This window comes from Taudactylus pleione, unplaced genomic scaffold (genome assembly GCF_031769625.1).
Source record: "Taudactylus pleione unplaced genomic scaffold, aTauple2 ptg000400l, whole genome shotgun sequence".
NCBI classification, from domain to species: domain Eukaryota; kingdom Metazoa; phylum Chordata; class Amphibia; order Anura; family Myobatrachidae; genus Taudactylus; species Taudactylus pleione.
Window position 1 is genome coordinate 6,292,554 of NW_028284802.1, and position 249,284 is coordinate 6,541,837.

At 45.7% G+C, this 249,284-nt stretch overlaps 4 protein-coding genes and 1 pseudogene across 15 annotated transcripts; 2 read left to right on the top strand and 3 right to left on the bottom strand.

The window, feature by feature from the left end:
- Positions 1–20,631: 20,631 nt before the first annotated feature.
- Positions 20,632–40,915, top strand: LOC148506610 (uncharacterized). Of its 4 annotated transcripts, none has more exons than XM_088446694.1 (11): positions 20,632–20,654; positions 21,882–23,038; positions 27,072–27,179; positions 28,598–28,672; positions 28,752–28,856; positions 29,352–29,489; positions 29,913–30,092; positions 30,203–30,415; positions 32,478–32,669; positions 36,067–36,148; positions 37,700–40,915. In XM_088446694.1, the coding sequence occupies exons 2-10, from the start codon at positions 21,884–21,886 to the stop codon at positions 36,145–36,147; spliced, it is 2,247 nt and encodes a 748-aa protein (XP_088302820.1). In that variant the 5' UTR covers positions 20,632–20,654; positions 21,882–21,883; the 3' UTR covers position 36,148; positions 37,700–40,915. The 4 variants fall into 4 exon arrangements, with proteins under 4 accessions (XP_088302820.1, XP_088302819.1, XP_088302818.1 ...); XM_088446693.1 differs by lacking the exon at positions 20,632–20,654 and adding an exon at positions 20,888–20,944; XM_088446692.1 differs by lacking the exon at positions 20,632–20,654 and adding an exon at positions 20,988–21,026.
- A 732-nt stretch (positions 40,916–41,647) lies between these two features.
- SLC44A4 (solute carrier family 44 member 4) lies at positions 41,648–161,021 on the bottom strand. Its single transcript, XM_088446695.1, has 22 exons — positions 160,914–161,021; positions 118,995–119,043; positions 116,678–116,751; positions 97,167–97,245; positions 94,399–94,495; positions 91,693–91,812; positions 78,232–78,292; positions 67,011–67,119; positions 64,614–64,697; positions 63,480–63,592; positions 62,473–62,595; positions 54,159–54,258; positions 53,984–54,076; positions 52,974–53,076; positions 51,531–51,787; positions 50,271–50,365; positions 49,097–49,200; positions 47,827–47,900; positions 47,467–47,537; positions 46,697–46,791; positions 44,839–44,923; positions 41,648–43,447 (listed from the first exon to the last, which is right to left on the bottom strand). Exons 1-22 carry the CDS (start codon positions 160,927–160,929, stop codon positions 43,314–43,316), a joined length of 2,136 nt encoding a protein of 711 aa, XP_088302821.1. The 5' UTR covers positions 160,930–161,021; the 3' UTR covers positions 41,648–43,313.
- Positions 161,022–197,091: 36,070 nt separating this feature from the next.
- Positions 197,092–216,587, bottom strand: EHMT2 (euchromatic histone lysine methyltransferase 2). 3 transcript variants are annotated; one of them, XM_088446696.1, is made up of 28 exons: positions 216,413–216,587; positions 214,727–214,805; positions 213,040–213,156; positions 212,440–212,636; positions 212,258–212,336; positions 212,092–212,162; positions 211,844–211,993; positions 211,687–211,761; positions 211,482–211,590; positions 211,229–211,327; positions 210,843–210,988; positions 209,244–209,387; positions 208,823–209,043; positions 208,546–208,728; positions 208,276–208,403; positions 206,269–206,375; positions 206,062–206,184; positions 204,961–205,062; positions 204,771–204,875; positions 204,502–204,656; positions 202,473–202,640; positions 201,103–201,247; positions 200,942–201,019; positions 200,743–200,858; positions 199,340–199,426; positions 198,849–198,927; positions 198,229–198,404; positions 197,092–197,679 (listed from the first exon to the last, which is right to left on the bottom strand). In XM_088446696.1, the coding sequence occupies exons 1-28, from the start codon at positions 216,431–216,433 to the stop codon at positions 197,505–197,507; spliced, it is 3,435 nt and encodes a 1,144-aa protein (XP_088302822.1). In that variant the 5' UTR covers positions 216,434–216,587; the 3' UTR covers positions 197,092–197,504. The 3 variants fall into 3 exon arrangements, with proteins under 3 accessions (XP_088302822.1, XP_088302824.1, XP_088302823.1); XM_088446697.1 differs by having other exon boundaries at positions 197,094–197,679; positions 208,276–208,382; positions 216,413–216,586; XM_088446698.1 differs by lacking the exon at positions 211,229–211,327.
- A 6,298-nt stretch (positions 216,588–222,885) lies between these two features.
- Positions 222,886–227,450, bottom strand: ZBTB12 (zinc finger and BTB domain containing 12). 7 transcript variants are annotated; one of them, XM_088446576.1, is made up of 3 exons: positions 227,266–227,450; positions 226,230–226,311; positions 222,886–225,020 (listed from the first exon to the last, which is right to left on the bottom strand). In XM_088446576.1, exon 3 carries the CDS (start codon positions 224,755–224,757, stop codon positions 223,348–223,350), a length of 1,410 nt encoding a protein of 469 aa, XP_088302702.1. In that variant the 5' UTR covers positions 224,758–225,020; positions 226,230–226,311; positions 227,266–227,450; the 3' UTR covers positions 222,886–223,347. The 7 variants fall into 7 exon arrangements, with proteins under 7 accessions (XP_088302702.1, XP_088302701.1, XP_088302703.1 ...); XM_088446575.1 differs by lacking the exon at positions 227,266–227,450 and adding an exon at positions 227,035–227,180; XM_088446577.1 differs by lacking the exon at positions 227,266–227,450 and adding an exon at positions 226,696–227,004.
- A 5,939-nt stretch (positions 227,451–233,389) lies between these two features.
- On the top strand, positions 233,390–233,508 carry LOC148506614 (5S ribosomal RNA; annotated as a pseudogene).
- Positions 233,509–249,284: the final 15,776 nt, after the last annotated feature.

Sequence of the window (249,284 nt, forward strand, 5' to 3'; positions counted from 1 at the left end):
AACATATTGCAGATCTCCCTGCTATTGTGAGGCCTGTGACTCTTTTCGCCCCAGCCATATAGTTTCTCCTCCCTGCTGCAAAATATCTCCCATTGTTAAATTTCACATGCCACTAATTTTATCCCCTAGCAGCCTCTTGGTGAGAGACAGAGGGCGTGGATGCATCAAGCATCACATTTTAGATGCAATACATCCCACCGCTGAACGCATGCATAGCGGCGCTTAGTAACGCAATATGCATGTACAATTGTGATTATAATCGCAAAGGACAGCTCGTCTGATAAGAACTGTATTTAAGGTGTCCGTACTTCCTTCTGCGTCATCGGCCTTCGTAGGACATTGGGAGGGATCCTGTTAGATTCTTCTCTGGGAAATCTACAGTATGAAGCCCATGGCATAGGCATCTATTAGGTAATGCTATCTGTAGATCTCCTTGCAAGCTTGGATAAGTTTTGCTTTCTGGAGCTTGGTACATATGGGTTATGTGGTAAAACGTCCAGGAAATTCATTTCAAGTGCAAATTATTTAAAAAATATAGCTAATAGGTGACATATATAAAATATATATTTTCAACTTAATTCATTGAACAAGGTTTTTTCGTGTCTTTTGATGTTTGTTCATTATACTGATACTGCGTCGCTATTTTCACGTGAGCCACTGTGTTTTAAAACCTCGCACTTCCGCGCTGCTGACTTCATCATTTATTCCCAGCGGAGGATTTTTAAAAGAAAAATGCGGCACGTATGCCATGGTGTGCACTGCCTGCAAAATGGGTTTTTAGGGTAAGAGAATGGCAATTGGGGCTATTCACTAGTCACACCCCACGCCATGGATAAATGTTGGGAGGTATGTTCTATTATCCTCATAGAAAAAAGAACAAATGTGTTATAAAACAGGAAGGACCAAGGCTTGGACCCCGTGATACCGTCTGTGGCATTTGTGTTCCTGTATGTAACTAATCGCAGAACTTGTACAGGTTGAGTCTCCCATATCCAAATATTCCGAAACATGGAATTTTTTTTAGCATAACTGAGATAGTGAAACTTTTGTTTTTGATGGTTCAATGTACGCAAACTTTGTTTAAAGCACAACATTTTTTAAAATATAGTATAAAATTACCTTCAGGCTCTGTGTAGAAGGTGTATATGAAACATAAATGAATTTCATGTATGTACACAAACTTTGTTTGAGCCACAAAATTATTGAAAATATTATATAAAATTGCCTGCAAGCTGTTTGTTTATAGTGTATATAAAACATAAATGCATTCTGTGTTTAGATTTGGATCCCATTCCCAAGATATCTCATTATGGTATGCAAATATTCCAAAATACAGAATATGCCAATATCCAAAATGCCCCTGGTCCCAAGCATTTTGGATATGGGAGACTCATCCTGTATTGCAAAAGGTTCATTGTAAGTAGTACAAGGGTTGTGTTAGGTCTCCTGCCAGCACATATAAGGCTTCTGATGTCTCCATCTAGTGGGGTATAATGAGTAATACAACTTATTTGTGCTGCATATTATGGAACAAATGTAGCAATACTGTAAGCTGGCTGTGAGTACAGTAGAGCCACAACAATCGTGATCTAAAAATGTACAGATGTAAACGTGCAGGTCCTGTGCGAATCGGCTGAATTTTTGTTGCTCAAATCATTCATCCAACTTGCAGCGACAGAACTGCATTGCTGGCATACACAGACTACTGGGCTGTGATAAATATGTACATCTGTGTCTGAATCGGTGTAAAAAGAAAATAAGACGTTTTCTGCACTGTGCACACTGGGAATATTAGTACAATTTGTTTAATATTTAACTTTTATTGATGTCATAAATAAAATATATCCCTAATTTAACAGATATACTGTATACAAAGCAAAATATGAAAATTAAGTAAAGAGTTTGGAAAAAAGATTAAGAAAATCTGTGTTCATATAGGAAAATCTATGCTGTTGTAATGTTGTCTTATGATATATTAAAGATTATGATGAGACTCGATGTCCTGGCTGTTCTTATTATTATATTGAATTGGTTCTTCAGCTGTTCTCCTGAATGTATGTATTTATCACAGAAATTGCAACAACCCCAAAACAAATTAGATATACCAAGAGATACAGTGTATCTTGTTGTGATTGTATCTATTTCTCACACTAGTTACAGCAAGATCTAAACAAATTAGATATAGTTTAGATTATTATTTCATTTCATGAGTTGACGTTATCTCAGAATAAATCAATGAATACCAGGTTTTCTCGGAGATTCGTGTTGATTGTTAGGGAATACCTGCAGGCTGTCACTCACAATCTTCAAACACACTCGCTCATTATTTAATAGATATAGATATTTATGAAATAATGTTCTAATTTTTGAATCAAGTAGCTTAAATATAATTTATCATGAGAGTAGTATTGTTACAGCCTTTGGTTCGGAGTGGTATCACTCATAGCCTAGCACTAACTCCCGAATAATATATTCAGTAAAAATTGCTTTGATGCAGCATTATATTTAAATGTCTTTATACAATAGTGCTTGCATTGAGGACTTTTTACAAATTGCTGCTTATTCTACTAAATTATCATTCAGCAAGAAGATCCAGCTCTGTCCCTGCTGCCTTGTGCTGGTTCTTAAATTACAGTGGATACCTATACATTTTTTCCCCTGTAATGTTAAGAACCAGGACAGGCTGGCAAGCCCAGGGATGGTTAGTGTTTAGGCGGGGGACCTCACGTCATTTTTAAAAAAAAAATATTTATCTATTTTTTACATGTTTTAACACACAAGCAGCAAGCACATATCTCACTGATATGTGCTGGCTGATAGCTCGGGAGAGATTTGCAGAAAGAAAACACTGCAATCTCGGGTGAGTAATCTCCTGCAAAATAAGTTACTCGGGAGAGATATCTTTTTCTGCTACACCATCGGCCAACTCGTTTAGCCTCAAATCGCCTGTTGGTAAATTTGGTAAAATAAAAGGGATTAAATCACCTCAATTTTGGCGAGTTCCAGCGAGATAAATCACTTTGAAAATCGGGACCATCTCGAATCTTAGTAAATTTACCTCCTAGAATGGCACCCTGCAGCCAGAATCTATGCAGCAGTGCCGCCTGGAACGTCCTTAGGGTGCTTCAGATGGTCACATCGCTGCCTTTACAGCTCCCCTGAGCATCCTCAGGATGCTCCGGGCATTGCAGTAATCAACGGCAATTGTGGCCCCGCCCCCATGTGATGTCACACGGAGGGAGCATGGCCTAAACCAGGCCCGCGAATACTGTTATATATATATATCAAAATGGCCCTCGGCAGAAAAAAGGTTCCCCACCCCTGGTTTAGATCAATAGATAATATATAGTCCAAGCAAGGTAATAGTATCCAATAATAGCAAGACTGTTTCACCATATGATATTATTAAAAAGTACCACACTGTAGCTATTAGACAGTCAGAATGTATCTAGCCAGTCCGCAGAGTAGATGTAAACAGATATATATTATACTGGTGAAACAGTGTAGCTCTGGGCAATGATGCCTTTAGCGGCTTCATAGAAACAGCTTCATATCTCTTCTCATCAGTACAAATCACAGGAAACAATGCAGCCGTTAGCAGAAAATGTTATAATATGTACAGGATAAATGAATAAGTGACAGAATAATAATAATACTAACCCCTTCATGTTTGCTACTCTAACTTATTGGTCAACCCAATGAGTAAATTTCAACTACACTCTGGGCCAGATTCAGAGCCGGACGCTCTGACCAGAGCGCTCGTTCTGAATCAGGGCCCTCCTACCTAAACTTGGAGCGGCCTCTTGGACTCTCGCATAGCTGTAGGTTACCACCCACAGCTTATGCGAGCGTCCATGATGATGGTCATGATGGTCAAGACCATCGCGACCATCGGGCTTGCGACAAGACCCTGCGGTAGGGTCTCGGTTACTGCAAGCCCTGGAATGATTTTGGCTCTATAAGAGCCAAAATCACTCCCACTGACATCACTAGTGATGTCAGTGGGGCCGGACCCAGACAGTAGGCGTTCCCATGGGAACGCCTCCGTCTGGCAGCCACGCCCCCGCCACGCCCACCAAAGGAGGCGTGCTGTCACTCATCATCGACAGCACGCCCCCTTTGGTGCGAGACCCCGAGCGACGGCTTCCTCGTCGCTCACCGGGTCTTGCGCATGCGCACGACGGAGCTCCCTCCGTCGTTTGCATGCGCATTTGGGTACCATCGACCCACTTGCGAGCGTCCTGCGCTCGCGAGCGGGTCTGAATGAGACCCTCTGACAGATGAACAGTGTAATATCTGCTAGGGGTTATGTCAAACAAGAATCCAATGATATAATAAGAATATAATAATCTCTCCCTAAGATTCCGCAAGTGCTACTTATGAAAATGAGTGAGCAGACATAGGGCCATAGCTGCAACTTTTTGTGGAGTTGCAGCGGCGATATTAAGCAAATGCTACTTTTAGCCTTCACCTTGCGCACAGGGGCGCCCGAGAGGTGAGGGGGAGCGGGTATAGATTACCCTGGCGCGGGCTTCCTGAGGCGCCCCCTTCCCGAAAAAAAACAAAAAAACTTTGCAGCACCGCAAAGCGGTACTGCGTGCTGGGGAGGGAGGTGCTCTGAGCCCCCTCAGGCCTGCTCAAAGCCAGGGGGGGGTGCGATCAGTGTGATCGTTCCCCCCCACAGGCATAGGAGACTGCTCAGCAGCCACGAGCAGTCTACCACTGCAGCTCAACACACGCTGTGTGCTGGGCTGCTGTGAGGGAGGGGGGAGGCGGTGCCAGACCCGGGCCCCCGCCTCATTACTATACACAGTTATCTCCTACATACAACATACATTACTAAACACAGCTGTCTCCTACGTACTACATACATTACTATACACAGTTATATCCTACATACTACATACATTACTATACACAGCTGTCTCCTACGTACTACATACATTACTATACACAGCTATATCCTACATACATTACTATACACAGCTGTCTCCTACGTACTACATACATTACTATACACAGTTATATCCTACATACATTACTATACACAGCTATATCCTATATACTACATACATTACTATACACAGCTGTCTCCTACATACAACATACATTACTATAGACAGCTATCTCCTACATACTACATACATTACTATGCACAGCTATATCCTACATACTACATACATTACTATACACAGTTATCTCCTACATACTACATACATTACTATACACAGTTATCTCCTACATACTACATACATTACTATACACAGCTATATCCTACATACTACATACATTACTATACACAGCTATCTCCTACATACTACATACATTACTATACACAGTTATCTCTTACATACTACATACATTACTATACACAGTTATCTCCTACATACTACATACATTACTATACACAGCTATATCCTACATACTACATACATTACTATAGACAGCTATCTCCTACATACTACATACATTACTATGCACAGCTATATCCTACATACTACATACATTACTATACACAGTTATCTCCTACATACTACATACATTACTATACACAGCTGTCTCCTACATACTACATACATTACTATACACAGCTGTCTCCTACATACTACATACATTACTATAGACAGCTATCTCCTACATACTACATACATTACTATGCACAGCTATATCCTACATACTACATACATTACTATACACAGTTATCTCCTACATACTACATACATTACTATACACAGTTATCTCTTACATACTACATACATTACTATACACAGTTATCTCCTACATACTACATACATTACTATACACAGTTATCTCCTACATACTACATACATTACTATACACAGCTGTCTCCTACAAACTACATACATTACTATAGACAGCTATCTCCTACATACTACATACATTACTATGCACAGCTATATCCTACATACTACATACATTACTATACACAGTTATCTCCTACATACTACATACATTACTATACACAGTTATCTCCTACATACTACATACATTACTATACACAGCTATATCCTACATATTACATACATTACTATACACAGCTATCTCCTACATACTACATACATTACTATACACAGCTATCTCCTACATACATTACTATACACAGTTATCTCCTACATACATTACTATAGACAGTTATCTCCTACATACTACATACATTACTATACACAGTTATCTCCTACATACTACATACATTACTATACACAGTTATCTCCTACATACTACATACATTACTATACACAGCTATATCCTACATACATTACTATACACAGCTATCTCCTACATACTACATACATTACTATACACAGCTATATCCTACATACATTACTATACACAGCTATCTCCTACATACTACATACATTACTATACACAGCTATCTCCTACATACATTACTATACACAGCTATCTCCTACATACATTACTATACACAGTTATCTCCTACATACATTACTATAGACAGTTATATCCTACATACAATATACATTACTATACACAGCTATCTCCTACATACTACATACATTACTATACACAGCTATCTCCTACATACATTACTATACACAGTTATCTCCTACATACATTACTATAAACAGTTATCTCCTACATACTACATTCATTACTATACACAGTTATCTCTTACATACTACATACATTACTATACACAGTTATCTCCTACATACTACATACATTACTATACACAGTTATCTCCTACATGCTACATACATTACTATACACAGCTATCTCCTACATACTACATACATTACTATACACAGCTATATCCTACATACATTACTATACACAGCTATCTCCTACATACTACATACATTACTATACACAGCTATCTCCTACATACATTACTATACACAGCTATCTCCTACATACATTACTATACACAGTTATCTCCTACATACATTACTATAGACAGTTATATCCTACATACAATATACATTACTATACACAGCTATCTCCTACATACTACATACATTACTATACACAGCTATCTCCTACATACATTACTATACACAGTTATCTCCTACATACATTACTATAGACAGTTATCTCCTACATACTACATTCATTACTATACACAGTTATCTCTTACATACTACATACATTACTATACACAGTTATCTCCTACATACTACATACATTACTATACACAGTTATCTCCTACATGCTACATACATTACTATACACAGCTATATCCTACATACTACATTCATTACTATACACAGTTATCTCCTACATGCTACATACATTACTATACACAGTTATCTCCTACATGCTACATACATTACTATACACAGCTATCTCATAGTTGCCTACCTTTTCATTGTTGCAAATCCAAGTACCTGTGTAAAACATCGCAGCATCTGCGTACAAAGACGCAGCATTGGTCGATGATCATCCGATTGCTGCAGCCCTGCTGAGTGAGTCTATTTTCCTGCAAAATGGTGACGCCGGTGCCATATTCCTTACATACGGAATCGCAGTCGCAGGGTGTGACATGCTGCAGAACAGGCCGTGACACATTTTAGTTCTTTGCCATCACTCCCCGTTACCTCCCGCAAACGCTCCCTGACTGCCAATCACACTGTGAATAGATAGTTGCTCTGAGCGGCTAGGGTAATGTACTTTGATGCATGCACATTGTAACTTAGATGCAGACGCGGGTTACTGATAATCGCTCAACTCCATAAACATCAGAGAGACAAGTAGCAGATGAGCAGATTATTTCTAGGAGTTACAAAATGATGCAGTTTTAAAAAAAATCATTTTTGCATCAACTTGGAACAAACAGACAGACACAAGGTTCTTATTATATTAGAAACCACCGCAAATATACATATACCAGAGATTAGTGAGGGAACAAAGACATCAGCTCTTCTAATACACTGTGTAAAATGAATGAGAATAAGCCAGACATTCAGGGCCTAACTCAGAGGTGGGTGCAGAGCGCTCACAGCTGCACCGAATCCCCCCCACCCTGACCATGTGCCAAAAACAGGGATTGATCACATGGAGATAGCTATGTTTGGTGCACCGAGTTCATGGCATTATGACCCTTATGTAGGCTGGAGGACTATGGAAATGGCATAGATACAGTACAAGGTGGACCCTCACTGAGAGCCCACAAAGTCCTGCCACTGCTATAGAGGAGCCTGATGGTGAACTGAGGAACGGAGAACAGAGCATCCTGGCTGCAGAGGATAAAGAACAGCAAAAGGACATTATACCAGCTGTCCCCAATGATGATGATAATTTATGACAAACGCATTAAAACAGCATAAACAAGAAGTAAAAGATGAAATATAAAAAAGCTGAATTATGAGATCTCCAACAGGGGAAGAGGAGAATAAATGAGAGACTCCAAGGAAAGACTCCACCTTCTGCTGGTGAGACCTCATAAGCAGGATGAGAACATCGATGCACAATGTATTTCTAAGGCACATCAGGCTCACGCCTATTACATGAGCTGCCGGCTGAGCCAGACGTTTATCCCTGGAGCTCCTGCTTACCAAGCTATTACACCTGCTTTTGGGGCCTCCCCTACACTCTGCCCTGCTCCATCTCTGGTTTCCTATTCACTCCTGGAGTGCAATATTGCCAACATCTAGTGTGCCTCTCGGCCTACCAAGTGTTCACCTGCCAGGCCTACTTCTCACTGCAGATTTGCCTCCAAACACTGCCAGCACCGCTTCCACTCCAGGTCTGAGACCCCTCTTCTTATATTTTGTAGAATAAAATTTTTGTGTAATATTAATAAATATGTATGTGATTTCACATTATATATGTACAGTATACATCTCATCCATGTTTATTCCCTTAGTAAAGCAGTATTTTCTAGTAGAATTGTTCTCAATCTTCTTCAGTATCAGGATATTGCTGGATTTCAGCTTGCTGTGGATAATGCTATAATATTAGGGTGATCTAACATGCAATACACTATGGCATCCTGCCTGACATTTGCTTTCATTGTTTGATATATTCATTTGGACCATGCCATTTTGCCTTCACTACCACCTCTTTATCTCTGCATTGTTCCTTGTGGGCCCTCCTAATACCACACTCTCCCCCCAACCAATGATTTCCTCCAAATCTAGCACCTTAAACTTGATCTGCAATGAATCTGTTATTCCCAAAGGCGGACTTGTAAATTGTTCTTTGTCAACCCGATGAATCATATGAGGCTGAAGAACCAAAGGTAGCATCAGGCTGAAGAGACAGAGGGAAATAGTATGAGGCTGGAGAGACACAGGTAACATGAGGCTGGAGATACGGATGTATGAGGCTGGAGAGACACAGGTAACATGAGGCTGGAGATACGGATGTATGAGGCTGGAGAGACAGAGGGAAATGGTATGTGGATGGAGAGACATAGGTAGTATTAGGCTGGAGAAAAAGGATGTTTGAGGTTGGAGAGGGGATGGTATGAGGCTGGAGAAACGCAGTTAGCATGAGTCTGGAGCGACATAGGGGATGGCATGAGGTTGGAGAGACACAGGTAGCATGAAGCTGGAGAGACAGCATGGTAGAGGGGGGGCTTAAGGTTATATAGAACATTAAGGGATCAGGGAATGGTATGAGACTGTAGAGACACAGGTAGAAGGAGGCTGTAGAGACAGAAGGGATGGTGTGAAGCTAGAGAGACACAGGTAGCATGAGGCTAGAGAGACGGGCTGGATATGATATCCCGGCTGTTGGGATGCCGCTGTTCAGAATACCGACAGCGGCATCCTGACAGCCAGAATACCGACACCCATAGGAACTGCTGGTAAGTGTTTTCCCTACCTCTACCCTAACCCCTACCCTAACCCTCCCTCCCCAGTGCCTAAACCTAACCCCCCCTTCCTAGTGCCTAAACCTAACCTCCCCCATCACGCACCATAAACCTAAGACCCCCTCCCAGGAGCCTAAACCTAAACTCCCCCTCCCCGCACCCTAATCCTAACCCTCCCTCCCGGTGCCTAACCCTAACCCTCCCCCTAATGCCTAAACTTAACCCTGTTACCTAATGCTACCTCGATACTTACCATTCAGGATGCCGACAGTCGGGATACTGGTGCTGGGATCTCGACCTGTCAGGATTTCGGCGCCGGTAATTAGACCATTGGCATCCCACACACCGGGATGCCGACAACATCCCAGAGAGACACAAGTAGCATGAAGCTGGAGAGATGGGAAGGTATGAGGCTGTAGAGATACAGGTAGCAGTAGGCTGTAGAGACAGAGGGGATGGTATGAGGTTTGATAGACACAAGTAGCATGAAGCTGGAGAGATGGGATGGTTTGAGGCTGTAGAGATACAGGTAGCAGTAGGCTGTAGAGACAGAAGGGATGGTATGAGGTTTGATAGACACAAGTAGCATGAAGCTGGTGAGATGGGATGGTATGAGGCTGTAGAGATACAGAAGGTAGCAGTAGGCTGTAGAGACAGAAGGGATGGTATGAGGTTTGATAGACACAAGTAGCATGAAGCTGGAGAGATGGGATGGTATGAGGCTGTAGAGATACAGGTAGCAGGAGGCTGTAGAGACAGAGGGGATGGTATAAAGCTGGAGAGACACAGGTAGCATGAGGCTGGAGAGACAGAGGGGATGGTATGAGGTACGTGGGGACACGGTGGAGGGGGGCTTAAGGTTGTATAGAAGAACATCAAGGGATCAGGCTGGTAAGACACACAGAGGATGAGGCTATATGGCAGCCACAGCAGCTAGCTAACTAATGATGGGTCAAAAATATTAGTACTGTATATAACTTAAAGATAAAAAAAATTTGTGATTTTGATTTACTTATCATAGAGTGACTTGTGCACTATTCATTTATTAAAAAGATAAAATCTAACAGTGTCCTATGCCTTCTTCTTTACCGTTTAGAGAGTCTGGAAATTACAGCAGTTTGTACACTAATGACCTGATTCAGAGGTGCGCACAGTCAGCGGCTTATTGCGTTGCTGCGGTGGCAATTGCTACTTTATGCCTTCCCCTGGTGAACTAGCGTGCACCTGAATCTGCATGCACTGAAACGCCCACTTTCAGCATTGCTGCACGGTGTAACACCGCCAGTAATACAAAACAGTCCACCATCAACGCACCATCGCCACTTGCACCAGCTTATGGCAGGCGCCGTTTCTCTATCTGGACATGGCCTCTGTGGAAGCAGCGTTTGGGAATGCAGCCGCTTTCACGGAAACTCGTGTGACCTTCCTGCACGATGGATTTTTGCCATATACTTCAGGTGGATTGGGTATGGGATGCCGGCGTTCAGTATTCCGGCAGTCAAATTCTCAATGCCGGCAACCCAACCGGGTTAGGATATCGACACCAGTCGGTAGGTATCCGACATTGTTAATGATAACGATATGATCGATATCGTTGTTGTACAAATTGACCAGTAATATCTGACCGTGTGTATACACCAGAACTTTCCCTTCCACACCGCCCCAGGATGGCTAGATAAATATTTGAAACACAAGGGGGAATAATGGGGAAAGAGATACTACTGCTCCAGTTGCGATGATTTGTCTAATTCAATACCACTTATTGCGTAATGTTAAATTGTCAAAATATAATCCGGGGATGCTGCCGACGTACGTCTGTGTTTTTTTCACACTGATCACATATATATATTTACCTCTCCGGGAGAGGGCTGGAGAGTATTTCCAATTGGGCGGTGATGTGGCGGGGCCTGAATATTTGCCATTAGGCCCGTCCCTCATGAGAATATCCTGCAAATCATGCATATTTAAATAGGGGGTGGAGCCGAATTACCCTATTATCATAGAATTGCGTCATTAAGCCCCGCCCCCTACGTGTGGACCATGGATTGCAAGTAAAATTCTCCCGCATTCCTGCCTACTTCATTGGAAGTGGGCAGGATGCGGGAGAAGTGCCTACTCTTCCGGGGGTGCGGAGGGGGTTACTTTCGGGAGCCTCCCGAAGGTCCGGGAGAGTAGCCGAGTAAGGATCACGCAATGCTACGAATATGACTATGCGTTTAAACTAGGGGTGTGCACCGGCCACTTTTTGTGTTTTGGTTTTGGATCTGGATCTTTCTTCGTGTTTTGGATCTGGATTGGTTTTGCCAAAACCACCCTTCGGTGTTTTGGGTTCTGGGTTTTGTGTTTTGGATCTGTATTTTTTTTTTTTAAAAGCATAAAAACAGCTAAAATCACAGAATGTGTTGATTTTTCTGCTCCTATGCTATTATTAACCTCAAAAACCTTAATTTCCACTCATTTCCAGTCTATTCTGAACACCTCACACCTCACAATAGTGTTTTTATGTCCAAAAGGTTGCACCGAGGTAGCTGGATGACTATGCTAAGCGACACGAGTGGGCGGCACAAACACGTGGCCCATCTAGGAGTGACACTGCAGTGGCAGACAGGATGGCAGTTTGAAAAACTAGGCCCCAAACAGTACATAATTCAAAGAAAAAAAAGAGGTGCAAGATGGAATTGTCCTTGGGCCCTTCCACCCACCCTTATGTTGTATAAACAGGACATGCACACTCTAACAAACTAATCATTTCAGCGCCAGGGTCTGCCACACGACTGTGGCTGAAATGATTGGTTCGTTTGGGCCCCCACAAAACAAGCTGGCAATTAATCTGTCCCTGCACAAACAGGCTCTACGGAGGCAAGATGTCGTCCTCATCCTCATCCACCGATTCCTCACCCTCTTCAGTGTTGTGTACATCCTCATCCTCACAGAGTATTAACTCGTCCCCGCTGGAATCCACCACCACAGGTCCCTCTGTACGTTCTGGAGGCTGGTCTCCCTGGAAGAGTTGATAATTCATTTTTATGAACATCATCTTCTCCACATTTTGTGGAAGCAACCTCCTACGCCTTTCGCTGACAAGGTTCCCGGCTGCACTAAACACTTTTCCGAGTACACACTGGAGGGGGGGCAACTCAGGTAAAATAGAGCCAGTTTGTACAGGGGCCTCCAAATTGCCTCTTTTTCCTGCCAGTACAGGTACGGACTGTCTGACATGCCTACTTGGATGCTGTCACCGATGTAATCCTCCACCATTCTGTCAATGGTGACAGTATCATATGCAGTGACAGTAGACATGTCAAAAATTGTTGCCAGGTCCTTCAGTCCGGACCAGATGTCCAAACTTGGTCCTGCCTGCCCTGCATCACCGCCAGCGGGTTGCTTAGGATACCTAAGTTTTTTCCTGGCAGCCCCAGTTGCGGGAGAAAATGAAGAAGGAGCTGTTGACATTTCACGTTCCGCTTCAGCTGACAGTGTTTTCACCAGCAGGTCTTTGCACCTCTGCAGGCTTGTGTCGGCCGGAAAGAGAGACACCACATAGGCTTTAAACCTAGGATCGAGCACGGTGGCCAAAATGTAGTGGTCTGATTTCAACAGATTGACCACCCTGGAATCTTGGCAAAGCGAAAGAAGGGCTTCATCCACAAGTACCACATGCCGAGCGGAATCGCTCTGTCTTAGCTCCTCCTTCACTTTCTCCAGCTGCTTCTGCAAAAGCCTGATGAGGGGAATGACCTGACTCAAGCTGGCAGTGTCTGAACTGACTTCACGTGTGGCAAGTTCGAAGGGCTGGAGAACCTTGCACAATATGGAAATCATTCTCCACTGTGCTTGAGTCAGGTGCATACCCCCTCCTTTGCCTATGTCATAGGTGGATGTATAGGCTTGAATGGCCTTTTGCTGCTCCTCCATCCTCTGAAGCATATAGAGGGTTGAGTTCCACCGCGTCACAACCTCTTGCTTCAGGTGATGGCGGGGCAGGTTCAAGAGTGTTTGCTGGTGCTCCAGTCTTCGGCACGCAGTCGCTGAATGGCGAAAGTGGGCAGAAATTTTTCGGGGCACCCAAAGCGTCTCCTGCACGTCCCTGTCGCTTTTCAGAAAATTCTGCACCACCAAGTTTATTGTGTGAGTAAAACATGGGACGTGCTGGAATTTGCCCAGATGTAATGCCCGCACAATATTGGTGGCGTTGTCAGATATTACAAATCCCAAGGAGAGTCTAAGTGGGGTAAGCCACTGGGCAATGATTTCCCTCAGTTTCTCTAAGAGGTTGTCGGCGGTGTGCCTCTTACTGAAACCGGTGATACACAGCGTAGCCTGCCTTGGAACGAGCTGGCGTTTCTGAGATGCTGCTACTGGTGATGCTGCTGCTGTTGCTGCGTAAGGTGATTCATCTACCCAGTGGGCTGTCACAGTCATATAGTCCTTAGTCTGCCCTGTTCCACTTGTCCACATGTCCGTGGTTAAGTGGACATTGGGTACAACGGCATTTTTCAGGACACTGAGGACACTTTTTCTGACGTTGCTGTACAGCCTCGGTATCGCCTGCCTAGTGAAGTGGAATCTAGACGGGATTTGGAACCAGGGACACACTACCTCCATCAATTGTCTAAATCCCACTGCACTAATGGCGGATACCGGACGCACGTCTAACACCAACATAGCAGTCAAGGTCTCAGTTATACGTTTTGCTTCAGGATGACTGCTGTCGTACTTAAAGGACTGTTGGAGGGTCAATTGTTTAGTAAAAGTAGTGGTGTTCCTACTTCCTCTCTGGGATGATGAACGACTCCCAGCAGCAGCAACAGCAGCAGCAGCAGCGGCAGCAGGAGGCGTAGCAATGCAGGATCCTCCGGAGGAATCCCGGATAGGAGAGTCAGTCATGCCAGTGACATGGCCTGCAGGACTACTTCCGATCCTGACTAAGGAGGAAATTGACGAGGAGGGAGTTGACGGTGTGGTTTGTAGGCGCTTGGATACAACAGGACAACGGGATTTAGGTGTCCCTGGACTGCTTACGGTCTTAGCCAAAGTTTCTGAACTTGACAGTAACTTATTATGAACGCGCTGCAGGTGCCGTATAAGGGAGGTTGTTCCTAGGTGGTTAACGTCCCTACCCCTACTTATTCCACCTTTACATATGGTACATATGGCAAGACAGTTGTTGTCTGGATTTGGATAGAAATATTGCCAGACCAAAGAGGTGGAATGTTTGGTCTTCTGCCCAGGCATGACCGTGATGGGCTTTTTCATCCCATGAACAACAACTGTCTCCCCCGGAGCCTGATTTAAACAAACCACATCACCATCAGAATCCTCCTCGCCAACTTCCTCCTCAGCGCCAGCTACACCAGTATCCTCATCCTGTTGTACTTCAACAGTGACATCTTCAATTTGCATATCAGCAAGTGGACTGTGGGTGCTCCTTTCAGCACTTGCAGGGGGCGTGCAAATGGTGGAAAGAGCCACCTCTTCCCGTCCAGTGCTGGGAAGGTCAGGTATCGCAACCGCCACCACACTTGGACTCTCCTTGGGGATTTGTGATATCTTCTTAGAACGCACAGTTCTTCGCTGTGCTTTTGCCAGCTTAACTCGTTTGATTTTTTTAGTGGGAGGAGGGCTTCCATCGTCATGTGAAGCTGAACCACTAGTCATGAACATAGGGAAAGACCTTAGCCGTTCCTTGCCACTCCGTGTCATAAATGGCATATTGGCAAGTTTACGTTTCTCTTCAGATGATTTAAATGTTTTTTTTAAGGTAATTTTCCTGAACTTTGTCATTTGGGATTGTATGTGGCTTCTACTATGACATTGGGCATCGGCCTTGGCAGACGACGTTGATGGCATGTTATCGTCTATGTCATCACTAGTGGCTTCAGCACTAGGAGGAAGTGGTTCTTGATCTTTCTCTATTTTATTTTTATCGGAGAAAGTTTGGTCCTCCATTTATGTTATATCGATTTGATATATACGTGCGGCTAAGGCGCACACAAACACAGAAAATATTTTTTTATTTTTGCTGGAGAGTAGTGCACTTTGTGGGTTACACCACCCTTTAAGAAATGAGCCAGCCGGCTCTTTACTTACGGGACACAGGCGCACGCTTGGCGCTTCTCCTTTGTTGATGCACGTGCGGCTACTGCGCACACAATTCACAAACACAGAAAATATTTTTTTATTTGGTTTGGAGTGTACTTTGGGGGTTACAGCACCCTTTAACAGTCAAGCCAGCCGGCCCTTTACTTATGACACAGGCGCACGCTTGGCACTACTTTGTTGATGCACGTGCGGCTACTGCGCACACAATTCACAAACACAGAAAATATTTTTTTATTTGGTTTGGAGTGTACTTTGGGGGTTACAGCACCCTTTAACGGTCAAGACAGCTGGCCCTTTACTTAAGACACAGGCGCACGCTTGGCACTACTTTGTTGATGCACGTGCGGCTACTGCGCACACAATTCACAAACACAGAAAATATTTTTTTATTTGGTTTGGAGTGTACTTTGGGGGTTACAGCACCCTTTAACGGTCAAGCCAGCTGGCCCTTTACTTATGACACAGGCGCACGCTTGGCACTACTTTGTTGATGCACGTGCGGCTACTGCGCACACAATTCACAAACACAGACATTTTTTTTTTTTTAGCACTTGGGGGGAGCACCCCTGACGGACAGAGCACCCCCTGGACAACACTACAGCACCCCTTTAGGACTGGGACACTGCACAGGACTTTGGAGTGGACACAGCCCCTATGGACAACTGACTGCACAACACAGTCCAGCCAGCCCCTATGGACTTTGAAGTAGTGGACACAGCCCCTATGGACAACAGCAGCACAGCGCAGCACAACACTACTCTGCACTACACTACACTACACTACACAGCCCAGCCAGCCCTAACTCCCACCCTCCCTCTTCACTGTCCACAGCCGAGTGAGAAAATGGCGCCGACGCGGGTACCTTATATAGGATCCGAGACCCGGAAGGCGGGATGATGACGTTTTGCCTCGATGTCAGATCCGAGTCAGGCGGGAAAAGTCGAGCCTAACTCGGATCGGCCTCGGATCGGGGGGCTCGGGGGGGTTCGGATTTCAGAAATCCGAACCCGCTCACCCCTAGTTTAAAGTAATTAGTGATTTTAGGAGGAGGAAGTTTGACCTCATAGCAAGCGCTGGAAGACACGGGGTTAACAAATCCAGTTTACTCGGCTCTATTAGTGACTACAGGCGCTGCTAGCAGACTCAGCGCCTGATTTACAACGGAACGCAATTCTGCTTATACGCACGCAGCGCAGTTGCGAATATCAGCAGTGCTATTTAAATGTTTGCATCCACATTGCGAACGCAGCCTGACATAAGGACGCCCACTTCCCCTTACATCCATATACCAGGGGAACATAGCAAAACCATCGGTAACATCGGACCTATATGCACACTTGCACAAGCCCTGACCTTACTCAGAAATTGCTACCAGCCACGCTCGCTATCAGTGCTATCTGTGCTATCAGTGTGACCCCCCCCCTCACCACCCACAAACGGCACTGTCTGTCAATCACTCTGCTCTGGGACGGCGTAGCCTCTGCAATTCCGATTGCAATTGCTAGTTTGCGCACGCGCACTGCGATGCATACACATGCGCAGAACGCAACAATCGACCGATGCAACGGAGTTCCTTAGTGAATCAGGCCTTCAGCCAGAGTACACAGATATCAGATACAGCTGAGACAAGCAGCATGAGCACTCCCTCTATCAGTCAATAAAGTTGGACTAGATAATAGATGGAGAAAGGAGTGTAAGCTATATGTCAGCTGGCACTGGAGACGCTGTGGATATGAATAGACACTTAGGGGGAGGGGCCCTAGATTGCACACCCTAAGCACAATGTGAGGTGCTACTTGCTGAGACTTGTAGTGCTGCAAGCAAAAAAAAGGAGACAGATGCAAGTGCACACTCTAACTATACTGAACCTAATAATATAACTGCTAAATTGCATCCAAGAGGTTCTTAGCATAATGATGGCCATAATTATGGGCCTGCCCACCGCGTCCAGGTGACCTCTAGTTAGAGTGTGCACTTGCATCTGTCTCCTTTTTTTTGCTTGCATGAATAGACACTTAGCCGGTATACTTATAGACCCCAGGCGTGTGCTACAAAAGTACTGTTTTAATTTATGAGCGATATTTATGTGTTCTTTATTAAATCGATGCATGGTACTTGGCTGTAGTGTGTAATATATACATCTTTTGATTGTGGTCAACTGTATTAATACTTTATAAAAAAAAAAAAGGGAGATTATAGGTCTATTATTTTTCAAAAATCCCTGAATGAATTATCCTATGGAAGCAAATCTGTATGTTTGATCTAAATCCTCATCTTTATTATATTTAACACACAGAAATAAATATTAGAAATTAATCCGGAACCATACAAACAGCAAGTGATACATTTCAACTAACACTTTGGGCCAAATGTAATGGGGTGAGAGTTTTATGCGCGAGTCAAGCTTGCACATTTTTGCACATTTAGAATGGGCGAGGTTGTCCAGCAATTCGCAGATGCAGGAGGGAGCAAGTTTTAGGGTCCCATTTTAACTCGCAAGCTAAATTGTGGTTAGACTCGCACCTTGGAATGCGACTTTCATTACAAGGTGCGCGTTACACAGAGGCATGCACAGATCAGTGAGATCCGTACATGCGTCTGTTTTAAAAAAAAAAGCTGTGAAAGTGTTAAAATAAAATAAAAAAATAACATGAGCCCACCCTAAAAGCAGAACCAGCACCGGCCTTTTCTGAGCCAGTCCTGGTTTGAGAAAATACAGGGGACAAAAGCCATAGGTGTCCCCCGTATTTCCATCAACCAGCACCAGGCTCAGTGAGCCAGTCCTGGTTGTGGAAATTCAGGGGGCAAAATGAGCAGGGGTATTATCCACAACCAGCACAGGACTCTTTCTAGCGAGGGTCTATTGCCACAACTGTGAGACCCATTTCACAGGGTTCCCCGGCCAAAGCATTATCACCCCACACTAGTCAGCACAGGCTGGGGATCCCTGGGGAGGTGGGGCCCCCCAATAAAGTAGTTTGTCCTCTCCAGGGCATCTCAGGTCTGGGCTAATAGCCTGGAGCTATCCCCGACACCCCTGGGAGATGGGTGCCGAGTTGATTGTGTAAAAAATAGAATAAATAATATTGTCCTTTACAGTAGAACTAGAGGTCCCAGCAAGCCTCCTCCGCATGCTGGTACTTGGAGACAACAAGTACCAGCATACAGGACATTACGGGCCCGCTGGTACCTCTAGTTCATCAGCAAAATAAATATTAAAATAAACACAGGACACAGACACCATGAAAGTACAACTTTATTACACTCACTCACACTCACCTTGTCCCTAGTGTAGATCGTGTCCCCTTGTCCAGTAGAAACCATATCGTTACCTGTAAAATAAAAATCATACTCACCTACCCCTTGGTTCCAGTCCTCTTCGGTCTATGTAGGCATCCACCGTCTTCTGAAAAGAACAAACCGAAAATAACCGGACCCACGGACATAAGTACCATTCTCTAAGGACAGTACATTGCGAATGAGGGCTCAGTTGCGGTATTTCACAATGCATTGAGCGAGGCGAGCCTCCGTCTTGGAGAGAGATAACATTTTGAGATATAAAGTACCAACTAATCAGCTCCTGTCATTTTTCAAACACAGCCTGTAAAATGTAAGTTAGAAGTTGATTGGTTAGTGCTTTAACTCTCACAATTTTATCTCTATCCAAGGGTCGGATTCAATTAGCGTCAAAAAGTGCCGTTTGGAGAAAACTTTTCACCGATTTGCGCTTTTCGCCTGTTTTCTACTTTTCTCCGTATTCAATTCCAGGACGTTTTTGCCTACGAGAAAACTTTACATGGAAAACTAGGCAAAAAAGTTTCTCTACATTTAGGCAGGCGAATTGGAAGTGCAAAATCGCTATTTTTTGGGGTGCAAATGTGGGAATTGATCCAGAACCCTTTGGACACTCCCCCCCCCTTATGACTACTCATTCAAAAAACCTTCACAAAAAATTAAAACACCCCAAAAATGCCATGTCATTCAAATTTAAAAAGTGTTGGAAAATGGGTAAAAAGTGGGGGGCCTGGTATTTGGGGGGGCTATATGGTTGATACAGGTGTTTTTGAGAGTGCAGGAGGCTGCAGCAGGTGTATTTTTACGTCTTTTTAAATCTTCATTTTAGAGACATTAGAATATACTAGTAGCCATTTTCAGGTACCCCAAATGTAACTACGGTACTTATTTTTCTGGAAAAACATCATTGCTTTCTATCATTCTTACACCATGACGCAAATATGCATATAACTTCCCTTTGCCTCAAAATACGTTCACTAAATACTTTTATTAGGGCTACTGCTACTATTCTATATTGATTCTCAGGGTCACTAAACCTTTTTATGGGGTACAGACTGATTTCCCCCAAAAAAAGAGGTCCTTTTAGCTAGTTTCGCTCTGTAAAACATTCGCCTGTCCGCGTTTTCGCCGGTTTTACCACTGAACAGGGCGAAAAGCGGGGACGCGCATGGAAAAAACATTGCATCAAAACAAATTAATTCCGCTCTTCGCCAGGCGGCACTTTCCGCGGCTATTTGAGTTCGGCCCCAAGCTTTGATAAATACCCCCCTTAGATGCATTTAGGGCTTATCTCCCTTTAATAAATATACCCATAGCTGCCAGTAGACATTACTTTCATGACCCTGGAAATACTAAAAGTGTACTATCTCTTTAAAAGTAGGTGTTGCCTGTACACCTGGATGAGTAGGAGGGGCACACCCATTGTAAATACCTGTAAACAGGTTATACCAACAATTAAGAGGTGAGTGTAGCTCTAGACTGTACCAAGTCTGAAATTAATTAATATCTATCTGCTAGACTCAGATATTATACTGTGTTAACCCCTTCTAGGGAGTCCCTACAATTCCCTGCACTGCATTGCAGACCCTGTGGCACAATGCCATGAAGCTATAACACAGGCTGCAATATTATCTGACACTGCAGTGTATTCATGTCTCACTCTATGTTACTGCATCTGTGTGACATAAGAGTGATACACTGTAGCAGAGCAGTATGACTGCTGGCAGGGAAGGGGTTACACCTCAGTCTCAGGTATGAGTACAGTACACACCTCCGCCCCCACCTCTTGTACTCTTGTGGCCAGCCTGGGACTGGGAGGTTCCTGGAGAGTGAGGTGAGGTGGCAGGGGAGGGACATACCGTCTGGGACACTGCTGAGGACAGGGACCAGCCACTGGCCTGTAATGGGGGCACCCAGCTAGCACCGACAGTGACCCTGACCTGAATCTGCCTGTGGGGAAGGAAAGGAGCCTGTGAGTCAAAGGACAGGCTGACAGCGCAGGTGGGTGTAGACTGTAACAGGGGGGGGGGGAGTGAGTTGGAATGGGGGACAGGACAGAACAGGACAGCTGGAGAGTAATGACAGGGGGCTATATTTTACAGGGATTATTAGGAGAGGTGCATGAATGTACAGTGACAGTCTCATGGAGTCTCTGCACTATGATGTTATTACTGCTGCACACACAGGGGGAGGAGAGGGGGCAAAGTTTAGGGGAAGGTGTCAGTGGGATAAGTTGGTAATCCCAGGCTGGCCTCATGTGCTCATTCACTCCCTGCAATGTGTTGCTACAAATGGGTCTCTGTTATGTGCATCTGTACAGCCTGTTTCTCTAAGAATTATGGACAATTGAATTAAAATGCACCCCTGACGTGCCAGGCCTGACCTAGGTAATGGACAAGTATTCACAGTTATTTATATACCATATATCGCACACGTATTCCACAGCGCTTTACAGAGACTATTTACTCATTTCAGTCACTTTGCAGACTTAAAACATTGGCCTAAGTAATAAATATATTGAGGATTAATATCTGCAGAATGTAAAAGGTCCAGAATTATGTTCAAATTGTATTTTTAGCCGTCGTCCCATTGATATCGCCAGAAATGTTTGTTTGCTCTTTCCATGTTATTTTGTACTTTTGCGTTAGATTTTAATGCTCCTTCCCTCTCTCTCCCCCCGCTGCCCCAGCCATGTCTGATCTCTGCCGCCTGTGCTCCTGCCAACTTCGTGGCTCACGCCGAAAGTGGCTGTTCGGGGGCTCCGGATCGCTTCCCGCCGTCCTCTCTCACGTGCTGGGCACCAGTGTCACGCGCAGCCCATCTGCATCATCTGACCGGTCCTCCAGAGGGAAGGGGAGGCCAGAAGACGCGGAGTTTCTCTGCGGCAAATGCTGCCACACGCTCAACGTTTACCACCGCTATGACTTGGTGTTGACCCGCATGCGAGAGCTCTACGACCAACGTTCAACTCGCCTGCTTACGGAGCGGGAGAAGCTCTCGTTCACCCTACGTACCATCCATGCCAAGGCCTGGGGCCTTCCCCTACCCGAGTACCATGGTCATATCCCTGAACGCAATAATTTTGGCTATCGTGGTTCCTACAATGATCTCCGTTCTCCTGGCTACACCAAATCTAGAAGTGATTGCCTTTCCCCAGGATACCTGAGTTCAGGGACTAACTCGCCCTTTCCAGACCGCCCAGGCTCTTCCTGTGGTTCCCTGGGGTCGTTCTCCTCGGAGGCACCTTCGAAGTCCTACCAACAACTTCTTGACCAAGACCGCTCGCGGTGGGAGCATGAGACCTGGTGGGATGAACGGGCAAGCGGCTGTTCCCGTTGTGTCAAGGGGGAGAAGTGCCACTACTGCTCGTCCTGGAGGGTCTCAGACGCAAACTATGAGTCTGTGTGCACTGTGCCTCGGAGAAATACGCATAGCAGGGATAGACATGATAGCAACACCACCCTTCAGAGGAGCAAATCTCTGGGGAGCTTTGGTGGAGGCAGCAGTAAGGGGTCCCTGTCCTCTCTGTCTGCCACCTCTTTGGAGGCTCTGTCCTTCACAGGGGAAGAGGAAGCGGGAGTATTTTGGGAGCCCCCCTTATTATCGACATCCTCCCCATCCCCTTTGTTCACCAAACCTGTAGTGGGAGAAGTTTTGCAAAGCTTGAAAGAAATTAAATACAGCCCAGTTAAAACACCCGCTCGGAGCAGGATACCAGTCAGGGGCCAGCAGAGGGCAAGGGCAGAGATTGTGGACCACCAGATTGAAGAGTATAAGAGAACAGAGGAACCACTGGTTGCAGAAATGGGTGACACCTGGGACGCATACATGGTGATTGGATCTGAGGTATATGATAATGTAATTTCTGATTGTTCTGTGTCTGCTAACCATTCAAGTACTGCCATTGTCCGCTTATAGCCATCATTATCTCAGGATGGCGATCGCAGAGGACACTTACAGGAATGATGCTTTATTATTGCACTAAAGCACTTTTTATTATTATTATTATTTAATTTTTTGTTGTTGTTTTATTACTTTGCTTTCGTAGAAAGTGGAACTGTAAGCCCTAAGACCAAGCTTCCAGTCTGCTGTGCAATGTGTAAACCGGCAGATCCGCCCCAGGAAAAGTAAATAAGATTTTCTCCTGGGCAAGGATAGATGATCTTTGTTCTTGCTGACAGATCGTAAATATGCCCGTGTATAACATACATATGATATGATCAGATTGCATGCATAGTCATAACAATTACAAATGAGATTCCTTTATACAGTATTTTTTATTTTTTTTATTTTTGTCATATACAAAATAGCAATCCACAGATACTATTAAATATTAGCAATACACAATTACTATAGAAAATATCACACCGGGCATACATTGTCAGATAAAATTATTTTTTACATAAAATTAGGTAGAAACTGTAGTTTCTGCATAATTGAATGCATTGTAGCTATGTACTAATGGCACAATGCAGAAGATGTCACAGAAATCTCGGGCAGAGGGCACTCCAGATCGCAGTCCCCAGTATAATCAATGGGGATGATCTGACCCCTATGTACCAAACTCCAAAAAGCTAAGCTTTTCAGAGTTTAACCCCGGTAGTTACACCATCCTTCAGCTGGTGTGTCCTGCGTTAAGCCTATGGAGGCTTAGGAGCAGGATCTCTCGCAGCCTCCGGCCAGCTCCGGAAGTTGACGCTGTGAGCATGTGCAGTGTCCGCTTCCACAGGAGAAGTCTTTCACAAACGTTAAAGACGTCTACGTTTTGCCGGAGATCTAACTCGCTGGGACAGCTGTTACCGCAACCGCTGTCCCTGCGAGTTCCTCTTTATACATAGAGGGGATTTTTTCATTAAAAATGAAAATATCCCCTGCGATATGGATGCTTAATAATCGCGGCAGTACTGCGATTATTAGTTCATAGGCCCCTTTATCTGACAGCCCGAAACCAGCAGATATTGTAGCCATACACTCTGAGATATTTCAGTGTATGGCCCCAATATCTGGGTTCCTCCCCTGTGAAGGACAAGGGGAAATGTTGGTCGGTTGGCTGTGCCAACGGATACAGTGCCAGATGCAGCCGACCAATGATCGGATCAGTCGGGACATTTTTCATACCTGACTGTCTGACAATTGCTGATCAGTTGTAGCCATGCATACACTATGCAATTATTGGCCCCGATCATTCGCAATGCACAGAGGCCCTGATTCAGAGCCGGACACTCTGACAGAGCGCTCGCTCTGAATCAGGGCTGTCCTTCTTGATTTTTAGAGCGGGCCTCCTCGCCGCTCGTATAGCTGTGGGTGACCACCCACAACTATAGCGAGCGGCCGGGAAGATGGTCGCGATGGTCAAGAACATCGCGACCACCTGGCTTGCGACGAGACCCTTGTGGTAGGGTCTCGTTGCCGCAAGCCCTGGAGTGCTTTTGGCTCAAACAGAGCCGAAAGCATTCCCACTGACATCACTTGTGATGTCAGTGGGGCCGGCCCCAGGCGGTAGGCATTCCCATGGGAACGCCTCCGTCTGGGCAGGCACGCCCCCGGCACGCCCACCAAAGGGGGCGTGCTGTCACTCAACATCGACAGCACGCCCCCTTTGGTACGAGACCCGGAGCGACGGTTTGCCCGTCGCTATCCGGGTCTCGCGCATGCGCACGTTGGAGCCGGCTCTGTCGTGCGCATGCGCACTGGGCCACCATCAACCCGCTTGCGAGCGAGTCTGAATCAGGCTCAGAGAGCGAATAGAAGTAGTCTGTTGATTTACTGCAACTATTTTTTTTTTTTTTTAATCCGGTTTTGTGATCACACAAAGTTCTTGATGTGACGTGTGACTTAAATGAAATACATCTAAAAGATAATTAAGAAGAGTCCTTAGTGTTTTAAAGCTATCTAGTTTATTGAATGTGTCGCAGCAGAGATGGAGTTGAATGCAGGGTATTTTTGTATATCTATGTTTATGTTACACACTGAGTAATGTCACCTACACATGGGGAGTATATAAGCAATGTGAAATAGAGCGTTCAATGCAGTGTATTTAAGGTGAATATGCTGGGAGTGAGCTGGAAGCTTTTTGCACAAAGAAGATTATGACATGTCTTAAGCAACAATTTGGGGATTTGGATTACAGGCTACATTCCGACATGCTTGATGAATGTATCATATAACTGCATGTGTTTTATCACCCTTAGGGGCCCATTTATCAATGAGTTTTATCATACGCAATGAGTTTTAAAGCTGGTTGCGTATGACAAATGGTGCTCCAGCCACTCAGCTCCCAACTGTCATATTTCATACAGGAGTTGATTGGCTGGAGGACCATTAGCATACGCAACGAGTTTTAAAACTCATTGCGTATGATAAAACTCATTGATAAATAAGCCCCTTAGTTTGTCAGCAAATCTTTAGTTGCTTACTGTCTGCTGCCATATTTCTGAAAGTCTTTTTCAATTATCTATTTTTTTTTTTCCCCTCTCATTTTCATTATAACATTGCTGTAGATCCATCAGTATGGATGGCCACTCTAAAAATATTTGTTGCCACAAATTACATACTTGAGTCTCCAGCCTCCTGTTGTTCAAGGTCACAATTTTTAGGGGGTGGGGGGAGTTCAATGCCACAGTGATGCTATTCACTACAAATTGTGTAAACAAGCCTCCTAACTGGTCACTGATAGAATGAGCAGAATCCAGGAGGCTGGTTTATTCTGCCAGGAGAGCGCCCACAAATTTGGTGAATGGGAGACAATCTGGTGGAGCAGGTTAGTATGTTCCTGTGTAGCTTTTGCCATAAGCTCTGTGTCGTCATCCTGCTGGAGAATCTTCTCCCAAACCCTACATCTCTTGCAGACTACAGCAGGTTTTCCTCCCCAATTTTCTCTAGACCTTGCGCCATATTATTATGCTCCTGCCACCATGTTGCATAGTAGTGAGCATGGTCTTGGGATGAAAAGGACACACAGACAATCTGGCGCTGGATCAATGTACAGCTAAAATTATTAAGCAATTAAAAAATCTGACTGCTGCTCCAAAGTCAGGATAGGATACAAAGACAAAAAACAGATATTGAAGCGTTGTCTATGAAATATAATACAGATTTATTCACAGAAATAAGGACATAAACCAGACCTAATACACAATGTTAAGTAATTAAAAACAATTAAAAGGGACCCATTAGGACAATGATTTAGGAAGTCATTGGACACAATGTAAAAACCTATATAGGAAAACACAACTAGTTGGCAACACTGACTCTAAGGAAACGACATAATATCAGTCCTGCACAAGCAATTACTGCATTGATATAAAAAAGTAGCAATCCTTGAATTTATGACACAGTGCAGTAATTAGAAGAATTGTTCCAATATCTGTGTTCTTTGTTAGTTCTCAGAGATTAATTGGTGATGCATATTTGCAAATTAATAGTCCATTTTAATAAGATGGTAGCTGTGTTTTCCTATATAGGTTTTTACATTGTGTCCAATGACTTCCTAAATCATTGTCCCAATGGGTCCCTTTTAATTGTTTTTAATCTTAATTACTTAACATTGCGTATTAGGTCTGGTTTATGTCCTTATTTCTGTGAATAAATCTGTATTATATTTCATAGACAGCGCTTCAATATCTGTTTTTTTTGTCTTGGGATGAAGCTTGTTTTTTTTTTTTTATAGGCCAGAACTGGTTTTATAATGTTCTGCATGTTATAATTTTCTGCTACTGTTTTGCCCTCTAACATAACCTCGGCTACATGAATTCATCCAGCCCAGGTTATTGCCAATGGGAAAATATGTTGGGAAAACAGGAGCAGAACGTTATCACACTAATGTAACTGCCAATGTTTACAGTTCTATATCCTACTATCTCACCCATCTGTCTTTTAGGTCTGCAGCACTCAAGTCTCTCGTTCCCTTCATATCCGGGACACATTAAATTGGCTACAGACAGAGCTGGAAACAGTTCAGGGAGGGGGAAACTTGCCAGGGCAGCAGGTAATGAACAAATGTACTATCTAATATTATAATGAATCGATGATGCAATTGTTCAGCCATTTTCTGTGTAAGGTATTTTCATTTTAATCGGTCAAGTTCTTAGCAATAACTGCACTATATAAATATATAATTGTTACAAACCTCCACTTTGCTATGTCAGATTTACCGTGTACCCACGGTACAGATGATGTTCCGTGACCTCGAGTGGCAAAGTTTGTGCAAACATGCTAATTTATACATGGAACGCATAGATTAGTGCTTCAAGATGGCGGTTTCAGTGTGGTCAGGTTACATCTTTTGATTGAACGGGTAGAGATGTGACCGCGCATTTTAGTCCCCTGGGCAATAGAGAATACAGTTTATACCCCCGTTGCAATGGGGGCAATGGTATGGCTCACCAGAGGGAGTGTATCTGATCAACTGAGGCCCCATCCAGAGATTCAATCTGAGGGGATGTCAAAGCGGGATTAATTACTTAATTTTTTAAACTACTTTGATCATAATCTACATTACATTGATACGAATACTAATTGATCGCACAAGGATCAATAAGAAGCCACAACAGGTATAATTCACTGGTTCCAGGGAGGGCTATGGAGGGTGGTGTAGCGCTTATAAGGGCCTAACCATGCTCTCAGTGGGCTCGGTATATTCTGGTGGCACTTGTATTCCGCCCTCATGCAAAACCAAAGGAGTGTTGCTATAAACATTAACTAAATGAGCCTGATGGGGTAGGAGCATAATTACAGGGGTGCTCCGGGATGGGTGTAGTGTGGCACTGCGGAGACTTTTTCTTTCTGCCTACAAGACAACTTGATAATTTTCCAAAAGTTGTGAAGGGTTGGTATTCTGCCCATTATTCCAATTTACCTCCTTCCCCGTTCTGCTAATGTGACAATAGGGTCTATTTACTAAGCCTTGGATGGAGATAAAGTGTACAGAGATAAAGTACCAGCCAATCAGCTCCTAACTGTCATGTCACAGGCTGTGTTTGAAAAATGACAGGAGCTGATTGGTTTGTACTTTATCTGCGCTCACTTTATCTCCATCCAAGGCTTAGGAACTAGACCCCAACATCACTTAAATGTATATTTGTGCCACAAGAAATCAAGAACGTTCCGATGTCCCCTCTCTTTTTAGACCTAAATTCGGCTTGATAAAGCCTTATTTTAGGATAAATGTTCTGCACCTCTCTACACCATCACAATCCCGCAATAGGTAACACAGAAGCGGATTGGGGTGTACAATTTATGGGCAAGGCGCATGAATAGGCATTTTTTCCACCAATGAAAGGAGAATGTTGCTTGTTTTGAAAAGACCTCTAATGACTCCATATTGGATATTACATTTCGTGTATCAGATGGAACAGAGTTCCTAATGATGAAGACTAAAACGCCAGCTTATCCCGTCTCTCCTAGAACCTCTCCACAGAACAGCAGGAACTCATCCGGGAACTTATGCGAAGTCTCAAGTTTAAGGAAGAGGTCCTAGAGGTACGTGAAGGGGCAGCTTTCAGGAGCTGGACTGAGAATACGATGTTTCATTTTGGACTTTTTGTTTTCTAACCTTCAGGACTGTCTGACCTTACTGCTGACTCTGCCTGTGGCCTCCGACTCCTCAGGGGACCTCATCATGGACTTTGTTGAGAAGATAAGAGAGCGAGAAGAGCAGATGAAGGTGACACCACTGCTTGTTCTGGCCACCTTGCATTCATAGTTTGAGATCCATCATGGTCGATTGTCCTAGCCCATGTTCATGGGGAGATGTATCAAATTTTCTAAAGCGGACAAGTGAAGAAGTTGCCCATAGCAACCAATCAACCTCTAGTTTTCTAGTACATTCTGTAAAATGATAGGTAGGAGTTGCTATGAGTAACTTCTCCAATAGTCCTCTTTGGAAGGTTTGATACATCACACCCCCTTAGTGTATTATGCTTACAACAGATTGATGAAAAATAAGACACACTACATTTCAGAACCGTTCATGGGATAAAAAAATAATGTAGCGACTATAGAGAACTCAATCTCTTTAGTGGTCGATAGTGGTTTCGTTCAAGCTTCATTCATTCATGCATTACAAAGCACTGCCCCGGTCAATGTATGGGAAGATACCAAACTACTGGATAATGCCATAACTCTTCCCACATTGACCCTGTAACCTCTCTTTGAGCAGAGAGAAGGGGGCGAATTATCAGAGAGCAAGCGCCACAGGGATGCAGAGGTCAAAAGCCTACAGGAGACGTTGAAAGCGAGAGAGGAGGACATAGTACGACTGTCAAAGGTTCTGCGTGAGAATCAAGACACCATAACTGTGAGTGGGGTACTGGGCTTCTGTGAGAATAGCGGGGCATGTCCGTGGTAGAGCACTGGTTGTGTGTGTGGAGCCAGTAATGGGAGTAGTGGAGCCCACGTTGAATTTTGTTGTTATGGAAAATTCATTTTATATATTTTATGTAAGGTACCTAATCTATCTGTAGGATGTCTACAATATTATCATAGTTGCTTATTCTTATGCATAATATGCATTCTGGCTTACTTGTATACCAATTGGTTACTTGTGTACCATTTCTTTGTTCAGTTAGTACGAAATACACAAGATGAATAAATAGTTCTAACAATAAAGTGTCTTCCCTGATCCTAGAAGATCCTTACATATGCAGGGGCCTGGGACATGAATGGGGCGCATTTAAAGTATAGCAGAACCTATAGCATTGTTATCTACTCAACCATACAGGCTCTGCGTGACATTCTTGGGGAAAAGGATTTTACAATCCAGCACCTGGAGTTGTCGCTGGACTCTGCAGTGCGGTCCGCAGCCTCACAGGATGCTCTGCGCCTCTCTGCTCTGCGGGAGAAAGACTCCCTGGTTGCAGCATTGCAAGGGGCACTGAGCAGCAGTAACCAGGATGTGCAGGTAAGTGAGAGGCAGAACCCTGTATAACGCTGCACACTGCCGGAATCGTAGACCAAACTCTCTCTGTACCAAGACCTTTAGTCACAGCCTGGACTCTATCCCTATTGCAGGCCCTCGCAGACTCGCTCCTATCCGAGGGACTGGACAACCTCGGCGGCTCGTTTCCTGGTCTATCTGCCCCTAATCCTCTTCTAGCCCAGCTGGAAGAGAAGGGCCGACTCCTGTCCCAAGCCCATGCAGACTGTAAGCGGCAAAGCAATCAGCACAAGCGAGACATCCAGGATCTGCTGAATGTTCTTAATGAGAGCCAGACCCTCCTCCAGGTAAGAGCAATATAGGAAATCCATTCTGCCTTGTTCTGCACAAGAGAAAAGATGTAACAAGTGTTCATATGGCTATAAATATAAGTATTACAAAGGATAATGAAATAGGGAATTCATGATTACAGGTGTAATTTATTATAACACTACGTTCACGCCCACACGATTTATTTATTGTTCAGGTTGAAAACGACACTTAATTTGTAATCTGGGTCACATGCCTTGGTGGCCATATGGATGAGAAGTATTCCAGTATTCACATAACCTATTCCTAAAGCATCTACTGAGGATAATAGGACTATAATCTCTGACTTGGTGGGGAGATGTATCAAACTTTGGAGACAGCTACAGTGGAGAGAGATCAAGTACAAACCAATCAGCTTCTGTTATTGTTCAAATACAGCCTGCAAAATGGCAGGAGCTGATTGGTTGGTACTTGATCTCTCTACTTTATTTCTCTCCAAGCTTTGTCACCTCTCTCCCCAAGCGAGGACCTTTAGGGGCACATATATCCTTCTATATACAGGGTGACAGGTCATTACCAGGATAATGTGACGTACAGCAAGTACCTGTTTGGAGAGAGGCCACACATTTTGATACCGTTCCCTAATTGCCGCCTCTGTCTGTGACGCGGTGCCGGGGGCTGGCAGTGACGCTGATCAGCTGGGAATCTGGGAATGTGTTTCACAAGTGAATGATTTCATTAAGAGTTTGTGAGGGTTCAGTGACCCTATTGTTCATGCCCATTCATGCCCTTGGTGCTGGAATCTGTTAGAAAACAGGGGGGTCCGGTCCCTTCACTCTGCTGGGTTTTCAGTATAAAATAGGACCTGAGTAAAGATGTACATTTTCTTGTAGGTTATAAACTCCCCATCACCAGCCTGTCTTCCCACTCCCAGTGTAGTGCAAGACCAGTAACTATAACAATAATGAAATAACGACACTGAGACTTGCTTAAGGTGAAAGGAAGATCAGCTTTTATTTATTTTCCTAGTTAAACTATTACTAACTAATTAAAACAGCAGATTACTAAAATACTAAATAACTAAATTACTAAAATAATCTAAGAAGAAGGAAAAGACAGATAAAGAATGGTGGCACCGAAAAGAATGGCACAACAATGCAAGATCCACCAACTGCCGCTCCATACTCCACCCCTACCAAAATGGGAGGTGACCAACCAGCCCATTACCGTGCCCAAGGTATCCACCTCCCGCTCCAATGACTCAACATGAGCTGATGGTAGCGCTGACCCCAGTAGGGAAGAATCAGCCTTAGCCATGTATTGAGGGGGAGAGCACTCGAAGCTCCATAGACAGATGGCGACTGCCACCATTCTTTCCCACAAAACGCCAAAGCTGACATCAATAATAAACAAAAAACAGGGAGGGAGGGCGTGGAACAAACCGAAAAGAAGATATTCCTAAAATGGCTGCTACAGCAATCTCCCTGAAACCCCACCCCCTTGCATCCCTCCTATAGGCTGACCCCACTTACCCCATCCCATAATACTTATCTACAAATTTAAAACAGTAACCCTCCATAGCCCGTAGTCAGACATTAACTGGCTTGGGTGTTTAATGTAACTGCTTGCATATAAAATGCACTCTACCCTAATTCTTTTTAACCTACACCTGATACAGGGTCTCAGCTTGATACATTGAGAACAACAAGCCTGGCAATAATACAAGTATCAGAAGTTGGCAGGAGAGGAGTTCCCATAAGAAATAAGTTGCAGGAACAGTAATACAGTTATGGTGTATTTACTTTAGGCTGCACATATATTACAATAAGGGGTCTATTTACTAAGCAGTGTTCGGAGACAGAGTGAAAAGTGATAAGGTACCAGCTCCCAAATGTCATTTTGCAAACACAGCCTGTGACATTGCAGTTGGGAGCTGATTGACTGGCACCTTATCACTTTTCACTCCTCACTTTTCACTTCTCCTAACACAGTAAATAGACCCCTTAGTCTCATACAGGTTTAGCTTTGCTTTGCTAGTTCTTCTTTGAGAACTGTTGTTTATAAACAGCCTCACAATAGTGTTTATCCTGCTTGGTACAGGAACAGCTGCAGCATTGTAAGAAGCGCCTGCAGGACATGGCCCAGGAGCAGAAAGTGCTGCGAGAGGCTCTGCGGGCCAAGGAGACGGAGCTAAGGGAAGACAGGCGGCAGCATGACTGGGAGTTGCAGGAAGCCCGTGTGGAACTGGTGCAGCTACAAGACACTGCCACTGAGAGAAATCAGACTGCAAAGGTAATGTAATGGTCTTGTGAGGTATGTAGGGCAAATCCAAGCCTAGGATTTGCTAGGGAATAGGCCCTAACGTACACATTACTGTGCTTAAACCCTGCGTCCAATACCTTGTCATTCGTTTTCTATATTAAGATTTTATTTAGGATTTTTCTTAATTTGGACTCGCTACCCATCTGTGAATGGCAGAGAAATGAGGGTACAAATGGTCGTCTTGTGTATCTACGCTCAAAACATACAGTATACGCATAAAAAAGCGACAATTGACATGTCATATAGTAAAAACATGAACTAAATATAAAACAGTGGACCTGGAATGTCCTTTCGCGGACACAGTTAAGATCAATGGCGCATCCGCATTCAACGGTAGTCAAGTATGGAAAAAAATGTTCATTCAGATGTAAAACAGATAAAGAGGTTACCAACACCAGTAGAATCCCCAGCGATGAATGGAATAGCCTAGGCGAGTCTGGATGGAGATTTCCAAGATCTGTCTTAGCAAAGAGTCATTGCAATATAATGAGATTTCCACAGAATCCTTGTACTGTTTCAATCTGCAACATTTACAGTATGCTGGTCTCCAGGAAGAAAAAGTCAAAAGTCCACTAAAAAGGTCCACTGCTAAGTGCCCAGACACTGACGCGTTTCATCGCAGTAAGGTGGCAAACTCCTCAGAGGTCAGAAGTTTTATCAGGAATGGGCAACCTGACTCAAACCGAGTATCGCTCCATTTAATCTGTTCACTTAAAGTGCTTTGTCTTATGGAAGATGACTATACTTTGCTGCAAAATGCCCATCACATTTTCTATCCCTACAAGTCCGTAAGACAGTGATTTAAGTATATACATATGTAAGTATTTATGTATATACAGTGTATATTTAGTACCTGGAAGAACAATATAAATATACTAGTTAGCAGCCCGTCAAAATGACGAGATGTCGCGCCTGTGAAAAGTCCCGTTTAAGCACTCAAATGGGTCACTTTTCTGTCATTCCGAGTCAGCAGCTCGGGGGGCTGCAAGAAGAAATATCAGCGTCGGCGGCTGTGCGTGCCCGAACGGAGCAACAATGGCATTGCTCCATCGGGCACCATCTAGTGACTGCTGGCGCGCAGTGCACTTGAATTCCCCCCATAGAGGTGAGGAGCAGCACCGTTAGCCTTTATTTTATATAGATGTCGGTGATGTTATGGAAAGTGAAAAAAACTATCTGAAAGTATATTTAGTATATTTCTAGTCTGGTTTTCCATAAGCAATTAATGTAAAATAAAAAGCAGGAAAGATACAAAGGGAAGAGATTTATATACGCACACATCTATTTGTTATATAATTGGACTTCATATTTTATATCCATGTAATTATATTTGGATTGGGGGTGCTACCCACAGACAAAAGGTAATAATTACCTATGTTTACAAATATACAAAGAAGATTTTGCCTTAGATGCAGTGCACAATATTTGATTTTTATTTAAATAAAATTAAAATTCTTTATTTGGTATGCATTAAAAAAAAATGTCCCATAAGGGAACAGTGGGCCTGATTCAGAGCCGGACGCTCTTTCAGAGCGCTTGCTCTGAATCAGGGCCGTCCTTCTCCGCGCTCTGAGCGGGTCTGAATCAGGCCCAGTGTTCAGCGAAATAAGGTTTTTAAAATGACAGAAAAGTAATGTGTATAAACTAAAGTCAGAAATGTGTAAAAAAATCAAAAGTTGTCTTCGCTGTATGTCCTCATTCTTTATTCATATCTAATATTAGTGTTTTGAACTTGCGGGGTTATACACTACATAAGTAAAATTATGAGACAATTCAACTGGATCCGCTCAGTTGTATGTGGCATAGAATTGCCTAACCAATTGATATGGTGTCAGTAGGTATCAATTATTCCTGATTAACTGATATTCTAGAGATTAAAATAGATATATGTTGTTTTTTGAGATTAGTGTTACACTTTTAGATCACTCAATCAGACTACACATAATAGATATGCCATATTCCATGTGGCAATCCCCTTATGTATAATAATCTCTTATATTGGTATATGTGCATACATCATGTCTATATTGTGAGAGGGAATCATTCTGATCTCATGTTATCACGTTATACCTCAGTTCCAAACCTCACAGGAATTATGGTATAATTATCCTAATTGGATCACTTGTAATTAATGCACATTCAGACCAAAATCAGTGCTTGGAGTGAAACTGGCTTGATTGTTACTAAACGCTAATACACATTATAGTTATTAATCTCTATTTGTATTTCATTTGTCTCTCTCATTATTCACTTTGGACATCTCATCTCCCTTTGCTGCTATTAGGGACTTTTCATATCATATAGCCCTAATACATTCAGTAGTAGTGTTTACAGCAGGGATATGTTGGCAACAATGTTGCTATTTCCAATTGAGTGGTAACTTATGTAGCTATAATACTCCGGTCTAATTACACCTATTGTGTGGTGGCGGCTCACACTTTACCGCCCCGCTATTGCAGTATACAATACATATTAAGTACAATTTACAGCATCATAGTATTAAGAGGAGCACACAGAGGACCTCATTCAGAGCCGCTCACAAAAAGCGAGCTCTCGCTCTGAATGAGGGCGGCCGCTTTTTTTTTTTTTAAAGCCGGCCTCCTGGCCACTTGCTAAGCTGTGGGTGACCACCCACAGCTTTTGCTAGCGGCCCGGTGATGGTCGCGACCATCGGGCTTGCGACGAGACCCTTGTGGTAGGGTCTCGTCTGCCGCAAGCCTCAGTGAGCTTCCGGCTCTAATAGAGCCGGAAGCTCACTACTGACATCACTGTTGATGTCAGTAGGGCCGCCCACAAATGGCGGGCGCTCCATCAGGAACGCCTCCCTTTGTCCAGCTACCGCCCCACCCCGCCTACAAAACGGGGGGAGCTGTCGATCAACATCAACAGCCGCCCCGTTTGTAGCGAGCCCCAGAGCGAGTGAATTTCTCAGTCGCTCTAGAGCTCGCGCACACCGCACGTGCGCAATGCCCCACCATCGACCCGCTTGCGAGCGGGTCAGAATCAGACCCATAAATCATGCCGACACGTGTTTCGCTGTTATGTGCTTTGTCAAGGCAACCAAATAGAAAACATCCTATTTATGTTATAAAAAGAAACTACTGTACGCCCTGGAAAAATAAAATTTTATTTGATAAATTACAATTTTTTTTTTAAAGAACAATTCCTGCAATCCCGCAAAAATAGGACTGGTCATAGAGGTGGGAACTACTTCCCATATTCTAGGGGTTACAATTAATTGTATTTAATTAACTAATAAAACATATGTATAATTTATTCTACTGTAAACCACAGTATAATCACATGACTGACCAATGCCTATAGCTGTCCAGGTGTGTATATTCTTTAAGTCTCCTATGTCTTCTAGATGCTGCTGCAGGACGCTCAGAGCAGAGACCAGACTATTAGGAGGCTGATCCTGAGTGGGGGGATGAGTGACACGCTGTGAGGTGAGTGCACAATAGATTTGAGGGGAGACCTATCCAGCCTGGGAGAGAGATAAAATGGACAAAGATAAAAGTACCAACCAATCGTCTCCTAACCGTCACCTTTTCAAATACAGCCTGTAAAGTGACAGGAGCTGATTGGTTGGTACTTTATCTACGTCAACTTTCTTTCTCCAAGACTTAGTAAATAGACCCCATATAGAGCAAAAGTGAATAGGTGAAGTGCAAGATTGTGACACAATAAATGAAATGGAAACTGATATTCTGTTTAGAAGTTATTGATATAATGTAAAACATCAAAGATCTGATTGTAGTATTTAAACGAGTAGTAATGGAGACAACCATACAAGTATAGCCCATAAATACTGTAGAAACAAATAAGTGAGCAATGAAGGCATGCTAATCGTACGGAGGTTAACAATCTATCTACTTGTGGCTTAGAGAAGCGGAGCTTAGGTCCGAGTCGTTATATGATTATAAACCCAAATGAGCAGCATGTTGCTGGGTACTACAGGAAACATGCAGTCCCTACTCAGAATGGGTTTAGAAGGGGAGTAGAGTTCCAACCGACCAAGAAATGAATGCTTCTAAATTGCAGTCTGCTAGGTATCACTGACACATGGGTGATCGCAGCACGATAAATGTCAGACAGACTGGGAGTCACATCATGGGATGGAGTGCGGTATGTTGGTAGGCAGACCACGGAACACGGCTACACAGATTATCAGCTCGGTATGAATAGAATCTCAGTGATGGAAAGCAGTGGCTGGCATGGATAGGCCAGTCCTGATCAGCATGCAGACATTCTTTTATGCGTTTCTCCTCGGCTAGCGAGGTTTCATCAGAAGGAAAGAATGTTTTGATGTATTGTGTCACAATCTAACAATTCACCTATTGTTTTTAGCTCTAGATCTCTGCATGCGCGTAATTGTGAATAGCCCGCAATTCCGCCTACACCCCGTGGCAAACGTATCATGTGTGTGAATACCCAGTTGCCACCAGTGGAAATATGCAGGGCCATAACTAGGGTAGTGCGACCTGTGCCATGGCGCAGGGCAGGAGGCACTGTTTGGGCATCTCCTGGGTGCCCCTATCTCTTCCCTGGCCCTTCCCCATGAGGCCATGGCCCTTTTTCAGGTGCACTCTCTTATGTCCCTATTTAAAAAAATGAGTGGGGGGGTGCACCAATGCCCTCTCTGGCACAGGGCACCAAATAGTCTAGTTACGGCTCCGGAAATATTCTCCTTTGAATCACTTGAAATTGCTCCAAGTTGCATATGCTCCGAGCCTCTGAAACATGCTCAGTTTGCTTTAAACAAACAAACAAACAAAAAAAAGCAAGATATTTTCCCATTCGGACATTCACCACCGCATCAAGGCCATAGTCCATCATAGTGTGGTGAGAAGCTGGGATTCAAGTCATGGTGAGAGACTGGGATGGGGACACTTCATAAATGTGTGATGACTAGGAGGTCCTTGCATTGTGTAATAAGAGGCTGGTGCCTTCTCACATTTTTTTTTTCTGTTCTAACTGTTGTGTCCTTTCTCTTCCAGGTCTACCAATCCTCTAATCTTCTAATGGGAGCGGAGACTTCACTAATATTTTATTAATATATTATTTGTTTTCTAGCTGGGAATACAGTCCAGGGATCACTTGGTTTTGTGAGTGGGGTGCTGGGCCTGGAGTCACCTAGGTTACTGAGGGAGGTACTGGGCCTGGAGTCACCTGGGTTACTGAGGAAGGTTCTGGGCCTGGAGTCACCTGGGTTACTGAGGAAGGTTCTGGGCCTGGAGTTACCCAGGTTATGAGAGGGGTGTTGCCGGGCCTGGAGTCACACAGGTTATTGATGGTGAAGGTGTTGCCTGGCATGGGGTCCCCTGGGTTACTGAAAGTGTTGCTGAGCCTGGGGTCACCTAGGTTATGGAGAGGGTTGTTGGGCCTGTCGTTACCTGAGTTACTCAGGGAGGTTGCCATGCTACAGGTAACCCAGGTTACTGAAGGGGTGCGGGGCTTGGAGTCACCAGGGTTACCAAGGTGAAGCTGCCAGGCTTGGGGGTCATCTGAGTTACTGAGGTGGGGGGAGGGGGGCCAGGCCTAGGGTCATATGGAAGCTCACCAGCTACTACTGGTGTAAACTATCAAGATGTGAGGAGAATGTGAAATAAAATTAGGGGAATATAACACATATCATTAGACAAGATGACTGGAGAAGGATGGATGTAGTACGCTGCAAGGATTACTCAGGATTACAGTTTGTATATAAATTTGATCCTCATCTATGCAATCTTGGTTTCTATACCTCTGTATACATATAGGACTTTGTATTTTGGGATGTAATTGCTCTTTTCAAGGTCGGTAAACTTAATTATGTGGCAAATATGAAATGATCTCCTATGGTGGGGGTGTGTACTGATCCTGTGATGCTGCCATTTAGGAAAAATAGGCGTCCTCTATGCTGCGACTCGGCCCTCTATGATATGGAGTGGTAAGGGGGCACTCACTAGAGAAACATGTACTTTATTATGCTATGTATATGGGATAATGACCTACGTGCCGTAACTTCCACTTATCAGACGTCAGTGGACAAATCAAATTTTCCTTCACCAGATTATTATATAAGATGGTCAATAATGTAACATATTGTCAGAAACCCTCATGTGTCAATGATCTAAAGTTCCTGCCCTTCCTATAAATATTATTAGGATGGATAGGAATTTGGTGCTTCCATTACGACTCCTGTTTAAACCTACCAAGAACAAAAAGTAGAAAAAGCAGAGTTATTCTGTTTGGTGCACACAGGTCCTTAACTGAATAAAGATTTAATTTTTTTCATAATCATTTAAATCATAAATTCCCCATCCTACATTACAATCTTTGTAATAATAAATAATATAATTACAATTTATTAACTGTTTACATATACTGTAATTTAACAATTGCCTACAGTGGGAAACCTATGATATTGTTTAGTGGGAATCGGAATCCCGTAAGCCCAAAGGGAGTATATACTAACCCTCCCCTCTCCCCCCCCCCCCCCCCCCATAACCTTAAGTCCGCCTCAGGGGTCCCTAAACCTAACCGCCCCCTAAACCTAACCTTCCCCCCGGGGTGCCTAAATCTAACCCCCCCTTTCCCCTAGCATAACTATCCCCGGGGGGTTCCCAACCCTAAGTCCCCGGGGGTGATTAAACCTAACCCTCCTCCCCCACCACCCTGCGGCTACAAGCTAACTCGCTCCGTCTTACCTCGTCCGAAATGCCGGGGTGTCGGGATTTCAGCGTGGGGCTAAAGATAGGCGTTGGCATTTCGACGCCTATCTTTAGTCCCAGGTCGGCCTTCCGCTGTCGGTTTCCAACGGTGGTAATTTAACTGCAACCCGTTTAGTGAAATATAAAGCAACAAAGAAATAGTAATTGTAAGAAGAAAAAAAAAAAGTGGTTAAAATGACCAGATCTTCTTGTTCCTCATTTACCTTTCATTCGTATTATCAAGAGTGTGTAGGGAATTATTAAATCATGTATATAAACAATTAATAAAGATTATCCTATAATATGGGAACTATTTTTGATAAATTGAATAAAGCTGGAATTATTTTTAGATAAGTACATGAGTGCACCAAACAACATCATAACGTTTTCTACTTTTTGTTCATTATTATCAGATGTGAGAAGTTTTGTGCCCATGGGGCAAAATCTTCTTCTATACAGGTCACAGGAATCGGAGGTGACCTGTAATATCCACAGTGACCTACAGTAGGGATTGCAGTGTTCCTTGTAAACATGTGCCTCTTATTTATATCACTTGTGTATTCTATATATATCTGCCAGGTCACCATACTAAGTAATATGCTGCAGCAGGTGGAGGTAACGCTATGTTGTTATAAAGACTAGTAATTAAGCAATGACTTTGTATGGCAGCCAGTGACAGATAATTACCCATTGTATGCTGCAAGTAGCATGTTGTACATACTGTGTGCATGTGGTAATGCAGGGGGGGTACATTGTTCTATTGTATGTCCAGACCAGTCCGGATGACTGAATCAGGACTAGCACTATTACACTTTGTTGCCGGATGTAGCACTCGCCAAATACTAGACTCAGTACTATAGTATCTTTTCACTGCCATACACCGATAATCACTGCCATACACTGATTATCACTGCCATCACTGATTTAAATATAGGCCTTAATCCGCCAGGTGCATAGAGTATGTGTTGTGGATCCATTATAGAGCCTGAGCCATGTGCTGCAAGAGGATTCTGTAGTTCTACAGCGACAGGAGGACATACCTCTAGCTGAGGGCGTATGAATTACTATGCAATGAAATGCACCCACTATCGGTCTCTCAGATTTCTGCCATCAAAGGATTGTTAATAATCGCCTCCTTGGTTTCTATGGATCGGGGCTGGCATTGAGTGGAGACCGCAGCTTCCTCCAGTGCCGCAATCACCCGCACTTCATAAAGTTTAACGCTGAATAGCAGAAAGTCGCACAGATTTCTCCACCAGCTACAGTAGAGGACACTGGTATTGTCAACTCTCCTGGTGGTGGTCAGTACTGCCAGTTCCTACCTCCTGCATCCTGAGTAATCTGCAAATGGAAATATACCAGGGGATAATACTTTTCCACCCCTCTCTTGACTGCCATAGGGTGGGATACTGCTGAAGGGCCAAGTGCCCAAATCTGCTGAATTAATGGTTATTTATATTTATTCATGTTTTCGGGATGTAATCTGCTTCAACTTTATGAATAAAATGTCTTTTAATTGCATCTGACTGTTGTTAATTACACAAATCTACGTGGGCGCCTATACATGCATCCGCTTTTATGGGCGAGCGCATATTACATATAATACACTACACCAATCGTTGTTGTACTTGTACTCAATCTGCATCAGCTCCTTAATATTGATACTGGGATTCATCCATCCCTGTTATACTGAGTAATACCACTAGAGGGCTCTAGATGAAGAAGTGACAGTTGCAGAAGTTTTCCAAATTAATTTCTTATAAATGGATTTCTATACAGCACGTGAGTGTAGTGATGTCCAGATAATCAGCGTCTGCAATCCTTGTATATGTCTTATGCTCAAATGATTGCAGGGGGAATGCTGGGACTTATAGGTCCATAAGACTGGGAGAGACAGATTTCCTAAGGCTGCTGAAACTTTCTAAATGTACAGTAAATGGTAATAAAATGCGACATTTTATAAGGAATCATTTTATTAAACTCTTTGGAAAATAGTAATCTCAGCAGTATATCTATACACACAAATATACAGTTATGTACACATGTGAAGTCTCATTGAGTATACTGTAAAATTTAACATACTGTAACACATTAAAATCTATAATCTGTAGATAAAAAAATCAGTAATCTATATACATTGTATAACTATATTCACCATAAAGTGCTCTCCAAAGAAATCTATATCTCTAACCCCCCCCCCTTTGCTTAATTCCCAGATGTCTCTGTAGAACCCCCAAACACCCCTCCCCCCTCCTGACTCCTCCTCTCTGAGTTGAGTGCAGTAATGCAGAAAGCATCCAGTCAGGAGACTGGCGCATCATCTAGCAGAGGATAAGGGTTGTTGCTAGATCCAGTTTGAAGAAAAGACCGCTGACGTCACAACCATGTGACCGCTATGGCATGGCCAATCAGCTACCAGTGTCACTATCCACGTGGCCCCCGTTCTAAACCTTGCCCCTTCCCCTTTGGTTGCGGGTCATTTGGTTGTGACATCAGAGGTCCTGTAAAGTATTTCCTTCTAGACGTAACCGAGGATGGGGGGTGCGGTTGGTTTTATCTAGAATAAAAATAGGACGGGTATTGAAGCAGAACCAAAAATTCGATATTTAGGGAATCTTTGAAAATTTTTCTTTTTTTTTTTTTTAAACAAACAAACCCGGGATAATTTTCACTTTTGAGTTAACAGAACTAAATAAAATGGCTCATCAACGTAGAGGTCCAACAAATGTTAATTAGTACAAATTACCCCACGGATATATGGATAATAGAAAGATCATACCTCCGGCATTACATTTCTAATATAATAAAAATTCAACAGTTGTGAACTATTAATTTAACCCACTTTAAAAAAAAAAAAAAAAAGACAAATGCAAACGACACAGTGATTACATGTGGAAATGAATACGACTGATAAGAGAGGCATTAAAGAGCACCGCTCACCTTCACACATTTTGTTGGCTATATTCATGCCAATGCAACCTACTAATGTTCTAGGAACTGGCGCTCCTAATAGGCAACGTAAGACAGTCACCTAGAGCGTCACAATTTCCAAGGCCACCTAAATCATAAAGAGTGACATTTCGCTCATTTAGTGGTATTCTTTAAATTACTGACCTCAACGGCTGACAAAGTCAAGAGCACCCTGTGTGACCCCAGCCTTCTGTAGTGATGCTGCTCCTCTGTGATAGGCTGGGAGTGTGGTGCTAAGTTGGGAGGTCACTGATGGGACGGACATCACTACCTGCTGCCACCTCATCTGCTTTCTCCACACAAAGTAAGAAGCACTGTGTCGGGGGTTGTGTGAGGAAAAGGGGTGCCTAGTACCCCGTCATTGTTCCTGACGTCACAGATTGTTCTTATGATCATATTCAAGGGGCTTTGGTAGTGAGTGGACTAGCTGCATTCTCATGAATATTGGTTTGGTCTTCAAAATGGCTGCCTCCGCTGTATGAAAATGACAGGAACTATTTATAGTGGGGGTAGGTAGTGCAATGTATAATGGCTTGTACAACAGAAAGACAAAAGGAAGCTATGTCACAGTTGTGAGGTCATGGAAGGATTGGTCAAGCACCGTGCCAAATTCTTCTCACTCTCCTGCTGGCCACACATGCAGCGGATCTGTTTCGACAATGGCTGTGGATCTAGTCGGCCCATGGCCACTACTGAGCTTGCACAAGCGGTCAGCTGGTAACCACGTGGCACAACCTACTTGACCACAGGGTACCAATTGGAAAGAAAATCCAGCCACTGATCAGTCCATGCGTGGCTAACATCAAACCCTACTTCATCAAAGGAGTTTCAAATGAAATGTAAACTAAACGCTGGTCACTTTGGGACCTCTGGCTGGTAGCAGAAATTGATTGAGTTGCAAACAAAATTGAATAACGTTAAAAAAAGCCGTAAATCTCTTAAGTTCCAGTTATTTTTTCTTTTTCTTTTTCTCTTTCTCCTCAGCCTGAGGCGGCCGATTCTTCTTGTTTAGGATTTTCATAAGCGACTTGGGCATGTAGTATGGTTTTTCTGCAGACCCATCGTTCCGTTCTAAGTCTTCCACTAGGAGGAAAAAAAAAACATTTAAATAACAAACACTGATGTCATAGCTATCGGAAAATGTGTCAGTCTCTCATATGCTCCACATCAACTCCCAGAAATTGCTTTTTTCCTAAACCCAGGGAGAAGTTGTAGTCAGCCCAGTTAGTAGCTACACAGTTTGCTTGTCCTCAAACTCCAATATTAAGGCTAACTAAACTCCATGGATGCTTAATGTGAATGTGAGTTGGAGCAAGTAGGAGCCACAGCCCCTGGGTAAGCAAAAACAGTCTACTGGGGTTGTAGAGGTCACCAGAATGGGGATTTGCTTCCTACCAATCAGATGAGGCTCGTTTATTATGTTACATTGGCCAACAGATGGAAGGGGTGTGGTATGTTAGGTTGACATTTATCATGTCGACATGCATCAACTCGACATGATGTCAACATGGTTGAAACATTGACATGTCTAGCATGTCGACAGTAACCATATCGACAATTATCATGTCAACACGGATGACATGTTGACATGATAGGATGTCGACCTAACGTCCCTAGTGGCCCAGCGGTCACTTACTTGGCCCAGTGGCTCCAACATCATCTTCTGGATCCCAGTGACCATGTGACATGCAGTTCCAGTGCAGGCACCTGAGCGTTCCGTTGAGTTTTCTGTCCCTCTCCCTAAACCCTACACATCCCCCTAGTGCCTAACCTTCCCCCTTCCCCCCCTCGCAGCCTAACCCCAACCCTCCTGGCAGCACCTAAAAACTTAAATATTGGCATTCTGAGAATGTTGTCATTTCACATGGCGATATTTCAGATGTCGACATTTCGAGGATATCAACATGGTTCATATTTTGGTGTTGACCTTATATCGACACAATTACATTACATCACTTTGCATTTCACTAACTATCCAGCCCACATTTTTTAAACAATCTCTCCAATTTCAGTGCTCCAAGGTTGATATGTCTTAAGAACCTTTGAAGGCCAATACCTTCCATAATAACTATAAGGTAGCTATACATGCTGTGATCTAAGTGGTTTGAGACCCTACTGGCCCCGAAGCTCAGTATGTAGGACTTCAAAAAGAGCCGAGTCTCTAATTGGCATCTTCTCAGGAGTTGAAAAATGTAGTTTGGAACAGACGATACAGTAGATCTGGTTGGAACTTTGCTACATCTGACCATAGAGGCAAACACTGTGTGACTGATCTAATGGTGTTTCATCAAATCAGGCCATTTGGCTCCAGGCTCAACCTTTCACACTTGGCCACACGTATATATGTAGACAATCCAGCAATGAGCGATTCCTCAAGAGACTTCATGAATTTCTGTATAAATAACTTATGCCATGATTGCATTGCACATTGCTCCATGCACACCTTCCATTAAAACAAGGGCAATAATACTCACAGAAGCATAGGAATAGCGTGTCCACGCACATGTTGTACACACTAAAGAAGCCCTGAGCAATCAGGTACGATCCAACAACCACCGTCTGCAAGAAAGACAAACATCACAAAATGCCAGGACATGAACAATAACCTACTATGATATCACAGCAGCTCTGTTAACGGGTTCCAGCAGCTTTATGAAAAAATCAGTAGCTATCATGAGGACAGGTCTTGAGTTCTCTCTAAGGGACTGGTTCAGAGGAGCACGGGTTACAGATGTTTGAGGAGTTAAACAATTCTTTGCTACTGCGCAGTCTATGACACACTTACTGTGCATATGCGAACCACAGTTTGCGATGGCATACGTATTTGTGTACAACAGCGCAATGACTTAAGACGGAGTCTGTAATCCAAGGGAGTTTCAGGGAGGAGACAGGGATGTGACCTCAAGTGGAGAAGAGGAGGTGGAATCGGAGTCATGGGAGGTGTTTCGTTATGCAGTTGCGTTATCTTTTGCAGACACAGTTGCCATACTTTGAAAAAGTTTCAAGGGAAGCAGTGCGCCAGGCAGGGGCTGCTCGGGGAGTCCATCTTGTGAGAGGTGGTGTGTGGATGCTGGAGTGATCGGATCCACCAACCCAGTTGAGCATTGCTCAGATATGCAGAGTTGGTGACGCAGGGCTTGCTCAGTCCGTCGCACAGGAGTACACTGTGCTTAAGCGGACATTGTGCATCCGTGGGAAATCGCATCGTCACATGAACCGCGTGCATCTCTGAATCAGGCCCAAAACTTTCAGCTGTAGGTAATGTTTAATGTTGAAAGTTGTAAAATAATTTTTGTCCCATCCCACCCCCCCCTTCTTCCTCCTTTCTGCAAGACAGTCATTGGAGACAAAGTTCATAGTAAGATGTCTATGGACTAAGCCTTGTAGAGAGATAAAGTGCCAACCAATCAGCTCCTGTCACTTTACAGCCTGTGTTTGAAAAACAATAGTTAGGAGCTGATTGGTTGGAACTTTATCTCCGTCCACTTTCTCCAAGGCTTAGTACATAGGCCCCTATATATCCTTTGAGGGAAGGGTTAGTAGATGGAGATGACCATGGGGCACTAAGCAGAGAGTAGGCATCACCTGTAAGATAGTGGGGGGAGTGTGTTTGGCTCCCCCACTCTGCAGTAAAATGGATTATAGATGGCCTGTGGGATTGTTCCATTATCTCCCTATTCCCAGACACTTCCTTCTATTCTCATGTCTATGATTCGCTTTGTACTTTGAAAAACTGATAAAGCTCTAAAACCTTTATGCCTGTAGGTGTCAATTTAAAATATCTACTGTTAGACCTATAGGATCTGTTCAGATGTACCCTACCAAACACCTTTTCCAGGTGGTGTCCGTCCCTCGTTGTAGCAGTCAGGTGGCCATCTCTCCACTAAAAGCAACACACTCGCCTACCACAAATCTACCTAGGACCACGGACTCCAGTGACCGCCAGAGGGATTAAAGAAATTGCAAAATGCTAAAGTTACTTTTCTTTTTACCACTGTGTGTACAAGACGACCCTGCACAGCGGGTAGTCTCACCTGCGTATTTATCGCAGCTGCATATTGTTTGGCAACATAGTGAAAAAAGGCACGCGCCATGGAGGCTACGGAGGTAAAGCTACAAAGACACCAACTGCTCCACTGAGTAGGGAGTTATTCCAGCAATAATACAGTAGAGCAAAATGTTATTTACACAATACAGACAAAAATTGTAATCTTCTTAAGGACATATAGTCACACACGTAAAATTTACCCCTCGAAGTCATTATTTATGAAGGTTTGCTCTAGTTTCGAAATGACAACAGCGCTCTTGATAAACACGCTGTTTACTACTCACCAAAATGGGTATCCAGTAATAGTTCAAAGTCGGGGACTTGAAAGCATCATTTGGAATTGGCAGCCGACCAGAAAAGAAGAAGAACGCAAGGACTCCTGAGAAGGATGAGAGTGGGACACAGGATTGTGGTTGATACATGAAACTAGACATAAGTAGGACTAAAAGGAGTTGGAGGACTTGGAACCAGAGAGAAAAGGCGTTTAATTAAATTATAAGTAAAATCCATATAAGACTGGAGGTATAGATTTGGTGCTGCCCATTGTACAGGGTGATGAGAAGGGTGGCAATTGTCATAGGGATCCCAGCTCCAGAATCCTGGCCGCTGACATCCCGACGGTGAGTTTTAGGGTTAGGCACAGGCTGCGGGGGGAGTGGTTAGGCACAGGCTGCGGGGGGAGTGGTTAGGGTTAGGCTGCGTGAGGGGACGGCTAGAGTTAGGCTGTGTGGAGGGGAGGGTTAGGCTTAGGCTGAGGGGGGAGGGGTTAGGGTTAAGCTGTGGGAGGGGGAGAATTAGGCTGCAGGGGGAGGAGGTAGGAATAGGTTGTGGGAAAGGTGGGTTAGGGTGAGTGTAAATTCTGCCGGGATTCTGACTGCCGAGATCCCGTACCCAACCCCTGTCTTGCGGTGCCAGCTTTGGGCTTCGGAGAACATATTACTCACTGTACAATGTAATACGAAGGTTGATAGAAAAAAGAAAAATGAAATTAGAGAGTAAAGATGGAAGAAAGGTCACACAAGGTAATTTCCATCTGCTATTCCATTGTTCTCACCTACTCCACCAACTACAATCAGTTTCCCAAAGAATATAAGTAAGTCAGTGACTTTATCCAGGACAACCACCCTGCAGAGAGACCACACGTATTAGGATAAAAGTAACAGGTCTTACACATGAAAAGAGCACGGATCAGCAAAAGCTGGAAAAACATCTGAGGGAACAGTGACATGCTAAAAGCACACGTAGGTGACACGCTAAACACGCACTCAACACACCAAGACACACATACTCACGGGACATATTTGCCAGGGGCAGACAATGATAGGCAGGAACATATGACCCTGGGTAGCAAAGCAGGAAATACTTATATGGAGAAATGTGATAAGATGGGAAGCAATGGCCGTATGCCGGTCACCTCAGTATATTCCGCATCAGGAGCTTGAAGGCATTTTTAGCAGAAACACAGAAATTCTTTCCATACACTGCGATCTGTGCCAGGGATGGAAGAGAACACACATTAGTCGTATAAGGTGATATTGTCGCTGGTGACAGTCCGTGAAAAGATGTCAAAAGTGTTGATCAATTATGTAATTATTATAATTATCTGTGGGTGCGTTTCACACAGAGTTTTAGTCTTTTGGAACTTTGCATATTATATATATATATATATATACACACACGCGGGGGCTTATTCATTGTCACTAATGGGCCTGTTACACATGCAGAAACGCATGCCGCAATCCCTGTATGTATCTAACACAACAAGGGAGGTAAGGCGGAAAACAAAATGACCAGGAAGATATCCATAGAATGGCAGCTACAGCACCCTCTGAAATGGCCCTAAAACACCACCCCACTGCCTTACTCCTATAGGCTAACCAACCTCAGCCCATCCCATAACACCACCTCCTAGACCCCGGACTAGCTGAATGGATGCTAAGCGCATGTGCACGCGATCCATTCGTTGGCGAGAGAGGGCTGGTGGAAGCCCAGCTTGTGACGGAGTGCTGGGCTCGCTCCCAGTCTGACGTTACATGGGAGGCGTGCCATGCGGGCACTCCCCTAAATAACGTCATTTATGAGGCATGGCCTATGGTAATTAGGCCAAGCCCCCGAAGCAGTGCGTGACTGGGGGGTGATGAGTACTGATGCTGCACATGACGTGGCTACCCCTGGAGCCGGCTCTGCATTAACACTCTCTTGCCTGGAGTCAGGCACTCCTGGCTTGGGTGTTTAACTCACTCCTTTCATATGAAATGCACTCAGTTTTAATTCGCTGTCGGACTGTGTTACTGATTGTGGAGACAGCTGAACTGCTCCGGTAATTAAATATCCCCCGCCGGAACTTGCGCCAACTTGGGTACTTAATCATCCAACCCCCAATGATGAATAGGCCCCACAGTGAGCAATAGGAGGATGATACTGAATGTCGCTAACAGTACAAGTCTACATGTATCAGCCACCAATTGCTTTCAGTCAGAGGGTTTCTAATGTAAGTTTCAAGCTTCCCCAACATAAATTTCAATATCTGATGCACTTTCCTATTACAAGCTGAGGAGGCTGATGAAAGGGATGTCTGAGAGAGAACAGATATAAGCTACAAGTAGCGGTGGTCACATGAGAATATATATATATATATATATATATATATATATTTATATATATATTTATACAGGGGGTGTTACCATGATATATGCATTCCGATTCAAGAACTTGATGAACTTTTCCAGACACCAGAAGCAGCATTTGAGACAACAAAGGAGGAAGCGCGTGCATGGGTTGTGTGCCCCTAGTGGAGACAAATGTAATTACATAGATATGTGTAGAACACTTGAAGAGTATCATTTATTCGCTCTTGCTGCCTTCATGCAACTTTTACTAACATGCATCGCTTTTTCTTCCTAGCTCTCTTCTGTGCTTTTCATTGATATATTAAATATCATTAGTCAGAATTGTATATTTCGGGTTGCCAAGGGGAATGACAGAGCTTCAATGAACACTAAGGGCGGGATGTACTAAGCATCGCATTCGCAATGCATCACATCCCGCCTGTCTTCAGGTACATACCGCAGTTCATTACTGCGGTATGTACCTAGAATATCGCAAAGGACAGCTCTCCCTCCCAAGGGGGAGCATCCCGATAACAAGCCCGTAGGGTCCTACTGGGTAACGCCACATGAATATGGCGTTACCCATCAGGGTGAAGCACTGGAAAGTTTGTACATATGGGGAATGCGGTAAACTGCATTTACGTGGGTTTTAACGCATTTTCCCCTTTAGTACATCCTGCCCTAAGTCTACAAAGTATTGCTATTTTAAATTAAATTTACCGCCCCCCCACCCCCCCGCACCATATCCCAGAGCAACAAAAGCAAAACTAAGGTGTCGGAAACCTAGCAGTGCTCAGCATGCTGCTTATGTATTGAGTGGGAAAAGTAAAGCAGAGTAGCCTATGGGTGGGACCATTTAATCAGGTAGATCAATTGAATGGACCGCAGAAGTGGAGTATTTGGCTTTTTTTTTATTTCTCTTCTCAAACTCCATGCAAAATATATTTTTTTAGCTTAGAGTTTTCCTTTAAGGTTCTAATAAATGAGCAAATCCAGTAGCTCCACATGTGCTTCTCAGCTCCAGGCTGCCCTACAGGACCTCATTAGTGCGGATGGACAATTAACGCACACATAGTAAGACGTGGTAATTGTGTGACTACTGTGAGACCTGTGGCCAGTTGGCTCTAAAACAGCTGAATTGGTCTACAGAACCACATTTTGTAACAGTGCCTGAAACCATGGGACACTCAGGGGGGGGTTATGAGTACCTGGAACTTCCCTTAAATCTTACATGTAATTGGCATTTTACCTTTCAGCTTGTGGTCTAGATACTCCAGTAATATTCGGATCATCTGAACAATGGTGAGAATGAGGGCCCCAAAGGCGAGAGACCCTGTGTGATATCTTGGAGAGAGAAGCATCACTGATAAATACTTTATACAAAAATCTGGGTGTTTCTAGTGTTATTTATTCTGACATTATATTTTATTTATATTGTGCCAAATTATGCAGCACTGGACAGAAAATATGTCATGCATAACAGTCCATTGCCCATTGGAGCTTACTATACAGTCTAAATTTCCTAACATACAAGCACACATACAGGTGTATACACACACACGCACACTAGGATTAGTAATGTCAGAATGCAATGAATCTACTAGAATATTTTTGAAGGGTGGTAGGAAACTGGAGTGCCCAGAGAAAGCCCATGCAAATACAGCGAGAACTCCATATTGAGAGAGCCCAGGTCAGGTATTGAACGTTTGACCTCAGGACTGAGAGGCAGCAATGCTAACCACTACACCACTGTGTTGCCACTAATGTCCTAGCATTAGAAAAGCTGTTACAGCACTATGCACCAGCAGTATACACTCACTGACTGGTGACCCCGTTCCGATCAAGCTCCATTACCAGTGTACATGTAAAAGTGAGTACGGCTGTACCTACTATCTCTCAATAAACCAACACCACTAGTTAAGTAACTGGGCAGTTCATAGTTTGAGTCATCCGCTGGTGTGTGCCTACGAACTCTACAATATCAACACCAGCACACAGCCCATTTCCAACATGTTTCCACCAGGAGTACTTGTTTTGATGCCCACTAGCCATGGCAGGTAAGCATAGGTGTCTCATCATGCCTGACAGGCATCATTGGGACTGATTTCATTACCATGCATGCTGCTACCTGCTGCCGGTGACACCCGGGGGTGGGGCTGTGATATCAGGGTTGGATTAGGAGGGACAGGACGGTAAGTAGGAGACCAGGATGCACATGGATTCCCTGTCACTGGGCCTCAACAGTGTCACATACACTCATGTGTGCTGGTCGTGAGGGGGTGGTTCTGAGTGCATTATTGGCAGGGGGGCTAGGCTATAGCCCATTCAGCCTGCCCTTAAATCCAGCCCTCCTGAAATACGGCATTAAGATAATACATACATATCGATTGACAGTCAGTAAAAAATGACACTTGATTTGTGGCTTAGTGATCCGTGTAGTAGACATGATAATAGTCATTATGCAATGAGAATGTATATGTACGTTACATGTATGTCATACACTGCTCACCTCAGTGTTCTCATGAATGCAGAGGCCACAGGAAAGTATGGGATGTCTTTAGGTTTGTGGAAAGCCCAGTAATAGGAAGCAAAGGTCCCGGCTAAGACACACTGACCCAGGGCGATGACGAAGTTAATGCACCATAGGAAGCCGAAGACATTATATATCTGCAGGTTAAAGAGGTTTTGCTGGAAGAGCCCCTCACTGTTATACTTGTAGAAGATACAGCGAGACTCGCTGCAGCCTGTGCTGGAGGCATTAAATGTCTGGGGGAAGAAAAACATGTTAGACACTTTACACATTACTTCTGTCATAATAACACACACCCACTCCCAGGGGCTTAGTTACTAAACAGCGGCTTTCTAAAGCCATCGATTATCTACGTTATTAGCTGCAAAATTGAAAATTGCAAAACACGCCTGGTTAGTAAATAAACCCCTTAGACTACAAATCATTCCATAAAAAACACACTCTGGGTTATAATAGTAAAGGGTAGTATTAAAGAAAACAAAACTTGTTTTAGGTCTTCTTGCCAAGTATGACAAATATACATCGATTTAAGAGCTACTGCTTGGTGAAGATTAACAACTATTCCAATTAGTAGAACTGACGAAATCCAGGACACCCAAAATAAATGAGACAATCCCCAGCACCTGCTCAGTCAATTCCTCTGAGAGAAGTGAAAACTGGAATTGCTGACACCTCAGGGGTTTTCTTAGCTATGGGAGTGAAGTGAATGGCTCAGCAGCCGTCCAATCAGAGCTGTGGAGACATGAGGATGGCCTAACTCTTCCTGATTTTCCCCTGGAGGAAACCACCTAAGTACTTTACTCTACATGAAGACTACACTCTAACAGGCAGGCACAAGCAAGTAGCCATCTTACTGTAGCCCAGGCCTCCCTACAAGACAGAGTACTTCATACCCACTCACCCCACCTCCCAGCGCCCTTGCTTAGAACAGGAGTAAAAGGTGGTACGATGTACCCTGCGATGCGACTGACGACCCCAGGGCCGACATATCGGGCGGTCCATACACACGGAGCAATCCGATGCCCGACCGCCAAATATGCCGCCCCCCCCCCAGGCATAGACCCGCGTGGGATCACCCATCGATTCTCCTGATCACTTGTACATGCAGAAAGATCAGGAGAAGTGACGGACGACCCCACGGGAGTGCGCAATGCACGACATCGTGAATACACACGGAACGATACAGCTGCTATATCGTTCCAATCCATCGGATCGGCAGCTATATCGTTCCGTTTGTAAGGGCCTTAAGCCATATTCTCATGAATGCTGTACAGCCCACAAAATGGCTGCCTCCACCTTGAGCAAGAGACAGGTTCTTTAACTAAAAGTGGAAAGGGGGAAAACAGAACTGGATTTCTTGAGAACTCACATCATAAAAATGACACATTGCTAGCTAGTAACATATATACACGGTACACTTACCGCCGGATCACAAGAGGTATTGCCAGTTATATTTGAACACCCCGGAGCAGTGTTGTTCACAGTAGATATAACATATAATGGAGCACCTGAGGTCGCCAAATATCTTGGGAGGAAGTTAAGTGGCCTTCAGAGCATCTCGTTCAATTCCGCAATATAAGTGAAAAATGGTGATGTCACCAACACCCTTTCATAAACATACTCTACAGCAGTCCCATGCAAATGGGTAGGGTAGGGCTTGGAAGATGGGCCCACTATGTATTCTATTAAAGTTTGCATCTCATAATAAATTACGTTAATTACTGTACATTTGAACAAACCCTTCTCAATCGCTTGCCAGCTTCAAGTAACACAAAGAGTTCTCAGGGGCTTCCTCCACTTTGGAATACAGGGGAGGACGGGGTGTTTAAGAATCTGTGATAATAGTAAGTTGTCATAGTAAGCAATATGGCTGCGTAGACATACAGCCATTTTGGGTGTGGTATAAGAGATAGACAGTAATTAGATAGACAATTTCTAGGTAGGCACCAGATGTTAGACAGACAATAGGTCGACAGGGACAAAATGTCGACACACTAAAGGTTGACATGTAAGAATGTTGACAAGTACAAATGGTCGGCAGGATCAAAAGGTCGACACAAAAATGGTCAACACGTGATATTTTTTTGTTTGTTTTCTAGCCCTAATCTTCACCATAACCCTCCCCTTGGTGCCTAACCCTAACTCTCCCTCCTTTTGCCTAATCCTAACCGTCCCTTCTACCTTTTGTCCATGTCGACCTATTGGCTGTCTTACATCTGGTGTCTATCTAGACATTGTCTATCTAATTACTGTCTATCTACAGTCCGGAACCAAGCCATTTTGTGGTCTGATCCAGTCTATGAATCCACTAGTGATGAATGATGGACATCTATGAGGCGTGGTGCATTTTCATGAATATTGGTCCATTCCACCAAATGTCTGATTCCATGTTGTATTGGGAATGCCCTAGACTAATACTGACGGAAGGATACAGAGCTGTAATACCCCAGTACGCCACGCAGACGACCAGAAGGACAAACGTGACAAGAGGATAAAACAGGGAGGACATGATGTGGCCGATTGCCCTGTGAAGGGAAAAGATGACAGTCACTTTCCTGCGCTTTGCCATGAAAATGCGCACCGCCCGATACAGGTTCGCTCACTCACTTGCTGGCTTCTTTAATCAGCGCAATTGCGATGAGAATCCTCTTACGCAGGAACAGCAACAGCAACAAGAGAATAACTTCAACCACGATGAGTACTATAACTGTAAGCAAGAGGATAATTATGTCACAGGGGCAACTTAATTATAGAAATTATACACTAAGCAGAATAAGAGGAATGGCTTCTGTTAGTGTTGTACAGTAAATAAAGTAGTACAGTATGAGCAGTGTTTATCTACTATACATTGGATATTGCAAACAGTGTATACAGAAAATAGCAGAACATTAGTGAGAACAAAAGATTTGACAGCTGATTCTTGTACTGGTTAAACAAATCTGTTTAAATTTCTGGAATTTCTCGAATTTTAAAACCATTTAAATAAATAAAATAAAAAAAAACACTTTCAGAAAAGTTTATGCTTGATCACATTAAAGTCAACTTGATAGTGCTCAGGCCGGTTTGTACACGTTCAAGTTACATACAGTATCGAATAATTAGACATTTAAGAAAAAAAAAAATAGTTAAATACTTTTGTCATAAAATCAAAATATTATTTCAAACAGTAACATGAATTTTCATGGTAATGGCAACTGTGATACTTGCCTTGGATCCTTGTAGGGGGCCTACTGGCGGTTGTACCACCAATATATTTGGGGCCTTCAAACCAAATAAATGTGAAAATTTCAATCTAGTTCTAAATTCAATCAAACATCTTTAGTTAGGAGTATGGCACTCCTCCTAGTTAATAAAGAAATATCTGCTGTACAGAACTACAGCGGTTGTAATAACAATTGTGACCAACAGATGGTGCTGCGGGCAGGGGTGCTCAACATGCAGCCCTCCAGCTGTTGTGGAACCACATCCCAGCATGGCCTGTTGCACAGTTTTAGCATGTCCTAATAGCAAAACTGTGGTAGGGCATGCTAGGATGTGTAGTTCCACAACAGCTGGAGGGTCACATGTTGAACACGACTGCACCCACCAGAGATTACTAGACCCTTTAAAACTGTAAATTATTTCAGGGCAAGACTAATATAAACTGTGATTTAATTATGTGTATTTAGTACTTATGGGTTTGTTCCTACATGTATACATGTGCAAATGTATAGTCAGGGCTGGATTGAGAGGGGGGTGACAGGGGTGGGCGGTCGGCCTGGGGACCCCACACACAGTGGGGCCCCCACACAGGGTCGATATGAACCTGCCGAGAACAGGTGTCCCATGGCATCTGTTCCCGAATTGGGACTCGGCTACCGCGGCTCTGCGTTTTTCTGCATGCAGCAGCACAGTCAATGCTGCTGCATACAGAGCAGAGTGGCTCCCGAGTCCCCTCATCAGCTTCACGTGACACATGATATCCATGAGGCTGATGAGGGAATTCGGGACTCAGGAGCGGCTCTGCTGGAATCGGGAGGCGAGTATGTAGGCTCCGTGTGGCTTGGGGGAAGGGTGGGTAGGCTCTTTACGGCTTGGGAAGGGAGGGGGATACTCTGTGTGGCTTGGGGGGCAAAGGCTCAGTGTGGCTTGAAGGTGGCCACCACAACATAGTTGCCCTGGGGCAACTATAAACCTTAATCCGGCCTTGTGTACAGTATTGCAAAAAGGAGACTTATGTCTTACCTGTTAAGTCTCTTTCTTTGACTCCATAGGGTGCACAGGGATAACTCTGGGTATAGCCTTGAGACGAGAGACTGGGCACCAAATGGTTAATTAAATTTACCCACAAGCCCACTCTCCTCTACTCTATACCCCACCCCCAGCAACTGGGGCCTCAGTTTAGTTTGCAAGCCCATGCAGGAGCAAGGCAGAGGAGAAGTAGAAGGAAGGCCGGCATGCATACAGAACCCTACATATAATGGAAGTACAGCCGGACCGGTCACCAAGGAGAGCAATGTCTCGGAAGCTGTGGCTAGACACCTTCATGTTGACGTCTGGCAGGATCTACTGACAGACTAACAGCTGGAAAGCATCTGGATGTAGCATCCAGTCATCTGCATAGACATCCTGATGACTTAAGAAGTCCACTACCCAATGTTGAACGCCCGGGATGAAGACCACAGACAATGGTGGAAGTTAACGGTCTGCCCATCGAAGCAGTCTGTTGACTTCTTGCATGGCTTCATGACTGCAAGTGTCACCCTGGTGATTTATGTAGGCCACCACGATTGCGTTGTCAGAATGTATCTTCACTAGACGTCCCCGAAGGAGGAGCTGTGGCTGGCACAGATCCCTGTACACGGTACGAAGTTCCAGGTGTAGATGGAAACCTGGCTCTCCTGATGCTTCCAACAGTCCTGAAAAGTTAGCTGACAAGTTATTGCCCCCCCACCCCTGAAGGCTTGCATCTGTGGTGCGGAGGACCCAGTCTTGAATCCAAAAGGGGGCGTCCTTTGTCCAAAAGTGATCGCTGGAGCCACTAAATAGGGAGAGATGTACCTCAAGGGAAGAATTAGAGTCTGAGCCATGAGGTTCTGACGTGATTCGATCCAACGCTTCCGAATGGTCTACTGGAGGTTGGGGGTGAAACTAACCATACTCCACCATGTCGGATATTGAAACCAATGACTTAAGAAGCCAAAAAATTCTGCGCTGGAGAGTATACTTAACACATTATTTTATCAGTACAAACACATGCTAGCCTATACATATTTTAAAAAGAATACAACATAAAAATAGGAATGCAGTTGTATGAAAACAAATGGCTATTGCAAGTTGTCATATGGCAATTATAATCCAAACACTGCCTGTATAAATAGTCAGGCAGAATTGCATAGCAAGAAGCTACATAGATACAAATGTATCAAAAATTGCACAAAATAATTATCTGATTCAAAAGCTTGAAAAGTTCAAAGAAAGTTCAGACGGCCAGTGTATGTATATGTATGTGTATGTATGTATGTATGTATGTATGTATGTATGTATGTGGATTTTTTGATCTCACTCGTGATTTGTAATGTTTCTTGGGTGCACATATGATAAACACTGGTCAATTTAAAATCACCACAATATTACCTCCGGTATATGAGCTGATAAATGTAAGTCCCCAGATCACAGGAACCGAGAGTCCCGATACCGTTTTCAGGGTCTCAATCGGATTGAGGGGCGTCTCCCTCGTGGGTCACTCGTACCGGTCTCTGTGTCGGACTTGGTGAGGAGAAGTGCTGGACCTCTATTGATGGCAGTAGATCTTGTTCACAAGGCCGCTCCTGGGTTGCACTTCTCACTTTAGTCGGCGCAGCTTGCCGTCAGCTAAAGTCTTCAATTGGGAGGTAAGAAAATCGTGGTGTTTCGGAAGGTGACATCAGGAACAACAATGCATTTCGGTCACTCCTGTGACCTTTTTCAAGTTGAAACCAATGACCTCAGAATCTGCAAGCACGGGTGCAATGACACTCAACGCTGACTTATAAGGGTGCGAATTCTGGTTTATAATCCTCCAGAAGGAAGAGACTCCCTGAGCTCTGCAATCCAACAAGGCTCCCAGGTGGAACATGTCCTAATGGGGATAGCGTGGATATCTTCCAATAGATTATCCATACGTGTGACTGAAGAAGCTCAACCGTCAGATGGATGGGGATTCCCATTTTGACCTGATGCTGGTAGTGGTACTAGAGCTACAGAATCTAGGAACTGTAGGATACTGTTGTCATACCCTCAGCTGTCCGGCCTGGAAGGCCTGTGCTGAACCATACCCTTTGCTGGATAGCATCATCCACTCCAGCACTAAGAAAGTGATGGAGTGCTGCATTTACCTGGCCTACAGCAATGTGAACTTCCTGTAGGAAGGAGACCTGCGCAATGGACCGTCAGACCATAGAAGATTCTAATTAGGCCGGGTGCTGCAAGCTGGTTAGTTGAAATCCACCTTATCTGTAAGTGGAAGCCTCTGCTGTGTTCCTTGACTGGTAGCCATGGTTGAAGGAACTCCCATACAGCATAGCCTTAAAACACCGGGCACAGAGGTCTGTGATAGGGTGTCATCATGAGTCAGAACACAGTAGCCTGTGGTGAAAGTATATTAGTGCATAGAGGCCTCCTGAAAAAGGTTCAACCTGATTGATTCAGCCTTCTCTCCACTTAACTCAGGAGCACACACCTCTCCAGGAATTTTAACCTTGGAAGCCATGTAAAAGCAGTCCAAGTGTATTCCCTAAACAAAAGTTAAAAATAACAGTGATGTGTAGTCACGGGGCAGAGAAATAAGTGGGGCTATAGAGAGAATAACTCAGGTCATAGTGAAGTTAATTTGTGGCACTAGAGGGTATGCAATCGGGAAGCCGGCGGACGTAAGCCCGACAGCCGGCTTCCCGACTGCTTTATCCCGGCGAGGGTTAAATGACAGGCGTCTAATTCTAGACGCCTGTAATTTTACCGACGCCAGGAGACCAGTGCCCGGCATCCCGCTCAAAGTGATGCCGGGCACTGCTGCGGACAGCCGCGGGCTGGGTTAGGTTTAGGGCTCCCGGGGGGAACTTAGGGTTAGGCACCCCCCCGGGAGGTTAGGGTTAGGCCAGGGGGAGGGTTAGGGTTAGGCACCCCTGGGGGGACTTAGGGTTAGGCACCCCCCCGGGGGACTTAGGTTTAGGCGGCAGGGAAGGTGGGGTTAGGTTTAGGCACTTAAGAGGAGGGATTAGGGTTAGGCACTGGGGGGAAGGTTAGGCACCACTAAGGAGGGTTAGGGTTAGGGGGGTTAGGTTAGGTTAGTTGATGCTTACCTGGGGACGATCGGGATTTTCAGCCGTGTTGACCAGCCGCTGTCGGGATTTGAACCGCAGGACTTGTGTCCGGCGGTAATTTGTATGTATTCCCACTAGAGTGCTCACCTCCTTGCTAAATGCAATGTAGCTATATTCCACACACAAGGCTGAAGCAATGGTGTGTACCTTAGTTAAAATGCAAGTGGCAATGCACCTGAACACAATATATTTCAGCAATATAACAAGAGAGGACCACAAAGATCTGTGGGGTGTTCCCTATCAGAAAAACGGGCTAAAAAGTTCAACCACCCAGCCAGAGAGGGTTTTTTTAGTAGCTTTATTGCTGGGCATGTTGTAAACACAGGAAAAAAAACCACCATACGGCTAGTGAGGTGTAAACAAAATAAGGGTCTTTAGTAGTGCAGTATATAATTAGTGCAGACTGGAGCCTTGTGCTTCTTTCCCCCAATGCTGAGGCAATGAGCTAAAATGGCTGCCAAGCGTTCTGTGGGGGAGGAGAGGGAGAGAAGGGAGGTTGGAGCCTGGGGCTTACTGCCGCTGCGGGAGAGCACGCCTAAGGCTTGGGGGAAGGGCTAACAGGTAAGCGCCCACACGCCCGGCTGGTTTCAACCCCAGGGACATGCCATTGCTGCTATAAGCAGCCCCCCGTTACATAAAGTATCCCTGGTGGTCTAGTGTCTAAGCGCAGTCAGACTGGGTGCCTGCACTACCAGAAATAAATGTAAACGTAATTGTGAAATTAAATATTAAATAAAAATCGGAGGACCACCTAATTTAGCCCTACTAATAACCGGTATGCATCTCCTGCCGGCATCAAACTTAAACTGAGGCCCCAGTGGCTGGGGATGGGGTGGAGAGGAGAGGAGAGAGGAGAGAGGAGAGAGGAGAGGGGGCTTGTGGGTAAATTTCATTAACCGTTTGGTGCCCAGTTTCTCCTTTCCAGGCTATACCCAGAGTTGTCCCTGTGCCCACTAGTGGAGGAAAAAGAAATATGTTGGCACAATATGTATACTGTATATCAGTGGTTCTCAAACTCAGCCCTCAGGACCCCACAAAGGTCACGTTTTCAGGTCACCCAGCAGGAGCACAGGTGTATTCATTACTCACTGCAGGGCCGAAACTAGGATATCTGTCACCCGATGCAAGGCAGCAATTTTGCGCCCCCTCCCTTCCTGTACCTGAAGTTTGTCCTTGCTCCTGAGTGCACTACTCAGACATCCCTGGTATAGTGACTTACATTACTCCACACACCATAATGCCCGTTACACATTATGCCACACACTGTAATGCCTATTACCAAAGTGCCACTTACATATTTGCCCGACACCATTTTATACCCCACAGTAAGGCTTCTAATTACTTTAAAATTACCTGCTCGTTGTCAGGGGTTACATGCTCGTTGCCATGGGGTTACATGCTCGTTGCCAGGGGGTTTCATGCTTGTTGCCAGGGGGTTTCATGCTTGTTGCCAGGGGGTTTCATGCTTGTTGCCAGGGGGTTTATGCTTGTTGCTAGGGGTTACATGCTCGTTGCCAGGGGTTACATGCTCGTTGCCATGGGGTTTATGCTTCTTGCCATGAGGTTTCATGCTCGTTGCCAGGGGGATTTATGCTCGTTGCTAGGGGATTTCACGGGAGAAGATGCAGCTTTCAGCATCTTCTCCCGGCAGCGCCAGCGTTCCCGGTGCCGGGAACGCTGTGTGCATTGCGCTGGCCTAACAGACACTAGAGGTCCAGTAGGACCTCTAGCATCTGTCTCCTCCTAGGCGGCGGCCATTTTTGGATGGCCATTTTCAGCAGAGTCCATGCGGCATGGAATTTGCTGAAAACGGCCATCCAAAAATGGCCGCCGCCAAGGAGGAGACAGACACTAGAGGGCCAGTAAAGACCTCTAGCATTTGTCTCCTCTTTGGCGGCGGCCATTTTTGGATGGCTGTTTTCTGAGTCTGCAGCCCCCAAGCCACCTCCAGTCAGCTTTTTTCACCCCCTGCAATCTGGCACCCGGTGCACGTGCACCTCTAGCCCCCCTAGTTGCGGCCCTGCTCACTGACACATTTTAAAAGATCCACAGGTGGAGCTAATATCTCACTTGTGATTCTGTGAGGAGACCTGGAAAACATGCACGGTTTGGGTTCCTGAGGACTGAGTTTGAGAACCTGTTCTGTATATCATGTAATTATTTGTTCCCATTCAATAAACATTAAGGCAGAGAATAGTAATGGATAGTGAGAATTTCATTCACTATACATAATCAGAGTAACTGTTGTACTGTGTGATGGTTAATAATGACAATTTATTAGAATATTTTTTGTCAATCCCTGAGAACTGCATATGGGCCCTTTCCTCTCTTAAACCGCCCATGGTTCAATAAATATTAGGTTTTAAATTCAGCTGCATTGCACTGTCAGTCACAGATGTCTGCTACCATTAAGAGAAGCCTCCTATAGGTACAGTAAGGTATGTTCCATCATAATAATTAGACACAGACACATTCTCAGACAGGTGTATTCCTGGTGGGCACTGGGGATATGGTGCAAAGATACACAGTGATGATGACACCAACACTATCTGATTGGCTGTTTGCATATTGACCTCTCCAGCCAATTACAGGATGTACCTGATTACTTCCTTAGCATTGTGGTACAGGTTGAGTCTCCCATATCCAAAGCGCTTGGGACTGGAAGTGTTTTGGCTATCGGATTTTTCCGTATTTAGGAACGTGTGCATACCATAATGAGAATTCTAGGGGATGGGACCCAGGTCTAAACACAGAATGCTCTTATATTTTATATACACCCTATCCATATAGCCTGCACATAATTTTATACATTACTTTTAATAATTTTGTGCCTTAAACAAAGTTTGTGTACAAGAAACCATCAGAAAGCAAAGGTGTTACTATCTCAGTCGTGCTCAAAAAAACTCTGTATTTCTGAATATTTGTCTATGGCAGACTGAAACCTGTATATACTATATGTACTGGTAGCCATCTTACAGCACTACAGATGTGTCATTTCTGTTTGGACTACTGCAGGAATGACTATTGCCATTTCTATAGGGGATAATCATAAGATGTGGAGAGGTTTATATTTAATTACATTTTATATGGAAAATGTAACTTTTGCATTACTTAATAATACTATTTTCTCTTCTGTGATACTTTGCTACATTATTATATTGTGTGACATTACCTGAACACTGCTAACGGTGCAAGAGCCATGGCGCCCTGTGCTGATCCTATTCCCCGAACAGGTGATGTTGTAATGACATGCCGTGGGGGTGGGGTCACTGGCACCAGGAAGAACAGCGCTGCCTGGAGCTTACATAGGATGCTTCGGGCAGCGGTACAACACTACTGGCTGCTGGGTACCGTAACAGGCCCCCTGCAAGCCAAATGCAGGTGCTGTGGGGAAGAGACCGTGCTTCCCCCAAATATTGTTCGCACTGCCCTAGTTACGGCCATGACTGCCAAGCAACATCACTAGACTATTCCTAGGCTTACGTATACAGCGTCCAAGTGTTATGGGGCCTTCATTAAGCGGTAGGCAAGTAACGATATTGGAGTATTATGGATATAGAGCAGTGTAGAGTATAACTTACAGATTGCCAGCCAAGTCTCTTTGACATGGCCATAGACGCTGAGGTTGAACGTGAAGCCCACATCTTTAATGGTGGCTCCTGCCTTGTTCAGCTGGTCATACTCCATGTAGCAGTGATAGATGCCTGTGGGGGGGGTAAACAGGCTCAGGATAAGTGGCTCCCATAAGTAGACCGAACGGTGAAAGGAGAGACAGGTAAATAAAGAGACAGGCTGTGACAACGTTTGGAATGTAGATATTTGCAGAGAGAGAAAGAAAAGAGCGAGATTGTTAACGCTGATGCCTGGATCAGTACACGGTAATAAAGATAGAAAGGTATTCATTGTCCACGATTGTTAGTCAATGTATCCCCAGATAATAAAGAATGAGCAACGATTGAATTATCCATTGTGGATCCCAAGGGTTGCCGAGAGAATCCTCATGCTCTAGGGTGGCCTCTTCTTTTCCGGGATTTATTTATCTTACATGATAAAGAGAGTCTATTGTTGTCAAATAGTATTATGTAGCTTGGATGTGACCTACAGTGGCATTAATGGCAGATCACTTACTGTAGGGTGGGGCGGAGCGAGAGACTGGCCAGGACCCATAGCTATAGCCACATCAGAGCCAGCTTATAGCCAGAGCAACGTGACTGTGTGGGCAGCTGTTTACATTCATAGCATTGGCTCTTCCCAAAGCTGGGAGGCCCAAGGTTCCTCGCTGCTAAACTGTTACTCTACCAGGTTTTCTCCTGTTGTTTCTTGTTGTTTATTATTTGGGGCTGGAATTTGCCTGGAAATCACCAGTGGAGACCTGCACTGTGGACAACCCTTCTGTTTCTATCTACTGGTTACAAAGATTGGACCATGGGTGTCCTCATAGGTCTGCAGCAGAGTCCATTTACTGTATGTGTAGATAGATAGATAGATAGATAGATAGATAGATAGATAGATAGATAGATAGATAGATATAGATATAGATAGATACTTTATAGCAGGGTTCAGTCATAATTGTACTGCTGGTATTTACCGTATCCAATAACTCCAATAACGCCGATGATGAGTAACCACACCAGGATCCCGGCAGTAAATCGCAGTAAGATCAGGAAGAGGAGACTGACTATCATGGCAATAGCCAGAGCTCTGTAACAGAATGGGATAGAAGATCAGCTATAGAGAGTCAGCTCACCTGCTTAGATTATTCTCAGCATGTTAAAACTATTATTTTACAAGTTAAATCTGAGTAAGCAGGAACTAGGACTCTGCAACTTATACCCCAACAGTATGCAATATATCTTCTACATTAAAGAAAAATGCCATACACCGCCCTCCACATTGTCCACTGCCGCCATCACTCCCCGCACTGTCCACTGCCTCTATCCACCACTCCCCAAGCTATCCACTGCTTTCACCAGCACCCATACAGTGTCTGCTGCCTACATTACCCCTCACACTGCCTGCTGCCTCCATCACTCCCCGCACTGTCCACCTACCTCCATCACCCCTCATTCTGCCTGGCTGCCTCCATCACCCCTCATTCTGCCCAGCTACCACCATCACTCCCCATGCTGTCCGTTGCCTCCATCACCCCCCACCGTGTCAGCCTGCCTCCATCACCCTCCACACTGTCTGGCGGCCTCCATCACACCCCATGCTGTCTGGCTGCCTCCATCAACCGCCACCCTGCCGACTGCCACTGTCAGCCTGCCTCCATCAGCTTCCACACTGTCTGGCTGCCTCCATCACACCCCATGTTGTCCAGCTACCTCCATCACACCCCCCTGAACTCTCTGGCTGCTTCCATCACCCCCCACACTGTCTACCTGCATCACCCGCCACACGGTCCTTCTGGATCCATCACCCTCATGACGTTGGCTACCTCCATCACCTCCTTTATTGCTTTGTGTCTATATCACACTCGCAATAGCTGTTGCCTCAATTATGTGCCACTTCCTTGTAGCATCTCTGGTTAATACTTCTCTATTATGCCACGAGGTGTGCCCTGCCAACTTGGGCTTCCTTAATACACAATCTCTGACCACACTGGTATTTGTCTCCTATGCAGCAGCTTGGGCTGGTAGCAGTGATACTGTGGAAGTGGACTGTTAAACGGGTACTGCTGTATTTCGCCTACAGAACGCAATCTGCGGCTCCCATCACTCACATGAGGATCCAGGACCAGGACTTGGCAAAATCCTCAAAAACCTTCTTGCCCAGGTTCTGTAAGTTGAATGAATCTACAATATGACTAATAGAGAAAGAGGAAATGTTAGGCTAAAAACAAATGTATCACCCTCAGGAGATCTGAAGAAAAGGGGAGGGGGGATACACATGGGGAGTGATTAACAGAAATTAAGGGGTATATATAATTAAACCAGAATAGCTGCAAAAATAAAATTTGAAAGTGAGAGACCAAGTCAGGGCTCCGGTTGCAGTGCCCGTGTGTAGTCACGCACATGCAGATCCAGTAGTAAGACTGCTCTTACTGCCGCAGAGTCATTCTCAGTCAGTAAATCATTGGGGATAGGAGGTATTATATAGCTGTAATAAGCGGTGGTAAAACCAGCCCTATCGCCACTTTTTAGTAAATGTGTAAAAATGAAGAAATAGTGTAGAATTAAGGCAACAGGGTTGATGGTGAAAGGACAGTCGAGCATATGGAAAATAAATAACAGTAGAAGGTAGATATTAACTCAGTGGGTGTAGGAAGAAACATTTTAAAGACCGCAGAGAAAAAAAAAGTAACAAAATACCTAAATAATAATAATAATAATAGAAAAAAAAAAACATTGGCAGGTCCTAGGCTATGTATTGGTTTGGGGCCCTTCTTCCCCTCCTTTAGTAAAAAAAACACCACGTTAATTTAGGTAAGTGTAAGCTGGGCCCAAATTAAAGCAAAGTATTCATGTTAAAAAAACTAAATAAAATAAGATTAAAACAATACTAATGACTATAAATAGAACAGGGAGTGTTCTATGATTGGTATCATGACAGAGACTATGTATATCCTTTGACAACGTATAAGCAGCAAAGTGCAAGAGTCCTTACAGGAATAACAGACTATAAATCTTCATTTAAAGGTCAATTGGATGATAAAACAAGTGCAAGACTTTATTTACAGAGTATTGGATTACATATATTAATGCAGGACTTCAATTTAGTTAAGCATGTAATCAGGGTTGGCTTTAGGGGTCAGGGTGCCCCTAGGCAGAACAGTAATGCCTAAATTTGCCCATATTTGTATTTTTTTTTTTTTGGTTATAAGTCCTCATTTGCCGATTTGACGTTTAATATAATATAACATAATATTAAAACAAGTCATGAGCTATGACAATTCATTTTATTTGTAATTATGTAACCATATTTACTAAGTAGGACAGCTTACAGGGTCAGTCTGCGCCTGTCCTACCCTTCCACTGTCCCCTCTAGAAGGCATACAGTACAGTACAGTGAAAATATTTTGAAGTTGCTGGAAATCTTGGACTGAAAGTAATAACACAAGTATCCAGGTGCTGCCCCTAGCTAGTGGCGTTACTAGGCACCTGCCTTAACTAACTAATGGGAAATTCACCACTGAGGTTAATGGGCCTGGTTTAGAAATGCATGCCATGCCAATATTTACACAGATCAAGCAATTGTTTGCCATTATGCATGCGTGTAAGGCGCACGCGCAGCGATAGGTTTGCGACTACAGTCGCACAGAGTTTTCAATCACATATTGAGAAAAAGGTAGTCAACATTTTGGGGAGATAATGAAGGGACAGCTAGGCAAACGCAGGTGTGTCTGAACGTTAAAGCACAGTTCTCATCAATGTGCATAAATTATCGATTGCAATCTTCTTCGTAGCATGAGAGCTCTCTGCATGTCAGGAGAGCTGTAGTGTTTGAGGCTGGTCAGACTTTCTGCCAATCACTCTCACTCTCCACCCCCCCCACCACCCACATTTTCTCTCATCCACACCTCTCAATCTCCCTCTCTTATTGTCTCTTTCTACCACCCCTCCCTCACTTTTTCCTGTGCATCACAGACACTGGGGGAAGGGTCAGGGTTCATGTCATCAACTGTCATCACATTCCAACGTGATAACATCATTTTTAATCAGCAGTCGATTATAATCGATGAAATAAATTATATACAGAAATATGCTTATGCCCATAACAGTTTGACAAATAATATTATGATAATAAAATACAGATTCCCCCCAACTAACGTTTTCTCTCTACTCCTGTATCGCTGTAATGACTCTGGTGGCGGGATTGGGGGTACTGTATCTTATTCCCCAGTTAGCAGGGCAAAAATCAGAAGTTAATGAAGATCACACCCAAAGAAAAAAGTTACTCATTTCCTTCTATCTGAAACGGCTACGCATAACAACGCCATTTAAGGTTACAACTTATGGCTTGCCAACAAGCGAGTACAATAATAATAATAATGATAATAATAATAATATTATATGTGAGGAGTAGAGATTAGATAAACACCAGAAAGGAAGAAGAAGAAGTATGACTGGAGTAGACAGGAAGATAATATTGCACAGAACAGGCGGTGACAGAAACGTACCTGGTTGCATTCATAATCTCATCACGTGTTTGGTTTCCAGTCGAGGTGCTGCCGAAGGGAAAATCAGATGGAAAGATTCTACTAGTATTGATGAAACACCTGTTAAAGACTGAGAGGAGAAGGGTTTACTTTAGTAAGTGTTAATTTATTTTTCCTACTAAGGGGAGATGTAGACAAACCCTCTAAAGAGGACAGGTGGAGAAGTTGCCCATGGCAACCAATCAGCTTCTAACAATTATTTTACAGATTGTACTAAATAAATGATAGTTAGAAGGTGTGTGGTTGCTATGTGAAACTTCTCCAATTGAAGTTTGACACATCCCCTCACTAAATCTATCTCTGAGGCTGAGGGGAAATGCCAACAGTGGGTTGTGATTCACTTCTAGAAAGAAGGGTCCTGGAAAAAGAATTGACCACTCCTAAAAACCCCAATATCATGTCTACCCTCCTCAGCTTACAACAAACATAGCAAGAGGACCACAAAAGCAGCAGGGTAGGACCGAGATATGCCATCCTCGATATGGTGGTCTGTGTCGCCCTCAGTAGAAGCGGTGGACTACATGAGAATGAACAGCCTCCTGGAGCATCTTTCCATCAAAAGCGACCTCCACAGAGGGTCACTGTCCACAGTGCTCTGCCCACTACCGCTGGCAGCACTCATAAGGCAGTCGTACATCTTGTGAGAGTGGAGGTCAACTCTGGATATTTCTGATAGTATGGACTACCTTCCACACCAAAACTAAAAAGGGTCATCACACCTTGATATTAGGGATGTGCAGGCTTGGATTAGTTCGTATTTTCCCACCAAATTCAGATTTTTCCCGCCAAAAATCGGGTCTCAGAAAGAGGCAAAACGTCATCTTTCATGGACAAACATCATCTTTCATGGACTTTTTTTTTCCAGGAATGATAATGTTTGTCCATGAAAGATGACATTTTGAATCTTTCTGAGACCCGATTTTTGGCAGGAAAAATCCCAACATGGTCTGGAAAATCCGAACTAATCCGAGCCTGCACATCCCTACTTTGATATTGTGGTGGTCCAGCTAACACCAAAGGAGGTAATCAATGTGAGAAGACTACCTGTTCCATGAATGCAGAGATTCATTTAAATGAAGCACATGTGGAATACCGCATGTCAAGACCATAGTCCCAACAGCTTTCGAGCATTTATGGATTGTAGTGTGCAGGTTGGTCAGAAGAATCCAGTCGAGCAGTTCCATAAGCTGGATATTTTATAATTACATTTCCTGGATCAGGCCTTCACCCAGATAAGGTATGTAGAACTGCCACCATAGAAACAAAAGAGGTGAAATGCTGGTGGTATACCCATTTGGGAAATATCCTTGATATCCAGGAATGCTAAATACTTCTCCACCATAATAGCCTAAATCACTGATCAAAGTGACTCTAACCAGAATAATTGAGGGGCTTCAGACCCAGTACTATCCAAGTAGGGTAACAGGAAGAGATTGGAGTAAAGCCCTGAATGGCTTTGGTAATTCAAGACAGTAGACCACAACGTTCTGCAGGCCTTGACTGGTCAAATGTACAGTTGATTTATGGAAACCTGTTTGGAAAGAACTTTGAAAAGAATATCTTGTATCCCCATTGATGATGCAGAATATCCAAGGATATAACTGATATGGGCTCATCTTTGGGCTGGGTTGAACTGCTCTGCTGAATGTCTGATGCCCTGTTGTTTGCGTTAATGGACTAAGAAGCAAAAGGAACTCTTGCATTGGAAAATAACCTGATTAGTTTTATTCTAAAGCTGGGTACACACTAGAAGATATTTTGCATGATTTCGCAGATTCCTATGCATCGGAACGACAAATCGTGCAAATCATGCAGTGTCCATGAATGATAACGAAGTCGATGTGCGGTCCCGCGGGTCGTTTGTCGTATCCTCAGATCTTACCTACTTGCAGTAAGATCTGGCAATCTCGTTAACAAGATTAAGGTCATTGGTCAGATCGTTTGTCAGATTGAATGATATTTCATGTCCGCAAGTTCAGTGGAGTTCAAGGGAAATCGTTGACAACATTGCATCTTTTACGAGTCGTCTAGTGTGTACACACCTTAAGACAGTAAGGCAACTGAGAAGTCTTGGCCTTCCCAAAAAAAGGCAGCATAGTTTGGAACCATTTAAAAGTATTGTCATCTGAACAGAATTTGAGCCAAGGGGCTCAGTCAACCACCACTGCATTTGCAGTTAATCTGGCCACTAACATGTGAAGTTAAGGACAACACATCAAAGATATTACCAGCAAGCCACAGGAGCTGTATGGTTGATCGAAGCAACTGCAAAAGTTGGCTTAAGAGGTGGAAATAGAAGATGACTCTTGATATCATAATGTATTGTCACCACAACCAGAAGAAGCTCCAACAAAGCAATTAATCTGAAGGGTCCACAGCTGGATAGGATTTTCTGAACTCAAAATTTGCCTGTGAAAAAGATTTTAACAATACTATATGGCACTACAGTACCTTAAAGAACTGGTCTGGAAAAAAAACAAAACAAGTGGACCAAAACATTTTACAAAAAAGAAGCAAGGGGGATGATCTTAGGCTGGTTACACACTATACGATGTATCGTACTATTGGGGTTATTTATCAAAGCTCGGAGAGAGATAAAATTGTGAGAGATAAAGTGGAGGTTGCGGTCCTTGCCGGCGGGGGGGTGCTGTGGCGCGGTCTTTCCAGTGAGGGAGCTGGCATGTGTTCGGGGGTCTGCCAGCGTTGGGCCACCCTGGCAAAGGTAAGTCTAGCGCCGTCTCAGCATCACAGGTACATGGGAGTATGGGGATATGGAAATTAGGCTATTCATCAAATTCCGAAAATTATGTATTTTCGGAATTTGATGGTGTTACCATACACCACTGTGAGGTGGCATATAGTAGGTAACACTTACCTGCTTCCAGCTGTGCAGGTCCCCCGGCATCTTCCTGCGGCACTCTGGTCTCTCCTCTGGCTCCGTCTGCTATGCTGTCATGCAGAGCCGGATTTAGACCTCATGGGGCCCTAGGCAAGATACCGGTTTGGGGCCCCCTCCCTCAAACAATCCTGTGCATACATTACAGTAGGTGTCTCTGGACCCCACTTGGAATGTCACAGGCAAAAGCAGAGGAAAGAACAGAGGGAAATGGGAGGAGAGGGTGAAAAATAGGGTGAGACAGGAAGAACAAGTGATGAACAGAGGTAGACGGGAGGAAAGGGGACAGACGGAGACGGGAGGAAAAGGGGGGGAAACAGAGGGAGACGGGAGGAAAACACACACACATATATATATATATATATATATATATATATATATATATATAACTCAAGAGAGAAAACCTGCGCTGCACTTGGTAATAGGGTTCTTGTTTGTCAGCTGCTCACGACCTTGTAGGGTACCCCGTCCCTACTGTTTCGACTTAAATCTATAGAAGAGGTCAGCGCTAGTTGTGTAATGGATGGTGAGATGTAAATATGCAACACGTATACATAAATTCTATAAGGGTATAAGGATATAAATCTTATATATCAAAGCTGTTTATTATATTATAATCTCTGTTAAGGTTGGAGATACAGTGCTCAGGCTTTTATGAGATGATGGCAGAATTTAGTATATAGTATTATATTCCTTTTAAAATCTATATTTATGTAGTACTGTTAGCTAGCAAGCTTATTGTTCAATGTCCCGAAAGTGTCTACTTGTGTGAAGGTCCAGTGGGGCTGTCACCCAGGTGGGAATCGGTATTCAAAACCCGAGAGCAGAAGCCCAGCAAAGGTGAAGATCCCGACAGCTAAAGGTAAGTACTAACTAACCTATTTTTACCCCCTAACCCTCCCTTAGCGGTGCCCAACCCTAACCTCCCCCCCCAAGTGCCTAACCCTAACCCACCCCTCTAAGTGCCTAAACCTAAACTCCCCCTTCCCCGCAGCCTAACCCTAAATCTCCCGGGGGGTTCCTAATCCTAACCTCCCCCCGGGGGTGCCTAAACCTAACCCCCCTACCCCTAGCCTAACCCTCACATCCTGGGGGGGGAGCCTAACCCTAAGCCCCCCCGAGGGAGCCCCCTAACATTACCCTCCCCCCCACGCCCGGCTAACCTTCGATTGGTAAGCTGGATGTCGTGCTCCCGACGTAGGTCTAATGACAGGCACTGGGATTTTGACGCCTGTCATTAGACACTTGCTGGGATTAGACAGTTGGGAAGCCGACGTTTGGGATTTCCTCCGTCGGCTTCCCGACTGCTTCCCCCCAGGTGCACTGTTGTGCTCATCTTGATTCCCTGAAGAATGCCTGACGGACGATATGTGTTGGAAGCTACCACAGCATGAGACTATACGCACACTAACCACTGCCAAATACCACCCAACCACAATCCAGAAGTCTCCTCGAGTGTTTCGAGTTGAGCAACCGGCTTCGGAGCTGAGGCACGGGCAGTTGCGCAATCTCACGTGAGCATGGCACCCGGAAGCCTTGCGACGGACCTGTGAATATACTGCATCCCAGTCAGTGTGTGAAGCGCAACACTGGCACATAGAGGAGTAGAGGCCAGGACACAGAGGGCGCTGAAGACAGCCGGACCGTTCACCAGGAGGTGAGCGCAACAGATCATCTGGGTATATTGTGCACCTGGGGGACCCGGGATGCCGCTTCACCAGACACAGGCCCTGATTCAGAGCCGGACGCTCTGACAGAGCGCTCGTCTGAATCAGGGCCATCCTTCTTGCTTTTCAGAGCGGCCTCCTGGCTGCTCGCATAGCTGTGGGTGGCCACCCACAGCTATAGCGAGCAGCCAGGAAGATGGTCATGATGGTCAAGACCATCGCTACCATCGGTGGTAGGTGGTAGGGTCTCGTTGCCGCAAGCCCCAGAGTGCTTTCGGCTCAAACAGAGCTGAAAGCTCTCCCACTGACATCACTTGTGATGTCAGTCGGGCCGGCCCCAGACGGTAGGCATTCCCATGGGAACGCCTCCATCTGGGCAGCCATGCCCCCAGCCCGCCCACCAAAGGAGCATGCTGTCACTCAACATCGACAGCACGCCCCCTTTGGTACGAGACCCGGAGCGACGGTTTGCCCGTCTCTATCCGGGTCTGGCACATGCGCATGACGTGTCATACGCATGTGCACTGGGCCACCATCGACCCGCTTGCGAGCGCATAGCGCTCGCGAGCGGGTCTGAATCAGGCCCACAGCCCCACTGTACCTTCACATAAGTAGACACTTTCGGGACATAAGCTTGCTAGCTAACAGTACTAAATAGAATATAGATTTTAAAAAGACTATAATACTATATAGTAAATTCTGCCATCATCTCACAAGAGCCTGAGCACTGTGGCCCTGATTCAGAGCCAGACGCTCTGACAGAGCGCTCGGTCTGAATCAGGGCCGTCCCTCCTCTTTTTTGGAGCGGCCTCCTGGCCGCTCGTATAGCTGTGGGTGACCACCCACAGCTATAGCGAGCGGCTAAAATGATGGTCGCGATGGTCTTGACCATCGCGACCATCGGGCTTGCGACGAGACCCTTGTGGTAGGGTCTCGCTGCCACAAGCCCTGGAGTGCTTTTGGCTGTATCAGAGCCAAAAGCACTCCCACTGACATCACTAGTGATGTCAGTGGGGCCGGCCCAATACGGTAGGCGTTCCCATGGGAACGCCTCCGTCAGGGCAGCCACGCCCCCGTCACGCCCACCAAAGGGGGTGTGCTGTCAATCACCATCGACAGCACGCCCCCTTTGGTGCGAGACCCATAACGACGGCTTGGCCGTGTCCGTCGTGCGCATGCGCACTTGGGCAACATCGACCCGCTGTGGCAACATCGACAGCGCTCGCGAGCGGATCTGAATCAGGCCCAGTGTCTCCAACCTTAACAGAGAATATAATAAACAGCTTATATATATATATACAATTTATATCCTTATTCTCTTATATAATTCTTGTATACGTGGTGCATATTTACATCTCACCATCCATTACACAACTAGCGCGGACCTCTTTTATTGAGATATATATATTCCAACATCGAGCGGCACTCCAGGTAAACGAAAACAAATAGCCAGCTTTTCAAATCCAACGTTTTGGGTCTTTATTACCTGTTTTCAAGGATACACAACACTGTTGAAAAGCTGGCTATTTGATTTCTTTTACCTGGTGACAAGTCCATGAGGTGCTGTTCAATGTTGAAATATTGCATGCTGTTTGGTTCTGGCACCCTGGCAGTTTTCTTACAGAGGACTTAGGAGTGCCCGATCATTGGGAATATATATATATATATATATATATATATATATATATATATAAATTGTTCCCATTGAGATAAATACACATTTTCATATCATATACACTGTATGTATCTATGTATATATATATATATATATATATATATACATATATATATAGTGTGTGTATATGAGTGGCCTATTGACAACTACTGACTGCGTTGTAGTTGGTTCCTACCTGCCCGGCTGCTGCTTGATGCTGGTGGGCGGCGGGCCTGGAAGGCTGGCACTGGAAGAGTTGCTGCTGGGGTGGGCAGCGGCGGGGCTAGCCAGATCATGGATGATGGATCACCAGCAGGGAGGGACAGGGCGGTGGGCCGCGGACCCAGTGAGTCACTGTGTGCAGTGTCCACACACGCACACCGTTCCCTCATGCGCAGGCAGGTGGCCAAGTACATAGTCTCTCTCTCTCTCTTAGAGAGCACCGCGCAGACAGCCGTGCGGGACTCTCTGGGAGTAAAGGCGGGACCGCGTGACGATGCGCGCAGTGCTCCTCTGGGAGCAATGTGTTCGGGTGATATCTAAGGGCAAAGGGGCCCGTCCATGGGTCCCGCTGGGCCCTAGGCGAGCGCCTAGGATACCTGGCGGGAAATCCGGCCCTGCTGTCATGTGTTCTCCCCAACAGTACACAATAAAGTTTAGAAAAAAAAACATTGTTTTTTTTTTCTAAACTACTGAGTTCTGCTGGGGAGAACACATGACAGCATAGTAGACAGAGCCGGAGGCTGCTGCGCGAGGAGGTAAGTCGGGGATGGGGGGGGAGGTGAGCGGTGGGGGGAGGGGGGAAACACAAAAAATTAACGTAGCTGTAGGTAGTGCTGCGCATCGCTGGGTTAACGAATGTAACAGTGCATGCTCAGCACAGATTCCAGCTGCGGTAAGTTAGTGTAGATAGGGAAAAGTATCTATTTCCTGAAAAGCTGTCATCGCAAAAATGACACCTTTTCGAAATAGATAGTTATAGGGAGGAGGAATGATGAATTCCTGCGGTAATTAGGTAGAACTCCATGCGAGCTCCAAACCTAATTACCTCCAGAGAAACTTTAGGTATGATGAACAGGCACCTATGTATTCGAATATTTTACTCCAGTCCTATATATTATGTTATTGGTCCATCATGTATTTATGCAGTCAATAAAACAGTGGGCCTGATTCAGACCCGCTCGCAAGCGGGTCGATGGTGGCCCAGTGCGCACGAGCGGCGTGCGCGAGCCCCGAAGCGAGCGCAAAAAGCATTTGCGCCGGGACTCACTACAAAAGGGGCGGCTGTCGATGTTGATCGACAGCTCGCCCCGTTTTGTAGGCATGGCCGGGGGGTGGCTTCACAAATGGAGGTGTTCCCAAGCAAACGCCTGCCATTTGTGGGCGGCCCCACTGACATCACCAGTGATGTCAGTGGGAGAGCTTCCGGCTCTTTTAGAGCCAGAAACTCTCTGGGGCTTGCGGCCACAAGACCCTACCACAAGGGTCTCATCGCAATACCGATGGTCGCGATGGTCTTTACCATCGCGACCATCATCCTGGCCGCTCGCAATAGCTGTGGGTGGTCACCCACAGCTATGCGAGCGACCAGGAGGTCGCAACTAAAAAAAACAGCGCCCGCCCTGATTCAGAGTGAGAGCTTGCTTTTTGCGAGCACCTCTGAATCAGGCCCAGTGTGTGAACAATAGTATAATTATACATCAGTTATTCACATGATGGCCACATTATAATATTAAGTATCAGTACTCTGTTTCAATTGAAACTTACCATGCTGCAGGTTTGGGTCCAAATCCTGCAGTGTTATGTATTCAATTACACACAGACATGTTTCTTTTTTTATTGCTTCTCTCGTATATTAGGTAACTATCATATTATGTATTCACCGGGTTTAATCCCCACATGTAGTTACAGTGTCAACCTACATATAACTCAGAGGCATCTATTCATGTGTGTCCTTCACATATTCTGTAATACACTAATATGGGATCGGTATATATACAATAATCACATCTATAGCATTTTTATCTTGTTATGACTCGGATAATTTAAGAAACGCGGACGCGCGTTTCGCCAGTGGGCTGCTTTATCAAGGCTGCTTGTAAAATGTATGTTAGAAGTGGGTTGGTTAGTACCTTATCTCTTACAATTTTATCTCTCTCCAAGCTTTGATAAATACCTGTCTATATATCATTCCAACGTTCATCGGAATGATATATCATACACATCATAAGCGTGTAGGCACGATCTGTCATTCAGACGGTCGTTCCCCGTATCATCCCATCTCCTGTTCTGCACGGCAAATGGGACAATGCATTGAACGACACTGTGCAGTTACTTGCAACATGTAGCCATACATCGCGCCATCGTACACCGGATCGTGCAGTGTGTACAGCATGCGCAATGTATCATTAAATCGTATCATCTTGTAAATCTTCAAATGTTCATGAACAAAAAAGTATAGCCCTGATGAGATAGATAACTGAATCTGCAGCAGAGAAAAACGTATCACACTCTAGAACAGTGTTTCCCAACCTCGGTCCTCAAGGCACACTAACGGTCCTGGTTTTAGCTTGAGCACAGATGTTAAATCAAAATAAACTGAACTACTAATTAAGTCACCTGTGCTCAAGTTTGGCAATCCTTAAAACCTGGTCTGTTAGTGTGCCTTGAGGACTGTGGTTGGGAACCCCTGCTCTAGAATCTAGAAGGACTGTCAAATGGTCTTGGGTTACATTCCGATCGTCTTCCCTAAGTTTGCCTTCTTTATCCCTTAAGACATAAATCGGTCACCAACTCATCCAAAGCGTTCCCCATGCATATCCCTGTCAGTGAAAACAATTTGAAGCTCGAGTGTATGTAAATCAGTCCCTCCCCCTTAGCCAACAGGATAACTGGATGGGAAATGCTGTCCACTGACATGAGGGTTGAGGGACAGGACACAGTCAGGGCCATGCGTTGCCCTTTGATGGGTACAGACATATTAAGGGGATGACAAGATCAGAGAAACATGGGGTTATATAGAGAATGGGCAAGTTCTTTTTCCAGTGACCCATCTCCTACAGAGTAAACAGAATCCTTTGTCTGTCTCCCTACGGCAGACGGCAGACAGAGAAAACACATTTTCACGATATAATAATTAACAAATGATACTTATTCACTGGAAACAGATCTGAAAAGACATCTTACACTAGAGCAAAGAGTTAAAGTCTATCCATTGTCTGCAGACGTTATATTCAGAAGAATACAGTCTATCAATGCACTAGGAACTTTATGGCTCCATGATGACACCAAATCTTAGTGGACTAACAAACCGAATAAGCTGAATATAGGTTCAGCCAACATAATGTCTGCCTGCATCGTGTGCAGCCTACAGGTACTGTACAATTTAATACAATGTAATAGAAAAACACATTGAATAGAAAATATATAAATATATCCAGGAGCTTAGCCAGAATTTCATGAGCCCCATAGCAACATTTTGAAGGGACCCCCATCCTAATATTTCTAGCGAGATACCGCTCTCTGCATCAATTGTTCATTTTATGCCCCATCATGGTGCCAATAATTCATTTTATGAAACAGTAGTACCCTAGTTAATGTTCTCCCCATAGTACTTCCATAGTTCACAATATGACACATTGTAGTGCTGCTAGTACACATTATGTCACACAGTGCCCCCAATTCACATTATCTTATACAGTGTCCCCAGGATATATTATGCCACTGAAGTGCTCCAGTTCATAATATGCCACATTGGTGGCCCCAGTTCATATTATGTCACACTGTATAGCTCACAATTCATATAATATGCCACATTGCAGTGGCCCCAGTTCAATTTATGTCACATTGTAGTGCCCACAGTTCATATTATGCCACACTGTATAGCTCACAATTCATAATATGCCACATTGCAGTGCCTCCAGATCATATTATATAACACTAGAGACTCCAGTCAGATTATGCTATGACACATTACAGTGCCCCCTTTTATAACACTCAATAAAAAAGGAATGCCACCTCCTTCAGGCCAGGCAATTGGTTGGACGCAAATGCTTAGCAGGCACTTCCGGTCACTTGGCAGACAACTATATGACCTGGCTCCGGGGCCCCATAGCGAAAGCACCCCCTGTACCCACTACAGCTATGCCCATGAATACTTAGAAGACACGCTGCTATTTATTGTATTATATTCTGACAGTTAGCTGCTAGCAAGTCATTTTATTTTACAATGCATTCTAGTGGCTCAGCCAGCTAAATACCCTTTTGAGAGGTACTGACACCGCTCTCCAAATAGAATTTGTCACAAGTAAACAGAATGGGTATGAAGTCCCGGCTGCTGAATAGCCGCCGGTTCATATCCCGACACCGTCAGCCCGAAGGGAGTAGACCCGACAGGGCAGGTAAGTAGCCTATCCCTACCTCCCCCTCCCAACCCTAACCCTCCCTTAGTGGTGCCTAACCTCCCCCCTAGTGCCTAACCCTAACCCCCCCTTAATGCACCCTAAACCTAACTCTCCCAGGGAGGGTGCCTAACCATAACCTTCCCCCCGGGGGTGCCTAATCTTTGCCCTCCCCCCTAGGGGTGCCTAACGCTAACCTCCCCCCCAAAACCTAACCTTGCTATGGTCCCTAAACCTAACCCTCCCCCCTCGCGGCTAACGCTAAGGGCCCCCTGGACTTACCTTGTCCGGTCTGGTGTTCTTCGGCATTGTGGCGTTGGGATTAAGATAGGCATCGGTATTTTGAGGCCTATCTTAACTCCCCTGTTGGGATTCGGATGTCGGGATTGAGACCGGCGGCCGCACATAACTACATGTATTGTCTCTTAGGTTGTGCTGGGTACAGTATATGGTCCACGTGGATGGTAATCATACAAATCAATGAAGTCGGAACACGCGGCCCTGCACAGAGACCTTGCCTTGCCATAACTACTGGGACTACACAAAGACAGACACAGATACTCACTGGGAGAGGAGGGGACGAGGAACAAGGGACATAATTCCTTTTCGGCAATTTGCTTCACAGTCTGAGTAAAAGAAAAGAGGCAGAAAATAACAGTATTAGGGGTGGCTTAGCTGTGTAACGCATAATCATATACATGGGATGACTTGAACATTGGTAAAGGAAGAATTTCTATAACTATGGGAATAGTACCGAATGAAAAGGAAAATGTTTTAGAAGCGTTATTGCCTTTACTTCTCGCAAGAACCCAGGCCGTTGGTGTCTTGTCAGTACCAATTATATTATTTGTTAAATATAGCACCAATCCTGATGGCTCCTGCAATCTTCTTATTGTTCTCATTCGGTTGTTTCTGCCGAAATCTACCCTGTATTGTACCTGCGCTGTGACATTGAAATTAACAATGTAACATGTATGCAAGCAATGCTTAGTGCAGAGTTTCCCAAACTCCACCATTACAGTCCAGGTTTTAAAGGCAAACTTACATACTCTCTCGAAAAGTTGTGGGAGGCTCCAAAATTCCGGTGCCCCCCGCACCCCCGGAAGAGTATGTGGATCTCCCGCATCCCGCCCACTTCTTAGTGAAGTGGGCAGGATAAGGAGATAATTGCCGGGAATCGTGGCATAAATGCCATGAATCTCAGCTCCGTATGGAAGGAGTGGGGCAAAATTATGTGAAAATGCGCCATTTAGCCCACCCTCTCCTCACGTTCCCGTGATTCGCAGTAGTTTTCTGTGATGGGGCGGGGCCTAATGACATAGGGACCCGGTCGAGCACAAGCTCCAGAGCTTGAAACATATGGGGAATGCAGTCAAACCATATTTCTGTGTTAGTACATTCCACCTTATGGGTGGAAAGAAGAGACTTTTATGTAGTAAGTCCTACAAAAGTTCCCCTACACTTCAGTAATCTATGATCCTGCTTGTAGACATCTATTTCTACCTCTTCAGAAGAGTCCTTCATTCTTCTAAAACACTGATAGGGAAATGTAATAGCAGAGTCGGACTGGCCTACAGGTATACAGGGAAAATCCCCGGTAGGCCCTACCCCCTCCTCTAGAAGTCAGTTACTTGGCTTATGATTAAACGTGGATGTTTAATTTATCTCTAAGGAAACTATACCAAAACGATCCTGGTACCCATGTCTCCACCTTTATAGAGGGTTCCTGTTCTTTGCATGTTGTTTCTAATGGTTGGCCAACTCCAACTGTGGTAGTTGGCCACACCCCCTTATGCTCGGGCCCCTATCACTGCATGGTGGTAGGCCCATCATGTAATAGTCTGCAAGATGCAGGCAACTTGTAGGGGATCCCTACACATTTTGTCCCCCCATATTTTTTTATTAACTAGGACTGGCTCACAGAGCCCAGGGCTGGTTATGTTTTTGAGGGGGGACCCCAATGCCATTTTTTATTTTTTTTAACATTCAACCCTTTATTTCCTTGGTAACAGTCAAAAACATGCACAGACCACGCTGATCTGTGTATGTTTCTGCTAAACTAGCTGCTCAGGGGGTGGTCTATTAAAATCTTCTATTTTGGACCTAGTTTGCTTAATTTACACCCGTGATTACCAGGTTATATTCCCGTGTTGTATTCTTGTCTATGTAAAGTACCTGCAAGTTTGGCCGATGTACTAATTTCTATTTGTGATGTCACCTGTGTTTTGCGGAGAGGATCATAATTTCTCACCCGAGTTTGCCTTAGTAATTTGTGAGTTTAAAAAAAATGGACAAAGACAGCCGAGATTGCAATCTCAACCAAACTCGATTCGTAGTGAATGTACCCCTAAACGTGCCTACACACTTGGCGACATTTTACATGATTTGCCAGATTCCGATGCATCGTGACGACAAATCGTGTAAAATATGCCCAAATAGTGAGATGCCGATGCGCGTCCCCGCAGGTCGTACATCGCATCTTCAGATCTGCCATGTTGTAGGGCAGATTTGCCAATCAGGGACACGATGTGGTGCCGACTAAGCCAGCCCTAGCCAATTCAGTGCTCTAGGCAAAATTTTGGCTGATGCCCCCTAGCACGTATTATATATAAAATATAATATAATATAATAGAATTATTATATATATATATATATATATATATTATAGTCAAGATGTGTCCACGTTTTTATAATTAAAGATTGCTGGGGTGACTGCCCGAAAGAGACCTCCAGGTCCGGTATATAAACTTGAAAAAAGGGGGTGCACTCACCAGTCTTCTAAAAGTCCTTTATTCCAACAATAAAAAGTATAAACAGGATATATATATATAATATATATGACACGCACACAGTATAAAAGGCCGGCACCCCACCTTGCAGTTCCACCATGCCAAGGGGCCGCTAGATAAAACATCAATAACCTGCAAAAGCTAGTGGCAGTCGGTCTTGCAAAAAAATTTATTGCTCTGTGCAAACCACCAAGTTACAGGAACATATACTGTAGAATAGCCCAGCATTCACTGAATCACTGCTGGTAATGTGTTCGGGTCAGTGGCGTAACTAGGGTATTTGGAGCCCAAAGCAAATTTTAAAAGGGAGCCCTCCCCCCAACATCCCGATATGTGCGCGCGAGCCAAAAAAAAAATGGGCGTGGTCACTTAAAATGGGGCGTGTCAACATGACACACCCCTTTATTTTCACGCTGAACATTCCTATCCATATGCACCTTAGCCCCAGTAGTACCCCTTATACAGTACCCCAGTGTGCATTTGTGGTCTCTCTTATGCAGGCCCATAGTAGTGCCCCTTATACAGTATCCCCAGTAGTGGTCCCCCTTATACAGCGCCCAATTAGTTCCCCTTACTCAGTGCCCCCAGTAGTGGTCCCCCCAAATGCAGTGCCCTATGTAGTGTTCCCCCTTATGCAGTGCCCCCAGTAGCAGTCCACCCAGTACTGGTATCCCCTTATGCAGTGCCCTTTATATAGTGCCCCCAGTAGTAGTCCCCCCCCCTATGCAGTGCTCTTTATATAGTGCCCCCAGCAGTAGTCCCCCCCCATGCAGTTTTCCCAGTAGTGGTCCCCCTTTTGCAGGCACCCAGTAGTGATCCCCCCTATCTAGTGCCCCCTGTAGTGGTCCCCGCAGTGCCCCTAGCAGTAAGCCCCTTATATAGTGCCCCCAGCAGTAGCCCCCCCCTCCCATGCAGTGCCCCCAGTAGTGGTCCCCCTGATGCAAACCCCCAGTAGTGACCCCCCCTATCCAGTGGTCCCTGTAGTGGTCCTTCCTGTTATTGCCCCCAGTTGTGGTCCCCCCAGTGCAGTGCCCCTAGTAGTAGGCCCCTTTTATAATGCCCCCAGTAGTAGTCCCCCGCCCCAAGTAGTGGTCCCCCAGTTGAGGTTCCCCCTCCCGATTAAGTGCCCCCTGTAATAGCCCCCCCAGTAGAGGTCCTCCCAATAATGGTGCCCCCAGTAATAGCCCCCCCCAGGAGAGGTCCCACCAATAGTAGCCACCCCCCTCTCCCGTTGTGCCCCCAGTAGTGCTGACAGGTTTTTAAAAATATATATATATAAAAAATAAAACCATACTTACCTGAATCCACGCTGCTGCTCCGGACCGCGACACCTGTCCCGCCGCCGCAGCCCGCCAGTCCTCCCGGGCTGGCGCGCTCAGCATAATGGGAGAGACGTCATGATGTCATGACTTCTGTCCCATTACCCACTGCAGGAGCCGGACGGAAGTCCGGCTCTTGCAGTGGGTGCTGCAGCAGTCAATGAGAGTCTATCTGACTCTCATTGGCTGCTGTTTAACACACGCATCGCCGCCAGCGCTGGCGGTGATGCGTGTGTTATGCACAGCCTGAGCCCGCCTACTGGCGCTATTGGGCAATAGCTCAGGGGTAGGGAACAGGCTCAGCTGTGCAGCACAGGACCGGCGCTGGAAGCCTAGCGCCGGTCCTGTGTAAATGTGTAGCGCTGACCGCACTCACTGCGGTCGGCGCGACACTGGTGGCTAACTAGGGCGGGCCGGACCGTGGCCGGCGGCTCGCCGCTGGTCCCAAGGCGCCCAGGGCACGCACCCTGCTCGCCCTGCCCTAGTTACGCCACTGGCTCGGGTGCCTCCTAGTGAAATAGCTGAAATACTAAGAGCAATAAATAGCGGCACTCCGAGGCTTGAATGGCAATCAACAAAATGTATTTAAATCATATTACATAAACAGGCCGACGTTTCGGGGATGCTGCGCCCCTTTGTCAAGGTGAGTAACAAGAATAAAGTGTGTAAGCTTACCTTAAATAGGAAGAAGACACCCGCGAGTGTGGTTTATGTCGGCCTGTTTATGTAATCTGATTTAAATACATTTTGTTGATTGCCATTCAAGCCTCGGCGTGCCGCTATTTATAGCTCTTAGTATAATATATATATATATATATATATATATATATATATATATATAATTCTGCATAAGACCGGCACTCCAACAAATGTATAAAGGTACCTGGGTGCCCTCCCTGGGATAGCGGCAGCTTCCAAAGACAGCGACAACAGAACGGGCGGCATTCCTTGGCTTTTAACAGATCACCAGCACAAGTGGTATAACGATTCCAACGTTTCAATTGTTTTAATTACAATTTTCGATCCCTGACGAAAATTGTAATTAAAACAATTGAAACGTTGGAATCGTTATACCACTTGTGCTGGTGATCTGTTAAAAGCCGAGGAGTGCCGCCCGTTCTGTTGTTACATACATACATACATACATATATATATATATATATATATACACACACACAGTACATACATACATATATACACGGTGCATCCGGAAAGTATTCACAGCGCTTCACTTTTTCCACATTTTGTGGTTATGTTACAGCCTTATTCCAAAATGGAATAAATTCATTTTCGTCCTCAAAATTCTACACACAATACCCCATTATGACAGCGTGTAAAAAATTTTTTCGAGATTTTTGCAAATTTAAGAAAAACAAAAACACTAAGAAATCACATGTACATACGTATTCACGGCCTTTGCCATGAAGCTCAAAATTGAGCTCAGGAGCATCCTGTTTCCACTGATCATCCTTGAGATGTTCCTACAGAATTGGAGTCCACCTGTGGTAAATTCAGTTGATTGGACATGATTTTGAAAGGCATACACCTGTCTATATAAGGTCCCACACTTGACAGTGCATGTCAGAGCACAAACCAACCAAGGAATTGTCTGTAGACCTCCGAGACACGATTGTCTCGAGGCACACATCTGGGGAAGGGTACAGAAAAATACCTGCTGCTTTGAAAGTCCCAATGAGCACAGTGGCCTCCATCATCCGTAAATGGAAGAAGTTCGGAACCACCAGGACTCTTCCTAGAGTTGGCCAGCCGTCTAAACTGAGCGATCGGGGTAGAAGGGCCCTAGTCAGGGAGGTGACCAAGAACCCGATGGTCACTCTGTCAGAGCTACAGCATTCCTCTGTGGAGAGAGGAGGACCTTCCAGAAGGACAACCATCTCTGCAGCAATCCACCAATCAGGCCTGTATATTAGAGTGGCCATACGGAAGCCACTCCTTAGTAAAAAGTACATGGCGGCCCACCTGAAGTTTGCCAAAATGCACCTGAAGGACTCTCTGGTCTGATGAGACAAAGATTGAACTCTGTGGCATGAATGCCAGGCGTTATATTTGGAGCAAACCAGGCACCGCTCATCACCAGACCAATACCATCCCTACAGTGAAGCATGGTGGTGGCAGCATCATGCTGTGGGGATGTTATTCAGCGGCAGGAACTGGGAGACTAGTCAGGATAGAGGGAAAGATGAATGCAGCAATGTACAGAGACATCCTGGATGAAAACCTGCTCCAGAGCGCTCTTGACCTCAGACTGGGGTGATGGTTCATCTTTCAGCAGGACAACGACCCTAAGCACACAGCCAAGATATCAAAGGAGTGGCTTCAGGACAACTCTCTGAATGTTCTTGAGTGGCCCAGCCAGAGCCCAGACTTGAATCCAATTGAACATCTCTGGAGAGATCTGAAAATGGCTGTGCACCGACACTTCCCATCCAACCTGATGGAGCTTGAGAGGTGCTGCAAAGAGGTATGGGCGAAACTGCCCAAAGATAGGTGTGCCAAGCTTGTGGCATCATATTCAAAAAGACTTGAGGCTGTAATTGCTGCCAAAGGTGCATCAACAAAAGTACTGAGCAAAGGCTGTGAATACTTATGTACATGTGATTTCTTAGTTCTTTTTTTTTTTCCTTTTACGCCTAAATTGTGTATGTATCAATTGCGTGTAACTGACTGAACTTTTACCTGAATAATACTTGTGCTTTGGAACCACAGATTCCACTCCTGTCTTTATTTGCGGTCAGACTGCGTACGCAAATTGGCGTTATTCTTAGAGGTTTATAGGAAGGATTTTAGAAAGGTATAGGCAGGGATATATAGAGGTTCTGATCCAGTTTCGTTAGTTGGGGGCTTGTAGGTTTATCACGTTATCTGATACACGGTAACAAGCGGTCAGTTCTCTCTCAGCAAAAGGGTGGAGGCGCCTTTTGAGAGACGCATTAGTCTTTCATTACCACAGTGTTGCTGAGAGCATACTGCCGGTTATTGTGTAGAGGAAGCGCTGATCAGAATCCAGGGACAAGAGAGGAAAAAGTTTGTTTTCCTCTGTTGATAGAACCTTGCGTTTAGAGGGGTGCCGCAGTATTGCGTTCGCAGCCGAAACGCATTTTTGCGTACGCAGTTAAAAAGTCATTATACGGTTGTGTGGTAGTCGCATTATTGTGTATGCGACTGGTCGCACAACAGCGTATACGTACTTCCGGTTGTGCTGCCACATGTTTGAACAAAGCCATTGAGGTTTACATTTTTTTCTATTACCAATATCTGGGTAACGTGTATTTTTCTGCGCAGGAAAAAAAGTGTGTAACAGTGAATACTTGTTGAACAAAGTTAAGGGTATTGTATGATCCTTAAGGGCTAGGTGCAAGGGTTAGCCTAGCCGCTCGGTATGCAGCTTTACCGTTCTATACACAGTAGCAGGTGTACATGTTGTCTTTGTTGTATAGAGGTGCGTGAGAGTAGCCGACATATAAACTCTCATAGGTTTGGAAGTTACCTTACTAAATATTATCCGGGTGTGGAAGTTGCCTTTTTCAAATCTTATCCAGGTGTGGTAGTTGCCTTACTAAATCTTATCCAGGTGTGTGGGCGCCGCCGACTTAAATCGTCCACAGGTAAGTGAAAGTGTCTTGATTGTCTTTCACCGGCTTAAATCTTTATTGAAAAGCGTAGGAGTTGTCTCAGAATGGGAGCCACGCAAACAGTAGAGATGTTAGACAATGATGTGCTGCTAATGAAAGCTCCGATTGGATCGGCCCGTCGTATTATGCATACTAAGTATGGTACTTATGCAATAAGGTATTGTGATTTATGGTTTAATATGACGAGGAAGAGTGTTAGACCGTTTCCCAGAATTGGTAGTTTTGATAAAAATGTGTTAGACAATGTCCTGGATCACATCAGTATGGTGCGATCCCAAGAGAAAAAGATTAAATATTTTTAATGTTTAAAACTATGGCAGCATGAAGGGGATGCTTGGCTTAAAAATTTGCAAATGACGCAAACCAGCGTTGCGAGCGCATTGCCAGAAAATACATCCGCGACGCTGACTTGCAATACGGGCGAGCCGCAAATTGGCGCGCACGTGCGGCAAGGTAGCGTCATGGAGAGTATTGTCAGCAGTTCACGCTCACCTCCCCCACCTTATGTGGATGGAGGTGCAAGTAGAGTTACAAAAAAAAACCATAAACATGTAACAAGCAATTTGTACCCTCTCTTAAGCAACTATAAAGAAAATGTTTATGATGTAGAAGATGAGCCTATTGTAATGTCTTCCATTCCCCATGCTGTGCAAATGATAGATGCTGCATCACCACAATCACGGGTGGTGCCGCCATCTCCATCGGTAACAGCAAGGGAAGTGTTAACACACTCTGCACCCATAGAGGAAGCTGTTAATACCATACGTAGCAGCAGCAGATTAAACCCCCAGCCAGGTAACCAGGTCAGAGGTAGCAACGCTGCCGGTCTGCATCCCATTCGGACAATAACTTTTCCGAATGGAAATGCGGATGCAAACGGCATAGTGCCCACGAGGGAAGTAGTAATGCATTGTCCATGGACAAGAGCAGAACTAAATTCCATCATAAATGATTTCCCCAATCCCAAAAAGGAACTAGCCAAATGTCAAAGATTTTTGAGAAATTTGGGTAGTTCTCATGAGCCCACTAATAAAGATTGGCGTGTGGTGTTAAGGCCCTGCCTACCACGCAATACCGACGTGACAAAATTTATCACGGATTGTGTATTGGATTGTGACGTTCCCTTAACAGACCAAGTAAACCAAGGTAACATTTCCCGCATTGTGACTCAATTGGGTGTATATTTTCCAGTAGTAGTTAACTGGAACAAAATCTTCACAATCAAACAAAAGGAGAGTGAAACTGCAGAAGACTATTGCGACCGGGCTCTGCAGGCTATCACCCAGTACACTGGGATAGAAGATATTAAAGATAGCATTCACCACAGGGGAATGATAGTCACGATATTAATGGACGGTTTAAAAGAGAATTTAAAAACTCGGGTTCAGACCTCACAGCCTGGCTGGAGAGGACTTAAATAGATAACCTCATAGAGTCTGCCATAGAACATGATAAAAATATCACAAAAGAGAGAGACCCAGAGCGAAAAACTAATGGCTGTCAGTATCCAAGCTCTGGAAGGAATGACAATAACATCACAGCCAACCGACACACCTGCACCCACACACACACCTGCACCTGAACAATTACACGTCCTCACCAATCCCACACCACAGCAAACACATCCTTACCCCACATATCATACACAACCACAGGTCCCATACTCATATCCCCCACAATATCCTTACCCTCCCTATCCTTACCCATACCCACCACCTTTCCCTCTTGCTCAAATCCCACAACAATCTTTTCATCCACCCCGTTCAAAATTATGTTTTAACTGTCACCAAGTGGGACACGTAAGTAAGAACTGCAAAATGAAGAACACCACACAGGAACACGAGTTTCCCATGGGTTCATAGGTAACCCCAGTATCTTCTCCCAGGCCTTATATGACTGTTAATAATCTTTTCAACCTATCAATGGATCTGTTCTAATGTAAAATGTTGATGATTTATTGTTGTATTTTAGGTCATGTTTAAATGATATTAAACTGTTGTGCTTTATCTCCCACTCACAGGACACAAGGTTGCTAAGGATAAACGGCAGCCATGCCAGGCTGAGGTCGACTACTCGGAATACTATCCAAAACAGTGGCACAGGCATTATTTAGAACAGTAGCTATTAATAACAAGATTTAATTGCAGGAACCTGTATGCAGATACTATATCCCTAGAATTATTAAAAATGATAGGCAGACTTATTTTACAGGTGACGTTTCCAAGAACATGTGTAAGATGATGGGTAACAACACTGAGATTATCCCAGACTGTCTTTTCCTTTATTTGCCCCCCCTTTGAGATACTGTTCAAACAGACAGCCTCATGTGAAAATATGATAATGAGGTTACTGTGCAGGGTCTCACGAAGATGAATGAGAATAACCGAAATTGAAAGTGTTATTAACTGACATGTCTAATGCAAACTGTCATGATGTCAAATCTGGAAGAATTTGTTATGATCCAAATTTTTTTAGCTCAGGTCGTTTGACTGATCGGTGGAAAGGTCCGTATCTGACGATACAGCATCCTCAAGGAGTGGCCGGGGAAGATACGTGGGTCCATTCCACTCACTATAGGGAGGTTAACCAACCGGTGGAGATACAAGGCAGAGACAAGGCCGATAACGTGGACCTGTCGATTGCGAGCTTGTGCCGGAAGGATTAAAAAGGTGACGGTGAGATATCTGAGCTAAAGAAATGTGTAGATCAGTGCTTCCAGCAATGGAGTGGTCTGCTGTGGTCATCCTAGTTCTTTTTCTTTCCAGAGTTTTTGTCATGATGATCTGTTTGGGGATACTCAGTGTCTGTGATGGGGGACTGATAAAGGAGAAGTGAGCTGATGGCGGAGCTGATGGAGTGGAGTCAGGAGGAGTGCAATGCCAATCAGGGGAGTTTCTGACCAATTTTAGTATTGTAATTGTTATGTTATTTGGGAAAAATACTTCCAGAAGTTATGACCCTCACACATGTTGAAATGTTGGGAATACATAAAAACACACCGTCACCATATCTTCACACACAATATGAACACAGAGGCAAGAGAAATATGATACCTGGTGATATGCATAAAGCCGCTCAGTTAATCAGTGAGACAACTGGCTTCCAAGTTTTAGTCGCCCTGGATCCCACCAGGATTGCTAGGGGTACATTAAATTTTAGATATATCCAGGAACTTGCTAAATTAATAGATAATATCACCGAGATGTACGATGACACATTCAGGTACACAGGGAGAGAATTGCATGCGTACAAGAAAGAACTAGTGCAACACAGGCTAGTGTTGAATTATTTAACTGCTGTTACTGGAGGGTATTGCGTAACGTTAGCCACCCAATTTGGAGTAAAATGTTGCACTTATGTCACCAATGATACCAGCGACCCTAAGGAGGTGATAGACCAGAAGATGGATGAGATTCTGCAGATAAAGTGGGAATTTCGTAAGAACCATAACGCATCAGTGGCTGAAGCAGGGGAAAAGATAGAAGGATGGGTATCATGGCTGAACCCAGTGAAATGGTTCTCAGGTCTAGGAGAATGGGTCCAGGAAGTGATCGCCAGCATAGGCAAATTCTTGATCCTTATACTGATTGTCATCATAGTAATTGGCAAATGCGTCCGGTGTGTTCCTATTGTGTTGAAGTGTGGAAAATGTAAAAACAGAGTGAAACGAAAGAATGAAACTATGATGGTGGTCAGAAACGATAGTATGAATATCGAGGTAGACACAGAACTGCATTACAACCCTGAGCTAGGAAGTACCATCATTTAATGTATTCTATTTAGACATGCATAGAATGTATTATTGAAATGTTATTCATAGAACACCTCAGATAATGTAAAGTCTCAATTCCCCTTCAAGACTGCTGTTATAAGACTGGTGCATTCCCACACCTGTCACATGATCTCCCAAGATCTGCGGTGTGCGTATAATAGTAGTTTTATGTCCCCACTCAGAGACACATTATTGATGGAGTAAGAACCACCTTGTGCCATCCCAGAATAATACTAAATAATATGTAAATGTAAGCCTAAATTAAATTTTAATAGCAGAGTGTGATAGCATGTTCGCTATCAAAGGTGGACTGTCGAAGCTGGATTATTGGCTGAGACAAGATCAGTTTAAAATTGAATCACAGCGACACCATCTTGCGACTGGCCGCAAGACGCCATTTTGCGAAATGGCCGCCTAAGCGCCATTTTAGATAAACTCACATTTTAGTACATGTGGCGATAATACCATTAGCATCATGCGAATGCATCTGTGACCATCACCATATGTTACGGCGATTCACTAAAAGCCTATTTCATTACTTTACGTATTATAAAGGATATATTCCAGAAATGGCTTTACAGTATTGCATTAAGCAAGTGGCCAGGTGACAACTGGCTTGTGTAGATAAGCTTCCTGCATAGTGTTTGTTCACTACGGGTGGTCTGGCTAGAATAAATAAGCAAGCTTCCTGCAATGACATGATTTCAAGGGCTAGAGTGTCACCTTAGGTCTGTCTCTTGTAGTTGGGATATTTTGCATTTTCACACAAGAGACCGACAGAGGTATCTTTCCTTTGAACACAGGAAAGGTGGGGGGGCCTGCTGACAGGCCATGTAGAACTATCTAGCCCAGCATGTCACACTGCTAAAATGTTAGAGTCAAATGCACCCATCTTCATACACACATTAAATATGTCTTTATATCAAACCCTGAATACCCACACATTTCATATTCACACATAAGGTTCAATAAACATCAAAATGTATGATTTAAGTTGGTTAAGTTAGTTTAAATGCTGAGAAATAAAGGTATTTGATAACTAAGGTATTATACATGATAAGCAAGTTGTGTTTGGTTTTGTTCTGATGCGTACGCTTTTTACAGAATTCTGGTGTTATCGGTGGAGAGATCGCATCATTCAAACTCAAGTTATGGATCGCAGAACTTACAAGCAACAAAATGTTTAAATGTTACAGAGGGCGTTACTAGAAAGATTCCCCAGCTTTTAGAGGCAGGGAGAGGCTATTTGAACCAGCCTGTTAAATGTTCTGTAACATATGCTTCTCCTCTGGGAACCAATGACATCAGCAAGAAACTTCCACATTGTCCTGTTTTAGTCTGGGGGGGATAAATATGTGTGCCCGGATACTGTTTTTTTAGTCCATGCTGAATGTTGTATGAACTGAGGGTCTCTTACTGATGCCTATCTCCGTGTCCGGAGGCGCAGCGTATGTATACTGTACTTGGGTCTGTATTATTTCCTTTTACGCCTAAATTGTGTATGTATCAATTGCGTGTAACTGACTGAACTTTTACCTGAATAATACTTGTGCTTTGGAACCACAGATTCCACTCCTGTCTTTATTTGCGGTCAGACTGCGTACGCAAATTGGCGTTATTCTTAGAGGTTTATAGGAAGGATTTTAGAAAGGTATAGGCAGGGATATATAGAGGTTCTGATCCAGTTTCGTTATGAGCCACCCACTGTCCACCTATAAATGCATGACCCAGCCACCGCTAGTCTATATGAGGCGGGTGGTGGCAGGGTCATGCATTATAAACCCTGTTCACCAATGTGAGCCACCCAACTACCCACTGCTCACCAATGTCACCCACCCTCTGTCCCCCTAAAAGTATAAAGCATGACCCAGCCAGGGTCTACATTCAGAAAGACATTTAACCTATTTTTTTTTTTAAATACTATAGGCTTGTATTTCGTGTCAAGCCATCGAGGAGCATGTAAATTGAGGCAATACTCATAACTCAGTGTGTGGACGAGACATTAGGGAGCTATAAGAAAATACGGTAATCAACAGAACATTTATGTGCTGTATAAATATATAGAAAAGGCGGAATGTCATCGCAATACTGATCCATCAGGGACACACTGCGGATGGGAGTATAAGGGCGGGTATCCACTAGACGATATACTCTATGAGCGATATTGTCTAGTGTTTGAGATTATTAATGATATCGTTCAGTGCCGGCACCCTCCCTCATCGCCGTACTTGCAGAACCTGACGATAATGTCAGGTTGCCCTGCAAGGACGGGTGATGAAAGATATCGTCAACGACCAGCGGGAGCGTGCATCGCTGGCCATTGACTACATACCCAGTGGACGATGAACGCTAACAATATTGTTATTGTTCAAATCGTCCAATCAATCATCTAAAAGCTAACAGGTAAAAAAAAAAAAAAATTGGGGGGAAAGACTTTTCCAGTGGTAACAGTTCCATGAATATTTAGCAGATATTACTCCTTGGCATACTAACCAGGTCTGTAGTAGTCAGATTAATGCTCGGCTGACAGTACTCTTGTACATACATAGTACTCGGGGTGATGATAGCAGTAGGAGTAGGTTTGAACTCTGTAGGACAAGTACTAACACACACCTAGAATGCAGAAGAAATAAGAGTATATGAATAGACACAACAATTATTAACCATTTCATGGCTGGGTGGTTACCCCCTTACCCACCAGGACAATTTTCACATTTGGTAAAATGCCTATTTCACAATTAATAACCTTTTTTACTTCTTAAGCTGAGTACACACCATCCCATATATCGCCCCTACATGGATCGGAACAATATATTGTACGCATCGCATAGTGTGTGCGCCCGATCCGTCGTTCCCGGTCGCGGTTTACTGAATCATCCCATCTACTGTGCTGCACGTCCAATGGGACAATTTAATGAACAACGTTGTGTAGTTACATGCAGTGTGTGACGTTACATCGCACCGTCGTAATGGTGGATCTTGCAGTGTGTACCAAGCTTCACACCAGAATTTTAGGAGGGGGGGATTCTCTATTTTATAAAAAGGAAACAAACTAACTTATGTCATTGGCATTTATGGGCCTTAATCAGAATGAGACGCAAGAGTGCTTTTATGCACTGCGCTTGGGCATCGTTTCGCCTTCCAAATATTTTTTGTTTGTTTGTTCCCCAAGTGTGACTTGCGACTCTCTGCGACTAGGGGGCAGCACCCGGGGCTAGAATGGATGTGTAAGCGAGGGACATGGGCATGAATGAGACTGCAGTGGGCGTGCAGTCGAGACAAAAGGACAGTAAGGGCGTGTTATGGGCGAATTAAGACAAACATGGCCGCCGAAAAGTCTTAAATGCAGCCTCCTGCAGCTCTGACCAAGGTGTAAGTCCAAGTCTGCGAATGTGAAATACACCCCTTTATTTTAAATACATGAAAAGAGCAGGAGCAGTGCATCAAAAGTCACTTTACGCTGCACTCAACCCTCGTTTAGCACACATAAAGCATGATTCATGCACAATTGGCGAGTAGGAAGCCCGCACGTATATACTCAGAAGTGTTGGAATTTAAAAAATATTTTTAGAAAATATTTGTGTCTGTTTCGCAATTCAATGCAGATGCTCCAAGACACCTGGGTACTTATTAGCTGCACAGTCTGGTCATTACCTTCAATATAATTCCATTGTGCACTGTGATTCTTAGAGATTTCTGTACTATAAATGAAGCTGCGTCTCTGGTCTCACACAGCCACGTATGACAAGAGGAGGGAGCCGCAGCCAAAGGGGAGGGAGCCGCAGCCAAAGGGGAGAGAGCCGCAGCCAAAGGGGAGAGAGCCGCAGCCAAAGGGGAAAGAGAGCCGCAGCCAAAGGGGAAAGAGAGCCGCAGCCAAAGGGGAAAGAGAGCCGCAGCCAAAGGGTAAAGAGAGCCGCAGCCAAAGGGGAAAGAGAGCCGCAGCCAAAGGGGAGAGAGCCGCAGCCAAAGGGGAAAGAGAGCCGCAGCCAAAGGGGAAAGAGAGCCGCAGCCAAAGGGGAAAGAGAGCCGCAGCCAAAGGGGAAAGAGAGCCGCAGCCAAAGGGGAAAGAGAGCCGCAGCCAAAGGGGAGAGAGCCGCAGCCAAAGGGGAGAGAGCCACAACCAAAGGGGAAAGAGAGCCGCAGCCAAAGGGGAGAGAGCCGCAGAAAAAGGGGAGAGAGCCGCAGCCAAAGGGGACAGGGCTGCAGCTCAAGACTCGACTGACTTAGAATAGACGTGATGCAACTTTGCAAAAATCGTAAACTGTGATTAAGTTTCAGACTGACCCTGAATCAGGCCCTATGTAGGTAAAAACATTAAAATATAAGAGTTTGGAAAGCATGACTCCATCTGGAAAGGACGCTATCTAAAGGACTTATTTTCATCATTAAGTGTATTGCGGTGGTGCCGAGGTACTTTGCCCGGGACCTACACTGTTTGTGCACACGCCCACCGCAATCACTCCAAAAGGGTGAGAGACTTTGAAGTCCAAAAATTATCCACATGGATTATTTCTATGTGTCATTATTTTATGTGTAATATTGTATGTGCTATTCTTCATGTGCTTTATTTATATATTTTTTTTAGTAATGATTGGTTAATAAATATCTTTTATTCCCTACATCCTTAAGGGATTGTGGCGCCTTTGTCTGGGACGTATTTTCATATATTGAGATTAAAATATAAGAGGGCAGAACCCATTTCCATTATTAGTCCGCTAGTTAGTTTAGACAACTGGTGTAACCCAAAGATTTCTCACAAATTGTAATCAGCTAGGTCTCAAATACCGGGATACCAAATATGTGTGAGTTATACAGGTTTTACACGGTTAATGAGTCCAGGGACTAGATCTACAGTTTAGGGATATATAATAATGCTATGTTCTCATCACACACGGGTAAAATGCAGCCATGTAAAACAGGGTACAGCACAAAGGCCAAATGCGGATATAATTTGTCTATTTTGGGGGGGCCCTTCAGTCTTTGTAACATTTATGCATTTTTTACATGAAAAGTGAAACAATGACTAAGTAACTTGACCATTTTTTTAATTTTTATTAATTACTTCTATCATTGCTTTTTATAGTTAGCAAAAGTTTGGCTGGGCCTGCCCTTCTAATAATAATGATAGTGCTATATGGACCACACAGTTGTGTGCATGTACAACTGCTGTTAGATCACAAGAGGTTTGAGAGAATTTACCTGAGTAGTGGGACACTGGAATCCATTCAACGCAGTAGTTAAGGTGTTTGTTCCAAAACATTTTAATATATTATAGTACAGCACAAAGGGCTTATCCCTACAAGAGAAACACACATTAGAGAGGACTAGAGGTATCGAGAATAGATGTCATATAGGAAAGAGGAGTAGAGGTCATACAGGAAAGAGGAGTAGAGGGAATGACAGTTGAAGGCACACGAGAGAGGAGTTGAGGTCATACACGAGAGAGTAGCAGTGGGATAAAGAGTTGAGGTCATACATAAGAGAGGAGAAGAGGGATAAAGAGTTGAAGTCATACAGGAGAAAGGAGAAGAGGGATAAAAAGTTGATGTCATACAGAAGAGAGGAGCAGAAGGATATAGAGTTGAGATCATACAGGAGAGAGGAGCAGAGGGATAAAGAGTTTAGGTCATACAGGAGAGAGGAGCAGAGGGATAAAGAGTTTAGATCATACAGAAGAGAGGAGCAGAGGGATAAAGAGTTTAGGTCATACAAGAGAGAGGAGCAGAGGGATAAAGAGTTTAGGTCATACAGGAGAGAGGAGCAGAGGGATAAAGAGTTGGTCATACAGGAGAGAGGAACAAAGGGATAAAGATTTGAGGTCATACAGGAGAGAGGAGCAGAGGGATAAAGAGTTTAGAACATACAGGAGAGAGGAGCAGAGGGATAAAGAGTTTAGAACATACAGGAGAGAGGAGAAGAGGGATAAAGAGTCGAAGTCATGCAGGAGAAAGGAGCAGAGGGATAAAAAGTTGAGGTCATACAGCAGAGAGGAGCAGAGGGATGAGGAGTTGGTCATACAGGAGAGAGGAGCAGAGGGATAAAGAGTTTAGGTCAAACAGGAGAGAGGAGCCAAGGGATAAAGAGTTGAGGTCATACAGCTGAGAGGAGCCAAGGGATAAAGAGTTGGTCATACAGGAGAGAGGAGCAGAGGGATAGAGAGTTGGTCATACAGGAGAGAGGAGCAGAGGGATAGGGAGTTGGTCATACAGGAGAGAGGAGCAGAGGGATAGAGAGTTGGTCATACAGGAGAGAGGAGCAGAGGGATGAGGAGTTGGTCATACAGGAGAGAGGAGCAGAGGGATAAAGAGTTTAGGTCAAACAGGGGAGAGGAGCAGAGGGATAAAGAGTTGGTCATACAGGAGAGAGGAGCAGAGGGATAAAGAGTTTAGGTCAAACAGGAGAGAGGAGCAGAGGGATAAAGAGTTTAGGTCAAACAGGGGAGAGGAGCAGAGGGATAAAGAGTTTAGGTCATACAGCTGAGAGGAGCTGAGGGATAAAGAGTTGGTCATACAGGAGAGAGGAGCAGAGGGATAAAGAGTTTAGGTCAAACAGGAGAGAGGAGCAGAGGGATAAAGAGTTGAGGTCATACAGCTGAGAGGAGCCGAGGGATAAAGAGTTGGTCATACAGGAGAGAGGAGCAGAGGGATAGAGAGTAGGTCATACAGGAGAGAGGAGCAGAGGGATAGAGAGTTGGTCATACAGGAGAGAGGAGCAGAGGGATGAGGAGTTGGTCATACAGGAGAGAGGTTTAATGAGATACAGAAGAGATGACCAATAGACAGTTGATGTCATACACAAGGGAGTAACAAAAGGATAAAGAGTTAAAGTCATTTAGGTTAAAGGAGCAGAGGGATAAATAGTTGACGTCATACAGACGAAAAGAGCAGAGTGATAATGTGTTCACGACATACAGGAGAGAGGAGCAGAAGGATAACGAGTTGAAGTCAGACAAGTGGGAGGAGCAGTGTAATAAAGAGTTGAGGTCATATAGAAAAGAGCAGACGAGGGATTAAGAGTTGAGGTCATAGAGGAGCAGCAGGATAAAGAGTTGAGGTCATACAATAGAAAGGAGCATAGGGAAAGAAAGAGTAAGTTAAATAGGAGATAAGCAGTTGTGAGATTTGGGTCTTACACTGCTGACAACCTGGTACAAATTTACTAAAAATGCCATAAGAAAAACAGTCTAATTCAGACTGTATAAGATTTTATATCAGACATACCACTATTTCAGCCTAGGGATTTAGCCCTTAGCAGATGGATCATGAGTCATGGTAATGTAAGATAAAAGGGGAGCTGAGGTTGGACAGGAGGGGAATTATTCATAGGGGTCTCATGTAGGAAAGGAAAAGATTTAAAAGTGGTAGGTAAGTAGGGGAGGGATGAAGAGGTAAATAGACTATTTAAGGTAGGAGGGGTTGATAGTCAATACATTTTATCTTGAACCCCCATAGTGGAGTACAAGAGGGGTAAGGTTGGGTGAGATTAAGTGGGGGTTAAATTATTAATAGTTGGGAGTAATGGAAGTAGGGAGAGTTGTTTGGAAGGGCATAAGGAATGGTAGAAGAGAAATTGAGAGTTGGTGACATGTAGGTGGAGAGGGGTTGATAAGTGGAGGAATAGGGGTAATAGTTGGGGCTGTAGGTGGAAGACACGAGGGATAGAGAGTGGGCATTATGTGAGGAGTTTAGGAGTGAGTGAGAGTAAGTGGAGGTGGATGGGATGATAGTTGGGTATAATGTGTTGAGGTAGTTGAATTGCTTGGACTAGGGCTTCATTAATAGCAGAAGAGTTGGTGACATGAAGGTGGGGAGGGATTGATAAATGGGAGGAGGAGGAGAAGGAGGGGAAAGTGGACATGAAGGGAAAGCAGCAGAGTATATGGAGACAATGAGGAAATTAGAAGTTGTAGGTGTAAAGAAAGTAACTAGAGCTTTGAATATTAGTTAAAAGGCAGAAGGGAATCTTACTTGTTTGCTCCAATGCCACAGTACATTCCAGTGGAATTTCGAGGATAAATCACCTGCCGAGGATCTCCATACAGCCAGGCTGGAGAGTAGGAAAACAGAACAACATACAGTAAGGCTCATTTCATAAAGCCCAAAAGGGAAATGCAGACATATTGCACAGTAAGCTACATAGGCTGACTAATATCATTAGTACCTACTGTATGTCTGGTTTATTAAATGCTTTATCTCTATTTTTCACTATGAGGTTTCCCTGCCTCTTTTTGAATTGCCCTCAACATGAAGGACTTTTTAATTAGCAACTATTTAGCGACTTTTAGCATAAATATTCAACATTAGATTTGCAGAGTCTATGGTTAGCACCATAATATTACAAAGCTAGTCACAATTCAACAACACACACAAAATAAGTCAGAACTTGAAAGGGGCGACTACTTACCTGCACAGATTGCTTTTTACATCTTGAATTTGCACAAAATGATAATTGTCAATACTGAAATATCCAATTTGGGAACCGGGTGCTCAACTGATGGCCAATGTAATTGTGGGTGGGGACGTTGTGTTAGTTCACCTTCCAGTTAGAATATTTAACACCATACTCTCACCCACAATTTAATTGGCTATCAGGTGAGAGCCTGGTACGAAAATTAGAATGTTCCAGATCCAGGTGGTAGGTTACCAATATAATCAGGCGGCTCCTGTTACACCAGCAGGGCCCCAGAACTAGGTAATGCACCATCACACCTCATGCTTTGTTAATACTGCAATATTGTTTGGTGCTAGCACGACCTGCAGAAGAAACGGGGCAAACAAAATAGGCAACATGCTCAGAGCCAAGGCAACCGCTGAGTACATAGGGGGTGTCTTGCTGGTCATATCACAAGGCATGTTACTGGCAAGTTCCATCTTGTTGTGCATGTTACATGGCTCTGATAGAGCCAAAAGCACTCCTGGGCTTGCGGCAGCGAGACCCTACCGCAGGGTCTCCGTCGCAAGCCCGATGGTCGTGATGGCCTTGACCATCCCGACCATCATCATGGACGCTCGCATAAGCTGTGGGTGGTAACCCACAGCTATGCGAGTGTCCATAAGGCCTCTCCAAGTTGAGGTAGGAGGGCCCTGATTCAGAGCGAGCGCTCTGGTCAGAGCCTCCGGCTCTGAATCAGGCCCTCTGTTCGATTTTCCATTCAATTTTGGTTCGATTTTGATATAGGAGATTTACTAAAGCCCAAATCGATTGTCAAATAGAGCAGAAAACTGAATTTAATTTCAAATCGAATTTCTGTAAAACATCAATGTTTTGCCAAAGAATAATATAGGATTCCTTCATTTACTAACATTCGATTTGCAAATCGAATGTAAAACGAACTCAAAATCGAACTTGAAATCCCCAAATGAATAGAAGTGTTTCATGCTTTCAATTTGAACATGAGCAGCTCTAGTTTACACAGATGCATGCATACATCAGTAAGATGCATGCATGTATCTTAGTGTAAAAAGCTTGTTAAGTGTTGGTTAAAAATAAAAAACATTTATGTGGTGTCCCCCCCTAAAAGCACGACCAGCCTCGGACTTATCATAGCCAGCCCTGGTTGTGTAAATACAGGTGAAAAATTGCCTAGGGTTCCCCTGTAAAAGCGCAACCAGCACCAAGCTCTGAGCCGGTCCTGGTTCTGGAAATACATAGGAAAAAATGCGTAGGGTTCCCCTGTAATTTCCATAACCAGCACCTGGCTATTTCTAGCAGGGGAGTAATGCCTCAGCCATGGAAACCCTATCACTGGGTTCCCCGGCCACAGCATTACCCCTTACTGCTAGTCAGCCCAGGGTGGGGATCCCTGGGGAGTTGAGGACCCCTCAATAAAGGAGTCCCCCCCCTCCATGGCACCACAGGCCTGGGCTGATAGCCCAGGGCTATCCCTGGCACTGCCCCCTGGGCGGTGGGTGCCAGGTTGATTGTGTAAAATGTGTGTAAAAATAGAAGTGAAAACATTGTCTTTAACAGCAGAACTGCAGGTCCCAGCAAGCTTCCCTCGTATGCTTGTACTTGGAGAACCACAAGTACCAGCATGCGGGGCATTAAGGGCCTGCTAGTACCTCTAGTTAACCTGTAAAGAAATGTTAAAATAAAGACAAGACACACACACACCGTTACAGTATAAGTTTTATACACACATACTCACCTACAATACCTGTACCCATCCCCGCCGTCTACTGAAAGTAAAAAAACGAAAAGCCCAACCCACGAACTCAGTACTGTCCTCTAAGGACGGTACCTACTGAATGATGGCCTCAGCCGCGGCATTTACCTTAGAAGTACCGGGGCTGAGCGTTCAATGGCTGAGAGAGGTGAGCCTCCACCTCTCTCAGCCAAAGAAAGCCTCCCACCATTGACTTCAATGGTGAGAGCCTTTAGTAACCTTGCGGTTCTCACCATTGAAGAAAAACGGGACTTTTAGTTTTTTTATTTTGAGAAGACGTGGATGCCTACATGGTGAAGGGGACTGGTCCAGGTATTGTAGACGAGTATGTGTCAGTGTTGCTCTATTCCACACAGACTGTCTACCGGTGTTACACCTGTGATACCCCTGTATTTTATGTTACTTGCTCTTTTTTGCCAGATTACAACAAATCTAAGAACTGATTTAGCTGCACCACGTGTGGATTAACCGTCGCCAGCACCAACACCTGTGTCACACAAGCTATACCATCAGCATATTGGTCAATACATGTGTACCTGGGTTTAACTCCATATCTGGAGCATACTTGCCAACCTTTGTTGTTTCTTCCCCGGGAGATGCCCGAGGAGGAGAAGCAGGTGGGCTGCGACGGGGGCGGGGCCTGATGGGTCACGTCATTAAGCTTCGCCCATCACGATAAATTGCCGCAATTGGCGCTAATTTTAATTAGGGATGTGCGCCGGACCATTTTTGCCGGATTTGGATTTGGATTTGGTTCTAATTCGTCGTCCGGCTTTGGATTTGGATTTGGATTTGCCAAACTGCGGTGACTGGCTTTGGATTTGGATTTGGATTTTTTTACAAAAATTGACAAAAAAAGCTAAAATCACATAAATTGGTCTTTTTTTTCTTCCTAGAGTATTATTAACCTCAATAACATTAATTTCCAGTCAATTTAGACCATATCACAGCTTATAATATTGTTTTCAACATTATTGGCCAAAGGTTGCAGTGAGCTGACTGGTTACTAAGCGACAAAGCAGCGGCACAACGACACAGACACCACAGTATAAAGCACATCTATGACACATTGCCACACAGCAGTGGCAGAAATGAAAAGTAGTGCACCCACCCAGTGGGGTACGGCCAGCAGAGTCATAGTACTTGTTTACAAAGTGGGCTACGGCCCTAGGAGTCACAGTGCACAATCTTATTAGCATTACACCGCACATAGGGCCTGATTCACATTACACCATAAAGTAGTGTCTCTTATTTATGTTACGACACACAGTAGTGCCCCTTTTACACAATGCCCACAGTAGTGACCCTTTTACACAATGCCCACAGTAGCGGTGTCCCTTACACAATGTCCCCCAGCAGTGGTGCCCCCTATGCAGTCCCCTTAGTAGTAGGGTCCACTATGCAGTGCCCCCAGTAGAATGCCCCCCAGTAGTATGCCCCCCATTAGCAGGCCCCCCCAGTAGTATGCCCCCCATTAGCAGGCCCCCCCAGTAGTATGCCCCCCATTAGCATGCCACCCAGTAGTATGCCCCCCCAGTAGTATGGCTCCCCCAGTAGTAGGCTGCCCCAGTAGCAGGCCCCCCCAGTAGTAGGCTGCCCCAGTAGTAGCCCCCCCTGTAGTATGGGCCCCCCCTGTAGTAGGCTGCCCCAGTAGCAGCCCCCCCCAGTAGTAGTAAGCCCCCCCAGTAGTATGGCCCCCCCCAGTAGCAGGCCCCTCAGTAGTATGGCCCCCCCAGTAGCAGACCCCCCCCAGTAGTATAGCCCCCCCCAGTAGCAGGCCCCTCTGTAGTATGGCCCCCCCAGTAGTATAGCCCCGCCCAGTAGCAGACCCCCCCCCAGTAGTGCAGACCCCCCCAGTAGTATAGTCCCCCCCCAGTAGCAGGCCCCTCTGTAGTATGGCCCCCCAATAGTGCAGATCCCCCCAGTAGTATGGCCCCCCCAGTAGCAGACCCCCCCCCAGTAGTATAGCCCCCCCCAGTAGCAGGCCCCTCTGTAGTATGGCCCCCCCAGTAGTATTGCCCCCCCCAGTAGCAGACCCCCCCCCAGTAGTGCAGACCCCCCCCCAGTAGTATAGCCCCCCCCCAGTAGCAGGCCCCTCTGTAGTATGGCCCCCCAAGTAGTATAGCCCCCCCCCAGTAGCAGACCCCCCCCCAGTAGCGCCCCCGGACCTTTGACAAGTAAAAAAATAAAAAAAATAAAACTTACCTGATTCCCCGCTCCCGCGCCGTCCGCTCTGTCACACGCTGAGGAGGGAGCCGGAAGACGGAGCTCATGTGTGAGCTCCAGCAGGCTCCCTCCGTGCAGCAGCCAATGAGAGTCTGTGAGACTCTCATTGGCTGCTGTAACAAACACACAGCTGCCGCTGGCGGCTGTGTGTCTGTGTCTGTGTAGGGCAGAGCGCTATCACTGCGCTCTGCCCTACACGCGAGGAGACCTGATGTCGGATTCTCTAGTGAGAATCCGACATCAGGCGGCCGCCGTTCGGCCCCGAACGGGGATCCGAGTCAGGCGGTGAACACCCGAACAGGGTTCGGGTGGACTCGGATCCCCAATGTTCGGAGCGGTTCGGATTCCACAGAATCCGAACCGCTCATCTCTAATTTTAATAGGGGGCGTGGCTAAATGCCGCAATTCATGAAGAATCGAGTCATTAACCCCCCCCCCCCTTACTCAGGGACCCACGATCGCTGCAGAAATTTTCCACATTCTGCCCACTTCAATAGGTAACTGTGGTCAATTCTTATAACTATATATTATTATATATCAGCCTTCCATGCTGAGCCTGCATTGACTCTATTCTCATCCATGAGATCAGTTTCACTGGATCCCTCTTGTGGTGGAATTTTGGAAGATCTATCATAAATAGTTATTATTTATATCTTTCCTCAAGTATTACCCAGAGACTCTCACACTTCACAACACATATTCTTCTTATTCTTGTCTAAGTATAATGAAGCTCTGAGGTGTGCAGACAATCGCAAGACCAAATCCAGTTTTGTTCTCTGATATAATGTGACGATATTCCTAATGGCTGCCTAGGTCCATAGGAGGGACGGTACCTGGCGGTGACCCAAATTTTCTCCTAAGTTGGCACAATAAATGGGAATTCTCTAAGAATTGTTTTTCATGCTCCACACCTACTACACTTCTCAAACTCAGAATGGGGAAAGATAAGAAACAAAGGTCCAAGTCTGAAGTCGGTTGTAAAATAGACAGTGGATCCCATCAAGATTTGCGTCAGTTCCTGAAGCCCACTGGTACAAATACCATAGGCAAGACCTCCACACCAACCGCCCCTAATATCTCTTTTCCAGACAGAATGTCACCGGAAATTGCTCAGTCTTCCAGTCCTTCTGCTACTACCTTCCGAGACGAGATCAGTGAAATTCTTGCCCACGTTCGATCACTGCCTACGAAACAGGATTTTCAGTCCCTGGAGACCAGGCTTCAGTCTACTATTCACCAGGAAGTGGCTACCATTCAATCAGATATGGCCGAATTGGCAACTAGGATTGACAGTCTGGAAGATCAAACAGAGGTATCCGCTTATACTTTTCTCCAATTTACAGATATACTTTCTCACCAACAATCTGAGATACGCTCTCTCAAATCACGCATGGATGACTTAGATAATCGCAGCAGATGCAATAATATCAGAGTACGAGGCCTGCCTGAAGGTGTAACGCAATCTAATCTCACGGATGCACTTACGAAGATCTTTGGCGAGATTCTTGGCCTTGATCCTAACAGTGGAATCCTGTTTGATAGAGCACATCGTGCACTCCGTCCTAAAGGGATACCCACCGACAAACCCCGTGATGTCATCTGCCGCCTTCATTATCATACTCAAAAGGAAGCCATCTTGCAGGAGGTCCGTCAACTTGAAGAGGTTGACTTTAATGGTAATAAAGTTCAGCTGTTTCCCGATCTATCATGGTATACTTTGCAACAAAGGAAAGGAAAGCCTTGAGACCACTAACTGAACAACTCCGCAAGCATTCCCTGCGATATTGTTTTCCGTTCAACCTACAAAATTACTCACAATGGGAAAAATATCGTTCTCCATACTCCAGCAGATCTTCCTTCCTTCTTTACGGCTTTGGGTATAGATCCGGTGGCACTTCCTGATTGGGAGGCTTTACACAGCCCCTTGGGTGATTCCTTCTCTCCCTCCTGAAGGTGTACGCTGGCAACGAGTATCTAATTCAAAGAAGAAGACACAAAGTCTGTCTCTCCCAGTGTCCTCTGAAGAGACTTGAACATCTCATCTCATGTAGATATTGGTGAGATTGTTCTGGCTTTTCCTTGTCTAATAAGGACTTGGGTCCCAATCTTATAGTGAAATGCCTCTAAGCTAATTACGTATTTTGGTGATCTTCATGCATTCCTTAAAATCGTAATAGTTAATGATATGTCTTATCTTTACGTGCCTGTAAGTTTCAAATTATATATTATTTCTTTAATATTCCCGTAGTAGGAGTTAACTTTGGCCCTCATTCAGAGCCGTACGCTCTGAGCAGAGCGCACGCTCTGAATGAGGGCCGCCCTCCATAATTATGGAGCGTCCTCCTGGACGCTCGTATAGCTGTGGGTCACCACCCACAGCCTGTACGAGCGTGCAGTTTGATGGCCGTGATGGTCTTGACCATCGCGACCATCGCCACTGCGAGCCTGAGCCTGTGGTTGAGGTTTTCAACCGCAAGGCCCGGAGTGATTTTGGCTCTATCAGAGCCAAAATCACTCCCACTGACATCACTTGGGAATGCCCCCGTCAGGGAGGCACGCCCCCGGCACGCCCACCAAAGGGGGCGTGCTGTCGATCAACATCGACAGCACGCCCCCTTTGATCAGACACAACGAGCGAAGGAAAGTCCTTCGCTCGTCGCGTCTGGCGCATGCGCACGACGGAGCTCCCGCCGTCGTGCGCATGCGTAGTGCACAACATCGACCCACTTGCGAGCGGACAGCCGCTTGCGAGTGGGTCTGAATCAAGCCCTTTGTTTCATATTCATATGTATGAATAGGTTGTTGTTATTACCATCCCTCCGAACCTCTTAGTGCTGCATTCTACAATATCCTGGACATGGAGCAGATTTTCGTCTCCTGGTTGTCCAGATGCAGCAATTTGATGTCTCAATTTTTGTTTATATTTACGTGATTTCTTTTTTTTGTGATTATGTTTTCTTTTTTTTTCTCTTTTTTCCTTCCCTCTCCTTAAATTGGCCCCTTGACCCTCTCCGTGACACTTCCAATAAAGCATCAAATAGGCTGGGGAAGGAGTTCAGGCGAATGAGACGCACCCTTCATGACCATCAACTGGCTGACACCAGGTGGATCACCCATCCGGCTGATTCTGATTTCACCTTCTTCTCCCGCCCGCACCACTCTTATACAAGAATTGATTACCTTTTTTTAAGTCATCGACATTTACATCTTATGTCTGACACTTCAATAGGTCCAGTCACGTGGTCCGATCATGCCCCAAGTTTTCCTTACACTTTCTCTTCCTCAGCGCTAGCTTAACCCTTGGTCATGGCGTTTTAATGATCTTCTCCTGCAAGATGATTATTGTAAGTCCCAGATTGAGGCCTCATTAGTCTCTTATATTGAACAGAATGATCAGGATGATATCTCTAAGGTAACGGTCTGGGAGGCTCATAAATGCGTTTTGTGGGGCACATGTATACAGCTAGGTTCTTCTTTAAAAAAAACAGAAAACACAACAAAGAGAGGCCCTTCTCGCTGAGATCAAATCCCTAGAAACTTCTCATAAAGCCTCTTTGTCCCCACATTACTACACCAAGTTGGAGGAGGCTAGGTCTGCCCTCCATAAACTTTCTATGGATAGTATCAAGTTGTCCTACCGTAAATGCCGTAGCCGCTTCTACCAATGGGGTAATAAACCGGGAAAGATGTTGGCTAGGGCATTACGTGAGCAGTGTGCTATCACATTTATTCAAGCCATAAAAGACGAATTTGGTCAGACCCATAATGAAACCAAAGGTATTGCTGAGTCTTTTTGTTCATACTACACTAAACTTTACAACTTAAAGAACTCAGGACGTGACTCGGATATTTTTACTCATCGAGAGGCCACTTCGTCATACCTTCAATCGCTTGACTATCCTACACTGTCCCAAGATGAGATTGATACTCTCGATTTGCCTTTTCTTGTTGAGTAGGTAGATTGGGCGATCTCCTCTTCTCCAGCTGGTAAGAGCCCCGGCCCAGATGGTTTCTCTACGGCTTACTACAAGGCTTTTAAGGGTAGTTTGGCTCCCCTCCTGACTCGTGCCTACAGCTCGATCTCGGACAGGGCTCGTTTCTCCAAACAATCGCTGGAGGCACATATCACAGTCCTACCCAAGGAAGGTAAAGACCCCCACCTATTGCCCTAATTACAGGCCTATCTCACTCCTAAACATTGACTTAAAGATTTTTGCTAAACTCCTAGCTAACCGGCTGAGAATTCTTTTGCCCAACTTGATTCATGATGATCAGGTGGGCTTTGTCTTAGGCCATGAGGCAAGAGACAATACCACTAAAGTCATCAATTTAATACACCAGGCCCATCTCTCATCTTCTCAGTCTATCATCTTATCGACTGACGCAGAAAAGGCTTTCGACAGGGTTGACTGGGAGTTTATGTCAGGTCTTTTGCACCACTTGGGTTTAGGGCCTGCCTGCCTACAAAGAATTTTGGCTTTATATGATGCTCCCACAGCGAGAATCAGGGTAAATGGATCTCTGTTTGATTCATTTGCTATATCGAATTGCACGAGGCAGGGGTGTCCACTCTCCCCTTCTTTGTTCTTTGTATGGAAGCTCTAGCAAGGGCTATTCGACTTAATGTAAATATCTCCGGAATCCACATAGGGGGTCGGGAACATAAACAAGCCCTTTTCGCGGACGACCTCCTAGCATTAATTACTAATCCGACTATTTCTCTCCCGAACCTTATACTAGAATTCCAGAAATTTGGTATACTTTCAAATTTTAAAATTAATCACTCCAAATCAGTAGCTATGAGTTTGACTGCACCTCCTTCCTTGGTAAGCTCTTTGAAACAATCCTTCTCCTTTGTTTGGCACCCCACTAGACTTAAATATTTAGGAGTCTATTTGACTAAAGATCTATCCCAACTGTTCTCGAATAACTTCACTCCATTACTACAAGCTATTCGTAACAATTATACTAGATGGTGCACCAATCGTCTATCCTGGATCGGTAGGATTAACGTGGTGAAAAGGAATTCCCTGCCCAAAATTTTATACCTAATGCAAACCCTTCCAATTCATATTCCCCCTTCATGGTTTGCAGATATTGAGCGTCTTATACGTAGGTTTGTTTGGAACAATTCCACACCACGTTTTAAACATTCTATCTTATACCGTCGTAAACGCGATGGTGATTTGCAACTTCCCCACATCACTAGCTATTACCACGCTATCATGCTTAATCGTGTTCTGGAGTGGACTCGTGCGAAGGGTTTCAAACAGTGGATTATGTTGGAGGAAAGCAGTCTGGCTCAGGCTATAGAAATTGTCCCCTGGCTTCCCAGACTCCCAACTGTCAAACACCCCACTATAACACCCACATTACGTTGTTGGAAGAAACTACGACGTCTCACCCATATTTTGTCTATTGTTTCCCCTCTCACATCTTTTCTAGGCAACTCCGACTTCTCTCCGGGGCTCTCCATACTTTCATTTAACAACTGGATGATTAATGGCCACTTTAGATTGGGTCAGATGGTTTGTTCATCAGGGGTGCGTCCGTTTGCAGAGTTACAGGAAACATGGAATTTCCCTCCAAATACGACATTTCATTGCCTCTTCATGCAAGCTTACTGATCTTACTAGGTCCCTCACCTTGTTCGAATCCTTGTGCTCAGCCTCTCAAACTCCGTCTCACACTGTATCCACATTATATTCTATAATTATTGAAAATTTGTTTAAACTGTCCACTTTATTTACTAAAAGTATGGGAAAAAGAACTCCAGGATAAAGTCCAGGACATCGATTGGGAGTTGGTATTTGCATAGCTACTCTCGAAACTCTTTATAAAGTTATGTCCCGCTGGTATAGATATCCTGTACTTCTAAATAAAATGTTTCCACAAGTGACAAAGTTTTGCTGGAGATGTAATTCTGCTCCAGGTAGCCTTCTCCATATATGGTGGGATTGTCCTTCCTTAGCCCCATTTTGGATGAATGTGTTTGAATGCTGTAGATCAATTCTTGGGAGGGGAGATCCCTAGAGATCCTGTTTTCTGGCTTTTAAACATAACTTCATCTTCTACGGCCTCCTACAAGATTTCCTTACTAAGGCATTTAAACAATGCGGCTATAGCTGTCATCCCTGTTCTGTGGAAATCTACCTCCCCTCCATCCATAAAGGACTGGTTTAAGAGGATAGATTATTACATGGAAATGGAAGACATATCATTCTCTAAGGGTAGACCTACCGACTTTACTGCCACATGGCACCCTTGGCTGATGTTCAAAATGTCCACATTATTCAACAAGTTTAATGGTTTGCATACCACTTCCGTATCAGCTCCTTCTTGACTCAGATCTGTTTTATTGTGGGACCACTAACAAATGTGTAACTGAGCCCTTTTTGAAGCACTGACAAACTGTCCGCCTTGACTAATCTTTTTTTTTCCACTGATCATTCCCTTTTTCCCCTCTGACTGCCCTTCCTTTTTCTTGTCTTTTTTTTCTTGTCTGGTTTATTCTTTTATTCTTAGTATTTATTTTTCTTATTTCTGTTTATTGATTTATTGTAATTTTTTGTGTTAATTTACTATTGTACTATAAGTCTGTTTATGTTATTCAAAATGGAATAACTTATTGTTAGTATCTACATCCATTTAATTTTTTGTATTCCATTGAGATGTACCTTGTCTTCTTCAATAAAAATCAGTTTGCATAAAAAAATAAACATTTGTTAACATTATTTTTACCAAAATAAAGTGAAAAAAGGGTGTTTTAACACCCTTTTAACATTATTTTAGTTTCACATAAATTTACTAAAGGGCAATTGGAGTAGAATTCGTAAATTTCTGCTCCAAGCCCTAATTATCACATATTTTTAGTAAGCAGATCACATTTCCCATAATTGTAATGAGAAATGCGATCTGCCTGAGATTTACTAGAAATAAATTGTAAAAAAATACTGGGGGGGAAGCCCTGTGATAACAACGTCACCTGGAGATGGCGTTATCCAGGGTTTTCCCCCGTTCCCTGACTCCTATAGCAACTATATTGGGCATTAGATAGATTTAAATAATATTTATATATGTGAAACAAAGTATTATGATCAATACATGTTTGTTATAATAAAGAAAGTCTTTTTATTGTTATTCACATTTATTGATCATAATACTTTGTTTCACACATATAAATATTATTTAAATATATCTAATACCCAATATAGTTGCTATAGATACTTTGTATCTAAATAGTGTCTGACTATAGTATCGGAGAACTGTTTTAACTGTTGCGCACATAACAACTACTGAGCATATACTGCCAAACTCTATCTATACACAGGGTATTGGAGGATTGTTTTAAACTGAGATACATTGTGCTTAAAGTATCTATAGCAATTGGACTATATTGGGCATTAGATATATGTAAATTATATATATATGTGTGTGTGTGAAACAAAGTATTATGATCAATAATGTTTGTTATAATAAAGGAAGCCTTTTTATTGTTATTCAATCAATTGTACACCAATAAAGTTTCCACCTTAATGCAATCAAAAATATAGGAAAGTCTCTATTTGAATGTTCTTGCGTTGCTGGCCACTCTTGTACACACTTTCCGGTTCTTGTGTTGCTGACCACTCTTGTACACACTTTCCGGTTCTTACGTTGCTAACCACTCTTGTACACACCTTCCGGTTCCTACGTTGCTGATCACTCTTGTACACACCTTCCGGTTCTTACGTTGCTGACCACTCTTGTACACACCTTCCGGTTCTTACGTTGCTGACCACTCTTGTACACACCTTCCGGTTCTTACGTTGCTGACCACTCTTGTACACACCTTCCGGTTCTTACGTTGCTGACCACTCTTGTACACACCTTCCGGTTCTTACGTTGCTGATCACTCTTGTACACACCTTCCGGTTCTTACGTTGCTGATCACTCTTGTACACACCTTCCGGTTCTTACGTTGCTGACCACTCTTGTACACACCTTCCGGTTCTTACGTTGCTGATCACTCTTGTACACACCTTCCGGTTCTTACGTTGCTGACCACTCTTGTACACACCTTCCGGTTCTTGTGTTGCAAAGAGACACAAGATAGAGACATGCAGAGAGGAAGGAGAGTGGAAATAGAAATGAGAGGAGAGAGTGAGAAAGAAAAGAGAGGGAGAGAGTGAGAAAAGAGAGGGCATGAGACGAAAGAAGGGGGTGAGACGAAAGAAGGGGGTGAGACAAAAGAAGGGGGTGAGACAAAAGAAGGGGGTGAGACAAAAGAAGGGGGTGAGACAAAAGAAGGGGGTGAGACAAAAGAAGGGGGTGAGACAATAGAAAGAGGAGGATGAGAGGAGAGGGAGAGAGAGAGACAGAGAGGGGGTGAGACGAACGAGGGGGTGAGACGAACGAGGGGGTGAGACGAAAAGAAGGGGTCGTGAGACGAACGAGGGGACGAGACGAACGAGGGGACGAGACGAACGAGGGGACGAGACGAACGAGGGGACGAGACGAACGAGGGGACGAGACGAACGAGGGGACGAGACGAACGAGGGGACGAGACGAACGAGGGGACGAGACGAAAGGGGACGAGACGAAAGAGGGGACGAAACGAAAGAAGGGGCATGAGACAAAAGAAGGGGCATGAGACAAAAGAAGGGGCATGAGACAAAAGAAGGGGCATGAGACAAAAGAAGGGACATGAGACAAAAGAAGGGGCATGAGACAAAGTGAGACACACTGAGAAAGAAAGAGGAGACAGAGACACAGACAGAGAATAGGAGATAGACAGAGCAGAGAGACAGAGACATGCATAGAGGGAGGAGAGAGGAAATAGAAAGAGGAGGATGAACGGAGAGGGTGGAAGGAGAGTGGATGGAAAGAAAAAAGTGGAAGGGAGACACATATAGTGGAAGAGAGACAAGCACACAGAGAGACAGGGGGCCTAATGCAGAGTCGCACGCAAAGCGGCCACATCCGCGGATCGTCACACCGCACACGCTTACACGGCTGCCTGAGGCGCACATTCGCATCTCTGCAAACCTATGGGGCTATTCAGAGTTACACAGAAGTCAGACGAATCTCCACTTGTGGCTAAACGGGTGCAGCTGGGCGACGATTTAGCATACGTTTGCCATGGGTGTGTAGCAGAATTGTGGTCAACTCAAAGGTAAGCATACGGAAATATCTGGCTACTTCAGATACCCCTCTGGCACCCAGGAAAGGGCAGGTGCAGGTAATGATGGCGGTCGCTCTCACAGTGGATGTATAGGGGTTGTGTAGCCGCATAGATGAATTCTGAATATGGACAGAAATATGAAGCTATTTTCAAGCCTCCATTGTGTCCACTTTTTTATATGCGTCTCTGAACTAGGCGCAGAGTCTGTAACAAGTCGCCCACACTAAGTAGACCAGCCACCTACATTGAGATGAACCGATAATCAGCCGGTCACTTCCCTACAAACACAAGGCTATAGACGTCACCAGCTGCTGGCGTTATTCTACGTTCTCATGAATATATATTTACACCATTAGATCACTGTGTACAGTGTGTAGTGTAATGGATACGCTGGCACACTACTGTACCTACACAGAGATAATGCTAGGCTGTTGGAAGTTACCATTCAGCGCATGCAGATAAACTTATCTCTTGTGATAAGGGTAACAGGTCTGTGTCAGACATCTTTAGAATACGTGTGCAGAGTGCTGTGACTGCATAGCAATGCGTTAAGGCTGAACAGTAATTTCTGATTGTATTGCAGCACACACAGCATGAAGGAAAGCATGAAGGAATAGTCCTGGGCTTACAGCATACAGGGACAGCGGCAGATTTGTCCCAGTCTTTTACCCTTGTAAAGTGTTTGTAAATGAACAACACACATGGGTGTAACTACCATAAATGCAAGGAGTGCAGCTGCTTTGGGGCTCAGGGCATGATTCAGACATGGAAGCAACGCCGTAATCGCACGCAGACGAAAGGGACCAGATAAGCAAATCCCGCGATCACACGGCATGGCTTAAAGACGCCCTCTATGTCTTAGCTTGCGGCGTCTATGCGATCGCATGCTGGGCTAATGCCGCCCCTTTTCCCTTTGCAGCACACGTCATCTCCAGGATAAGACAATCGGTAACATCGAGAACCATCGGCTGTATACACAGTGCTTGAGGTAGACCCTATGCTACCTCAAGCACAGCAAATGCTTCAGTCAAAAAAAGAGCCAGGTGACGTGTACAATGACGCTCCACTTTAATTATGCACGCCCTTAAATTGGTGTAAAAACTCCCCACCACGCCGGCGATAGTGCAAGCACACCCAGCTTACATAGACCTGCCCCAGACACCACCCACTGACGCCCCATTCCGTCACTCAAACTAGCGCTCTGGAAGTATGCAAGAGAGCGATCGTTTCCCGAATGCAGTGACTTATACGCATGTGTAGTTTGCAACAATCGGCCGGCTGCGTGTGAGCGCGGCGTTGCGTCCGGGTCTGAATGGGGCCCTCAGAGGTGAGAGGGCCCATCTTCCTTGTCAAATTTACATGTGTTATATACATTTTCACCATTGGGTGGTAAATCGGGGCCCTTACAAGCTTTTGCTATGGGGCCTTCAAGTACCTAGTTACACCCCTAACAGCACAGCTTCTCTTGTTCTGGGATCAGGTCTCAGCAACGGTTCTATTACTTTATACTGTAGAAAGTAAAGGGACCCAGGTCACTTCAGTCTAGCCACTTGTCTCCCTAGTCCCGATCCTGTACTCTGTCCCACCCCACCCCTCTCTCAGGGCCTGATTCAGAGCCGCTCGTAAGCGGACGCTCGTTCGCTCCGAGCGATGTTCGCACATCTGCGCATGCGTATGGGTTGTAATGCGCATGCGCCAACCAGTCAGTGCGGTCGGAAATCGTGTGCTCGCAAAATAGCGAATGCCTGCTAATTTGAGTGACAGGATGAGGCGTTTGTGGGTGGTAACAGGGGAAGGTGCTTGAAAACGGGGAGTGGAGATCCCAACGCAGGCTTGCAAACGGGCAAAATGGGCGTTTTAAGGGTGTGCATGATTAACAAAGCAGTGTCATCGACCACGTCACTTGGTTGTCTTTTAGCTTGAACTGCTCGCATGATTGCGGTAGGAAAATGCTACCACAAGAATTGCGAGCAGTTCATACGCCGTTCGATGTACTCGATTAATGTAATAAATAGCGGAGATGACGTATGATGCGAGCGGCCTGGGGGCATCTTTACAAAATAGCGAGCGCATGTTTCGTTCTTTCGCTCAGACATAGAGGCGTCAACAGACTGCAAAGAGCGAGCGCTCAATTTAAATAGCCATCCCCTTTTTCTGAACGAGCGTCCGCAAATAGCGTCCGGCTCTGAATCAGGCCCTCAGTCCACTGGTCTGCCCCATCCCACCCCCGCTCTGTTCAGCCCCGCCCCACTCTCTGTCCCACCCTCCCCCCACTCTATTCTGCTCCATCCCGCCTCCACCCTCCTTTAAAAGAGCAGCCGCTGGAAGGGGGTGCGCCCCAGCTGCCACTGCACATGCATGTTGAAGACAGGACAGACTTGAGCAGATTATAAATATATTATATACAGTATATTATATAATTGTATATAAATCCAATGATGCGGCAATCCATTCATTTAAGTGATATCATTTATTGGCAAAACACCAAGCAACGTTTCAGTGCTTCACCGGCACTATGATCAGGCTAAAAGGCCGTGCCGGTGAAGCACTGAAACGTTGCTTGGTGTTTTGCCAATAAATGGTATCACTAAAATGAATGGAGTGCGGCATCATTGGATATGTATGTTCGTTTATCTATGCGAACTTCCGTTTGGAGTTTTGGACCGAGCTCCAGCAAATTTGGCATGGTGGTGTAGTTACCCCAGGATTAGATTTTTGCCTAGGTTTGAACCTCATCAGGGCCACACACTGTCACACAATCCCATAAAACCGTGACACTCTTAAATTACACAGGTTCTGGGGCTGAGGGGCTGGCTTCATACACACACTGCCACACTCTCATTTTTTTCAAAGTGCTGTGTTATATCACTTTTCCAATAGCCGCATACATAAAATATGGAGTTAGTCAGTTTCTATTATAAACTTTGACATTAAACAGTATGCATTATTATCATTTCACTCACTGTCTCATCTTACACAGCCGCCACGGGGGTGGCTCATGAGAAGCTCAGCACTCGATTCATTCAGACTATGGCAGACAGAATAATCAATCCACAATCTTTGATCCTAGCAATGCGTTTTATCCAAGTTGCAGACTTCTTCAAGAAGAAATCTGCAACTCAGATGAAAACGCGTCTGGTGCTCCACATTCTTGCCTTCATAGACTCATTTTATTCTGAACCAAATTTTTTGTTGCATGTCTAAATTTATGTAGATTGTAGTGCGATATTACCAACTGAATTCACATTGCGAATTCAGCCAATATCACAGGGATTTTCTAAAAATCCCTTGCAGTGACAGAGCTTGCGATAAAGCTCTGTCCCTGTGAATCCCCTCTGCATACCTATCATGGTATTGTCGCAAAAAATTACACTTACCTGTAGTGATCGGGCCATCGGTGATGTCCTCCGTGGCTCCGGTCAGCTGACATCCCATCCTGCACTGGGAACCTGTCAGGTGACGACCGGGCCCCAGTGCAGCATGGGAGACCAGCTGACCGGAGGGAAGACATCACCCGGAGTCCCGATCACCGGTCCCTGGACTCAGGTGAGTTTTTTTTACAGTGAATCAGCGTGTGCTCTGCCCGCAAGAGCGGAGCAGGAGTCCGGTAACCGGGGGATTCCCTGGATAACAGCGTTATTATTACAGGGCTTTCCCCGGTATTTTTTCACAATTTATTTTTAGCAACTTTTGCCAGATCACATTTCCAATTACAATTATGGGAAATGCGATCTGCTTACTAAAAATAAGTGATAATTAGGGCTTGGAGTAGAATTTTACGAATTCAACTCAAATTGCCCTTTAGTAACTTTAGGTGATACTAAAATAATGTGAAAAGGATGTGAAAACACAGTTTTTCACTTTATTTTAGTAAAAATAATGTTAATAAATAGTGCCCATAATGTATATAATCTTCATAAATAAAAATTGCCTATGTTTTTAGCTTTAATATTTTTAATGAAGTAAATAAATTATTGTGTAGATAACCAGTGGATTAGCGGCAGTTAAAACACTTTCTACATATAAAACTTAACACAGGCTACTTATCACTTTATGCACATGCATCACATTATTTGATAATATTGTATTACATTACAAGTCACGTTACACATGACGCGGGAGCTCTGTGTGACTCTGTAGCGCTGAGCGTATCTTCGTGCAACATTTTACCTTCAAAATGTGTCTTATCTGCATAGTGATGAAATTCGATAGCACAAGCAGCTTCTGCTGATTAAAATGACATGCAGCATGACTATGTTCTGTGTGCTACTGCGGGTGTATGTATCTGCGTGTGAGACGTTACACTGTAATGGAGTCCTTGCTAATAATAGCATGCAGAGCAGGAGTCTATGGAATGGCACATACAGAACTATGTGCAGTACGTGCGCTCATAGCCGACAGAGAACTGTACAGTGTGTATACGTTACACACATAACATACAGCATATCAGTATAATGGTGCGTACACACGGTATGACTTATGAGCGACTTGAATGATAACTATATCATTCATATCATTATCGTTCCCTCTTTAGCAGTCACCAACCTGACAACGACCAACGATGCGCGTTCCCGCATGAACGATAACGATATCTATGGTCGACAGTACATGCAGGCCAACTTGGACGATTTTCTCTAGATTGGCCTGTAAAAACATGGCTGCACTGAAATATCTATCATAGATAGATATCTATGATAGATATTGGGTGTACACACTGATCAATATCTATGATAGATATTGGGTGTACACCCAATATCTATCATAGATATCGATCAGTGTGTACACCCAATATCTATCATATCTATCAGTGTGTACACCCAATATCTATCATAGATATCGATCAGTGCGTACACCCAATATCTATCATATCTATCAGTGTGTACACCCAATATCTATCATAGATATCGATCAGTGTGTACACCCAATATCTATCAGTGTGTACACCCAATATCTATCATAGATATCTATCAGTGTGTACACCCAATATCTATCATATCTATCAGTGTGTACACCCAATATCTATCATAGATATCTATCAGTGTGTACACCCAATGTCTATCATAGATATCTATCAGTGTGTACACCCAATGTCTATCATAGATATCTATCAGTGTGTACACCCAATATCTATCATATCTATCAGTGTGTACACCCAATATCTATCATAGATATCGATCAGTGTGTACACCCAATATCTATCATATCTATCAGTGTGTACACCCAATATCTATAATAGATATCTATCAGTGTGTACACCCAATGTCTATCATAGATATCGATCAGTGTGTACACCCAATGTCTATCATAGATATCTATCAGTGTGTACACCCAATGTCTATCACAGATATCTATCAGTGTGTACAACCAATATCTGTCATAGATATCTATCCATGTGTACAACCAATATCTATCATAGATCTCTATCAGTGTGTACACCCAATATCGTTTGCCCTGCCCCACAGAAAGTTGGAGGGAAATCTATTGGTGCATACACATGGTCCAACTTAAAAGAACGATATAAACGATAACGATATCGTTATCGATTGATCATTTATATCGTTCTATTTTTCAACCCCTCTAACGACCAAACGATGGTCGATGCGTGGGCACAGATGGTCGATATCAATCTCGACCAACGCCCCGTGCACGCAGGCCAACATCGTTGATCGCTGGATCGTTAAGTCATTAAGGGGTTGGTGCATGTTGCTGGATGTTCGATATCGTACATCCCGCACATGAACTACGATCAGACAACGATATCTGATCGTTGTCTGATCGACCAGTGTGTACGGGCCATATCAGTGGTATCTTTGGTTGTGTAGGTTGTACCATGTGTATGCAGCGAAGAGTCTGTGTTTGGAAGCAGGAGAAGTGGTGGGGTGAGAACTACTTACTGTATATGGGGACAAGCTTAGTATTCTTACCTAAGATTCCAACCACCATATAGCCGAGGATGAACAGCATAAACAGGGCACAGCAGATTATGTCTGTGCAGCTCCTAGAGGGAGGAACAGAGGTGGACAATTAGCAATGACAGATAAGCAGAGACACACACAGGCCTGGATCTAATGAAATTACAAAGCTGCACAATTACAACCAAATCCTCCTATCAGACCTTTCATCCCAACTTGCTCCATTTGAAGTATAATGCCAATTGTGCCAAAAACGTCATTCGTTAATTCTCAAGTGTCTGTCCTGCTATTAGGGTGGCCGATCCAGGGCCGTTTTTTTATTCAGAATTGAAAAATGCATAAACCTGGGAATCCCTGGATTGTCTTGGTAGCAAAAAAAATATATACTGTATATCATTAATGTCTCCCGCCCAGCCCCCACTGTGACTCACCCTCCTTTCTGTTGTGGGATGAGCGGGCGAGCAGCGTGGCATACAGTGGGCTGGAGAAGGGTGGGTGGGCTTTGACCACTTAACTGACGATTGTTTTTTTCTAAAAACTGCTCCGAAATTTTTTTCTTTATGAGTGAATTAGGTGAGGAACATCTATTTTAACTTATCCAAAATGATTTCATACAAAAAAAAAGTTTTTTTTTTTTTTAATTAAGATTTTTTTTTAAAAAACCATCGTTTTCAAAAATCGGAACCACCATCGGAACATCAGAAACATCGTGACTTTCAACTTGAGACCGTTTTCAGGCACCAGGGTGAGGGAGGAGGTTAGCTTACTTTCCCCCAGCAGCTGCTAAATTCTGCAGGCGCTGGGTGTGGGGTTCTGCATACTGCTGATCAGCAGCACAGTAGACACAGGGGGAGAGGGTGCAGGCAAGCAGGGGGACCGGAAGGTCCCTCTGAGAGCAGCAGCTGTGAGAAAATGCTCTTCCTGCAGTCGCCCTCATGTTTATCTGACTGGTCGACATTTTGCGACCAGAGCAGATAAAGAACTGCCTGGTGCTGTCAGAAAATTGCGACCGTGACAGGCAAGAGGTTAACGGCGGGTGCAGGTGGTCCGGCTGGCAGCTTGACCTCTGACATCACGTCACGCTGTGTACAGCTGTCTGCTGAAGATGCTCATTGCTGCCCGCCATTAAAAAAAAAAAAGCAATGGATGGCTATTCCCGAAATCCCAAGATTGGGAGCCCCAATCCAGGGATTTAGGGCCTGATTCAGAGCCGGGCGCTCTGAACGAGCGCCCGCTCTGAATCAGGGCGTTTTTTTTTTTCTTTGTTGCAGCCTCTTGGCCGCTCGCATAGCTGTGGGTTACCACCCACAGCTTATGCGAACGGCCATGATGATGGTCGCGATGGTCTTGACCATCGGGCTTGCGACGAGACCCTTGCGGTAGGGTCTCGTTGCCGCAAGCCCCAGAGTGCTTTTGGCTCTAACAGAGCAGAAAGCACTCCCACTGACATCACTTGTTATGTCAGTGGGGCCGGCCCCAGACGGTAGGCATTCCCATTCACATCGACAGCACACCCCCTTTGGTACGAGACCCGGAGCGACGGCTTGCCCGTCGCTATCCGGGTCTCGCGCATGCGCACGACGGAGCCGGCTCCGTCGTGCGCATGCGCACTGGGCCACCATTGACCCGCTTGCGAGCGCATAGCGTTCGCGAGCGGGTCTGAATCAGGCCCTTTATCCCGGACAAATTTAGGCCAAAATCCCGGGATCCCGCCTATCCTGATCTTGGGATTAGCCACCCAACCTGCTATTAAATGTATAACACTGGAGGAATTATAAAGCTAAAAACCTTTGTAAAAAGAAACAAAAAAAAAAAAAGGTTATTAAATTCACAAATAGTTTTTAGATGGGATCTAAAATAAAGCTGGAAGGATGGGGGAAGTTTTTTTTCACTATTCCCACTGTAAATCAGAGCCTAAAATGGCTAGTTACAGAGAGTGAACAATTTCTACCAGATACATAGAAAGGGGCTTTCAGTCTACAGATCAAGTATGAGAACTTTTAACATGGCCGGCTCCTGACGTGTTCTGTCAGTGCGGCCGCACAGGGGCACCGGGGCCGGCAGAAGAAAATCCCCGCCCTCCACCCATCAGCTCCAAGTATTAAATATATTGTCAGGGGGAGGGCACAGGGAAAGCACGGGATGGAGCTTGGTGCAGAGATACCCAACGCCGGCCCTGACTTTTACATCATGTATTCTAACATTAATTCACCTGTTGATACAGTCTGTATTGGGTGTAAATTAGATTCATCATGATAGCCTATAAATTATACAGATGTGACAGGCATAAAATGGCTGATAAAGCAGATGGTGCAATCAGATTACTCACCGAGATTTGATGGGACCTTTGAATTTCGGGTCATATTTAGCTGGTTCACCTGTGGGTAAAAGACAGAAGCATTAGCAGACTAGACATTTATGAGTAGTATACAGGGTAAGAGGCAGGATACAGAGGCATAGATCATCATGGGATAACATCACTCCCAACCATCACGATTTCCATGGAACAGTTATGATTTAATGGGACTGTTCCACGATCAGGACATTGGTCCTTTTGCTGGGAGATATTCCTCCGCAATGTGCATTTATTTGGTAAAAATGCCAATTTGCGGGTATTGCCACACCCACTATGATGCAGGTTTTAAAAGTCGGCAACTATCGACATTATACAGCAACTGGCAAACAAAACGGCTGCACACAGTGCTTAATATGTAGATTAAAAAAAGTGCTAGAAGGACATTATTATTTACATTAATTTTTTTTTTTCATAAATGAGTCGCGTATATGGGAAAAGGCAGAAGTGAGGGGATAGAAAGAGATTGATAAATGAAATATGAAAATATATCAATCACAGTGCTCAGCCCACATGTCCCTTGCCTCTAGTTTCTATAAGAGTTTGACCAGATTCTAGGCAGAATAATTTGCCATCTGGGGGCGCTATTGCGCCCTTGCAGGGAATCTCCTCTTGCTGATAACTTGCTTGACTTCCAGTCTTGTACAAACAGTGATTTTGCAGCAAGTAGTAAGTCAAATATTGATCTGATTTATCCCAATTTGTTGGGTAAATAATATGTGATAAGTTTAAAATGGGTTCTGGGCTGGGGTCACTTGAAAGTCCCCCAGTATGGAGAATAAGTGGAGGGCAACTGACCACGAAATACTGTGGTGGGGCACAAGCATAAGACAGAGCAAGTTAACTCTTGCTGGACAACCTCTCGAGTACACAGTGGGAGAGTTCCGGGAATATTTTATTAAGTCATTCAGGGGCGATATATCTCATAGCCATGATCGGGGAAAGTAACACAGTAAGGGAAACGCAGTTAAGGTGCGTATACACTACACCATAAAAATGAGTGATTGAACGATTATGATATCGTAATCGTTCAAACGCTTATTATTCATTCATTTATCGTGCAGTAAAATGTTGAAAACGACCAGTGATGCGCGCTCCCGCTGGTCGTTTTCAGCATCTATCATCGCCTGAACATGCAGGCTAACCTGCCCAGATCGACAGATTGTGCATGTTCGGGATGAGGGAGGATGACTGCACTGAACAACATATCGTTCAGTGTGGGCACATTGCCCACTGCACAGGAAGATGAACGATTGTACGATTACAATGTTATAATCGTACAGTCGTTCCACTCTTGTGTAGTGGATACGCACCTTTAGACTACATATCCAGGCTGAAGTTACAATGCAGGTCTGGATCTCACTTTTGGGGTCTCTGAAAGCATGTGGGGTCAGCTAGCATTTCTATACCATGAATATACACGGACCCATTTAGGAGGTGTTGCCAATAAGTGTTGTATATAAAAAAGAAAGGGTCTTTTAGTGTAGCTCGGGCTCTCAATGTGGAATGTCTTGCCTATTAATCTCAATCAAATGACTTGCATAGGTCAGCAAAGGAAATGAGGAAATCTCGCTCAGTGTGCGCATTGGCGTTTCATAGTTTAACAGACAAGTATTAGGCACAAGCTGTTGGACAAGTATTAGGCACAAGGTGTTGGACAAGTATTAGGCACAAGGTGTTGGACAAGTATTAGGCACAAGGTGTTGGACAAGTATTAGGCACAAGGTGTTGGACAAGTATTAGGCACAAGGTGTTGGAGAGTCTTGACTGGAAGAGCTGGAAAGAATAAGACAACTTATTACTGGTTAAAGGCCCTCCAGACTCCCAGCTCGTATGATGTGCTAGGAAGGGAGAAAGGGAGGCAGGTAGGGGCCTTGGTGCCAAAAGAACAGTTTGCATAAAATTACCTTCAGCTTTCAAATACCCCTTTCACACCAAAATGCCGGGTCTGACTCAGGTTTTTGAACACGGTGCCAACCCGTGTCACAAGCAGGTCAGACCCCTTCACACTGCATCTTGGACCTGGGTTCTTCCTGGGTAGACCCCTTTCACACTGTACCCGTGTCAGGTCAGACTTGTGTGTGTCATTACAAATGAATGTTTTGTCAGGTCATAAAAAATGGGTGGTGACTGCTCCATAGCCGTCAATCCCCTCATTTCAGGCATCAAATGACTTGGGTCGCGTCTTCCAAACCAGGGCCGGCTTCTGGGATAGCCGCGTCCCTGTGCTGCCCGGGTAATGGTCGCCTTCTAGTCGCATGCGGACTGAAAATGGGGGCGTGGCCTAATTACCATAGGCCATGCCCCCTAAATGACGCTATTTGGGGTCGTGCCCGCATGGCACGCCTCCCGTGTAACATCAGGCTGGGGGCGAGCCCAGCACTTCGTCACTAGCTGGGCTTCCATTCAGCTACTCCGGGGTCCGGCACCGCCGCAAAGCTGCGACGGTGGGGGTACCCAACCTTCCGACCAAACCACCCGCGGGCCGCTTCGGCCCACAGGTGGAACAACGGGACAGTGCTGTCCCTCTGAAATTGGGATGTTTGGAGGGGTGCGCCCTCTATGGGGTGGCGCCCCTGTTTGACCGCACTGGTCGAACACCCCAAGAGCCGGCCCTGTTCTAAACCACACCGTTACCCAGGGCCGGATTCCTGGGTAACACAACTTGGGTTGACCCTTTCACACCAGACCTGGACCCGTGTTAAAAGTCTAATGTGATGGTCCCGGAGTCTGACCACTTCTGCATCCACCTAGTGCTTAACCTGTTGTAGTATATCTGCTTAAAGTTAATGCTCTATGCGGGACAGACACACCTGGGGATTCATTTCAGCATGTGCATAGGAAGGAAAATAAATTGGCCTGGATGTCACAGTAACTAGATTTAGGAATGGGAACCATGCAGAACAGGTACAGCATTTTTGGTAAATCCATTATTTAATGGTTGCCAATCTGCTCAGTGCAAAGACCTCTAAGCTCTTCCAATTTCATAACATGGCAGATAATAGGGAACAGATATTAACACCTAGGTAGTACTAAAGGGAAAAATCTAGCAAAGTCTATTTGTACTACTGCTTACCTGCTCTAAGGGTCTTTGGTGTAGTAGTAGTAATTTTCACTACATGGAGGAGGCCCCTTTGGAGAGCTTGGAAGGAAGTTTCAGGCTTAAGCCATAGCTATCCGGACAAGATCTTATAGTTATTACTAGGGCTCAAAGGCTACTACAAAGATAAGAGGCAACAAGGAGTGCCCCTGTCATGTTCTATTAGAGATCGGAACTCTTAAGGAAATAAAAACATAATTGAAAGCATTGACAGATGAAGTAGAGAGCCAGAATGGAGGAGAGCATGTGGTCATGGAATCTAAACTTGGAGGGTGGCTTTACTAAAGTTTTAGCATAACCTATGAAAGGCTTTCATATTAAGGGGTATCACACAAAAGTGGTAGAGGCTAGTGAAGATATAAGGTTTAGAATCCTCATATTATCGGCTACCTTGCGACAACTGATGAAGCCCACCCAATCATAATGGATCAGTTCCGGCAATTTGACAAAGATTTGAGATCTGTGTTGAGGAGGACGACCGACCAGGAGTTTTAGCCAATTTGGTCTTGTATCATTTCTGATGAGGAGTGAAATTTATTGGCAAATTATGTGCGAGAAGAACAAATGAAATACATCAGATTCAGGAAGATCTCCCAGTGGGGAGATTCTTAATAAGATGGTTGAAGGGCTTTGATTTGGGGAAGGTTTTATGGTACCAGAATGGCCTCTATCTGTTCTGGGGTGGGACGACCTGTGTGTTCCTCATTACTGAGGGTATAGTCTGCGTAAAAATCAGCAAAGATATATGTTATTGTAGTGGGGTTGGTTTCTTTGCTTCCTGCACTGACATAGGCCACAGAGACTTGTCTTCAATGTGTTTAGATCTGGTATCCAGCATATTCCCAGCTTTGTTACTTCTAGAGTATTTCTGCTTCATAGCAACAAAAGTTCTGTTTATGTGAAACATTAATGGGGAGTTTAGTTATTGCCTAACCTATAGAGGCTTTTGTGTTTGCTTCAGTTGGTAGATTGTTTCTTCTAAGTCTCCAGAGCCTGTATTTGGCATATTATCATATTGTCTTTCTCCCATCTGCTGGGAAGTGATTTGTGTGGCCTTATTGCTAAGGGCAGATTTAAATGCACAGCAACTAATTAAGGGGGGTAATCACTTGCTGTGTTGTCATGGATATAGTAGCAGAGCCGTAACTAGACTTTTTGGTGCCCTGTGCCAGGGAGAGTATTGGTGCCCCCCCCCCCAGTTTATAAATAGGGACATAAGATAGTGCACCTGAAAAAGGGCCATGGCCTCATGGGGAAGGGCCAGGGAAGAGATAGGGGAGGCCAGGAGATGCTGGGGATAAAAGAAGAGGCAGCTACAAGTGAGGATGATAATAAACAGGAAAATTGACAGGCCCAAACAGCGCCCCCTGCCCTACGGTGCCCTGTGCCATGGCACTGGTTGCACTACCCTAGTTACGGCCCTGTACAGTAGTGTAAAGCTTCTACCAGTTACAACATTGAACTGGGGTTTGGCAAAAGGAGATATAATTTGGGAGGGCGAGCTCAAAGGCTGAGGAGTGTAAGGTCTGTCCCTACAGTACTGTGGATCTTAGATTTGAATTTATCTATACAACAAACATTTATCGACCAAGAAAAATTGTGGTGCACACCGTTAATTATGAAGGTAATACTTGGCTGGTTACCTGGCTTTGGGCTTAGTATGTTGGGTTATGGAGATAAAGGGTTCCACAATAAGTAGATATGCCTGCTTGTGATTAAAAGTAGTGTTCACTCTAGCACCCTGCACCTGTTAAAAGCCGTGCAGTTCCTCTTTCCTGCCTGGGGTGTGGCTCTCTGCTCTGGTGCTTCTAGCACACTCTGGACTGTTTCTCAGCAGTTTGTTGCATCAACTGAGTGTGCTAGAAGCACCAGAGCAGAGAGCGACACCCCTTGCAGGATAGAGGAGCTGCACAAGTTGTGACAGGTGCAGGGTGTTGGAATGAAGACTATTAAAGTGATGGCATATTATTTGGAACTTCATTTGTCTGACTTTGGGTGTAAATACATTTATTTATTTATATGCTTTGATTCAGATTTGCTAAATTTATGGATCTTGCGAGGGTGCGTACTCCATCGTTCGGTCGCCCTCTTTACTCCACTTTTCAGACTTCCAACAGGGGAATGGGCATCAGGTGAGTGTTTCCACTTCTTCACCAACTGAAGTCCTTGGCCTGCCGAGTTGACTACGTGGAGATGGCCATTACTCTAAGGGGTATTCCCAATGGCAGGGTAACAATGGCTAATGGAGGTTATTTATCACAGTGCAAATCCCTGTCTGGAAGATATAGATGCACAGGAGGACATCCCTAAGTGCACTGAGAGAGGGAGAGATTTGGGTGTAGGTAGCCAGTGTGGCTAATTCAAATCGGAAATAGCTTCTGGAAAAGTATTTTTACATGGTCTTCAAGGTAAACTGAAAGATTAATTCAAGGAGACCTCTAATCCTACTACAGTTTCTGAAGTTCAGTCATCTTGTCATAAAAAGTAGATATGAGCCCCTCTTGAGATTTAATGGGAGGGAAGCAGCAAAGGGAGAAATGCGGTCAAACCCCGAAAATGCGTAATGAATGCCGGCATCTAGGCGAACAGTGGTGGGATTCATCACATCCCGAATGCAATGCATCATGCATCCCGCCCAATGAGAGAGCTGCCCTTAATTGGGGCTCGGATATCTGCAACAACATAATTTCTCAGGGAGGCCATAGACTGCATTATGGTAGTGTTAACTTGCAGGTCTGCTGGATGCTTTGGATCTGTTCCTACTGAGTCTGGTGTCTGCAGTAGTGTGTCCACCTTCTTGGCTCTTCTGCCAAGAGTGTGGATGCAACTGAAAGTATTGGATGAGAGGCTTTGTGGTCCTGCACCTCCACTGTGTCCAATCGACAGGTGCATCTTGCACTTGGATAGCCTAGTTGCCCAGTGGCTAGCATTGCTGTCTCACGGCTCTAGGGTCATGGGTTTAATTCCTGACCAATTCTGTGCATAGTTTGAATGTTCTTCGTGTGTTTGCATGGGTTTACACCAGGTATTCAGATTTCCTCCCACACTACAAAAACATACTGATAACTGGCTGTTGTTTACGGGGTGTGTCTACATGCAGGGGCCCCGTTAGGGGTGGGTGGGTGTAAACTGATTACCTGGGCTTGTTGGGGAGGTCTGACGAAGGCCTGCATCAGCTCATGAAGGGAACAAATGTCCTCCTTTGCAGTGCTGCTGACGGGGACAAATGTCACGCCTCCCAGAAATGGCCACGCCTCCCCAGTACACAGGCCCTGTACAGCTCTCGGCGGCCCTGTCTACATGCCTGTGTGTTAGGGAATTTAGACTATAAACTCCGATGGGGAGGGAAGGATGTGAATGACAAATATTCTCTTCACAGCGCTGCGTAATTAGTGACACTATGTAAATAAACAATCATTATTATCAGTAAATAGCTTTTATTGTGATAATCCCTCCCATGTACCACACTCTTAATATACAACATTTACCTTAATCTATCCTAATCTGTGACTTTATGCCACCATCACCCTTCTCAATCCTCTCCCTGATCTCAGAGCAGCGTTATCAGCAGAGTTATGTGATAATTGCAGGACATTTACAGCCGCTATCAGTTAATTACCAGGGAAATTATACACTTAACCTTGAATTCTGTTAACTAAACTGATTAGTCATGTCCAGGCCCCTGTGTTTTCACCACATGACGTGAAGGCGGCTGTATACCTTCCTGAAACTACACTGCTCTGGATGTCACACGTTTAAAAACGGATATATCCAATACCCTTGTTAAACAAAGATCTATGCACTTGCTGTAATCCACTGCTCTGTACATCCCTTATCACACTATTCTCATTCTCCTACCAGGGACGCCTCCCCCAGGCGAAAATATATTGAATGACAATTTTATAATAATGCAGTGACGGCTCCTGTTTAATAATGATACAATGCCGTAATCATGTCAGATAATTCTTAGCGACGCAGATAAGCAGCGGCATCTAAACACAATACACATTATCTAAGTGGATCTCAATTACTATTATCATCCTTTATTTATATGGCGCCACGAGGGTTCTGCAGCGCATTACAGTTGAGCAGAACAAGAGAACAGTGACTTACAGTACAGGACATTGCAGGACAAGGACGTGGTTTATGAACATTGCTGCAACAGCGGTCATGTCACTCATATAAGCAGCAGGGTGGCAGAAACCAAGAGTTAGGTGCTATTGTAGGGCATATGGAGTAGATGTTAGTATAAGTAAGGGAAGGAAAAGCACATGGGGAAGAGGACCCTGCTTGTGAGAGCTTACATTCTAAAGGGGATGGGGTGACACAATGGGGGTACACACTGTGAGGAAGGAGCATGGAGCAGTGGGTTAGGATGAGGAGCTGGAAGACTTTGATGAAGTGGTGGGTCTTGAGAGCCTGTTTGAAGTTTTGTAGAGGAGTCTGATCGGGAGAGGAAGAGAATTCCAGGAGTAGGGAGCAGCACAGGCAAATTCTTGGAGGCGTTCATGGGAGGAAGCAACCAGTTGGCAGGAGAGGCGGATGTCACTTGCAGAGTGAAGAGGACGTTCAAGAGTGTGAAGGGAGATAAGATCAGAGATGAAAATGGGAGAGGAATGGGTGAGGACTTTGTAAGATTGCGAGAAGCTTGAACTGGGTTCTGAAGGAGAAGAGGGGCCATTGTAGGGCTTGTAGGAGAGGGGAGGCAGATGTATTACATTTGGAGAAAAAGATGAGCCGAGCAGCAGCATTGAGGACAGACTGGAGTGTAGAGAGGTGGGAGCCAGGGAGGTCAGATAGGAGGAGGTTACAGTAGTCCAATCTGGAGATGACCAGTGAGTGGATGAGGGTATTCGTAGCATCCAGGGTGAGAAAGGGTCTGATCTAGGAAATATTTTTGAGATGGAAATGGCAGGACTGCAAAAGGTACTGAATGTGTGGTTTGAAGGAGAGGGAGGAATCCAAGCTAACTCCTACACAGCGCACTTTGGGGCTAGAGGAGATAGTTAAGCTGTCAATAGATAATTAAATTGTAGGACGGGAGGTTATGTGGGACGGTGGGAAGATGATCAGATCCGTCTTATACATAAGTATAAGAAAACACTGGGACATCCAGGAAAAGATAGTAGAGAGACAGTTGGAGATACGAGTGAGGAGAGAGGTCGGGGGAGGAAAGATCCGAGTATCATCAGCATAGAGATGATATAACAGGCCAAAAGAGCCAATGAGCTCACCTAAATAGGATATATAGAGGGAGATTAGGAAAGGCCAACAGAGCCATGGGGGACACATATTGTTAGTGGAAGTTGGGGGAAGTGGAGACATAAGAGTAGACAGAGAAGGATTGGTCAGAGAGAGAGAGTAGAATGAGCTCAGACTGTAATGGCCCTTGGACTTGGCAGCAAGGAGGTCACTGGTACCTTCATCAGGGCAGTTTCAGTGGAGTGGAGAGGACGAAGCCAGACTGAAATGGGTCAAACAGGGAGTGGGAGGAAATAAAGGTGGTAAGGTGGTTGTAAACAATACGCTCAAGGAGTTTGGAGGCAAAAGGGAGGAAAGAAATGAGCTGGGAGTTGGAGAGAGAAGTTTTTTTTTAAGAATGGGGGAGACAAGGGCATGCTTGAATGCAGAGGGGACAGTGCCTGATGAGAGGAGGTGGGCAAGATGGGAACAGGTAGAAGGAGAGAGGTAGCGGAGGATGCAGGAGGGGATATGGTCAAGGGAGGAGGACCGGATGAGGGCAATTACTTCATCTCCAAATTCCTTGAAAAAGAAGTCAGAGTTGATAAAATGAATGGGGAGGGGTAGGCTGGCAAAGAAGGGGACGGGCTGCTAAGGGTTTTGTGGGATATGATGTCTTGATGGATGGAGTCAATTTTAGAAATGAAGTAGGTAGTAAGGTCAGGGGCAGAGATTGAGGAGGGGAGGTGAGGAGGGGGTCAGGAGAGAAGGGAGTTGAAGATGGCGAAGAGAAGCCGGGGGTTTGTGAACTGGGAGGAGTTGAAGTTATTGAAATCTCCATTACAGTGTGCTAGAAGGTAACTTAAAAATGTAATTTGTTTTGCATTAAAAATATCCTTTAAATATTGACAAAGATTAGGGAACAACAATATAGCAGTAATATTGGTATGCAATACAGAGAGTCTTAGCTTAGACACACAGAGCTCATTGACCAGATCAATATTTTGTTATCACATTTCTGTTTAGTTTGTGAGCAATAAAAGATCAGCAACAACCTAGAACAATTACTAATATAGTTTATAACGTGGCTAGTACAGGCCTCCACATCTCTGGCTGGCGAAGTCTCTGAACAATGTAATTCTTCCAGAGACAATCCTGCAACCATTAATGTAGAGATAGAAAACAGCTGAAAATGTGTCTGTTACACGTAAATTTTGGGGGCTGAAGTGCTGGAAAACTGGTTTAGGACAGTGATCGGATTTATACCTGTGGCTACTTTTATCAAACTATCTAAGTAGGACAATTGGAGGCATTACCGATATCAACCAATCAGATTCCAGCTATCACTTATCTAGTACATTCCATAAAATTACAGGATTTGATTGGTTGGTATAGGCAACACGTACGCTTGCCCTGTTTAGGCGGTTTGATAAGTATCACCCTTAGGGGCATATTTATTACTTATCTGGTTCTAGACCCTATAATTGTGATTTCTTATTGCCGCAATAAGAAATGAAGTACAGCTGGGTATTAATAATCACACACATGGGGGCCCATCCCTGCGATGTGTTAGAAGTGATCACTTCACTTCTACTTCAGGACCCCAGCGTTGTTCTGTGTATGGCCGGTCTGCTGACCACCCATGTGTAAGCGGAGTGTGCCAGGGGCTCATCCCTCTCCCGGTAACCTCTGTGGAGAATAACCTATAGGCTACAATGGCTCCGAAGATGGTGTTAGTTACCAGGGCCAAGCACTGGAGTGCTTCCCATTGCGGAGTTTGGCAAATTCAGCAATTAGGCAACCCCAGAAAAAACCTATGGGGATGCTTTTGTGATCAAATATGGGGGACTGCAGCAGAAATCTTTGATATCTGCTGTGGTCCCCCCCTAAATACATCCAGTGGCGTCACAAGTGGGTTGCGGGCCGCATCCGGGTGTCACCTGCCAAGGGGTGACACCAAAAGTGCAGACACCCCTATAGTGACAGGAGGGAATGGGATTGAAATGCAGGTGGCTGTTTAGCCGCCGGTTCAAATCCCGACAGTATCTGCCTGACAGGATGAAAATCCCGACAGAGGCATGTAAGTATCCTGACCTCCCCTGTCCCCTCCCCTAACCCTGCCTTAGTGGTGCCTAACCCTAACTCCCCCCCCCCCCCAGTGCCTAACCCTAACCTCCTCCCAGGGATGCCTAACCCTAACCCAGTAGCGCACGCAGGGGGGGTTTCTGAGTACCCAGAAACCCCCCCTGACGGACCAAATTTTTTTTCAGAGACGGAGACAGCCTTGTCTCCATCTCTGCACCAGTTGCAGGCCACCCCCCACGATCGGAGCTGCCCGTACACTGCCTTACAGTCCTCCCAGAGGGAGCGTGGCAGAGGGAGAACGAGGATCACCCAGCAGTCCGGCACTTAGAAGGAGGTCCGCAGCAGAGCAGAGGCGGACACTCTGAGAACTGGGCCACCTCCGGGGATGCAGTGGAGTAAAGGGATGACAGCAGCTGTGCCAACAAAAGGTACAGGGGTGTTTTGGGGCTTGAGGGGGCACACTGGTATATTAATAGCCCTGGCAGCGCTCTTTATACTAAGTGTAATCAGGTCCATGTGCGGGGAAGCTAAACGCAGCAAATTCAACAGTGTAGTGTGTGTTCCTGTGACTGACTAACACAGGCAGCCTGCATTCCTCACCCCTACACTGCTCCAGGGTCCGGTTCAGCCCAGCAAGCTGACTCGTGATGATTAACTCCTTGGATGCAGGAAGTAAGTAATTTGTGCAGAGAGGTGTGTAACAGAGTGTGTGCTGTGTGTGGCAGGGTGTGTGCTGCTTGCTGTGTGTGTATGCTGCGTGCTGTGTGTGACAGGGTGTGTGCTGTGTGTGACAGGGTGCATACTGTGTGTGACAGGGTGTGCTGCGTGCTGTGTGCGTGCTGCTGATGTTTGTGACAGGGTCTGCTGTGTGTGACAGGGTGCATACTGTGTGTGTGTTCTGCTGCTATGTGTGACAGGGCGCGTGCTGTGTGTGACAGGGCGCGTGCTGTGTGTGACAGGGCGCGTGCTGTGTGTGACGGTGTGTGCTGCATGCTGTGTGTGACAGGGTGTATACTGTGTGTGACAGAGTGTGTGCTGCGTGCTGTGTGTGACAGGGTGTGTGCTGCGTGCTGTGTGTGACAGGGTGTGTGCTGCGTGCTGTGTGTGACAGGGTGTGTGCTGCGTGCTGTGTGTGACAGGGTGTGTGCTGCGTGCGTGCTGCGTGCTGTGTGTGACAGGGTGTGTGCTGCATGCTGTGTGTGATATACATACACACAAATATATATGTAGTTGTAGTTGCTTTTTTTTTTTTAATCAACCGTTTGGAAACCCCCTATAAAATACCGGCGTTTGCCCCTGTAACCTCCCCTTATCGCTCCCTAAACCTAACTCTCCAGATAGGGTGCCTAACACTAACCTCTCCCTCAGGGTGCCTAACCCTAACCTCTCCCCCCAAAACCTAACACTAACCCCGCTAAGTGTCCTAAATCTATGCCCGGCTAAAAGGACGGGCGCCCCGGATTTACCGCATTCGTACAGGCTTCGTCCTGGATTCCAGGAGTCAGGATTTTGATAGGCGACGCCTATCATGAATCCCTAGCAGGTGCTGCACTGTAGAATTATGTGTAGCAGTCGGCTCCTGACACAGTGAGAGAGCCGGCACTTTGAAACAGACTTGTCCCCTGGGACAAATAGTGAACAAAGGCCCTCATTCAGAGCCGTACGCTCTGAGCAGAGCGCACGCTCTGAATGAGGGCCGGGCTCCATTTTTCATTGGGGCGTCCTCCTGGACGCTCGTATAGCTGTGGGTCACCACCCACAGGCTATACGAGCGTGCATTTTGATGGCCGCGATGGTCGTGACCATCGCGACCATCGAAATTGCGAGCCGGAGCCTGCGGTTGAGGTTTTCAACCGCAAGCTCCGGAGTGATTTTGGCTCTATCAGAGCCAAAATCACTCCCACTGACATCACTAGTGATGTCAGTGGGCCGGCTTCTGACGGGAGGCGTTCCCGTGGGAACGCCCCCGTCAGGGAGGCACGCCCCCGGCACGCCCACCAAAGGGGGCGTGCTGTCAATCAACATTGACAGCACGCCCCCTTTGATCGGACACAACGAGCGAAGGAAAGTCCTTCGCTCGTCGTGTCTGGCACATGCGCACGACGGAGCTCCCTCCGTCGTGCGCATGCTCAGTGCAGACCATCGACCCACTTGCGAGCGGACAGCCGCTCGCGAGTGGGTCTGAATCAGGCCCAAAATTCTCTCAGCGCTGATTGAACACCCAAGCTAAAACGCCACACCTGCTACAGAAAAAAATGTAAAATAAAAAAAAAAAAAAGGAGGTGGTATTTCCCACCTCACAAAAACAGTAAAACAAATAAATGGCAATTCTGCGCTGGTGTATGTATAATTATTGAAGCATTTATTTAATTAGAAAAAAATCAAGTAAAAACCAACATGTATAAAAAATTGCTAATATAGCAATAGAGGATGACGTAAACACAATTATGCAAGAAATATACAAAGTACAACAATAAGAATGATAAAAAAAAAAGCCAATAAAAAAAGGATAAGGAGAAATTATTAGTATCCGTTGTCTGAAATCCACACTTGAAAATGTAGCAAACTTGGATGTAACCACTTTGGCAAGTTCTCTGTGCCAATTATGTGTCAAAAATTTAATGTAACTTGTGGATATATTGAAGTGTATTCGTTATACTGGTATGATGGCCATATTAAGAGCTATTTCATGATGTAAAGCAAATCGTTTGGCATATGTAATTACCTCCAGTAGGTTTGTTGATATTAGACCCGATGGTTTAGTGCTTACGGCACCTGCCTTGATATCTGGGACCTCCGTGAGCTGTGGATATCCTCACAAAGCGCACTTGTCCCTGGTGTGCACACATAGCCCCGGCTCCAGCTGGTATCTCTATGCTAGCCTGTCTGTAATGCGGAGAGGGCAGGTAACTGCAGACCCTCCAACATGACCCATTCCATTAAGGCCCCCATACATCAGAGATTGATTGCAGCAATCGTGCAATTTGCAATCGATTGTGTATAAAAATCTTTCCCTTTTTCAATCGATTGTGGCAATTCTACAATCTGCAATCGATTGAAAAAGGGAAAGATTTTTATACACAATCGATTGCAAATTGCACGATTGCTGCAATCAATCTCTGATGTATGGGGGCCTTAAGGTATAAAATGCTCTGCTCAGGGACTTCCCTCTTAATTTAAGATTACAGTCACCTGTGCTGAAACACCTGTCATCAATTAACTAGTTTAAACACAGGTGATTGCAATCATACATTAGGTGGGAAGTCCAGGAGCAGAGTGTTTTGTACCTAATGGAACAGGTCATGTTGGAGGGTAGGTAATTGACCTCCGTGATTTCCCGGTATAGCAGCCTACATGGTGTATACTGGCCTGCAAAGATCTGGTCAGCTGTGCCCAGGTGCGTCCCTCTGTAGTGTCCGGCTTTGATGTACAATTAAAGGATATGTTCAAGGAATCACTGTCGCTGGTATTAAGATATCAGGGTCCACGGATACCAGGGGAGTAACCAGGATTGTAAAGCAACTACGCATTTTGGTCACTCCTGTGACCCTTTTCCAAGTCCTTTTTGTCCCCGGGGGCAGCCCGCATCTCACAGACCCCTGAAGTGACTAAAACGGGGGTTCAGGCAGCATTACCACGCCCTTGTCCGCAAGGCGATGCTTCCTTTTTGCCAGCACATGGCTTCAGAGTGCGCACGTCACACCCCGCACCAGGTGTCACCTCAGTGAGGGACACCACTGGATACATCCAGGGGATACTAAATATATGAGGGTATCCCCCAAAAATGGGTGTTTTAGATATCCCACAAGTGTTACTCGATAAAAAAAGTCCTCTTAGAGAGGTTTCTCTGTGCAAATTCGGACAAATCTTTAAAACATGGTCTTGTCCCAGTAATTAGTACAGTATGCATTGTGAATGATCTCAAAATGTGTCCAGGGTAAATGTAAAACATTTACAACAAACAGGGGCTTTGGGACTGAAGTGTCACAAACTATGTCAGAGACCTCCGCTCCAGACCCCTGTACCTTACTGTGCGTCCGTGCCGTCGCGGCCTGCTGTGCCATCGGCGTGCTCCTACGGCGATTTCTGATGAGGGGCCTCCACTGGAGAATCGTCTGCAGCATCCCCGCTGTTGCCTGTGTCCCTCTGCCGCAGATCCATGCGCGTGGCGCACCAGCATTCAAGCTTCCCGGGACCTGGGCGCAGCCATCTTGGGCTAGGTCAGGTGATACTCGTGCATCCAGTGAGCAGCTGTCCCAAGTTGCCTCAGCCAATCCGTTTCAGCCTGGTGCTATAAAAGACCTCCATGTAATACATGCTGGTTGCCAGTACCACAATGTTCATTGCTGCAGCATGACCTATGTTCCTGAGCTCCCTGTGTGAAACCTAGGCTTCCCAGCACAACAAAGCAAATTCCAAGTTCTTTAGTTCAATCCACGATACTCCAGTCCGGAGTCAAATTCCAAGTTCTTCAGTTCAATGCATGATACTCCCGTCCAGAGTCAAATTCCAAATTCTTCAGTTCAATCCACGATACTCCAGCCCGGAGATCAAGTTCAAGTTCCAGTTCCAAGTCTACAGTCCCTTTTCCAAGTTCAACGACTATTTAGAGCAGTGATTCCAAACCTCGGTCCTCAAGGCACACTAACAGTCCTGGTTTTAGTGCTGTCCATGGTTGAGCACGGATGGTTAAATCAAAATAACTGAGGTTCTAATTAAGTCAGCTGTGCTCAAGTATGGTTATCCTTAAAACCTGGACTGTTAGTGTGCCTTGAGGACCGTGGTTGGGAACCTCTGATTTAGAGACTTTCTCGTACAGTCTTATACAGCATCTTCTAGTTACGTTATCTCTGCCCAGAGAACTCTAGTATTTCATCTTATACCACAGTCTTCTTTTATTTCACCTGTATGAGCAGAAATGATTTTAAGCCACCCAGTTTCAAACCACCTACTGATCCAGGTGTCTCTGTCCAACACCCCAGTTCGGGTACACAACTCAAAGTTCCTCATTCCGTGACATGAAGTGTACAATATTATACAATCTACGGGGTAGTAGGGGTCTGGTTGGCAGCAATAAAATGCATTGGGACCACCAATGTGGTTACATCATCCCCAGTTCAGGTGACTTCCTTATCTATTGCCCTCGGTTTTGTCATTATTCCACCCCACTATGCCCCCACAGGGGGTTATCTCCTAATCCACGCACACACTACCCCCACCCCGATCACTCTTTATTTCAGTCTTTGTAAATTACATAGAGGCTAAATATAAATATTTCCGTGTTTGTACAAACAGCTTTCTCTATCGGTGTGTGTAGTGTGGGTGTGGCAGAGAATGTTCTGCAATCAAGAACAAAGGCAGAGGGTTATATTACCAGTCATCAATGTGCTGTTCATAGCCCACAAAGACATTTACTAGCTCTTTATAAAGTAACTTAACTCTTTCCCCAGCCACACTCACCCATTCCCCAACCTTAGCCTAAACCTGCACTTCTCTCTTTACCCAGTGTCCAGGCTATTCCCCCCCCCCCTAATCTCTTTCCCTATCTCCCACACCTCTATCTTTCCTCTATGTCACCCTGAATCACCCTGTTACTTCTGCAGGACGCACAAGCCTATTTCCCTGGCACATGTATTTATGGAAATATTTCCTCATCAGACTAGGCCAGCAAGTAATGGGTTAATGCTGTTGAGTTACTGGTATGAGAATAGGCCTGTGCAGGATTTGTGACCGCGTGGGGTTAACAGAGCAATACACCTGCTGGTTTTATTAACAAATGACTCTACTACGAGAGCATGGCCTGTTTATAGTAAGACTCAGAGGTGGGGATCGAAGCAGAGGCCCCACTAAGATTCAGCAGTAGCCACTGCTGCCCTATCGTTACTCATTTAAAAAAAATCTGAAAAGATCTCAACCATTTCTACAGTAGCGATTATAAATAATATTATATCAGAGGATTCTAGCTTAAGGTCATTTATTGTGTACACTCTGGGGCCAATCATCTCTGCTTGCTTCTGCAGCCGAAATAATATTTTGTGGCAGGGGTCTATTTACCATGAACCTGCTGTAACAATCATTAGGTATAGGTGTAAATCGCAGTGAGACATCAGGCCGTAGGGCCTCTGATGATGAAGTATTGAACTCGCTGCGAGAAATACTTAAATATCCAACTCGCAGTGGGGGATAGATTACACCGGAGCAATTCATCATTGCTCCGGTGAGGGGACAACTGCCCCGAAAAGCAGCTGTCCCCTCGGTTAGTATCGCAGCTACAGATGTAGCTGTGTTAATTACCTATTCCCCTGCATCCCGGTTACGCAAGCACACAGCCACCGGGGAGGTAGTGAGAAGGCGGTGGAGGGATCTGCTCGAATCCCTCTTCACATCCCTGGAACTCCTTCCCTTAGGAAGGATCGGGGCTATGAGAGGAAGTGCTGTCTGAAGATGGCGCTTGTTCTCGTGAGCAAACTCGGACCCCCTGATGATGAATGGCCCAGTAACTAAAACATGTGGAAACTAGCGTTTCCGCATGATTACTGGGCCATTTATCGTTTGATGAATAGGCCACTACAGCTGCAATTTATTCTTCCTCCCACTAGCAGCCTAATGCTGCAGGCTACACACGTACATGGCTAAGGTCAACGCAGTTGCCAGGAGGAGATCCAGCAAAGCCGCACCAGCTTTGAAGGTCCCTCTTTGCCAGGTATAGCGAATGCCGCCCCAAGAGGTTGTTAGCTACAGGTGGAAAGCTTTGCATTGACAAAAGTCGCAGTCCCCATTAAGGTCCTTGGAGGTCGGCAAATAAAGCAAAATGTGTTAAGCTGCATACACACGTAAAGATTTTCTGTCCAACCATCCAACTAGTTGATTGGTTGGAATGAAAATCTGGTAATGTATGGGAGTAAATGATGATCAGCAATTTGCTCCTAAATGCCAGAAAACAGATGAAAATGGTCGGTCAGACAAGTTTGTTAAATGTTTGATCTAAACAATTTGTTCAAACAACAGTTTTTGTCCATTTCCCGGCGTTTGGGAGCAAATTGCTGATTGTCATTTGCTTTCATACCTTACCAGATTTTCATTCCAACCAATCAACTAGTTGGATGGTTGGACAGAAAATCTTTACGTGTGTATGCAGCTTGACTCTCTAATCTCTCCAGTGTTCACCTCTTGTTAAATTGAAAGAAGCTGTGACCACACCAGTGTGATGAGCAGATTCAGTATAAAATAATCCATTTATACCCCTTTCAGACATACGACCCGGGAAATTTCCTGCTCAGACTCGGGAATTTCTCCTGAGCAAATTCTCGGGTATTTGGTTGAGACCCCCCTTTCACACTACAGCGTCTACCCGGGAAATTCCCAGGTAGCACCATTCAGACATAAACCGGGTTTTTTAGTTTTTAATATTACCTGCCCTTCCTAGCCTATCCCCTCTCCGGCTGCCGCTGATGATGTCATCATCATGCAGCAGGTAGCCGACTAATCACAATGCAGCCATTATAAAAATAGTTAATTATTTATTTTATTACCTATCTGCCCTGGTGGACCAGCGGGAGTGCGGCAGAGACCCGCCGGTGGTCTCCAGTGCCGGCGGGTATCCCCGGCGTCCGGCTGGGGTTCTCTGTGCCTGAGGACCCGGCCATGGTCGCTGACTCCGTTGTCATCACCACAGCCACCAGCGCAGGGGGGTGGTGAGCAGCAGCGCTGAGCATCCTATAGAACGCTCTGCGCTGCCAACTCGATGTAATGAGCAGCAGCGCTGAGAGTCCTATAGGATGCTCTGCGTTGCCAATGTAAAAGCTGCTTGGTGCAGCCCGGGAGAGAAATTTCCAGGTAGCACCATTCAGACATAAGCAGGGTCATTTCCCAAGAATTAAGTCCTGGGAAATTCCCTGGTCGATTGAAGGGTCGGCTACCCGGGAACGTGTTCCCGGGTAGGTACCTTTCAGACCCAAATTCCCGGGATTCAGGCCAAATTCCCGGGATTCTCAGTATATCTGAAAGGGGTATAATTAGAGCATTAATTAATGTCACTCAGTAAATCTTTCATGTGCTTGTTCTGCAGTGACTAGTTGACGCAATGCACTGCAGAGTCCCAGGTAGGCAAAGAGTTCATTGAAGGCGTACTGGTGACAGTCGCCATGGCTGGAAAACAAGAGTATAATGCTGTGCAGGGTTTATGATTCATTGGAATATAAATTAGTTCTACAACAGAAAAGCTGTAATGTCTTCTACACTAGTAGTCTACACTAGTAGTCATGGAGAGATAGGACTGAGCACAGGAGCCTGCACTCTAAGGATACTGCAGGTGCATTAGGCTGCACTAATCTTGTAATTGTTGGATGAGGAATGCTCTGCGCGGCCTCATATCCATATAGCAGTAGAGTCGGTGGTCTCTGGGACCACCCGCAGCTCAGCAGGTAGCCTGCCCTCCAACATGCATTACTGTGCATGCGCTCCCCATTGGCGCATCTTTCCTCCTCAGCGTTCTAGGAAACTGGACGTGTCCTCTGAGACTCCCAGCCATGAGAGCCATGCAGAGCCCAACCGCAGACACCCAATACTACCACCGCTATTACTAAGGGGCATAGCGCCAATAACCTTTGGGGCGTAACCATCCTGCTGCCCAGTGCACTACATCACCCAGCAACACCCTTAGGCTCCAGACTGCACCAGCTTTATTTTTGTACCTGTTCATCCTGGTGTCTCTAGGCTGCCCTGTTGTCCTACCTGGTTAAATAAACCTAAGACATGGTTAAGCTGTACCACATGGGTGGACTAATCGCCACCAGAATCTCTGCTGCACAACTCCCTTAGCGGGCCAAATGTAATAGGGTAGGAGTTTAGAAAATGAGAGAGTTTAGCAGTAAGTCACACTATTACATTGTTCGAGTTGCATTATTAAAATGGGAAAACATCTGGATGAGAGATTAAAATCGTGAGAGTTTTTTGAGTCTGAAAAACACCTGAGTTTGCCTGTTCTCAGACTCTATTACATTGGCCGAGTTTAAAAAGTGTGAGAGCTTACTGCTAATCTCTCACATTGGCTATATCCTCACCCTATTACATGTGGCCCAACATCCTGTACACCCCGGGCCCAGTGTACCGTCTGTGGGTATATACATATATTTATTTACATCATACCGTCTATCAATTAAGGACCCCCCCAGTGTCCTTCCCTGTCACTGCCAATAGGTCACGTGCCAAGACGCACACTGCTACACTGTAATTACTGCAGAACAGGAACCATTGAGAACATGTCAACACAGTCATCCTTTCCCAGAAACTAACCAGTAATTAAGAACAACAAGCGACACCAAGGCAATATGATCCCCAGAGCCTAGCAATGGCCTGCACACCAGCAACTCCCTCCTCCTGCTCATCACTCAGACAATAGACTCTCATCTCTGATCTATAGATACAGGGGACACAGAACTTCCCTCAGGGCTGGTTTCTATATATGACTATTCACAGTACAGTCTCTCCCCGCTGTACATTTACAATAGATTTCCTCCTAGAACACAGTGAGCCTCCTGTGTAGTGCGGATTGTACGATGTAATACAGTCTCTCTGCCATTGTATCCTGTACAATTGTGTTCTTGTGTGCTTGGTCCCCACTGTCCAGCACGGCTCTCTGCTCCCATTAGGCTTCCTGTGATACCAGCAGCACCAGAAGATTGTCTCCTTACAGGAACGCAATATACTACCCGAATACCCGAGTTACTACTGTATTCCCAATCTACAGTCTTCCTGTTCTTGCTTTACATGCTAATAATAAGTAATAATGCACATTGGCCCTCATTCAGAGCCGTACGCTCTGAGCAGAGCGCACGCTCTGAATGAGGGCCGGGCTCCATGAAAAGGAGCGTCCTCCTGGACGCTCATATAGCTGTGGGTGACCACCCACAGGCTATACGAGCGTGCAGTTTGATGGCCGCGATGGTCTTGACCATCCCGACCATCGAAACTGCGAGCCGGAGCCTGCGGTTGAGGTTTTCAACCGCAAGCTCCGGAGTGATTTTGGCTCTATCAGAGCCAAAATCACTTCCACTGACATCACTAGTGATGTCAGTGGGCCGGCTTCTGACGGGAGGCGTTCCCGTGGGAACGCCCCCGTCAGGGAGGCACGCCCCCGGCACGCCTACCAAAGGGGGCGTGCTGTCAATCAACATCGACAGCACGCCCCCTTTGATCAGGCACAACGAGCGAAGGACTTTCCTTCACTCGTCGCGTCTGGCGCATGCGCACGACGGAGCTCCCTCCATCGTGCGCATGCTCAGTCCAGAACATCGACCCACTTGCGAGCGGACAGCCGCTCGCGAGTGGGTCTGAATCAGGCCCATTGTTCTGTTCTGCCAACAACAAAACACAGGTAAAGTGTATATGAGAACAAGATAATAAATTCTGCGCTCCACAACAGTGAGAATGCTGCTCAGTAAAGTCGTGGTCCACACCACACATAAATAGATAAAACACAAAATACAATATACCAAGCGCAAAAACTTTTAAACTTTTAACTTTTTACCAAAGATTTAAAGGAATCGGTATGACCGTCCAGCAGTTCAAATCCCGACAGCGGCTTCCCGACATGGGTGAAAATCCTGATCGTCCCCAGGTAAGTATTTACTAACCTAACCTCCCCCCTCTAACCCTAACCCTCCTTAGGAGTGCCTAACCCTAACCTTCCCCCCAGTGCCTAAACCTAAGCCCCCCTTCCCCGCCGCCTAAACCTAACCTGGGGGCGCCTAACCTTAACCCTCCCTTCCCCTGGCCTAACCCTAACCTCCTGGGGGGTGCCTAGCCCTAAGTCCCCCCGGGAGCCCTAAACCTAACCCCCCCCCCCGCAGCTGTCAGCAGCGGCGCCCGGCATCACTTCGATCGGGATGCCAGGCGCCGGTCTCCCGGCGTCTGTAAAATGACAGGTGTCTACATTTAGACGCCTGTCATTTAACCCTTGCCGGGATAAATCAGCCGGGAAGCCGGCCATCGGGATTACGTCCGCCGGCTTCCCGACTGCATACCAGATTGAAAATGTCCGTAATAATTGGATTTCCTGGAAGTCAGTCCGCGGGAAGGGAGGGAGCTTGGAGTACTGGTGGAGTGAAGTGGTGTGTCACACACACTGTAACACGGTCGTAGACAGACGTGTAGCAGCAGGCGTGGAACTTTTGGTCGACGCACAACCACTATACTATACATCTCACCAGAATTAAGATCGAGGGGAGACGGATATCTAAAACCTAGATGCAAGTAGGAAGAGCATATTTGTATTATACCTACTAACATCCATTGAATGGTCCCTTTCTTTCTTTTTGAGGAAAAAGTAAAGAAAACCCACCTCCAAAAGGAGAATTTACTTGAATTCTGCTAGAATACACCTATGGACTGACTTCCAGGAAATCCAATTATTACGGACATTTTAAATCTTTGGTACCTTAAAAGTTTTTGCGCTTGGTATATTGTATTTTGTGTTTTACAAAACACAGGTGCTTATCTTTGTAGATGGTGCAATGTGCTGTAACCCATAGCAACGAAAGATTGACGAGCGGATCCACGGATGCATAGGCCAATCAGGTAAGCTATACAGATTTACCGATCAGCAGCTCGTGTGTTTCCTGACATTTGAATTCGCTCGCCCAGTGGAGCGGTCAGTCACCGACGGTCCCTGCAGCAAGTGTACGGGTGGTTGGCTGACCACCCGTACACACAGCCAGATGCGCCGCTATAACTGTGTGATATGTAAGTGAATGACGTCGTTCACGAAAATGGTGAAAAACACATAGGATCCGTGATAAGTTCACAGACTTGCGTGTTTTCGGGCAAATAATGAAATGATAAAAAAAAAAAAAAAAGTCGAAAAACGGGAATTGTTGGCGAAAAATCCCAGTTTCTTCATCATCACCCATTATATATTAGAGACAGCATTAGTGACTGCCAAATAATACAGACAGAATAAAACTCCTAATCACATCCCTCAAAAAAATCTTTATAGTGCCAAAATTCATGGGATAGGTGCCCAGTAACGTGTAGGACCCCCTCTAGCCCAGCAAAGTGCAGCAACTGGACGTGGCATCAATTCCACAAGTGGACAGAAGACCTCTGGAGAGATGACCCATTCCGCCAGGATAGCTTCCCACAGCTCCCTGATATTTGTTGGTGCAGTCTCAATGCTGGTGTGAGGAGGGAAAGGGGGGGGGGGGTCTCGCAGGGTGACTGCACATGGGGCCCCCTCCTCTGTGAAATCGACTCTGAGGGAAACCCCAATTTCCTCCCCAGCCCAGACAATGCTAAAGGTTCTACCAAATAAAGAAATGCACTCGCTGATGTAAAATGTTGTCGCTTTTTGCTGCATTTCACATTGATCTTATCTCAGCATTTATATTAATTTTAATGCTGGAACAGACCACGCGGCAAGAGTCTGCCTGCAACAGTTGGCAAGTCTCCCGGGGGCCACCTTCTGCCACCCACTTTTTGAGTGCAGAGGGCAGACCGGGCGGCCCGATTACTAGATTTGTGCTGAATTGAGTCATTGTGTAGCCCACAATGATACAAGAGCAATATCATGCCCCAGCGCCGCCAACTTGGCTGTGCCCACATGACCCAACTGTCCACTCCTGAAGGTGCAGTCAGAAAGTATGGCAAGGAGGCATGTACGCAGGGCCGGCGCTACCACTAGGCAAACTTAGGCAGCTGCCTAAGAGGGCCGGTCCTGCTGGGCGGTAGTGTGGACCGCACATAAGTGCAGTCCGCACTACACTATTAGTATTTAGTGTTCACTCTAGCTCCGGCGGCAGGCAGGGCGCTGGAGCTATAGAGGGCAACGTTATGAGCCTGAAAAGGGGGCATGGCCATGAAAAGGGGACGTATCTATAAGACGCGTCCCCTTTTCGACATACTTGGGGGCGTGCCCGGCCCTTACAGACATGCCGGGCAGCCCCCAAGCGCTGCAGATAGGGAGAATAGATGCCGGCGCATGCGCCCGGCATCTATTCTCCGGCGGTGACCGTGTCACCGCACATTTCTCCACCCGCGGGACACTGTGTCCCGCGGGTGAAGACGGCACCCGCAGGCTGTGAGGGCAGGGCGCTTTTTGCCCTCCTTCTGGAGGGCAGGGTGCTTTTTGCCCTCCAGAAGGAGGGCAGGGCGCCGCGCCCCCCTAAAACAGCCTAGCGGGAACGCTAGTATAACAAACACACAGCCGCCGGCGCCGGCAGCTGTGTGTTTGTTTTAGCAGCCGATGAGTCAGTCAGACTCTCATCGGCTGCTGCACCCACTGCGGGAGCCAGGCTTCCGGCTCCCGCAGTGAGTGATGGGAGAGACATCATAACGTCTCTCCTATCATGCAGAGCGGGCTGGTCCGGGAGGACGCCGGCCGGCGGTGCGGGGATTAAGGTAACTGGAGTTTTTTTTTTTCTTCGTGCGTGTGTCTGTCTGACCGGGGGGCTGCTGCTGCTGCTGCTACTGCTACTACTACTACTGGGGGGGGGGGAATTCTACTACTACTACTACTACTACGGGCACTGGTGGGGGGGGACTACTACTAAGAGCACTGATGGGGGGGACTACTACTAAGGGCACTGCTGGGGGGACGACTACTACTAAGGGCACTGCTGGGGGGGACTACTACTACTACTAAAGGCACTGCTGGGGATACTACTGGGGGCGCAGCTGGTGGGACCACTACTGGGGGACACTGCATAGAGGGGGATTACTACTAGGGGCACAGCATAAGGTGCACTACTGGGGGCACTACTAGGGGCATTACTGGGGGCACTACTAGGGACTCTGCATAAGGGCATTACTGGGGCTCTGCATAAGGGGCATTACTGGGGCTCTGCATAAGGGACATTACTGGGGGTATTACTGGGGGCACTACTAGGGACACAACATAAGGGGCATTACTGGGACACTGCATAGTGGGCACTACTGGGTGCACTGCATAAGGGGCATTGCATTAAGGGCACAACTAGAGGGGGCATTGCATAAGTGCCTCTAATACAGGGGCAATTGCATTGGTTTTTTATTAATAATAAACCTTTAAATTTGCATATAAGATTTTTTTTTCCTTGTGGCCCACACACTCTTAGACCTTGAATATTTAGCCCGGCTGGTATTTTGAGTTTGACATGCCTGATCTACACTGTGCTGTAGTGCAGGAAGTTAATATAATAATGATTGAAAGAGCATTCATAGCTCAGAGTACGCACATGGTGGAAGAGTAGGAGGGAAAGTGGATTCGTACAAAGTTTAATAAACACCTGGCACATACAATGCATAGTTTTTGAAGTCGTCAGAAAATAAAAAAAACTATTGGAAGGTTACAGACATTATATTAGCCTCTAACTGAATACTAGAATAAAGACCTAGAAGTGTTCCTGTTTGCCCTATTTAGAAACTGAGAAATAGGCATGCCGTCCACCAATTTATAGGTCGGATGAACTGTGATAGTAAACATTGCACAACAAACAATAGAAAGACAATGGACGTACCCCAACTTCCCCTCCTAGGCGTGTACAACACACTTTCATTTGATAGGAGAGCACAACTCTCAAAACAGAAACAGGAGTTGAAATATGGAGCGTGAATATAAAGTCTCTAGACATTATTGTATGTCCTTTAATTAACAAAATAGTATATGCTTTTAAAAAAACATATTTGTTAAAAATAAAAAACAGTCACAGTGCAGGTGGGTTTTTTTTTACTTGCTTTATTTTTGTTTTACATCTAATATTCAAATGTTCTAATCTCAAACTCGCTTGTTATTCCAACGGCCTTCTCAAATGTACTTCACCATCCTGTTAATGGATGCAGAAGCGAGAGACACCATTGCAAGTAAGCATGACTGCTTTTTTGTAGGTCTCATTTCTTTTTGTAAATTGTGTTATTTTCTAGAACTAAAAAAATAAATAAATAATAAATAATAATTTTCGAACAAATGAACGCCTGAGACACGTAAGGCCTTGCCGGAACTTGCAGGAATTATTCCACATCAAGCAGAGAAAATCGATAACATGATGTTACGTTATGAGACAAGGATCGATATTTGTGGCTGGTGCACATCCATTAGCACTAGGAACGCGGGGCCCTTGGGTGGGCAGCCATGCCTTCATACAGTCATAGTCAGGCCTTCCTACATACTGCAACACTGCCAGGTAGGAATGTAGCCTGGAAGCAGACGGTCTAAATGCCAACCGACGGCTTCCAGACTGCTTTATCCCGACTAGGGATGAATGACTGGCGTCTAAATCTAGACGCCTGTCATTTGCCCGATATCGGGAGCCCGACGCCCGGCATCCCGATCGAGAAGATGCCGGGCACCACAGCGGACAGCCGCGGGGTGGAGGGGGGGGTTAGGTTTAGGGCTCCCCGGGGGGACTTAGGGTTAGGCACCCCCCCGGGAGGTTAGGGTTAGGCTGGGGGGAGGGAGGGTTAGGGTTAGGCGGCCAGCGGTAATACATATCACACCCGCCAGGTATGCATTATCCTACACTATGTGGGGGAGTAGAAGTTAATGTCTAGATCACAGTTGCCTACTGTCCCAGATTCTGGGACAGAGACATATTTTAGCCCCTTCCCCAGGAGTACTGGGAGAGTAGACCAACCTCCCAGAATGGGGGCTTCGTAACGCAATTTGCAGTGAACTGCATCATTAAGCCATGCAATTGCAGCATTGGACAGGAAGTGGGGCTATATAATGGAATCTCATCACCACGCCCCTGTAGACTTTACACTTGGACCTCCCCTTGAGGGATCTCTTGGGGTAGGGGGGAAGCATACAATGTCGGGTAAGTATGACCTGGAGAGTTTACCAACCACCGTGTCCAAAGGTATAAATCTGCAATGAAACTACAGTAAGCTGCAATTAGCTGTCACCCATGTATTGCAGGTTACACAATGAAAACAAACCTCTCATTTGTTGCATCGGTTTTGCCGCATATTTCAGCATTTTTATTAAATGACCATCAGTGTACGACAGGCACACACTCAACTACCCAGCGGAGATCATGGTGTAGGATGCGATATTCAATAAAGTCTTGCATTAAGGTGAAAGTAGGAATCAGTGGGGTGAAATCACTTCCTTGCTCATATTGCAGTTGTCTGACTTTGAGCATACAAAAGGAGGAAGAACCATTGTTTGTCGTCACATAACAGGATCAAATTGTCAGCGGAACGTTAGGGATGAGAAACAAAGATAGTCAAGTGCATGGATCATTTTCAAAGGGTAAATACACAAAAATTACACAAATATTGACCCAAGAAATGACAACTACATACGGACGTAACAACTAACCAACGTAGGAGGTTTCTATGTAACGCTACATCTGCATCCAGACAGGTGGGGGGTTTTTTTGGGGGGGTGGGGGGGGCGGGGGTTTGTATAGAATAAACGCGAAAGATTTTTTTTCTTCATGTTGCCTCCTATACAAAATAAAATGCTCATAAGTGTTTCAGTAGATTTTTAAATCCCATTCAAGTAAATGGAGAGGCGTAAAATCACTTTATATCTGCTGATCCTAAATAAACCGCCGGCACGGACGCTAAATAGATGGAATTTCCATAGTGCTGAAATAAGATGAAAAGGACGGTAAACATATTTCATCCAGTGTAAAAAGTATACACAATATTGAGGAAAATATTTGTATGACAACTGCGTTTTTAAACACCAAAACAAACTGTATTATGATTATGCTAAATAACAACAATTTAAGGTATCGAATAAAATAGAGTGCTTGTGTGGTGTGGATTTAAAGTAGGGGTGAGCGGGTTCGGATTTCTGAAATCCGAACCCCCCCGAGCCCCCCCGATCCGAGTCCGATCCGAGTCAGGCTCGACTTTTCCCGCCTGACTCGGATCTGAAATCGAGGCAAAACGTCATCATCCCGCCTTCCGAGTCTCGCGGGTTTTGGATCCTATATAAGGTACCCGCGTCGGCGCCATTTTCTCACTCGGCTGTGGACAGTGAAGAGGGAGGGTGGGAGTTAGGGCTGTGTAGTGTAGTGTAGTGTAGTGCTGCTGTTGTCCACTACTTCAAAGTCCATAGGGGCTGGCTGTGTTGTGCTGTGCTGCTGTTGTTAATAGGGGCTGTGTCCACTACTTCAAAGTCCATAGGGGCTGGCTGGACTGTGTTGTGCAGTCAGTTCTCCATAGGGGCTGTGTCCACTCCAAAGTCCTGTGCAGTGTCCCAGTCCTAAAGGGGTGCTGTAGTGTTGTCCAGGGGGTGCTCTGTCCATCAGGGGTGCTCCCCCCAAGTGCTAAAAAAATAATATATTTTCTGTGTTTGTGAATTGTGTGCGCAGTAGCCGCACGTGCATCAACAAAGTAGTGCCAAGCGTGCGCCTGTGTCATAAGTAAAGGGCCGGCTGGCTTGACCGTTAAAGGGTGCTGTAACCCCCGAAAGTACACTCCAGTCCAAACCAAAAAAAAAATTATTTTCTGTGTTTGTGAATTGTGTGCGCAGTAGCCGCACGTGCATCAACAAAGTAGTGCCAAGCGTGCGCCTGTGTCATAAGTAAAGGGCCGGCTGGCTTGACCGTTAAAGGGTGCTGTAACCCCCAAAGTACACTCCAGTCCAAACCAAAAAAAAAATAATTTTCTGTGTTTGTGAATTGTGTGCGCAGTAGCCGCACGTGCATCAACAAAGTAGTGCCAAGCGTGCGCCTGTGTCATAAGTAAAGGGCCGGCTGGCTTGACCGTTAAAGGGTTCTGTAACCCCCAAAGTACACTCCAAACCAAAAAAATATATATTTTCTGTGTTTGTGACTTGTGTGCACTGTGGCTGCACGTGCATCAACAAAGGAGCAGCGCCAAGCGTGCGCCTGTGTCCCATAAGTAAAGAGCCGGCTGGCTCATTTCTTAAAGGGTGGTGTAACCCACAAAGTGCACTACTCTCCAGCAAAAATAAAAAAATATTTGCTGTGTTTGTGTGCGCTTTAGCCGCACGTGTATATATATCAATATAACATAAATGGAGGACCAAACTTTCTCCGATAAAAATAAAATAGGGAAAGATCAAGAACCACTTCCTCCTAGTGCTGTTGCTGCTGAGAGGAAGTAGGAACATCACTACTTTTACTACACAATTGACCCTCCAACAGTCCCTAGCGATGAGGATGAAGTACGACAGCAGTCATCCTGAAGCAAAACGTATAACTGAGGCCTTGACTGCTATGTTGGTGTTAGACGTGCGTCCGGTATCCGCCATTAGTGCAGTGGGATTTAGACAATTGATGGAGGTAGTGTGTCCTCGGTTCCAAATCCCGTCTAGATTCCACCTGCATCCTCAAAGCAGCAGCGACAAGCGTGCGTCTGTCTGTTAAAGGGTGGTGACACCCTCAAAGTGTGCTACACAAACAATTAAAATATTGTTCTTTTTTTTTCGGTCTTTGTGAAATGTGTGGGCTGTAGCCGCACCTGCATCCTTAAAGCAGCAGCGACAAGCGTGCGTCTGTCTGTTAAAGGGTGGTGTAACTCTCAAAGTGCTCCAAAAAATAAAAAACTATTTTTTTAATGTGTTTGTGAAATGTGTGCGATGTAGCCGCACTTGCATCCTCAAAGCAGCAGCGACAAGCGTGCGTCTGTCTGTTAAAGGGTGGTGACACCCTCAAAGTGTGCTACACAAACAATAAAAATATTCTTCTTCTTTTTTCTGTCTTTGTGAATTGTGTGGGCTGTAGCCGCACCTGCATCCTTAAAGCAGCAGCGACAAGCGTGCATCTGTCTGTTAAAGGGTGGTGACACCCTCAAAGTGTGCTACACAAACAATTAAAATATTGTTCTTTTTTTTTCGGTCTTTGTGAAATGTGTGGGCTGTAGCCACACCTGCATCCTTAAAGCAGTAGCGACAAGCGTGCGTCTGTCTGTTAAAGGGTGGTGTAACTCTCAAAGTGCTCCAAAAAATAAAAAACTATTTTTTTAATGTGTTTGTGACTTGTGTGCGATGTAGCCGCACTTGCATCCTCAAAGCAGCAGCGACAAGCGTGCGTCTGTCTGTTAAAGGGTGGTGACACCCTCAAAGTGTGCTACACAAACAATAAAAATATTCTTCTTTTTTCTGTCTTTGTGAATTGTGTGGGCTGTAGCCGCACTTGCATCCTCAAAGCAGCAGCGACAAGCGTGCGTCTGTCTGTTAAAGGATTACATCGGTGACAGCATCCAAGTAGGCATGTCAGACAGTCCGTACCTGTAGTGGCAGGAAAAAGAAGCAATTTGGAGGTCCCTGTACAAACTGGCTCTATTTTACCTGAGTTGCCCCCCCTCCAGTGTGTACTCCGAAAGAGTGTTTAGTGCAGCCGGGAACCTTGTCAGCGAAAGGCGTAGGAGGTTGCTTCCACAAAATGTGGAGAAGATGATGTTCATAAAATGAATTATCAACTCTTCCAGGGAGACCAGCCTCCAGAACGTACAGAGGGACCTGTGGTTCCAGCAGGGACGAATTAATACTCTGAGGATGAGGATGTACACACTGAAGAGGGTGAGGAATCGGTGGATGAGGAGGATGAGGATGACATCTTGCCTCCGTAGAGCCAGTTTGTGCAGGGACAGATTAATTGCCAGCTTGTTTTGTGGGGGCCCAAACGAACCAATCATTTCAGCCACAGTTGTGTGGCAGACCCTGGCGCTGAAATGATTGGTTTGTTAAAGTGTGCATGTCCTGTTTATACAACATAAGGGTGGGTGGGAGGGCCCAAGGACAATTCCATCTTACACCTTTTTTTTTTCTTTGCATTATGTACAGTTTGGGGCCTAGTTTTTCAAACTGCCATCCTGTCTGCCACTGCAGTTTCACGCCTAGATGGGTCACGTGTTTGTGCCGCCCACTCGTGTCGCTTAGCATAGTCATCCAGCTACCTCGGTGCAACCTTTTGGACATAAAAACACTATTGTGAGGTGTGAGGTGTTCAGAATAGACTGGAAATGAGTGGAAATTAAGGTTATTAAGGTTAATAATAGCATAGGAGCAGAAAAACCTACAAATTCTGTGATTTTAGCTGTTTTTATGCTTTTTTTCAAAAAAATACAGATCCAAAACACAAAACCCAGAACCCAAAACACGGAAGGGTGGTTTTGGCAAAACCAATCCAGATCCAAAACACGAAGAAAGATCCAGATCCAAAACCAAAACACAAAACACGAAAAGTGGCCGGTGCACACCCCTAATTTAAAGTTCAGGTTCTACCCAAAATACTTTTTAGTTATATTGGCCATATAGAGATCACCCCTAGGGGCTTATTCAAAAGTCACAAGCTGTGACCGCTACTGCGTCTATTGCCGTAGTCGCGCCTGCTAATGCTTTTATCAGCCCTTCCCTTGGCGTACAAGTGGGTGTCTGACTGTGCAAAGACTGAGACGCCCACTTTGTGCATCTTTAGACGCAACAATCCCGCTTGGTGTGTCTTAGCACGCAAACAATGGTCGCACTATTGAAACTTGCGTCAGCCCTAGGCTCAGTGGCAGATCTAGACTTTTCTTTCAGGAGGGGTGGTCTACGGTTCAGCACAGACTCCTCCCTTTTCCAGTCCCGACTCCCCCCCCTCACCTTGCCAGCCAATGAGGTGGGTGTGATACTAGTGCAGTACGCAATATATCTGGGCCCTAGTTTGAAACCATGAGAAATCTATAAAGAGGCAGAATCACAGTCTTCACCATTTCCAACAAACCTTTATATATTACATTCAGGACATATGATAAGACTTTGGCAAAGCATAAACACACACATAGCCACATATATTATACACACAGCCACATATATACACACAGCCACATATGCACACAGATAGCCACATATCTACACACAGCCCACAGCCACATATGCACACAGATAACCACATAGATATATATATATACACACACATACACACCTTCATATGCACACACAGCCACATATGCACACAGATAACCACATATATATACACACAGCCACATATATATATATATATATATATATATATACATATATAATATATATATACACACAGCCGCACATGCACACACAGCCACATATGCACACAGATAACCACATATATATACACACAGCCACATATATATATATATATATATATATATACACACAGCCGCACATGCACACACAGCCACATATGCACACAGCCACATATATATATATATATACAGATAACCAGATACTGTATGTACACACAACCACATATATACCAACACTGAAATATAAGGAACATATGTGCTATTATTACCTTGCTATGGTACCACGTTACCCCTGAGCCGGGTGCTCTCCTGTGATTACTTAACTACCTCCACAGCCTGCACTCTGCCTGTCTCCACCCCAGCACTCTCCCCAATCAGTTCCCTCTTTCAATTCAGTCTCACTAATAGCTCGATCCCCACCAGAGCCGTAACTAGACTTTTTGGTGCCCTGTGCCAGAAAGAGCATTGGCGCCCCCCTCATTTTTCAAAGGGACATAATGCACCCAAAAAAGGGGAATGGCCTCATGGGGAAGGGCCAGGGAGGAGATAGGGGAGGCCAGGAGATGCTGGGGATGAAATAAGAGGAAGCTACAAGTGACAATGATGATAAACAGAAATTTGACAGGCCCAAACAGCACCCCCCGACCTGTGGTGCCCTGTGCCATGGCACTGGCCGCACTACCCTAGCTACAGCCCTGCCTGGACCTCACCTAACAGAGAGGAAGGAAGGGGGGTGGGGGGGGTTGGTGTATTCAGCATGCGGGACTCGGGAGCCGGGCATGCTATCCCATACCTCCCAACTCAGTCCCGTTTCCATTGGGACAGTCCCGTTTTTCTGGGACTGTCCCGCCCGTGGCCCGCAGTGTCCCGCGGTGGGGGGGGAAGTTGGGGAGAGCCTAGCAGAGCAGCGGGTGTGCAGAAGGTGAACAGATGCCGTGCGCATCGCACGGCATCTGTTCACTAGCGTAAGGAGAGCCTGGGGGGCTGCCCAGCATCTCGGAGAGTGCTGGGCACGCCCCCTATAGTGACGAAAACGGGGGGAAGCCGCGAGGCTCCGTCCCTTTTTCAGTTGGTTCCGCCCCCTTTTTGGAAGCCACACCCCTTTTATAGGAGCGTGCCCTGTCCCTCCTTCCCGTTTTGAAAAGTTGGAAGGTATGCTATCCTGATGGGAGATGGTCCTCGGGAAAATGGCCGCCGCTCCTTAACTTTTGCACACAGACAGGGGACACCCGTTACTATACATATTCACACTCTAGTGCCCGGACCTCCCCCTAGTGCCTGCAGCAGCATGACATGACCAGCTGCTGGATTCTGTGGGGACGCGGAGAGCTGTCCAGCGGCAGCGGAGTCTGTGCTGCTAGGAGGTGACTTCTAGGGGGGGCGATCGCCACAATCGTCCCCCCCCCCCCCCCGGATCCGCAAGTGCCTAGGCTAGGTACAGATTCTCCGTCAGAGTATGGCCTCCAATTCAAGCGATTAAGCGCCTGAGTTAGTAAACCCCTTATGAGGATAAGACAGCGCATCTCCGTGCGTCCAACTCGCCACCTCCCGGTCATCACCCAGGAACGGCCAAAACATTTCTGAGACTGCGCGTATCAATTGCGCCTTCGCCTCTGTGAGCGCACACCGTGCGCAGTGCGTCATTTAGTCGACATATGCATGCGCAGTTGAAAATCATTGGCTATTTGTGCAATTTAGAATCAGCCCAATTTTCCAACATCAGAAAAGTAGAACAGGAAGACTTAAATGTCTTTTTAGCATACAGGAACCCAGCGACTATAAAATCAGGGACGTTAAGGGCGCTACTTGTAGTTAGACATTAAACCAGAGCTGTCAGCTTAAAACTAAATGTCCCCATAAAAATGGATGATGCATTAACACCATGCCGTCACCACGGGGCAATGGACTGCTGCTGGGAATTTCCAACTGGCTGGTGGGTGCCGTCTTTCCGATATGCAGTGGGTCCCTAAGCGAGAAAATGGGGGTGACATTTTCCTGGTGAGGGAGGACACAAACTATTACTAAATGTCGCTGTCAGAGGAGAGGTAAAAAAATAGAATTTGACCGCAATTAAAAACCGCACAGCCCATGTAGTGTTTTCATGTTTTTCTTTTATGACTATTATTCCTGATAACTTTTGAGCCTGTTTGATACTGAACTTTTTTTAACATTTTTTTATTTCTTTAGATTTAGGATAGACTTAGGTCAGTTCCACCAGGCACGTCTACCACCTCTGCTGGGAGGATATTCCAGCTCTATTTCTTCAAGGAATCTTTTCCTCAAATTTACCCTGAACCTGCTCCATGTATTAGCCAACGGGGAGTGGCACATCATGGCTCAGATTTGCATAGCCTTCTTGGATTTCCATACCCTCAAGAGCAGGAAGCACCAGATAAAGAACATAACTATGGCGATCAGATATCTGCTCAACTTTAAAGCATAACACAAACAATTGCACAAACCTTCTGTGTAGTCTGCCAGGTCCAGCCCGATGTATCAGTTACCTTTTTATTTCATTGTAAAAAAATAAATAAATAATTGAAAGGATGGCAATTGCTAAGCTGCATGAAGGTATATACTGTAGTGTGTAGTGCACACAGGCAGCTATGCAATTGCCATCCTTGCAATAATGCAAATGCAGCAGGAAGTGTATGACACCCACTGTTGCATTTGCGATCCCAGCACGGCAATGTAGGTCGCAGGCTGGTGTCGCCATCGTGACCAATGGTGGACGGCAGGGAACGTAACTAGGGTAGTGCGGCCGGTGCCATCACACAGGGCACCACAGGTCAAGGGGCGCTGTTCGGACCTGTCAAATTTCTGTTTATTATCATTCTCACTTGCAGCTTCCTCTTATTTCATCCCCAGCATCTCCTGACCTCCCCTATCTCTTCCCTGGCCCTTCCCCATGAGGCCATTCCCCTTTTTTGGGTGCATTATATCCCTTTGAAAAATGAGGGGGGCGCCAATGCTCTTTCTGGCAAAGTCTAGTTACGGCTCTGGTGGACGGCCGGACAGCTGAGTAAGCCTGAGCTATGTATATAGATTTGATTGATTTAAATATATGTAATGCCAGGCAGAGCCATAACTAGACTTATTCCCCTAGTGATATCTGCATTTATTTAAAGCTTGGTGCGGGATTCTTAGTCTCTATTAATCCGGAGCTTACTCAGGCTGGCCGGCTTGTGAACCCAGCAGACCGCGTACGTCCACGCAGTCCCTGGGCTGGCCACTCCTGGAGAATGGGGTTTATACACCCAGTTTCCGGGAATGCCGGCCGCCCCCGCACCGCCCCTTAAATGTCTCTGCCTGTCAGTAAAGCAGAGGCTTTCAAGGGCTTGCGTGCTTCTTAGCCGGATCCATTCTGCACACTTGCAGAATGTGACCCGCGCACACGCAGATTCCTGATCGTTGCGTGCACTGCTGAATAAGGCCCTGAGTTTATCATTCTCGTTTTTTTCGTATACTTATATAATATGTCTATATATGCTGTACATTTTGTTTTTGTTTTTCTCTGCTATACTCTGCAATTTGCAAGTGTTATTTATATTAGCTGTTCTATATTTGTGATGAATATGTTTTACAATTTTGATGTGTGATAATAGTTGTTTTTTTATTTTATTGTTATATTATTTTGTTTAATTTGAAAACATTTTCAATAAAAAACTCAATTTAAAAATAAATGTGCGAGAAACAAATAATCTGATACAAAAGAAGATCTAAATAGATAATTCATTGACAAGTCGCAGCTTCTGAGTGGGATTTGTTTGTAGGGAAAATAATCAGAAACTGTAGTATTTTAAAAGCTTGGGTCAAATTGTACTCACGTCAACAACGGTTTATCAGTATGAGCCTTGGCAGATGGTTGTACCGGAAAATTATTGGGTTGTTTGTTTAAATGACCAGCAAAAAAATTGTTTACAAGGACAGAAAAATAAAACATAAGTGCCCCACCAGAGGTAGTTTGCAACAATACCTCTAGACAAGTGTACATGGATCCAAAATTAATATTTACCTCCATATCAGTAATTCCTGTTGGCAGGTGGCTAAGAAATCCACTCAGCCTCAGATCTGTCCAATTTGGCCACACACATTTTTGTTTGAATTGCACAGTGATCCAGCCAGCCAACCAGTCCAACCTCATGTCTAGGACTGGAGCCAACAAGAGAATTTTGGTAATAGTGAGGTTAGTTAGGGTATACAGATGTACATCCATAGCCTTCCTCATATGCTCCACTAGTAGTCGAACGTTGGGATCTCCAACCTGGTGGTCTTGGGCAAATGTTTGGAAGCCAGCTAACCCTTCCCCTGAGCATTATAAAGGATCAAATGATCATCTGGATATTACTTGTCCTGTCAACATAAGCTTGTAATGCCCTGACCACATATCTGACTCCTCTTTTCTTCCGTATACCAAGGCTTGGATCACAATATCCTGGTTGATGTGAAATGAGGGATTAGACTGGAGAACTGTCCAGTCTTTTTTTTTTTTTTTTTTTTTATTTACAAAGGTTTTGAAGTTTACACCCACAGAACACAAAAAGCAATACAATTAGGAGACATGAATATAAGGATTAACAAACGGTACTCTGATACATATGAAGATGTACGAAGACATAGAAGATAATAAATGTAGCAGACTGGACAAAAACAGAGCATAGTAAATAAATAGAACACAAAACGAGTGGCTCAGTGGTTGTCAGAGACCCCAAGCACAGCACATCTGTTAGGTAACACAAAAGAAACTGGGGCAATAGGCCACAAGAAATAAAAGCAGATGAGTACCGACTCACACTATACAGAAAACCTGCATATAGAAACCCATACAATATAGTAATATTGAAGCTGATACCCGAAGGCGCCATCCAGGTCTGCGCAGACAGCAGACTCAGCAGCAGCGGGAGAAGTCACAAAAGGACTAGCAGCAGGTCCACAAAATGGAGATGAGCCGAAGGTCCTGGTGGGAAACCAGCACTGCAAAGTCCACCATAGGAGCAGCTAGCAGCAGATAGCAGGCACCAGAGAGCAGGTCACACACAAGAACAGCTAGCAGCAGGCACCAGAGAGCAGGTCACACACAGGAGCAGCTAGCAGCAGGCACCAGAGAGCAGGTCATACACAGGAGCAGCTAGCAGCAGGCACCAGAGAGCAGGTCACACACAGGAGCAGCAGGCACCAGAGAGCAGGTCACACACAGGAGCAGCAGACAGCAGGCACCAGAGAGCAGGTCACACACAGGAACAGACAAACACGGAGGAGAGTCACGCAGAGCAGCAGTAGGGCACACACAGGAGGGAGCGATAATGGCGGCCCAGCAGCCAGAAGCTGTAAAGGCCTCAAACCAGCACAGAGTGGCAGGGAAGCAAATCAAGGATCAGCAGCCTGACAGAAAGCCTCCCAGGGCAGCAGAAGGAGGTCCGGTTAGGAATGGAGGAAAAGGGGTCCCAGGGGAGCCACAGGATTAAGGAACAGAATGTAAAGGCTGGGGATCTGTAAAATACACGGCTTACTCCATGCCTGACTAGGCCATGACCCCAGAACTGCCCAAACTTAATGTGAAATGGATACTTGCAAGCCAAAGCTCTTCAAATTCCCTAGATGCAGATAACAGATATATTGAATCAAGTATATAACCATGACCACTAAACCTTAAAACTGCATATAAATAAAGAAATTAGAAATTACGTGGTGGAATAACAAAACTAGTAGGGTGGCAAAAAAAAAAAAAAAAGAAAGGGCGGCCAGCTACCAGTGAAGCAAAAAAAAATTGCATGGGCCAACTGCCCTACTAACAACAACAATGAATAACATATATCCAACCCCCATGCCAATAACTCATGCAAATCCCACCTGGCAGAGTGGTGCCGCTGATCACAGTAGGATCAGGGGCGTTTCTAGAGAGGAGGGGGCCCGTGTCGGAGACTGCACACGGGCCCCCTCCTCTCTAGAACGCCCCTGATCCTACTGTGATCAGCGGGCGTTTCTAGAGAGGAGGGGGCCCGTGTGCAGTCTCCGACACGGGCCCCCCTCCTCTACGCCCGGCAGCGCACTGAGCTGTGCGCGGCCAGCGCCAGAGTTATAGACTCTGGGCACACTCTATAGTGTATGCACAGGTCACCGGGAAAATGGCCGCGGCGGGCATTTTCCCTGTACTGTGCATACGACGGGAAAATGGCCACCGCGGCCATTTTCCAGTCGTTTTACAGTGCCGGACCCCCGCGCCGACGTGGGACTCCGGAGAGGTAAGTAATATTATGGGTGCAGGGTGTGCGGTGCGGTGCGGGGCCTCCCTGGACCCAGGGGCCCGTTATCCCCGCACACCCTGCACCCATTATAGATACGCCCCTGAGTAGGATAAAGCTCTTCTACCAAGTATGAATTTATAGGGAGAAAAGGAAGATTCCAAATGCCTGTTCTCTCAAAGGGCCCTATTTACTACAATCTGCATGTAGAATGCAGATATCACAGGGATTTATGAAAAATCCCCTGCAGGGACAGAGCTTGCGATTAAGCTCTGTCCCTGCGAATCCCCCTGGGAAAAAATACAGTGACAAGGTGCTGTGCATGCACCAACCGGCCCCCGCTACGATTGTGATCCCTTCTCGAGCGCCAGCACCCCCACCCCCCCACGACGCCCAATTTATTTCACTAACCTCCGGTCATGGCTGCTTCGGTGAAGTCCCCCGGGGCTCCGGTCAGCTGGTCTCCCATCCTGCTCTGTGACCCGGTCAGCTGTTCTTTGCAGCATCTGACCAGGGTCACAGTGAAGGAGCCGGGAGTCCAGCTGACCAGAGCCCGGAGGACATCACCGGAGCATCGATCTACAGGTGGTGTTATTATCACAGGGCTTTCCCCTGTATATTTTCACATTTTAAAACACCCTTTTTCACTTTATTTTAGTAAAAATAATGTTAATAGAGCCCGAAACATCTGTATAGTAATTGGCAAAGGCAGAGGTTCCCAAACTCAGCCCTCAAGGCACCCTAACAGCCCAGGTTTTAAGACTATCCATACTTGACCACAGGTGATTTCATTAGTACCTCAGTGTTGGGTGGCGACCAGAGAGGGAGACTTACTCTCTCTTGCGGGGGATCGGGTGCACCACTCAATAAAGAAACAGTACGAACAAAACAAGAAAAAAGTGACTTATGCTGGGTACACACTAGACCAATATTGGCCAACGTTTGGCTCTTCCACTGTTCTGATGAGGCTCCCCTGCCGGCTCCCCTGACTGCCTTCTCTTATAGGCGCGTAGCTGTTCAGAGGAGGCTCGTCCTTTGTTGCAGCAGTTTGCCTTGGTCGCCATTCCACCACCGATCCAACATATTAATTTAATTAATGGCCACACGCCCAGTCAGAAACAAGTTAACCGCACTGCCTGCCCGCGCCTGACCGGGAGGACCCTTTCAGCCCAGAACCACCTCCCTTGCATAAGACCAATGGGATCCAGCTAGGCAGAGCAGGGTTTTGTGCTCTCCCTCTATAGACAGCCATCGGAAAACTGCATCCGATGGCTGGCAACCATCGAAATTTCCGGTATTCAATGGAAAAAGTACATCCATCGAATCAGAAACATTGATAGTTGCTAACCATCGGCTTCCGATGTCCATCCCTATCACTGACTCATAACAAAGACCCCAAGAGGAGACCCGCTGGAAACCTAGGTTCAGATCCCTGTGTCTTGTTCCTCGTGACCTTAAACAAGTGTCCATATGTTTGCCTGGTACTAAATAATTGTTAGCTCACTTGGTTCTGGGATCTACCTGAATAAGTATTACACCAGTTTTAAAACTGGAAAATGCACACTGCCCTTTATGGCGGCACCCTGTTGATATAGCCCGGCGGGTTCCGTCCCCACCTGCGGGATGCTGCAGCCTGCAGGTTAGAAAATTTACGGTGAAACAATCACCGTAGGGCGAGTAGATGCGCACAGCATCTTTTCCCAATGAGGAAAAGGGAGTGCATCTTTAGGTCACGCCCCTTTCTGAAGAAACACAATCCTTTTTCGTGTTCGTGCGTGCCTCCGGCGCTAACAATAGTGCCTGTTTTCACACCAGGCATCCTGCCCCTCTCTGCCCCTGGCATGAGCACTATTAGTGAAATCATGAAAACTGTATAGCAAAACTATTCATAAGACAGAGTGGCTGAGTGTCATGAAACTTTTGACAGTGCTAAAACTGGGACCACCCATTACCAGATCTCTAGTTTTGCCTATGGGAGGCATGCATGGGCACCATGGTGACGTCACGCCGCAAACAGGAGGCGGAGCTCAACTTATGACTAAATCTGTATAGACAGCCCGCAGCAAGGTAAGACCTGTGGTTTTTTGTTTTTTTTTCATTTTATTTGTGACATGAGGGGGGACTTGAGTGGACCATGGAATGAGAGGGAGTGTGGGGGAAGATGGCTAGATTGGGGTGGCCCAGGGAGAGAGGCGGGAGCTGGAGCGGCACATGAGGGTCTGCTGGAGTGAAACTTGAGGGCTGCTGGAGGGACACATGGGGGGCTGGATTGTTTTATGCAAATCTGTTTTGTTTTTCAATGTATTTTTTGAGGATGTGGCTTTTTCAGTATATTTTATGTGGATGTGGCTTTTTCAGTTTATTATTTGTGACTGTGGCTTTTTCAGTGTATTTTATGTGGATCTGGATTGTTTCAGTGCATTTTATGTGAATCTGTTTTTTCAATGTTATTTATATTGTTCTGGATTTTTCTTTCCCTTTAACAGTTACCTCCACATTGATTTTGTGAAAACGCTTTTACATGCTCCTACCAAAATCATACCGAGGGTGTGGCCTTGCTGGCACAAGACCACGCCTCTTTTTGCATGCGCGCCTTCGGTGTGCACATGATTACGGCTCATTGACATACCTACAGATATTTTTGGACGCTTTGCCTCTGACTGGTTGGCCACCCCTGCACTAGACTATGTGTGCACCCAGCAACGGAAGATGTGACGGCACGTTATATCGGACGATCTGTACACACTGCATGATCTGGTGTACGACCACCCGATATATCGTTCCCCTGCTGCATCCAGATGTATGGTGTCGGCCGCCAGATCTTCTGATCTGCCGTGCATGCACAGATCAGAAAATGCGACCAACGACGCTCGTTAACGCACGATGGTGCATGCACACTGAGTGATGTGGTTGATATATCGTTCCGATCTGCATTGGAACGATATATATCGCTTAGTGTTTACCCAGCTTTACAGTAAAGAAAGTTGCAAGGCAAGGACGTGGTTTATAAACATTGCTTCATCAGTCATAATTACCAAGTAAGCAGCGTGACGGCCAAACCCAAAGGTTTGGTGCCGCTGTGAGCAGTGGGGAGGAAGTGATGGTATAAGTGAGCGAAGGAAAATCACACGAGGGATGAGGGCCCTGCTCTTGAGAGCTTACAGTGCATTGCGTACAAATATACACCCCTACATGTTTGACAAGATAAATACAGTTCTTAAGAAAATTACTTTATCAAATTTTGCAGCAATTGAAAGTAAGATATATTGAAATACTAAAGAGATATATATCATTGTTAAACTCTGTTACTACACATGGCAAAAAAGTATTAAACAATTAAGAACATTTCCTAGTTCCCCAACGATTGCAGCCAGGTAAGTAAGAAGAATCTGAGGTGTGTCTGCCAGCGGAGTCACATTTTGTGAATCATATCACAAACACCCGCTCTCCGGACGTTAGGAACACCATGTCCAGCTCTCTGCGGGATTAGTGAAGAGAATACCACCCATGAAACATAGTTGTCAGCAGCTGGGAGGTGGGGGAGAGACAGGTAAAACTGGTTGTAGGTGGGTCATGGATGAAAGGACACTAGTAAGAGGGTGCCCAGGACTGCTGGACAGGATTATGAGTCCAAAGAAAATGAAGCTGTGACACTGATAGGAATGAGCATAGGAAGCACTGAACAAATATAATTAACAACTTTAAGTTTCATTACAGAGAGTCAATTTACTGACAGATAGGACATAAGTGGGTATTAACAGAGAGTGACAAGGCGCCGGACATAGGATCAAGTCTGCCAGCGGGAACAGGAAACAGAGAGGCAGGAATAATTATATATACATATATATATATATATATATATCTTATATAGGAAGGGGGGGACGCACTATATGATCGATATGGTGCGGACATAATTGGGACAGATGACAGAGAAAAGATGTAAATATGCGCTGTAAGCTCCTCTGGATGTATATTTGATAGATTGAAACAAGCAACATATAGACGTATTGATAATATAGAGAATAGGTAACATAGCTAATGGAAGAGGTGACAGGGAAAGCTTATACCGAAATATTGTATATTTGGGACAGGACAGGTGACAGAGAACAGTATGACTGATATGGGGGGGGAGCAATTTAAGTAACTTAGCAGAATCAGATTTATATAGGGGAACAGGTACCATTAAAAAGTATTGCTGAGGACAGACAGGTAACGGCATACAGCGGGGCAGGTGTATAGCTACTGTATTACAGGTTACTGAGTGACATGTTTCGGTCTCTCCAGGTGATTGATGAGACCAGCTGAGATTGCATAGGTAACTATAACACTCCTGTATACATCACTTACCGTACTCCTCCCCCATCTCTCCTTATCCCTGCTGCCGTTACCGAACCACCGGGCGGCTGGCTCTCAGTCTCCCTGTGTGTGCTGCCCCCTGGCCCCGCCCACAGCTATCACCTGTAGTACCCAGAATCCCGCCCACAGCAATAAACTGTATTACCCGGAGGCCCGCCCATTGCCATCACCTGTATTGCTGGGATCCCCGCCCACTGACAGATAGACACGCCCTCCTTCCCACAGCTCCAATAATACACACACAGCGCTATATCTATGCAGCTCATTCACAGAGCAGACACTTTGCCCCTGGGAGACTGCTCCTCTCCCTGATAAACATTATCACATTCAGAGGAGCTCACTTACCTGAACTAATTCATAATTACACATGTAATATAGGACAGGGAGGGAGAAGGGGGACAGAACTCTCTCGTGTGTAATGACTATTATGCGGGAAGGTATGTTATTGTTATCAAGCCATTGCCACAAATCACACACATAGCTCCAAAAATGTGTTCCCTGCTGAACTGTGCCCCCTAATATCTGAGCATAGCCACAGACAGCAGCCTTGCTACCAACCTGAGCATAGCCACAGACAGCGCCCCTGCTACCTGAGCATAGCCACAGACAGCGCCCCAGCTACCTGAGCATAGCCACAGACAGCGCCCCCGCTACCTGAGCATAGCCACAGACAGCGCCCCCGCTACCTGAGCATAGCCACAGACAGCGCCCCCGCTACCTGAGCATAGCCACAGACAGCGCCCCCGCTACCTGAGCATAGCCACAGTCAGAGCCCCCGCTACCTGAGCATAGCCACAGACAGCGGCCCTGCTACCCGAGCATAGCCACAGACAGCGCCCCTGCTACCTGAGCATAGCCACAGACAGCGCCCCTGCTACCTGAGCATAGGTGGATGAAACTACAGCCTCATGCCTATAAAGATACTGTAGGCCCATCATCATGATGATGACCAGCTGGCCAAATGGTTGGGGATCGGTATGAAACATCGCTGGACTCATGTTCAAATCCCGACGCCGGCAGCAGAAGATCCCGACAGGTAAGTTTTTTCACTATTACTAACCCTCCCCCCCAAGTGCCTAACCCTAACCCCCACCCTGTAAGTGCCTAAACCTAACCCCCCTTCCCCGCAGCCTGAAGCTAACCCTCCCGGGGCGGGTGCCTAACCCTAAGTCCGCCATGGGAGCCCCTAACCTAACCCTCCCCCCCATGCAGCTGTCCGCGTCCGCTGCCCGGATTACCTTCGTTCGGTATGTCGGGATAATGATAGGCGTCGGAGTTTTGACGCCTATCATTAGACACCTGCCGGGATTGCACAGTCGGGAAGCCGGCAGTCGGCATTTCGACTGTCGGCTTCCTGACTTCATCCCCATGGTCGGCCTCCCATTGCTCAAGCCAGGTTGCCACTGAAGTCTCCTTAGCTTGGCGAATATACATGGCTCCAAAATGAGTGTAGCGCTGGGGAATGATCTGTGTGTGTGGTTATCTGCCAAATGCACGGAGAAGCCCCATGTGACCTGGCTATTTAGCCCAGAGTTCTGAATGATTGGATCATTCCAAATGTGGTGATAGGGTTAGCATTTAATCTGATTCATGGTAAGTGTCCTTAGTACAGTAGAGCACAGTCATTAGATTGTGTCTTGTAACCTAGCAACACAATACAACTTTTGGAAGCAACTAAGGGCCTGATTCAGAGCCAGACGCAATTAGCGCTCGCTCGTTCTGAAAATAGGGGTGGCTATTCAAATGAACCGTTCGCTGTTTGCGGTCTGTTCACGCCTCTAGGTCTGAACGAGCGAACAAAACTTGCGGTCGTTTTTTGGGAAACTACGCCCCCTGGCCGCTCGCATCCTACGTCATGTCCGCTATTTATTAGATTAATCGAGTACATCGACCAGGGTATGAACTGCTCGCTATTCTTGTGGTTGGTTTTTGCTACCACAATTTTGCGAGCAGTTATGGCTATAAAATAACCCAGTGACGTGGTCAATGACGCTGCTGTTTTAATTATGCACACCCATAAAACGCCCGTTTTGACCTTTAAGCACGCCTGCGATCGGATCTCCACTCCCCGTTTTCAAGCACCTTCCCCTGTTACCACCCACATACGCCTCCTCCTGTCACTCAAATAATCAGGCATTCGCTATTTTGCGAGCACATGATTTTCGGCCGCACTGACTGGTTCGCGCATGAGTATAACGATCCGTATGCATGCGCAGTTGGGCAAACATCGCTCGGAGCGAATGAGCTGCCGCTTACGAGTGGCTCTGAATCAGGCCCTAAGTGCAGCATAGTAGCTGTTAATGGTGCCTATTTGTTCTGCATACTACAACTTGATATAGCAGTGGTACTCAAACTCCGTCCTCAGGACCCCAAACAGCTCACATTTTCCAGGTCATCTGTGGACCTAAAACTTGTGACAGCTGGTCATACACCTGTGCCCAGCTACATCCTGTATTAACCATACCTCCCAACATAGCATAGCAGAGCAGCAGTTTGTGCTGTCCCCAACTTCCCCCCTAATAGTATTGTGGGCAATGTACTACTACTGTGGGCAACTTATAGGGAGCACTACTACAAGGGGCAATACTGCTATTGTGGGCAATGTATAAGGGGCACTACTACAAGGGGCACGATTACTATTGTGGCAATTTATATGGAGCACTACTACAAGGGGCACTACTACTATTGTGGGTAAGAATAGGGGGCACTCCTACAAGGGGCACTACTACCAGTTGCGTCACAAGGGGGGGTTCGGACCGCACCTGGGCATCACCCTCCGAGGGCTGACACCAAAGTGCCGACTCCTCTCAACTGACAGGAGCCAGGTGCTGCACTGTAGCATTAAGTGCAGCACTCGGCTCCTGACACAGTGAGGGAGCCAGCACTTTGAAACAGACTTGTCCCCGGGGGCAGCCCGCATCTCTCGGACTCCCGATGTGACTTAAACGGGGGTTCAGGGCGCAAGGCCACGCCACCTTTTTTGCCGGCGCACTGCTTTACCACGCGCACAGCACCCCTCCCAGCTCCTGCCCGCACAAGGTGTCACCTCATGGAGGGATGCCAGTGACTAGTACTATTGTGTGCAATGTATAGGGGACACTACTACTGTGGGCATTGTATAAGGGAAACTACTATTGTCTGGCACTAGGGCAGTGTTGGCTAACCTTGACACTCCAGCTGTTATGGAACTACATAACCCAGCATGCACTGCTACAGTTTTGCTATTAGGGCATGCTAAAACTGTGGCAGGGCATGCTGGGATATATAGTTCCACAACAGCTGGAGTGTCAAAGTTAGCCAACACTGCACTAGGGGAGGGTTAAAGTTAGGAACTAAGGGGGAAGGGTTGGGTTTAGGGGGCGGGGAGGTTAGTTTTAGGCACCGGGGAGGTAGGGGTAGGGAGAGGGGGAGGATTAGGACACCGACTGACAGGTGTCAGTATCCTAACTCTGTCGTGATGCCGGCGTCGGAATTTTGACCACCGGGATCCCGAGCTCCAGCATCCCATACCTCCCAACTTTTCATGCTGGCAAGGAGGGACACTTGCGCGGTGTTCTCCCCAACTTCGGCCCGCAGGTGGGACAGTGCCTCTAAAATGGGACTGTCCCCCTGAAATCGGGGCAGTTGGGAGGTATGCATATTGTATACCCATCTCCTGAATAGCAACCAATCAGATTTTACTTAACATTTAACTAGCAACTTCTAGAAGATAATAGCTAGAATCTGATTGGTTGCTATGGCAACATCTCCACTTCTAAAAACTCTCACTTTAGTAAATATACCCCTGAAAGTGGTATTAAAGACATGACTTGGCAGGGAGAAGTGTAGGTCGCAGCAGGTATGGCAGGATTGGGACACGTTGCATTGAGATTGTAGGATTTGATTGTTGTGTTATCATGAGAGCAGAGCAGGATGTGATGCAGTTACAGTATTATGCACTTTTAGGTGACCTTTAACTAATGCTGGCCATACACGCTACAATTATCGGGACGATCCGCCCGATATCGGCGGATCGCCGCGATAATTGTAGCGTGTGGGGGGTGCCCGAGGGTTAAATATTGCTTGGTCGGGAATGCCGGATTGTCCAGCATGCCCGTCCGATGCGATATTTCCCGGTAAACTGTGTATGCCCAGCGCAGCCGACAGACAGACATTTCCTGTGTTCCTTCCTACGGAAGGAACAGGGAAATGTCTCCTCCCCCGGGGGCGGAGCGCAGATGTCTGCCGAATACACTGTGAGAGAAATCTCACAGTGTATGCCGGCGACTTCTGCGGCTGGCAGCCGGCCAGATAAAATGTCTGTCGGTCTGACTGACATTTTATCTGGTAGTGTATGCCCAGCATAAGACGTGATACAGTCTTAACTGTCAGTTTAGGAGGTAGCGTTACAGAACTGGAGGTGTTTCCATAGCAACCATATTGTTGCTATAATTTACATAGAACATTTTGTAAGGTGATAGCAAGAATCTCATTGGTAGTCATGGAAGGTATGCAGTCGGGAAGCTGGCGGACCTAATCCCGATAGCCGGCTTCCCGACTGCTTTATCCCGGCAAGGGTTAAATGGCAGGAGTCTAAATTTAGATGCCTGTCATTTTACCGACGCCGGGAGACCGGCACCTGGCATCCCGATTGAAGGGACGCCGGGGGCGGACAGCCGCAGGGGAGGGAGGGTTAGGTCTAGGACTCCCGAGGGGGGGACTTAGGGTTAGGCACCCCCCAGGAGGTTAGGGTCAGGCTAGGGGAGGGTTAGGCACCCCCCGAGGGACTTAGGTTTAGGCAGCGGGGCAGGGGGGGGTTAGGTTTAGGCACCCCTAAGGGAGGGTTAGGGGAGGGAATTAGATTAGGCTATACTTACTTAGGGACGATCAGGATTTTCACCCATGTCGGGCAGCCACTGTCGGGATTCCGATACCGATTCCTCATGGAACACCTCCCCTTTTCCTTTTTAAGAAGCCTTTGCATATCTACCTCTGTGTGTCATCCCTTACTTGTGATAGGACACATATTGTGCTATCCAGATTCACTGTGGAGGAGCCCCTTTTCCTGTGGACTCAATTACACCTGTAATAACAATCCCCATGTTTCCCCACTCTGAACAATTGTAAAAATAAATAAGGGTAAAGCAAGCAGCATTTTAGGAAAAAAAGAAAGTTTTACGAAATAAAAAGGGGTGTTTCTAATGTGGTAGAAACTGCAATGCAACTGCACATGCTGAGGTTTCCAGAGCTTATTACACAGCCCCAGTAACATTGTCCCCATAGAACACCATAGGGAAGGCTGCTGCGAGCGTTGATTCTTGCAAAACAAGAGATATCTCTGATACCTTTGGCTTCCTAGCTTTGTTACATAGACAGGATACTTCATACATGTAGAAACCGCTGTGACTGGATGTTCAATGCAAAATTAAGGACAAAATTGATTTGACAGATGGGTCCCTATGGGCTCTGTTTATGTGATTCACATCGCTGCAGTACTTTAATGAATGCTACAGGTTAGTAAATACACCCAACTAGGGGCCTGATTCAGCAAGAACGCAACTGCGATTACGCGCACGCAATCGACCGACTGTTGCATTCTGCGCATGCGTATTCATCGCAGTGCGCATGCACGAACACTCCACCACTCATAGCAACCAATCAGCTACTGATAAATGCTACCTCAAAGCCGATTGGTTGCTACTGTATAGGGAACTTTTCTTGCCTAATACATCTCCCCCAATGTAAATAAATAACGGATATTTCAAGTCACCCCACAGTCCTGTGTATATAGAGCACTCTGCAGGCGCGTATTTTTACACTGGCGCAGAACTGCTCGGTGGCTTTGAACCCCTGAATGTTTACATTAATGTCTGCTTTATTCTATCTAGATAGACAATTTGTCATGCTGAGAAGCAACTTGAATTTCAGGATTAGTGGTCATCTAAAACAACATTTCTATGTTTAGATTTTATATCACTCCTGACTGAAACAACCCAAAGTCCAATACCTTCAAAAAAAAGTTAATAGAAGGAAAGAAAAAGGCAATTTCAAAGCAATTCTAGGTAGTTACTCATTCATCTAAGAGTGTTTACAAGCTGGTGCCAGAGATCATGACTGGTTACACTTAGCGGCACACAGTAATGATGACATGTAACAGGAAGCAGCATGTAGCAAATATATAACTGTCCAGTGTTATCTGTTCATATAAACAGAATACCTCTATCAGGGTGCGGTCCGCACCCAGGTGCCACCCACCGAGGGGTGGCACCAGGGTGCAGACTCTCCTCACTGACAGGAGCTGGGCACTGCACTGTAACATTGTGTGCAGCACTCGGCTCCTGACAGTGAGGGAGCCGGGCCGGCACTCCACACAGGGGACCTCCTGCACCCCCCCCCAAGTAATAGGCACGAGGGTTCGGGCCACATGGCCACGCTCCCTTCCGTGTGGCCATACCCCCTTTTTGGCACGCACACAGCGACCCTCCCCGCACCGGATGACACCGCGGAGAGGGGCACCACTGCCTCTATGAAGTGGTATCCAATCATTAGGTCTACAGTAAAAAGGTAGACAATGTTAAGATAGACAATACAAGTTAGATAGGCAATAGGTTGACAAAGTCTGAAGGTCAACACACTAAAGGTCGACTAGTAAGATCGACAGGGCCATTAGGTTGACACAGAAATGGTCAGCATGTTTTTGTTAGGGTTAGGCACTTACCTTAGGGTTAGGGTTAGGCACTAGAAGGGACGGTTATAGTTAGGCACTTACCAGAGGGTTAGGGTTAGGCACAAGAAGGGACGGTTATGGTTAGGCACTTACCAGAGGGTTAGGGTTAGGCACTAGAAGGGGCGGTTATGGTTAGGCACTTACCAGAGGGTTAGGGTTAGGCACTAGAAGGGACAGTTAGGGTTAGGCACCAGGAGGGAGGGTTAGGGTTAGGCACTAGAAGGGACGGTTAGGGTGAAGATTAAGGCTAGAAAAACAAACAAACATGTAGACCATTTCCGTGTCGGCCATGTGTGCGTCGACTTAATGACTCTGTCGACCTTCTTACCAGTCAACCTGTAGTGTGTTGCCCTTCAGACCCTGTTGACCTATTGCCAAACTTGTATTGTCCACCTTTTATGATATATACTAGTGACTTGCCCCGGCTTCGCACAGGAGCAATTTCATCTCACCACAGCCCCTTGCCTCTAACCACAGCCCCCTGCATCTCACCACAGCCCCCTGCTTCTCACCACAGCCCCTTGCCTCTAACCACAGGCACCTGCTTCTCACTCCTGCTTCTTACCACAGCCCCCTGCTACTCACTCCTGCCACAGCATCTCACCAGCGTCACCACAATCCCCACTGCTGCTGGTGCCCAGCCACTGGGATGTGCTGGGAAGGAGTAATGTCCTCTTTGCACAATGAGGGAGATGTATTATAGCGTACAAATCGTGCCGCTATAACTCTTCCTGCTTCGTCTCTTTACCGAGGCGAAGCAGGAAGCTGTACCGATGAGATGTAAGAACATCGCCTATGCTGAAGTGGGGGGGGGGGGGGAGTGAAAACTCTCCCTCGATGAACTCCGCTAGAGTCCACACAGCATCATCCTAGTGCTGATGCGCTGTGTCTCACTCCCAGACGGCTTAGTTGGGCATGCGCAGGATCTCACAAGCATCGCATACAGTCCCCAGAACAGGTAGCCACTGCCGCAGTAACGGTGCTGTCCCTGTTGTAGTGTTAGGGCAATGCCAGCTGCAGCTGTCGATATCAATAGCTGCAGCTGTTAGAGTGGTCAGGCGAACTGACCTTCATACATTGCCCAGCTTATCGGTGCTGCTATCTTGTAGATAGCAGCTCTCCAGTCATTTAACGCCAGACCCCTCAATAATGCGCTGATCCTACTTCTTCACCATATCGACATTTAATACATCTACCCCAATGTACCCTGTATTTCCTAGGCTTTCTCTTGAGCTTCCTTGCCGTGGTGCCCCTGTCCGAGAACAGCGTTGACTTTCATTGGATGTGGCTCCTGTTCACTGACGGCATGTAGCTGATCGGGAACATTGTGCTAGAGAGGGAGCATTTCACAGTGGAGGTGTAATTAGGAGAATCCAGTTCCATATGCTGAAGATTGTGACCCGCCAAGAGATGGTCTGTCTGGAGCCACCAGAGCAAAGAAATGCAGGTCCAAAGGGACTGAAGGTGTGACCCTCACCACTGAGACAGTAGGTTGAACTGGAATGGAACCTGCCGAAGTGGATGGCCTCAAAGGCCATCACCTTCACCAGGAAGCAACTACAAAGCTGACCTGTCAGCTTTGAACATCTAAGAACCATTTTGACCTATTCCTTAAATCGTCTGCACATTGTCCGCTGGAAGGAACACTTGCTGTAGGGAAGTATCCAGAATAAACAAAAAAAACAAAAATGCATTAAGAAGGCACCAGGATGAACGTTTGGAAGGTGACAAACAAGCCATGTTGGATGAGAATCTGATGTCTGAGGGACACCTGATCCAGAAGCTTTTCCACCAACAGAGCCTTGATGAGAAGTTTGTCCAGGTATGGGCCAATGGTCACTCCCAGTTGTCATCACCTTTTTAAAAACCATGGGTGCCGACAATAGTCCAAAGTGCAGCGCCCGAAACGGATGATGAGACTTGATGGCAAACGGGAGCAACGCCTTATGCGGTTCCCAAATTGGAATGTGCAAGTAAGCATTCTTGATGTCCAAAGATACTAGGAATTCCGCAGCTTCCAGACCTGCGAGTGTAGGGATTCCATTTTGAATCGGTGGAACGTTAAGTAATGATTCAACGATTTTAGATTCAAAATAAGCCACACTAAACCATCAAACTTCAGAACCACAAACAGATTTGAATAGAATCTCTGAGTGCATTAGAACTGGAATCAATACTTCAGAGATCAAAAGTGTGGCGATCGCCTATTGCAACGCAACTTGTTACTGCTGGGCGACTGGCAGACCTGTGTTGATAAAAAACTATCTTGTTTCCGTGGAATGCAGTATTGTGAACCCAAACCTCCCTGAAGTGAAGACGACAAGCACCCACCATGGGTGCCTGTCATGCTAACGGCTTGTTGGCAGGCTTAGGGAAGCAGTGGGTTGGCGACCTCTGGTCCGTTCACCTCTAATTGCAGATGAGTTACCTCTGGCTCTTCCGTAAAACCTGGTGAGGGCTCTAAGGGAACAAAAGGAAGGACCCGTGAAAAACCATCGTGGAGCAGCTGCAGAAGAGGGCAAAAAAGTACTCTTGCCACCCGTGGCCAAGGAGATCCATTTGTCCAGCTCTGGACCAATTAAGATATCCCCAGTGAACAGGATGGCTTCCACAGCCCGTTTAGGTCTTGCATCTTTCTGCCAGGCCCAAAGCTGAAGCTATGATCTTGGAACCTTCCTGGCCAATACCTCTGGAGGCCTTACCCAGGTAAATAGTAGATTCCCGGATATGTTCGGATAGAAAGATAAGATCAGGTAGCGGGGAGTTAGACTGCAGCCCTTCTACTAATTGTTCTGCCCATTTTTCAATCACTTTGTTTACCCAAGAGCTGACTAAGGCCAGCCTGAGTAAAACACAGCTGCTGTGTATATGGACTTAAGGGTAGTTTCCAACATACGCTCTGAGCTTTCTTTTAAATTTTTGGGTTCTGGAACAGGCAGCATTGGGTTTTTTTTTGATAGCCAACAGATCCACTGCTGGAGGAGTCTCCCATTTTACCCTATTATATGTGGAAAAAGGAAAACGCCTGGACATCTGAAATTTCTTATCGGGATATTTCCAAGCTGCAGCCAACTGTTCATCTAATTGGAGAGAAGTGGGGAAAGTTATAGCTAGTTTCTGTTTCTTCCCAAACAACGAGGTATCCTGAAACTCCGCCAGCTCCCAGTACAAGATCTGAAGGACCCAACAGACAGCCAGGATAAGGGCTTCAGTCCCCTGTGCACCCATATCCGTCTCCTGTGAGAAGTCCTATGTCTGATTCCCAAAATAATTCATCATCCTCCTTCTGGGAGGAATGATCCATGTCCAGTTTGATCTCTGACTTAAGTACCAGCGGTAGCACTTTTTGCTTAGGACGTCCTGCAGCGCTCTCAGAGTTCCTAGAAGAGAATCCAATTATCTGTACTAACCCTTCAACAGAACAGGCTAACCCCTGAGCCCATGCTGGTTCAGCCGCTTGAGAAGCCAACAATTTAGTAGTGCTGGATCCTTCTGCCATTGTGGATTCTCATTCCTTGTGGAGGGCCGCTAACTCAGTAGTTATATCAAACATGACACCTGCTAAGGTGGCTACCCATGGTGGAGTAACGGTCTGACTATGTTGAAGTCCAGGGACAGAACCCTCAGACTCAGAGGCATCACACAATGCCGAACCCTCAGAGCGGGCACATAAAATGTTTGGGAAACGCCCTTATCTGAGGCTTTTCCTGCCATTGTGCCTTCTGCCTGCACCACACACAGATCTGACAGGACACACACAGGTACCTACAGATAAAGCTACTGTGGCTGACTGAAACTGAGATGCCAGCAATAAGAGTGTAGCATGCTGGTTAAAATGGCACCGATGATCCCTAATGAGGAAAGCGTGCACAACCAGGGGAAGGGTGACTCCCCCCATAGAGCTGGTCCCCCCCAGCCCAGGATTTTAAAGACAAGTGTCAGCGCTGAGGATGCTAGCGCTGTAAAAGTAGCACCTAATTTATGTGGAGGATCTGAAGAGAGGTCCATGCCGCTGCACACAGGGCTGTGGGCTTAACCTGGTCACCCCTGCTAGAAAAAGGTAGTGGGACATACTCACCGCTGCTGCTGACCCGGGGTGCTAGGTAGGGGCATGTGGGTACCCTTCACAAGCCGCAGTAAGCTGTGGCCAGTCCTCAGAGTCCATCGACTCTCTCATTAAGGCCCCAGGGACCCGGACACTGGACGCAGTAAGCCGTGACAGGTCCTTTCCAGTGGCTCCCATGGCACAGGCAGACTGCCCATCCTCAATGAAAGTTTAAATTATAATATAATAAGAAATTAAATTCACCAACACTGTAGAACCCAATGTGCCACAGGCTCCCTCAAGCAGATTTCTAAAAACAAGAGATATCGTATGTGGAAGACTAATTTACAAGAAACATATTTACATAATTCCATATTTACATATGCTGCATGCTTTATAATGAAACAGTTCATGAAATTCAAAATGCCTTTGCACATCCATTTTAAACTCACATTTAAATGGAGAAATTAGGTAAGGTGCCTTTAAAGCCGCTCCCAAGGGAAACTGTTTATCTAAGAGTGTTATATATAAATTATATATGTGCCTTTATCATGAGGCCTTATAATTGGTATATTTTACATTTGGGGTGAGTGTTTGGGCGTAGGGCCCCCGGGACTGGTCTGGCTGGGCCTCCTCAGGGCATCACCACTTAATACACATAGTTGCTTTTCACATCACCTTTTATGTTTGTTTATTATTCATGTATTTTTTCACATATATTTTAACCTCTCATTCCACACTTAATGATTACTCACACACAGCTATACTTTACACTGCACTGTCACTCTTTTTCCATTTTCGTGTGATGCCCTGGGGGGGTTCTGGGCTGGATGTTTTTTGGGGTGCACTGCGCCCCGACGTGAACCCCTTAGTGTTAGGGACTGCTGGTAACAGAGAAGCCGTGACGTGGCCCAGCAGCCTCCCATGTATTTGCAAATGCATGCAACTAATATCTCTGAATTTCTATGACCATATAGTCTTCATATATTGTTGCAGGTATTATTCAGTGTGCTGAGGTACAATAGGGGGTTAAATCCTCCTTCTTTTTCTACTTATCTAAGAGTGTACAAGAGCTTGTCCATTTATGTATAATTGTGCTCAAGAGAAACACTCTGACCAAATATAGGGATGCTGTACAACACGAGTATCTCTTAAAGGAATTTAGTTTAATTTTCATTGCCGAAGGAAATAAGACCATAAGAGCAAACTTTGTCTATCCGATAATGTCAGTGGGTGTACAGGGGGCGTATTACCTGAAAACTGTAATAGAGGGTATAAGTACTATGTAACAATGTCAATGGGTGCTGGTTTGCTGCATCAACCCTGAGAGACATGTTCTCCCAGCTAAAAGGGCTAGATCTATTTAATTAATTAATAAAATGACAAATTCATAAGTATATTGGATTGGACTTTATTACTATATGCAACAATGGAACACCTGATAAAAGGTAACTTCTACAGCTGGAGGCACTGCTGAGATCAGCCCGCGCGCTTGCGTAATTCATGTCCTTAAACTCTACACTTTCTTAAAGAAATATATGTTGTTGAGACGAGCACAACAGACTGCAGGTTGTTGTTGCTATTCCTATGATTGTGTCTGTAATGTTTTACGTTATTGCTGCCAAGAAAAGTGCTTAGAAGTTCAGAATGTCCCAGACAAAAGACAGAGTTTACAAAAGGAAAAACCATAAGAGAAAGTTTGAAAATAGCTAATTTTTAGAAATGTGATTTTTGAGATAAATAGTGTTGATATTATTACTGACCATAAGCCAAATGTTTAATGCTACATTATACCAAACTAAATAAGAAATGTTTGAGACAGTTGCTGATAATCATAAAGGATTCAACATGATTACATGCTTAAGGGACTTTTTAAGGATAGGTTGAATGATGCATAACGTAATAGGGTAACATTTTAATATCTAGAGTGGGAAGAACTATCCTTTAACATAATTGATACTTTAAAAGGGGGATGATAGACGCAGATCTTGTGCAGAGCGGAGATGTCGGATTGGGTGATATTTTGAGATAATTGAAGAGATGTATGTTGGTGTTGTTTGGTTAATAGCTTTATGCGTGAGCGTAAGTATTTTAAATTGAATATGGTAGAAGACCGGCAGCCAATAAAGGGACTGACAGAGTAGATTAGCAGATACTGAACGTTTGGTGAGAAAGATCAACCTCGCAGCTATATTCAAAATGCCATTTAGTGGGGAGAGCCTGTTTTTGAGAAAAAAAAAAAAACCAGACTATTACAATAGTCAATGCTGGAAATAATGAGTGCATGTGTTAGATTTGTTGCATTGTCTTGCGTAAGATATGGTCACATTTTGGCTATGTTTTTTAGATGTATATAACAGGATTTAGAGACAGATTGAATGTGGGGAACAAAAGACAGTTCGGAGTCAAGGATGACACCTAGGCAGCGAGCTTGTGAAGTGGGGTTGATTGTCGAGTTGTCAATAGTTATAGAGATATCAGGTTGGTAAATACTATTGCCTGGTAGATATATCATTAATTCTGTTTTGGATACATTAAGTTTGAGGTGGCGAGAGGACATTCCAAAATTAAAAGGCAGAGAGAAAGTCAGTGACACGGAAAAGTACAGATGGTGATAAATCTGGGGAGTATAGGTAAATTTGAGTATCATCCGCATACAGATGATACTGAAAACTAAAAGAGCTAATTAGTTTGCCTTGTAATAATAACTGTTTAACTTGTTCTTTCAATATTTTCAGAGTGAGAAACTGTCTGTCTGTGTACTTTGTGCGTCAGTGTGAGTTTCACTCGCTCTGTATACCCCTCCCAGATCGAAAAGGCTGCACCGAGAAGAGAAAAAAAAGTTTTGTTTCAAAGAAATGCTTTAACTATCTCAGAGCATGAGACTGTGGACCTCATTCAGAGTCGGTTGAAGCGGCCGCACGGTCGTACGCAGCCGATGTTTGCTAAACTGCGCATGCGTACAGTTCGCAATGCGCGTGCGCAAACTAGCCGCTACGATCAGCAATTTCTCTCTCCTTGAACACAGCCAGGTCGGTAGTTTGAGTGACAGATTGCGGCGTTTGTGGGTGGTAACAGGGGAAGGTGCTTGAAAACGGGGGTGTGGAGATCCGAACACAGGCGTGCCTAATAATGCGAACAGCGTTTTAAGGGAGTGCATAATTAACAAAGTAGTGTCATGGCACACGTGACAGGGGAGGTTTTACACTGACATGATCGTAGAGCTTAAGAGAGGGTATGGTCAACCTTAAGCTCTACGACCAGTTCCGATGGTTTACGATGCTCGCGATTAATCCTTATATAGCCGGAGATGACGTGTTATGAGTACGAGATGTGGGCGTATTTTTAGCGATCCGACCGCATCCACCCCTTGGTCGGCCAGCTAACGATCCGACCTTAGGGACGCAACATGCGTGTGCATCATTTGCATATCCGGCCCCTTTTCCTATACGACCGTGCGGCCGCAACGACCGACTCTGAATGAAGTCCTGTGTCTGTATTCTTGCATCATAGGTTTCTTTTGTACCTCAGCCAGGGTACTGATAAAAGGAGGTTATGAAATATATTTTTTAGTAGATACGCTGTATCTACTTAGTGTTTTAAAAAAAGACGGGTAATATTCTAAAAAAAAAAAAAAAAGTCACAGTTTACAATATTTGATGAATAATCTAAATTTTTTTTTTGTTCTTACAGATTACTCAGTCCATATCTAACAGTGATCTGTTGTTATATTCAAAGTTACTTTAAACTTCAATAAGAGATACTGACAAACAATTGTGTTTCTTTTGCAGAAACAAGTTAAAAGTTTAATGGGACAAAATCCAATTGTATACTGATAATTTTAAATATACAGGACATTGTTTTCCAGCAGGTTGAAGACATTTATATCCTTAAAGGGTGGCATTAATTGTTAAGTTGAATTGCATCTATTTGTTTTACATACTGTTATTCAGATATTTAATAATGCTAAACTTAAACATGTTCCTACAGCCAGATTTTCTCGATGGGGCATAGTATTTTAGACTCATATCAATCTTACATATGTCATATTTCCAATTGTGCTACATTGATATTCTTTATCCTCAACAGGGGGAATATGGTTGATTATAGTTAATGGTGAGGAAAAAGGAAGACAATGAATATGTTTGCAATAAAGAAAATATAAAAATAATTTTCAGTAATGGAAAGTTTCATTACATAATCATGACTTAGTTCTCTTTACTGATGATAGCTGTTTCAGACAGATATATAATGTTTTTTGGTGGCAGGGTATGCATTACAGTAATTACCACATTCAACGTAGTTAGCTGGATGTAATGTACAGTATTGATTATAGCAATTGGAAGCATAGGGGTTACCGCATAGCTTCTGGGAACTACAATTTTACATGTACAAACAGTAAAAGAACTGAAAGAAGCGATATGTTTACTAAAGATAAGTTGCAGTAATTAAGTGCTGGGCAAATATGAAAGAGATTGATATAATATTCATGGGTAACATATTAGCGGACAGGGTAGTATGAAAGGTAATTTTAAGTACATATGATAAGCCAGTTATAGAAACTCAGTTGATGTTGTTTAAGGATATCACAATGTGACCAATTAAGACAATATCAGGAAAATACTTCTCACAATGAGGCCAATGTTTGGAAATTGAAGCATTGTTACAAGAGAAGATGATAATGGGTATTTGAGTGGAATTAAAATTATTACAAGCCTTATAGAGGTTGTTCATGGGTTAGTACATTTAAGAGCAGACAATATGAATCGCATTGTACAATCTTACTGGTATGCTCGAGTCTAAGATAAAGTGAAAGTTATTTAATTTGGTTGATAAACAATATAGAGGAAATAAGTACCTACTAAAACATTTTCAAAGTACTATTGATAAATTGATTTTATTCAGTTACCAATGAAGAAAAAAGAAGGATTGAAGTATGTTGATTAAAAAGAGGATTAAAGTATGTTCTTGTTAAGGTTTCAGGATGTTTTAAAATATTGGGCCTCATTCAGAGGCGGTCGGAGGATGCAAGCGGTCGCTTGCATCCTGACCGCCCGCCTCTGTTGCAGTCGTTAACCCACAGCCTAACACCCACAGCTCTAACGACCGCTCCGGTGATGGTCGCGATGGTCAGAGACCATCGCGACCATCGGGGCTTACGACGAGACCCTAGGGTAGGGTCTCCCTTGTCGTAAGCCCCGGAGAGCTTCTGGCTCTGTCTGAGCCAGAAGCTCTCCACTGACATCACTAGTGATGTCAGTGGGGCCGCCCCCAAACGGTAGGCGTTCCCATGGGAACGCCTCCGTTTGGGCTGCCACCCCCCCGGCCCGCCTTCCAAACGGGGAGAGCTGTCAATCAACATCGACAGCTCGCCCCCTTTGGATCGAGACCCGCTATGACCGGCGCTGTCGGTCGTAGCGGGTCTCACGCATGCGCACAATGGCGCCGGCGCCATCGTGCGCATGCTCAGTGGGGGGCCATCGACCCGGTCCGAGCGCATCGGCGCTAACGACCGTATCTGAATGACCCCCATAGTGTAAGCATGTTTTTAGATATTGTGGAGTTTATTGAATTTACAGCTCCGTAATGCTAAGAGGGAAGATTTTGGAGGAATTTGTATGTAAGGTATAGTTTACTTACTTTAAGTGTTATTGAAAGTGACAGGGGAACGCATTTTAAAGGAAAAGAGGTTTCAAATAAGTGAAATGATGGGAATAGAATCAAAGTTACACACAATGGTGTTATAAGAAATGGATCAGTTAATCTTACAAAAGAGACAGGAATGGCATTGTCTGAAGGCCTACTTTTGGTGCTTCATAGTAATAGAATCACACCTGAGCCTTATCTCAATCTCTCCTTATTGTTTTTTGAACTACAATCAAGATGTGTTCAAAGACTGATTTGAAATGACAACATGATTTGACTGTTCAATATTTTATACAATTGTCTAAGCAGCTACAACAAGAAGACTTTCGGGAAAGCTCAACAGGATATTCAACTAACATCAGCATTTGGTCCAGCAGATGAAATACAGTCTGGAGACTATGGTATGATGAGAAGTTTGTTACATTCTGGTTCCCTTACAGATTAATGGGATGGTCCTAGGCATGGCAAAGCTGACAACAGATACAGCTATAAAGCTGGCTGAGAAGGACACCTGGATCTACGGCTCGCATTGAAAAAGGTCAGAGAAAGATCCAAGCTTAAAGGGGACTAAAGACTCAGACTCAAGTGCTGAGATATAAAGACTGAGATATAAAGACTAACTAAGTTGCATTTATGAGAACTCTTCAATCAAGATGGAGATTTTTGCTTACAATAGACTATGATATAGACTGATGACAAAGGAAACTTAATTTTTCTTAGCTGCATGATGGAAACAATCATGTTTATTGCAACATTGAGACTTTTTTTTTTTTTTTGGAGAGAGGGTGAGCAAGGGTTCATGGTCTGGTATGACTACACATCCAGTAGTGTGGATGATGGGGTTATTCTAATAAGTTAAATAAAAAATAGGGAGCGCAGATAGGAATTGAAGATTAAATAATATTAAATATAACATTGAAAATAACTATGAATAAATAAATGAAAAAGTAATAATAAGCGTGGAGTAATAGACAATATCCAATTATTAAATGATAATACGATTCATATGGATATCAGTCTCAGAGTCCAGATGTATGTACATACAGTTATAAATAATAGTTAATGATAAATACATATGATGAACATATAAAAAAGGAAAAAAATGTTATGACAATAAATGATCGATCACTATAAAAATAAAAAAGAATGAAAAAAATATAAAATAAAAATGCAATTGCAAGTGGTATTAAAAACCAACAAATAAAGTTTGTTAAAAAATAGTCAATTAATAACCACTGATTACTTAAGTTGTATCCTGTTAATATGTTGCAAATTAGCAGTAGCTGATAATGGGAACAAAGTATTCAATATCCAAATATTCACCAGAATTAATAAGAATGGTCACTTATCTGGTTATTGGTTGTAAATATATTTTTTCATTTTCCCAAACACATGACGATGTGAGCAGATGGCAGTGTGCCCGGATTGCCACTCTTGAGCCGTGTGAAGGCAGGCTAATGCCCGTGGATTGCTAGCAAGTCTCTCAATCTCCAAAGTATCCTTGGATAAGACTACCTCTGAGGAAACTGCCAGACGGACAGGCAGAGAAACGCGTCAGTTTGCCTACTTCCCTTGTTGTTACCATCACCTGTAGTCTCACTAACCTCACCACTGAGTAAGTCACAACTACCTGCTTTCAAACACTACAGTGAGCGGGAGACCAGGTGCCGGCTTTTGTACATTACGGTGAGCAGGATACCAAGGTCAGCAGACCTCACCCCCCAGTCTGTCTCCTCTAGACACATCGGAGACCTGAGCCACCTTATAGCCATTCACGTGCACACAGCTGGCTTTCATTTACCGCAGTGAGCCCGATATTTTTTGCCAGCGGATAGCTTTCCCTCAGCTTGTCTCTTCAGGATACTACAGACCGCTAACAGCCGGCTTGTACTTACTGCAGTAAACGGGACAGCTGCCAGCAGGAACCCTTTAACGTAGTCTGTCTTCCCAGGATACTTTGGAGATTGAGAGACTTGCTAGCAATCCACGGGCATTAGCCTGCCTTCACACAGCTCGAGAGTGGCAATCCGGACACTGCCATCTGCTCACATCATCATGTGTTTGGGAAAATTAAAAAATATATATGCAACCAATAACCAGATAAGTGACCATTCTTATTAATTCTGGTGAATATTTGGATATTGAATACTTTGTTCCCAATATCAGCTACTGCTAATTTGCAACATATTAACAGGATACAACTTAAGTAATCAGTGGTTATTAATTGACTATTTTTTAACAAACTTTATTTGTTGGTTTTTAATACCACTTGCAATTGCATTTTTATTTTATATTTTCTAATTTTTTTTATTTTTATAGTGATCGATCATTTATTGTCATAAAAATGTTTTCCTTTTTTATATGGTCATCATCATATGTATTTATCATTAACTATTATTTATAACTGTATGTACATATATCTGGACTCAGACTGATATCCATATGAATTGTATTATCTAATAATTGTTGGATATTGTCTATTACGCCACGCTTATTATTACTTTTTCATTTATTTATTCAGTTATTTTCAATGTTATATTAAATATTATTTAATCTTCAATTCCTATCTGCGCTCCCTATTTTTTTTATTTATCTTTTATTTTAGGGGTAGCCATCCCCTTGGTGAGCTGCATTTAGTTATTGATTCACCACAGCGCCCTTCACCGTTGTGTATATATTCTAAGAAGTCCTTTCCTTCCTCTTTTCTAAGCAGGTTAAATGATCGGTATCAGAAATCTGATTTATCATCTATTGAAAAGTGCATTTGCATTTACTGTACTACACTAGAAGAAAGGTGTATACTATGGTGTATGGATATTATTCAAAAGAGTATCCAATTCTACAAAATATTCATTGATGGGTAAAGTATTAAATGTTACTAATTGTTGAATTTGTGCCAGAACCATTCTTGAGTTGCAATATACTGAAATTACTAAGATAATTGAAATAAAAACATGTGAGAATTGTGAAAAAAAATTGGAAAAAACAGGAAAAGGGGTTACTGATAACATAATTACTAGTGGTTTTGTCAAGTTATAGTTATTTTCATAGGTAAGTGAACACATTCCATTTTGTTTTAATAAGAAAGTATATGAAATGAAGCAGACTGCACCTCAGATTTGAATAACTGCAGGAATGTTTACTAGTCCAACAGAAGTAGAAAATGTTGAGTCAGAATATTGTAATAAAATCTTTACTGTGTACAAACCTTAAATTCCTTGCTATAATGAACAATGTAAGGAAGATTTTAAAAGAACTAAATGCTTATTAATGAACAATGTATTTTACAATGAGGCATTTGATTATACACTGCTAGGGATTAGTTCTAATAGCGAGTGTTCCAAATAGTTATACAGATCATATAGTTCAGACATATTAGGAATGTTAGTTACTACCATGATATTTGAGTTTGATGTTATTTTCTTGTTACCAGATGATCTTTATTACCTATGAGGAAAGTATGCTTACAAATTATTGCCAATTAATTCAGAAGATATTTCCTTTTTAGGCAAACTGATACAACAATTTTATGTTATAACTCATAATAATTTGTGATGTTATTTTGCAGGATGCCAGATATCGATCCAGTAAATAAAAATAGATTTCCCTGATTGATACTTCAGTGAGACATCATGTTGGAAACACCTTTGCTAACATCCTTACGTACGATAATTGGGGATATTTGGATAATCAACATAAAATTATTGAACTGGGCAAATTTATTGACAATGATACTGGACTTTATATGATAAGACATTCATATATGTTGGACATTTATTATAAATATTCCGGAATGAACTGTTACTACAACACCGCCCATAATTGATTGCTTAATTGTACAGACTGAAGCATATTGTCGAACTTTTTATACAAGTCTTGAAATTCACTGTTGAAGTTATTTGACCAATAATATTACAGATGAAGAAGCTATTATTATCAAAATTACATGAATGAGGTTTATACTATAAAAGAAGAATTTCTATGGATACATTACGATAAAGACTCTAAAGTGATTTATGATGATCATGATTAGATACTAGTTTTTGATTTTCAGGTTTAGAAAAGTTTAACATTTTATGTACAAAGTTTATTCTTGAAATCTTAATCCTGATTTTTTTTTATTCTATAGAGTTGGCCTATGCTGTATTCAGATGGTTATTTTAAGAATGTATCACATGTATGTTATAATGTGCTTATCTAAGGGTGGAACTGTGGAAGACTAATTTACAAGAAACATATTTACATAATTCCATATTTACATATGCTGTATGCTTTATAATGAAACAGTTCATGAAATTCAAAATGCCTTTGCACATCCATTTTAAACTCACATTTAAATGGAGAAATTAGGTAAGGTGCCTTTAAAGCCGCTCCCAAGGGAAACTGTTTATCTAACAGAGTGTACAAGAGCTTGTTCATTTATGTATAATTGTGCTCAAGAGGAACACTCTGACCAAATATAGGGATGCAGCACAACATGAGTATCTCTTAAAGGAATTTAGTTTAATTTTCATTGTCGAAGAAAATAAGACCATAAGAGCAAACTTTGTCTATCCGATAATGTCAGTGGGTGTACAGGGGGCGTATTACCTGAAACCTGTAATAGAGGGTATAAGTACTATGTAACAATGTCAATGGGTGTTGGTTTGCTGCATCAACCCTGAGAGACATGTTCTCCCAGCTAAAAGGGCTAGATCTATTTAATGAAATGACAAATTCTTAAGTATATTGGATTGGACTTTATTACTATATGCAACAATGGAACATCTGATAAAAGGTAACTTCTACAGGTAAGAACTTACCTTTATCTGTTTCTACGAAGTCCATTGGGGCCACAGGGTTGACCTTGGGGGGTATAGCTGGATCTGGATCCACGGGCACCACGCAGTTAAAGCTTTTGCTGCTCCCAGGATGCACTGGGTCCATCCTCCTCTATACCCCGCCCTCGAGCCATAGACACCTCAGTTGGTAAGTAGCCAAGGCCGGAGGAGGAAAAAAACAGAGAGAAGGAAGATCGGAACACACAAGAACCATACTCACAGAAGGGGAGACGGAAAACTGGTGACCAGCCACATAGCCCATATGAAGCCAGGTGCGTCAGGGCGGGCGCCCTTTGGACCCTATGGACTTCATAGAAACAGAAATAACATAAGTAAGATCTTACCATCTCTCTTGTTTTCTACTTCAGGGTCCATAGGGGGTCCACAGGGTTGACATTGGGGATGTCCGAAAGCAGTACAACTAAGGGCGGGGACGCTCCTGTGCTGAAAGGAGAATCGGTGCCCGAAGGATGGAACCTGAGAGGCGAAGGTGTCAAAAGCATAGAAAAACTCAGACAGGTCTGGATGGAAGACCATGTGACCACCTTACATAGCTGAACAACCGAGGCGCCATGGCTAGCCGTCCACGAGGGACCCACAGACCGAGCCTTAATAGAGGCCGGAACAGGCAAACCCTCCTGTGTATAAGCCTCACAAATAACACTGTACAACAAATTAATACTTTTAATTTGTTTTCTTTCTAAAAAATAGTCATACATTACTCATTTGAGGTCAAGAAAAACTAAAATGATTTCAGAATGTTTTTACTAGCTCTATTTTTTGAGCTACACTACTTGCACTATACTGTATGTACATTAGTAATATAGTCATAGTGAAAAGCTATTTTAAAATAATCTGATATTTTCTTGATAGAAAATAAATAACAGTTTTAATTCAATCACAAATAAGAACACAAAACTAAACAAACATACAGCATACGAAACAAACATACAGCATAGGAAAGTACTATGTAATATAGTGGCCTATTCATGGGGGTGCTTTCTCTTTGCTTGTCGCTTGCTCTCCTCTTCTGGGGCATCTCTTGTCAAGTCCGACAGTAGTGATCACCTACCCTGATATCTTTGTTCCATTGCTGAAATGTCTTGGTGGAATCGCTCACTATGCTTGTCATTCAGTGCACCACAGTTATCTTGTGTGGGTAATCCCGAGAATCGCATATATTTGAATAGGGGAGGGGACAAATAACTGATTCATTTAATTGGGTCATTAGGCCCAGCCCCCTCTGCGCGGAACGCAGATTGCTGGTAAGATTCTCTCCATTCTGCCCACTTCACTAGGAATATCCCTACATTGTCATAAATGGGCTATATCTCGGACCTCAGAGCTAACAGAGTTTTAAATGTCATATTCATTCTTTGCATGCTGAAATCAATTAGAACTATTTTCACATCAGAAACATTTTCATTGTTGTGCAGTGTAACCAAACGAAGCCAACGGGTCAAAGTTTGTTTGCCGGCAGGTCAACCCCTCGTGAAAACCAAAGAAGACGAACAAGGAATCAGACTTCCGCATGGAACTAGTCCGGTCCACATAAACTTTGAGAGCATGGACCACATCTAAGGAAGCCTCACCAGCCGAGAGATCATGGGACTGAAATGATGGCACAACAATTTCCTGATTCACTGCCCTGTCCTGGTGAAAAATTAGAAAAGGAGGACGACAGGAGAGTGCCCCCAATTCTGATACCCTTCTGGCCAAAGCAATCGCCAGTAGAAAAGCAGTCTTAACCGTCAACCATTTGGGTTCCACCAACTCAAGAGGTTCAAAAGGAGGACCCTGCAGAGCCCGAAGCAAAACCGCCAAATCCCAAGGAGCCACTGGGGGAAAAAAGGGAGGCTGAATCCTGAGAACACCCTGGAAAAAGGTGTGGACATCAGGCAGAGTAGCTATCCTACGCTGGAACCACATAGATAGTGCAAACACATGAACTTTCAAAGAAGCTAGGCGTATGCCTAGGTCCAAGCCAGACTGAAGAAACACCAAAACCCTAGAAGTACAAAACGCCTGAGGATCGTAGTTTCTAGACTCACACCACTGAAAATAAGTATGCCACACACTGTGGTAAATCCTGGGGGAAGCAGGCTTGCATGCCTGTAGCATCGTGCTGATGACCGAGCTGGAAAAACCCGGGACCTTATGATGGATGTCTCAAGAGCCACGCTGTCAAAGACAGATGACCCAGATACGGGTAAAGGCAGGGCCCCTGAGACAACAGGTCCCAACATAGAGGCAGAGGGAACGGAGAGTCAATGGAGAGGCTCTGAAGATCGGAGTACCAAGGACATCTGAGCCAAGCTGGAACCACCAGCAGAAGTGTGCCGCCATCCTGTTTGAATTTCCGAAGGACCCGAGGCAGCAGGGATATCGGAGGGAGTAGATATGCCAGCTGAAATGTCCATTTCATTGACAGCGCATCCACCAGGCTTGCGCCGGGGTCTCTTGTCCTGGACCCGTACACAGGCAGCTTGCAATTGTGATGGGAGGCCAAGAGGTCCACCTCCAGCAGTCCCCACCTGTCCACAGGTAGTTGAAATACCTCTGGGTGAAACAACCATTCCCCGGGATGTTGTGAAGGCTGAGGAAGTCTGCCTCCTAATTGAGGACCCCTGGAATGAAGACTGCCAAGATGGCCGGAAGGTGACACCACTGACATCGCTGCTCGACTGCGAGTCCCTCCTTGATGGTTGATGTACGCCACCGTGGTGGCATTGTCGAACTGAACTTGCATGGCCCTTCCTAAAAGAGCGTGATCGGACAAATGGAAGGCCCTGTACACAGCCAGAAGTTCCAGAATGTTGATGGGAAGAACCGCTTCCTCTGCCGTCCAACGGCCCTGAAGTGAGTGGACCCGTCACTGCACCCCAACCCCGGAGACTGGCATCTGTTGTGAGAAGAACCCAGTCCGGGATCCAAAAAGGGCGACCCTTGGTGAGATGTGATGTCTGAAGCCACCAAGCAAGTGACAGGCGCACTTCTGGAGACAACACCAGCATCTGAGTCCTGATCCTGTGTGGTAACCTGTTCCATTTGGATAGAATCAGCCCCTGCAGGGGCCTGGAATGGAACTGGGCATACTCCACCATGTCGAATGACAACACCATAGATCCCAGAACCCTCATTGCCAAGTGAACAGACACTCGGCAACTGCGCACCCACAGTTGTAAGGAAGAAATATTCTCTGGAGTCAGAAAGATTCTTTGCTGATGAGAATCCAGCAGGGCTCCCAAATGAACCATCCATTGTGAAGGAATCAGGGAGGACTTTTTCCAATTTTTCAGCCACCTGTGTGCTTTCAGACAAGTGATAGTCAGGTGTAGATATTGTAGAAGTACCTCCGGAGAGCTTGTCAGCAATAGGTCGTTCAGATACGGCAGAAGCTGAATACCCTGGCTCCGAAGATGGGCCGCCATGACCGCCATAATTTTGGTGAATACCCTTGGACCCGTGCGTGGCGAGGCCAAAAGGGCAGAGCCTGAAACAGGTAGTGGAGTTTCGTATAGCAAACCTCAGATACCGCTGGTGTGAAGGCGCTATAGGAACATGGTAGGCATCCTGGATGTCTAGGGAGACCATGTAATCCCCAGGTTCCATAGCCAGAATGATGGAAAGCAAAGTTTCCACCTTGAATTTGGGTACTCTCAGGAACTTGTTCAGCGACTTTAAATTGAGGATAGGCCGATGAGACCCATTGGGTTTCTGAACCAGAATAGTACCCGTCCCGCGTTGAGAAGGCGGCACGGGACCAATGACCCCTGCTTTCAGCAAGGACTCTATTGCTTCCTGAATCTGCAAGGCCTTGGTCTTGTCCCGAGAAAGACTCGTGCAGAAGAACTGATGGGGAAGTCTGTGACGAAAGGAGAGGACGTACCCCTGAGAGAGCACTTCTCAAACCCAGGCATCAGTGGTGGTGCTGTACCAACAATGGGTGAAGTGAAGAGGTCTGCCTCCCACTCTGGGATCCCCCAGAGGGAGGGAGGCCCGTCCCATCAGGCAGGTTTATCCTCCTGCTTGGAAGTAGGGAGTCTAGCACTCCACGCTTGCTTCCTAGGTTTAGGGGCGGTCTTGGTCGCCGACTGCTCGGGAAGGACAGTCCCTTGCTTGGACTTTCCCTGAGAACGAAAGGACCAAAATGCTGAGGTCCTAGCCTTAGAAGGTGCAGCTGCCGAAGGTAGAAAAACTGACAGCCTTAGCTAGGGTATCCACAATTTTGTCCAGGTCTGGGCCAAATAATATCTCCCCATTAAAGGGGAAGGCCTCCAGGCCTTTCTTGGAATCCGCATCCGATCTCCAAGAACGCAGCCACAAAGACCGGCAAGCAGACACCGCTGCTGCCGATACTGTGGCTGGCAGAAGACTGGCATCCAAAGACGCTTCTCCAATATAGGAAGCGGCATCCCTCATCTGTCCCACTAAAGCCCTCTCCATTTCCAGAGCATCCTCAGGAAAAGTATCTTCCAGTACATTGGCCCAGCTCTCAATGGCTTTCCACCCAAGAGCTGGCCATGGACGGATGGGCCACAGCCCCAGACAATAAATCTATTTTAAACAAGTCTCCACTTTCCTGTCTGTGGTATCCTTCAGGGATGAAATGGACGGCAAAGGCAAGGTAGCGCTCTTGATTAAGCGCGTAACATGAGAAAGTTTCCCACTTTTTGCAATGACCTGCAGGAGACGGATAACTAGGCGCTAAACATTTCTGCGGCTGGAAGTTCTTACTAGGTGACTGCCAGGCCTCCGCCATATGATCAGTCAGCTGGTCAGATAGAGGAAAAACAACCGGTCACTTTTGTCTGTTTGAAATTTGGATACTTGGATTTAGGGGCCGGTGCGTGATCCTCCATATCGAGAATAGACCGCACCGTACTAACCAATGCCGTCACATTAATGGAAGATTTAGTTTCCATCTCTCGGACCGGGGAATCCGGGTCAGAGTACTCAGGCAATTCCCCATCATCCGAGGACGCCTTCGAGTCTGATACTTGCGCAGACAGGGATGACATAACAGGGCGTTTAGATGCCTTCCGAGGCCTGTCACTCCGTAGCATAGTTTGAAAGGCTGAAAAGGAGGCCGCCAAACTCTGGACCGAACTGGAGAACACATCCACCCATGGTGGTTGACCCGTCTGAGGTAGACCCTGAAAGGGAATGACGGACTGCTGTATCACTGGAGGGAACTGAATATACATAGGTAACCCCGCATATGGACTAACAGCTTGAGGCCCAGGGGGAGACTGCAACAGATGCGGTATACCCGGAGAAGGGGGGATGGCTGGTTGGTGTAATCCCCAAGGGGGGGGGGGAGGGCAACTGGAACTGCCAAACGGTCCGCGATGGAAGCCAGCACTTGAGAAAACACCGCCCAAGGAGTGTCCTGTCCCGAAATTGGGGGGTTAGAGGGACCAGGTAACTGCTGGCACCGCACACAGCCCATCCTGTGATAAATCCTCCTGATTAACACCTGCGACGCAACGTCTGCAGGAGAAAAGAGTGGGAGCCGCAGAGCGCTCAACTTCCTCGTCAGATATGACAAAATATATATACAGATATATCAACACAATATGGAAGTTCAGAGATTTACGCCTGATGCACCCACAAGCATGCAACACACAAGCCCACAGATATGGTACCATGTAGCACACAACTGTATGTGACCGACCTCACAAATACATGAATTTATATTTGTGCGATCCAAGAAATGCCCTTCCCACACACACCTGCCAGGGCCGTAGGAGAAGGAAGGGGATAGGTATAGACTGACAGCAAGTAGAATAAAAGCACAGACAGCCAGCACTAGCAAAAGCCACATACAATGCAGAAGTTCATACTCACTGCACCTTGTCACTACAATCAACTGCCCAGATTCCGTGTCTGGGAGGCCTAGTGCTGTGTACGCTGTCCTAGCAGGGGAGGGGTACAAAGGGGGACCGGTCCACGCGATGCCTGAGAGATCTGCGCTACCACTTGGAGAGAAGCTGCCCGCCAAAAACCTCAGAGGAGTGGCCGCAGGAGGAATGCAGCTCAGCGTCGCCAGACCCGAGCTGAGGGGAGAAGCCGCTAGAAAGGGAAGGCTGCCTTCCCTGGCTAGCAATTAACCCCCGGGATGCCGGCTCCCGCTATAATCTCTGGTGGTCTAGTGGACCCGAGGGGTATGCCTCCATGGTGGGGAAGCCTGCCGCCACCGCTAGCGCCTGCGGTCTGTCCCCAGAGACCGGAGGCATAAGGCTGCGTGTACACACGGGGGTCAGCGCAAGCGGTGACTCGCGACTTAACTGTCCCCGTCTATCCGGCAGCAGCCTAGGGATTCCTCCAGAGTCCGGCTAGTACAGACTCTGGGGTCCCGCTGCGATCCCCAGATCTGTACTGGCATCGCAGCGCTGGCGGGGTGTAGGAGTGGCAGCTTGGACGTCCAATGGACAAGTCTGATGCTGCCGCTCTGAAGAGTAGTAAAAAAGAATAAAATAAATTAAAACTCTTAAAATAAAATTAAGCAGCCCCCCTGCGCTAAGGGTGACCCGACTCCAGCAGGCATCAACTAAAACTGAGGTGCCTGTGGCTCAGAGGCGGGGTATAGAGGAGGATGGACCCAGTGCATCCTGGCAGCAGCAAAAGCTTTAACTGCGTGGTGCCCGTGGATCCAGCTATACCCCCCCTCCCAAGGTCAACCCTGAGGACCCCCGATGGACCCTGAAGTATAAACTGGAGCTGATATGGCTTAGAGAGTGAGGAGCCAGCCACACTTTAGATAAATTTCAAGTACCAGGCTCCACTCTACCACAGTCTATAATCCAGTGTTATCTCGTGTCACCTAGTGAATGGAAAAAAAAAAAAATAGCTATATTCACATTAAAACAAATAAAATGAATAATACTTAGCACATCTATAGTATGACCTGTATTACTGAATGTAACATCATTGTTTTACCACCCCATACACATTTCTTCTCATTAATGCGTTTCCTCAGATACTGTACTCTGAGTCTATGGTCAGTCTCTTATCCTGATTGAAGAGTACCTTAAGGAGGAATTGGCAACTTCTGACTGCTCTGCGGAACAGAAGAGGGACAGTGAGCTTGGACTTTAAATACTGCACTCTGGTGCGAGGCCCATCTGCCTGATGGAGAGAGCAGTATCGGGGCCAAAGTTACCATCTGAGGCAGTAGTAGTTCTCTTTTTACATTGTCACCAATAAAGTATCACATTGTACCTCCTCAGCTCACTTGATTAATGTAATTTATAAGAAAAACTAATTTATTAAGGTCGTAGCAGATCTCTCCAGCGATCATGCAAGATGCACAGTACAGAGCATGGGGATGTCATATATATATATATATATATATATATATATATATATATATATATATAACCCTTAGTAACAAATACACTATGGGGGGAATACAATTGAACACGCTATTGAATAGCAACGGGACTCCCGAAGCTATTCAATACACTGCGCTGTTTGGTCGCACTAAGGATTTCTTCTCACACCCCCCTGGGGATGCGAGGAGAAATCCAACCAAAGTGCCGGGCGCGCAGCAGTTTTTCTGCATAGGCTAACAGCCGCGCGCCCAGCACTTTTTAGTCAGAGAATGCTGGTTACCGCGCCTGAACACCCTTGTTAAAGTGCGATAACCGGCAATTCTCTGACCACACAGCGCAGTGTATTGAATAGCTTCGGGAGTCCCTCCCGTCGTTATTCAATAGCACGTTCAATTGAATTTCCCCCTATATGACAGCCACTGATCACTGAGTTCTTCCCCTGCGGTCTCTTAATTTAAATTCAGTCACATAGAGGGGGGAGGAGTTTCACGAATTTGCATGATTTCTTAAGGTTTCAGGCCTGAGCCTCTATACCCCACCGTTCCAGTGTCCTCTAAGCGTTTTTTTTTAAATTGTTCCATATACATGCATTTAATGTTGTTTAATAAAGGATATTAGTATTATACTACACAATATTTGCTCTTCTGCCCTCTACATGTAAGTCTGGTTAAGGAGACATAAAGGGACCAGTACCTGCCACGATGCTTACAACTGGTCTACAGCCACAGAGGAAAAGCGACTACAAGATTACTACAGGTTAGCTTATATTTTCTTTGGTACGCAGCCTATTATTACTCGATAGCATATGAAAGGCAATACAGCTAACTTACTACACCAGTAGGGGGCCTCCTGTCTTCTTATATACAGACAGTGTACAGAATTATTCCAGTATGCTACCGAAACCCTAATTTCACAGGAAAAATAAAAACACTGGCTATAGTAAAATAAGAAAACTGTATAGGAAAAGGTTTATACACAAAAAAGACAAACCTCCCACATAACTACTAATGTTCTAGCCCAGGGGTACACAACGTCCAACACTCCAGCTCCTGTGGAATTCAACATCCCAGTATGCCCGCCCTGCCACAGTTTCAGCACACTAACAAGCAAAACTGTGACAGGGCATGCTGGGATCTGTAGTTCCACAGCAGCTGGCGATTGCCTACCCTTGGTTCTAGTTCATAAAGTTTACATATACCGCTGTAATTGTATATACCCAATTAAACAGAGATCACACTTGGGTGGGGGGGGGGGTGTAAAACAAGAGATATGGTAAGAACTTACCTTTGTTATCTCTGTTTCTACGAAGTCCATAGGGTCCACAGGGTTGACCTTGGGGTATAGGTTGGGAACCAAATCCGGGCACCACGCAGTTAAAGCTTTTAGCTCCCAGGATGCACTTGGGTCCACTCTCCCTATAACCCCACCCCCAGCCAGAGGCACCTCAGTTTGTAAGTAGCCAAAGGAGAAAAAAAGAGAGAAAACTGGAACACTCGATAACCATACTCACAGAAATGGGAGACGGAAAACCGGTGACCAGTCACACAGCCCATTTGAAGCCAGGTGCGTCAGGGCGGGCGCCCTGTGGACCCTATGGACTTCGTAGAAACAGAGATAACAAAGGTAAGTTCTTACCATATCTCTTGTTTTCTACTTCAGGGTCCATAGGGGGTCCCACAGGGTTGACCTTGGGGATGTCCCAAAGCAGTTCAACCAAGGGAGGGGACGCTCCTGTGCTGAGAGGAGAATCCGCCGCCAAAAAGGAAGCATCCTGAGAGGCAAAGGAAAACAATGCCTAGAACCTTAAAAAGGTGTGGACAGAAGACCAGGTGGCCACCTAGCAAGGCAAACCAGCCAAGGCGCCACAGCGAGCCACCCACGAGGGTTACATGGCCCGAGAAAAAAACAAGCAGCAACAACAGAAAGGCCTACCCATGGGTAGGCCCCTGAAGAAGACATACGAGGCCGTCCAGCCAACATATGGCCATAGGCCGGCCATCCTTTCCTGTTAAAACCAGAAATCTCAGACCACCAATAAGGAGTCCGATTTCCGTCAGGAACTTGAATGGATCACATAAATCCACAGAGGCCAGACCACAGTCAATGAGGCCACACCAGCCGAGAGGACTGGGGACTGAATGGCCGCACCATAAGTTCCAGAATAATATGGAACCTGAAAATCACTAAGAAGAAACACAGGGTGAGAGCAACTCACACCCTAACAAGATGCCCTCCAGAAGAGGGAGCCACATGAGAACGCTCCCAATTCCGACACTCACCTGGTTGATATAAACTCCCTGATAGAAAGAGAGAAAGCCAAAGCAATAGACCCTGTAATGGCTATTACAACCAGCGGTTCCATTAACTTTCCCCGGAGTTAACGAAGAACCACTCCTAACTCCCAAGGAGTCCCTAGGGAGGACAAATGGAGGCATAATCCAGAAAACACTCCAAAGGATGAACTGGATATCAGAGCGGAGCAATTCCATAACCTAATCATACTGACAGTGTAGAGATCTGCACTGTCAGGAAGGCCAGGCCGAGGGTGAAACCCAAGCCAGCCGGAAGGAATGCCAGAATATCTGGAAATCCTGGACACCAGAGGATCGTATTGATAGGTATAATACCATAAGAATTATGGCTGCCACAGATTGTGGTAGGTCCCAGCAAAAGCTGATCCATGTGCTCCAATCATTCCAACGATGACAAAGCCATGGAAGCCGTAAGACCACTATAGGGACGTAGTCAAAGACAAACGACCCAGGTCCAAGGCAAACCCCAGGACCCTGAGACAACAGGTCTGGGTAGCGAAGCATCAGGAATGGAGTATCAATGGAGAGACTCCGAAAAACCAAGTACCCCTGACATCTGGGGCAATCAGGAGCCACCAGCAGGAAAGCATCTCTGTCTCTATTGAAACACTTCCCTCGAGGAAGAATGGAGACTGGAGAACACAGGTACGCAAATTGGAAGAACCCCTTCACCGACAAAGAGTCACTGAAGGTTGCTTCAGAATCCCCAGAGTTGGACTGTAACACCATAGTGTGATAGAGTCAGAAGGCCATGAGTGTCACCTCAGGAGGGCCCCCCCCCTGCTCACCAGGAGATGAAACCTCTCTTGGGGAAGAGACTAGTCCCCGGGATGCACGTCGTAACGGCTGAGGACTCCCGCTTCCCAATGGAGAGCACCCGAAATGAACACTGTCGAGATGGTCGGGAGGAGACCCTCAGACAATGTCCGAATGTATGACATACCTAACATTGCCACCCAACGAACAGTATTGCTAAAAAGGAAGCCACTGTTCTGACCCTGTCGGACTGAACTTTTTCAGGTTCACCTGGAAACAAGGGCTATGCCAGAGTGAAGCCCAAGACAGGCTAAAGTTCCAACAAGTTAATTGACAGGGTGGAATCGACAGACATCCAATTGCACTGAAATGGATGCGAACCAGACACTGTCCTTAGCAAAGAATACCCTGGACGAGATGGCCATAGTCACCCGAAAAGGGACCGACTTGCCTCCGGGGAGAGCATCATCGTTTGAACAGTGATCCGACAGAAAAAACTCGTTCCATCTGGAGATAAGCCAATTATGGAAAGGCCTGGAATGGAACTGAGCCCATTCCACCCTTCCAAAGGCAGACACTGAATAGTGGACCATGCATCCCAGAGTGTAAAGACATATGGCGACTGCGCAGACATCCATGTACTCCTAATGGAAGAGTGGAGATGCCGTCTTAAGCCAGAAGAATTCTCAGATTCTGAGAATCCAGCAGGGCTCCTAGGTGAAGAATACCCAGAGAGGGATGCAGGGAGGACTTTTTTCCCATTGATTAAACGTCTGCACCCTGAAGAACCCACAGTCAACCAGACCCGGCTGTAAAGTACCCCGGTGATCCTGCTAAGAGCAGGAGGCCATCCAGGTACAGGAGCATTGGGATATACTGAACAGAAGAACTATCAGAAAATCCAAAACGCTGGTAAACCCCTGTGAGGCTGAGATCAGTCCCAACAGGCAGAGCCCTTAAAATCGTAAGTGCTGTGATACAGCAAACCTCAGTCCATGCTGAGGTAAGGTCTCTGTAAGTACCCGTAGGCACGCGTCCTGTATATCCAGTGATACCATAAAGTCCCCGGGTTCCAAACATAGTATGATGGAGCATAGGGATTGCTTCCTGAACCCAGGTAGCTTTAGGAACTGGTTCGGGGAACTGAGACAGAGAATAGGCCAAAGAGGACCATTCAGCCACCGCACCAGAAAGAAAGCAGAACAACCAGTCCCTCGCTGAGAAAGTGGGGATGGCCCAATTAGCTCCGCTTACCGCAACAACTGTATAGCTTTCTGGATTTGTAAGGCCCTGTTCCGAATAAGGGCCTGCGTACCATCACATGGAAATAGGCCGCCTGAGCAAAGAGAGGGCGTACCCTCCTACCCACGGCAACTAGACACTAGTACCGGGCAAACTGAGAAATCGCCATCTCCCAGTGGTAGGCCTGTCTCGTCAGGCTGACGATATATCCGTAGGTTCAGAAGCAGGATCGGCTGGCAGTCCAGGCCTGCTCGGAACTGGATATGTCGGCCCTTGTAAAGGCCGACAGTCTATGAAGAAACAGACCTTTAGGCTGACCCAGAGGACAAAAAGACTTAATAGTCTGAGGCCCCGCAGTGAGCATAGCTGACGGCGGGAAATTTGTACTGCCACTGTCAAGGTCAGATATACCCTATAGATGGTATCTGCACCTCTGCATTCCCAGAGCGCAGCCATAGGGTATTACGGAGGATACCGTCGCAGCCGGAACTCTGAAAGTTTGGAGCTGGTATCCAATATAGGCATGTCCACCTATGACAACTGCATATATTACGTGAGCGACCAAATACATTTGAACCCCAGACGTGTTGGAGGGGAAAAAACATTACAAATGCATCAGCTCAGTATGCAATAGTATTAACCAACCATGCTATAGCCATGGTAGGATGGGTAACAACCCCTGAAAGCGAGTATACTGATTTCAGGCAGAGTTACCACCTACGGATCAGAAGAATCTGACCATGCAGGAATGGGATGCGTAGGAACGTCTGTAATCCGACGAGTAACACGCCCATCCACCCCAGGAGGGGCTCATGATGACCCTCAGGGAATTTGGGACAGGAGACCAAACACTGTTGTAATACCTCATATCTGGCAACAGCCAGAGTCCCGCCATGCGATCCACCCGCTAGTCAGCAACAGGGACCCAGAAGGCACGTAATACTGAGGGTGTATGATACAGGTGCAGGTCAACATTCACTCTAACCAGAATGGACCTGCTACCAGCCCTAAAACAGGGATAATAATACTTGAGATAGGCTTCCCCCCCGTGTAAGAGGGAAAGAGCCCAAAACAGTATCCAGTTCACGGTAGAGCCAAGTGAGAAGTAAGCACAGGGCGTCCACCACGCCAATTTGCGTTTCATAGAAAAACGACTTCCACCCAGGGTGGCTGTTGTGGTAATCCCTGCAAGGGGCATGACAGACTATTGTGGCACCAGGGGGAATTCATATACTCGAAAAAAACCCTGTAGGGAGCGGTAGTCTGTGTCACAGGCAAAGAGTGCAAGAAACTGCGAGATACCCTGAGATGAAAAAGGGCAGTATGGTGAAGTAACCCCAAGTGAGGTACAACAATGGGGCCCGCCCGGCGATCCGCAATTAAGAGGATCCCGAGAAAACAAACCGCCCAAGGGGGTCGTGAAAGGGGCCGGCACCCGATGACGCCACATACAGAACCCTTTAAGAGTTAAATCCTCCGCACTAACACCTGCAGCACATGGCATGCAGGATAGTAAAAATAGGTGCAGTATAACGCTCTATCTCCTGGTCAGACATATCTGACCAAGCCTTGTGATCAAGCAGCGCTATACTGGTCCTGACTGAAACTAAAAATTAGCTGCAGGGACCCATTTTCAGCGTATGCAACACACAGTTCCACTCAAAATATGGCAACCTGCAGCACGCAACAGTATGTGACAAACCTCACAAATATTAACAAGTATATAAATGTGAGGTCTCAGAACCACCCCAAGTACAGTTGTATTAGGGCAGATAAGGAAAGGGATAGATATACACTGACAGGTGAGAGAATAAAGTACAGTCAGCACTAGCATAAGTCACATACAATGCAGATATACACATATATACATAAACATGTCATATAATATACTGCACTATTATACTGCATGCAACTTACCCAGATTCAGTGTCTGGGAAGGCTACAGCGCTGTGTACACTGACCTGATGGTGAGGTACGCAGGGGGACTGGGCTCACTGCCATCTCCAGAGATTTCTGCTGCACCACAGAGAAAATGGCCGCTGGAGACCTCAGAAGAAGCGTGGCCCGCGGAGGAAGCAGCTCAGCGACGCCAGACTATGGATACTGAAAGGCGCGCTGAGCTGAGGGGAGGAGCCGCTGTAACAGGGAAGGCTGTCTCCCCTGGCCGGCTATTAACCCCCGGGACGCCGGCTCCCTGCACCGAACACTAAGTCCCTGGTGGTCTAGTGGACACACGGGGTATGGGGGGCCCGCCGCCACTGCCGGCGCCTCCGGTCTGTCCCCAGAGACCGGAGGCACAGGACTGCATTTAAAATGCGCGGATCACCGCAAGCGGTGACCCGCGCCTTACCTGCTCCCCGTGGATCCGGCAGCAGTCCTGGGCGCCCGCAGAGTCTGGCTAGTACAGACTCTGGGGTCCCGCTGAGATCCCCAGATCTGTACTGGTGTCTCAGCGCCAGCGGGGTGACGGAGCGGCAGCTTAGACGTCCTATGGACAGTCTGACGCTGCCGCTCTGAAGAATCCAAAAGAAAAATAAAAAAACTCTGTCCTTTAGAAAAAAATAAAGCTTAGGGGCTGCTAATCAGCTCCCCACTGCACTAAACGGTGACCCGATTCCGGCCGGGCACCAACTTAAACTGAGGTGCCTCTGGCTGGGGGTGGGGTTATAGGGAGAGTGGACCCAAGTGCATCCTGGGAGCTAAAAGCTTTAACTGCGTGGTGCCCGGATTTGGTTCCCAACCTATACCCCAAGGTCAACCCTGTGGACCCCCTATGGACCCTGAAGTAGAAACACATGATTTCTAAACATTTAAGGTGCCTACACACTTGGCGATATTTTACCCGATCTGGACGATTCCGACGCATGGGAACGACAGTTTGTGTAAAGTATGCCCAAATCGTGAGTCCCCCACTCATGAGCACGATGCGCGTCCCCGCTGGTCGTACATTGCATCGCCAGATCTGCCAATCTGGGACACAAAGCACTGGAAAAAAGTCTGGATGCAGGAGAGATCGGTTGTAAATCGGACACTTTAAACACCAAATCGTGTGCAGAACTGCCAGGGGGGATGTTTCAAAGGGAAATCGTACACATCGTGGGGATCGTGTGCAGATCGCCAAGTGTGTAGGCTCCACTTGTGCCCCGCCCATAACTGTGCCAATGCTAATTACTGCCAAAATAAATTTCCCAGATAGCTGCCCTGTGTGTGTTCTGCAGTAGAAGTGAATACACAGTGACAGAAGCACAAACCATAGCTGATCCTGCAAAGTGCATTACAAACAAATCCACCTCTAGCCACTGTTTATTTGTGTACTGTGCGACTAATGAATACGACTCTATGAAGCTTCATCATAAATTCACATAGACAACATGAAGGAAATAAAATAATAAAAACTATGGACATTCCATTGTTTATATATAAAAAAAAAGTCAAGATCTTTATTTTTAATTTCAAAGACTGGACGCTTTTACAAGACCACGATCCGTCAGGACGACGCCTAACAGAGCAATGCTCTGCAGGAGCACCATTTCATCAAGGAAGTCAAACTGCTCTGCAAGGCCAACGGCCAGAGGTGCCTTAGAGTGGACACCAACTCCGTCTGGCAGAGCATAGGTGAACAGTGCGATGCTTAGCAGGTTCTCCAACACTACGGAGAGACGCTCTGCAGGGCACCCCAGTTAAGAGTTAAAAGAGCTAAGCTCTGACATGTACAGCATCACACAGGCTGAGGCACTGCAGCTGGTACTGGCACAGAATCAGGAACCTCCAGCCGGGCGAGGCGGCTCTGCTCCAGGGCGATGGCTTCAGCCGAGTGTTTACACCTCTCTGACCCACACTGGCATGTGAAGTATTTACTCTTTATGTCCCAGAAACGGTCACCATAATCGAATCTGACAGAGACAAAAAGGGGAGGGGACAACAAGCTACATGAATGTACAGGGCAGAGAGTTTGGAAGCCACGAAACAGAGAGGAAAACCATACAAAGTATAAACACGTCAGAGCAGGAGACAAGGAGCAAGAATGCTAAAAATAACAAAACCCATTTCTAGTGTCATATCTACACACACCATTGGTATACCATGTTCCTTAGCTCTCAAACATTCCTGTTTTTCTGTAACCCAATGCTAGACACTTGGTGGAAGGAGGAGATACTAAAACTTGTTCCATGGCGTGGGGGTGAGAGTCGCAATGGGAAGCTTAGTTCAATATTTAGGGGTCAACCTGGACTCATTGATATCTGTACGGGGTGCAAACAAAAATGTGCAAATCCCGAGGCACTGTAAGTGCAACTTATAGCAGCACTTACTCGCGGATAATTGAATTGACCCCTTAAAGACAAAAACAAATCCATTATACAAGTCACCAAAAGTTACACAAATTTTTGTTTTTTGAAAAAACCATGAAACAAAAAAAATCCTTTTGCCACTATCCCACTTACCCAAGCTCCTCTCCTGCACGGATGTCCCGCCCACTGAAGAAGGCAATGCGGGGAAACCGTAGGTCCTGGTGGGACATAAAGACTCGAACAGGGATCAGGTTGGGCTCACACAGGTGGTTAATGAAACGGCTGACGTTGCCATAGTATCGGGCGTCGATGCAGTACACCTCCCCATCCTGAAAGAGAAGGTCCAGCACGGGGTAAGCGAGCAATGTAGATGTATAAGGAGATATTAGTGGGGCAGGGAGGTTATATTGATGTGGCAGAGATGGAAGGGGACACACCAAAGACGGTTAACAGTTGTGTATCGGTTAGGACATCAGCCAATTAACTAAGAGAAAGGAGGCAGGGAATAGAGGTGTCTCAATCAGGAATAGCTGCACGGTTGTGTATACCAAATCATGACTCGCGATTACTCTGGCGATGGTAATACAGAAACACGTCACATGAGCTGTTGTCAACAGCTTCCTCTTGGTGACAGGTAGTGAGACGCCCTGAGGAGCAGGACAGCTATCCAGAGGGTAAAGCATAGAGCTACGTTACATAGGAGCAGATGCAGGTTTTGCTGTCCACGTAAAGAACACCACACTTCAACGCTCAGAACCAATCCTGTGTCTAACCTTGTTGTCCAGGTCAAACAGATAGGAATCGTCTTCTCTCACATCAGCCTCCGCATCCGAGATCAGCTCCCCCACGTATCTGCATGTAGAAGTACAGGTCAGAGTCACACTATAGCAATGGCTGACATGAATACAGGACAATGGTCAGCATGCGAGTGAGAGCATTGGGCAGGGCCAGTACAAAGAGCCAGCGAATGCCTTACAGAGCGTCTGTCAATTGGGGGGGGAGAATGTAAAAGTCATTGAAGTGGATTATGAAAGACCAGCTTTCTAGAAAACTCATGGATGAAGGAATCACCCAGTGTACATGGTGTAACATGGACACAACTTCAAGGCGGGAGACGCACTGGTGGGTCAGGGGCAGATTGCCCGGGTCCTCTGGAACAGAGAGCTCACTCTCCGAGTGTAATCATTATAAACCGGATTAAAAGTGGAGACAACAGGAGAGTTCCTTACTGGTGAAAGGAGAGGCACAGATAACAGAGACTTACTCGCAGATAAAGGTTCCCTGTGGAATTGCTTGCAGAGCTCGCACTCCCCAACCCATTTTCGCTGTACGGTATAACTGTAGCCGGACCCTGGAGCAGAGAAGTCAGGATGGATATCAGGGATTCACATAGAAATTAATGGAAAAATGCAAACTATTCTTAACCCAAACAGTACCTAGGGTATAACCTATACATAAGATGGGTGTGCAGAAATACTATAAATGTAATATCTAGCTCTGTCTGCTTTAGAAGGGATGGAGGAGTAGTTTTAAAACAGGATTAGTATACTTCAGTTACATCCATTGGAGGACACAGACGCCTGAGAATAGAGGGTCCTGCCATGAATTTAGCACTTTCTATATCGCCCCCGCCACCACATTTGTAGAATTAAAAAGATCAATAACATTTAACATTAAAAAGCGGTCATCAGCTGCTCCCTACTTCTGCGGGCACAGAGAAATCAGAGTTCCCTACATCAGGGGTATTCAACATGCGACCACTCCAGCTGCTGTGGAACTACACATGCCAGCATGACCTGCCGCAGTTTTGCTATTAGGACATGCTCAAAGGCATGCTGGGATGTGTAGTTACACAGCAACTGATCCTTGATAAAAGCAGCGAGCAGCGTCTAGACTTGGCTACGTACAATCGCTTTAGGGTTATCATAGAGGCCTTACAGATTACACTAAAGAGAGACTGCGTTAATTATGGCCACTGTATAGTCTAAAATTGGTCCAATAAAGACAGATACTAATGAGTCCAGCTGCACTATCCTGTAGTACAGAACGCCAATGACACACAGCTGGAGCAGATACGAGCTCAGAGAGAGGGATGGACAAAAGGGAAGGTCTCAGTAAGCCCACAATAAATCAAACATTCTTTTTTTTTTTTTTTTTTAAATTAGATAGATTGTACTATTCAGTTCTTCTTGTTTCTCATATGAATATGAATGATCAAATGTAATTAATGCATGTTTAAAAGTGAGACAAGCATGGTAAGCACAATACAGCACCACTGCTTCTGGAAGAAGTACTACTGCGAAACGCGTTTCAAGGGACATGGAGTACTCTGGTATCTGTGTCTACGTGTTTTGACCCCTTGTCCATCCTTTTTGACCCCTTGTCCATCCTATATCCAGGACGGTGGGGGACAAGATAACAGAGGTCAAGGTACAGCCAAAGCAAGGATACCACTGTAAGAGATCTATTCATTTTATAGCGACCACGCATTTGATCTATTGTTGGCTTTTCTGAAGTTTTCCCTCTTCTTTGACCCCAAATCAGAGGCCAGTCAGTGTCACTATGGACATTTTGTGTTTGCTTTAGTTTAGTATTGCACTTGCAGAACCCATGTTTTAGGTGGTTAGACATGCAACTCGAACAGGCTCCAGTGTTCTTCACACGTACTTGATGCCACTCTGTACCACTCTGTTTTTGCATGTTTGCCAGCAGGCACAGGCTTGGTTACATTCAAAGATTAGAGGAGGCTCGATCTTGTTGAATTCCTGAAGAAGACGACCATCCTGCGGGCACAGAAACGTGAAGGTCACGGCAAACTCAGAGGGAGGAGCAGGATAATTAGCAGTGAACCTGAGGAGGGACCCACCTTATCATACCAGCAGCGGATACTGAGCTGGCCACAGAGGCAATTGCTAGATGAACAGTCATCCTGGCAGCTGCAATGCTGTACACACAAAGGCAGGTGGTAAGTAATGGAGGCAGTAAGCATCCTCAGAGAACAAAGGGGATAGCGCGGGCGCTCAGTACCTGGAGGTGAGTGATGTTGCGGTCGATACTCATGGCTGACGTCTCACAGTTCTCAGACACATATTTATAGTCATCCGGAGTCAGCTCTTCATCCACTCCATTCACACAAGGGATAGATATCCGCTCGTATCCATGAGCAATATCCCTATGGGTATATGAAGAGAGGGTCTTGTATGGGGAGCTGTGCTGCAATGACACAGGGGTCTATGTACTACTCCTTGGAGAGAGAAAGTGGACAGAGATAAAGTACTAACCAATCAGCTCCTGTCAATTTCCTAACAGCCTGTAAAGTGACAGGAGCTGGTTGGCTGGTACTTTAGCTGTCCCCAAGGCTTAGTACATAGAGCCCATAATACCATACAGAAACAGACAACACTGCCGAGGCGATTACAATGGGTACTCAGACCAATGGACACTAAATCTGTCTCATCTACAGATGAACATATCGGATTGCTGTGCTAAATTACCCGCACCTCTGCACCAACACTCCTATAGGTACACAAATACCACTATGTTCCCAATGGGGAAACCAACAATTAGTCCTATGGTGCTTTCCATGCAGCTGGCTGTAACCTGCCCCACAAACCCCCCCAGATTACCCCTGTACTCACTGCTGATGATCCCCCTCTGTGCGCACCTGCCTCACAAACACCAGATTACTCCTGTACTCACTGCTGATGATCCCCTCTGTGCTCACCTGAGCCACAAACACCCGATAACCCCATGCTCTTGCTTGCTGATGATCCGCTGTGCGCACCTTCCCCACAAACACCAGATTACCCCATGCACTCACTTGCTGATGATCAGCTCTGTGCGCACCTTCTTGACAAACACCAGATGACCCCATGCACTCACTTGCTGATGATCCGCTCTGTGCGCACCTGACCCACAAACCCCCCCAGATTACCCCGTGCACGCACTTGCTGATGATCAGCTCTGTGCGCACCTTCTTGACAAACACCAGATGACCCCATGCACTCACTTGCTGATGATCCGCTCTGTGCGCACCTGAGCCACAAACCCCCCCAGATTACCCCGTGCACGCACTTGCTGATGATCAGCTCTGTGCGCACCTTCTTGACAAACACCAGATGACCCCATGCACTCACTTGCTGATGATCCGCTCTGTGCGCACCTGAGCCACAAACCCCCCCAGATGACCCCATGCACTCACTTGCTGATGATCCCCTCTGTGTGCACCTGCCCCACAAACCCCCCCCAGATGACCCCATGCACTCACTTGCTGATGATCCGTTCTGTGCGCACTGCCCCACAAACCCCCCCCAGATGACCCCATGCACTCACTTGCTGATGATCCGTTCTGTGCGCACTGCCCCACAAACCCCCCCCAGGTGACCCCATGCACTCACTTGCTGATGATCCGTTCTGTGCGCACTGCCCTGTTGAGAATTCCTTGCCGGATCTTGCGGTTGAGCTGTAAAGCGTACCAGACATCAGTGTGCTCCAGGGTTAAGTCACATGGCGTATCCCCTTCATTGTTCCGAATCTCTGTGTCAGCCCCACGAGACAGGAACAGGCTGAAGGAACGGGAGGGAGGGATTAAAATACCCCAAAAAATATATAAGACAAACCACGTTCTCTAAAGAAATCCTTCGTATTTTTATCTCCTAAACATGCCCTATTCCTTATATTGCCAAATAAGTTCTGCTACACCTTCATTTTCGGTAATAACCTCACGCGACTTTGGAGCCCAGTTATCACACCCGTTTTCAGGGGATATCCACAAATATTAGGTATCCCTGCAATGTATTATGGAGGGACTGCAGCATGCCCCAGGTTTCTATGGGGTATGCAAAGCTGTCAGAAATACTAAGCTTGGCCCCCACAGCCTATGGCCTGCACATCGCAAAACTAACAGAGGGTTCCGGAGGAGCCCTCCACAGCAATGGCCGCCGCGCAGGTGTCCGGCACAGGAGTGAACAGATGGTCTCTTAACCTAGAGCACATCGCGGGGACGAGATCCTTTTGGAGCCCGTCCCTGTGGGGTCTATTTTGATACATGCCGGCACCAAGAGCGCATATTGCAATGCAGTCATGGGTGCTAGCAACGTGCCCAGATTGCATTGCAAATGCGATTGTTGATGAATGAGCCCCCTTTGTGACAAAGCTGATGACAAGATTTTTCGACTTACAATGTTAAATCCTTTTCTCCGAATCCATTGGGGATATTGGAATCATGGAATATGGAGACTCAATCAGGAGAAGATTCCAAATACCTCCCCCTCTATAGTCCCTAAACTCCTGGGAGTCCATTATTTTAAGACAGATGAGAAAGTGACTAAGTTATTGCTGCTTTAAATCTACAGGCTGAATCCCCAGAATAGCGCCACCTCCTGCAACTCTCTGCTATTACATATGGGCTGGTTTCTTCTTCATCTAGAACAATGATAAGTCTGGAGTAAGAGACTCGACACAGTCCTTAGAGCCCATTATTCGGCATGCACTGGGTCACCAACACTGCCTACCAGAGAAGTACTTATCAAACGTATTATGAACCCTTAAGGTCTGAATCATAAGCCACTTCTTTCCTAAAAAAGTCAGTCTGAGTGCAGCAGGACGGAACACTGCAGGGCACGGCGCTAATTTGATGATCCTCCCCTTTAATGATTTTGGCCAGGCTTTGAGACAGCTGTAGGAAGTTCTAAAACAGCACCACCTGCAGACGCTCCCTCTCTGCACCAGTCTACCACACCTCTGCTTCGCAGCCGCTGTGGCAGGTTTGAATATTGAATAGAAAAGTTAAAGCTGCCTTAAGCAGAACCTGTGCCAAAAAACACCTCTTCTGTGAGGCAGACAAAATAGACCCCTTAGTAAATGGACCCCCGGCAGGCTAAGTCTTTGATGTAGATAAAGTGGACGGAGATAAGCTGCCAACCAACCGGCTCCTGACTGTCATTTTTAAAGCACAGCCTGTGACATGGCAGCTAGGATCGGATTGGCTGGAACTTTATCTCCATCCAAGGCTTAGTAAATAGACCCCTAAAGGCATATTTAGAGGGGGTGGAATTCATATTCTCTGCCAACTGCCAGAGCCTCCATATCATCAGGATTCCGGAGCCCACCAATGGGATGAATGAGAACACCTGTTCGCTTAGAACTTGCATGGCTGGAACTGAAGACAGACGCTAAACTCTAGGTGTCAACACCACATTCATGTTTAAGTTTTACACTGTTTGCAATAAACATTTACAGCCCCATCTGATCTGACCTTGGAATTGATTTGAGGTGTTCGTTTGGGGACGGTACTGCCTAGGTAATATATACATAGCAGCAGAACACCTAGATCAGTTTCAGGCTTGTAAGGTCTTCTCTTATTCGCTCATATCCCTAATCCCTGCTGAGTGACTAAGCCCAGGAAGAGAGGCCAAAAGCCCTTACTTGACGCAGTTGATGAAGCCCTCGCGGGCGGCGATGTGCAGAGGAGTGTCACCGTGGAAATTAACCGCGTGAAGATCACACTGAGCATTGAGTAACACCTCAGCAATTTCAGTACTGCCGGTGAAGGACGCCCAGTGCAAGCAGATGTTCTTCTCCTGAAAAAGGATGAGCAAACAAAATATAGAGGTCGGAAGACAGAGAGTAGAAGGAAGGCAGGCAATAGATATGAAAAGCGTAAAAGGGAATAAAGAGACGGGAACATCGCTCACATTGTCCTCCAGGGTGACATCTGCCCCCCGCATCAGTAACATACGAATCACATCAATGTGCTTGTGCTCAGCAGCCCAGATGATGGGTGTCCAGCCACCATTATCCTAAAAAAAAGTGCGTCAATGGTTACATGGCAATGTCTTCTGGAAGTGAAGGAAATCTGAATTATAGAACAGATGGCAGTCTCACCTGGGCATTCACGTTGACTTGACCTGTAGACAGCAGGAAGCTCAGCATCTCCTGATTTCCACTTTTGGCTGCATGATGAAGACAGGTGGAACCGTCCTCCTCCTGGAGACATTAGGAGGTTATTCATAAAAGGTAAAAAGAAATGGGTCATCCAATACAAAACATTAAAATAGAAAGGTTTCAAGTCTTTGGCTCCAGCAAAAATAAATAATATACGATCACGAAACTGCGCCACCTGGGGGGGGGGGGGGGGGGGAGCATTAATAAAGAGAACATGGCGTAACAGGTCTGTGGTCCAGTTGTCCAGAAAAATAAATATTTCCGATTATCCATGCTTTTGTCACACACACACACACACACGGACGTGGTCCCCGCGTGTTTCTTCCTGCAGTTACTATCTAGGTCAGCAACGCTGGGAAGTGAAGTTACCTGCAGGTACATGGGTTTGTATCATTGGCAAGAGTGGGAGGTGCTGGCTGCAGGGACAGGGGAGTGTATCAGCTGCACTTGTGTGTGGTGTCACCTAGAGGAAGATGGCTTTGTCAGGGACATTACCAGTGGAGAGATGCTTTTGTCTTTGCAGTAAGGGCCAGTGAAGTAGGAAGACGGGCTTCTGTTTGAAGTGCAGGTGAGTGGAGCTACCTGTAGGAAGATGGTTTATGGTGGCAGAATGGATGTATGGTGTTACCTGTAGGATGAGTGATTGTGTGTACGGTTTTATGGGTAGTGCGGAGAAGTGTGGTTAATCTTAGAGAGATGATTTATTTTGCAGGAAGAAGTGGAAGTACATGTACAGAGGTAGCCAACTCCATTCACCCTTAGTGCTGAAACAAACCTGTGTATAATATAGGAGGCACAGACTTAGGTTGGCTGTAAGGGTGGGAGTTATCTGCACGATCATGGGTTATGTTGGCAGTACAGATTTGGCGTAACCTGCAGGAAGATGGCTTTATGTTTGGTGTGCAGGACGGAACTCTAGCGCAATATATATTTGGACTGTCAGTACAGGAGTGTAGCATTAATCAAGGGTGTTGGCAGAAGGGCCAGTGATTTACCTATAGGAAGACAGGCTAGCACTTGCAGTATAATGTATGGAGTTACCTGGTGGTACACACATGCTCCCTTTTGCACCAAATATTTGGCAACCTCTAAGTGATTGTTGACAACAGCTTCTAGGAGAGGGGTACGCAGAACTTTGTCAGTGGCATTGATGCTGGCACCAGCCTAAGATCAAAACAATGATGTATTAAAGACAAAGGAAGCAAATGAGACGGAGTATAAATGGGAAGGACGGTAAGAGCAGCTCACCTGTACGAGGATGTGCGACAGCTCCAGACTTCCTCGCTGTGCAGCTGCATGGAGCGGACTCCTCTTCAACTGCTGATCATTCAGGAAATTAGAATCCTGGTTATCCACTAAAAGGAGATCAGAGGGAAGAAAATGAAGGGTCAGAGCAATAATGGGACCCGTTCTTCTGTATCTATTGGCGGGGGAGTACCGTGGGGTATAGAGGATCCAACCAGGGATCTGGCACTGAAATCTAAACAACTCTGCTCATTCCTCCTCTATATCCCCATACTACAGAGAACATTTATATTCTATACAGACCCACAGGACGGGCAGAACCAGAGACTAACCAAACCGAGAGAGAAACATCAATATATAACTTTATTAGACTTTAAACAGGAGAACGAGAGGGTAAAAAGGAAGGGCTCTCCATGTCCTCCAATAGATGTAGGCAAGAAAATACAGCACTTTTCGTGGACAAAAATCATCAAGTACATTCACCTCTATTTAGAACGGGTTACAGATGAAAGGTCGACAAGCAATAGGCCGACATCAGATGGTAGTCAGTCAATAGGTCGACGGTACAAAACAAAAATGGCCAAACCTTTTTTTTTTTAACAAATTTTGTTAGTGTTAAACACTTCCCCTGGCGGTCAGGGTTAGGCACCAGGGGGGACGATTAGGGTTAGGCACCAGAGGGGACGATTAGGAGTTAGAAAAAACAAGACAAAAACACACAACATGTATTGACCTTATCTATGTCGTCCTTTTGTGTATGTCGACATAAATACTGTTGACCTTTTTATTGTCGATCTAATGAACAACACCCATTTATAACTGATGCAGGATTAAAAAGAACCAGGCCACCTCCACAGGTATGTTACCGAGGGGGACAGGTCCTTTAAATGTTGTCTAGACCATAGCTACAATTGAATTTACTACTCCTTAGGGAAAACTACTAAAGTTAGACTTGCTGGATTCTCTATTTGAAGAGGAAATAAACGTGCAAAAATATCCAAATTTCTTTCAAATCATAGAAAGTTAATTACATAAAGTAGGATAACGCTTCCCAAATGCTGACTCAACTAACGATGTGGGTTTATTAAGGCAAAACATTCAAAACACTCCAGATACTGCAGGAAGGAAATACATCCAGGTGGGGGGACCTGGGGAAGAGGATTTTTATTAGTTTTACTAGTTTGAAGGGGGAAAGGGTTTTGCTAAAAGTATTAGACAAAGCAGAACTACTACTTATTACTAGGATTTAACTTTGTTCATTAAAATATAAGGGCAAAAATCATTACATACAGCGAACCTAATTTCCCTGCATATATGTAGCCAGTACTTAACTGGCAACAATGTTACAGTCGTCTTAGGCGAAGTATAATGAATTATGGAGCCCAATGCAACAGCACCCCCCAGTGGCCAAACCATTATGTGACCTGGAGTAGCTGAATGATAGTGAATTACACAGGCATTTCCTAAGTGGTCTATTTATAATCAAATATTTGCAGCATATTCCGCAAAAAGACCTGTTTTCGGGGGGGATTCCCGCAAATATTTAGTAACCCCTGAATGTATTATGGAGGGATCCCAGCAGATATTTTCAATATCTGCTGCGGCCCCTCCCATTTCCGCCAGCAACCACGACTCCTATAAAACTTTCCATGGGGGGATACAATGTTGTCAGATTTACCAAGCTCCGGAGTGCAAAGTAATTTGGAACTTGTTCCCCACATCTTACGCCATCTGAAGATGACGTAAGCCGCTGTAGTCTATGGGCTACACATCGCAAAAATACGGCTGCGGGAGATCACTCGAAAACAGCACTTTTGAGCAAATCGAGCATTCGGGTGACGATGCGAAAGGTGCGAGAAGGGCGGCCGTTGCCGGCGTTTAAATGCTGTGGCAACGGCAATTTGCACCCTTCGCCTGCAATTGAATTCCCCCCTCTATTTCTGTTGGCTAAAGGTTCCTGCACTGAGAAGGTGGGAGCCCTAGCAGGCGGGATATGGGTGGAGCACTCACTCAGCACCAGCAGGACTTTCTGCAGCTCTCCCGCCTTCACACTCAGGTACAGCTGCCGCGAGTTGTAGCGGATTTTCTTCCTGCGATCTCTCTTCTGCTGAGATAAGCTGCAAGAACCATGACAATCACTATCCACACCCAGCAGATAAAGAAAAAAAAAGGTACAAGATGGACATATTAGGAACAAGTGGGTTAAAAAAAAAAAGTCAAAAAAGGTTAAACAAAGGGAAGGAAACAATGGATGAGAAGTAAGACGCCTTAATTTCATACTTATCAGTCTCCTGGGACAGTAAGGCTTTCTGAAGGGCTTCACGGCCAGGACCAGGTGGCAGACCGGCTGCACTAATGGACACTCCAGAGGGAAGGACGACAGAGGGACCGGCGACTCCTCCATTGATAGCCGTTTCGTCTAGCAGGGAACGCTTGCCGTCACCTACACCGCTCATACGGGCGCTAAGAGCACAGAAACGGCGAATCACAAGAGGCTAAGCAGTGAATAAGCCCAAATACGCACATCCTGGTCTGGGCGACAGAGGATTAAACTCACCTGGGCTGTGTAGTATCAGCCCTTCCGGGGCCACTGCCATCATGCTGGGGCGGAGCAGGAACCGGCACTGGGGTGTCCGCCTTTGCTATAGTGACCAGCTCGGCCTCTGACGCATCCTCGCCACAGTGCGGACAGAAAATGACACCGTTCAGGGGAGACACACAGGCCTTGTGAAAGCGATGATTAATCCGGAAATCCGGGTGGCACTCTAAAAACGTTCCCTGCAGAGGAAAAGCCATAATGTTGTAGTGTTGTAGATGAGCGGTTCGAGTTTGGACATCTCGGCAGAGATGGCCGTTACAGGGGACGTTTTGCCTCGTTACGAATTTGGCGGAGAGATCAGAGCCAAACCGGAACTGCTTGTCTCTGGTAATAACACAATATATCACAGTAGATATGAACTCTGATACTGGGCACTTACACTGGTGCAGAAATAGCCACAGCCTGGGCAGCAGTGATGTTTAACCATGCAGGCACGGTGATTCTCACACAGGACCATGAGAGGGACCCTACTTGACGGACGCATAGTCTCTCGCTTAGTGATGGGAACATTGCATCCACTCAGCTGGACAGGAAATAATTGAAGAAAAATATGCATGAGACCATCATTTATTAATCCCAACTCACTCACCCATCAATGGCCTGCTTGCAGATCCCTGGGACTCTTTTGCTGACCATACAAATATCACTGACCTAAAACATCTGCGCATTTCTGCCTCAATGATCATCATCAGACTTCCTTTCACTGACCTTCCCACCTCAGCTCTCGATGGCTATAAACATAGTGGACCTGCTTATAGAATCCCCACCACTCACCTCCCTATCTACGCTCTCTGTGGCCATGCACATATTGTGGCCCTGCTTATAGAATCCCATCACTCACCTCCCCATCTATGCTCTCTGTGGCCATGCACATATTGTGGCCCTGCTTATAGAATCCCATCACTCACCTCCCCATCTATGCTCTCTGTGGCCATGCACATATTGCGGGCCTGCTTATAGAACCCCATCACTCACATCCCCATCTATGCTCTCTGTGGCCATGCACATATTGTGGCCCTGCTTATAGAACCCCATCACTCACCTCCCCATCTATGCTCTCTGTGGCCATGCACATATTGTGTCCCTGCTTATAGAACCCCATCACTCACATCCCTATCTATGCTCTCTGTGGCCATGCACATATTGTGTCCCTGCTTATAGAACCCCATCACTCACCTCCCCATCTATGCTCTCTGTGGCCATGCACATATTGTGTCCCTGCTTATAGAAGCCCATCACTCACCTCCCCATCTACGCTCTCTGTGGCCATGCACATATTATGTCCCTGCTTATAGAAGCCCATCACTCACCTCCCCATCTACGCTCTCTGTGGCCATGCACATATTGTGGCCCTGCTTATAGAACCCCATCACTCACCTCCCCATCTACGCTCTCTGTGGCCATGCACATATTATGGCCCTGCTTATAGAACTCCATCACTCACCTCCCCATCTATGCTCTCTGTGGCCATGCACATATTGTGGCCTGCTTATAGAACCCCATCACTCACCTCCCCATCTATGCTCTCTGTGGCCATGCACATATTGTGGCCTGCTTATAGAAGCCCATCACTCACCTCCCCATCTACGCTCTCTGTGGCCATGCACATATTGTGTCCCTGCTTATAGAACCCCATCACTCACCTCCCCATCTACGCTCTCTGTGGCCATGCACATATTGTGTCCCTGCTTATAGAACCCCATCACTCACCTCCCCATCTACACTCTCTGTGGCCATGCACATATTGTGGCCCTGCTTATAGAACCCCATCACTCACCTCCCCATCTACGCTCTCTGTGGCCATGCACATATTATGTCCCTGCTTATAGAACCCCATCACTCACCTCCCCATCTATGCTCTCTGTGGCCATGCACATATTATGTCCCTGCTTATAGAACCCCATCACTCACCTCCCCATCTATGCTCTCTGTGGCCATGCACATATTATGTCCCTGCTTATAGAACCCCATCACTCACCTCCCCATCTATGCTCTCTGTGGCCATGCACATATTGCGGGCCTGCTCACAGACTCTCTCCACACTAGGAGCTTCCATACGGCAGCTGCACAGAGGCAATTCCTCAAAGCGCTCTGTGTCCATGGAGCTGGATTCATTGCACACACCTGAGGGAAGAAACAAGAGAGTCAGCCAGGTAAGTAAAAAGTCACAGCCATGTAGCCAAGGTGTGACAGAAAGGGAAGTAGCAGCCACAGGATTAACGGGTAGAAGGGGCTAGGGATTGGCTTTAAGGGGGGGGGGGGGAGGGGGGTGAGCTTGCGGCAGAGGGGATGTAGGTGAGAAGGCAGCACTGACATGCCATGCACAGCAGCTGGTGAATGTTAGGTGCTAGGTGAATAAGTTACCTGCGTTGTTGGGAGACAAAGCCCCCTCGCTGGGCAGATCCAAGGATCCCAGAGGCACCTCTGTGTACTCACTGTGTGATCCCCCCACGGAACTGACAGCTACAAGAGCAGGGTAACAAGTAGGGTGGTAGAGCTGTGACTACCATGAAAAAGCCCAACTTTATCTATTGCTGTCTATTTCCCCTGCCCCTCTAACCCCAAGTACGCACTTCTATCTGGCCATTACCCGCAGCTTCCACCTGTCCTCTCTCACCTGCTCCAGGTTTCTCTCTCTCCCGTCTCTTCCTTTTCCGTGTCGGTTTTAGCCAGGCTTTGTCCATCTTCCATTTCTTTTTGCTTTTCTTCTTCAGGCTGCTGGAGCTCTGGGCAGGGAGAAGTAATGAATGGTTATACTCCCTCCAATACATTACTGTACAAGTAATATCCCACTGCAGCAGTTGTATCCTGCTAGTACTTACCCTTTCTGACTGGTTGCCAGATCCCTCCTCTTCTTCCTCCTCCTCTTCTTCTTCGTCCTCCTCCTCCTCTTCATCCTGCCATTAACCAGAACAGTCAGTTTCTAGCTAATAATAATAATTGCTGCTCTCCTCATCGTCTCACCCTGACCGTCCCCACCTTGCTGTCGCTGTCCCCTTGTTCCTCCAGAGAAAATCCATCATAGTAAAGACTAAACTCTGCCCCGACATCTGGCTCAGAGTCCTCAGGCTCTGCCCCATCGGTGACCCGGGAGGACCCAGGAGCAGGGGAGGAAGTTATTGAGAGCTCCTGGATGAGAGACAGAAATTCTGTTACATTAGTACCATCATGACTACTATATAAATAATTTGCTACAGATCACTCAAGCTTTGGTAGTCTTCACTCACCTTGGCCTCTTTGGACTTAGTGGCAGGTGTTTCGGCGCTCTGGGAGGAAGTGGTCCTCCTCTGGGAGGAATCTGGGTAAGGAGAAAACAAAATATAGCAGCAATGGAACCACTGTGGATATTATCCTCCTCTCCCATCTTCATACATGACCTGTACTCTCTCATACCTGGGCTCTCTCTCTTCTCGGAGTCAACATCTTTTCTAGCACTCTCCCCCTCTGCAAAGAACACGGCTTCCCCCGGCACCTAGAGCACAGCGATATTAAACATCACGGAATGCAAAACCTACTCCAGTTAGTTATGCACAGTCACAGGAACATGGGACAGCCATTTATTTAGACAAACTCACATTGCCAGCCCTAGGGATGGTCTTCCTGGCACGGTGCACTTTGTCTGCCCCATCTCTGTTGATATTCAGCAATCGCATGGCCAGGCTTTGCGTGGTGTGGGGCAACTTTCCAGCCCCTGTAAGGGACATCTTGGCTCTGCTGGACAGAGGTGAAGAGGACAAAGATGGAGGCGCCGGGAGGGACTTGGAAGCATGGCCTGTGAGGAGTGAAACCAGGGTGTACATTTGTAAGTAACTGCAGGAACATCACAATCACAGACAATGGCCAGGAGGCCACAGTGGCCAGCTCTGAACCTACTGAAAGCTCTGGTTGGCTGCTAAAATTTCTTAGCTTATTAAAATACTTTGCAACAATAACACAGTATACAGTCTCATTAGTTCCAATACAGATTTCCTCACTACTGGTAAACACTAGAAGATCTGAAAACCAGTGAGAGATGGATATTAAAACAGACTGAAGAGCGGTACCAATTCACATTAATGACCCCTCTACAACGGGTCCCATCCGTATACAGTACAGTAACAGGCAGTAAATGTAAAACTGATTCTTCGCTTTTACCATAATACATTAAGCAACAGCCCCACAGTTGCAAATCTTACCAGTCAGCCCTCGCCCAACAGGGGAAAAGCTCAGGTTCTCCTTCTCAGTGCCCCCTTTCTTCTCCTCCTCAAACGCCAGGTCCGCAGGGGAGGCATCCAGAATCACTGCAGCATCACCTGAATAGGTTTATAACCAAGTATATTAGTATCCAGATACTGAGATAAAACACATGGAAGAGTATGCAGATGAAAGATTCTAAAGCTGGGCATACACGTCCAGATAATATGCCTGTCAGACCAACAAACATTTTATCTGGCAGCCTACCAGCCCGCAGATGTCCGTGGCATACACTGAGATATCTCACAATGTATTAGCCCTGACATCTGCGTTCCGCCCCTTGGGGAGGAGACATTTCCCCAGGAAATATCTGTCTGTCGGCCGTGGCTGGGCATACACTGCCCAATGCAATCGACATTTTAACTCACAAATATTGCATCGGACAGGCATGCTGGACAATCCAGCATGACTGGGTGATATTTAACCCTCAGTGGCTTGCACACACGCTACAATCAGGCCGATCCGCGATTATCGGGCAAATCGCCCCAATAATTGTAGCATGTATGGCCAGCATTACACTTGGGTGCTTTGTCTTCATACCTTGTGGTGCCTTCAGCGACCACCTCACAATGCAGGCATAACGCCGTTCAAAATAGGAACACTGTGCCCCATAGAGAGACAGACTACTTTTCATCGGCTATTCATTTTGACCAGGGGGTGTATATAGAGTGTTCATTCTAGCACCCTGCACCTGTCACAACCCGTGCAGTTCCTCTTTCCTGCCTGGTGTGTCGCTCTCTGATCTGGTGCTTCTAGCACACTCAGCTGATGCTACAAACTGCCGAGATACTCCTCAGAGTGTGCTAGAAGCACCAAAGCAGAGCGCGACACCCCAGGCAGGAAAGAGGAACTGCACGAGTTGTGACAGGTGCAGGGTGTTAGAATGAACACTAGTCCCTGGTCAGTGATCTTTCATTTATTCTTCATACAGGGGGACTTTCCAGTGAGCCCAGAATCCATTTTAAACTGATCACATATTTACCCAACTAATTGTGACAGGTGCAGGGTGCTAGAATTAACATGGATGTCTTTGATAAAGTTCCAGAAGTGGAACTGAGTAAAGTTTAAGCTCTGTAGCAGAGGACTATCCTGGGCTTAATGGCCTGTAAGGAGCTGCTTGCTTGCTGAAGGGTACAGTGATCCTTACATTAATCACTAATATAATAACATTACCCCATCTCCACATGTGATTCAAAGGGCTGTCTACAGATTGGAAGATCTTTCAGTGACCCAGGCAATACAATGGGTTATGTGTTATGTTCAGATTTGTACAGAACCTGCAAGATTGCCGATAACTTGTAAGTGGCAATCCGTTATACTGTAAGGCTGAATCAGCCTAATAATGGATTTCCGCTTAAAATGTATCTATCTTCCTCTGAGGAACCGGCTCCATGCATGGATATCCAGAATTTTCATCTTTGAATGTTTTTAGGAATCTGCTGTGTAAATTCTTGTTTTAAACTGCAAAGATATCTCAAATGCCATGCAAATAAATGTGAGGTAACCTAAATGATTAATATCCATCAGTTGTATTACGAACAAAAAAAGATCAAGTGCAAAAGGATCAAACAAGATTATGAATTCATAATGTTGCTACATAAAGATGTATGCGATATACGTCACGCTCACCCCTGTTTGTGCTGGCAGACAGTCCCATGGCTTCTTTCTCATGGGGGGTCTCTCTGTCAGGCTCCCTTGCTGGCAGGGACTAAGTGGAGAAGGGCATAAAATGTTACAGTACTTCCCTTCCTTCATCTTCAATGACATCATAGATCTTCCAGTCACTAAATTACTCGAGTCATTCCTAATTACTTCTCACCCTACCCAACCATATGATACCCACCACCGCATACTAATCCCTCATATCACATTCATTCTATTCCCTTCCCGATACTAAACATTGCACCCCTCAGTTTGCCCCATATGCTGTCTCCTTCTGCATTAATGCTGCTCTCCACAATTTGCTAGAGAATAAAGAAGCAGATGACTTTGCGCTTAACCCTCCAACTAGGCTTAGACACCTCTCTCTAACTTACAGAGTGACAGCAAAGCAGATTCATACATCTCACTGCACCAAATCCCTACATATTAAGGATAAGGTGCGTCCCCCATATCTACCTGTCCTATTTCCCATGTCCCTATATATAATTTAAGATTAGTCCCCTGTCTGACTCTTAAACCGGGTACACACTAGACGATATCGTCCACATAGGCCAGTGTGTACCGGTTATGTAGCTGACGATGCATGCTCCCTCGCATCGTCAGCAACATCACCCATCGGACCTGCATGCAGGTTGCATGAGCAATATCGTCAGAAGGGGGCCATGCTGCCGAATGCAGCATGGCCCCCACCGTCTTTCCCTCACTTCCAGCAAGTGTGTATGCACTTGCCGATGCCTGCCCCCCCTGCCGAGTCCCATCACAAATGATATCGCGCTGGGTGCACATCGTTTACTGTGTACCCAGCATTACAGTCCCCAATATCGTCTCCCTCTCGTATTCCTCATGTCCCTTCATATAATGAAGGATTACTCTCCTGTCTGACCTTTACGGTCCCCGATATCTCTCCCTCCTTACATATAATGTAATATTTAGTCTCCTTTCTGACTACAGTGCCCGATATCTCTCCCTCTCCTATTCCCAGTGTCCCTAAAGATTAGTCTCCTGTGTCACTTATGGTCCCCCTTATCTCTCTCTCCCTGTCCTATTCCCAAGCATCCCTACATATAATGTAAGATTAGTCTCCTCTGTCACTTATGGTCCCCCTTATCGCTCTCTCCCCCCCGCGTCCCTAAATATATAATGTAAAATGAGTCCTCTGTCTGACAATTATGGTCCCCCATATCGCTCTCCCTCTTCTAGACCCCGCGTCCCTACATATAATGTAAGAATAGACCAGTCTGTAACTTATGGTCCCCCTTATCTCCCTCTCCCCTGCGTCCCTACATATAATGTAAGATTAGTCCCCTGTCTGACACTTACGGTCCCTCATATCTCTCCCCCTCTCCTCTGTTAGCGGTTACATGCCCCTCACCCTCCATGCTAGTCGTTGCCCGTAGGAACCCCAAACTCTGTATTCCCAGCCATTGTACTGTGACAGCCAGTAACTGCCCTGACCCTTCCTCCTACTCTGCCCAGGGGCCCCCACACTCCTTGCACCCAGACTCCCATGTCAGCACCCCCCTACAGTGCCAAGTTCTCAGCCCCCCACACACGCTGTGTCCCCCCGCTATTATCCTCCCTCCCCCGCCTGTGTACGGCAGTCCCAGTCACCCCGCCGGGTCTCCCGACGTTTCCCCCCCCATTATCTCTCACTCTCTCTCCCGCCGCCTCCATCTCTCCTCGGCGCACACAGCACTTCCTGTCTGCCTCCTGACCTCACATCCGGCTCCAGGCTCTCCGGATTGGGCGACGCGGCCTCCCGCGGGCCTGCCCGATACAGCATGGCAGCCCGCTGCGGGATTGGCTCACTAGTGGCCATGGAGACTGACGCCACGCCGCCATTCTCTGATTGGCCAGCGTCTCCTCGTACGCAGCGCGGTGTCCAGTGGCCTTGCGGCGCTCGGATCATGTGATGATTACCTGATTGGTCAGCCCCACCAAGCCTCGTTGTCACTGGATGCGTTTCAGCTCTTAAAGCGGCGATGCTAGGAGATGATTACAGCGCGATAATAATAATAATAATAATAATAATAATAAATATGATGATGTAATTTGCAGTGTTCTATATAAAACATCACCTGGTGGAATGGGCCATATTGGAATTTAGGGGAACGTACAGGAGGCTCCAGAAAATTGTGTGGTGCTCCCAGTTGCCCGCAAGAGAGGGGAAGCCTCCTGAACTGTCCACCCCCTCCCAAAGAACCGCGTCATCAAAGCCCCTCGCCATGCTTTACAATGCCGGTATCAGAGTGGGGCCGCGAAGATGCAAATGCGCCTTAATTCCCCCCGCACGGCTTGCCATATCATCCCTTTAATTCAATACACATATCAGTTACCCAGGTTTTGTGGCTGGCTGACCTCAAGTCTCCATTTCACCTCAGTTTTAATCAGCCACAGAACCTGTGTAATTCACATGTGATCTATACCATCCTTCATTGTAATGCTGAGATTGAATGCAGAGAAAAGAATTCTCCAAAGTAAAGTGTGTCTGTGTAGATTAGTGCTAGTAAACGGATACCGCTACCCCTGCTTAAGGTGTAAGACGCTGCGGGACACTTGTGGCGCCATATAAATAAATTATAATAATAATAAAAGGTGCGAATACCTGTAGCCAAAAGTGGTGCTGCTCTATGATGGCCGCTTGGGAATCTAACCGGGCGATTCAGTTTTCTGCAATGTGCCCCAAGTTGCTGGGAACAAAATCCGTATGCAACTATGGGCCGTATTCAATTAGCCGCGATAAGTCCGAATCCGTGGAAAAGTATCACGGATGACGTCATTTCGCCAGCGAAAACTTATCCCCATATTCAATTCCAAAGACTTTTCGCCGGTGCGGAAAGTCAATGCATTGGAATCGGCGAAAAGATTCGCCTATGAATAGCAGTCGAAAAAAAGTGCAGAATTGGGGTTTGGGGGTGCAAAGCTGCGGGAACCACCCTGCACCCTTGGGACAGTCCCTCCAAAGGTAATCTGCGTCAAAAAAAGTTTAAAAAAGTATTTAGATGACCCCCAAAAAGTACTTTCATTTTGGGGGCGAAAAAGTTCAAAGTTGGGGGACAAACTTAAAAACTGGCAAAATAGACTCCAGGGCGGTCCCCAAGTATGCCCCAGGTGTTTTAAAGTTTGCAGGTGCTTCCGGCAGGCAGATTTTTTTTTACGATTTGTAAAACTTCACTTTAGCAACTTAAAAATATGCTAGCACCTATTTTCATGTACCCCAAATTTGCGGGGACTATTTATTTTGATCAAAAAAACCTTGCAAATGCTATTCTTCACCACTTCTACAAAGACGCGAAATAGAAGCTATTGAGAGCATATAAGTACCCCAAATACCTTCAGCAGGGCTATTCGGGGGTATCTACATTGATCCCCAATGTCGGTGCATCTTTTGGGGGATGTCAGGCTCATTTCCCCAAATCTGACAGTACTTTTCGCATATTACAGTTTCGTCGGCTCCTGTTTTCGCCGATTTCTAATTGAATACAGCGGAAAGCGGGGAACGCACAATACTTTTCTGCATTGAAAACCAGCGAAGTGGTCGAAAAGTACTGCATGCGAAATGTACTGGACTATTTGCCTGGAATAGAATACGGCCCTATGTCTCCGAGAACCAACTAGCCCCATTACATTCAAGTGTCATTATTGTGTGTTTAATTCACTCCAATAGTTCCCATTATGTTTCAGTGGTGCTAGCTGACTATCACATAAATGAAAGAGCTTGCACAGTCAGTGTCGGACTTCGGCATGAAGGGCCCACCGGGGAAAGGATTGTGGCCAACCACAGAGGCTTGCCCAACCATTTTAGAGGACATAGCATGCAGACAACATGGATACTACAGTACTATAGTGGTCTGTTCATCCCTGTTTCTGCTCTACCAGGTAACCTGACATTAGAAAAGGAGGTGGGGCCCACAGGTGATTTTTCCCTGTGTGCCAGTCCGACCCTGTGCACAGTTACTTATTGGGAGCAACGAGCGTGTACCCCATTAACAACTCTCCACCAACCTATCTTTATCGATATGTACATATTGTTATATGAAACTGTTTTACTTTACTGTATCTAGCATAAGACTGGGTACACACGTAAAGATTTTCTGTCCAACTAGTTGATTGGTTGGAATGAAAATCTGGTAACATATGGGAGTAACTGATGATCAGCAATTTGCTCATAAATGCCAGAAAACAGATGAAAATGGTCGTCAGACAAGTTTGTTAAATGTTTGATCTAAACAATTGGTTCAAACAACAGTTTTTGTCCATTTTCCGGCATTTGGGAGCAAATTGCTGATTGTCATTTGCTTTCATACGTTACCAGATTTTCATTCCAACCAATCAACTAGTTGGATGGTTGGACAGAAAATCTTTACGTGTGTATGCACCATTAGTGCTATAGACGTTTAGTGGATGACTCAGATCATTTGGATATGCAAACATCAAGAGCATCCGTTGATTCAGTATGGATATAACAAGGTGTAAATATAAGGACAGCAGATACTACACACATACTTTTTATGTGACTTGTGACATAACATTGGACTGGTGACAGCTTATTTGACATATAGCAATTATTTGAAAATGTAAAGTCTAATTAAGAGTACCACCTGCATTTCAGCAAGTCACTCAATGGGGTATATTTACTTAAGTGTGGGTTTTTAGACGTGGAGATGTTGCCCATAGCAATCAATCAGATTCTACTTAACATTTATCTAGCACAAAGGTTCTCAAACTCGGTCCTCAGGACCCCCAAACGGTGCATGTTTTCCAGGTCTCCACACTAAATTAAGTGAAATAATTAGCTCCACCTGTGGACCTTTTAAAATGTGTCAGTAAGTAATGATTACACCTGTGCACCTGCTGGGTGACCTGCAAAACATGACGTGTGTGGGGTCCTGAGGACCGAGTTTGAGAACCACTGATCTAGCACCTTCTAGAAGATAATAGCTAGAATCTGATTAGTTGCTCACAAACACTGGGAAATAGCCAAAAATGGTTGTTTGGACAAATTTGTTAAAACATACTAATTTAACCAATTTGAATAATTTTTTTTGTCCTTTTTTCAGTGTTTAAAACCATATGATCGACTGTCATTTGCTCCCAAATAATTACCAGGTTTTTTTTCCAACCAGCCAGATTGGACAGATATCTGACAGAAAATTGTATAGTGGATGGCCGGCTTAACACCAGGGTTGCCAAGGTCTTTCCTCAATAAAATAACCACTCAAGCGAATGAGAAGTTACTTATTTCTACCCAAGACTAATTTTAGTTGTAAAGTCTTTTGGCTAAAATTAGTCTTTAATTACATTACTACAGTGGATGAACTGAAAGTAAAGACTTAATATTGGGGATTACCAAATTCATTGTAAGCACAAGATCTCACAGATAAGTAGGTGACAGTATTGGTCTAGATCAGGGGTGGGGAACCTTTTTTCTGCAGAGGACCATTTTGATATATATAACATTATTCGCAGGCACGGTGAGGTCACACGGGAACGGGGCCACAGTCTGCGGTGATTACAGCAATGCCTGGAGCATACCCAGGATGCTTCGGGGAGCTGTAAGGGCAGTGGTGTGACTGTCTGAAGCGTCCTAAGGACTCTCCAAGCGGCACTGCTGCATAGATTCTGGCCGCAGAGTGCCATTATAGGCACCCTACTAGCCAGATGAGGCTAGCAGAAAACAGCTCCGAGGGCCAGACCAAATGATTCCGGGGCCTTATACGGCCCCCGGGCCTGAGGTTCCCATCCCTGGTCTAGATCAGTCCCATGATGTTTGATGTCTTTTGAGCAGGTGTTTTGTTTCTGTCATAAAGTATACAATGTGAGCAGTGTCACATGACAACCATTTAGCTTTGGTAAAGCTGGGTACACACTATGCGATCTCGGCCCAACGTGGCTGCATATGTCAGATAGGGCTTATAATTTTGTAGTGTGTGTACGCAGCAGCAGGGCCCGACGGTGTCTAAAAACGTTCAGATCAGCTCCCGATTTAGCATGTGCTTTGTTGGTCCCGTTGGAAAGGCATGGTTCGGAATTTGTAGTGTGAAGAGAGCATCAGGCGTAGCAACGCCCGGGAGACCGGTGTGTGTCCTGCAGACATCCCACCCCAACCAGGCAATTTACTTTGATTCGGCAAGCGGGTTCCTCCTCTTCCGCATCACCATCTTTCCAGTGATATTCGGGAAAATGTAGCATGTGCAATAGAGAGCAAAGGCACTGGCACAGAGTCTTTGCTGCCACTGCGAACATGGCGCTGCGGAGGAGGGTCCCGCTAGCCGGAGCGAGGTATGTATACTTTGGGTGCAGGTGTGCGGTGCCTCCCTGGACACACGGGTCTGTGTGCACCTCACACTCTGTACCCATTGTAAATACGCGTTTAGTACAGAGTTCGGCCTAATCCTGCGTATAAAAAGTCACCTCAACAATTGCATATCTTGCCTCATTTTTCCCCAGAGGGGGCGTGGCCACGCCTCAAAGAATTGAACACGCCCCCTTTTTACCCCGGCCCCTCAGCTGTCTCAATGGCCCTGGATACCGGGATCGTTTTGGTCATCCGAAGTTGTCTAGTTGTTGGCAAATCTGTCAGGTGTGTACCTAGCATTAGACCAAACATGACATTGACACGTGGAGATATGCTGCAAGATGATATTGTATGTCTTTTTGTCCCCTGTACTGTATATTGCAATTCCCCAATAACATTAACATTTAAAAACGGCTACTGTGCGCCTATTTTTGCTGCTTTTCAGACCTATTTTGAAGCAGACCGATGGCAGTTCCGAGATATTGTCATATGTTCTACCTCAGAACCGTCACAGAAAAATAAAGTGACTCTCAGTAGTAAAAAATAAAGTGAGCAAGCCAGTCATGCATGGATACTGTCTCCACACTGGGCTGTCAGAGCATTATGTTCAGCCTTACCGACGCCAGCTAGCAAATTGCGCCAATAGAAGATTGTCTTTCGTTGCGATAGGAATCCTTTACCATTATCGATGCTTGTTAAATAGACCCCTTAGAGTCTTATTAATAGCCCGCAGGCTTGAGGTTGGTTTTGCCTTTTAAATGATTGCTGCTTTAAAAATGCGGGCGATCTTGCTGGAATCGCTCCTGTGCACGCAACTCGCGGGCTATTACATTAGGCCATTAGGGCCTGATTCAGAGATGGACGCAAATCCCGTCAGGACTGAGTCTTTGTGTGCAGCAACTTGGTGAAAGTATGCGAATATTGCAGCCGCCTAGGTCTGTATTGAGACGCCCACCGGTATCTTCGCAAATCCAAGAGACTGTGTACAAAGACGCAAGCATCGGATGCAGATCAGTAGATTATCGAACTTCTGTGCCAGGAGTGGGCAATAAGTGGGCCTCCAGCTGTTGTTGAACTACAAATCCCAGCATGCCTTGCAACAGTTTTAGCACGGCCACATAGCAAAACTGTGGCAGGGCATGCTGGGACGTGTAGTTCTACAACATCTGGGGGGGCCGCTTATTGCCCACCGCTACGGCCTAGGGTCACTCAGAATGGCTGTCAGAGCTCAGATGACGGAGCCTTTCCAACAGCATATAGGATCGCAGTTGCTGGCTGTGGCAAGCCCTGAAAACGGTTGCGACATGTCTGCCCCCCACCCCCCAAAAACAGTCCCTGCATATAAATCACTTTGCAAATAATCCTCACTGCAGGCAACAATTGTAATCCACCGGGACGTATGCGCAATAATAAATTAAAGCATCAGCCAACTGCGAAAATATTGGGTTTACGCCCATCTCGGAATCTGGCCCTTAAATGAATTGACCATGACGGATTTGTAAAATTCATGTTAAAAACAGATACAATTTATAGCACATAAAATAAAAGTATTATGTTTAATTCGTATTATAAGTTAGTTATTAGTATTATTAAGTTATTTTGACCACCTCGTCCTAGTGCATTCAATCTTTTAAACTTGAGCCACACTGATGTACCGGAGATAGAGTGGATTGGGCCAATCAAAGAATTACGTTAACAGCAGTGCAGAGTATTTAAACTCAGCCAAGGACTGCATGCACATGTGTAGACTGATTTGAGGTATAAGGAGCCAAACATATAGCCCAACATCTAAAGGTTAAGAACAGCACAGAGTAATAATATGAGGCTCTTGTCAAACTGAATCATTTAATCATGACAGCTTTCACTATGTTTTTGTATATTTTAAAACACACAAACAACCCTTGTTTGTACAGATACAGGATAGTACATAGTGGGATTGAAGGATAAGGTCTTATAATTAATACAACATTTCAATTCTCATAAAAACGCATTATTGCTACAGCAGAACCCAAGGAGACATTGGACAATTAAAGTCAGTAATATGGGGCGTAAGATATAAACAACAGCAAATTCCAAAAACAACGCAGTGTCCCGAAAACTGTCCTGAAGTCTATAGAGCACTTGAGTTTATAAGCGGAAACTTCTGGCCTGCAGGTCACCAATGCTGAGAAAAAAGTCTTCAAAAAGTGTAACTGTCAGTACACTAGTGCAAATCGGATAAAACACCTTTAAAGCTCAAAGTCTTGTCCTGACAGGGTCCATCCAAACCAGAGCTGTTCCAGTCGGTCCTTCATCCCATCATAATACCCATTTCAGGTGCCCCGGTATCCAAGGCATTGAGTGCGGTAATATTCATCTCAACCACCCCAGCTTCTAAGACATTCTGGGCGGTGGTCTTTCCATGCTGCTCCTTGAGATGACGTCTTATGGCCGGCTTGTGGGCGAACCGTACATCACAGTAAGAACAACGGTAGGGTCTTTCACCGCTATGGAGATTTAAGTGGTCGTGAAGCGTGGATTTCTGAGTGAAGCATTTACCGCATATGTTGCAAGAGTGGGACTTTACTCCTCTGTGCACATTCATGTGGCGGTTAAGGTTGCTGCTGTGGTTGAATTGTTTCCCACACCGTGGACACATGAAGACAAAATGCTGAGCCCTCATGTGGAACACAAGTTTTTCCACACCTTGAAAAACCTCTTCGCACTTACTGCACCTTAATGATCGCCTGTTCCCAAACCTTGCGTCACCAATGGCCATTGTGCTGAATGGTGATGATCCCACGAGTCCACCAAGAGCATCTCTTGAACTTCCATCAATCACGACACTGCTTTGGCAGCCTCCTGATCCACCGTCTAATATCTCTTCCTCTTCTTCATGGTAGCTGCTTGGAATAATGAGCACCCCTTCCCCACTTTCCACCTCATCACTGTAGATTGCCTTCATCATTCCCCCTTGTTGGATAGTTCCATCCCCAGTCTCTCCTTCCACAGTAGAATTGACCAGAGCCTCTTCTGGCTGTGCCACAGAATTATGCTCTTCTTTCCTCCAAGACCTTCCCGCCTTTGCTCCTCCACCACCCATGCCAGCCTCTACTTTAACAATACAAATATCTGTAGGAGGTTCTTCTTCTTCCTCCTCCTCATCATCTTCCTCTTCTGCCATCATCAACATCTCCTCTTCGCTCTCATCGGCTGCCTTGACCTGTGCATTTAATGGCTTACAGTTCTCAGCTGGACGAATTGGGCGCATGGTAGTCGTGGTTGATGAAGCACTCCGAGAGGGCAGGCTTTTAGCATCCCTCACACCTATTTGTGGATCAATAAACTGAGTCAGGGCTTGGCGGCATTTCTCCACCACATGCTCCATCTGCAAGTAGCTGGCCGCTGTTAAATAGTTCACAATGTCTCTGACTGAGAACTCCAGGAGCCCAGTGTAACATGAAAGAAGAAGGTCTGACACTACCCTGGGTCCATGCATGAGAGAAACCTGCAGTTCAGAACCCGGATTTAGAAGGAACTGGTCTCTGAGGAAAGGAGAGCAAGCAGCCAGCACCACGCGGTGGCCCCTGAACTTGAGCCCATCGGAGAGAATAGTCACATCACAAAAGCGCTCCTCTGACCGCAGCTGGTTCATGCTACGGAGCGTGGCCGCTTCATGGCCGGGGAGCTGGAAGCGAAGTACGTCATAGGCAGACGCCATCTTTAGCAGATAGGCAAAATCGTGGCAATCTGTGAGGTGCTCGCTGAAAGACCTCTGCTTTGGTGGATGTCTTCTTGTCTCAGTTCTGGTGGTCCCGTGACCAAAGAGTGAGGAGAAGGTTAGTGTGAAGAGAGGTTGAGACGGTCACGAGGAAAAAGTTGACGGTATCTCTTCTGTGGGTCACCAGCTGTGTTGCTGCTTAACCATGTTTCAAAGCTGTTCTGCATCTGAATTGGACATTTCATATTCAGTGGCAGCATAACCTGCACAGAAGAGAGAGCGAAGTGAATAGATGTCAAGTTATCGTATACTCTTTAGCCAAAAAAAAGGTTAATGAGTGCTTTTTCTTTAACATAATAGTTGATACCAATGCACACCAGAAAGATAGGCTGTAAAGCAGGCACCTGGTAGGGGGAGGGTAATGCACAGGTTATGCAAGTACTTGGCAGGAAAGTATTACGGCAGAAAATCTGCAAGCACCAGGGAAGTTGCATGGGAAGCAAGAGTGATGGTAGAAATTGTGTAAGCACATGGTAAGGAAGAGTGAGGGAAGATTTGTTGCAGGCAACTGGCAGGGGGAGAGTGAAGGCAGAGACAATGTGGGTACTCCAAGGGTGGAGGCAGCAACTTTATAAGGACCCGAGAGGGGAGGATGAAGGGATAGACTAGACGGGGCCTAGCAAGAGAAGACGAAGGCAGACTTTGTACATTAAACATCTAGAAGGGGAGGGTGGAAACAGATACTTTGGACCTGATGAAGAGTTGGTTGCAAATTTGACATACTGTAATTTACACTAAAAACAGTAGCATGTGAGAAGAGGCGCCCGGTTTACGCCATTCATACGTCACATACACAGTTGCGTGTTTTTAACCATCTATTTTGCATGCAAATATGGTTTAGCTATTAGGCATAAATAAAACAGCAAACATCTCTGTAATAGAGCATATATAATAGTCTCGTGTACGGAAAATAACAACTGCTAAAACATGACCACAAAAAAGGTACAATATACACTGTCAGCCATTCAGAAGTGGTTCCCGAGTACTACGGATCATCATTACCATTAGTGCATTCGCACCTGAACGTGACCATGAGACATTAAGAATTAAGTTCTATTTGACATCTATGCATCTGTTTCCTGGTCTGCATGTGTTCGCAAACATACTTTCTAGGCCTGTGCCACAGCAACGCTTACCTCCACTCCACGCCCCACTTGTCTGGTCGCAGGTGGGTATAAGTAACAGAATCACACAAGTCTGCACAGGCGCATATTATTATTATTATTATTATTGTTTAATTATAGAGCGCCACGAATTGGGCAGCTGCTGTTGGAGTTAGACAGGAAACCGGAGCACCAGCGTATGCATACACGGAGAGAACATACAAACTCCACAGCTATAGGGCTCCGGTCAGGAATCGAACAATGCATGTGCTTCTCATAATAATCTAGGAAAATTTGCGCAGTACTCACTGTACGTCAGCCCTACTGTAGAAGTACAACGTGAAGGTAAAAGACAATGGAGGGTGAAGGTGAAGACTTTGCAGGAGACGACCTGCAGAGTGTGAGACAAAAATCTTGTGAGCTCCTGGCAATGAAAGCTATGGGCAGAATCATTCTGGGCACCTAAAGGGTTGGGAACAAGATGTCAGCGCTGTGGGAATCCGGCGGTCAGAATCCTGACACCGTCATCCTGACAGGTTTAGGTCACCGACACCCGTCAGAAAGTATCCTAATCCTAACCTCCCCCTAGTGCCTAAACCTAACTCCACTACTTACCGTCAGTATGCCGGCGGTCGGAATGCTGGCGCCGGGATTCTGGCTGGTGTCGGGATTCCGACGCTGGCATTCCGAGTACCAGCATCCTGACAGCCGGGATTTCAACTACATCCCCCTAACAGGCGTGGGTGAAGGTAGACGGGAGAGACTTTGCAGACACCTGGCAAAGCAGGGGCTAGGTTGCAACTTTGTACAATTCCGACAAAGAAGGGTGAAGCGAGGGCGCGGGGAGGGGGCAGCTCTGTGGCTGTTGGCAATGGAGGGTTAAGCAAAGGATTGTGTAGACATGAAAGGGTTAATGTACGGGACTTCCAGACATCCCCCCCCAGCACGGGCTGTATATAATGGTATCAATAATGGTATAAGTGTCACTCTGGTCTCGTCCTACCCACACACACATCTCAGATATAATGTAAATAATAAAAGTATACAGAGACATTAAGTGAAGATCGCAGTTCTGAAACACACTGTAACATCCATTACCAACACCCACACCTACATTACACTGTATAAGGCAATTGGGAAGCAGCTCCTGAGGGGTTAAGGGGGCTGTGTAACCTCTGCATGGTGCCTCAGGCAAGAAAGGGGTTAACAGGCTGAGACTGGAGGAGAAAGTTTAACTAGGTACACCCCCCCACCCTGCCGTGTCCTCTAGCCCACCCCTTCCCCTCCTCTCCCACCATTCGCCCCGGTATCAGTTTCCCCTCTAGTTCATTTAAAGGTACATTACCTCCCCACACACAGACCAGTGCAGGCTCTCTCCTCCTCTTCCTGTGTTGTCTATATCATATCATCTGCCCTGCCATCCCCTCCCAATCCCTGCCATCTCCTCCCAATCCTCCCCCAGGACCTGTCACCCCTCCCAGCTTCTGTTTATGGTATTTAAAAGGGCACTGCTGGAGCTTTATATAATGTCCGACCAAGCTAGACAGGAACACTTCAGGGAGTGATGATAGACATGTCCAGCAGGGGGCAGTAATTGTCTGGAATTGTATTTGAATACTGAATTCTAAAATGCAAGCTGACAGCAATGAAGGAATAATTGTGCTTTCAGAGTTACTGATGTCTTTTTAAATTGAGATTAGGCCTAGAAAGAGGTGCTTTACAGGACCCCTGATGGCAAAAATGATTCAGAAGCAAGCAGCCTATGGGCCTGATTCAGAGCCGTTCGCTATTTGCGGTCGTTCGTTCAAAAACAAGGGGTGGCTATTCAAATGATCCGTTCGCAAATTGCAGTCTGTTCACACCTCTAAGTCTGAACGAGCGAGCAAAACATACGGTCGTTTATTTGTTAAAAACGCCCCCTGGCCGCTCGCACCTTACGTCATGTCCGCTATTTATTAGATTAATCGAGTACATCGTACAGCGTATGAACTGCTCGCTATTCTTGTGGTTGGTTTTTTCAACCGCTATTTTGCGAGCAGTTCTGAGTTAAAAAAAACCAAGTGACGTGGTCAATGACGCTGCTGTATTAATTATGCACTCCCTTAAAACGCCCGTTTTGACCTTTAAGCACGCCTGCGTTCGAATTCCACCTTCCCCTGTTACCACCCACATACGCCTCATTCTGTCACTCAAAATAGCAGGCACTCGCTATATAGCGTACAAACGATTTTCGGCCACACTGACTGGTTCGCGCATGCGTACTAAAAACCGTACGCATGCGCAGATGTGCGAACATCGCTCGGAACGAGCGTACGGCCGCTAGCGAGCGGCTCTGAATGAGGGCCTATGTTTTTCCATATATCCTGACAGTTTAGAACTTCTAGTTGCACTGCAGTACCACAGGCTGCCAGGTTATTATATATATATTATTAATTTGTCAGACTTTGTATTATAATAGATTACATCTGTATGCTGGTGGGTATGCAGTCGGGATGCCGACAGTCTAAATTTCGACCGTCGGCATCCCGACTGTCTAAGCCCGGCAAGGGTCTAACGACAGGCGTCAAAATCCCAGACGCCTGTCATTTTAACTACGCCGGGAGCCCGACGTCTGGCATACCGATCAAAGGTAAGCCGGACGTGGACACCCCGGGGGAAGATTAGGGTTAGGCACCCCCCCTCGGAGACTTAGGTTTAGGCTGCGGGGAAGGGGGGAGTTAGGTTTAGGCACTGGGGGGGAGGTTAGGCACCCCTAAGGGAGGGTTAGGTTAGTTAGTACTTACCTTAGCTGCTGTCAGGATCTTCACTGGTGCCGGTCTTCCGGCGTCGGGATCTCATACCGATCCCTGCTGGTTGTAGCTATGTATTTTATAGTAGTTGGTAATTAGTCTGGTTGCTGCTCTGGCATAATGAGCACAGCATACAGTAGTAGCGCCATTGTTTCAGAATAATTAGAAGGGACGCTTTGATGCTCATACACAGATTCTAAATTGCATTGGGCCTCATTCATGTTTGTACACAAATGCAATAGCAGCTGCCATCTCTCGCGGATCGCTTTTGCAAAAATATGCTAATGACCCACTCGCTGTCCAGTGCTTAGAGCCCACTGACAGCATTCGCCGCTCTCGCACATAACCGGAAACATGGAACGCAGATCAGACAGCCACCAGCCATCTGAGCGGGTCTAACCTGCCGCAGATACAGGGGGTCTCCAGACACGCAGAGGGCTCTTGGCATAAAGTCCACTTCTACAAATCCGCACTTTAGTCAATAGAGAGAGTTTCAGGTAAGTGTGAGGTGTTGAGGAGCTTTATCAGATATGAATAAGTGATTCTGTATGTACCGTAATGCGTGGAAGTGTGCGCAGAAGCATTATGTGCAAGGAGCGTGTGGGACCTTGCTCTTACTTGAAACCCCCCCCTCCCTTAAGTTTCAGAGAGGGTAATTTACAAGCCACCAATTATAAAACCAGAGCGCATGGGTCTTTTGTGACGTAATGCACCTACTTTTGTTTTGTGTAAATACTCCTAGTTTTACAAGTAAGATCTTATATTTTGGTATGCAGTTATTAAACTGAGGTAAAGGGATAGAGGACCTCATTCAGAGGCGGTCGCTCGGGAGCGATCGGTCGCACCCAAAGTGATCGAGAATATGCAAAATGAGCGCTCAATCGCAACGCGCATCGTAAGCGCGGAAACAGCCACAACAATGAAAGCACACCTCCTATCTCTACGGCCTAATTCAGAGTCGATCGCAGGCGGCAACCTACGTCAGCATCGTGCAATGATTAACACCTGTTACATTGTTAATTGCCTACAGACATCGGTTGAGGCAGAAACCATCGCCTGCACTCGCAATGCTTAGGGTAGACCCTGGGCTACCTTCAGCACTGCGAGCAGTAGCATCGTTATTGCAACGAGATGACGTGTGTGATGACTCGCTCAGTAATATATGCACGCCCTTAAAATGCCCTTTTTAAGGTCAACCACACCCCCGTTCACAAGCACCTTCCCCTGTAACCACCCACAAACGGCACGAAATGTCAATCACAGCTACGACCTCGTAGTGACTAACGAGCAAGAGGATTGCGGTCGGAAAGACAGGCTTGCGCACGCGCACTGCCATGTACACACATGCGCAGTTGAAAAAAACATCGCTCGCTACGTCCAATCGCTCCGTGCGACCGCCTCTGAATGAGGTCCAGAGAGTGTACATTACAGGAGCTGGTGGGTGCAGAGACCTCCTCTCCTAAAAAGATGGATCCCCCCAGCCTTGTCTGAGCTCCAGCAGTTTGTGTCTCCATTTGCATTTGTGCTGTAAGAAGAAACCATGAATTAAATATGCCCTTGTCATGTGTCTGCTGGACAACTAGATTCAATGGTGAACATAAAAAAGAATTGCACACGCAGAGATTTCTTAGTGGAAAATAAACTTTATTCCGAAAATGTTGGGAGGTATGTCATGCCCACAGTGTTGGGCGCTATTCGCTTGCACTGAAGCAAGGGTGTACACAGGTGAGTTAGAGGCAGAATAAGGCTTCAGATGGACCATGCCCCTGTGTCCTATCAAGAGGTGGCCATATCCTTCTCAGAGTGTCCTGCAGTGGTGGCTCCAGAGGTGGCCATATCCCCTTCTCAGAGTGTCCTGCAGTGGTGGCTCCAGAGGTGGCCATACCCCCTACTCAGAGTGTCCTGCAGTGGCGGCTCCAGAGATGGCCATATCCCCTTCTCAGAGTGTCCTGCAGTGGCGGCTCCAGTGATAGCTATACCCCCTACTCAGAGTGTCCTGCAGTGGCAGCTCCAGTGATAGTCATACCCCTACTCAGTGTCCTGCAGTGGTGGCTACATAGGTGGCCATACCCCCTTTCTCAGGGTGTCCTGCAGTGGTGGCTCAAGAGGTGGCCATATCTCCTTCTCAGAACATCCTGCAGTGGCGGCTTCAGAGGTGGCCAAATCCCCTTCTCAGAGTGTCATGTAGTGGCAGCTCAAGATGTGGCCATAACCCCTTCTCAGAGTGTCCTGCAGTAGCAGCACCAGTGGTGGCCATACCCCCTTCTCAGACTGTCCTGCAGTGGCAGCACCAGAGGTGGCCATACCCCCTTCTCAGACTGTCCTGCAGTGGCAGCACCAGAGGTGGCGATACCCCCTTCTCAGACTGTCCTGCAGTGGTGGCTACAGAGGTTTGCCATACCCCCTTCTCAGAGTATCCTGCAGTGGTGGCTCCAGAGGTGGCCATACCCCCTACTCAGAGTGTCCTGATTCTAAAAACTTGGAATGTTGGGAGTAGGGTTGTCCATCGAAGCTCCACACCATCTGTGGTCGATAGTTTATAAGCATCGATGGAAAACATTAATGGTTGAACCACTGATGGTTCATGACCGTGCACGTGCAGTGTAAAAGGAGTTCACGACCGTGCATGTGAGAAGAGGTAACAAAACCGATTTGTGAAACTAATATACCTGGCGCCTACACACGACATCTGCATCTATTTTGTCAGTACGCAGAATGCAACCAGCTCATGGCAAGTGGTATTTGTGCCATCACTGAGGCGTGAGGCACCTTGTTTGTCTCTGATATGTCACAGGTGACTAACGAACTGGCAGGCTGAATATTGTTCTAGGCCACAAAAATAGCCGCCCCCACCGTGTGTAAGTGACCGGTTTCGGATATATGTCAAAGTCACACAATGGTGTGTACTGTTCTGTGTGATGCTTGTGACATTCTATATACAACCCTGTCCAGCAGAGCAGAAAGGTAATCCCAGAGGGTAGCAGTTCAGGTAAATATGTAACGACAATCATTCATCAAACAGTTAAGGTACATAAGTGGCCGTAAGTTCATTGTAAACACTGGATAATATCTTCGCAAACACTTGTAGGGTGACAAAGAATTGTGGCACATTTGCTACAAAAGCATCAGATTCCTGGCAGAGTACCGCTAGGGACAACAATGTGTGTTTACTTCTGTTTATGTAGCGCCAGTCTGTCCGCAGAGCTTTACAATTGGGAACAAATGAATCAAACAAACCTGGGTGTTAACAAACAGACAGAGAGGTGAGAGAGCCCGGATTGCCAGCGTAATATCTGTAGACAAATGTCACTAGCTGGATTGTACAGCCGATACTGTGGACCTCATTCAGAGTCGATCGTTGCGGCCGCACAGTCGTAGGGGAAAGGGGCCACATATGCAAATGAAGCGATCGCAAGTTGCATTGCTAAGATGAGATTGTTAGCTGAACGACCGAGGGTAAGAAGCGGTCGTAAGACTAAATCACGCCCCCTTCTCGATCACAACACACGTCATCTCCTGGGATATAAGGATTAATCGCGACCATCGGGACCCATCGGAGCTGATCGCAGAGCTTAAGGCTGACCATACCCTCTCTTAAGCACTACGATCTACTCAGTGCAATAACCACCATGTCACGTGTGCCATGACACTACTTTGTTAATTATGCACTCCCATTAAACGCCATTTTGACCGTCAGGCACGCCTGCGTTCGGATCTCCACTCCCCCGTTTTCAAGCACCTTCCCCTGTTACCACTCACAAACAGTTCATTCTGTCACTCAAACTAACGACCTGGCTGTGTTCAAGGAGAGAGAAATTTCTGATCGTAACAGCTAGTTTGCGCACACGCATTGCGAATTTTACGCATGCGCAGTTTAGCGAACATCGGCTGCGTACGACCGTGCGGCCGCAACGCCCGACTCTGAATGAGGTCCTGTGTCTTTATGCTAATGCCATGGACGTTGGCCTTCCTACTGGGACGCCCATTGGCTGCGGCACTAATCAGTCGCTGCGCACCATCACTTACACCATCTGAGATTTCACCAGCACTGCGGAGGCGCAGAATCTCAGTCTGAGCATGGCCGCCTGTGTCAGTGCAACTGCGTGTTAAGACGCAGTCACTGGCCGCTCTGGCTAGCCACCCCCCCAGTTATCACCCAGGTCGCCCACTGACATCCCCAGCTCTTGCGTCCAAGTTTGCTCTACGCCTTGGAGCAGTCACCATGCTTGAGGGGCCAAATTGTTGGAGTCTCCACTTCTAACATCCACCCTTGCTACAAGCTTCTCCCATATGTTTCGGTAGGGATGGGGCTAATTCACTCTAGGGGAATATAAATTAGCACCATCCCTACTGAAACATGGGATTTGCATACCCATGTACAATCATATGAATACTATATAAATGCCGTTTACATGTGATATGATTATCCCCAGGCACTATTAGACTGACATTACTTATACCTGCATTTAGGTCATCTGTTTATGCGGCTATATGAATATGATATACATACTTTAGAAGGTAACATAACCAATTTATTCATTAATCAAAGTATGCTGGTGCAATACTTTGGTTGGAATTTATGTCCATTGTTTAATCAAAGCGGACTTCTCATACTGAGTTAGTCCTACATAATGCCCTTAACTATATTACACCAGGACCCCCAATCTCCTGTTTATATAGTCCTATAACCATACCTTACTGAATATGCCCAATCTCATCTGATCTTGGAAGCTATACAGTATTGGGCCTGATTAGTACTTGGATGGGAGACCACCAGGGAATATTGGGTGTTGTAGGTAATATTTAGGAGCAGAACGGGACTAAGGACCTCATTCAGAGCCGCTCGCAAAATGCGAGCGCTCGCTCTGAATGAGGGTGGCCGCATCTAAAAAATGATCCGGCCTCCTGGCTGCTCGCTAGGCTGTGGGTTACCACCCACAGCCTTAACGAGCGACCAGGATGATGGTCGCGATGGTCAAGACCATCTGGGCTTACGACGAGACCCTTGTGGTAGGGTCTCGTCTGCCGCAAGCCCCAGAGAGCTTTCGGCTCTAACAGAGCCAGAAGCTCTCCCACTGACATCACTGGTGATGTCAGTGGGACCGCTCACAAACGGTAATCGTTCGCTTGGGAACGCCTCCGTTTGTGAAACCACCCCCCGCCACGCCTACAAAACGGGGTGAGCTGTTGATCAACATCGGCAGCTGTCCCTTTTGTAGTGAGCCCCGGAGCGAGAGAACTTCTCTCGCTCCGGGGCTTGCGCACACGCAGTGCGGCCGCTGCGCGTGCGCACAGCCAAACATCGACCCGCTTGCGAGCAGGTCTGAATGAGACCCTAAGTGTATAATAGCAGGGACATAAGTGATCACATTTGATTTGGTTTACGTTGATCTCAGGACCACCACGGGTACAAAACTCCTGTATGATGTGAATAAATAATCTAGAATTTATAGGAGCGCGATTACCCGGAATTATTTTGAATATTTCTTTTGCCGTGTCCATTTATTCTATTATAATGAGGAGATCCGCAGCTTTTTAACAATTAATTTACTAATAAAGGTTACATTTGATTACATTTGATTTAAGAGTGCCCCAACAACTAGCCCTTCTTGGCTCTTTGTTTTTTGTATATTCCCCACCTTTATCAGATTTCAGAACTTTGAGTCTGTGGCCTGTTTGGTTTTCTACAAGTCTTTTGTAGTCTACATTTTTCTTTGCTACTTCAGATTTATCCTTTATGAAGTATGCATGTGTCATTCTTCTGAAGTCACCTATAATTGTCACAAAGTATCTGTATCCACTAACTGGCTTTACTTCCATTGGTTCACACACATGTGAATATACTATTTCAAGTGGAGATGAACATAGGGGATTCGAGTCCGAACATAGGGGATCCGAGTCCGAACATAGGGGATCCGAGTCCACCCGAACCCTGTTCGGGTGTTCCCCGCCTGACTCGGATCTCCGTTCGGGGCCGAACGGCGGCCCCCTGATGTCGGTTTCTCGCGAGAGAATCCGACGTCAGGGCTCCTCTAGTGTAGGGCAGACCGCTGTGATAGCGGTCTGCCCTACCTACACAGACACAAACACACAGCCGCCAGCGGCAGCTGTGTGTTTGTTATAGCAGCCAATGAGAGTCACACAGACTCTCATTAGCTGCTGCACTGAGGGAGCCGGTTGGAGTTCACTCATGAGCTCCGTCTTCCGGCTCCCTCCTCGCGCGTAATAGAGCAGAGTGGACGGTGACAGGAGCTGGGATTCAGGTAGGTTTTTTTTTTTCTATTTTTATTTGTGTGTGTGTAATGGGTGCTACTGGGGGCATACTAATGGGGGCACTGCTACTGAGGGGCATACTACTACTGGGGGCCTGCGAATGGGGGCACTACTGGGGGCCTGCTAATGGGGGCACTAGTACTGGGGGCACTGCTACTGGGGGCATACTACTGGGGGGCATACTACTACTGGGGGCATGCTAATGGGGGCACTACTACTGGGGGCATTGCTACTGGGAGCATACTACTGGGGGCACTGCTACTGGGGGGCATACTACTACTGGGGGAATACTACTGGGGGCCTGCTAATGGTGGCACTACTACTGGGGACCTGCTAATGGGGGCACTGCTACACGGGGGGGCATATTACTGGGGGGCATACTACTACTGGGGGCACTGCATAGGGGGCCCTACTACTAAGGGGACTGCATAGGGGACACCACTACTGGGGGCATTGTGTAAGGGACACCACTGCTGGGGGCACTGTATAAGTGGCACTATTACTGTGGGCATTGTATAAGGGACATTACTACTGTGGGCTTTGTGTATAAGGGTCACTACTGTGGGCATTGTGTAAAAGGGGCACTACTGTGGGCATTGTGTAAAAGGGGCACTACTGTGTGTCGTAACATAAATAAGAGACACTACTTTATGGTGTAATGTGAATCAGGGGCACTATGTGCGGTGTAATGTGAATAAGATTGTGCACTGTGACTCCTAGGGCCGTAAACAAGTAAACAAGTACTGTGATTCTGCTGGCCGTACCCCACTGGGTGGGTGCATTACTTTTCATTTCTGCCACTGCTGTGTGGCAATGTGTCATAGATGTGCTTTATACTGTAGTGTCTGTGCCGCTGCTCTGTCACTTGGTAACCAGTCAGCTCACTCCAACCTTTGGCCAATAATGTTGAAAACAATACTATAAGCTGTGAGGTGGTCTAAATTGACTGTAAATGACTGGAAATTAATGTTATTGAGGTTAATAATACTCTAGGAAGAAAAAAAAGACCAATTTATGTGATTTTAGCTTTTTTTTGTCAAGTTTGTAAAAAAAACTCCAAATCCAAAGCAAGTCACCGCAGTTTGGCAAATCCAAAGCCGGACGACGAATTAGAACCAAATCCAAAGCCGGCAAAAATGGTCTAGCGCACATCTCTAATTTCAAGTGGTGCCATAGCTCTAGTTGTTGACTTTGGAAATGTTTGATGACTTTGGCCCTCATTCAGAGCCACTCGCTATTTGCGGTCGTTCGTTCTAAAACAAGGGGTGGCTATTCAAATGAACCGTTCGCTGTTTGCGGTCTGTTCACGCCTCTAGGTCTGAACGAGCGAACAAAACTTGCGTTCGTTTTTTTGAAAAATACGCCCCCTGGCCGCTCGCATCCTACGTCATGTCCGCTATTTATTAGATTAATCGAGTACATCGACCAGGGTATGAACTGCTCGCTATTCTTGTGGTTGGTTTTTGCTACCACAATTTTGCGAGCAGTTCTGGCTATAATAGAACCCAGTGACGTGGTCAATGATGCTGCTGTTTTAAATATGCAAACCCATAAAACGCCCGTTTTGACCTTTAAGCACGCCTGCGATCGGATCTCCACTCCCCGTTTTCAAGCACCTTCCCCTGTTACCACCCACATACGCCTCTTTCTGTCACTCAAATTATCAGGCATTCGCTATTTTGCGAGCACATGAATTTCGGCCGCACTGAGTGGTTCGCGCATGCGTATTACGATCCGTACGCATGCGCAGTTGGGCAAACATCGCTCGGAGCGAACGAGCAGCCACTTGCGTCCGGCTCTGAATCAGGGCCTTTGTTTCCCAAATATGCAGCTTTTGCACACAGGTTTATCTGTGTTAGTCACTGTCATTCCTGTGACAATCCTGTTTTGCAACTTTTGGACATTGTCATATCCAAGGTGATCAAATCTTCTATGCCAGAATTCCAATGACTGTGACTCAGCTATTATCAATGCATAGCAGTGCTGTGTATTGAAAAACACATAATTGCTGGCATCTTGTGCCTATAGCGATAATTGTTCCACTTCTGTTTCTCACAATGCACTTTCCTTTAGCAAATTTAACTCTGTGGCCTCTCTGTTCTAGGACACTGATGGCAGTAAGACAATATCTTTCCTGAGTACACTCTGCAGCTGCCATACATAGTTAAACAGTTAAATCATCTATATTTAATTAAGAAATTACAAAGGAACTGAGGGCCTGATTCAGAGCCGGACGCTATTTGCGGACGGTCGATCTGAAAAAGGGGCCGGATATTTAAATTGAGCGCTCGCTCTTTGCGGTCTGTGGACGTCTCTATGTCTGAGCGAGCATCCGAAAAATGCGCTCGCTATTTTGTAAAGACGCCCCTTTGCCGTTCGCATCATAAGTCATCTCCTGTATTTATTAGATTAATCGGGAACATCGAAAGGCATCTGAACTGCTCGCGGTGCTTGTGGTAGGATTTACTTCCCGCTATCACTGCGAGCAGTTCAGGCTAAAAGACAACCAAGTGACGTGGTCGATGACGCTGCTTTGTTAATTATGCACACCCATTAAACACCGTTTTGACCGTTTGGCATGCCTGCGTTCAGATCTCCACTCCCCCGTTTTCAAGCACCTTCCCCTGTTACCACCCACAAACTCCTCATTCTGTCACTCAAATTAGCAGCCCATCGCTGTTTTACGAGCACACGATTTCCGACCGCAATGACTGGTTGGCGCATGCGCATTACAACCCATACGCATGCGCAGTTGTGCGAACATCGCTCAGAGCGAACGAGCGGCCGCTAACGAGCGGCTCTGAATCAGGCCCTGAGGCCCTGATTCAGAGCCAGATGCTCTGACAGAGTGCTCGCTCTGAATCAGGGCCGGTCTTTTTTTTTTTTTAGAACGACCTCCTGGCCGCTCGCATAGCTGTGGATGACCATCCACAGCTATAGCGAGAAGCCAGGAAGATGGTCGCGATAGTCAAGACCATCGCGACCATCGGGCTTGCGACGAGACCCTTGTGGTAGGGTCTCGTGGCCGCAAGCCCCAGAGAGATTTCGGCTCTAACAGAGCCGAAATCTCTCCCACTGACATCACTCATGATGTCAGTGGGGCCGCCCCCAAACGGAGGCGTTCACATGGAAACGCCTCCGTTTTGGCAGCCACTCCCCAGGCCCGCCCACCAAAGGGGGCGTGCCACCATCGACCCGGTTGCGAGCACGCCCTGTGATCCAAACAGCACTGAAGCATGTTTAAAGGCAGGAACTTATGTTGGCATATACTTGTTGTACACTTTAATTTTTAGCAAAAACCACAAATAATCTCCAATCCAGTACCAGTTCTAAAAGACTAATGTCCTTGTTTTTAAATCCATGCTGCTTCCATGATATATCAGCAATACCACATAGCAGGTTCCCATAACCAATGTCAGTAAGAAAGTATTTTATTTCCACTTGCAGTAAAGTCCATATGCAGCAACAGTACTCCTTTTAAAAGCAACACATAAAATATCTTTATCCCAGCAGGTATTGAATAAATTAGCAAGAGTGTTTATTTGCTCACCGGTCTTTTGGAAACAAAGATACACTGTAAGAACGGCAGCTGATGTTACTTGACCTGGGATCTCGGCGCTGCTTTAACCGCTAGCCTCTCTGTCACAAGCCCCCTCCTCCCAGTCTGGCAGCCAGCAGCGCACCTAGTGCCGCACTGATAGAATCTGGGCACTAGAGTGTGCCCAGAGTCTATAGCGCATGAGTAGGTCACCGGGAAAATGGCCACGGTGGCCAGTTTCCCTGTACTGCTCATGCGCAAAACGACTGAGTTTTTACACCGGTGATGACGTGGGACCCCTGGAGAGGTAAGTACAATATGGGCGCAAGTGGTGCGGTGCAGGGTCTCCCCTGGATCCAGTCCAGGGACCCATGTGCTCTGCACACCCTTCACCCATTGTAAATACGCCCCTGCTCCTCTGTCCGGCACTGATGTTAGTTGGTGTATTTAGGAATAAGAATAATCCCCAGGAGGTAATGACCACCTGCACCTGCTCTATCCAACGCGTTTCAACGCCACTCGTCTCTATCAAGACGACTGAGACTTTTCCTCTTTTTAAGTGGTTGCTGTAGATTTCAGTTTGGTCTTTTTTTTTTGTTTGTTTTTGGATCTACACCCTTAATTTGCTTTTGTATATGGAATCGGTATGATTTACCGCCGGCCACAGGGGTGAAATCCCGAAAATCCCAAAGCTAAAAAAGGTAAGTATCGCTAACCTTTTTTTACCCCCTAACCATAACCCTCCTTTAGGGGTGACTAACCCTAGCCTCCCCCCCAAGTGCCTAACCCTAACCCCCCTCTAAGTGCCTAAATCTAACCCCCCCTTCCCCGCAGCCTAACCCTAAGTCTCCCAGGGGGGAGTGCCTAACACTAACCCCCCTTCCCCTAGCCTAACCCTAACCTTCCAGGGGGGTGCCTAACTCTAAGTCCCCCCCGGGAGCCCCTAACCTAACCCTCCCCCCCCCGCAGCTGTCCGTGCCTGGCTCCCGGCGTAGGTCTAATGACAGGTGTCGGGATTTCGACGCCTGTCATTAGTACCTTGCCGGGATTAGACAGTCGGGAAGCCGGCGGTCGGGATTTTGTCCGTCTGCTTCCCGACTGCTTTCCTTGTAGATGTTCACATTTTTAGTGCATGTTAACTTTTATGCAATTGGGCCATTGGCAAAAATGTCATTTGTGTTTGGAATATTTGACTCAAATTCCTAACATTTTCATTGTGTATTTGCAACAGTTATTATAATATGCATGTCCTCTCCCAGGTAATATGCTGGTTATACCATATGCTTAGCTGTGCCATATCTGTGTATAGCCATGTGAAGCTTTTGTCATTTCCAATTTCCCTTTTGTTTTGTTTTTTTGTTGCACATATCCAGTATTCAAAATCAGTGGCCTACATCAGGCTTGTGCTTGATCCCTATCATCCCTATCATTCTCAAAGTTACCAATGCCAAAGCCGCTGGACAAGGGAATGCATCTATCGCCCACGTGTGTCCCTCTTTGTAATGTCTGAGAAACAGGTGATGCATAGATTCAGGCTTCCACCTCATGTCATCTCGGAAACTCTCCACATAGAGAAAAGTGACCGTAATTCTTTAAATAGACATTCATACAGCAATCCCACCACTGGCGCGGTTATTGTCAGTCTTACACTTCTGCACCTCAGCATCTTTTCAAAGCCCGGTGGCTGTGGCTGCTGGAATTTCCCAGCCTGCAAGATCCTGAAGCTCATTGTAACAGCCTTCCTGGCGTGCCTCAGCCATTCTGCTCACACGCCTTTGTATGAGGAGTCAGTAGTTGTGGCAAAACAGCAGTTTAGGGAGATTGCAGGCTTTCCACACGATGTAGGGGTTGTGGATGGAAAACGTATAGCCCTCGTGGCACCTCACAATAGTGAGCATATCTATGGGAACAGGAAGCATTTACACTCCATAAATGTCATGGCTGTGTGTGGTGCCTGCCTTGTGATTCTTTCCCAGTTTGAGAAGAAGCAGCGTCCCCGATCCTACTGCATATAGGCCAGTAACAGTAATTTACATCCTGCATGAGAATAGCAATGCAGAGATCTCAGTTGCATACATTTGCAAATATATGGTAAGCCACCAGCTACAGCAAGGCGTCTCTGCTCTGGTGGTACCTACACTACATGATAATACTGTGCAACCATTATTGGGTCATATATTTGTGTATTTCTAAATTGAGAGCTAACAGACACCCCAAGATCCTCCAAAATGGCACTACAAGGATCAGCATACCCTCCAGCCACTGATCCCATACATGCCTCATAGCAGGGGCGTAACTAGGTATTTACAGGCCCCATAGCAAAAAGTTAGTAAGGGCCCTTATGAACCACCAAATAGTGAAAAGTCATATAACACATGTAACTTTGGCAAGGAAGATGCCCGCCCTCCCCCCCTCAGGTCTGGACCCCATAGCGGCTGCACCCCTTGCACCTATGGTAGTTACGCCCATGCCTCACAGAGTAGTAATACACAGAGAGAAAGTTGCTTAAATCAATTTAGTAGCCAACCACTGGTGCATGAAAGGGAAGGGTTAATCTAGGCAAGAAAAAACAAACATTCCCCCAACACATTGCAAATAGGCCAGCAACAGTTATTTCCATCCTACATGATAATTGCAATGCAGAGATCTCAGTTACATACATTTTCAATTATATGATAAGCCTCCAGCCAGGACAAGGCGTCGCTGTTCTGGAGGTCCCTATGTTACATGATAATAGCACCACTTTGGGTCATATATTGTGTGCATTCCTACATTCCCTGATTGCCAATTTCCATGGAAGTGTACATGATGCATTCATCGTCCAGCAAGCAGAGATATGGCAGAAATGATCTGTGAGGAAAGGTGGAGCAATGCATGGTTAGATGCGTGGTTGCTGGATAAATATACTGTATGTGCACTTGTGGATTTTGGCCCTCATTCAGAGCCACTCGCTAGCGGCAGTATGCTCGTTCCGAGCGATGTTCGCACATCTGCGCATGCGTACGGTTTTTAGTACGCATGCGCGAACCAGTCAGTGCGGCCGAAAATCGTTTGTACGCAATATAGCGAGTGCCTGCTATTTTGAGTGACAGAATGAGGCGTATGTGGGTGGTAACAGGGGAAGGTGCTTGAAAACGGGGAGTGGAGATCCGAACGCAGGCGTGCTTAAAGGTCAAAACTGGCGTTTTATGGGTGTGCATAATTAATATAGCAGCGTCAATGACCACGTCATTTGTTTTTTTTTAACTCAGAACTGCTCGCAAAATAGCGGTTGTAAAAACCAACCACAAGAATAGCGAGCAGTTCATATCCTGTTCGATGTACTCGATTAATCTAATAAATAGCGGACATGACGTATGGTGCGAGCGGCCAGGGGGCGTTTTTAAGAAATAAAAGAGCGTATGTTTTGCTCGCTCGTTCAGACTTAGAGGTGTGAACAGACTGCAATGTGCGAACGGATCATTTGAATAGCCACCCCTTGTTTTTGAACGAACGAACGCAAATAGCGAACGGCTCTGAATGAGGGCCTTTGTTTGTACCTTCAATTTTTGTACGTTTGTATATTGTTATCTTTCTCAATTTCAGGAGATGGTACATACCCGCGTTGCCCATGGCACCTGATTCCTGTATTATTATGATCCAACACAGAAGCAGAGTTTGCCTACAATGCTGCACATACAGCCACCAGGCAGGTCATCGAATGGGCCTTTGGCCTCTTGAATGGCCACATCAGGTGCCTTGACTGGTCTGGGGGAGCCCTCATGTATGCTCTGTGTGTGGTGTCTCACAACATCACCATAAAGAGCAGGGTGCCATGGGATGAACTGGCAGTTGAGCAAGAGGATGAGGAGGTTGTGGCCGGAACACCCGATTTGCCACAGGGTATGAAGTTCCAGCAATATGTCTTGGATACACAGGCTGGTGCTACCATTAGGCAGCTTTACACGGATGCCTAAGGGTGCCGGTCACTGGAGGGGGCCACTTAGTCCACAAAAAAAATAAAGGATATTTCTTTCAGTCTTGGATGGAACTACTGATGACCAAGGCCGACGCAGGAACTCCCCCAGCTCCTGACACTGCACTCTCACCTGTTAGTGCAGTAGAGTCAGCAGCAGTGGTGGCCGCCCGTTCCCTCTCCTCCAGTCTTCTCCTTTCCTTCAGGTGCCAGACTGTCACTCGCATAAAAAGCTCTGCCCCCCTAGGTAACCTGAAGAGTTGCTGCTAAATGGAGCCTGGTAAGGTATGTTATGAATTTTTGGTGAAAGGATTAATGGTTGCGTGAGTGTGTGTGTAGGGGGCGGGGGTCTTGTGTGTGTGTTAATGAGTGTAGATTGGCTTAGTGTGTGTGGTGGGGTGTTTATTGAGTGCTGACATGGTTAGTGTGTGTGTGTGGGTGTTAATGGGTAATGATAGAGTGTCTGTGTATATGGGGGGTTTAATGAGTGCTGGCAGGGTGAGTGTGTATGTGGGAGGTAGGGGTTAAGGAGTGCAAACAGGGTTTAGTGTGGGTGGGGTTTTTTTGAGTGCTGGTAGGGTGTGCATGGGTGAGGTTAATAAGTGCTGGCAGGATGAGTATGTGTGGGGGGTTTAATAAGTGCTGGCAGGATGAGTATGTGTGGGGGGTTTAATAAGTGCTGGCAGGGTGAGTATGTGTGGCGGGTTTAATAAGTCCTGGCAGGGTGAGTGTGTGTGGGGGGTTTAATAAGTGCTGGCAGGGTAAGTGTGTGTGGGGGGTTTAATAAGTGCTGGCAGGGTGAGTGTGTGTGGGGGGGTTTAATAAGTGCTGGCAGGGTGAGTGTGTGTTGGGGGTTTAATAAGTGCTGGCAGGGTGAGTGTGTGGGGGGGGTTTAATAAGTGCTGGCAGGGTGTGTGTGTGGGTAAGGGGTTAATGAGTAATTTCAAGGTGAGTGTGTGTTAATGAGCACTGGCAATGTGTGTGTGGGGGTTACTGAGTGCTGGCAGGGTGAGTGTGTGTGGGTGGGGTGTTTAATGGGTGCTGACATATATTGGGGCATGGATGTGTGGCATAATGTATTGAGGCACAGCTGTATGGCATATAATTATTTTGGGGCACATGTGTGGCTAATGTATTGGGGCATTGTGTGGCATAATTCATGGTTATGTGGCAGACAATACATTTTGTGCACCGCTGTGTAGCATATATACTGGGGGCACAAAAGTGTGGCATATTTTGTATTGGGGCACAAATGTGTGGCATGTTTTATATATTGGAGGCATTGATGTGTGGCATAATTATGAAGTGAGAATACAGCTCTGTGGTATAAAATAAATTTGTGGCATTGATGTGGGCATATTATGAGCTGGGGTCAGTGTTATAAGGTTATGTGGGTGAGATGCTGTCAGTGGACGTCTCCAAGCCCTGGACGGCGGGTGAGTCACTAGCATATTTTTACAATTGCGAATCCATGAGAGATGGCAGCTGCGATGGCATTTGCGCCCAGATCTGATTCAGGCCCTTACTATCTGAGTACTGATTTCCACATGTGACCTATATGTAATAGAAACGTCACTTATGTTGTAATAGTGACCCTCAATTAACATGTAGAGGGTTAATATCCACATTGTGGATATTGTAAACAGAGAGATATAAAATAACTTATCTAGATATTAGTGTAGGAACTAGACAAGATATCCTTTACTACAAATAGGTATAAGTCAGAATCGGTATGAATGACTGCCGGACGTTAGGCCGGCGGGTGAAATCCCGACGCCGGCAGCCCGATGGGTGAAAATCCCGACAGCGGCGGTAAGTAAGCTATCCCTATCCCTTTCCCCCTAACCCTCCCTTAGGGGTGCCTAACCCTAACCTCCCCCCTAGTGCCTAACCCTAACCTCCCCCCCTAGTGCCTAACCCTAACCTCCCCCCCAGGAGTGCTTAAACCTAACCCCACCTCCCCGTAGCCTAAACTTAACCCTCCCGGGGAGGGGGGGTGTGCTTAGCCCCAACCCCCCCTTCCCCTATGCTAACCCTCTCGGGAGCTGCCTAATCCTAAATCCCCCCAGGAGACCCTAAACCTAACCCTCCCGCCCCGCAGCTATCCGCTCTTGACGCCCGGCTTACCTACAATTGGCATGCCGGGAGTCGGGATTTCGGCCGGTGGATAATGATAGGTGTCGGGATTTTGATGCCTATCATTAGTCCCATGCCGGGATTTGACAGTCGGAAAGCCGGCGGTTGGCATTTCGACCACCGGCTTCTGACTACATACCGTATAAGTCATATAGAAGCCTCTAGTCTGACTGTTATCTGTTAAGCTGCATACACACACAACGATTTTCTGAACGATTATCTGTCAAATTATCTGTCAGATTTTTTAAAGTGTAATGAACGATTTTTTTGAACTACAAGCGGTTTTTGCATATTAACTTAATGAAAATCGTTCAGTTGACAAGTCTGACTGAACTACAAACTACAAACGTGAACGCGCATGAACGATAATCGTTCATCATTTGACTCAGAAAGTGAACGATTTTTCAAACAATTATCGTTAAATTATATCGTTTAACGATAATCATTCAAAAAATCGTTGTGTGTGTATGCAGCTTAAGAAATATCTGTTCACAGACCTACAGTATATTAATAGAGATGTCAGACAAAATAAATAAATACATTATTGTCTGTTAATTTCCAGGTAGGAACTGGCTCTTCCTGCAGACACATTAATGGCTCTTTATGAATTTTCCCCATTTACCAGGTAGGAACTGGCTCCTCCTGCAGACACATTTAAAGGATATTTTTACAAAACATTAATCCTCTGTCCATGTCTGTCTATAAGGATTTATTTGTTACATTGGGATCACACCTTGTTACCTTGTTAGGTAAAACACTGACACTTGTTACCTTGTTAGGTAAAACACTGACACTTGTTACCTTGTTAGGTAAAACACTGACACTTGTTAGCTTGTTAGGTAAAACACTGACACTTGTTACCTTGTTAGGTAAAACACTGACACTTGTTACCTTGTTAGGTAAAACACTGACACTTGTTACCTTGTTAGGTAAAACACTGACACTTGTTAGCTTGTTAGGTAAAACACTGACACTTGTTACCTTGTTAGGTAAAACACTGACGCGTTTTGGACCACAGTCCTTCCTCCGACACTTGGAGGAAGGACTGTGGTCCGAAACGCGTCAGGGTGTTCCTTATAGGTGACCACCCACTACCATGCTGGATTGACTTGCAAGCTGTACCTTCACTTTATCCTGAGGACTTTTATGGAAATGGACTATGTGCAAGTATATGCCAACTATTACTTTTTTCAGTGTGTAGTGAGGAGTGGGTCCCTATAAGACAAGGGAACTTGAACTTTCCAATTTTTATATTTCAAAAAGTAAGAATTTATTGTGTTTTACTATTGGTCTATGGTGTATGTTACACCAAATAAAGAACTATTCTTTTGCATGGAATACCGACTTTTTCTCATTGTCTGACCGAATAACACGAAAGGTTTGGGGGGCATGAGAGGTGGACTCATCAGCCTTGAATAAGGAGTTGTACCGAGTTGATGGAGGTGTGACCACCAGTATATAAAGATACCTTTATGTGAACATCATACACTTACCTTGGGTGTGTGTTACAGAAACTTCGTGGATTGTGCATTGCCTTAGAGATTGTGAAAATTTACCATTGCATTATCTCTATTTTCTTCCAAGTACTATGCATAGGCGAGGAATAATACCGCCTAGTGTGGACAGAGGTCTTCCATAGAATACCGTTTCCTTCACATCAGGAGGAAACACAACGCTTTTCTGGTCTTTCCGTTTGTTGTTATTTGTTGTGTTGTGGGGTTGTTAGTGTAATCTCAAGGAAGGGACGGAGCAGCTGTGAGTGTACGCGCAGGTTGTGAATCTTTTGTTTTATTACAGCCTGTGACATGGCAGTTAGGAGCTGATTGGCTGGGACTTTATCTCAATTCACTTTATCTCCATCCAAGGCTTAGTAAATACACCCCTAAATCATCTGTGCTGAAGCATGGATATTATTAAAACCTGGACTGTTAGGGTGCCTTGCTATTGATGAACTCTTCATGAGTCATTACCAAATACTTCTCTAATAACATTATAGTCACGGCATATTGCTTTTTTGGGCACTGTACCACCCATGAGCTGCAGTGTCCCACTGATGGGGGGCGGTTATCCGCACTGTGCCAGGGGAGGCTAGGGGGCTGCCCAGCAGCTCCCAGAGCACAGGAAAAAAAAACCAACCTGATGAGAAAGGGGCATTACGTTCAGGCAAAATGTTTGCCACAGGTGGCATGGCCTCTCGCGCCATGAGGCCACACCCATTTTCAGGCACGTATCTTCAGCCAGGGGCGTTTTTAGAGAGGAAGGGGCCCGTGTGTATCTCCAGTCACGGGTCCTCTCCTCTCACTTTGGAGGCCGGCAGTCGGCTGACCGGCCACCGCAGAATCCATAGACTCTGGGCACTAGAGTGTGCCCAGAGTTTATTGCGCATTTCTCAGAACGCCGGGAAAATGGCGCGGCCGCCATTTTCCCAGTGATTTCCTCACAGCGCATGCACAAAACTCTGGAAAATGACTGCTGGGCAATTATCCGGCGTTTGAGCAGCGCTGGGAGACCCAACGCAGGACCTCGGAGAGGTAAGTATTACAAGGTATGGGTGCAGGGTGTGCGGTGCTGGCCCCCCTGGACCCGGGGGCCCGTGAGCACCGCACACCCTGCACCCATTATAGATACACCCCTCAGCGTCTCGAGCCCCATCCTCCCCTACGTTGGGAGGTATGGTTATGGTAGAATGTCTATAATCGCCTATCTGTAGAAATGCATCTTCTGATGTCCTCACTCTGAGGGGGAAATTTACTAAGCTTTGGAGAATCATACACTGTAGAGAGATATAATAGCAGCCAATCAGCTCCTAACTGCCATGTTACAGGCTTTGCTTAAAAAAATGACAGTTAGGAGCTGATTGGTTGGTAGTTTATCACTCTCCACTTTATCACTCTTCAAGGCTTAGTACATCTGCCCCTCAGTGAGTTCTGATGTCATCAGTTCAGTGATACTCAGCTGTCCTAGAATGCTGACCGGCAGGAGTCAGAGACCGGCAATGTATATTTACAGTATATGCTGACCTTACACTACTCTTTTCTGTGTGACTGGTTGGTATCGTTCACTACCCGGACAAGGGTGAGTCGGCCACTTACTGTGACCTGAGAGACTGAATGACAAACACAGCAGCCAGTCATAGCAGGAAAGAAGACAAAGAACGACAATAATGGGGTACATAGTTCCTGTTCCTGTCTGACAGTGTGCCAGAATTGTGGGCAGTGGAAAGTCACATGACTGGCATCCCTATAGGCATCATCGTTAGATGGCTTTACCCAACAGAAGCCTATGAGCTTCTTATCGGGGTTTGCGCATACGCGGAGAGACTTCTGGGTAATAAACCCGAAAGTCCCTCTAGCATTTAGCTATCGCAAAGGACAGCTCTTATCGGGAGAGCTGTCCTTTGTGATTTTAACTGCATTTCTGAGTACATACTGGTGTAATTAATGCAGGTATGCACCCGATAAGTGGTGGGATACACCGCATTGCGGACACGGGAACATCCTGCCCTAATGCTTAAACAGAGCAAATGCTAATACAACATACTGCACCTACACCAGAGAATTCCCTGATGGAGTTTAAATAGAAAGTATCTATCAGCATCTATACGGGAGCATTAGTCTTAAAAGAGCAGGGCCTGATTATGGCTCTTTGGCTGGAAATTATCAAGGGTCTATTGTGAGAAGCGTAGAAGGTGTGACCAGTGCTGTGTGGGTGTGGCCAGTGTTGGGTGGGTGTGGCCAGTGCCATGTGGGCATGTACACCCCTACACCATCAGCCCCAATGTCTCCCTAATTACGTAAAAGCAGAAAAATTGCATTACTATGTGAGGAAAACAGAAATACCATTTTAATACTTATGATTTTTGGACGACAGCGTGGCTAGTGGGCGCATCATGTTGGTATTATTTTTCTGCAAAGCCCTGGGGGCTGTAGTCGCATCCACCCCATTAGGCCTAGTAAGAAAGAAGAGACTGAAATGAAGGGCAGCTTTTGAGGCCGGCATGCTTGTGAAGGAGGAAACGGGAGCACAAGGACAAGTCAGTTAAATGTCTTACAACAACAATTCTGATATTTTCATATATGTTGTATTCACTTAGAATAAGTCCACTGGTTGCTTAGTTCTGCAGACGATCGCCAGTATTACCGTCTCTGGTATGTTCTGGGGCACCTGATCCAAATGCAAATCTTTATTTAATCTGTCTGAAAGCAACATTTAGTATAATTAATATATCTTTCATCTCATCTTAGTAATGATCTTACTGTAGGGTTTCCCAGTAACAAGTGCTGTATAGGATTATAATATCTATTATCAGTGGCAGCTTTGGCAGGGCGAGCAACATTATTAGGAAGGATCTATGCTCTAACACTTGTTGATAACCTTAGTGTGATGAATTGTAAGTCTTTAATATAATAAAGGTTACTTTACCAATAATATAGCTAGTCATAATAAGGTTACTTTAGCAATAATATAACTAGTTATAATAAAGGTTACTTTACCAATAATATAACTAGTCATAATAAAGGTTACTGTACCAATAATATAACTAGTCATAATAAAGGTTACTTTACCAATAATATAACTAGTCATAATAAAGGTTACTTTACCAATAATATAACTAGTCATAATAAAGGTTACTTTACCAATAATATAGCTAATCATAATAAAGGTTACTGTAC

Bases quoted from the DNA above. Each gene is read 5' to 3' on its own strand.
- LOC148506610 (XM_088446694.1), top strand. From the start codon at position 21,884: ATGTCTGATCTCTGCCGCCTGTGCTCCTGCCAACTTCGTGGCTCACGC. The intron at 28,673-28,751 runs GTACGTGAAGGG...TCTAACCTTCAG, and splicing joins TTAAGGAAGAGGTCCTAGAG to GACTGTCTGACCTTACTGCT. The intron at 30,093-30,202 runs GTAAGTGAGAGG...TCCCTATTGCAG, and splicing joins GCAGTAACCAGGATGTGCAG to GCCCTCGCAGACTCGCTCCT.
- SLC44A4 (XM_088446695.1), bottom strand. The intron at 78,293-91,692 runs GTTAGTATGCCA...TCTTTTACTCAG, and splicing joins ATCTGACTACTACAGACCTG to ACTGTGAAGCAAATTGCCGA. The intron at 47,901-49,096 runs GTAACACCCCCT...TCCCTGGCACAG, and splicing joins ATCGGAATGCATATATCATG to ATCGCAGTGTATGGAAAGAA.
- EHMT2 (XM_088446696.1), bottom strand. From the start codon at position 216,433: ATGGAGGCGGCGGGAGAGAGA. The intron at 211,994-212,091 runs GTGAGTGAAGAC...TCTCTCATCCAG, and splicing joins CTAAGTCCAAAGAGGCCAAG to GAGCTCTCAATAACTTCCTC. The intron at 201,020-201,102 runs GTACTGAGCGCC...TTGTGTGTACAG, and splicing joins GCAACATCACTCACCTCCAG to CATTGCAGCTGCCAGGATGA.
- ZBTB12 (XM_088446571.1), bottom strand. From the start codon at position 224,757: ATGGCGTCTGCCTATGACGTACTTCGCTTCCAGCTCCCCGGCCATGAA.